At 40.6% G+C, this 252,807-nt stretch overlaps 1 protein-coding gene across 2 annotated transcripts; it reads right to left on the reverse strand.

Annotated features, from left to right (window-relative positions):
• Window positions 1-65,680: 65,680 nt before the first annotated feature.
• On the reverse strand, window positions 65,681-242,938 carry uggt1 (UDP-glucose glycoprotein glucosyltransferase 1). 2 transcript variants are annotated; one of them, XM_073040805.1, is made up of 41 exons: window positions 242,884-242,938; window positions 238,169-238,307; window positions 234,424-234,506; window positions 229,904-230,034; window positions 229,696-229,808; window positions 227,130-227,304; window positions 226,253-226,349; window positions 222,603-222,681; window positions 221,299-221,399; window positions 218,758-218,857; window positions 209,963-210,023; window positions 208,776-208,867; window positions 208,505-208,655; window positions 207,773-207,892; window positions 200,555-200,640; window positions 198,534-198,669; window positions 197,413-197,544; window positions 191,915-192,079; window positions 187,907-188,027; window positions 186,965-187,063; window positions 172,659-172,682; window positions 168,234-168,328; window positions 159,666-159,872; window positions 155,083-155,214; window positions 152,205-152,332; window positions 135,083-135,178; window positions 134,849-134,951; window positions 133,605-133,684; window positions 128,730-128,919; window positions 118,725-118,883; window positions 117,571-117,656; window positions 117,143-117,227; window positions 112,024-112,109; window positions 109,972-110,076; window positions 107,075-107,159; window positions 102,556-102,738; window positions 100,987-101,147; window positions 90,720-90,834; window positions 70,457-70,573; window positions 69,116-69,263; window positions 65,681-68,131 (listed from the first exon to the last, which is right to left on the reverse strand). In XM_073040805.1, the coding sequence occupies exons 1-41, from the start codon at window positions 242,909-242,911 to the stop codon at window positions 68,106-68,108; spliced, it is 4,620 nt and encodes a 1,539-aa protein (XP_072896906.1). In that variant the 5' UTR covers window positions 242,912-242,938; the 3' UTR covers window positions 65,681-68,105. The 2 variants fall into 2 exon arrangements, with proteins under 2 accessions (XP_072896906.1, XP_072896907.1); XM_073040806.1 differs by lacking the exon at window positions 172,659-172,682.
• Between the last annotated feature and the right edge of the window lie 9,869 nt (window positions 242,939-252,807).

Consider the following 252,807-nt stretch of genomic DNA (forward strand, 5'->3'; position numbering starts at 1 on the left):
TGGCTTGCCAATAGAAGGGAAAGAGTGGTTGTAGATGGGTCATATTCTGCATGGAGGTTGGTCACCAGTGGTGTGCCTCAAGGGTCTGTTCTGGGACCCCTACTCTTCGTGATTTTTATAAATGACCTGGATGAGGAAGTGGAGGGATGGGTTAGTAAATTTGCTGATGACACAAAGGTTGGGAATGTTGTGGATAGTGTGGAAGGCTGTCAGAGGTTACAGCCGAACATTGATAGGATACAAAACTTGGCTGAGAAATGGCAGATGGAGTTCAACCCAGATAAGTGTGACGTGGTTCATTTTGGTAGGTCAAATATGATGGTAGAATATAGTATTAATGGTAAGACTCTTGGCAGTGTGGAGGATCAGAGGGATCTTGATTTCTGAGTCCATAGGACACTCAAAGCTGCTGCACAGTTTGACTCTGTGGTTAAGAAAGCATACAGTGTACTGGCCTTCATCAATCGTGGGATTGTGTTTAGGAGCTGAGAAGTAATGTTGCAGCTATATAGGACCCTGGTCAGACGCCACTTGGAGTACTGTGTTCAGTTCTGGTTGCCTCACTATAGGAAGGATGTGGAAACCATAGAAAGGGTGCAGAGGAGATTTACAAGGATGTTGGCTGGATTGAGGAGCACACCTTATGAAAATATGTTGAGTGAACTCAGCCTTTTCTCCTTGGAGCAATGGAGGATGAGAGGTGACCTGATAGAGGTGTATAAGATGATGAGATGATGGGTAGCACGAGAGGGTATAGTTTTAAGATGCTTGGAAGTAGGTATAGAGGAGATGTCAGGGATAAGCTTTTTATGCAGAGAGTGGTGAATGCATGGAATCGGTTGCTGGCGATGGTGGTGGAGGCGGATACGTTAGGGTCCTTTAAGAGACTCCTGGACAGGTATATGAAGCTCAGAAAAATAGAGGGCTATGGGTAACCCTAGGTAATTTCTAAGGTAGGGAGCTGTTCAGCACAACTTTGTGGGCTGAAGTGCCTGTATTGTGCTGTAGGTTTTCTATGCTTCTATAATATAAACTATGTCTACTGTTTTATAGCTTTAATTTAATGTCACTCAAGACAAACAGCAAAAGAAATATCATTGCAAATTTTCAGAGCTAGACAATCCCATTTTCCATTTTTGTTTCAATATACAGTATGTTTGACCTAAGATAGTATAACAGTTATGAAGGTGTTAAAGTTCATAAGTTGCTGGATATTTGTTTCTGATTTATATTTCCTGTCAAGAAAAAACGTGTAGTACTTGGATAATTGGATATGGATCTTGTTAACAATTTTCAAAGAGCTTTGATGTCAGAAATATTTCTTTCTTGATGATTCATGGGCATCAATATGGCATGGCTTCTTTAAATTTCTTCTAACACAGTAAATCTGGCAACTGGAAGAGTGTCCCCAGTGAGGAGATATTTGAGGCATCATCCCAGGGCGTTAAATGAGGGTTCACATAGAAATGGGTTTTGGACATGAGGGGCATCAGAATAGAGTGTAGCACTGTGTTGAATAGCAGTGAAATTGTTTACTAAGGACAATTTATTTTGTCCAAATGGAGGTGTATTTCAAAGACAAAGTCAAGTTTGTTTTTTGATGCGGAGATGCAATGAAAAATGCAGCAACACAGGTGCATGGCATCAATGTGTGTTCACAAGAAAAACATAGAACATAGAATAGTACAGCACAGTACAGGCCCTTCAGCCCACAATGCTGTGCTGACCCTTAAACCCTGCCTCCCATATAACCCCCACCTTAAATTCATCCATGTACCTGTCTAGTAGTCTCTTAAAATTTCAATGGTGTATCTGCCTCCACCACTGACTCAGACAGTGCATTCCACACACCAACCAACCACCAGCATAAACATAAGTTGTACACGATTTTTACAGGGACGAATGACACAAGTCTGTTTTTGTGCAAAGTAGTCATAGTGTTGCTAAGCTATAGTGATTAGGGTTTTGCTGGTTGGTTCAAAAACAAAATGGTTAAAGGGAAATGGTGCTTGAACCTGGTAGTGTGGGTCTTCCGGTTTCTGTACCTCCTGCCTGATGGTAGCTGAAAGCAGATGGACCTCCTGGATGGCAGGGACCTTTGACGATGGAGTTGCCATGACGATGGATGGCAGGGACCTTTGATGATGGAGTTGCCATGATGATGGATGGCAGGGACCTTTGACAATGGAGTTGCCATGATGATGGATGGCAGGGACCTTTGACGATGGAGTTGCCATGATGATGGATGGCAGGGATCTTTGACGATGGAGTTGCCATGACGATGGATGGCAGGGACCTTTGACGATGGAGTTGCCATGACGATGGATGGCAGGGATCTTTGACGATGGAGTTGCCATGATGATGGATGGCAGGGACCTTTGACGATGGATGGCAGGGATCTTTGACGATGGAGTTGCCATGATGATGGATGGCAGGGACCTTTGACGATGGAGTTGCCATGATGATGGATGGCAGGGATCTTTGACGATGGAGTTGCCATGATGATGGATGGCAGGGACCTTTGACGATGGAGTTGCCATGATGATGGATGGCAGGGACCTTTGACGATGGATGGTAGGGATCTTTGACGATGGAGTTGCCATGACGATGGATGGCAGGGATCTTTGACGATGGAGTTGCCATGATGATAGATGGCAGGGACCTTTGACGATGGAGTTGCCATGACGATGGATGGCAGGGATCTTTGACGATGGAGTTGCCATGACGATGGATGGCAGGGATCTTTGACGATGGAGTTGCCATGACGATGGATGGCAGGGATCTTTGATGATGGAGTTGCCATGACGATGGATGGCAGGGATCTTTGACGATGGAGTTGCCATGATGATGGATGATGGACAAAAAAATAGATATGTTACAGGCCTGTAATATTCTGAAACTTGAGCAGTCTTGAAAGGTATCAGTGCTAACCTTTCAATCATTTTCTGAGAAGTTACTAAGTTACTCTTTATCTCACGTTCTTGAATATTTCCAGTGGTTTATACTAAAGCGGGTTCTTTTTCAGAAAATAATGCAAACAAATGCTCAATATCTTCAAAGCAAGCGGCAGAGTGGTACAATTGGAAAAGCTGCTGTCTCTTAGCACCTGAGATCGAAACTAAACCCCAATGTCCTGTGCTGCTTGTGTGAAATTTGCACACTCTGTTTGTGATCGCATGGGTTTCTTTGAGGTGCGCTCTGATTTCGTCCTAAACCCAGAAAATGTATAGGCTAATAGGTTAATTGGCCACTGGTATTTGCTCCAAGTGAGGACATGAGTGCTGGGTTCTGGGAGGTTTGAATGAGAATGTAGTGAGAACAGTCATATTGTAATCCCTGGTTTTAATGAAAATGAGTCACTGCAGACTTGCTACATGGAAGAGCCCATATTAGAATATGAAAACAAGGAGATAATGCTGAGGCTTTACAAGACACTGGTCAGGCTGCACTTGGAGCATTATCAACAGTTTTGGGCCCCTTATCTCAAAAAGAATGTATTGAAATTGGAAAGTGTCCAGAGGAGGTTCATGAGGATGATTCTGGGAATGAGGGATTAACATATAGAAACATAGAAAGTAGGTGCAGGAGTAGGCCATTCGGCCCTTTGAGCCTGCTCCGCCATTCAGTATGATCATGGCTGATCATCCAACTCAGAACCCTGTACCTGCTTTCTCTCCATACCCCTGATCCCTTTAGCCACAAGGGCCATATCTAACTTCCTCTTAAATATAGCCAATGAACTGGCCTCAACTGTTTCCTGTGGCAGAGAATTCCAGATTCACCACTCTCTGTGTGAAGAAGTTTTTCCTCATCTCGGTCCTAAAAGGCTTCCCCTTTATCCTTAAACTGTGACCCCTCGTTCTGGACTTCCCCAACATCGGAAACAATCTTCCTGCATCTAGCCTGTCCAATCCCTTTAGAATTTTATACGTTTCAATAAGATACCCCCTCAATCTTCTAAATTCCAGTGAGTATAAGCCTAGTCTTTCTTCATATGAAAGTCCTGCCATCCCAAGAATCAATCTGGTGAACCTTCTCTGTACTCCCTCTATGGCAAGAATGTCTTTCCTCAGATTAGGGGACCAAAACTGCACACAACACTCTAGGTGCAGTCTCACCAAGGCCTTGTACAACTGCAGTAGAACCTCCCTGCTCCTGTACTCAAATCCTTTTGCTATGAATGCCAACATACCATTTGCCTTTTTCACCGCCTGCTGTACCTGCATGCCCACCTTCAATGACTGGTGTACAATGACACCCAGGTCTCGTTGCATCGTACAATGACACCCAGGTCTCGTTGCATCTGTGTGGAGCATTTGGCAGCTTTGGGCCTGTACTCATGGGAATTTAGGAGAATGTGGGGGATCTAATTGAAACCTACTGACTGTTAAAAGTACTAGACAGAGTGGATGTGTAGAGGATGTTCTTTATGGTGGGGTGTCCAGAACTAGAGGGCACTGACTCAAAATTGAGGGGCAACTCTTTAGAACACAGATAAAGAGGGATTCTTTTAGCCAGAGAGTAGAAAATCTGTGGAATGCTTTGCCACAGACAGCTGTGGAGGCCAAGACCGTTAGTATATTTAAAGCGCAGATTGATAGTTTCCTGATCGGTCAAGGTATCACAGATTCTGGTGAGAAGGCAGGTGTATGGGCTGAGTGGGATCTGGGATCAGCCATGTTGGAATGGTGAAGTAGTGATGGGTTGAATGGCCTTATTCTGCTCCTATATCTTATGGTCTTAACAGGAGGAGGAAACTTATTGTCTTAATGTTGTATTTCTCTATGACTGAATGTCAGACAGACTTTTAGTTCATTTGGTTGTGGAAGTGTTTGTCATGGCACGGGGAGAATCTTTGGATTTTCTTTTAGTGCTGTAGGATAATTTTGACCCCCTGATCAAGTAGATAGCAGCTGATTGTGCAGTCTCATCTTGAGCAGGGGTTCCCAACCTGGGGTTAATGGTAAGGCTCCATGGCATAAAAAAGCTTGGGAACCCCTGATCTAGAGCCAGTCCATTTGATAGTGGGACATCCCCTCACAGTTGCACTCAGGTGACAGCCTGGCAAGGAAACCAGAACTACAAAGTGCAGTTTCAGTCCACACTCATTTTGGGTGAGAATCAGATTACTTTTCAATGGCTGATGGTGAGATTATGTTGGTTTAATTGCATTTATATTAAATGTTAATGATTAGCCTTTCCAATATGGGATTGGAAGCAGAATAGTGAGCCATCACACAGTTAGTTAGACGAGCAATGCATAAATGCTACAGCCGAGAACATTCTTGAGTTCAAGTATTTTGATGAACCATTATTTACTAATTGCTAATGGAAAAGCTGCAGCCAATACTTGCATTGTAAATCAAAGCTGAAGACGACTTTGGATAGCATTTATCCCTTCCGTCAGTACTGAAACATAATATTGCCTCAGCTTTGAGTATCTGGATGTTAGAACTGCGGTATCTTTTGTACTGGTCTCCAGTGGTATCTATCAATCACAGAAAATTAGCATTTTCACACATCAATTAGCAGGCACAATGAAGTAAGTTTTGTTTTGTCTGGGTGTTCAGATGCAGGGTGAATTGTGTTCAAACTGACTTTCCCTGTGATATAGCATCAAGGTTGAACAATTCTCTATTAAAATTGATGCATCAAGTCAGTCAATCTTTTCAGTGAATGATATTGCAGAGTAATGGTGTTTCTGTTGACATCAGACTGATCAAGAATTGTCACTTACATCAAAGTGATGGACCAGGTTAGCTCCTGAATATTTTATTTAAAAATAATGTTCTGTATAAGAGTTGACAATGTAAATATAAGTGGGAAGTATTGTTACTTTGAAGAATAAGTAACAATAAATAACATATGAAAGCATTAAAGTGAAGGCCACATAACAAAAGCCATTGATGTACAAAACATGAACAGCAGCATATAAATCTGTTTGTACGTCACTGGCATCAAGTCTGAGTTATTATAACCTCTGGGTAACTTCCTGTGCCACGTTCTAATGAGGGTAAGAATAGGAGAATATGGCAACAGAATGTGTGGCTGAAGTGTCAATAGGAGACAGGGATTCAGAATTTTGGATAGTTGGGATCATTTATAGGGTCACAACCAAACTGGAGAGGGACTAATATCATGATGGGCAGATTTGTTAGTGTTTTTGTGGTGAGTATAAACTAGATTCAGAGGGAAGGTGTTGTGATGGAAATAAGAAAGGTTCTTTGGGTCTCAAAAGCAAGAGCTCTGGACACACAGTTTTAATAATGAGTTTATTTACAAGGGGAGAAATAGCTTGGGAACAACACAAGTGGCTGCAGTATGCGCTTAGAATAGAGGAGTGTGGGAAAGGTCGGGTCTGCAGTACAACACACGGGAAAACGGTGTGGGGATGGAGTACAGGTACACATACAAGCAAGGGAAAAGTAATTACAATACTTGCCTCCCTTGGCTATGGGCAAGCACAGCTCTTTGCTAAAGGGACACCAATAAATGCTCCCACAACCCTATTCAATGCACACCTTACCACGTGTCTCCAGCGCTGTTCTGCAGTCTTCATCCTGGAGTGAAGCAGGGTGGCCCCTCGAGGATGGCAAAAGAGAGCAAGGCAAGCACATGTAGCACCTTTTATAGGTCAGGGGGCCAACGGCTTGGTGCTAGACAGGTTAATCCAACTAAGGTGGCCAATGGTTAACTGTGCATTGATTAGTTGGGAGGGGCGAAATGTTGACTTGCAGGTGGTGTGACCTCCAATCAGGTGAGGGCAGTGCTGTCACATGACAGGCACGGCTCTCTGGTTACAGATGGGATACCAAACATCAGATAGGCAAATAAGAGGCTGGAAAGTGATGGTGACAACATGTTGAATGGGCATGACAGGCAGGGAATGAGAGAAGCCTGATGAACGCAGGGCTTGGTTAGCTGTGTGGGATTGGGATATTATAGCCATTACAGAAATCTGACTAAGGGAGGGAAAAGGCTGGAAACTTAACATTCCAGAGTACAGGCACTTTGGGTGGGGTAGAAGTAGAGGAAAGAGAGAATGAGTGTTTGCATTTTTGATTAAGGGGAATGTCACAGTAGTTGAAATCACTGATCTATCATTTAGTGAGACTTTATGGATGGAGTTGAGAAATAAGAAGGGACCATAGAACATTACAGCACAGTACAGGCCCTTCAACCCTCCATGTTGTGCCGACCCATATAATCCTTTTTTTAAAAAGTACTAAACCCACACTACCCCATAACCCTCCATTTTTCTTTCATCCATGTGCCTGTCCAAGAGGCTTTTAAATACCCCTAATGTTTTAGCCTCCACCACCATCTCTGGCAAGTCACTCCAGGCATTCACAACCCTCTGTGTAAAAAAACTTACCCCGGATGTCTCCCCTAAACTTCCCTCCCTTAATTTTGTACATATGCCCTCTGGTGTTTGCTATTGGTGTCCTGGGAATCAGGTACTGACTATCCACCCTATCTATGCCTCTCATAATCTTGTAGACCTCTATCAAGTCCCCTCTCATTCTTCTATGCTCCAAAGAGAACAGTCCCAGCTCTGCTAACTTTGCTTCATATGTAGACCACATCCACTGCCCTACCCTCATCAATTTTTTTTGTTACCTCTTCAAAAATCTCAATCAGGCTCGTGAGGCATGATCTTCCCTTCACAAAGCCATGTTGACTATGTTGGGAATGATCACATTGTTGAAATTTTATGATCAGCCCCCAAATAGTCAATGGGAATTGGAAGAACAAATATGTAGGGAATTTGTGCCGAGTTATAAGAATAATAGGCTAGTCATATTATGGGGTTTTAACTTTATTAACATAGACTGGAACTGCCTTACTGTTAAGGGCTTAGATGGGGTGGAATTTGTTAAGTGCATTCAGGAAGTTTTCTTTGGGCAATATGTAAATAGCCCTTCTAGGGAGAGAGTAAAACATGACCTAGTTTTGGGCAATGGGGGTGCTAGGGGTCATATAATTGATATTACTCTGGGTGAGTACTTTAGGACCAGGGACAATAGTTTTATTAGTTTTAAAATAGTTATGGAAAGGGACAGAACTTGTCTATAGGTTCAAGTTCTAAATTAGGGAAAAGTGAAAATTGACTGTATGAGACAAGACTGGTTGGACTAGGTTGTTTGTGGGCAAAGGGACCACGGCAAAAGGGAGGCTTTTAAAGGTGAGATAGCAAGAGATCAAGTTCTGCATGTTCCGGTTTGAGTGAAGGGCAAGGCTGCTAGGAATTGGGATGACAAGCGATATTGAGACCTGGCCAGGAAAAAGGGAGGAGGCATGGGCAATGTACAGGCAGCTGAGATCAAGTGTATCCTCAGAGGAGTATACAGGATTGTTGTAGAACAGAGGACCTTGCTTCACTGGAACTAGGGTCACCAGTAGACAAGGTGGTGAAGAAGTTTTATGGCAGACTGGCCAAAAGTCATGGAGCATAAAAGTTGGGTGGTCATCATGCGATTGGAAAAGATGCTAGTGAGGCTGCTCTTATTAAAGGGAAGATGTTATTATGAAGGATGGTTTACAGGAATGCTGCCAGGACCTGAGGGAATGAGTTCCAGGGAGAGGTTGGACAGCATTGGACTTTACCCTTAGAGCATAGAAATTAATTTCAAACCATGAGGGACATAGATAAGGTGAATGCACTGTCTTTTTTCCAAGGTTGGCAGATGGAATATAGTGTAGGGAACTGTATGGTCATGTACTTTGGGACAAGGAATAAAAGTATAGCCTATTTTCTAAATGGGGAGAAAATTCATAAATCTGAGATGCAAAGGGACTCGGGAGTCCTTATGCAGGATTCCCTAAAGGTTAACTTGCAGGTTGAGTTAGTAGTGAGGAAGGCAAATGCAGTGTTAGCTTTCATTTCCAGAGAATTATAATATAAAAGCAAGGATATAATGCTTAGACTTTATAGTGTATTGGTCAAACTGAACTTGGAGTATCATGAGCAGTATTGGGCCCTTATGTAAGAAAGGATGTGCTGGCATTGGAGAGGGCCCAGAGAAGGTTCATGGGAAAGAAAGGGTTAACATAAGAGGAGTGTTTGATGGCTCTGGGTCTATACTCACTGGAGCTTAGAAGAATGAGGGGACATCTCGTTGAACTGCATCAAATATTGAAAGGGTAACCATATAACCATATAACAATTACAGCATGGAAACAGGCCATCTCGACCCTTCTAGTCCATGCCGAACATTTACTCTCACCTAGTCCCACTGGCCCGCACTCAGCCCATATGCAGAAGATGTTTCTTAAAGTAGGTGAGTCTCGGACCAGAAGGCAGACTCAGAGAATGAGCACGTCCCTTTTAAATAGAGACAAAAAGGAATTTCTTCAGCCAGAATGTGTTGTGTCTGTGGAATTCATTGCCACGAATGGCTGTGAAGGCCAAGTCATTGGTATATTTCAAGTGGAGATTGATAGGTTCTTGATTAGTAAGGGCGTCAAAGGTTATGGGGAAAAGGCAGGAGAATGGGATTGAGAGGGATAATAAATCAGCCATGTTGGAATGGTGGAGCAGATTCGAATGGCCAAATGGCTTAATTCTGCTCCTATGTCTTATGGGAAATTTGCCAGTTGGGGAGGGAACAAGAAGGTAAACTGATGACTAAATATTATTTTGTTGTCTAGTTTATCTTACAGCAATCTAGTACTGAAAATGTATCAGAAAAAATTGGAATTTCTCAAGTTGTCTAAATGAAAGGTTTCCCAAAAAACCATCAGAATTGGGACCCTTTCTATTGCAGAATGAAATTGCAGCCCAACTTCAGACAAGATAGACACAATTACAGAAAAGTAATATTTGCTTCTTTATTAATAGCAGTAATTTTGCAAAAGTATGTAGTCATTTTGTTTCTGGGAGGCTAAAAATGACACGTACGTTCGAATGCTCTTCATAGACCAGTTCAGCATTCAACACAATCATCCCTCAGAAACTGATTGGAAAGCAGAGCCTACTGGGCCTGAACACCTCCCTCTGCAACTGGATCCTAGACTTCCTGAATGGGAGACCTCAGTCAGTCCGGATCGGGAGCAGCATCTCCAACACCATCACACTGAGCACGGGGGCTCCCCAGGGCTGCGTGCTCAGTCCACTGCTGTTCACTCTGCTGACCCATGACTGTGCTGCAACACACAGCTCGAACCATATCATCAAGTTCGCCGATGACACGACCATGGTGGGTCTCATCAGCAAGAATGACGAGTCAGCTTACAGAGAGGAGGTACAACGGCTAACGGACTAGTGCAGATCCAACAACCTGTCTCTGAATGTTGTCAAAATAAAAGAGATGGTTGTTGACTTCAGGAGGGCACGGAGTGACCACTCTCTGCTGAACATCGACAGCTCCTCAGTAGAGATTGTTAAGAGCACCAAATTTCTTAGTGTTCACCTGGTGGAGAATCTTACCTGGTCCCTCAACACCAGCTCCATAGCAAAGAAAGCCCAGCAGCGTCTCTACTTTCTGTGAAGGCTGAGGAAAGTCCACCTCCCACCCCCCATTCTCATCACATTTTTCAGGGGTTGTATTGAGTGCATCTGAGCAGCTGCATCACTGTCTGGTTCGGAAATTGCATCATCTCGGATCGCAAGACTCTGCAGTGGATAGTGAGGTCAGCTGAGAAGATCATCGGGGTCTCTCTTCCCACCATTACGGACATTTACACCACATGCTGCATCTGCAAAGCTAACAGCATTATAAAGGACCCCATGTACCCCTCATACAAACTCTTCTCCCTCCTGCCGTCTGGGAAAAGGCACCGAAGCATTTGGGCTCTCACGACCAGACTATGTAACAGTTTCTTCCCCCAAGCTATCAGACTCCTCAATACCCAGAACCTGGACTGACAACAACTTACTGCCTTCTATTGTGCCTATTGCCTTGTTTATTATTTATTGTAATGCCTGCACTGTTTTGTGCACTTTATGCAGTCCTGGGTAGGTCTGTAGTCCAGTGTAGTTTTTTGTGTTGTTTTACATAGTTCAGTGTAGTTTTTGTACTGTTTCATGTAGCACCATGGTCCAGAAAAACGTTGTCTCATTTTTACTGTGTACTGTTCCAGCAGTTATGGTCGAAATGACAATAAAAGTGACTTGACTTGATTTACCTGTATGTATTAACAGCTGTACCTGCCAATAATGTAATTGTGTCTCCTGTTGAGAAACAGCTCCCTCTCCTTCCCCAGGTTGTTGTTCATCACTCGGTTCTGTAGACAGTGGAAGGAGCACTAGTGGAGAGACTAGGCACCAGGGGCAGCTTTGCTGCATCTCATATTGGTCCCAACCCTTGGCCGAATCTAGCACTGAGGCTGCCCCTCAACACCAGGCCAGGATAACTCACCAAATCCTCTTCAGGAGGTCCACCTTCCCCATCCCCGCATTCATCTTGCCCTCAGGTGACATCGAGGTGAGTGCGCACACTGTAATCCCTCATGTGGCTTTCTTCCAACCTCACTTACTCTCAATCTCTAGACCTGTCTCTGGAAAAGTGAGGATCAGTGCATAAGGGAATGGGCTAAACGGTGCGTGGGAGAAATTAACCAGACCAAAATGTCCAGTACAATTTGAGCAGGTTTTGAACCTCAGCAAATTTGAGGAACAGAGGCAATTGCAGAAGCTTGAGAGCTGATCATACTGTCTGAATCGTCATAGGCATGCAACTAAACAGTCACTGCTAGAATGCACATTTCATATATTTCACCACTGTTCCTCCAGTTATGTTGGTTAATCCAAAATAAATGATTGGGACTTTAGGATACAGATTTATCAACTGAAAGACTCCCAGTCACCTGCGTCCTGACGAAGGGTCTCAGCCCGAAACATTAGCAGTGCTTTTTCCTATAGATGCTGCCTGGCCTGCTGCATTCCACCAGCATTTTCTGTGTGTCTCCTGCGTTTATTATTTGTTTAGTTATTCCTGTTAGATGTATTACTAAGACAAAACTTTCTGGCAAGATCAGGTGATTCGCTTGCTTTTAATGACATGAAATGTAACCACTTGCATAATGCAATAAAATGCACAAGGGATATTGGGATTGTAGTTGTCCCGATTTAATATTTCCATTTGTTCTCACTCAATAGGCTGATTTGTGCTTCTTTCACACAAATGCCTTAGCACTTTGGAGGGACATAAGTGTGCATTGAAATCCAAGGAGGCCTGGCAGTCTTGCAACAACATTAGAAATATTGCCTGCCTTTCGAATCCAGGGAATGAGTGATCTTTCTTTAAATTTCAAAGCAAATTTAATTATCAAAGTACATATATGTCACCATATACAACCCTGAGATTCATTTTCCTGTAGGCATACTCAGCAAATCTATAGAATAGTAACTATAACAGGATCTATGAAAGATCAACCAGAGTGCAGAAGACAACAAACTGTGCAAATGCAAATATAAATAAAAAGCAATAAACAATGAGAACATGAGATGAAGAGTCCTTGAAAGTGAGTTCATTGGTTGTGAGAACATTTCAATGATGGTGCAGGTGAAGTTGAGTGTAGTTATCCCCTTTCGTTCAAGAGCCTGATGGTTGAAGGGTAGTAACTGTTCTGAAACCATGTAGTGTGAGTCCTGAGGCTCCTGTACCTTCTACCTGATGGCAGCAGTGAGAAGAGAGCATGGTGTGGGTGGTGGGGATTTCTGATGACTGATGCTGCGACAGTGTTTCACGTGGATGTGATCAATGGCTGTGAGGGCTTTTCCCATGATGGACTGGCCTGAATCTATTGGTTTTTGTCGGATTTTTGCAGGGCATTGGTGTGTCCCTACCAAGAAGATGAGGAGGAGGGGAGACAATAGTGCATAACATGGAAAATAATGCAAACAAAAACTAGCTAGCAAGCTAGTTAATTTAGCAGTTGAAGTTTTTCCCTGTGACTCTATGCTCCCTAAATAAACAAAAAAATTAATATTTATGTTGTACTTAAAAGGTGGGAAAGGCGCATTAATTCAGTGTCAGGTATTCACAGCAGATGAAGGAAACCAGCAAAGGGGCAGGGTGAAGAAGCTGATGGATCTTAAGGGATCTTGAAGAGGGATGAAATGTAGAAGAATAGGTCTGAGGATAGCAGATCTAGTGAGTATTGAATAGTTAAATACAAGCGAACAGGATAAAGGGAACGGGAATATCAACGGAGCTTGGGTATCCAGTCACAGCAGTGTGTGGGGAGCAGACAGCTTGTTTGTCCAGTTGTTTTTTAACAGGTATAGTGGCCATGTCTGAGCTGTCAGTGCTGTGGTTGATTATAAGTGCTAAGACTTCAGTACTGGAGACTTCAGTGAGAGGAGCAAGACCATAAAACATAGGAGCTGAATTAGGCCATTTAGCCCATCATGTCTGCTTTGCCATTCAATCATGGCTGAACCTTTTATTCTCTCCTCCTCAACCCCAGTTCCCTGTAACCTTTGATACCATGTCCAATCAAGAACCTATCAATCTCTGCCTTAAATACACCCAACGACCAGGCCTTCACAGCTGCACGTGGCAACAAAATCCACAAATTCACCACCCTCTGGCTAAAGAAATTTCTCGGCATCTCTATTTTGAAAGGGCGTCCCTCTATCCTGAGGCTCTGCCCTCTTGTCCTTGACTCCCCCACCATGGGAAACATCCTCTCCACATCTACTGATGTGCAATTGAGAGCATCCTGACTGGCTGCATCATTGCCTGGCATGGGAACTGTACCTCCCTTAATCGCAGGACTCTGCAGAGAGTGGTGTGGACAGCCCAGCACATCTGTAGATGTGAGCTTCCTATGATTTGGGACATTTACAAAGACAGGTGTGACAAAAGGGCCTGAAGGATGATTGGGGACCTGAGTCACCCCAACCACAATCTATTCCAGCTGCTACCATCCGGGAAACGGTACCGCAGCATAAGAGCCAGGACCAACAGGTCATCACCAGGCCATCAGACTGATTAAGTCCACGCTGATTTGAGTGTATTCCTATGTTACATTAACTATTCTATTTATTATAAATGATTATGATTGCACATTACACATTTAGATGGAGAGTAACGTGAAGATTTTTATTCCTCAGTTATGTGAAGGATGTAAGAAATAAAGTCAATTCAATTCAATTCAAAATATAGGACAGCTATGATCCAGTATGAAGGAAGGACAAGAATGGCAAAATGGGGAACCTTGAATGTCGAAAGGTGGTGGATTTAGTTAAAAATGAGAAGGAAATGTATGTTACGTTTAGGAAGCTAAAATCAAACAGAACCTTTGAAGTTTATAAAGAGGTCAGAAAAGAACTCAGGAAAGGGAATTCAGAGGGCCAGGAGGGGCCATGAGAAGCCCTTGACAAATAGGATTAAAGAGATATTTTATCCATACATCAAAAGCTAGTGGGTAACTCGGGAACAGGTAGGACAACTCCAGGATAAAGGAGGGAACATGCACTGGGAAGCAAGGGATGTGGATGAAGTCCTAAACAAGTACTTTGTATTGGTATTTACCAAGAAGGACTTGTAGGATAGGGAGATCAGTGAGGAGCATACTAATACGCTAGGGCATTTCAAGATAAAAAAAAAAGAGGTAGTGTTGGGTCTTTTAAAGGCCATTAAGATGGATAAATCTCATGGGCTGATGACAAGTACCCAGGTTATTGAGAGACGCAAGAGATGAGATTGCTGGGGTCTTGATCAATATCTTTCTGCCCCCTTAGCCACAGACAAGGTCCTGGAACACTAGTGAAAGGCTAATGTTATTCCATTATGCAAGAAGGAAATAGAGATAATCCTGGAAACTCTAGACTGGTGAGTCTCCTGTCAGTGGATGGGAAGTTACAGGAGAGGATTGGTAGGGATAAGATGGATGAGCATTTGGAAAACCATGGCCTAATAAAGACAGTCAGCATAGCCTTGCTAAGTCCTTTCTTATTAGCTTAACAAAGTTCTTTGAGGAGGTGATGAAGCTCTACCTGAATCGTAGTAAGTCTTTTGGCAAGGTCCCTCATGGGAAGATCATCCAGAAGCTTAAGATGCATGGGATCAATGGTGAGTTTGCCATATGGATTCAGAACTGTCTTGCCAATAGATGACAAAGGGTAGTGGTCAATAGGACTTATTCTGGCTGGAGGTCTGTGACTAATAGTGCTCTGCAGGGAGTTGTGAGTGGACCTCTGCTGTTTGTCATGTACTGTATATAAATGACTTAGTTAAAAATGTAGATGGGTGGCTTAGTAACTTTGTAGACAATATGCAGATTGATAACATTGCATAGAAGATTGGCAAAGGATATAGTGGGATATAGATCAGTTGCAGATATAGGTGGAGAAATGGGAAATGGAGTTTAGTCTGGACAGATGTGAAGTAATACACTTTGGGAGATCAAATGTAAAAGGCTAATGCACTGTCCATGGCAAGATCCTGATGTTTAGAGAGATTTTGGGGTCCAAGTCCATAGTGCCCTGAAAATGGTTGTACAGTTTAATAGGGTAGCAAAGAAGGCAGGTAGCATGCTTACCTTTATTAATTATTGTTCAAGAGTTCGGAAATTACATTGTAGCTTTATAAAACTCTAGTTAGGCCGCATCTGGAAGATTACATTGCTCCATTACAGGAAGGGTATGGAGGCTTTGAGAGGGTACAAAAGAGGTTTATCAGGATGCTGCCTGGATTAGAAGGTAGACACTATGGAGATGTTGAACAAACATGTGTTGTTTTCTCTGAAGCAGTGAAGGCTGGAGGGTGGGTGAGATCTGATGGAGGTTTATAAGATTATGACAGGCAAAGACAAAAGAGACAGTCAGTATCCTTTTCCCAAGATTGAAATGTCTTCTACCGAGAAGGAATCCATTTAGGGTGACTGGGGTACCTTCAATGGAAAAATGTGGGGCAAGAATTTTTACCCAGAGAGTAGTGGGTGCCTGGAATGTGCTGTCAGGGTTGACGGACAAGACATATATGATAGAGGCATTCAAGATAGCTCTTAACTATGCACATGAATAGAAGGAATTAGTGGCTTAGGTGGGCATTTGATTACTAATTTAATTAGTTTGGCACAACATTTTGGGTCGAAGGGCTTGCTCCTCTGCTCTACTGTTCTATGTTCTAAGATTCAGAGAATTGAAGCAAACATTACCAGGGTGGGTTGACTATATAGGACTTGTTCCAACTGGATCACAGGCTATGAAAAGAGCATAACTCACAAATCTGATAAGAGAAAGTGTCCAAGTCTTTATTTATTTAGTTATTAGTTCTTCAACTAAAAGATTGCATTTGTTATCTATTCCTAATTGCTCTTGAGAAGTTGGCAGCAAGTCACCTTCCTAAAATGCTGCAGTCCTTGAATGAAAATGTGATAATTTGCTTGTACAGTTAAATCAGTTTGAGCACATACCTAGCAGTATGATATTCTGATAGCCACAGTGGATTAATAGATCATTAACTCCTGCCTCTTGCTTTGCAACATCTGTGGGTGACCTCAAATAGCAAATTATATTTGGACTTTTCAGCAATAAATTTGTTTTTTGATAGTATTTTTTAAGATATTAATTATTCTGCTTTTTAGATGTTTAGCAGGGAGCTTAATATCAGTTAGTTTCTTAATCTATAAGCCCATCATTCAGTGGAATAGTTGATCTTCAATGGTACCGGCATATAGCACACAATTTCCATGAGAATGGTATTACAGGGTGGTGAAGAAGACTTTTGGCATCATCAGTAAGGGCACTGTTGGGAAGTTGGGATGTTGTGCAAGATGGTGATGAGGCCACTTTAGGCATATTGGTTTCAGTTTTGATCATCCCGCTACAGGAAAGATGGCATTAAGCTGGAAAGGTTGCAGAGGAGATCTACAAGGATGTTACTGGGACAAGAGACGAATTGTGGGGGGGGGGGGTGTGGTTGAGCAGGCAGAGGCTATTTTCGTTAGAGCTTAGGAGAATGAGGCTGAGGCTGTGGCCTGCTCTGGGCTCCATGTCTGAGAGCTCTGTGACATTTACTCAGCTCGGCACTGAACTGAGGCAGAGGCTGAGGCCTGCTCTGGGCTCCATGTCTGAGGGTTCTGTGACATTTACTCAGCTCGGCACTGAACTGAGGCAGAGGCTGAGGCCTGCTCTGGGCTCCATGTCTGAGAGCTCTGTGACATTTACTCAGCTCGGCACTGAACTGAGGCAGAGGCTGAGGCCTGCTCTGGGCTCCATGTCTGAGGGTTCTGTGACATTTACTCAGCTCGGCACTGAACTGAGGCAGAGGCTGAGGCCTGCTCTGGGCTCCATGTCTGAGGGTTCTGTGACATTTACTCAGCTCGGCACCGAACTGAGGCAGAGGCTGAGGCCTGCTCTGGCTGCATGGGCTTCTTGTCTATGGGCTCATTTTCATTCTGATGCTATTGCTTACCTTTATCGTTTGCGCACTTTGGTTTTTTTTCCTCTGGCCATTAGGTGTTTCACAGTCTTCTGTTCTTATGGGTTCTTTTGAGTTTCTTTGTTTTGTGGCTGCCTCTAAGGAGACGAATCTTGAGGCTGTAAAATGAATACATTGATAATAAGTGTACTTTGAGAATGAGGGCTGATCTTACAGAAGTGTATAAAATCATGAGGGGCATAGATAGGGGAATTGTACGTTGGGTTGGGGAATCGAGACCGAGGAGAGCTGTTTAAGGTGAGACAGGTGAGATTTACTAGGAACCTGAGGGTCACTTTTTTATCCAGAGTGATCAGGATATGAAAATCGCTGCCAGAGGAAGTGTTTGAGGCAGGTAGATTAAGAACATTTAAAAGGTACTTGGCCAGGCACATGGACAGGAAAGGTTTAGATCGATGGGGCTAAAAGAGGGCAAATGGGACTAGCTTAGATGGGAATCTTGGTCAACGTGGACCAATTGGGCTGAAGGACACATTTCCAGGCCATGTATCTCTCTGACAATAGCTGATTTCTACAGTGTTAATTACACACTCATTGTTTCACTATGATCAATGCAGGTATCAGTGTGACAGTGTGGACTGTGCTTAAGATTGCATCTTGAGTGATTTAGGATCAGTGTAGTTCCAACTGGAAAAAAGAGACCTTCAATTTCTGCAGCACCTTTCATGGTGTTGCAATGCCACAACATTCAGCAGCACACTCATCAACGATCCTGTTTCAAGGTGATCTAGTTCCATACACACTACATTACAAAAACATCACATGAGCAATAGCAACATCTACATTTATTCTTTTATTCAATTTCCAGCTTTATGTTGCTCTGATGTGTTTGTGATGCGCTGTCATAACAGCTAGAGAAAGAACATTTTAAACTAGAGGTTCTCAACCTGGGGTCCACAGACCACTTCCTTAATGGTATTGGTGAATGGCATTAAAAAGGTTGGGAAACCCTGTTTTAAACAAACATGAAAATCCTTTCATTTTGCACAAAAATAAATTTTGAATATCATCTCAACTGTTTTTCTTTGGGGGATATTTATAGATGAAGCCAGTCTTCCTTGCCCATCCAGGCAACTCTATGACATTAGCTCTGCAGTTGTTATTCTGAAAGAGTGAGGAAAGAGGGCCATGGGGAGCTGGCATAGAAGAGAAGTTCTGGGTCATCTTCAGCCATTGAACACGTTGGATGGCAGAGCAAGTTTGGAGGGCTTGACAACTGAGTTCTGCTCCTATTTTAATGTGTTCCTGTGCATTCTGCCACATAGAAGAGCTCCCTGGGCCATTTCAGAGAACAGTTAAAAGTGAACCACCTCAAAGTCAAAGTCAAAGTCAAGTTGATTGCCAAATGCAAAAGTACGTGTATGCATAGATGCAATGAAAATCTCACTTGCAGCAGCATCACGGCTCAGAGCGTTAAAGATAATCATTCACAGGGAAAGCATTTATTAAACATGAATTATACAAAATTACACAAGAAAGAATGCTATTGGAGCAAAAGAACAGCAAACCAAGCCTTGGCGTGGGAGTGGTATAACAAGTAAACCACATTAGGTAAGGACTGAATTTTCCTTCTTGAGAGAACATTGAGGAGGCAGTTGAGGTTTCAGGACAATCAGACCACTTTACAGTTGCTTTGTGCTCTCTGTTTTAATACTCCAATAACCCCATGTCTGAATTTGAAAGCAAATGGCTGGATTGAGGATCTAATATGCCCCACTATATATCTTGTAGTTGCAGCCACCATGTGCACCAATAGGAGACACATGCGATACTGCTGACTGCTACACTGTGCCCGTGGCATCGACCGGCAGGATGGTCATGTGACTAGCCTTCCCGTTCACTGATGACTTCACTCCCTTTTTCACAGATAATTGACATGGATGGTGACTGAGTATCGACAGCGACATTTCATGGGTGCCCTTTAAGTGACCTATCTCCCACTGTGGAAAAGGACATGATGAGGAAATGAGGAAATCATTAGGAGAAAATGAGGCTTCAAAAAACTTTGAATATGGAGAGACAGCAGACTGCAGATGCAGAAGATCTGAGAAAACTACAGTTAATCTGCTGGAGGAACTCAACAAGTCGGGCAGCACCCGTTGAAGAAATTGATCCATTTCTTCTCCAGATACTGCCTGACCTGCTGAGTTCCTCCCGCAGATTGCTTTGCTTTTGCTTAAAAGCATTTTAGAAAATATTAAGACTTTTAATTGAAAATCTAAACTACATCAAGTGCTGGAAATCTGTATGAACAAAAACATATGAAAAGGTTGTGAAAACTCTGCAGATGAAGCAACATGTTTAGAAAGAGAAACCATGTTAACATTTCAGGTTAATGACTTGAGATACAACATTACCTGCTGAGTGCTTCCATGTTACGATTCAATCTTTTAACTGTTTTCCCAAAATGCCTCTTCCTTGTTGACTGCAGTTGTGGACAATTATCTGTATATGCTGTGCTCACAAGATTGCACCCACCCCACCTTGTCCATTGAGTCCCAGAAAGAGTCAGAGACTCCAGAAATGGCCAGGGTAGTGTCTCACTACTCAGCAGTCCCGTTCACTAAGAAGCCTTGCTGACTGGCAGGGGCTGCCCTCTGAAACCAAGGCAGGGAGATTCAACTCAGGAAGGGCCAGACTCACCAACTGGTGGGGTGCATTGGAGGATTGGTGAAAAGATACAGGTTTAGCAGTTAGCAACTCCCCACCAAATCAGTCACTTTCCATCTAGAAGCAAAGATAGGCACCAGAAATTACTCCATAAACGATAGTTGATTCATTGGACAATTAGCCAGAGTTGTTGCTCATCAGCAGCGAAGTTGTTTAGTCTGAAAAGAATACTCATTTATTAATGACACACCCTCGCAATAGCTTTTAAAATTACTTATAATCCCAGGAAAGCTAGCAATGAGTCATCTAGCACAAAATGCTTAGCTTCTTTCATGCAAAAGGCACCTTCAAATTTTCAGACTCTTCAAAACTCTGCAAATTATCTCACTTAAAGGGCCTTCACGTGAACTCTTGTTGATTAAGATCTTTCTGTTTCTGTGAAGTGCAAATTAAAACAATTATTTTGCCAAGATCTTTTGATGTCTTGAGTTAAACAGTTCAAAGCTTCATTAAAATAAAACCATCAAAGGGCTGATAGGATAGTCTTTAGTTGTCTATAAATTTCTAGCAAAAAAGAGATAAAATGCAGAAAATACTCAGCAGTTCTTGCATCATATGTGGAAAGCGAAGCAGCAAATGATTCGGGGCAGGACACTTCAGCAGAACTGGGGGAGAAACGTAAGTTAGTTTTCAGAGAACTTGGGAGGGATGGGAAGAGTAGGGTGAAACCCAATGGGCCAGGGCAGCAGTTACAAAAGCAACTACAAACAAATTATGAACTTTAGTCTGTGCAATCTATGTTATGTTTGTGTCATTTTCCCTGTTTCCTCTTCCAAGTTCTACTTGTACCCATATGTACCCAGCCCAAATGACCAATTTCACATTGACACCTGGCTATAGAGTGCCCATGAAGATCTGGCAGTGGAGCATCTTTGAACATGGAAGACCAGCACAATGTTCCCTTTTCAAACCAGGGATCTGTAGATTATGGAAATACCATATCCTATCTCTACCAACATCACTGCCCCGTTCTGTCACAACCCTCCCAGAAACAAAGATCAACAAGTTCTGAGCAATCAAGCATTTAGTCTGGATTGTTTCTGTGCTTCATAGTGTTGTGAAGGAATGGGGCATCCTATCTGTCTCCAGAAGTTGCATGGATTAGAACAAAAGGACAGAGATATTAAATAGAATGCAAAGGAGAGTTAAAGGCTTTAAATATTTAATTAATTAAGAGCAAAAGAAAGGTTATTAAAGATACCTTATTGTCTACTTAAGGGAGGATATAGCTGTGATAAGGTGTGTACAACAGAGCTGCACCAGATGGTTTTGTGCAGTGGTGGGTTTATTGTGCAAAGAGAGATTAAGGAAAGTGGGCCTGTACTTTCTTGAGCAAATGAAAGTTGATTCATTCAGGGGTTTGGAGCTTGAAGTTGAAGATCATCTATTATCACCTTGAACGTGAAAACACCCTGCATTCCCAGCTCCATCAAGGGAACGGATGTGGAAGTAGTCAGGGATTACGAATACCTGGGAACTTGCCTAGACAATAAACGGGACTGGACTAAAAATACAGGGGCTTTGTACAAGAAGGGACAGAGCTGGCTGTACTTCCTGAGGAGGCTCTGGCCATTCAACGTTTGCAGTGCCATGCTGCAGATGTTCTACGAGTCAATGGTGGCCAACATTCAATTCTACACTGGGGTCTGCTGGGGCAGCAGGGTGAGAGCAGCTGACGCCATGAAGATCGATAAGCTCGACAGGAAGGCTGGTTCTGTTCTGGGGGTGGAACTGGATTCCCTGGTGGTTGTGTCCGAGAGGAGGATGCTGGAGAAGCTACGGAGCGTTATGGGCAATCCCCCTCACCCCTCTATGATATACTGGACAAACAGAGGATCAGCTTTAGTGACGAACTGATTCCACCGAGGTGCACCACTCAACACCACAGGAGATCCTTTCTCCCTGTGACTATTGGACTCTACACCTCCTCTTCCTTAAGGATATAAGTATATAGTTTCATTGCACTGTTACTTTTTAATGCACATTTTGTATTCTTTTTCATACCTCAATGCTTACATTTTGTATTTTAAAGTATATATTTCTGACCGAGTAACCTTGCAACAATAATTTCCTTTGGGATAAATATAGTTTTAATTCATCTTAGGTCAACGGTGAGGGGGTGGGGGTTGTTCAAATGGACTACTTTGCCTCTATATCCAGAGTTCTGTAGTACAGTACACTGTGAAGCCATGTATTGTCCTAACAGAGAAAGTGGCTGAAGATAAACCATGGTAACTTTGACAAAAGGGTCAACTGAAGTGAGAAAAAAAGGGAATTGCTAGAAAGAGACCCCAGACATAGGGTTTAGACTTTGATGATGTGCACAGAGTTGTTGAGCAGCAGTATTAATATAATTTCAATGTAATTTTTTTTTATTGAGGTACAGTGCAGAATAGGTCCTTCTGGCACTTAGAGCCGTGCTGCCCAGCAATCCCCCAAATTAATCCATTACAATTTACAACGACCAATTAACCTACCAACCAGTATGTCTTTGGACTGTGGGAGGAACCCAGAGCACCTGGAGGAAACCCACGCAGTCACAGGGAGAACGTACAAACTCCTTACAAGTAGCTGTGGGAATTGAACCCAGGTTGCCTGTACTGTAAAGTGTTGTGCTAACCACTACATTGCCGGCTAGTGGTTAACACAAGCACTTCTCTTTTGAAATCTTGTGGGTATCAGGGATAAAATCAAAAAATGCTGGATACACACTGTAGGTCGGGTAGCATCTGTGGGAAAAGAAAAATATTTAATGTTTAAGGTCACACTCTGTTTCATCTTCCACAGCTGCTGCCTGCCAATGAAATATTTTTTGACATTTTCTGTTTTATTTTAGATTTCCAAGATCTGCTGATTTTGTTTTGATTTGCATTTGCCTTGAGATATTAGGACTTTGGAAACCCCCTGGTTTTACTTGAGAGCTTAGACTTCCATAGAAATGGTGAATGAATGGCGATTTCATAGGTGGGAAGAGTTAATCAGCTCAGTTCATTAACCCACAAGCTCAGGCCAACAGAGAGGCTGTGGATAGAATTTTCACCTTGGTCCATCAAGAACCAGCCGTTCAACAAACAGCATGAACAATTTGTATATTTTCATGCCTCAGGTATGTTCCCTGACCCCACAAGCATATCACTCAAAAAGCAGGAGGAACTCAGCAGGTAAGGCAGCATCCATGGAGGGTTTGAGCAGTCAGGGTTTCAGGCTGTGCTTGTTCGTCAGGACCGATGAAGGGCGTTGGCCAAAACTTTCTCCTTTTTATTTTGCTCCATAATTTCTGCCTGACCTGTAGAGTTCCTCCAGCATTTTGTGTGTATTGCTCAAGATCTCCAGCATCTGCAGAAGCCCGTGTATCCTTGCAGGCATATGCTGAGAATCAGCTGGCATTGCACATACTCATCCATTTTAAGTAGGTAAATAAAAGGCATCTTTCACCACTTGACACCTTCTGCAGCAGCAGAACCAGCAAAACCTATTCCGAACCCATTTATTTTCGTGACCATTATTCACTCTGCAACATCCTCCTCAGTCTCTCAGTGTTGAGGATAATTGGCTCCCACTTCACTTTAATGCCGCGTTAGTTGATGAAGCTGATGTAAGGTGGGCAGGAGGAGCTTAATAAGTAAGTAATTTGGCGGATAGTGCTGTTCTTCTCTTTTTTTATTCTGTGAATTCTGTGTGCTCCTGATACGCTGAGTCAAGATTTTCAATATCAACTGAAATACTCCTTGTTTTCTGAGTCGCCTTGGGCCCAGAATCACAAAATAGGCCCTCTGGCCCACCATGCCCACTGCTTATCCCCAAGCAACAAGTTATGTTAAAGCCATAAGACCTTTAAACTTAGGAGCAGATTTATGCTATCTGGCCCATCAAGTCTACTCTGCCTCTCTGTCATGGTTGATTTACTTTCCCTCTCAACCCCATCCTCCTGCCTCCTCCCCTTAACCTTTGATGCCCTTACTAACCACGAGCATATCAAACTCCACTTTAAATATACCCAATAACTGGGCCTCCACAGCCGTCTGTGGCAATGAATTCCACAGATTTCCCCACCCTCTGGCTATAGAAATTCCTCCTCATCTCTGTTCTAAAGGGATATCCTTCTATTTAGACTCTCTACCCTCCTGTCCAAGACTCCCCAACTGCTGGAAACATCCTCTCCGTATCCAGACCTTTCAATATTCAGTAGATTTCAATGCAATCTTGCCTCATTCTTCCAAACTCCAGTGAGTATGGGCCCAGAGCCATCAAACACTCCTCATATATTAACCTTTTCATTCCCAGGATCATTCTTATAATTGTCCTCTGGACACTCTCCAATGACAGCATTTCCTTCCTTAGATATGGGGCCCAAAACTGCTCACAATACTCCAAGTTGGTACAACCAATACCTTGTAAAGCCTCAACATTAGACCCTTGCTTCTATGTTCTGGTGTTCTTGGAATAAAATTGTATTTGTCTCCCTTACTTGCAAGTTAATCAATAGGGAATCTTGCAATGGGACTCTCAAGTATGTTTGCACCTTCAATTACTGAAGTTGCTCAGTTCTGGTCACATCACTAAACTTCCCTTTATTCCCACTCTTTGCCTTCTGCCAGTCAGTCAACCTTTCCTGTAATATCATGGGCACTCACCTTGTTTAGCAGCCTCATGTGCCATACCTTGACAGAGGCCTTCTGAAAACCCAAGAAAACATCCACTGACTCTTCTTTGTCTATCATGTCTGTTATTTCCTCAAGGATTTCTTAAGGATTTGTCAATCAAGATTTCCCCTTAAGGAAAGCATAGAACATAGAAAACCTACAGCATTATACAACATGTACTTACTTTAAGAATTACCTAGGGTTACCCATAGCTCTCTATTTTTCTAAGCTCCATGTACCTATCCAGGAGTCTCTTAAAAGGCCCTATCGTATCTGCCTCCACCACCGTTACCGGCAACCCATCCCACATCTGTGTAAAAAAACTTACCCCTGATATCTCCTCTGTACATACTTCCAGGCACCTTAAAACTGTGTCCTCTCATGTTAGCCATTTCAGCCCTGGGAAAAAGCCTCTGACTATCTACACTATCAATGCCTCTCAGCGTCTTATACACCTCTATCAGGTCACCCTCATCATCCGTCGCTCCAAGGAGAAAAGGCCGAGTTCACTCAACCTATTCTCATAAGGCACTCTCCCCAATCCAGGCAACATCCTTGTAAATCTCCTCTGCACCCTTTCTATGGTTTCCACATCCTTCCTATAGTGAGGTGACTAGAACTGAGCACAGTACTGCAAGCGGGGTCTGACCAGGGTCCGATATAGCTGCAACATTACCTCTCAGCTCCTAAACTCAGTCCCACAGTTGATGAAGGCCAATGCACTGTATGCCTTCTTAACCACATAGTCAACCTGCACAACAGCTTTGGGTGTCCTATGGACCCCAAGATCCCTCTGATCTTCCACACTGCCAAGAGTCCTACCATTAATACTATATTTTGCCATCATATTTGACCTACCAACATGAACCACCTCACACTTAACTGGGTTGAACTCCATCTGCCACTTCTCAGCCCAGTTTTGCATCCTATCAATGGCCTGCTGCAACCTCTGACAGCCTTCCACACTAACCACAACACCCCCGACTTTTGTGTCATCAGCAAATTTACTAACCCATCCCTCCACTTCCTCATCCAGGTCATTTATAAAAATCACAAAGAGTAAGGGTCCCAGAACAGACCCTTGAGGCACTCCACTGGTGAACGACCTCCATACAGAATATGACCCATCTACAACCTCTCTTTGCCTTCTGTGGGCAAGCCAATTCTGGATCCACAAAGCAAGATTCCCTTGGATCCCATGCCTCCTTACTTTCTCAATAAGCTTTGCATGGGGTACCTTGTCAAATGCCTTGCTGAAATCCATATACACTACATCTACTGCTCTATCTTCATCAATATGTTTAGTCACATCCTCAAAAAATTCAATCAGGCTCGTAAGGTATGATTTGCCTTTGACAAAGCCATGATGACATAATCATATTATGCCTCTCCAAATATTCATAAATCCTGCCTCTCAGGATCTTCTCCATCAACTTACCAACCACTGACGTAAGACTCACTGGTCTATAATTTCCTGGGCTATCTCTACTCCCTTCCTTGAATAAGGGAACAACATCTGTAACCCTCCAATCCTCCAGAAGCTCTCCCGTCCCCATTGATGATGCAAAGATCATTGCCAGAGGCTCAGCAATCTCCTTCCTCTCCTCCCACAGTAGCCTTGGGTACATCTTGTCCAATCCCAGTGAAATATCCAACTTGATGCTTTCCAGAAGCTCCAGCAAACAACCATGTTAACTTTGGCCTATTTTATCATTTGCCTCCAAGTATCCCAAAAGCTCATTCTTAATAATGGACTTCAACTTCTTACCAACCACTGAAGTGAGACTAACTGGCCTAAATTTTCCTGTCTTTTACCTCCTTCCCTTCTTAAAGAGCGGAGTGATATTTGAAAATCACCAATACTCTGAAATCATTCTAGAATCTAGTGATTCTTGAAAGATCATTACTAATGCCTCTATAGTCTTGTCAGTGACCTCTTTCAACACCTTGGGGTGTGGTCCATCTGGTCGAGGTGACTTTTCTATCTTCTGATCTGTCAGCTTTCCAAGCATGTATTCTGTAGTAATAGCAATGTATGCCTCCTGACACTCAAAGTTTTGGCATGCTGCTGGTATCTTCCACAGTGAAGAGTGATGTAAAGTACTTATTCAGATCATCCGTCATTTCATTGTTCTCCGTTACTACTTCTTCAGTGATATTTTCCAGTAGTCCAATGTCCACGCTTGCCTCTCTTTTATTTTTTTTTAGATCTGAAGAACTTTCAGTATCCTCTTTTATGTTATTGGCTAACTTCTCTTCATATTTTGCCTTTACTCTCCTTATTGCTCTTTTTAATTGCCCTCTGTTGGTTTTTAAAAGCTTCCCAATCCTCTAGCTTTCCACTATTTTTTGCTATATTATGTGCCATCTCTTTCACTTTAATGCTTTCTTTGACTTCCCTTGTCAGCCATGGTTGCATCATCCTCCCTTTAGAATGCTTCTTCTTCTGGAGGGACCAATTCTGCATATTCCGAATTGCTCCCAGAACCTCCAGCCATTGCAACTCTACCATCGTTCCTGCTGGTATCCTCTTTCAATTAACTTTGGCTAGTCCACTCTTATGCCCCTGTAGTTATCTTTACTCAACTGTAGTAGCAATACATAGATTTTTAGCTTCTCCCTCTCGAAAGGATGAATTGTATCATTTTATGATTACTGGTTCCTAAGGGTTCTTTTACCTTAAGCTCCCTAATTAAATCTGGTTCACTACACACAACACTCAGTCCAGAATTACCTTTTCCCCGGTGGGTTTGATCACAAGTTACTCTAAAAAGCCACCTCATAGGCGTCTCACAGATTCCCTCCATTGGGATCCAGCACCAATTTGATTTTCCAATCTAACTGTATATTGAAACCCCACAGGACTATCATAACATTGCTCTTTTTACATGCCTTTTCCATCTCTCATTGTAATTTATACCCCACATCCTGGCTACTCTTCAAAGACCTGAATATAACTGCCATCAAGGACCTTTTAGCCTTGCAGATTCTTAACTCTACCCAAAACGATTCTACCCCATCCAATCCGATGTCACCTTTTTCTAAGGATTTGATTTCATTTTCTTACCAACAAAGCCACCACACCAGCTTTGCCTATCTGCCTGACTTTTCAATCTGATATTAAGCCCTCAGCTGTGATTTTCTTTCAAGCATAACTCCGTGATGCCCTCAACATCACATCTTCCAATTTCTAATTATGCTACAAGATCATCTACCTTATATTTAAATGTACACAGCATACAAAATAACACAATCAATCCTGTATTAATAATCCTTCTTAACAATTTTGTGCGCCTGTTGCCTGAACTTAATTTTGTTTTATTCTTTATGCTGGAGATGTCAATAACATCACCTGCATGCTCCGACCCTTTTTCTTTATCCATACTTTTCAAAGCTGTTGAACCCAACGCTTACTATATAGGTAAAAGCCCTATGCACAGCCCTAATTTTGCATTTTGCCAGGACTCCGGCCCAAGCATGGTTCAGGTGGAACCAGTCCCATTGCACAGCTCCTCCTCCCCTAATCCAGTCCCATGAATTCAGATCCACTTCCTCTGCACCAAGCTTTGAGCCAGGCATTTAACTCTTTGATGTTATTAACCCAGTGCCAATTTGCACATGGCTCAGGTAACAATCTGGAGATTATTACTTTTTTGGTTCTGAGTTTTAATTTAGTCCCTAATCTCCAAATTTCCTCAGCAGAAACTCTTTCCTTCTTCTTCCTGCTTAATTGTTGCTCACATGGACTATGACAGCTGGGTCTTCCCCCTCTCACACCAAATTCCTCTGCAGGTCAGATGAGATGTCTTAAACAAAGGCACCAAGCAGACAACACAGCCTTCAGGGCGTTCAATCCTTGCAATAGAGAATTGTGTCTATTCCTCCCCCCACCCCACCCCCCAACCGTCTATCCTCAATTGCAACTACATTTCTCTTCTCTCCCTCCTTTTGAATGTCTCCCTGAGTAATAGAGCCATGGTTCAGTTACTCATTCTTCCTACAGCCCCACTCTCATCTTCTCAGAGAGCAATAATCTCAGACTTGTCAGTCAAGCTCAAGGACTGGGTCTCCTCCAGCACTACCTCTTGGATTAACCTACCCGCCTCCTTTGCCATCACACCTTCTTGTCCCCAGTCACAGACCAAATGCTAAGTAGATATTTCAATGGATGTAACTGCCTCCAGAAGCACAGTTTCCAGGTAACTATCCCCCCTCAGTGATGTATCAGTGTTTAAAGGTCAGATACCAAGTCATCAACTTTGAGCTTGATTTCCTCAAGCGGGCAACACTTGCTGCAGGTGTGGTCATCTGTAGTCACAGTGGAGTCTACCAGCTCCCACTTTATGCAGCTACAATAAATCACCTAATCCTGCATCAGAAATCCTAAGAACGTTCTACAGGGGCACAACTGAGAGCATCCTGACAGCTGCATCACTGCCTGGTATGGGAACTGTACCTCCCTCAATCACAGGACTCTGCAGAGAGTGGTGCGGACAGCCCAGCACATCTGTAGATGTGAACTTCCCACTATTCAGGATATTTACAAAGACAGGTGTGCAAAAAGGGCCTGAAGGATCATTGGGGACCTGAGTCACCTCAACCACAATCTATTCCAGCTGCTACCATCTGGGAAATGGTACCGCAGTAAAAAAGCCAGGACAAACAGGCTCCAGGACAGCTTCTTCCACCAGGCCATCAGACTGATTAACTCACACTGATTTGAGTGTATTTCTATGTGGCATTGACTGTTCTATTTATTATAAATTATTACAATTGCGCATTGCACATTTAGGCAGAGTCGTAACGTAAAGATTTTTACTCCTCATGTATGTGAAGGATGTAAGAAATAAAGTCAATTCAGTTCAATGTTAGACTTGCAGAGCAGACTGAATGGGCCAAATAGCTTAATTTTGCTACTATGTCTCATGGTCTTAATATACTTGGGTGCTTGATAGACAGTGCAGACTTGGTGTGTCGAAAGGCCTCTTTCTGAGCTGTATGGCTCTATGGTTCAGGGCCCAAGAGCACTCAGAGATGCAAGGAGTATTTGGGCCTGCAGTGAGAAACAAAAAGGAGCTGCTACATGGTCTTTAATCTCCTACTTGTGAGATCTGACATCTGCAATGTGATTTTGGACTGCTAGTGGTTCAGGGCAATATGCTTGGATACGAAGCTTGGATATTATTTGTGGATGCAGAATGCTTTGGAGCTTAAGGTTAAAATATATATGTTGGTGATGTGGTTTCAGAACAGATTGGCATTTCTGTCAAAAGAAAGTATATGCAACTGATCATATGTCTTTTGTATACGACTACATTCGCCTGGAGCTCCATCCCCGGTCAGTAGTGCTAAATGTCAGCATATTACAGCCCCTGGTGAAATTTAATCCATTCAGTGCTTTCGAATGAATTATTGGGGACAATATGCTGATGCATCTATAAATTGGGTTTGGCGTTATTGATCAGGATTGTATTTCAAAGGCCATTCAGTGCACATTTGGCACGGATTCATTTTGGTGTCTCACGATGGCAGTAGAACACCACCCAGTAGAGTTGCTTAATGGACGATTTCCCAGTCCTTTCACTGAACCCCAGGGGGATAGAAGACTCACCAGAAAGGGGAGAGTTGGGAGCAGAAAGGGAACAAGTGGGCAGACATCAGTGTGAGGAGAGCAACAGAAGAACGAGAAGCAACAGAAATTACAAGTGTACGGAAAGAAACTACAAATGCCAAGTTAGGAAGGTTACATGGAGATGTGGAGGACAACTGTAACCGCGGTAAAGTGCTGAAGGACTGAGCAAAACAACAGCAGCACACTGCTGATCAGAGAGAGCGGAGGGAAAGGAGATAGTCTTTCCACAGCTGGGTGACCACAGATGGTACAAGTGACACTTGTGTCTGTCTGTGTGCAGACTTGGTGAGGCAGCCAGTGGAAACACTGGACTCAGGTTAGACTGTATGACTCAAAGTGAAAGGTTTCTTGTTGAAAGACATTGTGCAAAAAATAGATAATTAATTTAGAAGTATTAGAAACCATTAATATTTGAGTTGTATTTTGGTCAAGGGAAAGAAGCATGCGAGACAGTGTATATATTGTTTCATGAAATAGCTAATGTTGTATTGCTATTTTGGTGTCTATTTAGATGGTGTTTTAAGATTGTGTATGCACTGACAGAAAAACAAATCAAATCAAAGCCATTGAGGATGTGCATCCTGACTTTTAAACTTGCAGTTAAAGTTACTGTGTTAATAGAAACGGCATCCAAGAGTGCTGGAGAGTTTCATCCACCAAATGCATCCCAAGGCTGCAGGAGGGGTGTGATTGCCAACTAAATATTCCTGGATTTTGCTGCTTCATGTGTGATAGAATTGGAGGGACAAGAGGGGGAGGTGTTGCATTGCTTGTCAGAGAAAATATTATAGCGGTGGTCTGGCAGGATAAATTAGAAGACTCATCTAGGGAGGCTATTTGGGTGGAATTAAGGAATGGGAAAGGTGTAGTAACACTTATAGGGGTGTATTATAGACCACCTAATGGGGAGCGAGAATTGGAGGAGCAAATTTGTAAGGAGATAGCAGATATTTGTAGTAAGCACAGGGCTGTGATTGTGTGAGATTTTAATTTTCCACACATAGACTGGGAAGCCCATACTGTAAAAGGGCTGGATGGTTTGGAGTTTGTAAAATGTGTGCAGGATAGTTTTTTGCAGCAATACATAGAGGTACCAACTAGAGAAGGGGCAGTGTTGGACTTCCTGTTAGGGAATGAGATAGGTCAGGTGATAGAGGTATGTGTTGGGGAGCACTTTGGGTCCAGTGATCACAAAGCCATTAGTTTCAATATAATTATGGAGAAGGATAGGACTGGACCCAGGGTTGAGATTTTTGATTGGAAAAAGGTTAACTTTGAGGAGATGCGAAAGGATTTAGAAGGAGTGGATTGGGACAATTTGTTTTATGGGAAGGATGTACCGGGTAATAGAGAAATGGAGGTCATTTAAAGGTGAAATTTTGAGGGTACAGAATCTTTATGTTCCTGTTAGGTTGAAAGGAAAGGTTAAAAGTTTGAGAGAGCCAAGGTTTTCAAGGGATATTGGAAACTTGGTTCGGAAAAAGAGATATCTACAATAAATATAGGCAGCATGGAGTAAATGAGGTGCTCGAGGAATAAAAAGAATGTAAAAAGAATCTTAAGAAATTAGAAAAGCTAAAAGAAGATACAAGGTTGCTTTGGCAAGTAAGGTGAAAATAAATCCAAAGGGTTTCTACAGTTATACTAATAGCAAAAAGTTAGTGAGGGAGTGGACAGCTATGTGTGGAGCCAAAAGAGATGGGGGAGATTTTGAACAATTTCTTTTCTTCGGTATTCACTAAGGAGAAGGGAATTGAATTGAAGGAAACAAGTAGGGAGGTTATGGAAACTATGATGATTAAACAGGAGGAAGTACTGGCTCTTTTAAGGAATATAAAAGTGGATAAATCTCTGGATCCTGACAGAATATTCCCTAGGACCTTGAGAGAAGTTAGTGTAGAATTAGCAGGGGCAGAAATATTTCAAATGTCATTAGAAAAGGGGATGGTGCTGGAGGATTAGCGTATTGCTCATGTTGTTCCATTGTTTAAAAAGGGTCCTAAGAGTAAACCTAGCAATTATAGGCCAACCTGATGGCATGAACACTGACTTCTCTAACTTCCATTAATGCCCCTCCTCCCCTTCTTACCCCATCCCTGACATATTTAGTTTTTTCCCCCCTCCTTTTTTTCTCTCTTTCTGCCCATCACTCTGCCTGTTCTCTATCGGCCTCTGGTGCTCCCCTCCCCCTTTCTTTCTCCCTAGGCCTCCTGTCTCATGATCCTTTCCCTCCTCCAGCTCTGTATCCCTTTTGCCAATCACCTTTCCGACTCTGAGCTTCACCTCATCCCCTCCGGTTTTCTCCTATCATTTTGCATTTTCCTCTCCCCCTCTTACTTTCAAATCTCTTACTATCTTTCCTTTCAGTTAGTCCTGACGAAGGGTCTCAGCCCAAAACGTCGACAGTGCTTCTCCCTACAGATGTGTGCCTGGCCGGCTGCGTTCCACCAGCATTTTGTGTGTGTTGCTTGAATTTCCAGCATCTGCAGATTTCCTCGTGTTTGCTTTTTAAATTATAGGCCTGTAAGTTTGATGTCAGTGGTGGGTAAATTAATGGAAAGCATGCTTAGAGATAGTATATGTAATTATCTGGATAGACAGGGTCTGATTTGGAACAGTCAACATGGATTTGTGCATGGAAGGTCATGTTTGACAAATCTCATTGAATTTTTTGAAGAGGTTACTAGGAAAGTTGACGAGGGTAAAGTAGTGGATGTTGTCTAAGCGGACTTCAGTAAGGCCTTTGACAAGGTTCTGCACTGAAGGTTAGTTAGGAAGTTCAATTGTTAGGTATTAATATTGAAGTAATAAAATGGATTTAACAGTGGCTGGATGGGAGATGCCAGAGAGTAGTGGTGGATAACTGTTTGTCAGATTGGAGGCCGGTGACTAGTGGTGTGCCTCAGGGATCTGTACTGGGTCCAATGTTGTTTGTCATATACATTAATGATCTGGATGATGGGGTGGTAAATTGGATTAGTAAGTATACAGGTGATACTGAGATAGGTGGCGTTGTGGATAATGAGGTAGGTTTTCAAAGCTTGCAGAAAGATTTAGACCAGTTAGAAGAGTGGGTTGAAAGATGGCAGATGGAATTTAATGCTGATAAGTGTGAGGTGCTACATTTTGGTAGGACTAATCAAAATAGACATACATGGTAAATGGTAGGGCATTGAGGAATGCAGTAGAACAGAGTGATCTAGGAATAATGGTGCATAGTTCCCTGAAGGTGGAATCTCATGTGGATAGGGTGATGAAGAAAGCTTTTGGTATGCTGGCCTTTATAAATCAGAGCATTGAGTATAGGAATTGGGATGTAATGTTAAAATTGTACAAGGCATTGGTAAGGCCAAATTTGGAGTATTGTGTACACTTCTGGTCACCGAATTATAGGAAAGATGTCAACAAAATAGAGAGAGTACAGAGAAGATTTCCTAGAATGTTACCTGGGTTTCTCCAATCAAAAATTTCAAAGGTTGAACAAGTTAGGTCTTTATTCTTTGAAGTGTAGAAGTTTGAGGGGGGACTTGATAGAGGTAATTAAAATTATGAAGGGGAATAGATAGAGTTGACGTGGATAGGCTTTTTCCATTGAAAGCAGGGGAGACTCCAATAAGAGGACATGAGTTGATAGTACAGGGCAAAAGTTTAGAGGTACCACGAGGGGGAACTTCTTTACTCAGAGAGTGGTAGCTGTGTGGAACGAGCTTCCAGTAGAAGTGGTAGAGGAAGGTTCGATATTGTCATTTAAAGTAAAATTGGATAGGTATATGGACAGGAAAGGAATGGAGGGTTATGGGCTGAGTGCAGGTCGGTGGGACTAGGTGAGAGTAAACATTCGGCATGGACTAGAAGGGCCGAGATTGCCTGTTTCCATGCTGTAATTGTTATATGGTTATAAGGTCAGAGAATCGTAGCAAAGTCCTAGCTCTGAAATCTAATCTGGTAAGACCTGTTCAGTCAGTTGATTTGTTGCAAATGGTTATTGCTCTAGATCATTGCCAGAAAAAAAACAAAAAAACAAATCAGCAGGAGTAGATCATTTGGTCCACCAAGCCTTCTTTGGAATCCATTGTGATAGTGGCCCAATCGCTACCACAGTGCCATATTCTGCCTCTCTCCCATTCATCCTTTGCACCTAGAAATCTATCTTCTTTCTAAATCTAGTTAATAACTTGGTCTCTACAGTGTTCTGTGGTAGACAGTTCCACAGGTTCACATCATTCTGTGAAGAAGTTTGTTTTCATCTCAGTCATAATTACCTTAATCAATAATTTGAGATTGAGGCCCTCAACCAGGGAAGCATCCTCTTCATATCCAGACAGTCACGTCTGAGATAGCTTTGAATGTTTCAATATGATCCCTTCTCATTCTTCCAAGATCCAGTAAATACAAGCCCAATTGACCTGAGGTTTTGTGATGGAACAGTCTCATATTCTGGTGAATTGTTATTCAACTTCCTTTATGGTAAGTACGTCTTTGGTAAGGAAATCAAAACTCCACACCCTATACTGATGTTGTCTTATCTAGGCCTTGCTAATTGTAATATAACATACTTTCTCCCATACTCAAGACCTTTTGCAATGAAAGCCACTTGTTGATCTAATTGCTAAGATCAGCCAGATGATAGGTGAGGGGCATCAGAAACCCATCCATTTTTCCTTTTCATATTCTCACAAGGAATGAGCATGATAACACATAAATCAAAGAAGTGGTTAGAATTTCTCGAGTTCAGACATCAATTAAACAATTTTTTACTGGGCAGAATCTCTAACTTCATGACAATGTAAAGCTCCAGCAGCAATATTAACTTTCAAGTTAGGTGTACCTACTATTGCAGATCAAGTATTGTGATGGATATTCGCTTTCAAGGACCTGAGACACTTACAGCTAACTTCCGCTTTCTAGCACAGTGGCAAAGGGTCAGAATTGCTAGTGATAAAGTTAAACTTTCAAAAAACATTCTTTGCTCACCTTTTTGTTGTAAGTAAGAACCAGTCCACAGTTCTTAATGTAAATTGCAAGCAGCAGCCAGTTTGAAGTTGGAGACGCAGTTTTGCAAACGACAGTGTTACAGAGCATGGGGTTGCTCACCACAGCCAGTAGCTGGTTGCAAAGTGAATGAAGAGGAGACTTCTCGTCTCCATTCGCCAAATGCAAGACAATAGGGTTATGTCACTTACACATCAAACATGATTACAAGTGTACATTTGTGTACATAGAGGATTAATTGTGAATGTTTGGGATCTCTGTCGCTAGAAGCTTTGAAGACAATCTGTGCGAGTTACTTTGTCTCAACAAAGGTATCTGGAAAATATCACATGCAGATGATGTCATCTAGTAGAAAATATAAATATCAGAATCATTGGGAATTGTTAGGAATGACAAGGAGAATGACAGAAAGATGGGGTTACAGAAACAAGAACTTCCTCAACTTTCAGTTGCTATGACTGACGACTCGTTCATGGGCAATCCATTGGTATGTTCTTCTAGTTCATAAAGATTGTACTTGTGTTTGGAAATCCTTTGTAGTTTGTAAAACATACAATTTGAAAATATTTTATACATCAGAACATCAGATATCCTTTGTAAGTGATAAGTGTGTGTTAGGAATTATTTGTCTAAATTTAAAATGTGTATCATTAAACATAAAATAAGCTGTGGTTAAACTGTTAGCTAGAAGTATTTCCTCCTCAGTAGGGAGGGAGGATCCACCTATCAGGAAGTTAGCATTAACAGCTTTACTTCGCAGCAGAGGCTAGATAGGGAAGTAAGCTAGTCCTTAAAGAGTATAAGCTCCCTATAGTGAGGGTACCCATAAATAACCATATTGCGTAGGGCTTAAAATCTTCTTTTGAGTGTATTGCTTTACAGTCAGGGAACACAATACCATCAGAGAATGCAACAGCAGACAACCCTTCCATCACCGTACAGCTATAAAACTGAGCACAGGAGTTCCAAGTGTGGCATCACTGCAGATGTTCTGTTGAGGCCACTGTTTTAGAACTACGATGCTGGAAATTGTAACGGTAACAGTTCAGGTCACAGAACTGAGAATGGAGAGGAGAGATGAGCAGTGCAAAGAGAGAAAGGGTGAGACAGGTGTCCAAGATTAGACGATAACCGAGAGCGCCTGGGGTACAAGTACATAGTTCCCCAACAGTGGTGACACATGTGGACAGGATGATGAAGAAGACATATGGCGTGCTTGCCTTCTTCAGCCATGACACTGAGTATCAGAGTAAAATTGCTGGCTAGGCTGCACTTGGGGCAGTTCTGGTCACCACGGTGTAAGAAGGAGATCAAGCTAAAGAGGACACAGAAAAAATCACAGGCATGCTGCCTGGATTGGAGGGCTCGGGTTCCATGGAGAAATTGGCACGTTGAGGCAGTTTACCCTGGAGCAAAGGAGGCCGAGGGATGACGCTCTGAAGGTTTATAAATGATGGACAGATAGTCGCGGTTTCTTTCTGAAGGTATGGGAGTCTAAAACTAAAAATTATAGTTTCAAGGTGAGAGTGGAAGGATTTAAAGGGAAGAAGAGGGGAAAGATTCTTACACAGAGTATTCTGGGTATATGGGATGAGGATCTGAAAAGGTGGTAAAGTCAGGTACAATTACTGTATAATGTTTAAAATACATTCGGGGATGTGGGCCAAATGCACACAAATGGGATTAACATAAGATAGGCACCTTGGTCAGGGGTCTAACATTGTGCTGTATAACTCTATGCACCTCTGAAACTTTGTGAATATATATTTTTTAATCAGTAGTGAGAAACTCAAAGCTTAAAGATAGATCCCAAAGGAAGACTGGCAGGTTTTATCAAAGCCAGCAGCAAAAGTATCTATAGAAGAGTGTAGCTAGGATAAGTGTATGACCTTGAGGGGCGTTGAATGGGACCTAATAAACAGAAACAGAGAAATGACCAATTAGTTTAGTAACACTGTGCATACCTGTTTCTGCTGAACAATACTGCAAATATCTCAAAGATTTCTGATATGGTTGTTTCAAACAGTATGGAAGAACTTGTACTTAGAATCATTGAGAGTCAAGGCACTGGAAAAGTTAATTTGACTAAAGGTCCTATGGCCTACACCCAAGGGTTTTAAAGAAAGGGGTTGGTGAGGTAATGGAGCCATCGGCTGAACTCACTGAGCTGAGGGAAGATACTAGCGGTTTGGAAAACTGGAAGAATGTGTTTGTTGTTCAAGAAGGGAGGAAGTAAAAACATGGGTAATTAGAGACCTGTTAGCTTAACATCTGTTCTTGGCAAAATGCTGGAGTTTATAAGGAAAAATTAGCTAGTCATTTAAAAAAGCTTAATGTGATAAAATCAAGCCAATACGGTTTTATGAGAGGTAAATTAGGCTTGGCAAATTTCCTGCAGTTCGATTATACAAGCAGATCTCCATAAGGAAACCTGTGGATGTTATGCATTTAGATTCTCAAATACTCTTGACAAGGTGCTATATAAAAGTCAGATGCACAAGATAAACATTCATGATATTATGGGAAATGTAGTAGCATGGATTGAGATTCTTTAGAACATAGAAGACAGAGATTTGGAATAAATTGTGGGGGGGGAGGTTCTGGCTAGAAGGATATAACTAGTGGATCAGGATACAAGAAGGATCAATTACTTACAATCATTAGAGGAGGGGCAGAGTATAGGTATGAAAAGTGGATTATTAAAAATCTAAAAATTGATGTGGTGGATTAAGTGAGGCAGCGAAAACTTTAAAACAGAGTTTAATATGTGATAGTGTGAGGCCATGCACTTTGGTAAGAAGAGTCTTAAAGAAGAGTATTTATATACTGTATATGGAGAAAGGTTTTATGTTATTGAAGTACAGGATTCTTGTATGTATGAATCACAAAAAAGTTAGTAGGCAGGTGCAGAAAGTGGTTCGGATGGAAAACAGCATGTTGCAAATTATTGTAAAAAATTGTTGTTTAGGTAGTATTGTTATAATTGTACAGGGAATTGGTGCGGTCACTTCTTGAGCACTGCACTATGCACATTTTTAGCCCCCTTAAGATTCATTAGACTTATTTTTGTAATGGAGATGTCTAATCATGAGCAGCAAACTAACATAAATCTGTAGACATTTATACACATGCTGTCCTCTGTAATTCAGAGAGATTGAAGGATAAGGTTACAAGGTGACAAAACGTGACAGGAGCACTTGGAATTTATGTGCAAACCAGAATGCAGAAAAAAGTCACGATCTTCAAACAACACAATACAGTCGGCCCTCCTTATCCACGAGGGATTGGTTCCAGGACCTCCCGCGGATACCAAAAAATGTGGATGCTCAAGTCCCTTATATAAAATGGCGTAGTATTTGCATATAACCTGCGAACATCTTCCCATATACTTTGAATCATCTCTAGATTACTTATAATACCTAATACTATGTAAGTGCTACGTAAATAGTTGTTATACTGCAGTGTTTAGGGAATATTGACAAGAGAAAAAGACTGTACATGCTCCTATCGCTCACAACACAAGCAGCGAACGAACGAGATGCGAGACGAACAATGATCAAACGAGTAAAACTTTTAATCATCACTAGATTACTTATAACGCCTAATACAATGGAAATGCTATGTAACTAGTTGTTACACTGTCTTGTTTAGGGAATATTGACAAGAAAAAAGAACTGTACATGTTCCTCTTGATCACAATACAAGCAGCGAACGAATGAGATGCCGATTTTCCCATGATCTTTACGTTCTTGAGGTTGTAGCGCTTTACATAGCCAGCCAGCCATCCCTTACTAATCTTAAACTCATTTCTCTCGCTCTCACCAACCCCGTCACAGTAGTGCTCACAGAGACTAAGAGCTTTTTCACATATAATTTGGCCATCGACAGGGATATGCTTTTGTGACATGTCCTATAGCCACACATTTAGTGCTTTCTCAGTCTTCGCAAGCACTTTGTCACGAACCAGAGAGACCATTTTTGCCGTTGTAGGGGCAGCACTAACATTTCCACGAATTTCAGCTTCTTTCTGCTTTATTGTGCAAATGCTCGATTCGTTCTTACCAACCTTACGGCCCACTTCGGAAAGCGACACGCCACTTTTCAAAAGATCTAATATTTCTACTTTCTCGGTGAGAGGTAGCACTTTATGCTCCCTCTTAGCCTTTGAGGAATTGCTTTGACCACATAATTGCTTTTTAGGAGCCATTTTTTGACAGGAACAAAGTAGTGAACGAACGAGACGCGAGGTGAACAATGCTCGAGCAACAAGTGCTGGAAGAGCACTTCCAGGTTTTCTCAATTTGCGGTTGGTTGAATTCGCACATGTGGAACTCGCAGATAAGGAGGGCCTACTGTACGTTATTCAGTGTTGTCTGAATCCTAATGAGCAATTTTTGGATGAAAGTGTGAGACTTTGCTCAAATCCAGTTCACCCAGGGAGTATGGTTTATTTTGCCACATTATGAGGTTAATATCCTGAGCTGTGATTCACTCTGTGTCAGCTACTTCTGTTTTCTGGTAATTCACCTACACAAACAGACTTGAAACTTGTATGGTAGGCATGTTATTATGTGCATATTTTCTATATAGTACATTTCCCCGATTGACTTTTGTTCTCTAATCAATTCCTCTGATGGCTTACCATTCAAAAAGAAAAGATTCATCCATCTCACTGTCTGTCTATTTGCATATATTATTTCAAACAAGCTGTTCGAGTCATTAAAGCAATTAATTAGTTTTTGAACAAAGGCATTTGATATTCTTTATCGTTACCCAATAGGGTTTATTTAAGTACCTAGAGCTGGCCTACAGTCATAAGAACTAATGCAAATTTTATATGAGTGGTCAATAGCAAATAGGGTCCAATTCTCCTACAACAGGTCATTTACATGATGATCATCAGTTAAGGTAAGGGAGTATGAAAGGTGATGGCAGACAAATAATGCTACCATATTAATGCTCAGAGAGTTTCAATAACTGAAACCTGATAATACGTCATGTCCTCACTCTCAGAGGAGCCTCTAAAGGCCAGTTCTCTTCCAGGAATAAATCATGCTAGCTTTGTCCTTCTTCCAGACATTGATCTTAACTTTGTCTCTTATTGTTCACAAACCTGCTAATTTGTTCCAGCATTTTCTGTTTTTAATATGCGCTAAGCATAAATTACACTGGACAACAAAGGTTTTGTTTTATGAATACTTTTGGGTGTATCTTATGGATTTTAGGCTGATTATAAAAATCAACATGAAATTTCACTATCATGTACTATTTGTTTGAAATCACCTATGTTTGTTATTTCAATTCATAATTCAAGTCAGAATTACTGATGCCAAGATTAAGGAAGGTATTTTTGTTGGTCCACAACTCAAACAGGTAATGACAAAGAACTCCTAATGGGACCGGAGAAAATTGCATGGAATGTTGATGAAAATTTTCTTGCCAACTGCAGAGCACCGAACTACATGCAGCTGGTTGACAACATGCTTCAAGCATACAAAACCATTAAGTGCAACATGTCACTACAGATTCATTTTCTACGCTCCCATTTAGACTTCTTCCCTGCACATCTTGGCACTGTCACCAATTGAGCATGGTGAAAGGTTTCACCAGGACATTGTGGTCATGGAGAAATGGAATCATGGCAACTGGAATCCATCAATGCTGGCTGATTATTGTTGGACACTTAAGCTGTTAGACTTATTGTTGGACTTCTCAGCCTCAGACACTGAGTACAAATGAAAACCATCAACAAAACATTTTTAGCTCAATTGAACTATTGCAAAGCATCAGCACGATTATGCAATTGAACACATAACATTTAATAAAAGTTCATTTCTTCTTTGTCCAAATTCCTGCGTGATAGAATTGGACTGCAATTATTAAGTGGTCTATCGTAAACAAACAAAAAGTTCTGAGGAAGCAACTCTTTTGAAAAAAATTTTGCCCAGTGTTACTGAGGACTACAGAAATAGTGTGAGAAAATGTAAGGAAGGAAAATAAAAATGGACAGCTTTGTCAAGTTGGAAGATAAGGTGCTGTCATACTTCATCGATTGTAGTATTTTGCTTTTGGTACAGGAAGGCAAACCCTTACTTGAGACAAAAGTCTTAAGGTTGATAGTATCCTCATTCTACCTCTTCCCCTTTTCTCCTGTAAATACTTCAAAACACTTCCACAGGAGTTGCTTCACCAAGCGGACAGCTGTTGTTGATGAAGGCAGACCACCATCACGTGATGGGGCAGTTAGGAATGGAAAATGGGCAATAACTGCTGGCACTGGCACCGATGTCTGAATATCAAAAAGTCAATGAACAAAACACCTGTTAACCAAACCTTTAATCAATTGTCTTCATATCTCCCTTGAGTTGCTAACATTTTTTACCTGCTTGCTCATGTGACACTCTATGAGGGGTGATTGATAAGTTCGTGGCCTACGGTAGGAGTCAATTTTAGAAAACCTAGCACATTTATTTTTCAACATAGTCCCCTCCTACATTTACACACTTTGTCCAGCGGTCGTAGAGCATACGGATCCCGTCTTTGTAGAAGTCAGCCTCTTGGACCTCCAGAAAGTGTCCACAGCAGGGGGTGATTGAGAAGTCCGTGGCCTAAGGTAGAAGGAGATGATATACAACTCTCGTTACATGTATGTGCAGTTCAACTCTGAGTGATTATGCAGAAAGTTTGCAGTTAATTTTTGTGGTATTTCTGTTTCAGATAATTGAAAATTGCAAGTAAGCACTGTCTGAGAAAAAGGACAACATCGGCCTTCGTGCAGTCATCCGCTACCTTGGTCTCAAGGGTTTATCACTCAGGGAGGTCCACGAGGAGATGGCGGCAACACTAGGGGAGGGTGAAAAATAAATGTGCTAGGTTTTCTAAAATTGACTCCTTCTACCTTAGACCACAAACTTATCAATCACCCCTCGTATTACACACTTTTCTGTATTAAAGATGTTATATAAAGCTAATTTAATTCCCTGTCTAAAGTGAACTAATGTCATATTTTGAGTAGGGAACATTCCTGCTCTACTTGGACCACAATTTGCATGCAGTTTTTCAATTAAAATGCAGCAGCATTATCACCTGTTGTATAGATTATCTTTCACTGAGGTGATTTGGAAGAAGATTAGAACAGGTAAGATAGGGAAGGAGGGAACTATTGTCTGTCTCCAGGTTCCTTCATTAGATAAACATTAAGAATTCCTTTTATTAAGTTGATTGATCACGTATTTCTCTGGAGCAGACAAAAGCCACTCCAGTTGGAACAGGTTTCATACCTTTGAATATGATTTACATTACAGAACATGAAATGTCTTTTATTCCAGCCTGAAAGACATTAATAACATCTCTGAGATAACTACAGCCTCCTTAAAAAATTGACTGGAGAATTTGCTTTTACAGTCAATCCCAAGAGACATTTTTAACATTGCACAGAGGGAGCAATTGAATTAACTGTTAAACACCAGCGGAGATGGAACTGTTTCAACTCGTTTAGTTTAGAAGTCTTTTTGCTCTTCAAAGATTACAGTATACAATGTTAGGGCTGTCAATGGAATAGAATTGCACAAAGATTCACAGGAGTCTGACATTGTTGGGAAAATGCAAGGTGGCTCAAATGAACCACAACTTGAACCCTGCTTATGGAAAGCTATCCTGAGCATATACGCCTGCTTCTTGTAGCTTTATGTTAAGTTTTTTTTTCCAGTTATTGTATTCAGCTTTGCCTTGAAACATATAGCAGCTTTTTGGAAATTCACTTCCACTCAGTTGACATGATTGCTAAGCTTTTGAAAAGACAAACTGGGCCTTTATTTTAGCTGACTCTCTCTCTCCAATTCTAATCTTAATGAAGGATCCCATCTAGCCCCATCATTATGCTGACGAAAAGGGCATGGCTCTCTGAAACTTTTAATGATGGTGCCATGTACTTACATTTCAAGAATATTTCAGTAATATTGTAAATAAATTGTTTAATTAAGTATTCCTTGTTTGTTTACATAAATCATCATGGGTTATATGTTAGAAGTATGGGAATGACATATGTCATTATGTCACCACATCATAAGTATGCACCTTACTAATGAAGTAGACCCATTTTTCCCTGGCTCCTGTGTTTTTCTTTGGTCTAGCTTCTAGAGTTACAAAACATAATGGTGACAACAAGTAAGTTTTAAAATGAACCCGAAACGACTATCTTCCTGTTGAAATGCAGTATGTTTCTCCTCAGTAAGGGGAAAGAGGGACATTAGAATTTTTAAAAAAGCACAGCACTTTTTTTTCTTAGCAAGGGAAGAGAGATGGTCAAATTTTTAAAAAGGCAGAAACGGATGAAATTCACATGTTCATGAACAGTGAGTACTGGGCAGTAATAATAATAAACAAAAAAAAAACAGAAATGGCTGGCTACAGTACTATGCGAAAGTCTTAGGCACAGATATATACATGTATTGCTAGGGTGCCTGAGACTTTTGCACAGCATTCTATTTATCAATATGGAGCGAGAGTGAGCTTGTAAATCTGACGGAAGTAAAGGATGTTAGGAATGGTGAGGGTGGAGCTCTGTGGGAAGGGTGACGGACAGGTGACAGAAAAGGCATGCCAGGGGCGGTGGACAGCATAGGTGCAGATACATCCAGCCTTGAGAAATCAAGCATGGTATTTAATTCCAAACAATTGGTTTATTCATCATTACTGAATGCCTCTCTGGTGCTTTCTGCTCCCAGTTGTTTCTCTTCCCTTTTTCCCTATCATGATTCCCTCTCTCCCTGCCCCCTTCCCACTCTCAATCTACAATAGAGACCCATATAGAAAACAGGTTTATCGTCACTCACACGCCATGAAATTTGTTTTTTTTTGCAGTAGCAGTACAATACAATACACAGAATTACAACAGTACTGTGCTGTATGTGTCAGTCTTTTGCACAATATTGTACATCTGAAAGATTGATGCAACAGATAAGTGGCTGATGTATACTGAACAAATTGAGCAGTATTTTGAAGCAAATGTTCCATCAGTCAGCCATTCTTGTCTGGCACGTGGCGTCAGGATTTGTCTCCTTTCGGATTAACACGATATGAACGTTCTTGACTCGACCTTTGTTTTTTTTCGAGGCCGAGTGGCTAGCTCAATGCTCAACCCGGCATGGATGGAAAGCGCGCTCGGGGGCGCCTGACTTGGATTTGAACTCGGGAACCTTCGCTCCAGAGTCTGGCACTGATGCCATTGTGCCACCAGACGGCCTATGTAATAGCTAATGAAAAGCAAGTCCCAGTTTTGGAAAGCAATAGATGAAAAAGTATACAGCTCGCTTAGTTTAACTACTCCAACCAAACCAGCCAAACTGAGCTTTGCTGATCTCATAAAAGTAACGCAAGAAGAGTTAGAACCAAAAACATTGTTCATTGTAAAAAGCTTTAGATTTCGTAAGTGGAATCAAAACAAAGGGGAGTCCATTTCAGCGTATGTGGCTGAATTGAAGAAATTGTCTGAGCATTGTCAGTTCAGTGATGGGCTTAAGGATACATCTGAGAGATCATGTAGTTTGTGGAATCTTATAAACTAATTGAAGCTACTTCTTCCTCTTCTTCTTGCACACTTAACTCCTGGTGGAGTCGTCGGGGTGTCATCATGACAAGCTTTGCACCAGTCTGTTCCAATTGTCACGGTTGTGTGCCAGGGCCTGGGTCACCACAAATGTTTTCCCTGTCCATTCTTTAATGTTGTCCATCCATCTTTTCCTCTGTCTGCCTCTCCTTCTTTTCCCCTCCACAGTTCCTTGTAGAACCGTCTTTGCAAGGCCACTGGATCTTGTTACATGGCCGTACCATCTCAGCTTTCTTTTCTTCACCGTTGTGAGAAGGTCTTCATGGGGGCCAATGTGGTGCTGAATGGTCTTGTGGATCTGCTCGTTTGTGATGTGGTCCAAGTATGAGATGGCCAAGATGTTGCGATAGCATCTCATTTCCAATGCCTTTATCTTCCCCTGTAGCTCTGCTGTGAGGGTCCATGTCTCACATGCATACAGGAAGATGGAGAATACCAATGCATGCAGGAGTCTGATCTTGTACTTCATGGTGATGTTGCTGTCCCTCCATATTGTCTTGAGTTTGGACAGTGCAGTCATTGTTTGTGCGATTCTTGCCAGGACTTCTGGTCTTGATCCTTCATCACTGATGATTGCCCCCAGGTATTTGAGCTGCTGCACTGTCTCAAGTTTCTGACCATGGACTGAGATGTCTGTTGTGATGGCACCACTGGCATTTGCCTTGAGCTTGGTTTTCTCGGCACTTATTTCCATTCAAAACTTTGTGGACTCTCTGTCAAGATGGCAGATTGAAATGCAATCAATTGAAGCACAACTCACATTTACGAGAGCAGTTGAGATCACTGTATCAATGGAAACAGCAGCCAGAGATGCGATTGAGTTGCAATCAGAAACAATTGCGAGCATGAACTGAATTGCAATGTCTAAACAAAAATCTGCCTGGCCAGACAAATTATGTTACCATTGTGGCAGGGGCTCACATATACCAGACCAATGGAGGCTTAAAGGGAAAACTTGCAGAAAAATGGAACAAAGTAGAACACATACAAAGAGCATGTCAGGCAAAGAGAAGAGAAAAAGATTTTTAAAAAAGTCATGTTGCAGCTTCAGAAAGAGAACTAATCTGCATGCTTCTGGTGGAAAATATAATGATGAGAGTGACACAGGACTGTGTAGACTTGAGATTTACAATGTGAACACTGACAAGAGACAAGCAATATGGGTTACACCAAAAGTGAACAGCAAATTAACTAAAAATGAATTGGACACTGGCTTTGCTGTTTCAGTCATTACACAAATGAATTTGAATGGCAATTGAAAGACACTGAACTGAAGCCTGCAGATATCCAACAAGAACTTATACTGGAGAAAAGATAACTACTTGGGCATGACATTCATAACAGTGAAATATAACAACCAACAAATGTAATTGGACTTGTATGTGGTAAAAATATGAAGACCAACATTGTGGGGCTGTGAATCATTGAGACAACTACAAGTTGATTGGAGATCATCCACAATTTGCATGCCACATCAACTGCAATAAAGTCAATTGAGAGTGAATTAAGAAAGTTACTGGATGATGCCACAGCAGTGTTCAAAGATGACATTGGAAAACTCAAAAATATCAAGGGTAAAATTCTGTTAAATTAAAATGCCAAGTTTTACAAAGCCTATCCAGTTCCTTATACCATCCATGATAAAGCAACCAGTGAGCTAGATCACAAAGAGGCTGAGGGAATTCTTTCTGAGTTTGAGTGGAGCCCATGGGCATTACCAATGGTCCCAGTAGCCAAGAAGAATGGGTCTATCAACAACTGTGGTGATCAACAACCATCAACTCAGTACTCAAAGTAGATTAATACCCTATACCCAGGATAAAAGATACTCTTGCAAACCTTTCTGTAGGGAAACATATCAGTAAAGTGGACTTACAGTAGCTGAGGCCTACCTGCAGATGGAGGTGGAAGAACAGTCCAAGCTGCTTCTCATCATAAACACTCACAAAGGACTTCATCACCATAATAGGATCATTCTTCGAGTAGTAGCTCAGGCAGAAAGCTATTGGACCAAGTGCTGCAAGGACGCCCAGGCACTCAGTGTTACCTGGATGATATAATTTTCACAAGTGAAGATGACAAGGAACATCTCCATAATCTCAAGGCAGTGATAAAAAAAGTGAGAAGATTGTGGGCTCAGAATATGAAGTGGCAAGTGTGAATTCTTAAAACCAAGCATCATTTACTGTGGTCACACCGTTGACACACCTTTATTACACAAGGGTGCTGAGAAAATTTAAGCAGTGATGGTTGGCCTAAAGCCAAAGGACATGTCAGAGTTGCAGTCCTTTTTAGGATTTGTCAACTGCCTTAACAGGTTCCTGACAAACCTAGCTACCCCTTGAATTCACTACTACAGGTCAGGAAGAAATGGCAATGGACAAAGCAGTATGAAGTGGCTTTCAGAAAGGGTAACAGCAACACAACAAATGTTGAGATGGGCCCTGTTTCTGGGAGGACACAATTACAAGATCAGATTCAAGAGGATTCATGGAAATGCTCTTCGATTGTTCTATTTACCCTGTTAAACGAAATATTTGAAAAATTTACAAAAGACACTCCCCTGATGCATAATGCAAATTGTAAGTCTCTTTACTATGGCAGAGATGATTGAATGGGAAACTATAAATGACCCACCCAGTCTTAGGTTTATGTGGCCAACTATACTGTCTGGACTATGCAGCAGAGATTGCAGATCCCCCATTTTTACCAGTGCCGGGATGAACTTGCCCTTGACTGGTGTTGCCTTATGTGAGGATTGGAGTTGTTGGACCAACGAAGCTGAGAGCTAAAGTGTTGGAGGAGGAGGAGCCACTGTACATGCTGGTCATCTAGGCACGGTCAAAATTAATGCGTTGGCTCAAAGCTTTGTCTGATGGCCTGGAATAGATCAGCAGATCAAGCAGTTTACCTTGCACTGTTCGGGATGCCAACAGGTCAGGAAGATGCCAATAGCAGCATCTCCCCATCTCTGGCGTGCATTGCCCTGGCAGAGGGTTCATGTGGATTTTGCTGGACAATTCATGGGCCAACATTTCTTGGTTATTTTGGATGCAGCTAGAAAGTGGCTAGGGTCCCCAAAGGCCTCCATTACAGCCTCGCACACAGTTGATGTGTTGAGAAGTCTCTTCTCAAGGACCCTTGTTCCAGAACATTTAGTCAGGAACAGTAGACCACAGTTTATTGCAGAACAGTTTCAGTCATTCTTGAAAATGAGTGGAATAAGACTAATTACTTCTGCACCGTATGACCCAGCTACAAATGGCTTGGTGGAATGGTTTTCCCAGAGTCTAAAGAATGCACTGCGACCTGTGTGAGTAGAACTCACTACAATGACACTGAATCACAAGCTCGCCCCTTGCATATCGCAGACTCCACAACCGACAACTCACCAGTTTTGCTGTTTCAGCATTGTCTCTAGTGTTCATACTTAGGTCTCCTCCAACCCAATCTCAGAAAGCAGGACAAACAGCTGAGACAAGTTGAGGGCTTCTCAAACAGAAAGGGTCAATGTTTCACTCCTGGTCAAGCATTCCCAGCGAGGGTCTAAGGAGGAGATCAAAGTGGGTACTTGGAAAGATTAAGAACAGAACTCGACCACTCTCCTACACAGTGGAGATTGCTTCTGATGTCATCTGGAGCCAACACATCAATCAGCTGAGGAGAGCAGAGACAATTGTTAGAGAAGAAAGATGGCCAGAGTTGGTAGAGCCACTTCCTGCAGTCCCAGAGTCAATTTCTACAACCACAACGGAGTGGGGCCCAGAACGTGAAATAGTTTCATAGCCACAAGTCTCACCTGCCAACAGAGTGATTCCCCTCTTGTCAGGAAAGGTGTTATCCCACAAGAATATGAAATTCTCCACAGCGATGAAAACTTTAGGCCCGAATGGGACAATTTAAAACTTACTATGCTGTTGATGTCTATATAGTAGTTTTATTATGTAGTAATAAAACTGCTTCATGGCAGTTTTCCTTGAGTTGGACAATTGATATCAGAGAGTGCATAAGAAGAGCTAGCTTTCAATCAGGACAGCAACTGAGATATTAAAGGCAGATATTATAGAGGCATTAGTAATGATCTTTCAAGAATCACTAGATCCAGGAATGGTTCCAGAATACTTGAGAGTTGCAAATGGTGCTCCACTCTTCAAGAAGGGAGAGAGACAGAAGAAAGGAGCCTATAGGCCAGTCAGTCTGACCAATGGTCGGGAAGATATTGGAGTTGATTGCTGAGGATGAGGTTTCAGGGTACTTAGGAAAATCTTGCCTGACTAAGCTGTTGGAATTCTTTGAAGAAATAACTTGCAGGATAGACAAAGGAAAATTGGATGATGTTGTGTACTTGGATTTTCAGAAGGCCTTTGACAAGATGCCACGTATGAGGCTGCTTAACAAGCTACGAGCCTATGTATTTATAGGAAAGAATCTAGCATGGATGAAGCAGTGGCTGATTGGCAGGAGGCAAGGATTAAGAATAAAGGGAGTCTTTTCTGGTTGGCTGCTGGTGATGAGTGTTCCACAGGGGTCTGGGATGGGATTGATTCTTTTTTATGTTCTATGTCAATGATTTGGATGATGGAATTAATGGCTTTGTTGCAAAGTTTTTGATGAAGTAGAGAGGCTACAAAAGGATGGGTTTGCTGCTGGTGATTAGTGATTTTCCATAGGGATTGGTGTTTGGACAGCTTCTCTTCATGTTATATGTCAATGATTTGGATGACAGAATCGATGGCTTTGTGGTCATGTTTTGGGATGATACAAAGAATGATGGAAGGGCAGCTAGTGTTAGGGAAGCAGAGAGGCTGCAGAAGGACTTAGACAGATTAGGAGAATGGGCAAAGAAGTGGCAGATAGAATACAGTGTTGGGAAATGTACAGTCATGCAATTTGGTAGAAGAAATGAAAGAATTGACTGTTTTCTTAATGGAGAGAAAATACATAAAACTGAGGCACAAAGGGACTTGGGAGTCCTTGTGCAGGATTCCCTAAAGGTTACTTTGCAGAGTCTGTGGTGAGGAAGGCAAATATGGTGATAGAGGCCTAGAATATAAAAGCAAGGAGGTAACATTGAGACTTTGTAAAACACCGGTGAGGACTCACTTGGAGTATTGTGAGCAGTTTTGGGTCCCTCATCTTAGAAAAGATGTGCTGAAACTGGAGAGGTTTCAAAGGAGATTCACAAAAATCATTCCAGGATTGAATGGCTTGTCATATGATAGCTCTAGGCCTGTATTCACTAAAATTCAGAAGAATGAGGGGTGACCTCATTGAAACCTATGGAACAGCGAAAAGCCTTGATACAGTGGATGTGAAGAGGATATTTCCTATGGTGGCAGAGGACACAGCCTCAGAATCGAGAGGCATACTTTTAGAATGGAAATGAGGAGGAATTTCTTTAGCCAGAGAGAGGTGAACCTACGGAGTTTGTTGCTACAGGCTGCGGTGTAGGCCAAGTTTTTAATGTACATTTAAGACAGAGGTTGACAGATTCTTGACTGGTCAGGGCATGAAGGGATACGGAGCAAAAGCAAGAGATTGGGACTGAGATGAAAATTGGATCAGCCTTGATGAAATGGTGGAGCAGACTCAATGGGCCAAATGGCCCAATTCTGCTGCTCTATCCTATGGTCTTAAACTGTGTATACAGTATACAACAGAAGATGACCAGAGAGTGAAACATCACACATTTGAGTTAAGATGCATTCGATATTGTGTTGGAGCTTATAGTTAAGCAAGGAGGAGTGTTCTGTATTTAATATTTCAATAATGTTTGAGTAATATTGTAAATATATTGTTTGATTAAGCATTCTTTGTTTACATAATTAATTTTGAGTTATAGTTACAAAGCACGTCATTACGCCACCACATCATGTGTGCACTCAACTAAAGGAAATAAAGTACACATGTTTATCCCCAGCTCCTGCATTTTTCTTTTGATTAGTTTCTGGAGCTACAAAACATAACAGATGGATGCCAGTGTCCTAAGAACAACAATCAAATAAAATTCCCCACCATTTAAGTTACATTGCTTGCTTTTAGGACTTCAAAGGGTACTTGATCCTCCTTCCTCAAAGTATATATCTACTAACAAATCCCTGCTGAATTACTTGTTTAACCTTTCTTATTCCCTGTCTAATCCCAAAATGTCCTCCAATTAATGTGGTTCTATCCTTACTCCTAATAAGTGTTGTTTTAACTGTTCACATTGTTTGAGAGTCTTATATTTGGTACAAGAGAAATATTATTTAGGTGAATGAAGTGGTTTTGATGTCCTGTTCCTGTTTAGGAATTATCAAGGGGAAAACATTCAGTAGGCAATTCAGCCTCATATTAATAAATGATAAATTATGACAAAGTCAATATGCATATGAGAGTATAGCTTAATAAATTTAGGCCAAGTTTGTTAAAGATAAAATATGTTTGGCAAATGATCAAGAGGCTTGAAACAGTAGAAACTGTTGATGTGCATTTTGACTTTCATATGGAGAATGGCTGATCAAATGGTATCAAAAAATAACTTTTGATGTCCTCAATATCAGCAAGACCAAAGAACTGGCAAAAGAATAAACCAGGGAAGGTAGTGCACCCGTGGCTGACAAGGGAAATTAGGGATAGTATCAAGTCCAAAGAAGAAACATATAAATTAGCAAAAAAAAGCGGCACACCTGAGGACTGGGAGAAATTCAGAGACCAGCAGAGGAGGACAAAGGGCTTAATTAGGAAAGGGAAAAAAGATTATGAGAGGAAGCTGGCAGGGAACATAAAAACTGATTGTAAAAACTTTTATAGATTTTTTTTAGATTTTTAAAGATATATTTATAGATAAATATAGATATTTATAGATAATTTTTCAAAACTCCTTAGATTCTGGATTAGTTCCTGAGGATTGGAGGGTGGCTAATGTAACCCCACTTTTTAAAAAAGGAGGGAGAGAAAAACCGGGGAATTATAGACTGGTTAGCCTGACATCGGTTGTGGGGAAAATGCTAGAGCTGGTTATCAAAGATGTGATAACAGCACATTTGGAAAGCGGTGAAATCATTGGACAAAGTCAGCATGGATTTGTGAAAGGAAAATCACGTCTGACGAATCTTATAGAATTTTTTGAAGATGTAACTAGTAGAGTGGATAGGGGAGAGCCAGTGGATGTGGTATATTTGGATTTTCAAAAGGCTTTTGACAAGGTCCCACACTGGAGATTAGTGTGCAAACTTAAAGCACACGGTACTGGGGGTATGGTATTGATGTGGATAGAGAATTGGTTGGCAGACAGGAAGAAAAGAATGGGAGTAAACAGGACCTTTTCAGAATGGCAGGCAGTGACTAGTGAGGTATCGCAAGGCTCAGTGCTGGGACCCCAGTTGTTTACAATATATATTAATGATTTAGACAAGGGAATTAAATGCAAGTTTGCGGATGACACGAAGCTGGGTGGCGGTGTTAGCTGTGAGGAGGATGCTAAGAGGATGCAGGGTGACTTGGATAGGTTAGGTGAGTGGGCAAATTCATGGCAGATGCAATTTAATGTGGATAAATGTGAGGTTATCCACTTTGGTTACAAGAACAGGAAAACAGATTATTATCTGAATGGTGACCGATTAGGAAAAGGGGAGGTGCAATGAGACCTGGGTGTCATTGTACACCAGTCATTGAAGGTGGGCATGCAGGTACAGCAGGCGGTGAAAAAGGCAAATGGTATGTTGGCATTCGTAGCAAAAGGATTTGAGTACAGGAGCAGGGAGGTTCTACTGCAATTGTACAAGGCCTTGGTGAGACCGCACCTAGAGTGTTGTGTGCAGTTTTGGTCCCCTAATCTGAGGAAAGACATTCTTGCCATAGAGGGAGTACAGAGAAGTTCACCAGATTGATTCCTGGGATGGCAGGACTTTCATATGAAGAAAGACTGGATCGACTAGGCTTATACTCACTGGAATTTAGAAGATTGAGGGGGGATCTTATTGAAACGTATAAAATTCTAAAGGGACTGGACAGGCTAGATGCAGGAAGATTGTTTCCGATGTTGGGGAAGTCCAGAACGAGGGGTCACAGTTTAAGGATAAAGGGGAAGCCTTTTAGGACCGAGATGAGGAAAAACTTCTTCACACAGAGAATGGTGAATCTGTGGAATTCTCTGCCACAGGAAACAGTTGAGGCCAGTTCATTGGCTATAGTTAAGAGGAAGTTAGATATGGCCCTTGTGGCTAAAGGGATCAGGGGGTATGGAGAGAAAGCAGGTACAGGGTTCTGAGTTGGATGATCAGCCATGATCATACTGAATGGCGGTGCAGGCTCGAAGGGCCAAATGGCCTATTCCTGCACCTGTTTTCTATGTTTCTAAGATTGCAGTACCAGAGGGACATCAGGGACTGCTGTCTACTTTGTGTAATGGAAACATGGCTCAACCCTGCCATTTTGGATGCAGCACTGCAGCAGGAGGGTTTCATCATCCATTGAAAAGATAGGCAGCATTTTGAATCTTCTAAATGCAGAGGAGATGGGGTAAGCTTTATGATTAACTCAACATGGCGCACAGATATGACAGTTCCTTCTCAATCCTGCTCACCTGACCTGGAACATCTAGTGGTCAAGCATTGTTCATTTTATCTGCCGTGAGAGTTTCCTGCCATCATCCTGTAGTGGTGTATATTCCACCTCCGGCCAACATCAGGCAGGCACTGGTGGAACTGAGCACCGCATCAATCAACATACCCTGATGTCTTCACGATCAGTGCTTGAAGAAGCCTCTGAACAACTATCACCAACATATCATCTGTGAAACCAGAGGAATCAACACAATTGACCACTGTTATACCGCCATTAAAATGCCTACTATAAAATTGTATGCCCACATTTTGGTGCTGCAGTCTTCAATCTCTGCTTATATACCAGGAGTTGAAGTACAGCCAGATGATTGGACTTTCCAGAGGTGAGGACCAAGAAGGTATGGTATGATCAAGGGAGGTGGTAGTGTTCAAAGACATCTTCAATTTCTCACTGCTTCTGGCAGAGGTGGCCAAATGCTTCAAAAGGGCAACAACCACACCAATGCCCAAGAAGAGAAGGGTAAGCTGCCTCAATAATTATTGTCCAGTGGCACTCTCATCTACTGGGATGAAGTGCTTTGAGAGGTTGGGCATGGTCAGAATCAACTCCTGCCAAAGCAAGGACCTGGGTGCACTGCAATTAGCCTATCACCACAATAGATCTAGAGTAGATGCAATCTGTGCTGTTCACTCGGCCTTGGATCACCTGAACAATTGAAATACATGGGGAGGATGAGAAACTAGGTTCTGCATCAGGAGTTAAGTGCTAAGTTAAAGGGCAGGATCTCCATGGTTGTGACCTCTGGATTGCTACCTGTGTCATGTACTAGTGAGGCCAGAACTAGGAAGATTATGCAGGTTAACACAAGGCTAAAGATTTGTTGTAGGAGGGAGGGCATAAGATTTTTGGATCATTGGGTTCTCTTTCAGGGAAGATGGAACCCATATAAAAGGGATATTTTGCACCTGACCTAGAGGGGGACTAATATCCTAGTGGGAAGGTTTGTTAATGCTGGATGGTAGGGTTTAAACTAGAGATACAGGAGTATGGGAACTAGAGTGCCAGAATAGATAGTGGAGAGGTTGTGGAGATCTCAGGAATCAAAAGGTTGAGCATGGTACCACTAGTGTCCTGAGCCATCTATACTTCAATGCAAGTATTGTAGGAAAGGTGGATTAGCTCAGAACATGGATCAACACCTGGAATTATGACATGGTAGTATTAGTCAGACTTGGCTGCAGGAGAGGGCAGGACTGGCAGCTCAATATTCCGGGGTTCCATTGTTTTAGATGTGACAGAGCGGGAGGGTTTAAAAGAGGAGGGGTGGTGTGACCAGTCAGGGAAATCTCATGGCAGTGCTTTGTCAGGACAGACTGGAGAACTCGACTACTGAGGCGTTATGGATGGAACTGAGAAATAAGAAAGTTATGATCACGTTAGTAGCACTATATTAAGACCTCGGAACAGCCCTAGGAATTTAGTGGAACAAACTCGTAAAGAGATGCAGACTGTTGTAAAAAACATAAGGCTGTTACAGTAGGTGATTTTAACTTCCGCATATTAAACTGGGAATCCCATACTGTAAAAGGATGAGTTGGGATAGTTTGTCAAATGTGTTCAGGAAAATTTCCTTCATCAATATGTAGAAGTCCCAACAAAAGAGCGTATGATACTGGATCTGCTATTAGGTAATAAGACAGGGCAGGTGCCAAAAGTTTGTGTAGGAAAACACTTTGCATCCAGTGACCACAATGGCATTAGTTTCAAATATGCAAAAAGAGAGGTCTGGTCTGAGGGTTGAGATTCTCAATTGGAGGAAGGCCAACTTTGATGGCTTCAGAAATAACTTGGCAAGTGTGGATTGAGACAGGCCATTTTCTGGCAAAGGTGTGCTTTGTAAGTAGAAACAGGGCCTTCAGAAACTAAGTTGGAGAGTACAAAGCTTGAATGGGCCTGACAAAATAAAAGGTAAAGATGACAAGCATAGGGAACTTTGGTTTTCAAGAGATATTGAGGTCTTGGTAAGAGAAAAAAAAAAGGAGATGCATCACAGGTATAGGTAAGCAGGAACAAATGAGGTACTTATGGAATATAAGAAATGCAAGAGAACACTGAAGAAAGAAATCAGGAGGGCTAAAAGAAGGCATGAAGTATCTAGCAGACAAGGTGAAGGAGAATCTGAAGGGATTCTACAGATATGTTAAGAGCAGAAGGACTGGAAAGGACAAAATTCATCCTCTGGAATGGTAATGCACACGTGGAGCCAAAAACGATGGGAAAGATCTTAAATCTTTGTATTTACTCTGAAGACTGACACAGCGTACATATAAGTGAGGCAAAGCTGTATCAACTTCAGATTACTGAGGCAAATCAGGGTGGATAAATCTGCGGGGCCTGACAAAATGTTCCCTTGGACCCTACCGGAGACAAGTGCAGAAATTTCCAAGGAGAGATTTTCTAGCAGACATATTTAAATCATCCTTATTGACAGGTGAGGTACCAGAGGATTGGAGGATAGCCAATGTTGTTCTGGTCTTTAACCATAAAACCATATAACAACTACAGCACAGAAACAGGCCATCTGGGCCCTTCTAGTCCATGCCAAATGCTTACTCTCACCTAGTTCCACTGGCCTGCACTCAGCCCATAACCCTCCATTCCTTTCCTGTCCATATACCTATCCAACTTTACTTTAAGTTACAATACCGAACCTGCCTCTACCAATTCTACTGGAAGCTCGTTCCACACAGCTACCACTCTCTGAGTAAAGAAATTCCCCCTCGTGTTACCCTTAAACTTTTGCCCCCTAACTCTCAACTCATGTCCTCTTATTTGAATCTCCCCTACTCTCAATGGAAGAAGCCTATCCACGTCAACTCTATCCCCCTCATAATTTTAAATACTTCTATCAAGTCCCCCCCAACCTTCTACGCTCCAAAGAATAAGGACCTAACTTGTTCAACCTTTCACTGTAACTTAGGAGCTGAAACCCAGGTAACATTCTAATAAATCTCCTCTGTACTCTCTCTGACATCTTTCCTATAATTCGGTGACCAGAACTGTACACAATACTCCAAATTTGGGCTTACCAATGTCTTGTACAATTTTAACATTCCATCCCAATTCCTATACTCAATGCTCTGATTTATAAAGGCCAGCATACCAAAAGCTTTCTTCACCACCCTATCCACATGAGATTCCACCTTCAGGGAACTATGCACCATTATTCCTAGATCACTCTGTTTTGCTGCATTCTTCAATGCCCTACCATTTACCATGTATGTCCTATTTGGATTATTCCTACCAAAATGTAGCACCTCACTCTTATCAGCATTAAACTCCATCTGCCATCGTTCAGCCCACTCTTCTAACTGGCCTAAATCTCTCTGCAAGCTTTGGAAACCTACTTCATTATCCACAACGCCACCTATCTTAGTATCACCTGCATACTTACTACTCCAATTTACCACCCCATCATCCAGATCATTAATGTAAATGACAAACAACATTGGATCCAGTACAGATCCCTGAGGCACACCACTAGTCATCGGCCACCAACCTGACAAACAGTTATCCACCACTACTCTCTGGCATCTCCCATCCAGCCACTGTTGAATCCATTTTACTACTTCAATATTAATACCTAACGATTGAACCTTCCTAACTAACCTTCCGTGCGGAACCTTGTCAAAGGCCTTACTGAAGTCCATATAGACAACATCCACTACTTTACCCTCATCAACTTTCCTCGTAAACTCTTAAAACATTTAATAAGATTTGTCAAACCTGACCTTCCACGCACAAATCCATGTTGGCTGTTCCTAATCAGACCCTGTCTATCCAGATAATTATATATACTATCTCTAAGAATACTTTCCATTAATTTACCCTCCACTGACGTCAAACTGACAGGCCTATAATTGCTAGGTTTACTCTTAGAACCCTTTTAAAACAATGGAACCACATGAGCAATATGCCAATCCTCCGGCACCATCCCTGTTTCTAATGACATCTGAAATATTTCTGTCAGGGCCCCTGCTATTTCTACACTAACTTCTCTCAAGGTCCAAGGGAATATCCTGTCAGGACCTGGAGATTTATCCACTTTTATATTCCTTAAAAATGCCAGTACTTCCTCCTCTTTAATCGTTGTAGTTTCCATAACTTCCCTACTTGTTTCCCTTACCTTACACAATTCAATATCCTTCTCCTTAGTGAATACTGAAGAAAAGAAATTGTTCAAAATCTCCCCCATCTCTTTCGGCTCCACACATAGCTGTCCACTCTGATTCTCTAAGTGACCAATTTTATCCCTCACTATCCTTTTGCTATTAATATAACTGTAGAAACCCTTTGGATTTATTTTCACCCTACTTGCCAAAGCAACCTCGTATCTTCTTTTAGCTTTTCTAATTCCTTTGTTAAGATTCTTCTTACATTCTTTATATTCCTCGAACACCTCATTTACTCCATGCTGCCTATATTTATTGTAGATATCTCTCTTTTTCCTAACCAAGTTTCCAATATCCCTTGAAAACCATGGCTCTCTCAAACTTTTAACCTTTCCTTTCAACCTAACAGGAACATAAAGATTCTGTACCCTCAAAATTTCACCTTTAAATTACCTCAATTTTTCTATTTCATCCTAACCATAAAACAAATTGTCCCAATCCACTCCTTCTAAATCCTTTCGTATCTCCTCAAAGTTAGCCTTTCTCCAGTCAAAAATCTCAACCCTGGGTCCAGTCCTATCCTTCTCCATAATTATATTGAAACTAATGCTATTGTGATCACTGGATCCGAAGTGCTCTCCAACACATACCTCCGTCACCTGACCTATTTCATTCCCTAACAGAAGATCCAACACTGCCCCTTCTCTAGTTGGTATCTCTATGTATTGCTGCAAAAAACTATCCTGCACTCGTTTTACAAATTCCAAACCATCCATCCCTTTTACAGTATGGGCTTCCCAGTCTATGTGTGGAAAATTAAAATCTCCCACAATCACAACCCTGTGCTTACTACAAATATCTGCTATCTCCTTGCAAATTTGCTCCTCCAATCCTTGCTCCCCATTAGGTGGTCTATAATACACCCCTATAAGTGTTTCTACACCTTTCCCATTCCTCAATTCCAACCAAATAGCCTCCCTAGACGAGCCCTCTAATCTATCTTGCCAGAGTACCGCTGTAATATTTTCTCTGACAAACAATGCAACGCAACACCTCCCCCTCTTGTCCCTCTGATTCTATCAAACCTGAAGCAACGAAATCCAGGAATATTTAGTTGCCAATCACTCCCCTCCTGCAGCCATGTTTCACTAATAGCTACATCATCATATTTCCAGGTATCAATCCATGCTCTAAGCTCATCCACCTTTCTTACAATGTTCCTAGCATTAAAATAAATGCATTTAAGAAATTATCCACCTCTTCCTCTCTGTTTATCTCTAACAGTACAAAGAACTTTACTGTCTTCTTTCTTCCTTCTCCCATACATCTGTTCCTACACTCTGGTTCCCCTCCCCCCTCGTATCTAGTTTAAATCCACTGGAGCCTTTCTAGCAAACTTACCCACAAGAATATTTGTCCCCCTCCAGTTCATATGTAAACTGTCCGGCTGGAACAGGTCCCACCTTCCCTGGAAAACTGCCCAATTATCTATAAATCTGAAGCCCTCCCTCCTGCACCATGTCTTCAGCCACGTGTTGATCTGCACTATCTTACTATTTCTAAACCCACATGCACGTGGCACTGGTAGCAATCCTAAGATTGCTATCCTGGAGGTCCTGTCCACCTAGCTCCCTAACCTCACCTTTCAGGACCTCCTCACTCTTCCTACCCACATCATTGGTCCCTACATGGGGCAACAACATCCGGCTGCCTACCCTCCTTCTTGAGAATACTGAGAACTTGATCTGAGACATCGTGTACCCTGGCACCAGGGAGGCAACAGACCATCCAGGATTCTCGATCTCTTCCACAGAACCTCCTATCTGTCCCCCTATTGAATCCCCTATCACTACTGCTCTCCTCTTTTCCCTCCTTCCCTTCTGAGCTGAGGGCCAGTCTCGGTGCCAGAGACATAACCACTGCAACTCGTCCCTGTTAGGTTATCCCCACCAACAGTATACTTATTGTTGATGGGAACGGCCACAGGGGTGCTCTGCTCTTCCTGTCTGTTCCCCTTCCCTCTCCTGACTCCTAGGGGTGACTATCTCCCTGAAACTCCTGTCTATTTCTGCCTCTGCCTCCCGAATGATCCGAAGTTCATCCAGCTCCGGTTCCCTAACACGGTTTGCCAGGAGCTGCAGCTGGATGCACCTTTTGCAGGTGTAGTCATCAGGGACAACTGTGCTCGCCCTGACTTCCCACATACTGCAAACGGAGCACTCAACTGCCCTAACTGCTGCCTCCATGACCTAATCCTAAACTAATTAGATTAATTAAAGGAACTTACCCGGCCTTACCTCACCTGGAGTGAAGCTCGTACTCAGCTGGCTTTTTAAACTCCCCCGCTGATCTTAGAGGCCGATCTCCACCTGCTTGTGCAGTCGTGCACTGTTGAACCTCGCCTCTGCCTGATTGAGCCAAAGCCATCCCACTCTGCCTCCGACAATGACCGCTATGCCGATGGTCACTGTATATGGCGGTCTTTCTTTTAAACCTTTGGTGCACGACGTCACGCGCATGCGCAGTCTAGCCTCTTTGCCCCGATCTGTTTTAAAAAAGTTTCTTTCCGAACTTCTTTTACCTCTTCCCTCTCCGCATCTTGCTTCGATTTAAAAAAAAGGCGCTAGACATAAACCAAAAAATTATTGGCCTGCGAGTCTGACATCGGTTGTAGGAAAGTTGTTGTAATGTATTCTAAGAGACCGGATCTATAGGTATTTGGATAGATGTGGACTGATTAAGGACATGGCTTCATGCATGGTAAGTCGTGTCTAACCAATCCTAATAGAATTTATCAAGCAAGTTACCAGGAAAGTGGATGAAGGCAAGGCAGTGTATGTTGTCTACATGGATTTTAGTAAAGCATTTGACAAGGTGCCGCATGGGAGGCTGGTCAAGAAGGTTCAGTCACTGGGTATTCAGAATGAGGTAGTAATTTGGATTAGACGTTGGCTTTGTGAGAGAAGCCAGAGTGCAGCATCTCTCACTGGTAACCTGTGACTAGTGGTGTCCCACAAGGATAGGTGCCGAGACCTTTGTTGTCAGTCACCTATTTTAATGATCTGGATGATAATGTGGTTAAATAGATCAGCAAGTTTGGGTGTGTAGTGGACAGTGAATAAGGCTATCATGGCTTGCAGAGGAATGTGTATCAGCTGGAAAAATGGGAGATGGAATTTAGTACAGACGAGTGCAAGGTATTACACTACAGCAGGACCAACCAGGGCCGGTTTTGCACAGCAAATGGCCGGGCACTGAGGGATGTTATAGAACAAAGGAATCTGGGAATACAGGTCCATAACTCATTGAAAGTGACATCACAGGTAGATAGGGTTGTAAAGAAAATGTCTGGCAAATTGGCCTTCATAAATCAATGTAATGAGAACAGGAGTTGGGATGTTATGTTGAAGTTGTACAAGACATTGGTGAGGCCTAATTTGGAGTATTGTGTGCAGTTTTGGTCACCTACCTACAGCAAATATATAAATAAAGTTGAAAGAGTACAGAGAAAATTTACAAGGATGTTGTCAGGTCTGGAGGACCCGAGTTATATGGAATGATTGAATACGTTAGGACTGTATTCTTTAGAATGTATAAGTTTGAGAGGAGATTTGATAGAGGTATACAAAATAATGAGGGGTATAGACACTAAATGTAAGCAGGCTTTTTCCACTGGGGTTTGATTGGACCGCAAACAGAGGCCATGGTTGAAGGGTGAAAGGTGAGAAGTTTAAGGGGAACATGAAGGGAAACCTCTTCACTCAGAGAGCTGTGAGTTTGGAATGAGCTGCCAGCACAAGTGGTGCAAGCCAGTTCAATTTCAACATTTAATAGATACATGGATGGGAGGGGTATGGACCCCAAGGAAGATTAACAGGAGAAGGCAGTTTAAGTGGTCTTGGCATGGACTAGATGGGCTGAAGGGCCTGTTTCTGAGCGGTGCATCTCCATGACTCAATGTTTGGTGGAGTTGTGGACAGTGTAAAAGGTTATCATAGGTTACAATGGAATATTGACAGGATGCTGAGGTGGTCTGAGATTGGCAATGGAGTTCAACCTGGAAAAGTGTGATATAATTCACTTTGGAAAGTAGAAGTTGAAGGCAGAATGCAGGGTTAATGGCAGGAATCTGAGCAGTGTAGGGGAACAGGAATCTTGGGATCTATATCCATATATTCCTCATAATTGCTGCACAAGTTGATAGGGTTCTTATCAAGGCATATGGCATGTTGGCCTCCATTAGTCAGGGGATTAAGTTCAAAAGCCATGAAGTAATGTTATATCTCTATAACACCCTTGTTAGATTACACTTTGAATATTGTATTTAGTTCTAGTCACCTCACTATAGAAAGGATGTGGAAATTTTAGAGAGGGGGCTGAGATTTACCAGAATGCTTCCTGGACTAGACAGCATGTCTTTTAAGGATAAGTCGAGAGAGGTAGGGCTTTTCTCTTTGGAGCAAAGGAGGATAAGAGGTTACTTGACAGAGGTGTGCAAGATTATAAGACACATAGATCGAGTGGATAGTCAAGAGACGTTTCCCAGGGTGGAATTGTGTATATAAGGGGCATAAGGTGATTGGAGGGAATAGGGGGAATGTCAGAGGCATGTTTATTTTAGACAGAGAGTGGCAGATGCGTGGAACATCCTGCTGGGGTGGTGGTAGATGCAGATACATTAGGAACATATAAAAAAATCTTAACAAGGCGCATGGATGATAGAGAAATGGAGGGCTATGTAGGAGGGAAGGGTTAGATTGACCTGAGAGTAGGTTGGAACATCAGCACAGCAGTGTGAGGCAAAGGGCCTCTACTGTGCTGTAATGTTCTATGTTTCCATTACACATTACTTAAAAGTATGGTGATGAAAAATTAACGATATTCCATGTCACAAATTCTTTAAAAAATCACGATTCTGATTTCTTTTTCTCCATAACAGAGTAATGATGTGGGTGCATGTCAATTAAATATACTACATTGCATTTTTTACAATTTCCTTCCCCACGTTGTTCCTAGATTGTGAAATTCAAGTGACTTCTTTCATCCTTATTAGTTTATGATGCCCTTTGAATCTTTCCCAATATACAGCACTTAAAAAGTGTAGTGTTGAAAGAAGAACAATCTTCCATTTCACAGGTTGTGTAGAAATCACAATTACAATTTCTTGTACTCAATAACCCCAAATTAACAAAATATAGAAACTGTCGTATCATTTCATTATACAGAAATGGAAACAGTGAGCTGTTTTAAGTTCCTGGGTGTCAATATCTCTAAGGATCTTACCTGGACCCAACATATTGATGCAGCTACAAAGAAGGCAAGAGAGCAGCTGTATTTCATGAGGATTTTGAGATTTAATATGTCTCAAAAAACATTCTAACTGGCTGCATCACTGTCTGGTATGGAGGGGGGGGGGGGCAGTGCTCTTGCCCAGGATCGATGCAAGCCGCAGAGTTAGAAGCATAGAAAACGTACAGCACAATACAGGCCATTCGGCCCACAAAGTTGTGCCAAACACGTCCCTACCTTAGAAATTACTAAGCTTACCTATAGCCCCCTATTTTACTAAGCTCCATGTACCTATCTAAAAGCCTCTTAAAATACCCTATCATATCCACCTCCACCACCATTGCCGGCAGCCCATTCCACACACTCACCACTCTCTGAGTAAAAAACGTACCCCTGACATCTCCTCTGTACCTACTCCCCGGCACCTTAAACCTGGTCCTCTTGTGGCAATCATTTCAGCCCTGGGAAAAAGCCTCTGACTATCCACACAATCAATGCCTCTCATCATCTTGTACACCTCTCATCCGCCTTCGCTCCAAGGAGAAAAGGCCGAGTTCACTCAACCTATTCTCATAAAGTGTGCTCCCCAATCCAGGCAACATCCTTGTAAATCTCCTCTGCACCCTTGAGGCGACCAGAACTGAGCACAGTACTCCAAGTGGAGTCTGACCAGGATCCTATACAGCTGCAACATTACCTCTCGGCTCCTAAACTCAATTCCACGATTGATGAAGGCCAATGCATCGTATGCCTTCTTAACCACAGAGTCAACCTGCGCAGCTGCTTTGAGCGTCCTATGGACTCGGACCCCAAGATCCCTCTGATCCTCCACACTGCCAAGTAAACTTAGTCAGCTCCATCATGAGCACTAGTCTCCGTAGTATCCAGGACATTTTCAAGGAGCGATGCCTCATAAAGGACCCCCATTACCTAGGTCATGCCCTGTTCTCCTTGCTACCATCAGGAAGGAGGTACAGAAGCGTGAATGCACATTGAAAACACGAACACTACCTCACTACTTATTTTTTATTTCTATTTTGCACCACTTATTTAACAATTTAATATATATACTTACTGTAATTCAGTTTTTTTCCCTCTACTATTATGCACTGTATTGTACTGCTACAGCAAAGACACCAAATTTCACAGCATATGCTGGTGATGTTAAACCTGAGTATGATTCTGATTTCAAGTCCTTTGAGAGTTCCACATCAGTGCTGGTATTGTAAATCAAGGGATAAGCTCAAGGCACTCTCGGCCAGTAACTAAAAATAATAAAGAATGCAAAGACCTAACACACTAGCGTAAGAACTGAAGTACAGTGTATGTTTTTCACTGTCTCTGGAGAGCATAAGTCTTCCCTTGATTTTTTTTTAGAAGACAAATATATGGGTTAATGTAGGTATAAAGTAAGTAAAACTTTATCAGAGAACATCACACGATCCAGGTATGAAAAGGGATAATTGTTATAAATCCCCTTCAAATGATCCTTAGGCCAAGCAACACACACAAAAGACTGGAGGAACTCAGCAGGCCAGGCAGCATCTATGGAAAAGAGTATGATCAATGTTTCGGGCCGAGACCCTTCATCAGAACTGGAAAAAGTAGATGGGTCAGAGTAAGAAAGTGGGTGGAGGTGAGGAAGAACCACAAGGCGATAGGTGAAGCCGAGAGGGGGGTGGGGAATGGGTGAAGTCAAGAGCTGGGAAGTTGATTGGTGAAAGAGATATTGGGCTGGAGAAGGGGGAAGCTGATTGGGTGAAGACAGAAGGCCATGAACGAAAGAAAAGGGGGAGGAGCACCAGAGGGAGGTGATAAGCTGGCAAGGAGATAAGGTGAGAGGGAAATGGGAATGGGGAATGGTGAAGGGGGGGGGGGGGGGCACTAGCGGAAGTTTGAGAAATCAATGTTCATGCCATCAGGTTGGAAGCTACCCAGATGGAATACAAGCTGTTGCTCCTCCAACCTGAGTGTGGCCTCATCACGAAAGTCGAGGAGGTCAAGGTCTGACATGTTGGAATGGGAAGTGGAATTAAAATGGGTGGCGACTGGGAGATCTCTCTTTTTCTGGCAGATGGAGGTAGGTGCTTGGTGAAGCAGTCTCCCAATCTGCGTCAGGTCTCATGATAAATAGGAGACCACACCAGGAACACCAGATACAGTAGATGACCCCTATCGACTCACAGGTGAAGTGTTGCCTCACCTGGACACTTAAGCCAATTTGTATTTAAGCAAACTTCATACTGATGGTGGAAAAGTTGAGAGAAATATATTTAACGTTTAGCAGTTGGTCTGCAGATGCTGAAAATCCAAAGCAGCACACTAAATACTAGAGGAAATCAGCAGGTCTGGCAGCATCTATGGAAATGAATAAACAGTCAATGTTTCAGGCCCAAACACTTCTTCAGGACTGGAAAGGAATAGTGTAGCTTTCCATATAATTTTGAAAGCATCTGTTTTAGATATTTCAAAATAACAGTTGGAGTTTGAACTGTACTGAAAGCTTACCTGTCTCTAATTCCCACTGCTCAAATTTAAGGAACAAAATCCAATATGTTGAAAATGTAGAAGAGAGAGTTTGATTTGTATTTTACACATTACAGATAACAGTCTTGCAATTACATAAAATATTGAAAAGACTTTTCCAAAACAAAAATTCAGAATCATAAATATCCCAAAAGTTCACATTTTGGCTGTAGAATGTGAAAGTTCAAAAGCAAAATAAAATCATGCAACATTTAAACATTGGTATTTATTAATGAATTGAACATTCTTAACCTTAAAAAAATTCTACATTATAGCACTGACTGGGACTGGAAAGATTCTTCCAAAGCAACAGTGGGACCCAAAAAAACATCAGAGCCAGGTCAATTTTTGGTATGTTTCAGGCCACTCATAAGCACTTCAATACTTCAATTGCCTGGATGTTACACACTTCATTTGAAGTATCTTTGTTTTTAATTATCTCAATAAGACAGTCACTTCCTGTGGACACAAGGTTACTGCTAAATACTACTTCCCACACTAGCTTCCTTCAGTACAAGTAAAGGCCAACTGTCCATTCTGATCCAAAACTATTAAGATATCTCAAGTCAATTTATTTGAGCAACTGAGAAATTCAGCTTTGAATAAGAACCACACATTGCTCACAACAGTGATTGGAAAGCACCAGCTCTCTGGAATACCTGACTATTCCCCCAGTTTTAATTTTATTTTTTATACTATAGACCCTGTCAGGACATCATTCAGAAGCTAAATTTTGATACATAGTTGTCCAGTAATGTGCTATGTTCTCAAAGTTTCAGGCTCTTGTATTCATTTTCCAACTTGCAAATCTCTTTCCTTTCCAGTGTAGGAAAACAATCCCAACAGAAAAAGCAGAGTGCAAATAATATCAAAATAAAAAAGAATGATTAATATGTGACAGTCAACATCATACTATGTAATTAAGGAATGGTTCAGTTAATGCTTTCCATCAGGCAGATATTGAAAATTTACAGTTCAGCTTCTGTACACTTTGGCATCAGAAATATCCACATTTCACTGAAACATTTAATAATGGAATTGCATCTGAAACAATATCATACCTCGAGGCCAAAGTGAATAGTTCATGTTCTATCACTGAAATGGTACTCAAAGAAAGCAAACTTCATACTTTGACCGAAACAATGGGAAAACAGTAAAATCCAACTGGCTCAGATTTGTACACAAGCTTCAGGTAATATTCTCTATAGTTAAGCATGATAAGAATTTCCTTCCATAAAGTGTGCTACCAAACCAGCGATATACCAGTTTTGGACATAATCTGTATCAGTAATGATACAATCAATTGCGTTCTTGCAAATTTCTTCAAGAATAAATAAAGAATTCTTTACTAATCTTCCTCCCTGTTATACTGCAATTAAGCAGAGTGAACAAAAAAAGAAAATCTAGAAATCACAGAACAGTAATATACATGCATCATAGGAACTGTGACTTGTGTTATGAAATGCACTTTGAATTATTTATGGAGGCAGTAATCTGGCTGTTGATTATTCTGAAAGGATACAATAGTAAATTTGTACATACTGAAAACCAGCATTGTGAAAATTAGGTTTGAATTGCATTAGTTGAAGGCTTCCAATGTATGCTTGACAGTAGAGCAACTTTTGGGTTCTTGATTGTGGAGGCGCAAACAACAAATATACATTATCAATAAATTCTAGTGTGCAAATATTCTAAAATCTATACATCAGATAGTGAGCTGCATTTAACACCTTTCAAAGCAGAACTGTTTTCTAGAGTAAAAAATACCAAACAATATAAAATACCTATTCCTCAACCTAACATCCCATTTGCATCGCAGTTTTGCATTATGTTATCTGGAATACTCAAAACACTGATGTATTTAACATCACAACTGAAGCTTCTGAGTATCATGCTGAAAGCATAGCTTGTAGAATAGAATATATTAACTTCAAACAGAAATTCATCTTGATCTGGTGGTCAGTCAGTAGAGAGTAACACACCATATGTATGACAAAAACACATAGGGCAGGTAAGCGAAACAGAATGTAAGCAGTTGTATTTGCGTGAGTGTGCGTGCGTGTGTTTGAGTGAGAGAGAGAGTGAGTGAGCGAGCAAGCAGGGGAGGGGGAGAGAGAGAGAGAGGGAGAGTGGGGGTGGCAGGGGGAGTGTGGGAAGTGGGAGAGGGAGCGGGAGAGGGAGGGGTAAAGAGAAAAAGACAGACAGATGCTGTAAATGAGTTTCAGGCCTCACCAACATTGCACTGACTAATGGAGATAAGTTAAATCCAGGAATCTGAAAATCAATACTTTGAAAGATTTTAAGATTTTATTATTGGGAACTCAGGTTATCCCTATAGTTCTTGGCTTTCCTATACTTCATTGACAAATATGCAGAACAGTCAAATTTTGCATGATTTTCTTTGTCCCTGAGGTGAATACCTATACATTTTCTAATGATGCTTGCAACCTCATTGCTTTACCTGTCCACAGAACCGAACCCCAATTATAATACACCTTATACTTAAAAAAGAACAGAACTAATTGTACATTCTCATTCCAATCTTGGAGCTTTGCCATATTTGAGAAGATTTCATGTAGGAATAAAAGAACAACTCCTTGAACAGAGTTAAACTGGTCTCATGTTCACATCTCAGAGCTCAGAATGTGGGACATGATCTGCAAAGTGAAAGAGAATCCATAAATTAGGTCTCACACAAAAAAATCAAGGAAACATCCAACATTGCCTGTTTCCACAATTACTCTCTTTGACACTCAATGACACTGTTGGAATCCTAACCTAGGCTCTCATCATAACTAATTTCCTGGGAACTTTCCTTATAATGCTGAATTTCCTTTATTTTTATATAGTTACAAATTACAGGACATGTAATTTGTATTATTTTGCTGCAGGTAGCCATCAATAAATGTATTACACTTCTAGACGTATAACAAATGTTTAAACAAGAAATCTAAACATTATAGACCACATTCATTTTTCACTTTTTTTTTTTAAAAAAGTCATTATTTATTAAACCGAAAAACAAATCACAATACTGAACATTCAATAAGGAACATGGAAACTTTGATGAGAATTCTTGATATTAGTATTTTTATTAGTTTTCTTTTCCCTAATGCTTTGCAAGTTGCATAGAGAGCAATGTTCAATCATTCCCATGCAAGCACTTGCTTTACACATTCATACTTCAACTACTTACTTGCTCAGTCATATGTGTTGAGAATTGCAACAGTCTACTAAAGTGTATTTAACCAAATGTTAATGAATCTGATTAGGTGTTGTGACTCCTTGTGATGAGCCTGTAATACACCTCTTAACCATAAAATTTGACTCAAAACCAGTCCGATGCTGCCCCATGAGTTCCTCCAGCATTTTGTGTTTGTTGCTTGGACTTCCAACATCTGCAAATTTTCTCTTGTTTCTGATTCCATGATTTGCCTTTAATGCTTATTTTAGTGAAAACTATCACAAATATATTTTGAAACCTGCTTAGTCATCAATATTTACTTTTCAGCATAAAGCTCAAACTATCAATGCAATCATTTTGATTTCTTTTTAGTATGCTCTTATTGCAAACATGCTTTGCTCACTAAATTAAAAGAGGTTTCAAATATACTGAAGTGTAATGAGGTTACCAGCCTCACCTTTCGTACTGGCACGAGTTCGTCCATTCAACTTCTCCTCTTGCAACAGCCTCTGGAATTGTTTAATTTCTTGATCGTAGTCCTGCCATTCAGGGACAATTCGCATAGCTGCTTCCAATTTGGGCTCTTTAGTCATAGGGTTATTGCACTGGAAATGTCAAATTAAATGCTGGTTATTAGAATTTTACAGACAGTGATGGTCAAGACCCACAAATATAATAAGGACTTTAATATTTGATTCATGAAACTCATTCAATGTGAGATGAGGCAGGAAAACCCACTGAGTGAACACTGACCTTCAAACACCGATTTTTTAAAAACCATTCCTACCCATTCCCATTTGACTCTCCTTACATTCCCATCAATTCCTTCCCGTCCTTTTCCATTTACTGCATTCTGAGGACAATTTACAGTGGTCAATTAACCTACCATCTCTTTGGGATGTGGGAGGAAAGCAGACCACCCGGGCAAATCGACACAGTCGCAGAGAGAATGTGCAGTCTTCATGCAGACACGGATGAATCTAGGTCACTGGAACTTTGAGAAGCAGCTTGACCAGTTGCACCACTGTGCTTTCAATTTGTTCAACATTGTTTAGAAGGGTGGAAATGGGTATCATCAACAATCTGACACAGTACATCAAACATTTTCACTTTATAGGGATCTATTCTTGGTCGACAAAATATTCAATCCATTTCAGGCTGTAAACCCCTTTCAATGTCCAGAGCTCATGGGATCAGGTGCTGTGCTTTGTGCAACAGGAATAGCTGCTATTAAGGCCACAAAAAAGCATGTTTTTAGTTAATAATCAGCTCAAACAGCTAGTCTCCATCTAATCGTGCAACTGTCAAATACTTCCATTATTAAAAACTTCAGTTACATCTGCCCAATGTCAAGAATCTTTTAAAAGCCAAAAAAACATCACTGGTTCCCTTAGTTGTTTCTGGCAACTAGGAACATTTGAAGAGGCAACAATTAGCCCTCTCTTCAGTGTCCATATTTCAAAGTGATGGGGCGTACAGGAGAATATTCTGTCATCAAGGTATGACCAGACTGAGGGTTCGTACAAAGAGAATAGTTTATTTTGTTCTGTATTCAGTTTTTTTCCCAGACCCTTTTCACTTTTACAACAGCCTTATGAGCTTTTTTAAGGGTTCATTCTCTATAACTTCTTCCACTGAAAAGCTGAGAGCATGTATGGTGCATCATATTACTCTTGTCTCTAATGGATAGAAACTTGCCAAAAACAAACCCATTTTCTATTATATCTAGATCTCACTGAAACATCAGAATGAATTATGATGTTTCGGTGAGCAGCAGACATTCTAACAGCGTACTTACCAAATCAATAGTTTTAGCTTTCTTCTTAGATGCTTCATCACACCATGTCTCACACCACAGCCAATGTTGTGGAAGGGATTTAATAGGCACTTGATGAATCATGTTGTTAGGCAAATCCTGTAAAACACATTTAGCAGTTAAACAAAGGAAGTAATTTTAATCAGTTTTTGATTACCACGGATTTCAATACCTTTACATTAATAAGTACCATGAATTACTATTACCTCAACTTAATGTTGTTTACATTACAAATAAATCTGCTGCTGCCCATACAAAGTTGCACAGTGTGACTGTATGCACATTAGTCATCACACCAAATCATACTGTCTTCAGTTAACCTTTGAAATTTCCAATTTAGATTAAATTTATACAGCATTTTTGACAACTGTCAAAAGCCCTTCACTGCCAATTTCAAAATACAAGCACTTTTTCAAAAACTTCAGGAAATATAGCAGCTCGTAAATAACTTATGCTTAGCATGCCCACAAACCACAGTATGATGACAAGCAGATAAACTGTTCTATTGACAGATGAATATTCACTAAGATACCTCAGAAAAATAAAATTAAAAGCAGAAAATGCTGCAAATTTTCTGCAGTTTGGGCAACATTTGTGAAAAAAAGTTTCAAGTCTGACACCCTCTTTGGAGTTGAGAAATGCATTAATCTATCTATTGCAGAGAAAGTGGTGTGGGAATTTCTTTCAATTAGAATTTATTTAAATCTTACATCCATCCCACAAGGTGAGGGAGTAAAAACTTTGTGTTTTGACTCTGTTGCAATGTACAGACATGTGAATTTAAAAGTCTGATGGCTTGTAGAAAGAAGCTGTCCCATAGCCTGTTGGTCCTGGCTTTAATGCTGCGGTAGCGCTTGCCAGACGGAAGCAGCTGAAACAGTTTATGGTTGGGGTGTCCCCGATGATCCTTCAGGCCTTCTTTCTGCACCTGCTGCTGTAAATGTCCTCAATGGAGAGAAGTTCACATCCACAGATACACTGGGTTGTCCATACCACTCTCTGCAGTGCCCAGTGATCAAGGTTGGTGCAGTTCCTGTACCAGGAAGTGACACAGCCAGGCAGTAGTGCCCCTATAGAAGGTCTTGAGGATTTGGGGGCCCATGCCGAATTTCATCAGTCACCTGAGGTGGAAGAAACGCTGTTGTGCTTCTTTTGCCACAAAGCTGATGGAGTCCAGCTGAGATCATTGGGATATGTATACCGAGGAACTTGAAACTACTCACCCTAGCAGCTGCAGACCCATTGATGTTGATCAGCTGTTGATTTGTTGGGTGCAAAAATGCGACTTTAAAACAGAAATTTAGTTCTTTTGTGTGTTTGTGAACAGACTGCTGGAGTGACCTGGAACTTCTGACGGCCTGCCTTTTTAATTCAGCATCCCATTCCCAACTATATGTTTGTCTGTGATCTCCTGCACTGTTACAATGAAAACCAGTGCAAACTTGAGGAATAACATATCATCTTTCACCAAGGCACAATACAGCCAACAGGATTCAACACTGATTTTTCCAAATTTAGGTAATTCACTCTTTCTTTCTGTTTACATCAGGAGTGGCCATTTCTGCCTGCGTTTCTCTGTTTTTCTTCCATTTGGATACTCAAATGCTACCTGTTTCTCTTTCCACAGAGTATTCTCTGGTCTGTTAATTTTTTCCAGTACTTTATTTTTATTTCAGATTTCCAGTATCTGCAGATTTTTAGAACTATTTATTTAATTGGGGAAATTTTCTTCATAACACAGCCTTTGATTTTTTTCCTGTTTTTTTTTTGAAGAAAACAATGAGTTTAGTCTCAAGAAGGCATATGACACAGTGATGCCCTTGAACCACTACAACTAAAGTGATGGATTCTCTACTCAAATCTACAAATGGACTTAATCCTATGCATTTTTGACTCAGAACGCGATCAACTGGGTTTAGGATTTATACAATTTATACATTATTCCACCAAGAACAGGAAGAACATGCTTATTATCCTAAGCATCTGCCATTCTTAGTCCACATTTTGGGCCAAAAGCCTTCTTCAGGACTGGAAAGGAAGGGAGAAGTCAGAGTAAGAAGGTGGAAGGGAGGAGAGGAAGAAGTACGTGCTGGCAGGTGATAGGTGAAATAAGGAGACTGGGAGGGGTGAAGTAAAAGAGCTGGGAAGTTCATTGGTGGAAGAGATAAAGGGCTGGAGGAGGGGGATCTGATAGGAGAGAACAGAAGACCATGGTAGAAAAAGAAGGGGCAGGAGCACCAGAGGGAGGTAAGGAGATAAGGTAAGAGAGGGAAACAGGAATGGGGAATGGTGAAGGGAAGGGGGGCAATTACTGGAAGTTCAAGAAATCAATGTTCATGCCATCATCTTGGAGGCTACCCTGGCAGAAGAAAGTGTTGTTCCCCCAATCTCAGTGTGGCCTTATCATGGCAGTAGAGGAGGCCATGGACTGGCACATTGGATGGGAATGGGAAGTGCAATTGAAATGGGTGGCTCCAGAGGGATCCCGCCTTTTCAGGCAGGCGAAACACTGGTGAAGCGGTCTCCCAATCTATGTCGGGTCTCACCGATATACAGGATGCTACGCTGGGAGCACTGGATATAGTAGATGAACCCAACAGACTTGCGGGTGAAATGCTGCATCAGCTGGGAGGACTGCTGGGACCCTGAATGGTAGTGAGGGAGAAAGTGTAGAAGCAGGTGTACCCTAAATGATAGTGAGGGAAGAAGTATAGGGGCAGGTGTTCCTGATTGGTAGTGAGGGAAGAGGTATAGAGGCAGGTGTTCCTGGATGGTAGTGAGGGAAGAGGTATAGGGGCAGGTGTTCCTGAATGGTAGTGAGGGAAGAGGTATAAGGGGAGGTGTTCCTGGATGGTAGTGAGGGAAGAGGTATAGAGACAGGTGTTCCTGATTGGTAGTGAGGGAAGAGGTATAGAGGCAGGTGTTCCTGAATGGTAGTGAGGGAAGAGGTATAGGGGCAGGTGCTCCTGGATGGTAGTGAGGGAAGAGGTATAGAGGCAGGTGTTCCTGAATGGTAGTGAGGGAAGAGGTATAGAGGCAGGTGTTCCTGAATGGTAGTGAGGGAAGAGGTATAGGGGCAGGTGCTCCTGGATGGTAGTGAGGGAAGAGGTATAGAGACAGGTGTTCCTGATTGGTAGTGAGGGAAGAGGTATAGAGGCAGGTGTTCCTGAATGGTAGTGAGGGAAGAGGTATAGGGGCAGGTGTTCCTGATTGGTAGTGAGGGAAGAGGTACAGGGGCAGGTGTTCCTGAATGGTAGTGAGGGAAGAGATATAGAGGCAGGTGTTCCTGATTGGTAGTGAGGGAGAAGGTATAGGGGCAGGTGTTCCTGGATGGTAGTGAGGGAAGAGGTATAGAGGCAGGTGTTCCTGAATGGTAGTGAGGGAAGAGGTATAGGGGCAGGTGATCCTGAATGGTAGTGAGGGAGGAGGTATAGGGGCAGGTGTTCCTGAATGGTAGTGAGGGAAGAGGTATAGGGGCAGGTGATCCTGAATGGTAGTGAGGGAGGAGGTATAAGGGGCAGGTGTTCCTGAATGGTAGTGAGGGAAGAGGTATAGGGGCAGGTGATCCTGAATGGTAGTGAGGGAGGAGGTATAAGGGGAGGTGTTCCTGGATGGTAGTGAGGGAAGAGGTACAGGGGCAGGTGTTCCTGGATGGTAGTGAGGGAAGAGATACAGAGGCAGGTGCTCCTGGATGGTAGTGAGGGAAGAGATACAGAGGCAGGTGCTCCTGGATGGTAGTGAGGGAAGAGATACAGAGGCAGGTGCTCCTGGATGGTAGTGAGGGAAGAGGTATAAGGGCAGGTGTTCCTGAGTGGTAGTGAGGGAGGAGGTATAGGGGCAGGGGTTCCTGAATGGTAGTGAGGGAAGAGGTACAGGGGCAGGTGTTCCTGAATGGTAGTGAGGGAAGAGGTATAGGGGCAGGTGTTCCTGAATGGTAGTGAGGGAAGAGGTATAGGGGCAGGTGTTCCTGAATGGTAGTGAGGGAAGAGATATAGAGGCAGGTGTTCCTGAATGGTAGTGAGGGAAGAGGTATAGGGGCAGGTGTTCCTGAATGATAGTGAGGGAAGAGGTATAGGGGCAGGTGTTCCTGAATGGTAGTGAGGGAAGAGGTATAGGGGCAGGTGTTCCTGAATGGTAGTGAGGGAGGAGGTATAGAGGCAGGTGTTCCTGAATGGTAGTGAGGGAGGAGGTATAGGGGCAGGTGTTCCTGAATGGTAGTGAGGGAGGAGGTATAGGGGCAGGTGTTCCTGAATGGTAGTGAGGGAGGAGGTATAGGGGCAGGTGTTCCTGAATGGTAGTGAGGGAGGAGGTATAGGGGCAGGTGTTCCTGAATGGTAGTGAGGGAGGAGGTATAGAGGCAGGTGTTCCTGAATGGTAGTGAGGGAGGAGGTATAGAGGCAGGTGTTCCTGAATGGTAGTGAGGGAGGAGGTATAGAGGCAGGTGTTCCTGAATGGTAGTGAGGGAGGAGGTGTACCCTGAATGGTACTGAGAAAGAAGAACTAGGGCAAGGTATTCCTGAATGTTGGTGCACCTAGCCTTACACCTCCTCCCTCACTACCATTCAGGGCCATACTCGTATTTGCCATTGTTACTGAACCATTTTTTCCTTCTGGAAAAGGACTTTCTCACTCTACAATGCAAACACATTTCTCTCATTATGTGACAAATAGAAGTGCACACAACACTTGTGAGATGCAGCTTGAGTATTGTGCACAGTTCCACCTATTCCATAAGTTCGTAACACAGAAGGATTATGCCATCCAGCCCATTGAGACTGCTCTGTTATTTCATCAAGGCTGATCCATTTCCCTCTCAAACTATTCTCCTGCATTCGACTCATAACTTTTTACGCCCTGACTAATCAAGAACCTACCAATCTCTGTCTTAAATGCACCTAGTGTCCTGGCCTCCACAGCGGCCTGTGGCAAAGAATTCCACACTTCACCATCCTTTGGGTAAAGAAATTCCTCCTCATCTTTGTTCTAAATGAATGTCCTCTATTTTGAGGCTGTGCCCTCTGGTTCTAGGCTCCCCCACCAAAGGAAACATCCTCTTCATATCCAGTCTACCTAGGCCTTTCAACATTTGATGGACTTCAATGAGATCCCCCTCCCAATTCTACTAACTTCTAATGAGTACAGGCTTAGAGTCTTCAATTGCTGCTCGTGTGATAATCCTTTCATTCCTGGAATTATTTTCCTGGACTTCCTCTGAACCCTCTCCAATGTCAGAACATCCTTTTTTAAATTAGGGGTCTAAAACTGCTTAAGATACTCCAAACGAGGGCTTGACAGAGCCTTATACTGCCTCAGCATTATATCCTTGCTTTTATATTCTAGTCCTCTTGAAATGAATGCTTACATTGCATTTGCCTTCTTCACCACCAATTCAACCAGCAAATGAACCTTTAGAGATCCTGCAAAGGGATTCCCAAATCCCTTTGCACATCGGATTTTTGATTTTCCTGTTTAGAAAATAGTTCATGCTTTTATTCCTTCTACCAAAGTGCATGACCACACACTTCCTGACACTGTACTTCATCTGCCATCTCTGTGTCTATTCTCCTAATCCAAGTCCTTCTGCAGCCTCTGCTTCCTCATCAAGGGAAGTTAAGGACCAAGGGAAGCCAAGGAAAGGGCATATGAGGTAGCAAAAGTGAATGGGAAGTTGGAAGACTGGGAAGCCTTTAAAATCCAACAAAAGACAAATCAAACAGCTGTAAGATGGGAAAAGATGAAATATGAGGGCAAACTAGCAAATAATATAAAGCAGGATACTAAAAGTTTTTTTTCAGTTATATAAAGAGGAAAAGGAAGTTGATATTGGGCCACTGTAAAATGATGCCGGTGAGGTAGTAATGGGGGGACGAAGAAATGGCAGATGAACTTAATGGGTGCTTTGCACCTATCTTCACTGTGGAAGACACTAGCAGTGTGCCAGAGATCTTTGTGTGTTAGGGAGCAGGAGTGAATGCCATTGCTATTACAAAGGAAAAAGTGCTAGACAAACTCAAAGATCTTCAGATGGATAAGTCACCCTGGACCAGATGGACTCCATCTTAGAGTCCTGAGAGAGGTTGCTGAAGAGATAACGGATGCATTGGTCATGATCTTTCAAGAATCGCTTGATTCTGGCATGGTCCTGGAGAACTGGAAGATTGCAAATGTCATTCCATTCTTTAAGAAGGGTGGAAGGCAAAAGAAAGGAAATTATAGGCCAGGGTAGCCTAATCTCAGTGGTTGGGAAAGTGTTGGAGTCTCTTATTAAGAATGAGGTTTCGAGGCAATTGGAGACAAAATAAATCAAAGTCAGCATAGTTTCTGTAAAGAGAAATCTTGCCTGACAAGCCTGGTAGAGTTTTTCAAGGAAGTAACAAGCAGAGTGGACAAAGGAGAGGCAGTGGATATCACTCACTTGGATTTTCAGAAGGTATTTGCTAAGGTGCCACACATGAGGCTGCTTAACACGATGAAATCCTATGGCCTTACAAAAAGATGTTGGCACGGATAGCAAAATTGCTGACAGGCAGGAGGCAGCGAGTGGGAATAAAGGGGCCTTTTCTGGTTGGCTGCCGGTGACTAGTGTTCCTCAGGGGTCAGTATGATGAGCGCTACTTTTCACATTGTTTGTCAATGATTTGGATAATGAAAATGATGGCTTTGTGGCAAAGTTTGTGGATGTTTCGAAGGTAGGTGGAGGGGAAGGTAATGATGAGGAAGCAATGCGATTACAGTAGGACTTGGACAAGTTGGAAGAATGGACAAAAAAGTGGCAGATGGAATACAGTGTTGGGAAATGTACAATAATGCATGGAACAATAGTGCGGACCACTATCTAAATGGGGAAAAGGTTCAAACATCAGAGGTGCAGAGGGGCTTGGGGAGTCCCCGTGTAAGACTCCCGGAAGGTTAATTTACAGGTTGGGTCTGTGGTAAAGAAGGCAAATGCAATGTTGGCATTTATTTCAAGGGCAATGGAATATAAAAGCAAGGAGATAATGCTGAGGCTTTATTAGACACTAGTCAGGTGGCACTTGTTATTGTCAACAGTTCTGGGCCCACATCTCAGAAAGGATGTGTTGTCATTGGAGAGAGTCCAGAGGAGGTTCACGAGGATGATTCTGGGAATGAAGGGGTTGACATACGAGAAGCATTTGGCAGCTTTAGGCCTATACTCACTGGAATTTGGAAGAATGTGGAGGGATCTCATTGAAACCTACCGAATGCTAAAACGACTAGATAGGGTGGATGTGGAGAGGATGGTTCCTATGGTGGGGTTTTCAGAACTGGAGGGCACAGCCTCAAAATTGAGGGCCGACCTTTTAGAACAGAGGTAAGGAGAAATTCTTTTAGCTAAAGAGTAGTGAATCTGTGGAATGCTCTGCCACAGACAGCGGTGGAGGCCAAGTCCATTTGTATATTTAAGGCGAAAGTTGGTAGTTTCCTGAAAGGTCAGGGCATCAAATGATACGATGAGAAGGCAGGTGTAGAGGGTTGTGTGGGATCCGGGATCAGCCATGATGGAATGGCGGAGCAGACTTGATGGGTGAATGGCCTAATTCTCTCCTATGTCTTATGGTCTTGTTATCTTCCCTTCCATCTACCTTCATTTGCAAACTTGGCCAAAAAGCTACTAATTTCATCATCCAAATCGCTGACACAGAATGTAAAAAGAAGTAGTTCCAATACTGACACCCCATGGAACATCACTTGTCACCGACAGCCAATCTGAAAAGGATCCCTTTATTCCCACCCTTTGCCTACTGCCAATCAGTCAATGCTTATCCATGCTAGTATCTCTCCTGGGCTCTCATCTTGTTTAGCAGCCTTATGTGCAGCACCTTGTCAAAGGCCTTCTGAATATCCAAGCATACAACATCCACCAATTCTCCTTTGCTATTTCTTCAAAACTTCCAACAGATTTCTTCCAGGGAAGATTTTCTCTTAAGGAAACCATGCCAAATTTGGCTTATTTAATGACATGCCTCCAAGTACCCCAAAACTACATCCTTAACTCCAACACCTTCTCATCCACTGAGGTCAGACTAACTGACCTTTAATTTCCTTTCTTCTCCCTCTCTCCTCTCTTGAAGACTGGTGACATTTGCAATTTTTCAGCCCTTGGAACCATGCCAAAATCTACTGATTTTTGATAGATTATTGCTAATTTTTCTCAATCCTGTCAGCGACCTCTTTTAGAACCTGAGGTGTAGTCCTTCAGGTGCACGTGACTGATCTACGTTCAGACCTTTTAGTTTCTTAAGCACCATCTCCTTAGTAATAGCAACTGAACTCATATCTGCCCCTCGACACTCTCGAACTTCTGGCATACTATGAATGTCTTTCACAGTGAAGACTACTGCAAAATACTTATTCAGTTTGTCAGGCATTTCATTGTTTCCCCCTGCTACTATTAAGCATCATTTTCCAGTGGTCCAATATATACTCTTGCCTCTTTTTCACTCTTTATATATCTGAAAAATACTTTTGGTATCACTTTTGATATTATTGGCTAGCTTACTTTGATATTTCGTCTTTTTCCACCTTGTGGTTTTTTTAGTTGCCTTCTGTTGGTTTTTTAAAATTTCCTAATCCTCTTAATTTCCCACTAATTTTCGCTCCTATATGTTCTCTCTTTTGCTTTGACTTCCCTTGTCAGCCACAGTTGTGTCATTCTGCCTTTAGAATACTTCCTCTTCTTCGGGATCTATCTATCCTGTGCCTTCCGAATTGCTCCCAGAAACTCCAGCCATTGCTGTTCTGCTGTCATCCCTACTTGTGGCCCCTTTCTATCAACTTTGGCCAGCTCCTCTCTCAGGCCTCTGTAATTCCCTCTACTCTACCGTAATACTGATACACCTGACTTTAGCTTCTCCCTCTCAAATTGTAGAATAAATTCTATCGTATTATAATCACTGTTTCCCAAGGGTTCCTTTACCTTAAGCTCTCTAATGACATCTGGTTCATTACACAACACCCAATCCAGAATGCTGATCCCCTAGTGGACTCAACCACGAGTTTCTCCAAAAATCCACAGATTCTCTCTCCTGGGATCCTGCATTAGCTTGATTTTCCCAATCCATCTGCATATTGAAAGCCCTCATGACTAACATAATGTTGCCTTTCCGGCAGGCTTTTTCCATCTCCCGCTATAATTTGTACACCACATCCCGGTCGGTCACTGTTCGGAGATCTGTATATAACTCCCATCAGGGTCTTCTTACCCTTGCAGTTTCTTAACTCTACCCACAAGGATTCTACCCCTTCCAATCCTATGTCACCTCTTTCTGAAGTTGTGATTTCATTCCTTCTGCCCACCTGTCTGTCCTTTCAATACAATGCGTATCTTTGGATGTTAAAACTCCCAGCTGTGATCTTTAATCCAGTGATGCCTACAACATCATATCTGGCAATTTCTATCTGCGCTACAAAATCATCTACCTTACTCTGAATACTGTACGAATTCAAATATAACATCTTCGGTCCTGTATTCACCATCTCTCTTTTCAATTTTGTTTCCACGTTGCCTTATGTTAAATTCTTATCCTTCTAAACTTCTTTATTCTGAAGACTTTAATAACCTCTCCTTATCTTTTTCTTTATCCTTACTTTTCCAAGCTATTAAACCCAGCCCCAGCTATTTAGTTTATAGCCCTACCCACTGCCCCAGTTCTGCAACCTGGTAGGACCCTAGTCCAACATGGTTCAGATGGAGCCCATCCAATTGGAACAGCTCCTTCCTTCCCCAATACCTTGTCAATGTCCCATTAATTCATACTCACTTCTCCAGCATCAACCTTTGAGCCCCACGTTTAGCACTCTATAATCCTGTGCCAATTTGCATGTGTCTCAGATAACAATCCAGAGATTACCTTTTTTGTTCAGTATTTTATTTTAGTCTCTAGCTGCTCAAATTCTCTCAGCAGAACCTCCTTCCCTGTTCTTCATACATTGTTGATACTTATATAGACCACAACAACGGAATCTTTCCCGACCCACTCCCACTCTGCAGTCAGGTAAGAAGTTCTGAACCCCAACACCAGCTAGACAACATATGCTAGGGTCTCTTGGTCCTTACAAAAGAAAACTGTGTATATTCTCTTTACTACGTTATTCCAAATTACAACTCTCCTCTTGAATGGCTTCCTGAACCTAGGTGCCATGGTTCTGTTGCTCATCCTTCCTACAGCCCCCACTGTCATTCACACAGGAAGCAACAATCTCATACTTGTTGGACAAGGTCAAGGACTGAGGGTCCTCCAGCACTATCTCTGGATTCCCTTAGCTAGCTCACTAGCTGTCACACCCTCTTGTTCTTGGCTACAGACCAGATTTGAAGTAGTTAACCTAATGGGTGTGACAGCCTCCTGAAAAAAAGTGTGTTCAGATAACTTTTCCCTTCCCAATGCATTATACTGTACGAAGCTCAAATTCCAGGTTATCATTTTGAACCCGAGTTTCTTGAGCAACCAACATTTCCTGCAGATTTCATCATCTGAAACCACCATACATCCCTACTTAATTTAATTAGTTGTAATTTGGCATCCTTTTCATTAACTACTACAAAAAAACCTTATCTGATTGTATAACCTCATCTGTGCCTCTGAGCCATAGCCTCAGACCTCAAACTCCTACACTGGCCTATTCACACAACGATTGCTTCAAAATGGCCTCTGTGGCCTTGGCCTCCACCACTTCTCACTGAAACATCTTGAGCCAAAGCCTCAGTTCTCCTCTCTTAACTCTGTCGCGCTCTGACAATGAATGTACCATAATGGTCGCTCTACTTAAACCTCATTTCTTTTTATTGACCCAAGTGAAACACAAAGCAGTTAGACTTGCTCTCTTCAATGGTTCCTGCTCTCACACAGATCTCATGCTTGCTACTCCAAAGTGAAACTCACATGCAATGAGACCTGCTCTTTTCAATGGTTCCTGCTTTCAAACAGATCTCCCTCTTGTTACTTCATAGGGAAACTCACATGCAATGAGACCTGCTTTTTTCAATGGCTCCCACTCTCACATACATCTCCCTCTTGATACTCCACAGTACATTCTATAGCTTTTGGCAGTTTCACATTTTTTTAATATATGGTAACTTCTTAATCTGGAATCCCTTGAATCTCTGTCTTCCATGAGAGTACTTCCATGGTTACCACTAAATTACTTTTAAGTAGCTGTTCCAATGCACTTTTACTGAACCAGTAGTCAGCCAATTAACATTTGTCACTTTAAAACCTTTATCTTTAGCATTTTTCACAATGACAAATTTAAGTGAGTTATGACCATTGTAAGATTTCTCTATTATTCATACCAAATGCCCAGCTTCAACCCATAAAACTAAGTCTGTATTTTGTAATACTTGTAAGAAATTGGTTAAAAGGAATACTCTCAGATGTTGTATTTTTCTCCTCTGTACCTTATACCAATTTATAGCAGGGTTATTGAAATCTCCTACTTTTACTGTGCAAATGTTTTTGCACATCACAAAATTGCTCTACCTTGGACTGTCCATAGTACATGACAGCATCTTGATTGCCCCTTTTCAATTCTGCAGTTCAACATGTATAGCCTGATGTGATATGAACATATTTTTTCTCACAATGATTATTCCAGAACTAAAATTGTTAATCACTCTTTATCCTCCGCTATCTCAGATAAGCAGGAACACTGAGTTATCATTCCTGCTCATGTTTATGCTACAGTTAAATCATACATAAGATATAAAATATGTTTGTGCTTTGCCTTCTGTTCAGGTATTAATATTCAGCATGTCCAGATTCCTTTTTTGTCTATTCTGCTCCCCTTCTGAATCTAGAGTCAGCTAGTTTAAGCCCTGTCTGACAGCATCAGCAAGCCTACATGAAGGAATATTGGACAATGTGTTGGAGAGGTGCAATTTCTTTAGGCCATACATACTTCGTTCCGTGTAGCCTGTATAGAGAGTCATTCCAAAAAAAAACCTCAACCTCAGGTGATCATAAGATAACTTAAACATTTTCTCCTCAGTGACACAAAAAGTACTCAAAGCCCATCAACAATCATTCTGGAGTCACAGAGAAACATTATAGGAGTTATCAAATGGGATCATGTTAACTGTATGATTTGTGAATCATCAAATAACAGTGCATAAATCACAAGTCACAAAGGAGGTACCAGGTCCAAAGCAATCATGATAATGTGTGCTTTTAAGTTGTCAGCATCATTTTTCTCATGTCCTGATTCAATTTTCACAGCAACCTTAACAAGACTGTACACACTGTTTTGAATGAATACTTCAGCTACAAAACATGTCTAAAAAGAATTTGAACTGTAAACTGTCTGCTTTATTAAGATTAATCAGTGTTATACTTGTTAACACTGGGATGTCCGGACTGTCTTACGCAGACAGGTTAGAGAGACTGGGCTTGTACACGCTGGAATTAAGGAGATTGAGAGGGGATCTGAATGAAACATATAAGATTATTAAGGGATTGGACAAGATAGAGGCAGGAAATATGTTCCAGATGCTGGGAGAGTCCAGTACCAGAGGGCATGGTTTGAGAATAAGGGGTAGGTCATTTAGGGCAGAGTTAAGGAAAAACTTCTTCTCCCAGAGAGTTGTGGGGGTGTGGAATGCACTGCCTCAGAAGGCAGTGGAGGCCAATTCTCTGGATGCTTTCAAGAAGGAGCTAGATAGGTATCTTATGGATAGGGGAATCAAGGGATATGGGGACAAGGCAGGAACCGGGTATTGATAGTAGATGATCAGCCATGATCTCAGAATGGCGGTGCAGGCTCGAAGGGCCGAATGGTCTACTTCTGCACCTATACTGCAAAGCAGTATTAGCTGTTCTCTATTCAAAGCCCTTTGTAATAGCAGAATTACACAGTAGTGAAATCTTTATCACAATTTTATATTAAAATTCGATATATTGTGAATTTAACATCACCTGGGCTGGACTTTTGAAAGAAAGAATACTAAAACACAGATTTGCAACTGTAATGCAGGACTGTTAGTACTTACTGTCACAATCAATAAAATGGATACAATGGCTAGAATCTGCAAATGAACAGCTAAAGCAGTTGAAGCTGCCATCAACGACTCACTTAGTGCTCCACAGGATGCATTTTGCAAACAATAATGATATCAGTCATTAAGTGTCAAATTCATATTTTTCTACATATCTTGATAACCACTGAAAATTGCATCTTAACTTATAAGGTGCAACTGAAATTTTAGAATAGACGTTCAGTCATAACTCCTGCTGTCTCCAGCTCCAGTTTCAACAACAGTGGACACCTTCAGACTGCGAATTATGCAGCCTCTAGCTCCAGTTCCAGCTTGGACCTCATGTCACCAACCCCAGGCTGCGATTTTCCTTGCTGAGCCCCCAAACATCCTTTCCCCACCACATCTCTCCAGCCCTGAGTCTCTCAGACTCCCCGTCACTTCTTGGGTTCTGGAAATCTCCACCTTCCTACATTCCCTGCACACCCCAACCCTCCCCACAACTCATCTGATACCACCAACTCTTCTCCCACCTCTGACCCCAACTCTAATCCCTGCTGTGTCTTCTCCATTCCCTCTGACCTTCCCCTCTCTGAGACGGAATGTTCTGTCCTCAGCAAGGGCCTTACCTTTATCCCCCTTCATCCGCAGCTCAATGAGTTCCACGCCCACCCATGACATTAAGATACTCTGACGCCCCCGTCTCAGAACCCACTTCTTTGGCAAGAATTCCACAAACTGCACCGATGACCCATTCTCCTCTTCTTGGACACCCTGCTCTGGATCTTTTCATCTCTAATTACTGACGAGACATCACCGACTCAATTTCAGACTCCTCTCTCCTCTTTGAACCTTACCCACTCTGAACACACTGCCCTTCACTTTCTCTGTTCCAATCCCAACGTCACAATCAAACCCACAGACAAAGGGAGCACTGTTGCAGTCTGGTGGACTGACCTCTACCTTGCTGAGGCCAGACGGCAACTCTCAGACTCTTCCCCTTATCTACTCCCTTGAAAAAGACCCCACTCAGAACCAACAGTCTCCCACACCATTACTAACTTCATCAACTCTGGAGAACTCCCATCCACTGCCACCAAACTCATAATTCCCTTAACCTGCACTGGTCATTTCTACCTCCTACCCAAGATCCACAAACCTGACTGTCTAGATAGGCCCGTTACCTATGCCTGCTCCTACCCACTGAACTCATTTCTGCATACCTTGACTCCATTCTATCCCCCTAGGTTCAGTCCCTTCCCACCTAATACATTCACGACACTTCACATGCTCTTGATCTCACCAACTTTCAATTTTCTGGCCATGGTCACCTAACGTTGGTAAATTAGGTCACTTGGCTGTCCTTCTCCTACCTGCATACAGGCTGAGGCTAAAGAGCAGAGATTCAAACAATGAAGATGTGGTTGCAGAAAGCAGAGGAGTGGCTACGGGACTGCTTCAAGTCAGTGGACTGGGCTGTGTTCAAGGACTCATCTATGGATCTCAATGAATACACCATGGTTGTATCAGACTTTATTAAAACAGTTGTAGATGATTGTGTCCCCACAAAATCATTCAAAAGAATTCCCCAATCAGAAGCCATGAGATCCATAATCTGCTGAGAGCCAGATCAGAGGCATTCAAATCCAATGACCAAGAAAATTACAAGAGGTCAAGGTGCAATCTCTGGGAAGCTAGCTCACAAGCAAAGTGGCAATTTTGGACTAAACCTGAATCAACGAAGGATGCTCAACAGTTGCGGCAGGGTTTAGCTTCCAGATGAGCTCAATGACTTCCATGTTTGCTTTAACTGTCAAAACATGGAGGAGTCATCAGAACCTCTCCCAGCCCCCAACGATCCTATGATTTCAGCCGCTGAGGCTGACATGTGAGCAGCCTTCAGGAGGACGAACCCACAAAAAGTATCTAGCTCAGAAGGGATACCTGGCCAAGTTCTAAAGGCCTGTGCTGATCAACTGGCTGGAGTGTTCACTGAGATCTCTAACCTCTCACTTCAGTGGTTTGAGCTATTCACCTGCTTCAATGGTACCAATGCCCAAGGTGACTGGTTACCTGCCTCAATGACTGTCGGTCAGTAGCACTTAAATCCACAGTGATGAAGTGCTTAGAGATGAAACATATGAACTCCTGCCTAAGAAGTGACTTAGATCTGCTCCAATTTGCCTACTGGAACAATAGATGCCATGTCATTGACTCCTCACTCAACATCCAGACAGCAAAGATGCATACATCAGGTTGCTCTTTATCTACTGCAACTCAGCATTCAATATCGTCATCCCCTCAAAACTAATCAATAAACCCCTGGACCTTAGCCTCAGTATCTTCTTGTGAATTGGACCCTCAATTTCTTCACTGGTAGACTTGTCAGTTCAGATTGGCAACAACATCTCCTCCACAATTTGCATCTAAGCAGAGCTCCAATGCCGTATTCACGTTTGCTGATGACACCACTGTTGTAGGCCAAATCAAAGGTAGTGATGAATGAGCATATAGGAGGGGATTGGAAATCTGGTTGAGTCAAGTTGAGTCACATCAAGTTTAAGTCACACTATGATAAATTGGGATTCTCTCATCAAACTAACTCTCACTATAACGGTTGAAAAGCTAATTATTATAAATCCACACATCCTCCAGCTTTGCTAAACTAGTACAAAGACTGAATTGTTGAATTAATGCTACTGTAATAATACCCCATTAACTGAGTGGCTTCAGCAAACTTAATCAGTAAATTTTCCAATTGTTTATCAGGCTACCCAAGGGTATGACTTCTACTTATCTGTTCCAGGTAATTTTACTGAAGTCTTATCCTTCAATTGAGAAATCCAAAAATGTATTTGACAACCAAGCACTAAATGCTTTTATCTAAATGAGTGTATTTTTATGTTGATCATATATTGTATCCTATCATTTTATCATATGCAGTGAACATGGATGGAAACAATTAATAAGATATGGCCCTGGATTGCACAGTTCAGGAAATACAGACTTGTTTATAATCTCCCACCTATATATTTACACTGCTTCAGCATGAAAATAAATGAAATTATTTGGGCACTTCTACAATTCTTTCCCATGTTATCAGATAAATGTGTCTTTGTTAAATAATCCCTCATCTATCTGTGCTGGCCTCCTGTAGCTTGGGTGTGCATCAGACAGTATTCAGGCTGCTTCTAATCCACAGCTATGCTTGTTGTAACATGTCCTGATTATTTTCTGGCAAACTACAGCCTAAATGCATCAGAGAGCATTGTAAAATGCAACAGTCAAAATTATGGCATTTGTCATTATTATCACTGTAACAGCAAATTATGGGTCACTGTTCCTTACTATCATTGATATTGCATAATACAAACAACACATTAGTATCAGGTTACCATGCTGAATAAGTCATATTTGCTCAAGAGGATTATTAATGTAAAAATTATCTTTCCTAGATATTTGTATTGTTAGCATATTTCCATACTATTTGGCGCCTTTGCAATGATAAATTGGGGCTAATAGTTCAATTATAGCCCTTAAAACACGATTTGATGTTTTTATTGTTTTTGAGCAGCAGTAGCACACAACAGATTAATGGTGTAAAATTGCTGCTGTGATCATCTATTACTAAACATGCAACACCCACTTTAATCACAGACAGAAACACAAATTTCATATCATAGATGTGGCTTTGCACAAATTTTGGTTGTGATCATGGGCATTGAGAGTTGGAGGGAAAGCTCAAATTGCAAAATTAGCAGAAGTATAAATTTCATTATGATTTATAGAAATAATTGGGCAAATAATACACCTTTCAAGTGGTCTGCTCTTCTATTAAAAAGCTTAGTGGAGTGCATGCAATTTTCAACATTAATAATTTCCTCAAGAGCTATGTGAGGAAAGATTTTAATTAAAAAAAAGTACTGATAATCTAACCTGCTGAAGCTCTTACATCCATAAGACAGGGAAAAAACGAACTGGCTTTTTTTTTTTACACACACTTGTGGGTTAATGTAAAAGCATTAAACAATGCCGATTGCATTAAAGGTTGTATTATATCACACTGTTACAGTGGGTGAACTGGCATTACTCACTGTAAATTTATAATTAAAAATGGTACAATTTGATGCATTTAGGAGAAAAAATCCATTTCTCATGACATTTAATTAAAAATAGAATTATTTTTCCTCGTCTCTGCAGAGACTGATTGTCCTGGCAGGGCATCATTTACAAGTGTCTCATTATGTCTGGGGGGGATAACAAAAATTCAGGCTTTGCTCCCTAAACGATTGCTATTCCTAACGGAGATTCATGTGAGGGCAATGGATAAGACTGGATTATGCAAGCCTGCAAAGGAACAACAGAGGTCAAATAAGAAGAAAATTGTTCAACTAAAATATTAAAGTGATTATGGAAATAAAATCATATTACAGGAAGAGCCAGGGATCAAGTCCTCTGTTGCCCCTTTGCAGGCTTGGCTGATCAGTTTTTATCCAATACTCTTTGTCTTCCAAATCTGTTGTTATCATTCTGGGTCAAAATACCCTGCACATAAACTCAGAATTATACAATGAGGCTCTTTGAAATTTTGCTGAGGGAACATTTAAGAGAACTGAATAATGTATCTTAGAAACGCTAGGCTGTTAACTTGAAAGACAAAAACAAGCACTCTCCTTAAGTACGGTATGAACTTAAGAAAATTTCCACAAAGGAAAAATAATAAGAGTAAAAATATAAATTGAATTGATGACCAATGAGGATAAATTTGGTTGTATTTTTATTTTACAGAATAGCTACTATCATGATTAGGAGTTCACTGGGGGAACAAACAGATTAAAGAATGCAAAAGACACGTTAAGGAGAAGAGCCAATTAGTGTTCATAGGATAAACAGTAAGGCAAACTTACTTGCATTGGAGCTTGGAATACTACAATGTGAGAAAGAAAGGTAGAAAAGCTGACTGAAAAATATCAAGGGCCAGCTTATCTAGAGGGCTAAAATGTTTATCCTCAACTTACTTGCCAATAATGGGCCACATCGATAGCACCCAACTCACTACATAAATCTGAATGAGATCAACAATTTAGTGTGGGCTGCACCCACACAACTTAATTCCCTTGCACTGATTTTAGAAATATTTCATGGACAATGAAAGAATATGAATCAACGTTCCATAATTGCATCTGCAGTTCATTCTGACAACTATCCATTTCCTTCCACAGACCTGCCTGACTCACTAAGATACCCTCAGCAGTTTGCTTTTTGCTTCAGATTCTAGCATCTGTAGTCAGTTTTGTCTCCCCTAAAGTACTGAGTATTTTTATCTGCTGAACTAAAGAAGGAAATGCAAGATAAAGAGGAAGTGCAGCAAAGACACGTCACATTGGTTCCTGGTAAATATAGAAGGCTCAATAGGGTAGATCCAAGGAGGTTGTTCAACTAGCTAAGGAGTTTAAAATTGGAATTCACAAGTTTAAAATGCGCTGTGAGCTGAACCCACTGCTGTACACCCTGCTCACACACTGAATGCACGGCCAAACACCTGAGTAACCACATTGTCAAGATACGACAGTGGGAGGGCTCATCACCAACAACGATGAAATGGCCTACAGAGAGGAGGTGGGAGTGAGGCCTGGTGCTGGGCAAATAACCTTTTCCTCAATGCCAACAAGACAAAGGAAATGGTTATCACCTTCAGGAGAATTTGCACCACCCACACTCCTCTTTACATTGGTGCCACAGCAGTGGAAACTTCCTGGGAGAGCACACCTCGCACAACCTCTCATGGTCTCAGAACACATCCTACACAGTCAGGAAAGCTCAACAACACCTCTACTTTCTGAGGAGACTGAAGACAGCTGGACTATGCACACCTATAACTCACATCATTCTACAGATGTGGAGTAGAGAGCCTCCTAACATGCTACATCACTGCATGGTATGGAAACTGCACTGCAGCAGACAGAAATCTCTACAGTGGTTGTCAAAACTGCCTAACGCATCACTGGCACCAAGAGCATATATACAGAAAGGTGCAGAGAAGGGCCAGTAACATCATGAAGGATCCTATCCATACTACTCATGGACCCAATTGTCCCACTCCCATCAGGGAGGGGGCCACGTAGCATCCATGCCAGGATCACCAGACTCAAAAACAGTTATTTTCCCCAAGCAATACAGTTGATCAACACCTCCACCTTATGCACAGACACTCTTGTGCCTGGCATCACTTTATGAATATACAACAATCTATGCATAGGAGCTATTTTATATATTTATATTTGTTGTTATTTTTCATTATTGCATTCTTTATCTTGTGTTATTTTGTGGTACATTGCATCTGAACAATTATTTTCTTCTTCTTTACACTTGTGTACTGGAAATGACATTAAATAATCTTAAATCTTAAGAGTTTAAGAGGAATGATAGTTGATAATAGCAGAACTGTTTGGATAATCAAATACACCAGTTACTGTTCCAGAGGATGAAACAATCATCCAGGTCTAATGATGGTATAGCAAAATCACTGTCTTCACTGAATTGAAAACACTGAATTAGCCAAGTGGAGTGATTTCAACAGAGATAAGGTTAAAATTATTAAGATTTGGGCTCCTTTTGCAAAGTATTGTGAATTCCTGATTTTCCAAGTATTGAAGGATAAGTGACACATTAATACAATATAATCTTGCATTTACTTTGCACATTTTGCATTTGTGGATTGTTCCAAACTGCACTACAATTTAGTTTTTAGTGCTGTTATTATTGCAATGTTAAAAACAAAACATCCAATTTCTACTAAAGAGCTACAAATAACAATGGATCAATACAGTGAGGTACATCAACTACAACAAATTTAGTGAGGAAGATGAGGGAGGAATTATTTTTCACCTTTTAGGGATCGTGATAAAATAAATTGAAAAGAACAGGATTTTTGCTAAAGAGCAACAACATAGATGTTTTTGCATAGAGGATTCTGAGTTTTCAGCTTGCCACATGACGCCATTTACAACTCAATAGATCCCTCAACATCAATCGAACATCAATGAGGCTTTACCTGGATTTTCAGTTTCAGAAAGTAGTGGATACCTTTGAATTGTCCAAGATTTTCCTAGAATTTAGAATCTGAGCCACAAATATATCCACATCCTTGTAAAAGGTAAACAGCTAAGCAGATTAGTCTTGGCGTATACCACAAATGATATGAATATTCCTACCTTCTTCCCATAGTACAGCAATAAAACCATGCACACAAACCTGGTCAAGATTGGACAGGCTGTTGGGATCTTGACTGAGGCCTTGATACTGTCCTCTGAGTCGATCACCAGCAGCAATTTTTCTGAATTTCTTTAAGTCCACTACATATAAGGCACTAAAAAGAGAATACAATTAAAGTGGCATTCATATTTAAGTGAAATCACCATAAACATGACTACAGCATACCAAGTTAGTGAGTAATTTCACTTTTGCACAATGCATTCTCTATATAAGATAACAAATCAAATTAATTGGAGTGAAGTTCGTTGGACCATAATCTTTTGTGGATCAGAGTTTCCTAATCATCAGACTTCCTTTGCAGGTTTATTATATACTGCCTATAAAAAGTATTCACTGCCCCCCTTGGAAGTTTTAATATTTTATTGTTTTACAACATTAAATCACAATGGATTTAACTCTTTTGTGTCAATGTGAAAACATATCTCTACAAAGTGATATAAATGAATTACAAATATAGAACACAAAATAATTGATTGCATATGTATTCATCCCCTTCAATATGGCACACCAAATAACCACTGGTGCAGCCAAGGTTTCAACTGATTGTAGTAAAAGCACACCTATACCCGGAAGGTCCAACTGCTAGTGAGTTAGTATCCTGGCAAAAACTACACCATAAAGTCAAAAAAATACTCCGAACAACTCCACAAAAAGGTTATTGAAAAACACAAGTCAGGAGATGGATACAAGAAAACTTCCGAGTCACTTGGAGTAAAGTCAATCATCAAGAAATGGAAAGAATATGGCACAGCTATAAATTTGCCTAGAGCAAGCCATCCTCAAAAACTGAGTGACCGTGCAAGAAGGGGACTCATGAGTGAGGCCTCCAAGAGACCTATGACAACTGTGAACTCTGAACAAGCTTCAGTTGCTGCGATGGAGACTGCACATACAAAACTGTTGCTCAGATGCTTCACCAGTCGCAGCTTTATGGAAGAGTGACAAAGACAAAGCCACTGTTGAAGAAAACTCACATGAAATCTCAGCTAGTTTGCCAGAAGACATGTGGGAGCTTCTGAAGTCAGCTGGAAGAAGGTCATATGGTCTGATGAAACCAAAATTGAGCTCCTTGGCTATCAGATTAAACTCTGTAAGCCGAACACCACACATCATCCAAATCACACCATCCCTAATGTGAAGCATGGTGGTGACTGCATCATGCTGTGGGGATACTTCACTGCAGCAGGCCCTGGAAGGCTTGTGAAGGTAGAGGGTAAAATGAGTGCAGCAAAATACAAGGAAATCCTGGCGGTAAACCTGATGTAGTCTGCAAAAGAACTGTGACTTGGGAGAAGATATGTATTCTAGCAAGACAATGACCCCAAGCAGAAAGCCAAGGCTACACAGGAATGGCATAAAAAAAACAAAGTTAATATAACCATATAACCATATAACAATCACAGCACGGAAACAGGCCATTCCGGCCCTCCTAGTCCGTGCCGAACTCGTAATCTCACCTAGTCCCACCTACCCGCACTCAGCCCATAACCCTCCACTCCTTTCCTGTCTATATACCTATCCAATTTTACCTTAAATGACACAACTGAACTGGCCTTCTACAGGAAGCTCATTCCACACAGCTATCACTCTCTGAGTAAAGAAATACCCCCTCATGTTTCCCTTAAACTTTTGCCCCCTAACTCTCAAATCATGTCCTCTTGTTTGAATCTCCCCTACTCTCAATGGAAACAGCCTATTCACGTCAACTCTATCTATCCCTCTCAACATTTTAAATACCTCGATCAAATCCCCCCTCAACCTTCTACGCTCCAATGAATAGAGACCTAACTTGTTCAACCTTTCTCTGTAACTTAAGTGCTGAAACCCAGGTAACATCCTAGTAAATCGTCTCTGCACTCCCTCTAATTTATTGATATCTTTCCTATAATTCGGTGACCAGAACTGTACACAATATTCCAAATTTGGCCTTACCAATGCCTTGTACAATTTTAACATTATATCCCAACTTCTGTACTCAATGCTCTGATTTATAAAGGCCAGCGTTCCAAAAGCCTTCTTCACCACCCTATCTACATGAGACTCCACCTTCAGGGAACTATGCACTGTTATTCCTAGATCTCTCTGTTCCACTGCATTCCTCAATGCCCTACCATTTACCCTGTATGTTCTATTTGGATTATTCCTGCCAAAATGTAGAACCTCACACTTCTCAGCATTAAACTCCATCTGCCAACGTTCAGCCCATTCTTCTAACCGGCATAAATCTCCCTGCAAGCTTTGAAAACCCACCTCATTATCCACAACACCTCCTACCTTAGTATCATCAGCATACTTACTAATCCAATTTACCACCCCATCATCCAGATCATTTATGTATATTACAAACAACATTGGGCCCAAAACAGATCCCTGAGGCACCCAGCTAGTCACCGGCCTCCATCCCGATAAACAATTATCCACCACTACTCTCTGGCATCTCCCATCTAGCCACTGTTGAATCCATTTTATTACTCCAGCATTAATACCTAACGACTGAACCTTCTTAACTAACCTTCCATGTGGAACTTTGTCAAAGGCCTTGCTGAAGTCCATATAGACTACATCCACTGCCTTACCCTCGTCAACATTCCTCGTAACTACTTCAAAAAATTCAATAAGGTTTGTCAAACATGACCTTCCACGCACAAATCCATGCTGGCTACTCCTAATCAGATCCTGTCTATCCAGATAATTATAAATACTATCTCTAAGAATACTTTCCATTAATTTACCCACCACTGATGTCAAACTGACAGGTCTATAATTGCCAGGCTTACTTCTAGAACCCTTTTTAAACAATGGAACCACATGAGCAATACGCCAATCCTCCGGCACAATCCCCATTTCTAATGACATCTGAAACATCTCCGTCAGAACTCCTGCTATCTCTACACAAACTTCCCTCAAGGTCCTGGGGAATATCCTGTCAGGACCCGGAGATTTATCCACTTTTAAATTTCTTAAAAGCGCCAGTACTTCCACCTCTTTAATTGTCATAGGTTCCATAACTTCCTTACTTGTTTCCCACACCTTACACCATTCAATATCCTTCTCCTTAGTGAATACCGAAGAGAAGAAATCGTTCAAAATCTCTCCCATCTCCCTCAGCTCCACACATAGCTGACCACCCTGATTCTCTAAGGGACCAATTTTATCCCTCACTATCCTCTTGCTTTTAATATAACTGTAGAAGCCTTTCGGATTTACTTCCACCTTATTTGCCAAACCAAACTCATAACTTCTTTTAGCTTTTCTAATCTCTTTCTTAAGTTTCCTTTTACATTCTTTATATTCCTCGAGCAATTCCTTTACTCCATGCTGCCTATATCTATTGTAGACATCCCTCTTTTTTCGAACCAAGTTTCTAATATCCTTTGAAAACCATGGCGCTTTCAAACCTTTAACCTTTCCTTTCAACTGAACAGGAACATAAAGATTCTGTACCCTCAGAATTTCACCCTTAAATGACCTCCATTTCTCTATTACATCCTTCCCATAAAACAACTTGACCCAATCCACTCTCTCTAAATCCCTGTGCATCTCCTCAAAGTTAGCCTTTCTCCAATCAAAAATCTCAACTCTAGGTTGAGAACTTTAGGTTAATGCCCTGGAGTGGCCAAGTCTGAGTCCAGACCTTAATCCAATTGAGAATTTGTGTCTGGACTTGAAAAGGCTATTCACTCACGATCTCCATGAAATCTGACAGAGCTTGAGCAGGTTTTTAAAGAAGAATGGGATAAGTTACAGTGTCCAGGCGTGCAAAGCTGACAGAGACCTATTCACTCAGACTCAAGGTTGTAATTGCTGCCAAAGTTGCATCTACTAACTACTGACTTGAAGGGGTTGAACCTTATGCAATCAATTATTTTGCGTTTTATATTTGTAATTAATTTAGATCACTTTATAGAGATCTGTTTTCACTTTGACACAGAAGAGTCTTTTTCTGTTGATCAGTGTCAAAAAAGCCAAATTAAATTCACTGTGGTTCAATACTGTAAAACAATAAAACAGGAAAACTTCTGGGGAGGGGAGTGAATACTTTTTATAGGCACTGTATTTGAACTTTTTTTAAGAGACAAAGTGCAGAATACACCCTTCTGGCCAACCAAGCTGCACTGCCATCAACTCACCTTTTTAACATTAGCCTAAACACAGGACCACCTACAATTACCAATTACCCTACTAACCAGTACATCTTTGGACTATACAGGAGCACTTGGAGAAACCCACGTGGTCACAGGGAAAACATACAACTCCTTAAAGACAGTACCAGAATTTAACTCTGAACTCCGATAGCTGAGCTGTAATAGCGTGCTAACCATTACACTACCACAGCACCCTGCAGGGTGTTCATTTTTTGTTTTCAGTTGTGTTGTGCAGGAGGGATAAACAGATAACCTAATGGTAAACAAAACCGCATTTGGGACTTGGGAGAACAGAAATGAATCTTCAACTGTAAAATCAAAGGACTTTAAAAATTTGCAGTGCCAAGCTGAAGCTGATAAATAGAGGAAAGAACGTTATTGGTTTGAGAAAAGGAAATGAAAAAATTTCGGCCCCTGATAAACTTACTGGTATGTCATTACAGGGATCAGGGACAGATATAATTTCACATACTTGGGTTATTTATTCTCCAAGGCAGAAAACTCATATCTTTAATACTTTTTAGTGATGAAGCAGACAGCTAAAGTAGCAGAAACCATTTAGTGCTTTCCACTTTTCTATGAACCAACAGCCTCCTGTTTGAGCCAAATTTTGACTGATATAATTTTGACTTGTTGGTCCAGAGCACTTGCTGCCATTGTTCAGCATCCCAGTCCTTGTGTTTTTGTGCGGAGGTGAGTCTTTCGGCATTGCTTTCACTTCAGTGGAATGGCTTTCTGGCAGCAACTCTTCGATGGCAAGACTTCTCCGGACTAAAGAGATGTCTACTTGGTTTCCAGTGGTTTCTGTGAGTTCAGAGCTGATAACAGTGCTGGATTTCTTCTGATTTAAAAGGGACATCAGCTTGATGCATCTCTCGACTGTTGCATTCAGTTTCCATGACTGACTACTGTGTTTCTAGTCCTCAAATTGGGCAATGTATCTTGAAACTCCAGTTCGCTACGAAATTTCTGCATGGGAGAGACCTTGCTGATGCAAGACAACCATCTTATGCCTTGTTGCTTTGCTCACTCTTGCTATGGTATAAGCAAGAGAGATTATTTGAAGGTTAAATCTGCACACACTGCACCTTTAAGTTTGGTTGCTCTTTGCCTGGTTTGATTCCTTCTTCACCCATTTCTATTTCAGTTAATCTGCTTAATTCATTCAACTCATCATGTCAGTGATCATTAGCACTTGTTTGCCATCTTTGTTTAACCATGTACTGGACTATATACCTGCAAAGTAATTAAGCTCTTATTGAAAAGTGGTCTACTAATATTGTTACTTCTGAACAAAATACAAAAATTTCTCTGAAACATTTTATTTTTTAAAATTCACTCTTTTCTACTGACACACTAATGCAGAAGCCAAACAATAAACATCTAAAACAAAATTCTAGGGTGCCTAAGACTTCTGCACAGTACTTTATCTTTGCTTCAAGTTACTGCAGCACCAACAGATGAATAACATTGAACACCATATGCTTTGATCACAAATTATCAAAAACATTGTTTTAAAGATAGTCTCTATTGTTGCATATCAAGCAATGCTGCTTGTTTACTTTCCCAAAGGAACTAAATCATTTTTTTGTAAATCTGTGCAGTTTACCTTTAATCCTTTTCGCTCCTTATGGAGCATAGGACGTCAACAGAAGTCCTCCACTTCCTGCGATCTCTAGCAGATGTTTTTGCAGTCTCCCAAGTTTGGCTGGCGGCTTTCAGTTCATCCAAAAGCCTACGCCTCCAGGTTTGCTTTGGGCGACCTCTTCTTCTCTTCCCTTGTGGATTCCATTCAAGTGATTGTCGAGTGACATTCGACTGGCTCTTCCTCAAGGTGTGGCCAACTCATCTCCACTTCCTCCTCCTTATCTGGAATACAATGGGCTCTTGGTTTGCTCTCTTCCATAGGTCTAGGTTTGACACTCTGTCGTACCACTTGAGGCGGAGGATCTGCTGGAGGCATTTGTTGAGAAAGGTCTGGATCTTGTTGCAGCTGGGGCTAGTGATTCTCCATGTTTCGGATCCATATAGCAGGATGGCTTTCACATTGGAGCTGAATATACGGAGCTTAGTTTTGACAGAGGTGGCCGTAGATCTCCAAACAGGTCGCAGGGTTGTGAAGGCATGTTGGGCTTTTCCGATCCTTGCTCTGATGTCCTCATCTGTACCTCCTGATTTACTGATTTTGCTTCTGAGGTAGTTGAATTTGCCTACATCTTCAACTATGTGTGCAGTTTAGGCTACGATTTATTGCCAGCACTTGCTGTTGAATCCAATGTCCATTTTATTATTGTTCATTACTTATTCACATTTGCTAACAATTAATTTTACATTATTCCTATTTGGCAAGTCTCTGCTGGATGGGTTAATTTATTTACTTGTCAGAGCACAAAAACCAGGCTTCAATCCAGCAACTGAGGGACAATTATTTTTAACAGTACAGTAAATCATCAGTGTATTTCAAATGAACATGAAATGCCAGCTGGTCATTGTTTTGAAAAGGAACAAAGGGGTTATTCCTGGCATCCTGGCCAATATTTATCCTCAGTTAATATCACTAGAACAGATTATCTGGATATCACCACAGTGGTATCTGTGGGAGTATGTCGTGTGTAAACTGGCTACTACTATATTGTCTGCAGTACAGCAGCTGCAGTTCACTTCAACAAGGTGAGATGGAACATCCAGAAATGGAAGTGCCTTTCTTCTTTCTTTGAAAACAATTATGTTTTTCCTTTCTTGAGAGCTCATCAGAAGTATGGAAGTATGGTTACCAACTGAGATGTTAACCAGAATTGGAAGGGATGAAGCTCTGAGTGTTCTTTGTAGTCTATGATTTACTCTGTTTAGGCAGGGCTTTCCTTTGTCACATGGTGGCACTGCAACTCCTTGTAAAAGATGCATTTAATGTGATGCAATCCTAAACCAGGTTTTCCCCTGCAAAAAAACTAACATTTCAGTGCAGTGATGAGAAGTGGTATGTTACTGGAAGCAATTGATTTACTAAACTGAGGTGTAATCTGGTCAGGTGGACAGCTGAATCAACAAAAACAATCATAGTTTATAAACACATTTATCTAATTTAATACTTGCAGAATCATCAGTATATGAAAGCAATGCATTTTCACCAGAGAACAAAACTGAAATGCTTTGATATGTCTTCAGGAAATGGAAAGCAGCTTGTAACTGTTGTTGACAGAAAATTGGGGGTGGTCACTGTCAACAATAATACTCAAATCTAGATAATTCAATGGCCGATGTACTGGTTTGAGGTTAACTGTGTGAAAGGAAAAACCCACCCTCTTAACTTTAATCCTGCCAAACTTGGCAGTACAGAAATGTTTGGTTTGCCAAATGCCTCCTTTGGTTGAGGCAAGTTGACTGAGAGTGGGGACTCCTGGGGTCTTTTCAGGTGGCTGTTGGTCATTCTTGGCTCTTAAATTTTACATGGGATGTAAATGCTCTTCGCACTGGTGACACAAGCCTTAGGATGCCACCCACCTCAAAATGTACACATGATGACCTTTGGTATCCACTAATCCATACTTTCCACCCCCCTCCCCATTCCTGAAACTGAGGTGGTTGCATTTGTCCTCCTGAATGCTGTAGAGATTGCTATGAACCTCTGAGCAAAAACTAACGCACAGTAGAGATGAAAGGTCCTGCAGCAACTCACGCTTCTTGGCCTGGTGCAAGTACAAATTGAGTTTGCGAGAGAATGACAGAAGCTCAGGGAAGAGTTGGAGGATTTGCATCTAACAAAGGATGTCCTAGTATATTGTTTTCTTTTGACCCTTTAGTACAACCAGGCAGATGAAAAATCATTTGCTGCAGTGAAAGCAGGTGTAGGTGTTAGAGATGGAGGGACAGTCAACAGTGAACATCGCAAATCTCTTTTACAGTTTCCAAGATTTTGCATAAACTGTGGAGACAATCTCCTCTCTGGCCCAGGATATCTCAATCAAATTCAGCCAAAAGAATTTCCAATAAGGGAAACAAAAATTTAAGGTAAATAGATAAACTTAATCTGTAAGTGAAACGCATGTCCAAACCAAATAAATTCAAATGTTATTATAGTTGTTGCCAACTTCAGTCGTGGAAAGCCATGCTTGCCTCCATTCACGGAAAGCTGAGAATTTCTCTCTTCTCACTGAACAATGCAGTTTTAGATTTTAAAGCTGTGTCAAGTAGTTGTGAATGATGAAATGTTCTCACTAAACATAACTGTACAATGGCAAAGTGCTTTAATTTTGTTCAGGTAGCACGATTAATTGGGCCAAGCATGACATAGATTTGCCCTTGCAAGTCTGCAGATGTTTTTGTACTGCAAACTGCTGAGAGTGAAAATTAAAAACAGAGGGAAACTGGACATCTGGGTCTGAGTGCATGAGGTAAGCAAATACATAGCCAAAACCAATCAGATTGAAGGGTTGTGAAACAATTTCTTGCTACTAATTAGTCCTCACAACATCATTAAAAGATAACCTAATCTGTGGTGAACACTTCTTAACATTCACTGCATGCTTTGTTACCGCCTTTGTATAAATGAAGTAATCCCATGTTGCTTAAAGCATCTCAGTGAGGCTGACATCAAGCTCTTTTTAAAGTGTATGGGAAGCAACACAACTCAAGTAGCAATTTCTGAATTTTTGAACAATAGTATTCAAAGTTGTTCAAAATATTTGTAGTTAAATAACAATATTTGTAATTGGTTTTAGGAAAATCTAGAGCAAAAATTTAAACCAATAAACTGTAAAAATCACTCAAAACACCATACAGATTCATGCAGTTAGACATACCAAATATAAAAATAATTACAAAGTGTCAAATGTAATTGAAATTATTTATATGTACATGATGTTTTACAACATAAAGGGCTCAGCAGAGATTTGGAGGCTTAAAGGCCAGACTAACCTCTGGCAAATGTATGTTGAAGCAGCTCAGAGGTATTCTTATTTCAAGCAAGGAACCCATTCCCACTACAGCAACTTAACATCAGAATGCTCTCAAAAGTTTCAAAGCTTATTAGTATCAAGTTACTCATCCCGAGGAATGATTGAATTGCAGAATGTTGCCAATGCAACAAATAGAATGGAAAATGACAACAGTCTCAGCTCACCAAACTGATATACTTAGAAAGGTCTGGGAGTCATTTTGATAATAATGCTGTATAAATGTAAGAAATTTATTTGTCTCAGTCAAAAGAAGTATTTACTGCATAGGAGCGATCGATAAGAAATCTGCCAAGTATTAAAAGGATTTAGCAGTTCAGTGTACATTATGAAAGATTGCTCTCATTGAAACCTGAGAACAGTTTGGTGTCAGAACCACACTTTCAATAAGAGCAACAAGAAGTTATCTTGACTTATAAATGGAGACTCCGATGGCACACCCAAATAATCTAGCCTCCAACATCTGTTAGTCCTAAGTGTTTGAGTTCTACACTAGCATGGATGCCACAGGCTGATGTCAACAATGGAACACTGTCAAACTGCCTTTCTTGCAGCTGTGCACAGCTTTGGTTTCATTTCATAAGACCATAAGACAAAGGAGCAGAATGAGGCCATCATGCCCATCGAGTCTGCTCCGCCACTCAATCATGGCTAATCCTTTTTTTCCTCCTTCTCAACCCCAGTTCCCGGCCTTCTCCCTGTAACCGTTGATGCCATTTCAAATCAAGGACCTATTAATCTCTGCCTTAAATACACCCAACGACCTGGCCTCCACAGCTGCATGTGGCAACAAATTCCACAAATTCACAGCTCTTAGGCTAAAGAAATTTCTCCGCATCTCATGTATTAATCTTCACCACAAATTCTTTAGAAAGCACATATACAAAGCTTGCATCTGCTTTTCCCAACTGTCCTCCATAAACTCAGAAAAGTAGTGACAAATCAGAGAGTAAACAGATGGAGGTACAAGGAAGTCATCTATTTCTTTTCTTTCATATCCTGAGAGTAGTCCAAAGCACTTTACTACCAATAAAATTAAAATAGAATAATATACTATTATAGTCTAATATTAAAACATCAATAGGGCAAATAAAGGCTGAATGTTTCCTGATCAATAACTTAACTATTGTTAAGCTGCAAAGATCATACCTTATATGGTACTTTCTTCCCTGCAGATGATTTGCCCAATAACCTGACCTCCAGAACCGATACCCATCCATTTCCTTACGACTATCACAGAAAGGAGTGTACCCATAGGGAGCTCCCTCAAGGTCCAATTCGCGCAGCTCCTTTAAGTCAGCACGCACTATCTGTGTGGAAAAAATGGCAAGTTGATCAAGCAAAGAACCTTGCAATTCGTTGTGCATTAAATGGCAAGGAACGGTCTTCAACCATTCCAAGACCTTTTTCCGATAAAGTCAGTGATGCTGCTAAAAGTAACAAAGACATTGCAAGAAATACTGTAAAACCCATTTGCACAATTTCCTTGTTATGACTCAGAATCAATTTACCTAGCAGCATCCTTCTAGCCATGTATATCGTGTCGAAGTGTCAGGTACTATATTGGAGTTCGATCTGTATCTAAATTAAAAGTTTACTGCAAACTCTCATTGCCCGAAAGCAAACTGCAAACACCCCTTAATGCATCTTTAGTGTGGCGTTCAGTTCAGGAATTGCATTGGAATTGATTCAAATGGAAAGCTTTTTAAAAGATTATTAAAATAATTCTGTAATACAAGCTATTTAACTGAGCCCTTTCACACATTCAAGAACCAGACACAAAGGGTCAGGAATTGTTTTAGAGAGTACTAATCGATTTTGTCAGATAGTAACAGATGCATAATAACTTTATTGATTAATATCAATTTTGATATTGAAAACTGAGCTTGCTGATAGTGAAGACCAGCAATTTAGTGCCCAATACTTCAAATGTTAGACCATTTCAGGCAGAGCAGCATAAGGGATACTAAATGACTTCCATACCACTGGATAAAAAAGCTCTCAACTCTGATTGTCATTCAGTAATCCATGCTGGAGACACACTGAGTGCATCAAGAGATTCTACGGTCAAAATGTCCACTAATGTTCACTGTCTGGACTTACCAACAAAGTAAAGGAATGGATGATAATAGAAGGGATTCAGTGGGATCTGAGGAATTAGAACAATGAAAAGGTTTGATAGATAAAGCAGGATGGTAATATATTCAGGTACTGTTGCTGCTTCAAACTTGATGAAGCATACAATATATATCCAAAAAAAGTATGCATGTTAGGTACAATGAGTTTTCAGCCCCGCATTAATCTTTCTATAGAATTGAGAACATTAGGAGCCCTATATCTTCACAGTCAGTTGTAAGAAAACCATCTTTAATTTATCTTAACCATTCCATTGTCTTTCCTTTCTTGCAAAACACAACACACTTAAGGGCACAGATTTTGTTGCTGCAGGCATTCTAAAGGCATATACAAATTGCCTTCATTGGCTCTTTGGGGCTTGAAGGCATCTGCTTCACATCAATACACACTGCTATTGCTGGAATATTCACAAAACAGATATGGCAAGAGCTCCTGTGACTTAAACTGCTATATTTCTTACTTGCCATCAGCTTATTAATATTTACTATCCAGGCTTGCTTAAATGTCAGTTCACATCTGAAGGGTCTTCATATGATAAATATTTAACTAGCAATCAAAAATTCACATCTTAAAAATAATTACTTGATCAGCATCCACAAATAAAATCTTGTCAACAGCCAGTGGGAAAAGCACGTCCAGGAAGAGTATCTTGTAACCCCAGATGATTCTTTGCTTCTCAGTCTGTTGGTGAAGCCACCTGGGCCATTTGTACTGTACCAGTTCATATTGGAAACCATACTTCTTTGCCATGTGTGGGATAAATTCCTACAAAAAAAAGAGTAGACAATAAGCAGAATATAGAAAATGCGACCGATTTAAATTCTGCATTTCACCAATTTGCCATAATCACACTGGCAATTAGCCATGGTTATATTAATTAACATGATTCACTTCTGTGAAACAACTTTTTAACTCTGTAAAAAATGTGTCCAGGTACAGTGCATCCTGCAGGACCCAACATTGAATTCTCTAACTTTGTAATTTGCTCTTTCTTTCTATTAGTATCAAGACTGGTCATTTTGCCTACAATTCCTCTCCTTTTATTCTTTCACTTGTAGATTCTGGCCTGAGGAGGCCCTTCTATACAACATCACCCAGACTGCATACCATTTATAACACCTTATGCAATTAGCTTAATTGTCCATTTAATAGCAAAATTATTTTACTCAAATATAGACCCTTCTTTTGTTCCATCTACTGCCCTCCATCACCTGCTTTCAAACTATCCTCTCCTTCATACCTCCTTCCCAGTGGTGTTGCTATGTTCTTGTACTCTTACCTCTACCTTGGTTATTCCACTATTGTGACGTTAGTAACTATTGCACTGTTTCAGACTGCACTGCAATCTTTGCACCATTCTCACCACTGTATTTATTATTACTGTGTTACTGTTTACTCTGTGAGCTTCAAACAAACAATGAATTTGACTGCACTCTGTGTATGGCCTAGATGGATTTGGTCTCTCCTTCTCAGTTCTGATGGAGAATCTTCGACCTGAAACATCAGCCATTTCTCTTTCCATAAATGCTACCGAGCTAGTGAGCTCCCCCAGCATTTCTGTTTTTATTTTGGATTCCAGCATCTGTAGCTTTTTTGTGTTTAATTTTTTAATTCCTTCTCATGTTAAGCTGTAACATATACACTCAGTGGCCACTTTATTAGGTACAGGAGTGGAACCCAGTGTGACTTCCGCTGCTGCAGCCCATCCACTTCAAGGTTTGATGTGTCGTGCGTTCAGAGATGCTCTTCTGCACACCATTGTTGTAATGCGTGATTATTTGAGTTACTTTCATTTCTTTGTCAGCTTGAACCAGTTTGATCATTCTCCCGACCTCTCCCATAAACAACGTGTTTTCATCCACAGAACTGCTGCTCACTGGATGCTTTTAGTTTTTTGCACCATTCTCTGTAGGCTCTAAGAGACTGTTGTGCATGAAATCCCAGGAAATCAGCAGTTTTTGAGATACTCAAATCACCATGTCTGATATTAATGATTATTCCACAGTCCAAGTCACTTAGATCGCATTTCTTCCCCATTCTGATGTTTGGCTTGAACAATAGCTGAATCTCTTGACCATGCCTGCATGCTTTTATGCATTGAGTTGCTGCCATATGATTGGCTAATTAGATATTTGAGGCAGTACAATAGCATAGAGGTTGGCACAACAGTTTACAGTATCAGTGACCTAGATTCAATTCCTGCTGCTATTTGTAAGGAGTTTGTACGTTCTCCCCATGATTGCATGGGTTTCCTTCGGGTGCTCTGGTTCCTTCCCACAGTCCAAGGACGTACCAGTCGATAGGTAAATTGGTCATTGTAAATTGTCCCGTGATTAAGTTAGTGTTAAATCAGGGGTTGCAGGTCAGCATGGCTCGAAAGGCCAGAAGGACTGATTCAATGCTGTATCTCAATAAATAAAAATAACTATACATTTGCGTTAACAATCAGGTGTATAGGTTTACCCAATAAAGTGGCCACTGAATGTCGTTTAAATTAACCTTGCACTTGGGATTTAAAATAATGACCAAATAAGGTTGGCCTTAGACTGTTTAGCTTAGTTTGGGAAGAGGAACATGAATGAAAAAATATTATTGAAGTATCAAATATAGTTATAGCATTCTTTTCAAGCATCTGTTGGTCAATCATCTTATACACAGGAGAAGGATATTGAGTTGGAGAAGAAAAATCCTTCTATTTTATATATCCAATTTAATTGTGAAACATTGTTTTTTCCAACAATATGATATTGAAATTGATTTTCTACGGGAGTGAAACACAATAATAGCCATTTCTGGATTTTTTTTTGTGTCAGTTCATGAAATTCTACTGAGTATGCGGTGTCCCTGCATCTCTGCCAATGTCATTCCTGGAGAAATAATACTCCTTCTGGAGAAGTGAAGATGAATCTGGACAATGTTGTTTGGCTTTCCAAAGACAATTTGTTTTTTCCAAGGCAGATTTGGATGCTACAACTTATATTTACCAAATGCAACATCAATCCTTACTCCCTTCTCTACCAAATACTACCACCCCCAATTCATAACTCATCTTTCAATCAAAGTTCCAATCTGTGTTACTTCTGTAATGAAGCTGTTGTTTCCAATTCATTTCCCTTTTTCCAGAATACTGGCACTCAATTCCCACTTACTTTTTTCCTCTGAGCTGCCAGTTCTTGATCTATCTATTGCAATGTCAATCCCGAAATACAGCTCCCCCACCCTACCTTCTGTACTGCCAGGTGATGGTGCCTCTGCTTTCAACTTTACCTCCCTTGGTCCAAAACACAGACCTGAACAAACCTTCACCTGACTATTACCTGAAACTGCCCCTTAATGGCAGTACTGAGTGACGGCACAAAATATACAATATCTGGACACATGACCAGTTCCTGACTGTTGTGCTTATCTCTATGAAGACATTAAGAACTTTGCTAAGAGCATTAGTGGGACATGTAAAATAGACTAGTCAATTATAACATCTAATATCAGCCCAGAAAGACAAGGAATATTCTTGCAATCAGTATTTAACTAAAGCACCAAAGCAGAAATGATGCACAGCACCTTCGTTCAAAGTTCACTTCACTTCTCCATCTCTGTCAGTGGCCAAAAGACTTGGTAAACGGCATATCATAACACCAACCCTGTTAGATATTCCTGTTGTCCTATTCATCCTTCTCACACCCTCTCCACAATTTGAAACCAACATGTTTTCTCACCTTCTCATGAAAGGTCCTTATCCTGAAATTGTTTTTTTTTCCATACGTGCTGGATGACTTAGAGTCGTCTAGTAACACAACATGGAAACACACCTCTTGGCACAGCTTGGCTGACCATGCCGCCAGTCCCAAGCTATTCCATTTCAAATACAACGTCAATGAAAATTTATTATCAAAGTATATATATGTCACCATATACTCCCCTGAGGTTTGTCTGTGTTTGGCCTATATTGCTTGAAGGACTTGCTAAGTGCTTCTTATTTTATGTTTTAGCAATCAAAACAAATCCTTAAATTCAACTGCGCACAACACATTTGGAAAGAGAAACTAATTAACTTTTATTTTATGATTCTTGGTTTAAATAGGTTTGCTAAATTTGGAGCATACTTATAATTGTTATGAATGTACCACAGCTCTGAGGGGCCGAAGGGTGCGGGGTAGCCCCCTCCTTTGTGAGAATCGCAAGATCACTATTGAGTCAATTCAGGAGACCCAGGAAATGAGAGAAAGACATGCAGAATCCACAAGGCGGTGGAATGTGTCTTGGCCTCCGAGAGGTGGACCCATTGATGCCGGCTATTGTCTCTTGGAGACGGACTTGTGTATTGCATCCTGTACGATGCATCGACGCCCCAGGCAATGAACCAAGGAGGAAGTTGGTGGAGGGATTGCATCATCCCAACCTGATTGACACCTGAGCCCCTGTGAGTCAGGATAAAAAGAGGGTCTGTGGGCACAGCCCCTCAGAAACACCAGAAGAAACGCTAGCGATCCCGTAATAGCGAAAGCCGGTGGAAGACTACGTGCGTCCGCTTCCATTTGCCCGGAATCGGTGACCTTTGCCACGGAAAAACTGTTTTTAGCTAACAACAGGGAACTCAACTCTCAACGACTCTCGAAGGATTGACATCCTAAACAGAATGGGCAAGTTTTAACCTGTCTCTCTCTCTCTCCAACAATTGCCACACAGGGTCCCCAACGGCTGCAGCCTGTATGAACTGAATGAACTATATATTTCCATTGGACAATTCATTATCCCCTAGACAACGATACAGCTTATTTCTTATTATTACTATACCCGTGCTTTTAGATTTCGTATTGACGACGTATATTATCTGCGTGTTTGCATTGATATTATTTTTGTGTATTTCTATCAATAAATACTGTTAAAAATAGTACCATCAGACTTCAATGGACCTCTCTATCTTTGCTGGTAAGTGACCCAGTTACGGGGTACGTAACATAATGATCAGAAGTGGCTCATTTTATTTGAAAAAATGGGTTGAAAAGGCATATAACACTACAATTCCTACACAAGCACGGAAATGGGTTATAGTATTTTCTCTCTTCTTAATCATACTGGAGTTTGATTTTTTGTTACAAACCTTGAATGTTGGCGAGAGGTAATTCTTAAGGAACCAGAACTTCACTGGTGTTTCAGTGTGCTTCAGGACAGACAGCATCATTATTCTGCAGGGCAATGGAAGACAGAGAGCTAAATATACATATCTTAGAAAGACTGCCTCCTACAAAAAAATCCAGGTAGCTTTTAAAGAACTCATTCCAACCCAACGGTGTGAAATTAGGACAACAAACTATAAATTAGACTTTAAATATAGATATATAAAGAATATAAATTATAGGGAACATAAACACAAGAGATTCTGCAGATGTTAGAAATCTGAGCAACGCGCAAAATGCTGAAGGAACTCTGCAAGCCGGGCAGCATCTATGGAGGTGAATAAACAGCCAATATGTCAGGACCTTTCATGGGGACTGAAAAGGAAGGGGGCAGAAACCAGAATAAAAAGTTGGGTGGGTGAGGTAGGTGGATGAATTAAGAAGCTGGGAGGAGATAGGTGGAAGAGGCAAAAGGGTGAGGAAGAAGGAATTGAATAAGGGAGGAACAGAGGAGGGGAACCAGAATGGGAAATGGAACAGGAGAAAAGAAGGGAAACCTGACCAACATAAATATGATACTGGTAAAAGTTTGCTGATAGATTTAGAAAGGTTATCCCCTTCCTCCTCTTCTATATTTTCACAAACTTACATTCATGTGTTATTCAAATCTCCGAATGCAGGTCTAAGTAGAATATTTTGACAAATTATAGAACCACCTCCTCAAAATCATCAATCCCAAGAAATATGAACATTATTAAAAAGACACGCAAACAATAGATGTTGCAGCTAACTGTAAAATATATTTCTCCATCAGCATAAACTTAAAATGATGACCTGAAATATGCTTATGACCCCTACAACAGTGATCTTGCTTGCACATTTTCAGTGTATTCAAACTCATTTAAAAATGCTAATGAAAAGAAAGCTTAAAACATATGTTTATGAACCTCAAGATGGAATATTTGATTGGAATTCAAAACAAAAAAAATCTAAGCAGAGAGGTGTATTGGAACATTCTGTGGTAAATTAGAAGGGTACATAACTTTGTTTTATCATTTGCAAAAGATGAATTCATTATTTTGAATTGGGATAAAAGCCGACTCAACCTCAACCCCTTTTTTTGTCTGTATCTATAAAACTTTTATTTTGTATTAAAGTTTTGCTGACTTTCTCTTGCCGCTGGCAGAAAACATTCTATGATCTGGTTCAGTGAGCACCGGGGTGAAACCTGATACTTTGTTGGTCACTATGGGTCAGCATCATGCATTGGAATTCCTGGCAAAACATAAGGTGGCCTAATGCTTTCAAAGTATTGTTTTTGTTAGCCAGAAAGAACTACAGTCCACAAATCGATGAATTCGAATGAATCAAGGCCTATAGAAGCAGATGGACCAATTGTCTTTGTCTCTGTCATGTGCTTGGTTATGGAGGCTGCCATTTTGTGGAACTGTTTTATGTCCTCCATTTTGAGTTTGTTACTTGGCTTGATCAGTGTTTTAAAGGAGACATAATAATACCTCAGGTAATCTGCTGAACTAGGGAAGAAGTTCGGCAAAGAAGAAGTTATTTGTGAGGTGTTCTTGATTGGCTATAACATGCAGGTTTGTTAGTGTTGGTCTGTGTCTGATCTGTGTGATTCAAGCTGATTGAGAACAAAGAGCCATAAATTACTGATTGTCACTTGCTGGAAAGAGGGCAATAAATGGATGCTGGCTTGGAGCAGAGGTACGAACAAGGTATGAAAGGTCAGACACATGACCCCTGCAATATTTGAATTGGTAAGAAATGGGGACAAAAGCAGAAAATTCAAGTCTGCTGGCAGCACTAACTCTGTGTAAGAAAAACTATTGGGAATGTGAGGTACTGCACGGACACACGAAGATTCGAAACCGGACTACGAGGAACATGTGGCTAGCAGCAGAAATTCCTTTTTAACTGGTAATATCTTTTCTGTTCTTCAACTGTTCATGGAAGGTCAGGAAAAGTAGTTGGTGTGCACACAAGGAATTTAGTGTATGAATTCATGTACTTGTTAACTTAGACAATAAATATACTTGTCAGTAAATACAGATCTCTCTGTGCCTCTCTGATCATTATTACAAGGGATAATTATTGTAACATTTTGTAAAATGGTATATTTACCTGAACTGAACTCTGAAACCTAACTGATGGGGCCACAGTACTTCAACATTGAAAGCTGTCTTTCAGAGAACAGTACAGCACAGGAATCGGCCCTTTGGCCCACAATGTAGTGCCGAACTGGTTAAAAAGCAAATCAAAAACACCCAAACAATAATCCCTCCTAACTACACAACATCTAGATCCCTCTATCTTCCTTGTATCCCTGTGCCTATCCAAATATCTCTCAAAATCCTCTCATGTATTAGCCTCTACCACCATTCCAGGCATCCACCATTATCTGAGTAAAATACTTACCCCTCATATCCCCCTTCAACCTACCCACCCCCCCACCTTCAGTGCATGCTCTTTGGTATCAGATACTCCCCATCCATTTTATCTATGCCTCTCATGATCTCAAAAACCTCGAGCAAATCTTCCCTCAGCCTCCGCCACTCTAGAGAAAACAACTCAAGTCTATCTAGCCTCTCATGATAGCACATGCTCTCCAAACCATCCTGGAAAACCTCTTCTGCACCCTCTCCAAAGCCTCAACATCCTTCCTACAGTGGGGCAACCCGAAATGTATGCAACACCCCAGATCAAAACATTCTTCTTCATGTTACTGTTTCCACAGAAGTGAAAATCTGAAACATCCATGAAAATTACTTTTGAATGCAGTTCCAAACCTGAGGACAAATAAATTAGGAGTCACAGTAAATCTCTGAGAAACAGTATGGCATGGAAGATAAATTTAACTGACCTTAGAAACCTCTCATACAGGTGACCCGATGCAACTGAGAAGATATTAATGACATCTTCTTTGTCTGATTTTACTTCTTCAGATTTTGGACCTCCTGTGAATCCTCTGTGAAAACAGAAGGTAGAGTCTGATCAATTTTTAACAATGTTATAGGGACGAGGTGATGATCTTGTAAAATTGATGAGAGAGTCTGGCTCTTCATCTCCCTGGATACTGGGTTGAGATTTAAGGAAAAAAAAATTCCGCCTGATGGTAACTCAATAATGACTTATTAAAAATATTTGGACCTGTGGCAACATTGTCAATCTAAGTTCTATACACAGGAAGGCACAGGTATACTAAGTGGGTTAAATAGTTTATGCTTATAGCAGAGAGAACTACGGTCATGGTATAATCTTAAATCTGGAGTAAAATAATCCCTGTCAAGGTAGCCTCGAACTGTGGTCTCCATTTAGGTCATGGCTCAGACTTCGTTGTTTTTTAGATGTGTAGGGATGGTTTAGGGACAGGGAGTGTAGTTATGGGCCGGATTAGGGCTTATGGACAGGGACTTGGGAGTTAGCGGTCAGGTCAGAGTCTGGGCCTCTGCTCCGCACTCCCTGTTTGAAGGTCAGAGAGGAGGTCTCTCCTCCAGGTCAGTGAGAATTGAAGGTCTGTGTGGACAGGAGTATTGTGATTAGTTTTGGGCCCTTATCTAAAAAAGGATGTACTGGCATTGGAGGAGGTTCACAGGAATAATCCTGGGAATGAAAGGGTTAATGTATGAGGGAGCATTTGATGGTTCTAGGCCTGTACTCACTGGAGTTTAGAAGAATGGGGGTGGGATATCTCATTTAAACCAATTGAATATTGATAGGCTCAGATAGAGTGGACATAGGGAAAATGTTTCTTATAGTAGGTGAGTCTAGGACCAGAGGGCACAACCTCAGAAGAGGACATCCCTTTGGAACAGAGATGAGAAGGAATTTCTTTAGTCAGAGTGTGCAGAAACTGTGGAATTAATTGCCACAGATGACTGTGGAGGCCAAGTCTTGGGTATATTTAAAGTGGAGGTTCATTGGTTTTCAATAGTAAAGGGTGTTAAAGATAGAAGGAAGAAGGATGGGGTTGAGAAGGTTAGTAAACCAGCCATGATGGAATGGTGGAGCAGACTTGATGGCTGAAATAGCCCAATTCTACTCCTACGTAAGATGGAGCTGGTGACTCCCGAGGTACGTGAATCTGTGTTTCCAGGTTCAAAGCCTGGAGTTTGGGGTTCTGTTATCAGCGAGTCCTCGAGTTGATACTACAGATTAAAGCCCGGCGGTCTGTATGTCAAGGCCTGATGGCCGAAGTCCTTGGACTGTAAGACCAATGGGGAAGTCGGAGGTTCATGCCTGATAGTCCACGAGTCCAATAGAGGCTGGAGGCGCAGCCTGTCCTGGCGTTGGAGGAATGTCTGTTGCTGAACATTGTGGGCATACTATGTTGGCACTGGAATGTGTGGCAACACTTGTGGATTGCCTCCAGCACATCCTTAGGTTGAGTTGGCTACTAATGCAAATAACACACTTTACTGCATGTTTCAATGTACATACGATAAATAAATGAATCTGAATTTGAGGCCACAGAGACAAGCAGTATAACTTTCCTGAAACTGGAACCAAGTTAAAAGGACCTATAAATTCCATTTATTATTATTACCTACTGTTACAAAAATGCTCTTTACCTTATGGTAACCTGAGTCTTGTGCATTACCTTCGCTACAGTGCAGTGGCAATACAAATTTGCAGATTGTGATAAAATAATTTCAATTTTGCCAACAGCAATGTGCTCTGTAAAAATTATTTTATAAATAACAGTGTAACAGCTCTCGTGTGCTCTATGTATCTGTATCTATAGAAGATAAAAAGAAATGGAACCAGCTTGTGTACAAAACAGAGGGCATGGGATGACAAATGATGACAAAAAATTTTTGATTTAGATTTTACTAATTAACAACTGGTTTGTCTAAAATTATTAATATAATAATAAACACCCTGTATTTCCAGTAATGTCCAAAGATGTTCCTACCTCTTAATGGATTCCCAGAAGCCTTCATTTTCCACATTTCCATCACTGAGGAGTTCTTCATTCATTTTGTCAGGTTTCTTTTGGACCTACAGAAGCACAGCAAAACAATTAATTCTGTGGTCCCTATTTTACCACATTTTGAAGAAATGCAGTTTCTGTGCATTAAACACCTAATGACTTAATGAGGTGAAGAAAGAAGCTGACTGCTGACAAATAGCAGGCAGTTGGAACTTAATATTGCAAAATGCAAAATAATTCTGGGCTCTGGATGAAAAATCAAGATTATCATCATGTCTTAATTCTAAACTTGTCACTTTTCAAACTATCTGAAACAACATTTCTGCACTCAAGCCTGAAGTACACTGCAGTTATAAGTGCAGTGTTCTTTAAGTCCACGCTTGTCTAAAAAGGATCTTCCACAGCTAAACAACAGGAACAAAGTGGTAGAAAAGCTGGTGAATATATCGGTTTAATTAGGCATCTTTTGACATGGATTAGACAGAAACTGGCATGACAGAAACTTTAAGGTGGCTTTCATGTCATTTTGGTGGAAACATCCCTATGAAAATATTTAAAAAAACTCATTGCACTGATAAACAATGAGTTTAACTTAGTGCAACACACACCCAAAATGCTGGAGGAATTCCGCAGATCAGGCAGCGTCTTTGGAGGTAAACAAACAGTCAATGCTTCAGGCTGAGTCACTTCAGCAAGATAGGAGAGGAAATTCAAGTTCAAGTTGAATTTGTTGTCATTCAACAGTACACATGTATACCATCAAACGAAACAATGTTCCTCTGGACCAAGGAGCACAACACAGCACATATAACTCACACTCAAAACACATAAAGTCAAATTATTACAAGTAAATTAACAAATAATAAGTTGCATTTACAAAACAAGTTAAAAGTAAACCAATACTAATGCCGCTTCATATGTGATGAGGCCTGGCTGGCAGCAGGGAGTTCAGTAGTCTCACGGCCTGGGGAAGAAGCTGTTTCCCATCCTAACAGTTCTTGGCCTAATGCTACAGTACCTCCTGCCTGATGGTAGGGAGGCACAGATTCTTGGACGATGGGAACGGTACCTCCCGCCTGATGGCACGGAGTCACAGATTCCTGGACGATGGGAACTGTACCTCCCGCCTGATGGCAGGGAGTCTCAGATTCCTGGACGATGGGAACGGTACCTCCCGCCTGATGGCACGGAGTCACAGATTCCTGGACGATGGGAACGGTACCTCCTGCTCGATGGCAGGGAGTCTCAGATTCCTGGACGATGGGAACTGTACCTCCCACCTGATGGCAGGGAGTCTCAGATTCCTGGACGATGGGAACGGTACCTCCCGCCTGATGGCACGGAGTCTCAGATTCCTGGACGATGGGAACTGTACCTCCCACCTGATGGCAGGGAGGCACAGATTCCTAGACGATGGGAAGGCTTATTGCCAATGCTAGGGGACCAACGTACGCAGTGCTCCTGAGAAATATCTCTGATGGGTGTAAGAGAGAAACAAGTGACCATCTCAGCAGTCTCGCAATGCTTTGTAGGGACTTGTGGTCAGATGCTTTGCAATTCTTGTACCAGTGATGCAATTGGTCAGGATATTCTTGACTGTGCTCCCATAAATATTGCTTAGAATGGGATGGGGGGGGGGGGGGGGTTGGAGGGAGCCTCATTCAACTCAATCCCATCAGGAAGAGGAGATGCTGCTGTGCTTTCTTGACCATGGAAGTGGTGTTGAGGGACCAAGTGAAATTGTCTGTTGTGTGTATTCCCAGAAACGTGGTACTCCTAACTCTCTCTCTGTGAAGGAGTTGTGTGTATGCAGCGAGGAGTGGTCAGCCTGCAGCTTCCTAAAGTCCACAATCAATATTTTAGTCTAGCCCATGTTGAAACTTACGATGTTCTTGCACAACTCTAGGAGCTGCTCTACCTTGTACGCCATCCTGTTGTCTTTGCCGATGAGGCCAACCACTCTTGTGCTATCAGCAAACTTCACAATTCCATTGAACTGGATCTAGCAATGCAGTCAAGAGTCAGCTGTATGAACAGCTGTGGCTGAACCTGGAGAGTGTTGGTGCTCAGTGTGATGGAGTAAGAGAAGTTTTTGCCAACACGGACTGTCAGTGGTCTTTCTGTGAAGAAGTCTAGGATCCAGTTAAAAAGAGAGGTGGTGAGACCCAACAGTTTACCCACCAGCTTCTGAGGAATGATTGTATGGAACACTGAGCTTCAGTCAATAAACACCATCCTGGCATATGAGATGCCATTTTCCTGGTGGGACAGGACGGAATGGAGTGTAGAGGCTATGGCAACATCAGCGGACTGATTTAAGTGATAAGCCAACTGTAAAGGGTTCAACATAGCAAAAAGATGGGACTTAATGTGATCCATAACCAGTTGTTCAAATCACTTCATTAGTGCTGAGGTCAGTACCACTAGGATGGTAATCATTAAGGGAGATCACTGTTGCCTTCTTGGGCACTGGGATGACGGTGGCTGCCTTGAAGCCTGAGGGGACAGTGGACTGTTCCAGAGAGGTTTTGAAGATGTCTGTTAGAACCTCAGTTAACTGGGCTGCACACTCCCTCAGCACCCGACCAGGTATGTTATCAGGAACTGTAGCTTTATGTGGGTTGACTTTGGCTTGCGTCTTCCTCGCTGGCATATCGTTCCATGCATCAAACCAAGTGTAAAAGACAGTCAGCGATTAGGAAGAGAAGCATCACTGTCACTGATGTGGTTTGTTCTAGTCTGAATGCCCTGCCACATGCACCTCGTGTTCTTGAGTGACATGGAAATAGGCTGTATATTCTTTGTGAATAATCCTATTTTGTCTTCCAGATGGTGCAGGAAAGCTGTCTTATCCCCTGGTCTGAAGGCAGAATCCCACTTTCACAGCCAGGCCTGGATCTCTGCTGTCAGCCATGGCTTCTGGTTTGCCCTCAGATAGAGAGTTCAATAACACATAGTTTAATGGTGCATCCTCAATGAACTTGTCCAGTCACAGATCCCACAATCATTGATGTTAATGTGCTGGTCAGAGGCAGATAACTCCCTGAAGAGCAGGATTCCCAAGAGGAGAGGAACGGGGTCGGTGTTCAGCTCACTGCTGTGTGAGATTTACTCATCTCTGTGTGGAACTGAGGCTGCAGCCTGCAACTCACAGGCTCCTGGATCAGCTGCAACGACGAAATGTCTACTCACTTTAGCTTTGAATGTTATTTCTTTACTTCTCAATTTTTGTACAATTTGTTCTTTTTTTCCACATATTTTGACTTTTGTTTGGGTCTTTTTTTGATGGGTTCTAATTGGATTTCTTTGTTTTTGTTGCTGCCTGTAAGAAGACAAATTTCAAGTTTGCATATAGTATACATTTTGATAATAAATGTAATCTGAATTTTGAACATACTCCAGTCTGTGTTTTCAATACAGATCTGCAATGCTGACGTTGCTTCCTTCTGGCAAGGTCTTCGTCTCCCTTTGAACTGGTTTAACTCATTTAATCAGTGGTTGACATGCAGAAATTAACATAACAGGTCAGTGGTCAGAGATTCTGAGGTCAGGAGCAGTTTTGTATGCACCTCGGATGTTGGTACAAACCAGGTCCGATGTGTTCTCTCCTCTGGTAGCAAAGTCAACATGCTGATGGAATTTAGTCAGGACAATTCTTAAGTTAACATAGGAATGAATTGTCAGTACCGAAGCATTCACACACCAGTTTTTATTAACGTACATACATACACCTCCACCGCAGGTCTTGTCAAAGACCACAGGAATTCTGTCGGCCTGAAAAGAGATGAAACCCTTTAGCTGGCTGACCATTTCAGGGGTGGTACCCCGGAGTCATGTTTCTGTCAGTATGAGCACACATCTGTACATCATTTCATGCTGATTAGTCTTAGTCAGAAGGTATCCGGTTTATTTTCTAGTGATCGAATTATTTGCAAGCAAAATGGGCGGGCGAGCTGGACTAAAGGGTTTTGCCTTTCGTATCATGCTTTCCAGGCTTCTGTTTCTTCATGCGTGGCTTCTGAATGCGTCCCCCTGGGTGACTGCTGCAGGCAACAACATGGTGCACAGTAGAGCTCATCTGCTTTCCAACAACTCACTAGTGAGGTAGACTCGCAGTACTTGGCGTTCTTAGTATCCAGCAGTGCCTTGCAATCATAAGAAAGACGTAAAGGACGAACAGTCACACCATTAGTTAGAGCCCGAGTGGCCGCTGTGACTAGATGCGCCACCCATCTTGTTATTAAACCGGAACAAAAGGTGGGAGGAGTACAAGCCGGCAGGTGAAAGGCAAGAACTGTATAACTTGGTCCCTGGTTCATAAATTATATTCAATTTTTCATTTTCTTCTAATGAATTTTTACCAAATAAATGTATAATAATTTGTTAAATCTCCACTGGCAATGACAACAAATTCAACAACTTCTTCATGGAGAAATGGCAACTCATGTATCTAAATCAAAATCATCTTTGAAAAATACTTGCTACTGGACTTTCCCATGAAGAAGTGGGTTCATCAGCTTCATTGGATGTACTCTGGGATCAGGGATTCCCTAATGACAAATCAATACTCCTACTCATCAATGGAATTGTCCTATTCAGAAGTCAATCGTTTCCATTACATCAGCTATTTCTTTTCCAGCTCCAGTGAATTATATTCTTCTTTTGCTATACTGCTAGTAGCTATAAGGTCTTCACAAATGCACATTTATATACATAACCCATACAATAAATTACCTTCCCATATGCTATAAACAGCTCCTCAATCAACATAATTTTGAATAGACTTATTGACTTTTAAATGCTCCCATTGTTCAACTCAATGAAAGGGCTTACTTAATGAATTTCACTGGAACAAAAGTAGATCTGAATATTAAATAGTCCTTTACAGGGAGAAACAGACCTGCTGTGTTAATCACTTATTCCAACCTGGTTTATTTATTCTTAATCTACATAATATACAAGATACAGGCTTGAAAAAAGAACACTATACACAGAGTATCCCTGAGAAGCAACACTTTGTGAACTAACTTTAGTGTTTGGTCTTCAATAATCCCCCTTTTCAGCTTTTTAATCCATACTTACATACTTGTAACAAGCATACCTTCACTTTAATAATTTTGCTTTTGAAGCTGTCAAGAACAACAGTTACTTCATCACTACCAGGAGGAGAGTCTGCTCCATCATGACTGAATAATGAAATACAAACACAAACTTCAGAGAAGGGAAAAAAGTCACATTTTTAAACTCAGAAGCTGCAATTAAACAAAATGTTGAAATTTGGAAATTATTGCTTTGAGAAATAATTATTGATTTGCTTAAGAGCATTAAACACCAACATGTCATTTCACAGTCACTGCTTCTGACTAGAACGAGTAACTACTGCACTATTTCCACATTGGCTCACTAGAAGTAGGCCAGTACTTTAAAAAGATCTCTCCAGGGAGAAAGGAGAGGGGAAAAGAGGGATCTCTGGGTGATTATGAGACCACACAGGTCTTCAACTACAACAAGGACTCAGGGATACCATACCTGTAAATTTTATAAATATCTTCTGATCTTCCCTTCCTTAATCTGAGTGACCAAGCACCAGGGTTGGCTTTTAACTGGAAATAGCCCTGTTTAAAAAAGCAACATGGATATTTAGCTTCAATGTAGTCACCTTAATTATAGTTCACATTGGGGGTTTTTTTCAGTTAAAAAGCAAATTCAATATTTACTCATTTCCATTTAACTAAAACAGTACTTTTAAAATTCTAAGCGATTCTGTATTGTTTAATTGAAACAAATTATACTCCATTAAACCAAATGAAAAGGGAACCTTGAGAGAGTAGGGGATTAAGAAAATATTATTTATGTGCAAATGATATACAGTCAAGAGTTTTTGAATGGCACAAGAACTCAACATGAGAATGCACTATTTTTAATGGTAGTTCCACCTTAGTACTGAATTACAAAATGGGTGGACACTTGCTGAAAGCTGTGGGATAAAGCAGGAACTACAGCTGCACAAGGGTTAAACCTGCTGTGGAGAAATTGATAGCATGCTAGTTCAAGTGAATGGAGAATAGATTAAGTAGAAGCAGAGCTGAGAAGCCTTAAGGTCTAGAGTAACAGGATTACAAACATGTTTCCCGAAAGCTTAATATGACTTCCGTTAACATAGTTTATAAGATCAAATGACATAAAAGCTTCTCACCTTGAGCATATTTTGTTTGGAGTTACGGCCTCTGGATTCCAGATATTATTTCATGAGTAGCTAATTGTGATTTTTAATTGGGATGAGATTTGCATATTGAGAATATTGAACACAAGGGATAGATTAAAGATTAGCTTTGTCACATGTACATCGAAATATCGAAACATACAGTGAAACATGTTGTTTGCGTCCACTCAAATCGAGGACTGTGCTGGGGGAAATCCCACAAGTGTCAGCAAACTTCTGAGCATGCCCACAACTTACTAACCCTTACTGTACATGCTTGGAATGCGGGAGGAAGTCCACGTGGACATTGGGAGAACAAAAAAGAGCATATAACATTCAACTCAACTTGAAAAAGGAGGACATTTAATGAAAAATGATTTAAACAATGGACATTCACAGCATTCACACCATGGACAGAATACATATTAAAATCTTTGAATAAAATTTATATTAATGTTTGCAAAGCACGCTGACTACCTACCAAGTTTGCCATTACAATTGTGTCTACGATTACAGGGTTTGCATTTGTACCCAGCGTGAACTGGAGACCTCTGGGTGGTTGTCCAGTTGAAACATCATAACAATGTCCTTCCAGCAAAAGATACTCCAGTTCATACTCTGCTGCTATGCCACCATCAACCTGAAAATGAGAGTCAAAATGAGACATTCGTATGGTTTGCACTTCTTCGGGAACTATTATATGCTCGGAAAATCAACTGCACAATGCTGGCTTTTTCCTAGTGTTATGCACACAAAAAGTAGTTTAGTTTTAAGGGAAAATATGACGACTGTTTTTCTAAACTCTTGCATCACTTGTAAAATTCAGACTGCATACAGTTGTAAGCAAAGGTTTGTGAACTCTTTGCAATTAATTACCTGAGTTTCTGCATTAATTACTTACAAAGTGTGGTCTGATCTTCAGCCACATCACAATAATAAACAAACACAATCTGCCTAAAATAACAACACACAAACAATTGTACTTCTTCTTGTCAATACTGAGTACATCATTTAAGCAATCACAGACTAGGTTCAAAAAAGTATATGAACCTCTGGGGTAATGCCTTCTACAAAAGTTATTTAGAGTCAGATGTTCCAATCAATGAGATGAGATTGGAGGTGTGGGTTGTAGAGGTGTACTACCCTATAAAATAGACAAAGTCAGGTTACTGTTAGAGCCTGCTCTTCTCAAGAAAGATCCATTTATGTACACCATGCCTCGATCAAAACAACTTTCAGAGAACCTTAGAAGAAGAATTGTAAAGATGCATGAAGCTGCAAAAGGCTACAAAAACAATTCTAAAGACCTGAGTGAGAATGCAGCTTTCTTAAACAGCGTGTTACCGAACCTACAAGGGAACATACTATCTTGGATCCGGTCTTGTGCAATGAGGCAGGTAAAATTAGCAATCCTGTAGTTAGGGATCCCGTTGGAAAGAGTGATCACAGTATGATTGAGTTTCTCATACAAATGGAGGGTGCAATAGTTGATCTAAAACTAGTGTATTATGCCCAAACAGGGGAGACTACAACAGGATAAGGGAGGAGTTGGATACAGTAGAATGGGAACACAGGCTATTTGGTGGGACGGTTGAAGAACAGTGGAAGACTTTCAAAGAGATTTTTCATAGTGCTTAACAAAAGTATATTCCAGTTAAAAGCAAGTTCAGTAAGGATGGAGAGAGCTATCCATGGACAACTAAGGAAATAAAGGAAGGCATCAAACTGTAAGCTCATGTGTACAAAGTCGCCAAGAGTAGTGGGAACCTGGAAGATCGGGAAACTTTTAGAAAGCAACAAAGAACCACTAAGAGAGCAATAAAGAAAGGGAAGATAGATTATATGAAAATAAACTAACACAAAATATAAAAATGGATATTAAAAGTTTTTATAGTTTTATAAAGTGGAAAAGGGTGGCCAAAGTGAACGTCGGTACCTTGGAGTAACGGGAATTGATATTGGGTAATGAGGATATGGCCGAGACTTTGAATGACTATTTTGTTTTGGTCTCCACAGAGGTGGACATGTCTAACATGCCAAAGAGCGATGTTATGGATGTGATGGGAGGTGAGGACTTTGATATAATAGCCATCACTAAAGAGGTAGTGTTGAGCAAACTTGTGGGCCTAAAGATAGACAAGTTCCCCGGTCCTGATGGAATGCATTTCAGGGTACTGAAAGAAATGGCAGACGTTATAGTTGAGGATTTGGTGTTAATTTACCAAAATTTTCTGGACTCTGACAGGTCCCAACAGATTAGAAGGCAGTGAATGTCACACTACTGTTCAAAAAAGGATGTAGGCCAGTTATTTTAACATCTATAGTTGGGAAAATGTTTGCAGCTATCATTAAAGAAGAAATAGCGAGGCATCTGGAAAGAAATGGATCCATCAGGCAGACACAGCATGGATTCAGTAATGGCAGGTTCTGTTTTGACAAACTTACTGGAGTTCTTTGAGGATATAACAAGTGCAGTATATAGAGGGGAACAGATGGATGTTATTTACTTGGATTTCCAGAAGGTGTTCAATAAGGTGCCACATAAAAGAATTAACCACAAGATAAGGATGCATAGAGTACGGAATAATGTATTAGCATGGATGAAGAATTGGTTAACTAATAGAAAGCATAGAGTTGGGCTACACGTGTATTTCACTGGTTGGCAATCAGTGGTGAGTGGTGTGCTGCAGGAGTTGGTGCTGGGCCCGCAAATGTCAATGATATACATTAACAATCTGGAAGAGGGGACCAAGTGTAATGCACCTAAGTTTGCTGATCACACTAAATTGAGTGGAAAAGCAAATTGTACAGAGGATATGGAGAGACTGCAGAGAGATATAAATAAGTTAAGTGAGTGGGCAAGGGTCTGGCAGATGGAGTACAACGTTGGTAAATGCGAGATCATCCACTTTGGAAGGGAAAATGAAATATCAGATTATTATTTAAATGGTACAAGATTGCAGCATGTTGCTGTTCAGAAGGACTTGGCAATGCTTGTGCATGAATCGCAAAAGGTTGGTTTGCAGATGCAGCAGGTTATCAAGAAGGCAAATAGAATGTTGGCCTTCACTGCTAGAGGGATTGAATTTAAGAGCAGGGAGATTATGCTGCAACTGGACAGGGTACTGGTGAGGCCACGCCTGGAGTACTGCGTGCAATTCTGGTCTCCTTAGTTGAGGAAGGATATAATGGCTTTGGAAAAAGTGCAGAGGAGGTTCACCAGGTTGATTCCAGGGATGAGGGGGTTAGACTATGAGGAGAGATTAAGTCGCCTGGGACTGTACTCACTGGAATTAAGAAGGATGAGAGATCACATATAAGCATATAAAATTAAGAAAGGGATAGATAAGATAGAGGCAGGAAAGTTGTTTCCACTGGTAGATGAGACTAGAACTAGGGGATATAGCCTCAAGATTCGGGGGATTAAATTTAGGACAGAGATGAAGCAGAACTGCTTTTCCCAAAGAGTGGTGAATCTGTGGAATTCTCTGCCCAATGAAGCAGTGGAGGCTACCTCAGTAAATATACTTATGACAAGGTTGGATAGATTTTTACATAGGAGGGGAATTAAGCACTATGGGGAAAAGGCAGGTAGAGGGAGATGAGTCCATGATCTTATTGCATGGCAGAGCAGGCTCAACAGGCCAGATGGCCTACTCCTGTCCTATGTCTCATTTTCTTATGTTCATCAATCCACAGTAAGAGAAATTGTCTACGAATGGAGGAAAGTCAGTACTGTTGCTACTCTCTCTAGGAGTGGGCATCCTGCAAAGGTCACAAGAAGAGCACAATGAGCAATGCTGAAGGAGGTGAAAAAAAACCCAAGGGTAATTGAAAAAGACCTGCAGAACTCTCTAGAACTTGCTAAAATCTCTGTTTGTGTGTCCACTATAAGAAAAACACTGAACAAGAATGGTGTTCATGGAAGGACACCACAGAGGAAACCACTGCTCTCTAAAAAAATATTGCTGCACATCTCCAGTTTGCAAAAGACCGCCTGGATGCTCCACAAAGCTTCTGGGACAATATTCTGTGGACAGATGAGACAGAAGTTGAACTTTTTGGCAGAAATGCACACTGCTTTGTTTGGAGGAAAACGGGCACTGCACACCAACACCAAAATCTCATCCCAACTGTGAAAGGAGTATTGCGGTTTGGGGCTGCTTTGCACCCTTCGGGCCCGGACAGTAAGACAATGATCTGAAACTCAACAGCAATTCAACAAGAGAATGGTTTAAAAAGAAGAAAATTTGTGTTTTGGAATGGCCAAGTCAGAGTCCAGACCTTAAGCCAATCGAGATGCTATGGCACGTTGTGAAGAGGGATATTCCTGCAAGGAATTCCAGAAATATTGATGAACTGAAACAGTTTTGTACAAAGGTATGGGTCAAAATTCCTCCTCACCATTGTGCAAGTTTGATCAGCAGCTACAGGAAACATTTGGTGGAGGTTATTGCTGCTAAGGGAGGTTCTACCAGTTATTAAATACAAGGGTTCACATACTTTTGCCTGGTTTGTGAATGATTAAACATTGTGTTCAATAAAGACATAAGAAGTACAACTGTTTGTGTGTTATTACTTTAGGCAGCTTGCATTTGTCTTAGATGAAGGTCGGACAACATTTTATGAGTAATTAATGTAGAAAACCAGGTAAATGCAAAGGGTTCAAAAACTTTTTTCTTGCAACTGAAAACCCTGGTACAATTTGCTTTTGCCACCCCAAAAGAATTACAGCATTAGGAACAAATTGGAAGATGTCATTCCTAATTCAGTACTCCAGGGAGTTTCACCACACTTCCCAGTTGTTGGGCAGTGCCAGGACAACACAAACCATTTCTTGCAACATTGAGGCTAAGTACATAACACAACAAATTAAATACCTTTCACCACAAAAAAAACAACTAGCTCAAATAATCCCAGATATATACTTGGGCCCTGAGCTCCAAACACCTTCCACTGCAACCTGCAAACTGCCAGACTCAAGGTACCTTTTCCCTGCTTCTGAAGCCATATCCCTCTGCTCAATCTCGGGCTTAATAAAACCTGCTACCCTTGAAACTCCCAGCTGATCCTAATGCACTGCTCAACAACAACAATACGTCTGTCCTTTCTCCTAACTTTCTCATTCCACACAACCTGCTGATCTCTGCATCCCACTGCTAGCCCTCTCTTTTTCTACCAGATGCAATCCAAGGCAATTCTGTTCCCCACCTCCACCTCCTAACCAAACTCTCAGATACACCTTGGGGAAAAAGAACAAAGCAAGACAATGAAAATGTCCAATGCTGTATCCAACATGGGCCCTAGTCACAGTTGAAGCTTGATGGAGTGGACTACAACCAAAACAATCATTAGTTTCAGTCTCCACACCATTGCAGCATACCCCATTGACTGCAGTAGAGTTCCTGTGCAACTTCCTGGTGACTAGAAAAGCTAGTTCAACTATGGATAGTGCAGAGGAAAAGCCATAACTCAGATCTGTGCCACTTCTAATGAAGAAGTGTCCAATTAGCTCTATTTTTCTCTTTCTCCACAACCTGTATTTTGTTTTTTCCTTTGGAGTATACATCTAATTTCCTTTTGGAAGTCACGGTTGAATTCACTTCCACCTTTTCAAGTAGTGTTTTCCAGATGATAGCAATCTAGTGTGCAATTAATTCTCATCCCAGCCTTTGTTATTTTGTTGACTACCCGAGATTCATGCCTTCTGGTTATAAACTCACTCATCAATGAAAACAGTTTATCTTTAGTTTCTCAACCAGAACCCTCCAATTTCAGCATTTCTGTAAGTTTATCCCTTCACAGCCTCTGCTCCATAGCAGACTATGCTCATTTCTTTCATCCTGCAACATGACTAAAGTCTCTCAATCATCAAATAAATCTATTAAGTATCATCTCCTAGAATTGGCATCATGTAAGATATTGAACCCCAAATTGAATGCAGAGTTCCTACCAGTAATCATGATCAATAAAACACTTGAAAACTTCTACAGAAGTACAGTGGAGAGCAACTGCACAGGATTGAAAGAAGCTATGGAAAGTTGTAAAATTAGTCAGCTCCATCATGGGCATTAACCTCCATAGTATCCAAGACATCTTCAAGGAGTGGTACCTCAAGAAAGGCAGCGTCATTTATTAAGGACCCTCATCACTCAGGACATGCTCCCTTCTTCACTGTTACTATCAGGAAGGAGATACAGAACCCTGAAGGCACACAATCAGCGATTCAGGATCAGCTTCTTCCCCTCTGCCATCCAATTCCTAAATGGATATTGAACCCATGAACACTGCCTGACTGTTTTAATTATTTCTACAAACCCCATTTCCAGAAAAGTTGGGATATTTTCCAAAATGCAATAAAAGCAAAAATCTGTGATATGTTAATTCACATGAACCTTTATTTAACTGACAAAAGTACAAAGAAAAGATTTTCAATAGTCTTACTGACCAACTTAATTGTATTTTGTAAATATACACAAATTTAGAATTTGATGGCTGCAACACACTCAACAAAAGTTGGGACAGAGTTAAAATAAGATTGAAAAGTGCACAGAATATTCAAGTAACACTGGTTTGGAAGACTCCACATTAAGCAGGCTAATTGATAGTAGGTGAGGAATCATGACTGGGTATAAACGTAGCGTCCATTAAAGGCTCAGTCTTTGCAAGCAAGGATGGGTTGTGGCTCACCCCTTTGTGCCAAAACTCGTGAGAGAATTGTTAGTCAGTTCAAAAGGAACATTTCCCAACACAAGATTGCAGAGAATTTAGGTCTTTCAACATCTACAGTACATAATATTGTGAAAAGATTCAGAGAATTCAGAGACATCTCAGTGCGTAAAGGGCAAGGTCAGAAACCACTGTTGAATGTGCGTGATCTTCAGGCCCTCAGGCGGCACTGCCTAAGAAACTGTCATGCTACTGTGACAATTATAGCCACCTGGGCTCGGGAGTATTTCGGAAAACCATTGTCACTTAACACAGTCCGTCGCTGCATCTAGAAATGCAACTTGAAACTGTATTACGCAAGGAGGAAGCCATACATCAACTCTATGCAGAAACACCGGCGAGGTCTATGGGCCCAAGCTCATCTAAGATGGACCGAAAGACTGTGGAACCGTGTGCTGTGGTCAGATAAGTCCACATTTCAGCTAGTTTTAGGAAAAAACGGGCGTCGAGTTCTCCGTGCCAAAGATGAAAACGACCATCCTGATTGTTATCAGCGAAAGGTGCAAAAGCCAGCATCTGTGATGGTATGGGGGTGCATCAGTGCCCACGGCATGGGTGAGTTGCATGTATGTGAAGGTACCATTGACTCTGAGGCATATATTAGGATTTTAGAGAGACATATGTTGCCATCAAGGCGACGTCCCTTCCCGGAACGTCCATGCTTATTTCAGCAGGACAATGAGACCACATTCCGCATGGGCTACAAAAGCGTGGCTTTGTAGACACAGAGTGCGTGTGCTTGACTGGCCTGCTGCCAGTCCAGATCTATCTCGTATTGAAAATGTACGGCGCATCATGAAGAGGAGAATCAGACAACGGAGACTACGGATTGTTGAGCAGTTGAAGTCTTATATCAAGCAAGAATGGACAAAATTTCCAATTGCAAATCTACTACAATTAGTATCCTCAGTTCCAAAACGATTAAAAAGTGTTATTAAAAGGAAAGGTGATATAACACAATGGTAAACATGCCTCTGTCCCAACTTTTGTTGAGTGTGTTGCAGCCATCAAACTCTAAATTTGTGTATATTTACAAAATACAATTAAGTTGGTCAGTAAAGCTATTGAAAATCTTTTCTTTCTACTTTTGTCAGTTAAATAAAGGTTCATGTGAATTAACATATCACAGATTTTTGTTTTTATTGCATTTTGGAAAATATCCCAACTTTTCTGGAAATGGGGTTTGTATTTTTGTAATACTACTTTTAATTTAACTATTTAACATACTGTAATTTATTTATTTTTCTATATTCATCATGTATTGCATTGAACTGCTGCTGCTAAGTTAACAAATTTGAGGACATTGGCCAGTGATATTAAACCTGGTTCTGATATTTTTAGCACAACTTTGTTCACACCAGATAAAAGATTTTTTTTTTAAGAGAAAACAAATACATAGGTATCCACTTCTCTACGTTCTTTTCAAAATAATCCTGCACCAGTGTCAGTTGCCTTCTTTATTTCAGAATCAGGATCAGGTTTATTATCACCGGCAGGTGTCATTAAATTTGTTAACTTAGCAGCAGTAGTTCAATGCAATACATAATATAGAAGAAAAAATAATAATAAATAAGTAAATCAATTACAGTATACCTATATTGAATAGATTAAAACTCGTGCAAAATACAAAAATAATGCATATTAAAAAAGTGAGTTAGTGTTCACAGGTTCAATGTCCATTTAGGAATCAGATGGCAGAGGGGAAGAAACTGTTCCTGAATCGCTGAGTGTGTGCCTGAGTGTGTCAGTACCTCCTAACTAATGGTAATAATGAGAAAAGGGCATGCCCTGAGTGCTGGAGGTCCTTAATAATGAACGCTGCCTTTCTGAGACATAGCTCCTTGAAGATGTCCTGGGTATTTTGTAGGCTAGTACACAGGATGAAGCCAAATAAATTTACAACCCTCTGCAGCTTCTTTCGGTCCTGTGCAGTAGCCACCCCACCCCCTTCCCCCCCAATACCAAGCAGTGATGTAGCCTGTCAGAATGCTCTCCACGGTACACCTATAATTTTTGACATACCAAATCTCTTCAAACACCTAATGAAGTATAGTCGCTGCCTTGCCTTTTTATTAACTGCATCGATATAGACACATAGAAAACCTACAGCACAATACCAGCCCTTCAGCCCTCAAATGGGTTATCCACTTTGGGAGTAAGAACAGGAAGGCAGATTATTATCTGAACGGTGTAGAGTTAGGTAAGGGAGAAATACAAAGAGATCTAGGAGTCCTTGTTCATCAGTCACTGAAGGTGAATGAGCAAGTGCAGCAGGCAGTGAAGAAGGCTAATGGAATGTTGGCCTTTATTACAAAGGGAATTGAGTATAAGAGCAAGGAAATCCTCTTGCATTTGTACAGAGCCCTGGTGAGACCACACCTGGAGTACTGTGTACAGTTTTGGTCTCCAGGGTTAAGGAAGGATATCCTGGCTGTAGAGGAAGTGCAGCGTAGATTCACAAGGTTAATTCCTGGGATGTCAGGACTGTCTTACGCAGAGAGGTTAGAGAGACTGGGCTTGTACACGCTGGAATTAAGGAGATTGAGAGGGGATCTGATTGCAACATATAAGATTATTAAGGGATTGGACAAGATAGAGGCAGGAAATATGTTCCAAATGCTGGGAGAGTCCAGTACCAGAGGACATGGTTTGAGAATAAGGGGTAGGTCATTTAGGACAGAGTTAGGGAAAAACTTATTCTCCCAGAGAGTTGTGGGGGTGTGGAATGCACTGCCTCGGAAGGCAGTGGAGGCCAGTTCTCTGGATGCTTTCAAGAAGGAGCTAGATAGGTATCTTATGGATAGGGGAATCAAGGGATATGGGGACAAGGCAGGAACCGGGTATTGATAGTAGATGATCAGCCATGATCTCAGAATGGTGGTGCAGGCTCGAAGGGTCGAGTGGTCTACTTCTGCATCTATTGTCTATTGTCAAATCTGTGCCAAACGTGTACTTACTTTAGAAATTACTTATGATTACACATAGCCCTCTATTTTTCTAAGCTCCTATCCAAGAGTCTCTTAAAAGACCCTTTATATCTGCGTCCACCTCTGTCACTGGCAGCCCGTTCCACACACTCACCACTCTGTGTAAAAAAACTTACTCCTGACGTCTCCTCTGTACATACTTCCAAGCACCTTAAAACTGTGCCCTCTCATGTTAGCTATTTCAGCCCTGGGAAAGAGCCTCTGACTATGTTATGTTGGGACCAGGTTAGGTCCTTAGAGATCTTGACACCCAGGAACTTGAAATTGCTCGCTCTCTCCACTTCTGATCCCTCTATGAGGATTGTTGTGTGTTCCCTCGTCTTACCCTTCCTGAAGTCCACAATCAGCTCTTTTGTCTTACTGACATTGAGTGCAAGGTTGTTGCTGTGACACCATTCCACTAGTTGGCATATCTTGCTCCTGTACGCCCTCTCGTCTCCATCTGGGATTCTACCAACAATGGTTGTAGCATCAGCAAATTTATAGATGGTATTTGAGCTATTCCTAGCCACATAGTCATGGGTATAGAGAGTAGAGCAGTGGGCTAAGCACACACCCTGAGGTGCACCTGTATTGATCATTAATGAGGAGGAAATATTATCAACAATCCACACAGATTGTGATCTACCGGTTAGGAACTGCAGAGGGATGTACAGAGGCCCAGGTTCTATAACTTCTCAATCAGGATTGTGGAAATGATGACAGCGACTATACCCCACACCCATATAATTGATCATACTCATAGATGGAAATAGCTCATCTGGACGTACCTCTTCCAAATAAATATTGTCAAGATCATACGAGGTGTGTACTGATTCTACCATCCAGCTCTCAGGAGTGTTGATGTTAAGTGTGAAGAGAGGAGATTGAGGCATATCCAAGAATTTGGCAACTGGGCCAGGTGCAAAAGTGCCATCTGCTTTGAATGTTATTTCGGGTTCCAGAACATAGCGGTAAATGCTGCAAAATAAAGAGGAGATATTTCTTTAAGGTCACTGAATTCTATCTCCACGTATTTCTTACAAAATGTAAGCTGATGACCTAGTATTTCGCTCCCTTTCTGAAAGCATATCATTTACAGTAGCAGCACATTCTCTCTGGTTCACTGACTAGAACAAAAGTAAATTTCAGAAGCAGAGTACATGCAGCACATCAGCTGACTGGTGTTAAATTTCAAGGCAAAAATATCTTAAATCAAAGCTTATAAATTTATTTGCCATTTGCAACCAAGTATCGTGCACCACTAAATCTAATGCAATGGTGAATGACAAACAGCAGCATTTAGAAACCAGATTGCTTGGTGTCACATTTTTGTGAGCTCCATGATTCAATTTCAACAAAAAAATAAAATGTAAGATGCACGTTTCCATCTGTGTTTTCTATATGCTTGATGATTAATGCACACAGGACCTTGATTACATACGACTGTAGTTAATGTGCAAATAGAAGCCTTTTTGGAACTTCCACCTATGGTTTCACATCCAACAGTGCCTTCTTACTATCTATGTGTACAGAAGCAGGCCTTGGTCGCCCTTGTGAGGCATGCTTCAGTGTTACTTTAAAAGTATCATAATAAGGTCGTAAAGAAAGCTTTTGGCCTTCATAAATCAATGTACTGAGAATAGAAGATGGGATGCTATGTTGAAATTGTTTAAGACATTGGTGACGCCTAATTTGGAGTATTGTGTGCAGTTTTGGTGTCCTACTTATAGGAAAGATGTAAACAGGTTTGAAAGAGTACAGAGAAAATTTACAAGGATGTTGCCAGGTTTGGAGGACCTGACTTATAAGGAAAAATTGAATAGGTCAGGACTGTACTCTTTAGAATGTAAAAGATTGAGAGGAGATTTGATGGAAGTATACAAAATTATGAGGGATATAGATAGGGTATATGCAAGCAAGCTTTTTCCACTTAGGTTGGGTGGGTCTACAACCAAAGGTCATGGCTTAAAGGTGGAAGGTAAAAAGTTTAAGGGGAACATGGGGGGAAATTCTTCACTCAGAGGGTCATAAGAGTGCGGAATCAGCTGCCAGCGCAAGTAGAGCATGCAAGCTCGATTTCAACATTTAACAGAGGCTTGGACAGGTTCATGGATAGTAGGGCTATGGAGGTATATGGCCCTGGTGCAGGTCGATGGGAGTAGGCAGTTTAAATGGTTTCAGCATGGACGCGATGGGCCGAAAAGCATGCTCTATAACGACCCCCATTCTGTAGCTTTGCCTAAAACCCTCTACCTTAGTGGTTGCCAACCCATCGATCTTTGAGACCTTCCCAGTAGATCCCCAAAAAAATGAAAAATAAATACACAAATACTGTTGAGAGATTGTTTCCGGGTTGCGGGGTTTTAGTTCCGCTCTTTCTGCCCAGTGCGCATGCGTGTAGCTCCCCCGCCACGCACTACACTGTGTACTTCAGTGGAAATGATATGATTTGGCCATATGAAACGATACAAGTCAGCTGCACCTTTCCTTATTCCTTGTCACGCCCACTGTTGAACTTGAACGCGCGTGAGGTCATCAGTTGCCTAAACGCAGTGACACCCTCGCGCCAGGGATCACTGGTTGACCTCCGGTAACCAGCCACCTCATGCGGCCAGCGAGAAGTGCCGTTGTTACTGGCCTGGAGCGCGGATAGATGGGCGCTGCCTCTAAACCTGGTTAGCACACCAAATGTTCGTGAGGAACCCGGTGCTAAAATATTCGCAGACGACCTAATTTGGGGGCTCAGGGTTTCGTAAGTAGCAGAGCAGCTACCTCGCTGTGATCTACTGAAAGTCATCCGTCGAGCTAAACTTTTGTCGGCCAATAGATCCTACGTACCTACAAGGAGGGCGGGCACGCGCCCTGTCGCACTCCTCACTTGGTCGGTCGTTCTCTCCAGACTGTGACTGCCGTTGCCCCGGCACGGGGCCTCCGGCCCTTACCTTGTCCTCTCACCCCAACCACGACCAGCTGCACCTGGCCAAGGTGTCTGGTGCCGGGCGAGCAGGAGGCTGGAGTTCGGGCCCAGAGGCTGTCTAATGAGGCAATGAAGCCCTCAAAACTGCTTCGGTACCTTGAGTCCAAGCACCCTGCACTTAAAGACAAACCCATTAAGTTTTTTCAATGGAAAAAACATGGGCAAGCGGGACAGAAGCTAAGTGCTGAGAGCCACGTAAACTAAATTGCGGAATAGACTGGACGTAAGGAACCTGCTTTGAGTATCGCTGTATTCTGGTCGTGTTTAACACCCCCCCCCCCCCCCCCGCCCCTGTCGGCCAGTCTGTAAGAATATTGTCAATATTAACCAGTCCGCGGTGCAATAAAGGGCGGTGACCCCTGGTATACATACATTATTTCTACTTCCAGGTTGCGGGGTTTTACTTCTGGTCTTTTCTGCCCGGTGCGCATGTGTGTGACTAACTGATTTAGTAGGTCGATTTTGCCTTTCACTAAGGCCAAGGTAGGGGATCTTGGGCTTAAAAAGGTTGGTGACCACTACTCTACCTTCTAAATCCAGACACTACCCCAACCTCTGTCGGTTTACCAGGGCAGCACCACACCTCCTTCTGTCCATTCCCTGCAGTTAACACCCACCTTGATCCATGCCCTTCTTGAACAACATTGAACCCAACCCTTCCTATCTTTGATTGAACTTCATCATTCCCACTCGGGAGACATTCCTGCACTGCCACCACATAATGTACTATTTTTCCAATGCACCGTATTAACCCGACTTTCACTGCATCTTCGCAATGGCAAGTCATACTAGGGTGTGCAATCACCAGTCAAAGTACTACAATCTGGCACCAATTTAATTTCAAGGAAAAGTTCACATTTTTGGAAATATTTTGCCATTATCAGAGACAGTAAACAACGAACTATAGATACATTCCAGTAATTAAAGCAGGTTTACAGAATAAAAATTAAAACTGGCTACAAATGAATCCATCAAAAACAAATATTAACTATTACCAATTGCAACCTTTTTAAATGTTTGGTATATTGTAAAGAAATATCCTAACCTAGAAACTAGATTGTGCATAAATTAGAAGCCCATACCGAGTCCAGCCCACATTCTAGTGCAAAACACTGGACAGTAAGTTAGAAAACTGTTTTCATTTTTTACTACAGATGACCTTCAATCTTAAGGAAGGGTTCAGGTGAGGCAACTTTTTTCTGTTTGTCTTCGTAATAAGACAAGATGTTAAGACTTATCTTTCCAGAAGCAGACTAAAACATATCCTTTGAGGATTGTTAGGTTAGAAAGCAAGCATCTGGAAAAACAGTAATAGAGCAAACTCAATACTGTTTTGGAAAAGGAATCTTAAACAGAATTAGCCTCCTATTTGCATTTAGAATGGGCCCTAATACTTTATTCTGACAAATGTCTTTTTTTTTATTTCAACTTGCAAATGATGGAAATTATCTTGACATTAATCTGATAAACCAATTATGGCCTACAAATTATTCATAATGCCATCAAATAAAATACTAATACTTCTTGAAAATATTTTGGAAGTAATATTGCCATATTATTAATTAGATATTTTTGACTCCTTGCCAACATTGAAATTATCAAAGTTAAATGGTTTGTGTCTCTGAATACAATTCCAAAAGTCTTTTGAAGAACTAGGTTTTTTTTACAAAGAGAACATGATGAATCAAATTTATTGAAAAAATCCATTTGATATAAACATTTATTATTATATTTCATATTTTCATTTGTATGCTGGTCTACGCACAACCGTTGTTAATTGTTTTTTTGTACAAGGAACAATCACAAGCATTTATCATAATTTGCTTAAAGCTACAAAATGCATTTTGATTCCCCTTAGAATCTATAAGCAGAGCTTCCAGGAGTTGCTGCCAGATAACCAGGATTCTATTAAATTGCAGAGTGCGCTTGATGGGCTGAGTGCCCTACACTAGATCCAAATTCATACATTCTCATGTACATTTTTATGCCTGCTGAAATGTGATAAAGTTTTTTTTTTCTCAAACTGTTTTTTTGAACAGATGGAGGAAATCCCAGTGTGGGCTGGTGCTTTTTTCATCAGTATCAAGATCCATGAGTGAATCAGAAACCAAGGTTATTAAGGATAATTAGCCCTTTCAGCACATTCTGTTTGCAGTATTATGTACCATATATTTAATATACATTTTACATAATTACTTGCTCATAAACGTAGATCCAGCATTAATCCAGAGTTGAATACCAGCGGAGATCAAGAATAACTATTTTTATGTTAAAGCAGTAAAGGGGACTCATACACTTTTAATGAAAATCAAAATAAAGTCCTTCCAACTTAAATCATAACTGATGCAAAAGAAAATAGTTAAGTGCATCAAAAAGACCACATCACTGCTGAGAAAATGCATAAAAGTCCTGCTAAATAATCTCTTCAACCTTGTTCTTCATCAAAGATCATTCTTTCATCAGAATAGCAACATAATACTTCAATTACATTGTCTACAGTATTCACTCGTAATGATGTTACGTACTCTTACAGTACGACTAGAGGTAAAATCTTTACTTTACATTAATTCTTCAGCTTAGAAAAATGCAAATATATAGAAACTTCATACTTGCAGTTTTCCCACTTTAATCAGCATATCCCTCAGTCAAAAAAAGCTGCTTTAGCTGATGCAGATAGAATTTTTACCTTTTCAGAGGCATTTCAGAAAGTTTTGCTTGACAGTTCATAAACACTCGAAGGTTCATGTTGATCATTTGATTTAAAACCTGAAAATTGAAGACATTTTATGCTTAGTTGGACTAACATATGAAAAAGAGGAAGATGCAGAACAATGGTGAATGTTGAATAATGAAGCTATCTCTGAAATAGCATTAGTTAAGAGCAGAAGGGAGCAGTGGGCTCAACCACAGTCTTCTATGTTGCCAACATTTATGGCTTTACAGCATAACTAGCAAGGTTAATGAAATACACCTTTGAAGTAGACCGGCAAATTAAATTCATATTGTGAAGAAGATTAACATTTCATATCAGTAATTTTATTTGACCAAGATTGATTTTGCATTTACAAAAGGACAAATGTGAGGTGTCACTTATTCCATCTCAATCATCATTTTGGAGAAATCTATACTTTCATCAAACTATACTTTCATTCCATTGCTTTAACCTCCATCATGCTTCTCACCAACTGTTGAACAAACCTAGCATCAAAATCTAGCATCTACATTAAACCCAAGTTTCCTTGTATCAAGTTGTTCAATTTGAAATGGTGCTCTGGATTTATGTCTTTAAATATACTTACTTTTTAAAAAAAATTCCCCTCAAAGATGTGCCTTGAGCTGTCTATATAGTTTACATTTCCAGCACTAGATATTGACTCTAACAGCTGCTTTCTTCACGCCTCAATGAGCAGAAATGAACATGGGTCTCTAGTTGTAGAATGACCAAGCACAATCAAGGTTCAGCAACTGTAGTCTCATACTTCATGAGTCACATACTTCAGAATTATACTAATCTTATGATTGCCACCTTACAATGACTTCAACAGTGCAGAATCGATATTTTCTTAAACACATTAGCTACTAAACAAGAAGTGATTCATTGAAGGTGGATCAACTGACTGCAAACAGACACAAAAAAGTTGACATTAATGTATATGCTCATTTCTTCTATTCCTTGCCCCAAGCCATACTCCCCTTGACTCCTACTGCAAAATTCCCAACTGTTCTCTGTTCTCTGGTGAACAGATACTGTTAAAGCCAATGGGCTGAGTATTCTCAAATGACTTTTCTTTTAAATTAAACATTAATCCATAGAAATTTCTAATGACAATAATTTCTGCAAAGGAAGGAAAAGACTAGGTGATGAATACAGAAGGACACAGTAGAAAAGATGGGGAATAACTTCAAAGCAGCTTTACCAACACCACTCACCAACAGGAAAGGGGCAAGTCGCTGAGCATCTCTGGTCACAGGGTCAGTTATGGCCACTACTTCAAAGTAAACCTGATCTTCTTTTGGCCGTAATTTAATTGCACTAGTAAGAGATAATGGTCAAAGTTTTGATTCAATCATTAGAAAGAATTTTATAAAAAATAAAATCACAATTGACATCTAGCTGAGTGAAATATTAGATACAGCATTTTAAATTGTCCAGCTGCTGCTTACCTCAATCTTTCTTCAAAGAATTGGAGGTCAACCCTTGCCTCTCCTTTGGATTTGGATGACAACAGAGCGTCCACTTTCATTATTAGATCATTAGCACTGGGGGAAAATTGTGATTAATAAGTTCAATTGCCAAATGAAGGCTGAGAGCTATTTAACTGCCAAGCCCTTCTAGAGCTTTGAACCATTAGTAGAGGTTCTATATCAATACAATACTATTTTATTTTCCCAGAGCTTTTCACAAGCATTTTAAACTTTGGAAGCAAATAATTGAGAATAACTATCTTAATTTAAGAAAGTGAAAGGCACTCTATAATTGAAGATAAACACTTGCAATTAATCATTTGGAAGGCATCATCAAGATAAACTATCAATGGGTTTTATGCAAGTCTCCTAAATGCTATTCAGTACAAAGTTAAATTTGTCTTAAAATAGACAAATGCAAATTGTATAGAAAAAAACTTTGTATATTTAAGACAAAGTTTATACTCAGCAGAGTCATACAACATCTGAACAGGCCCTTTAGACAACTTGACTATCTTTGCTAACCTTATTTGCCTGTATTATTTGCTACATCCCTTCAAATCTTTCCTATCCATGAAGTTGTCCAAATTTATTTTAACGCTATAATTATATGTGACTCTAACACTTCCTTTGGTAGCTCATTCCATCAGGGCCGAATTTCCACCACCATCTGCAGGTCCCTTTAAATCATTCCTGTCTCACCTTTTTGGACTCCTCTATTCTGGGAAAAAGACTATCACTAGGCTTCTCATCATTTTATAAAGCTCAGCCCTCAACCCCCTTTGCTCTATGGAAAATATTTCCTGCCTATCCAGTTTCCAGTTATAACTCATGCCCTCTAGTCCTAGCAACATTTTTGTGAATCTTTTCTGCATCTTCCCTAACTTTACCGTGTCCTTCCTATAACGTGGTGACCTGAACTGCACACAGCATTCCTAACATCATCTCACCAACATCTAGTACAGCTTTAACATGACAACCCTATTATTATGCTCATTGAAAAAAGCAAGTGTGCCACCATTCATGACCTCATCCACTTGTGCCAGCACTTTCACGGAACTATGGATTTGCACCCCTAGGTCTCTCTGTTGTACAACACTCACCAGGATTCTACCTTTCGCTGGGTGTGTGCTGCCCTAGTTAAGGTTCCCAAAATGTATCAGTGCACATGTCCAAGTTATGTTACATCTGCCGTTCTTTTGCTCACTTTCCCATTTGATCTAGATCCTGTTATAGATCTGGACAATAATTCGCATTGTCTAATACACCATAAATTTTAATGTCATCCACAAATTTACTAATCATATCACCGATATAATTATCCAGACTGTTAATATATATGACAAACAATTGGGGACCTAGCACCGATCTCTGTGGCACACCACTGGTTACACATCTCTAACCTGAAATCATTCCTCCACCCCCACCCTCTGACTCCTTCCACCAAGCCAATTTTACATCCACTTGGCTAGCCCACCTTGGATTCCATGTGATCCAATCTTCTGGACAAGCCTACCATTTGGGATCTTATCAAAAGGCTTAACAGCACACGGGGAAGCATGGCAACATCTACTACCCTACCCTCTTCTATCCTCTTGTTCATCTTTTCAAAAGACTCCAATCAAATTTGTGATACATAGTTTCTCATGCACAAAGCCACACTGAGTATCCCTCTTCCATCCTTGCCTTTCCAAATGCAGATAGTTCTTGTCTCTCAGAAGCCCCTTCAGTAACTTTCCAGCACAGATGTTAGGCTCACTGGCCTGTAGTTCCCTGGTTTGTCTGTACAGGCCACATTAATTAAAGGTCTAACATTAGCCATCCTCTAGTCATCCAGCTAAGGAAGACACAAAAATCTCTGCCAGGGCCCCAGCAATTTCTTCCCTTGCTTCCTGCAATGTCCTATTATATACTTGGCCAGGCCCAGAGATTTATCCATCCTTTTCTACCTCAAGACCTCTAACTCCTTCTCTTTCAGATTGTTGATAAGTTTCAGGACATTATTGTTTTCCTCCATAATTCCCTAGCTTCCATCATCTTTTTAACAGTAAATGCAAACAAGAAGTGTTCACGTAAAAGCTCAGCCACCACTCAATGGCTCCACATAATGACCCTGAAGTGAATTTACTTTCTCCCTAGTTACTCTTTAATTTCCTTATATAACAACAGAATCTTCTAAGATTCTCCTTTACCTTATCTGTTGAGCATACCTCATATTTGCTTTTCTGCCCTTCTGATTTAAGTGTACTTCTGCATCCTAAAGAGATTTGCTTGATTCCAGCTGCCTATGACTAATGTATGCCTCTTTTTTCCAATTGGCCAGGATACCCTAACCCTGCCAGACTTGCCATCGAACATCTAAAAGACAAACATTTAACAAATCCAGTGTGAAAGTACTGTGAACAAAATATGGGTATAAATTAATTATTATGCTATACAAAACACAACTATACTAAGTTCAAGTTCAATCTTATAGAAACATAGAAAACCTACAGTACAATACAGGCCCTTCGGTCCACAATACTGTGCCGAACATGTATTTACTTTAGAAACTACCTAGGGTTACCCATAGCCCTCTATTTTTTTAAGCTCCATGTACTTACCCAGGAGTCTCTTAAAAGACTCTATTGTATCTGCCTCCACCACTGTCACCGGCAGTCCATTCCACGCACTCACCACTCTCTGCGTAAAAGCTTACCTCTGTACCTACTTCCAAGCACCTTAAAATTGTTCCCTCTCATGTTAGCCATTTCAGCCCTGGGAGAAAGCCTCTGACTATCCACACAATCAATGCCTCTCATCATCTGATACACCTCTATCAGGTCACCTCTCATCCTCTGCCGCTCCAAGGAGAAAAGGTTTTATAATAAGTTACTATACTGTACAGAGAAATTCTGATGAAGCCAGAGTAAAAACAGAAGTCTAAACAATTCTGTAAGTCTTTGTTAAATTGCATAACATTCGCTGAATCTACCTGAAACATCTACCTGAAATCATTTCTTATTAGGGCTCCAGTCAGTGATGTTCAAATGCTCTCCTTGTCATTTTGGGGAGTACAGCTGCTAGATTTTCAATCGCCTTAGGATGAATAGTTCATCTGACCATTTCCTCACTTCACCCTCCAATTTCAGTGGATGAAAATAATCACATCTGATCGTGCCTTTTAATCAAAACCACATTCCAGCAGTGATTGATGGATATTTCAGTTCAATGACCTATTACAACATCATAAATTTTGTTTACTTTCCTCCTGCCAAATAGATACCTTAGCCTTGAATGCGGTTCTGTTTCTGTTCTGTTCTATCCGGAGTGGTTTAAAATCATTAATATATCTAAATGGTTGCTTACAAAAGAATTAAGCTATGCATAACTATGCTGGCACACAGAGCAATGCATTGGGAAAATACAAATTCTGCACAGAATTTGTCATCATCTCAACACCAAGATTATTAGTAGTGTGTTCTACATATATAAATGTGACACTGCTTATGATGTTGCAGGACACACGATAACACAATGGCAAGAGCATTCAAGTAAGCAAAGCATTCCAACAGCCTCTCTAGCTAGTTCTGAAAAGCAAGATGAAATAGCTCCAGGGGAAAAATTATGCCTTGGATGACACTGCACAATGCCATCTCCAAACAAGGAACAGTCCATCCCGGCACATTTCAAATCATAGTTGGGGGCTTCAACTGGGTTTGCTTGAGAAAATCCTGCCCAATTGCCATCAGCATACAAGCTGTAGCACCAGAGGTCCCAACAGACTTGCCCATTGCTGTACGAAGATAAGGAATGTCTATCATTGCATGCCCAGGCCACATTTCAATAAGTTGGATTGCTTGGCTGTCCTTCTCTACTTGCATACAGGAAGAGGCTAAATAGCAAAACTCCAGAAATTAGGACAACAAAGAGCTGGTCGTAGGACTGGGCTGTGTTCAAGGACTCATCTGTGGTTCTGAATGAATACACCATGGTTATTACTGACTTTATTAAAACAGTTGTGGACGATTGTGTCCCAACAAAATCATTTAGAGTCTTCACCAACCAGAATCCCGGATGAACCATGAGATCTGCAGTGTACTGAGGGCCAGACCAGAGGAATTCAAGTCCAACGACCAAGAAAGTTACAAGAGGTCCAGGTACAATCTCTGGAAAGCCATCTCCCAGGCAACGTGGCAATTCTGCACAAAAGTCCTGTTATGGCAGGACTTGAATGGTATCACCTCTTATCAAGTGACATAAACAATAGCAGGGCTTTGCTTCCAGATGAGCTCAATGCCTTCTATGCTCACTTCGACCATCAAAACATGGAAGAACCATCACATACTCCCACAGCCCCTGATAATCCTATGATTTCAGTCTCTGAGGCCAACATGCGAGCATTCAGGAGGGTAAACCCATGAAAAGCATCTGGCCCAGATGAGATACCTGACCAAGTTCTAAAGATCTGTGCTGATCAAATGGCTTGAGCGTTCACTGAGATCTTTAAGTTCTTGCTTCGACAGTCTGAGCTACCTGTCTGCTTCAAGTAAACTTCTCTTATACTAGTGTCCAAGAAGAACATGGTTATCTGCCTCGATGACCATCATCCAGCAACACTTACATCCACAGTGATCAAATGTTTTGAGGTTGGTGATGAAACATATCAACTCCTGCCTGAGAAGTGACTTGGAACCATTACAATTTGCCTATCAGAGCAACAGGTTCACAGCAGATGCCATCTCATTGGCTCTTCGCTCAACACTGGAACATCCAAACAGCAAAGATGCATACATCGGGATGCTCTTTATTAATTACAGCTCGGCACTCAATACTATCATCTCTTCAAAACTAATCAACAAGCTTTAAGACTTTAGCCTCAATACCTCATTGGGCAATTAGATTGTTGATTTCCTCACTTGCAGACCACAGTCAGTTCAGATTGGCAACAGCTTCTCCATGACCTCCATTAGCCCAGGTGCACCACAAGGCTGTACGCTTAGCTCCCTGTTCCATTCCCTTTACACTCATAACTCTGTGGCTAAGCACAGCTCCAATGCCATATTCAAGTTTGCTGATGATGTCACTGTCATTGGCTGAATCAAAGGTGATGACAAATCAGCATAAAAAAGGAGATTGAAAATCTGGCTGAGTAGTGTCCCAAAAACCTCTTACTCAATGTCAACAAGAACAAAGAGCTGAATAGGGTAAAGCTCTCCCCACCACTGAGCTCATCTACAGAAAGTATTGTCGCAGGAAGGCAGCATCCATCATCAGGGATCCCAACACTCAGGGCATGCTCTCTTCTCACTGCTGGCATTGGGAAGAAGGTACAGAAGTGACCACCACCAGGTTCAAGAACAGTTTTTACCCCTCCACAATCAGGCTCTTGAATCAAAGGGGGGATACCTTCACTCAACTTCACTTCCCCCATCACTGAAATGTTCCCACAATCTACAGACTCACTTTCAAGGACTCTTCATCTCATGTTTTCGATATTTATTGCTTACTTATTTATTATTATTTCTTTCTTTTTGTATTTGCATAGCTTGTTGTCTCTTGTACACTAGCTGAATGCCCAAGTTGGTGCAGTCTTTCATTGACCTTGTCATGGTTATTATTCTATGGAGTTATTGGGTATGCCTGCAAGATCATGAATCACAGGTGACATGTACTTTGATAATAAATTTACTTTGAACTTTAGTTAAAGAGTGGAGGGGGCGGGTACGGAGAGACAGAACAGATTTAATTATGAGGAGAGTACAATGGATGCCATTTGGTAAGGCATTTGGAATTAAAATATCATGAAGTACACAGAAGGAAAGAAAGAGACAAAGCAAAATGTAAACTGTAATTTTTCATATGGTAGATAATGATGGACAAGGTTATGTCGTGTACCAGTTTTGGTATATATTAGTGACCTAATAACTTTACCAAATTTGCAAACAGTGCAAAGCTTGGATGTGTGCTAGATAACGAGGACAGCAATGGACTACAAGAGCACATGGATAAAATATCTGAACGGGCAGGTCAGTCAGATGAAATTGTGTACAAAGAAGTGTGCGGTGGTGCATTTTGGCAGGAAGTTGTAGACAGTGTAGATAAAATGGCATAGCAGGAACTGAGTCACCTGAGCATTAATCCCCAGAAGTCCAAGATGGTATTAAAGAAAGAAAATATAATATTGCACATTAGTATTAGCAAAGCAGAAGCTACGTGTATAATCTGGGGAAGAATCATCCAAATGTGGCAAGAAAGATGGGACTGAGAGGGGAAATGGAGGCATTTATATCAAATACAAAAGAGTGTTACAGGTACTAGGGTAGGCAGTGGATACAGAAGAGAGGAAACTGTGAGGACTAGGTTAAGGCTGGGGCACTGTGCACTAAACAAAACATTGAAAGTGATAGGGAAACACCAGACAGGATTGTGTGAGGAATGTCAGAAAGTGGAGTCAGTAGAGCATGTAATTCTGAGTTGCAGGAAGTATGGTATGCAGAGAGAGAAGATGAGAATTAATCTAAGGGAATTGGGGGTGCAGGAATTCACATTAAAAGGGTTACTGGGTATGGGTGAGAGAACACTTGTCAGGGTACTTTCAGCTTTCTTAAGGGATACAGGGAATTTTTATAGGATATGATGGATAAATAGGAATAGGGTACTAGGATGGCCAAAGAAGAAAGGATAAAGTGTAGATTTGGGGGCGGGGGAGGGGTGTGTGTGTGTGTGTGTGAGAGAGAGAGAGAGAGAGAGAGAGAGAGAGAGAGAGAGAGAGAGAAAGAAAGAAAATGGGTGAAGGGATTTAGAATGCAAGTCTATCGCTGATCCACACTCCGGAGAAGAAGGTGGCGGTAATGCACCATTAAGCTGGGTGCCAACCCCATAAAACAAGAAGGAGGAAGGAAGTTCATGTTTAAGTTTCAGCTGCCCCTAACCTGGAGAACAGACGCTGATCAGAGCACTGCCCAATCTGGGTACAGGCGTGTCTAGATTTTTCTATTAATAAATAATAAATAAATAAGCAACAAATAGTGAGAACATGATAGGAAGAGTCCTTGAAAGTGAGTCCATAGGTTGTGGGAACAGGTCAGTCCATACACACACGCATAGGTCAGTGGTGGGCGAGTGAAGTTAAGTAAAATTATCCCTATTGGTTCAAGAGCCTGGTGACTGAAGAGTCATAACTGTTCCTGAACCTGGTGGTGTAGGTCCTGATGCTCCTGTACCTTCTTACTGTTGGCAGCAGCTGGAAGAAAGCGTGGCCTGGGAGGTGGGGATCCTTGATCATGGAAGCTGCTTTCTTGCAACAGCACTCAGAGTAGATGTGCTCAGTGGTGAAGATGGCTTTACCAGTCATGGACTGGGCAACATCAACTACTATTTTGTAGGCTTTTCCATTCAACGGCATTGGTTTTTCCATACCAGGCCATGATACAACCATTCAATATAATCTCCACTACAGATCTATAGAAGCTTGAGAAAGTTTTAGATGACTTGTTGAATCTTTGCAAACTTCTAAGAAAAAAAAGAGGCACTGCTTTGCTAGACCCAGGACAGATCCTCTGAAATGATTAGCACTGAGGAATTTAAAGTTACTGACCCTCTCCACCTATGATCCCCCAATGAGAACTTTCATTCCATGTCCTACCAAACAGTATAATTCTCAGTTGCAGTCTGGCACTGTTCATTTATGGTTTATAAGAGTACTTTGTTTTAGTCAGATGTGTTATTCCAGAGGCATGGTGCCACTGACATGTGATACTGTTTGTCAGAGTACTGTTCTACAAAGATATGCCACTCTGGGGTATTGTACTAATGATGTACGGTTCCACTGAATCTGGCTTTGCAGACACATTATACTGCTGGAAATGGTATTAGGTGTAGTAGAAATGGGGCTCTGAGGTATCATACAGTTCATCTAGTATTCCATTAAATCATGGCATTATAAGGAATGGCTCTGATGAAGTTTAAATGAAAGAAAGTTCTATGTTCTGCCTCTCCATTCCAAATCATGGTGAACATGCATTTTTGATTTCTGCTAACCTTTAAACTTTTATCTATAGTCAAGAGCACTTATTATAGCTATAACACCTGAAGAAAGGAGTTTATAATTTTACATTCAATACATTGTCAATCACAGTGAGGATTGGGCTTTCAGGACATGGGAAGATGGATTATATGGTCATCCAAACAAGCCACTACCACAAAAGCATTCATCAATGAAAATATCTGTTGAACTCCATTAAGAACTTTCCATGACAGTGAATGGCATAGTAATGGCGGGGATTGTAATTTCATGTTGCTTAAGAGATCAATGAACAGGGAGTCTACAAAGCTGCTCCTATGAATCCATAAAGAAGAATCTGGGTTGAATAAGTTTGTAGTTTGGAACTTGAAAAGATTTATCTATGTAAGGGGAATCAGTCCAGTGGGCACTGTTTCAAGATTCAAGATTGTTTACTGTAATTTCCTGTACAAAAGTGTAAACATAAGAACATAAGAAATAGGAGCAGGAGTAGCCCATCTGGCCCATCGAGCCTGCCCCGTCATTCAATAAACTGTCCATAAACTCAGCTCCATCTACCTGCCTTTTCCCAATAACCCTTAATTCCCTTACTATGTAAAAACCTATCTAAATGAATCTTAAATATATTTAGTGAAGAAGCCTCAACTGCTTCCCTGGGCAGAGAATTCCACAGATTCACCACTCTCTGGGAAAAACAGTTTCTCCTCATCTCCGTCCTAAATCTTCTCCCCTGAATCTTGAGGCAACGTCCCCTAGTTCTAGTCTCCCTCTCATTCTTCTGAACTCCAGAGAGTATATTCCCCCAGGCGACTCAATCTCTCCTCATACGTTAACCCCTTCATCCCTGGAATCAACCTGATGAACCTCCTCTGCACTGCCTCCAAAGCCAGTATATCTGTCCTCAAGTACGGAGACCAGAACTGCACACAGTACTCCAGGTGCGGCCTCACCAGAACCCTGTATAGTTGCAGCATGACCTCCCTGCTCTTGAACTCAATCCCTCTAGCAATGAAGGCAAACAGAATGTTTGCCTTCTTAATAACCTGTTGTACCCACAAGCCAACATTTTGCGATTCATGAACAACTCCCTCTGCACAACAGCATGCTGCAATCTTTCACCATTTAAATAATAATCTGCTCTTCTATTATTCCTTCCAAAGTGGATGATCTCGCATTTACCAACGTTGTATTCCATCTGCCAAACCTTGGCCCACTCACTTAACCTATTTATATCCCTCTGCAGACTCTTCACATCCTCTGTACAATTTGCTTTTCCACTCAGTTTAGTGTCATCAGCAAATGTTGCTATGCTACACTCAGTCCCCTCTTCTAAATCATCAATGTAAACAGTAAACAGCTGTGGGCCCAGCGCTGACCACTGCAGCACCCCACTCACCACTGACTACCAACCGGAGAAACACCCATTTATACCAACCTTCTGCGTTCTATTGGTTAACCAATCCACTATCCATGTCAATACACTTCGTCCGACTCCATGCATCCGTATCTTATTTATAAGTCTCTTGTGCGGCACCTTATCGAACACCTTCTGGAAATCCAAGTATACGACATCCACCTGTTCCCCTCTAACCACTGCACTCATTATGTCCTCAAAGAACTCTAGTAAGTTTGTCAAACAGGACCTGCCTTTTCTGAATCCATGCTGCGTCTGTCTAATGGAAACACTCCTTTCTAAATGTTTTGCTATTTCTTCCTTAATGACAGCTTCAAGCATGTTCCCAACTACAGTAAAGGAGAACAAAATAATTATTACTCCAGATCCAATGCAGCACAAACAAAAGACAAAGAACACAATATTAAAAAACACAACAAATACAAATACATAAGATAGCTTATCTACATAGATTGACTATGTGTAGATAAAATGACGCTAGGCTGTACATAAGGTGACTGACAGGAAATAATAAATTAGTGGTGGAGTTAGTGGGTGGAGGTGTTGATCGGTCTTACTACTTGGGGAAAATAACTGTTTTTGTTTCTGATGGTCCTTGTGTGGATGCTATGTAACCGCCTCCTTGATCAGAGTGGAACAAAGAATCCATGAGCAGGATGTGTAGGATCCTTCATGATGTTTCTGGCCCATTTCCGGCAGCTTTCTGTATATATGTCCTTGATGGTGGGTAGGCTGGTGCCAGTGATGCACTGGGCATTTTTGACTACCCGCTGTACAGCCTTCCTAGCCACTGCAATGTAGTTTCTGTACCAAGCAGTGATGCAGCTTGTCACAATACTCTCCAATGCGCGTCTGTAAAATGACACAAGTATGGATGTGTGAAGTCTGGCTTTATTCAGCCACAAAAGTAGAGGTATTAGTGAGCTTTCTTTGACTGTGTAGGATGTGTTCTGGGACCATGAGACGTTGTGTGTGATATGCACTCCCAGGAGTTTAAAACTGCTTGTAGTTTCCACTGTTGTGAAGCCGATATACACGGAGGTGCGAGTTCTCCTGAAATCAGTAACCATCTACTTTCTTTTGAAGACATTAATGAAGAGATTACATGCCTGGCACGAGGCCTGGAGCTCTTCTACCTCTCTAGGCTGTAGGGTGGTGGTGAGTCCAACCGTTGACCTATCATTGGCAAGCTTGATAATGTTATTGCTTGGTTGTTTGGCCGTGCAGTCACGTGAGCAGAATGTACACCAATGGAGGCAGCACACAGTCCTAGAGGATGATGGGAAGGGAAGCATGGCAGTGCATCCTGACTATCTGAGGTTAGTTCATTAAGAAGTCCAACATCCAGTTGAACAGTGGTGTATTTAGAACGAGTAGGAATTTGTTCACAAGGTCTGTGGGGCAATAGTGTTGAATGCCGATCTGAAATCCAGAAATAGCCATCTGACGTAAGTGTCCTTTTTTTAAAAAAGTGTTTTCAGAGCCAGGTGCATGACAGATGCTATGTTGTTGAGTGTCCAATGTGGCAAGAATGAACTTTCTGATAAGTGCCTTTATCAGTTATCCAAATCACTTCATGATTATTGGCATCTGTGCCACCAGGCAGTAGTTTTTCAGTTCTGAAGGTGTAGAGTTCTTTGGTACAGGGATGATGCTAGCTGATTTGCGTGGGCAGCAGCCTGGATGAGTGAAGTGTTGAAGATGTCCGTGAAGATGTCAGTGAGCTGGTGTGCAAACTTTGAGTGCTTGGCCAGGGGTGTTGTCTGGCACAGCCACCTTAAGGGTGTTGACTCTCCAGAGTCCTTCTCTGTTTCTGTACAAACAGTGGCTGCTTACCTGGGAATGGAGTAGTTTTCGTGGTTAGTGTCGAGTTGCATGCTTCGAAGTGTGTATAGAAGTTGTTTAGAGCATTAGAGAGGGAGGCATCATGGGTAAGTTGACATTGGTTTTCCTTGCATAATCAGCAATGCCCTTGCTACCCAGCCATATACGCTGGGGACCATTATCAGACAGGTGTTACTGAATTTTTTGCATGTTGGCAGTCTTTGCCCTCTTGATGCCCAAGATGAGGTTTCTCCTGGAGCTCTTAGAGTTGTTCTGTCACTGGTCTTGAAGGCAGCATCCCAGGCATTTAGTAGGGAGCACACCTCTGCATACAGTCAGAGCTTCTGGTTGGGCCATGAGATAATTGCTCTTGAGGTATCAGTGTCATCTACACACTTACTGATGTAGCTGGTGACAGGTGAGACATATTCCTTAATGTCTATGCCTTTTCCGTTTGTGGTGGCCTCCTTGAGCATCTGCCATTTGGTCTGTTCAAAACAGTCCTGAAGCATAGAGATTGCCTCATTAGGCCACATAGTGATGGTCCTCTTGACTGGTTTCTCCATTTTCAGCATAATGCTGGGAATAACATTATGGAGATGTGGTCAGAGAGACCAAAATGAGAGCATGGGATGGCTTTGTAAGTACACCCTATCCCCGTTATATGCGTCTTCAGACAGTGCGTTTTCACAGTTGTGCGTCAAACCTATTTCTACCAACTTCTCCTTAAATGCGTCCAAAACTCAGTTATGCATGCGTGTGCGGTGGAGTCTGCAAGGCTGTTGGCCGACCAGTATTGTGTGGGACGAGACGCACCGCCTTCCCACCAAAACAAGCCACGTGCACACAACTCAGTCTCACTCCCGCCAGTCTCGCATTGGTAGTGGCAGCGTGTGGATGTGCGATCTTGCGCTCTTAACCTTTTGTTGTTATTACCTACGGTGCAGTGGTTTTGTGCTTGAAATATTTAACTGTGCCTCCTAAGCATCAGCCAAGCGGCAGAGAACCGCTTTAACACTTGAAAAGAAGTTGGAAGCTATAAACAGGGCCACATCAGGTGAAGGTAACACAGCTCTGGGACGCTAATTCGGCCTGAGTGAGTCCACGATTAGGAACATAAAGAAAAACGCAGAGAAAATAAAAAGTGCAGTGAAATTTATGGTCGCCTTTGTTCAGAGGCTAATGAGGAAGTGTTAAGTGATATTGTTAGCTTTAATGCAAGTAGGGGATGGTTTTCTAAGTTTGTTAATTGTCAGATGCTTGACAACTTAGCTGGTGAGCAGGCTAGTGCTGACCATGAATCTGCTAAATGCTACCCTGTGCAGTTGCAGGTTATGATAGCTGAGTAAGGCATCACTCCTAAGCAGGTGCTTAATGCAGACAAGACCGGGCTTCTTTGGAAGCGTATGCTGAAACTCACTTACATAAGTAAGGATGAAAAGACTGCATTAGGTTTCAAGGCAGCAAAGGATAGGCTGACTCTGCGTATGTGTTCCAATGCTGAAGGAGACTGTAAGGTGAAGCCTCTCGTAGTTTACCATTCACGGAACCCCCGTGCTCCTGGATTCTCATGATGAAGAAATAACTGTGGATGAGATTCTGCATTTAACTCAGACTGAAGGTAATAACAATGAAGAAGACGAAAGTGTCAAGTTGCAGGTGAATAAATTACAGATAAAACATATTTAGGAAGCCCTCCAGAATGCATCCCTATTTTCTCCATTTAAATAATTATTCACATAATACGTTTTCCATACTATGCCTCGACTGCGAGGAAAGTATCCCTCACATATAACGGGGATAGAGTGTATTGTAAAAACTGTTTGTATGAACATGGTCGGGTCTGTTTGTTCCTCTAGTGGCCATGGTGATGTGTTGGTGAAATTTGGGTAAGATGCCTTGCAGGTTAACATGAATGAAGTCTCCTGCAATTATGATGGGACAGTTCAGATGCTTGTTTTGTAGAGACCTGAAGATACTGTAAAGCTCTCCCAGTGCATCCTTGGCATTCACTCATGGGGGTGGGGGGGGAGATGTAGATTAGCAGTGATGAACAGTAAACTCCCTGAACAGGTAATATGGCCAGCATTTAATTATACACACAGATTCTACCTCCTTTGGATGTCCCTGACAAGGAGTTCCTTTCTTCGTGGAACAAAGTCATCCCACCAAGTAGAAATGCAGAGTCAGGCATGTTGCTGTTTAGGCACGTTTTAATGAAAACCAGAATGCAGCAGCATCTCATCTCGTTCTGTGTTCATTCTCAGTCTCAGCAAGTCCATTTTATTATCTAGCAAATGGATGTTGGACACGAAAAGTGATGATTCCGCTGGTCCAGTTGGCTCAGCTCACAGAGTCACTAGTGTCCAGCTCTCTTACTGCATTTCTGCTTCCTCTCACACTGCCCCTGCTTGACACTTCCTCAGCCGAGTTGCTTAGCCAGGTCGCTGTTGCCAGGTCTGGTGTCCATAGAATCCCTATTCTGTTGAGCACCGCCATTAATTCTGCTGCCAGAAGATTAAATGTAATTTTGTATAAGAGTTCAGTGGCACTATATTCGTGGAACTTTGGACAAATGAAATTCCTGACTAGAAACTTTAAAACACTATCTAAGAGTTTAAAGCTAGCACCATTATCGGGAGCTGGAACAGTTGCTGTGTCCCTGCATGCCACCATCTTCACTTGCTAAACTTTGGACCTGATCAGACACATTGGGTTTGGGCTTTGAAGCAAGGATTAGGAAACTCTGAGCATGTTAACTCACTTGGTGGCAACAGTAGTCAGATTTGTATTTGAATTGGAAAAACTGGGAGCACAACGGATTGAGCCAATTAGCTTAAGGTGTTACGGTTGTTTCTCAATAACCCAAGAACTATACAAACAATCAAGACATGGTCAAGGACTGAGCAGCATTTTGTAGCTCCAATTGACAGCGAGTGCATTTGGAAAATGGCAAATAGATTGAGCTGAACTGTTTAAATATTGAATAGAGATGCCTAATGCAAGCATTGAGGGCAAGGGAGATGCTTGCAACAGTGAGGTGTTCAAGAATACTAGAAGCTGTGGTAAGTTTTTGCAAATAACACTATTGATGGAAATAGGTATGAGTGGGATCATTGAGGATATGGAATTGGATTTAAATAATAGTAAAAAAAATCCAATTCAAGTCTAGATCAAAAGACAAAAAGTGGCCAGGAAACAGAACTGAGCACTAATGCAATTTAGGAAAATGATATAACAAATTCAACAGTGCACAAAAGAATTAGCCACTGCAGAGAGTAGCAAATACATAAAAATGTATGAGAAATGTTCCATGGAGAAAAGGATATGAAAATTATCTCAGATGGATAATAGGCCACAATTACCAGATGGACAGCCACAGTTCTAATTTTAATGAACTATCATATCTCTCAGGAGAACCTCATTTTCCAGATGCAATGTCTTGAAATATTGAAGCAATATACTTAGGTTTTACATTTTTAAGACTTCCTTACTCACAGCTTGAGTGCTCAATCAAAGACCATCAAAGTCTGCCAAAATGACCTGTGAAGATTTCTTCTGGGCTTTTCCCAAAAATATTAGTTCTGGAAAATCTGTAAAAGTTCTGTCTCCTTTTCAGTTATGGTATTTCCATTTCTGCTCTAATTTACTTTAGCTTCATGTCTTTTCTTTACATCAAACCTTACATTTCTCACTTTCCAAGCTTCTTTTAAACTTTAATATTAAATTGTCACCATTTGGGTGTTAACTGATTCTACACACACAAAATGCTAGTGGAGCGCAGCAGGTCAGGCAGCATCTATAGGGAGAAGCACAGTTGACGTTTCAGGCCGAGACCCTTTGTCAGGACTGATGAAGGGTCTTGGCCCGAAACGTCGACAGTGCTTCTCCCTATAGATGCTGCCTGACCTGCTGCGTTCCACCAGCATTTTGTGTGTGTTGCTTGAACTTCCAGCATCTGCAGATTTCCTCATGTTAACTGATTCTAGCCCATTTCCAGCACTGGTCACTTCATTTTGCTTTAACTGTATTGGGAAACACTCAGCATGGGTCAGCCAACAGAGAAGTACTCAATCAGGCACCTTCATAAACTTGCTTCAGGCTGCTTGTCACAACAACACCTTTCCCACCCCAGATCTTCAAGACAGTCCATCACTTGAGATTTCTGCATTACCTGTTAGTTTTGTTTCCACTGTTTTTTTGCTCCCAACTATAACTACTCAGGACTGCTGAGTCTACAGATGACTGCAAACAGATGATGTACAACTACAGTCATGCTACCGAACATGCTGGAAGGTCAGAACTTTATAACAGAAGATTACTTGAACCATATTGCAATGACTGAAATAGGGTTGTTGTCAACATAGCTCAATCACTGAAGACTTAAAACAAATTAACTATAACAAGATTCAAGATTGTTTAATGTCATTTCCAGAACACAAGTGTAAAGGAGAATGAAATAATTGATACTCCAGATCTGATGCAACACAAAGAAAAATCTTAATAAGATAACAACACAATAATAAAAAAGAGTAATTATAAATAGACAGCTTTTATACATAGATTGATATAATGTCCATAAAGTATACGTACATGTAAACTGTATTTACATCTCTACATTTCTATGCTGAGGGACTGATTTCAATCGTCATTTATAATAAACATAGTGAATAATTTGGAAGTAATTGCATGGGGTTCAATGAAATACCTAATTTAATGAGACAAGTCTCACAAAATTCAAAATTAAGGATAGATACAGTCGAACTTCACTAATCCGACTACCTGTAACCCGGCACTGATTTCAAATTTTCCGCGCAACTGTAATTTCAAATTTCCCGGGCCACCATACCAATCTGTTGTGCATTGTTTTGGTTGAGCTAGATCTGTTCACGTGTTGGCATGCTCTTGTAAGCACAGACAGGTGATTCCTGCATTTGTTAATATAATTTGCGTGAGGCACAGCTGCCTGGCACCCGCCTGTCTCACCCGCCAGAGGCGGGGGAGCTGGAGTGTGCTGGGTTGGTCAACCTTCTCTCTCGCATGCCGGCAGTCACGTACTGCCCTCCAGCGTTCCGTTCTCTTCTGCCTACGACCTCAGATCAGACGTGGCGACCCGCTGAATTTAAGCATATTACTAAGCGGAGGAAATGAAACTAACGAGGATTCCCTCAGTAACTGCGAGTGAAGAGGGAAGAGCCCAGCGCCGAATCCCCGGCCGCCTGGCGGTCGTGTGAAATGTGGCGTATAGAAGACCACCTTTCTCTGACTTCTGCTTCTGCTAACCCAGATGTGCTGTCATCAACATCAACAGTTTTTGAAGAACTTGTTGTGCCAGTTTCAGCACCAGTTCCTGATGCTTCACTCATTTTTCAAGATGAAGATGTTGATGATCCTGACAACCCCACACTTGCAAACATGTAACTTTGCCTGAAGGTGCATTAAAAGTCTCACTTTAGAAGCGGAAGTGCTCAACTGTTCTGTGTAAGTTAATTCCTGTACATTTACCTGTACCATTTATTTTATCTGTGCCTGTACAGTATATTACTTTATTAAAATTTCACTTGTTACTCATTTAATATTTCTGCTTCATTATTATCTAACTTGTACTGACTTACATGATATTTTAAAGGTATGATGAGGAGGTTAGCTATTGCTTAATGTGATCCTTCTGTAATTCGGCATTTTCATTAATCAGGCACTCCTCAGGTCCCAATGGTGCCGGATTATAGAAGGTCAACCTGTATTAATATTCCACTACAAATTTTCAACCGAGGGATTTTTAATTTTAAAATACCCAAAACAAATAACTTGGCAAGAACGACTATAAAACGGCTAATATAATAATCAAAATCACTCACAAATCTTCTTCAATGGACAGCATTTGCACCTTCATTTTGATCTTCTCTGCTGCCTCAGAAGCAATACTCTCCAGCAGGTGGAAGTCATTCTGATTGAAGATTTCATTTTCTTCCAGAGGACCAACAATCTATCAAAGTTTTAAAGTTAAACTTGGGTTTGGGCCCTCAATGGATAATGACTACTGACATCTTTGAGATACAAGTTTCCACTGATTAAATAATATCATGCTTTTATCTGTGCTCTAAAATGTCAGTAGTTTAAAAAGCTTCAATTGAAGCTTGATGCTGAGAAGAAAAGGCTCAACTTTTTCCACTTTGACTAAAGACAGGTGGGAAATGAAAATAAATGAGGAAAATAGATTTTCTTCTATTCTTTCAAACAAAAATGACAGTATAAAATTTTTCACTCCTAAACCTACAATTATTGCTTACTTTTTTTTACAAATTCTTGGTCATGTTTAATAGTACTCTTGTTTCAAAATCATTATTTCATAATTTCTGATTTCTACTTGCTACATATAAGCATTCTCTCCATTAAACAGTGATTAATGCTTCACTCTCTAACAGAGCTTCGTGCTTGGTATTCCATCCAAAAGTTGAGCAGCATAAATTATTTCCTTTAGACAGCTGCATTACTTTCAAGAGTGCAGGAAATTGTATAAGTCTTGCTGTGTAAATCTTCACAACACATGGCAGTATATTAAGTAAACTTATACTAATGGAAAGCCTATCAGAGTCACATAGTTGGGATGTTTGGAGGGCTCACTAGGACAGCAAAGATTATTTTATTTTACCAACCACTACAGTTCAACATGATGGAGTACTAGCAGATATATCAGTGCGCAGTCCAAGAAGAAAAATAGATACACAGTTTTAGAAAACAAGGGGAAAGTAGAGATTTGGGACAGAGAACTGAAAAATGGTTTGGCACAGCCAAGAAGGGCCAAAAGGCCTGTTTCTGTGCTGTAATGTTCTATGGTTCTATGATAGCATGAATGAAAAAGGACAAACCCGAAAAAATCTGCAGGCGCTGGAAATACAAGCAACACACACAAAATGCTGCAGAAACACAGCAGGCCAGGCAGCATCTATGAAGAAGAGTAAACAGTGACATTTCGGGTTGAAACCCTTTATCAGGACTGGAAAAACAGATGAAAAGTCAGAGTAAGAAGATGGTGGAGGAGGGAAAGAAGAAGTACAAGGTGGTAGGTGATAGGTGAAGGATAGAGTTGGGAAGTTGATTGGTGAAAGAGATAAAAAGCTGGAGAAGGGAGAATCTGATAGGATACAGTAGAAGACCATGGAAGAAAGGGATGGGGTAGGAGCACCAGGGTGAGGTGATGGGCAGGGAAGGAGATAAGGTGGGAGAGGGAAATGGGAATGGGGAATGGTGAAGGGGGGGAAGGCAATTACCAGAAGTTCAAGACATCTATGTCCATGCTACCAGGTTGGAGGCTACCCAGACGGAATATAAGGTGTTGCTCCTCCAACCTGAGTGTGGCTTCGTTGTAGCAGTAGAGGAGGCCATGGAAGGACAGGTTGGAATGGGAATGGAAAATTGAATTGAAATGGGTGGCCACTGGAATATCCCGCTTTTTCTGGTGGACAGAATTTTTAAAAAATTACAAAAGCAAGGAGTAAGCAATAGAAAGACAGGAAAAATATTAATTTGAGATTTCCAGAGATTGGGGTGTAATGTTTGAACGATTGTTCACTAAAGGAGGAACATGGTAGGTATTCAGGAGGTGTGGAGAATGCATGAAGTAATAGAAAGCAGACAACACTAATGCATGCCAAAGGGTTTGCTCTAATATGGTGATAGTCATTCAGCGCACACACAGGCCCATCAGCCCACTGAGTCTGCACTGACCATCAAGCACCATTTATACTAATCCTACACTAATCCAATTTTATTCCCCCTCCCCATGAGATTCTACACACTGGAGGCAATTTATAGCAGCCAACTAACTTATCAACCTTGTAATAATCTTAAACCAGTTCTGGAATTATGCACAGAATACAGAAGGAACTTCCTGTGAACGGAGTCAGGAGGAATGAGGAACGTATTGTCGGAAGCAACAGGGACTGTACTGCTTTTTAACAAAATGAATTTTATCAGAAGAGATAAGGTTTAAACTAGTCAAGTTTTAGTTGAATGAGGGCATGAAAAGAGCTTTTGGTAAAGAAAGGAAATAAATTGGAATAGGAGGAATCAATTGTCTATTCTAACACTAGATTAAAAGTGGGATAGGAGGATTATGTTTGAGCCCTAACGGTTTCAGAGACTGGGATGCATTCTTACAAACTTCTCTTACACAGTAGCCAAGCATCTTACTGAAAGTAAAGCTGGAGAAGCAGCCCGAGCAAAAGACTTAACCTAGAGACCAGGGTATCTCATCCGGGGTTCTGCAAGAGGTCACTGGGGTTCTGCGAGAAGTGATAAAACAACATTTTTTTTTAACATTGCGCATCGTTTGCCTTATGTGTTTTTAAAATTTATGAAAGGGAAAGAATGATTAATTTCAAGAAAGGTAAGCTAAGCTTACTATCTTTTTTTATTAAAAAAAAGGTTGGCTAAAAATTCATTCTCTACTCAAAAGAGCACTGACAATTATTTTTGGATTATTATATCTACAACTATAGCTCACTATAATGTACCGTGAGCTGTAGATATAATAATTTTTACACAGGGGTTCCCAGAGACCTGAAAATTATTTGAAGGGTTCCTCCAGGTCAAAAAGGTTGAGTAAGGCTGTTCTGGAATGTTGAACATTCAAACACACTGGTAATTTAAGAACAGCATTGGGTTTTAATGATATGCTAAGTATCAAATAAGAATCTGAACACCTCAGTCAAGTAAAAGCAACAAAATACTTACTCGTCCATTACTGATGATAGCGTTCTGCCCTTTGTTCAATTTCACTACATCCTTACAAAACGAACTATGTGACAAAATGAAATCCAGACTGACACTCTCAAACATCTCTTTGAAAGCTGCATTTTCCATACCCTAAAGCAAGCAAATGAAAAAACAGTCAAGCAATCAGAGGCAAATTAAAAGAAAGAGAAACATAAGATGCAAAATTATAGCACATCCCATGTTCTGCTAAAAATAAGAACCAGAATCAGACATATCTCATGAAATGTGTTGTACTGTGAATACATAATAAAATAACTATAATTTACAATAAGAAATATATATTTTAAAATTAAATAAATTGTGCAAAAAGGAAAAAATATATTGTATTATCCGATCAGAAATCTGATAATGATGGGAAAGAAGCTGCTGCTCAAATGTTGAGTATGTGTCTTCATGCTCTGGTACCTGTTCCTTGTTGGTGGTAATTAAGATGACAGATCCTGAGTGATGGGGGTTCTTAATGATGGATGCTGCCTTTTTGAGGCATTGCCTTTTGAAGATGTCCTCTATACTAGGGAGGCTATTGCCTTAATGGAGCTCGCAGAGTTTACAAATTTCTGCAGCATTTTCCAATCCTGTGCCATGGCACCTCCATAGCAAACAGTGATGCAACCAGTTAGAATGCTCTCCACAGTACATCTGTAATTTGCAAGTCTTTGGTTTCATACCAAGACTCCTCAAACTCCTAATGAAATAAAGCCTCTGTCGTGCTTTGTTTGTAATTGCATCAATGTGTTCAGTCCAGGTTAGATCTTCAAAGATGTTGACACCCAGAACATGAAATCGTTCATCCTTTCTATTGTTGATCCTCAATGAGGGCTGGTGTGTGTTCCTTCAACATCCCCTTCCTGAAGTCCACAATCAATTCCTTGATCTGAATAACGTCGCCTACAATGTTTATGCTGCGACACCACCCAACCAGCTGATCTCTCGCTCCTGTACGCCTCCTTGCCACCATCTGAAATTCTGCCAGCAATAGTTGTGTCATGTGCAAGTTTATTGATAGCATTTGAGCTGTGCTTTACCACACAGCCATGGATGTAGAGGGAATGGAGAAGTGGGGTAAGCATGTATCCTTGAGGTGTGCCAGTGTTGACCGTCAGCGAGGAAGAGATATTATTTCCGATCTGCACTGACTGTGGTCTTCCAGTGAGGAAGTCAAGGATCCAGTTGTAGGGGGAGATACAGACGCAGAACTGAGGGTATGATGGTGTTGAACACAAGCTGTAATCAATAAACAGCAGCCTGACATAGTTATTGCTATTGTCCAGGTGATCTTGGCTGAATGAAGAGCCAGTGAGATTGTATCTGCCATAGGCCTATTGTGGCGATAGACAAATTGCAGGAGTTGATTCTGGCCATCACTAACCTCTCAAAGCACTTCACCTCAGTAAATGACAGTGCAACTGGACGATAGCCATTGAGGCAGTTCACCCCGCACTTCTTGGACAGTGGTATTGACTGCTGCCTTTTGGAAGCATGTAGGAACCTCTGACTGCAATAGTGAGAGATTGAAGATGCTCTTGAATAGTTTCACCAGTCGGTTGGCACAAATTTTCAGTGCCTAACAGGTATACCATCAGGGCCTGATGCCTGTCTGAGCTGACATGAATCTGATTCCATTTCTAACTTCAATCAGAATTGCTTTTCACTCTTAAAATAGTCTTCTGTAGGCCTGTATTGTTCAAGAACACCGATCCTGAACGCCACCAATGTGCTTAGCCATACAGTTGTGGGTGTAGAGAGAGTAGAGCAATGGGCTAAGCACGCATCCTTGAGGTGCACCAGTGTTGATTGTCAGTGAGGATTTCCAGGTTTTGGAGCTTGTTCATTAGTACTGAAGATATGCTGGTGTTGAATATTGAGCTATGATCAACAAACAGCAGCTGGTTTTGCTATTGTCCAGGTCATTCAAGGACGAGTTGAGAGCCAGTGAGATTGCATCCGCTGCAGACCTATTGTGGCAGTAGGCAAATCGCAGTGGGTCATTTCCTTACGTAGGAAGCATGATCAACTTCTCAATGTGAGTGCCACCTGGCAACAGTTGTTGAAGCAGCTCACTCTGCTCTTCTTAGGCAATCATATGATTGCCACTCTTTTGAATTAGATGGGAGCCTCTGACTGCAGCACTGAGGACTGAAGGTGTCCTTGAAAACTCCTGCCATTTGGTTGGCACAGGTTTTCAGTGCCCTACCAGGTACAGCTTCAAGGAATGACACCTTACGAGGGCTCACCTTCTCTAAAGATGTTCTGACATCAGCCTCTGAGACAGAGATCATAGGGTCACTGGATGCCGCATGGATGCACACAAATGTAGTTTTATTCTCCCCTTCAAAGTGTGCATAAAAGGCATTGAGCTCACCTGGGACTGAAGCATCAGAGCCATTCATTACATTAGGTTTTACCTTACAGAAAGTAATGGCCTGCAAATCCTGCCAGAGCTGACGTGCATCCAATTCTGTCTCTCACTTCAATCAGAATTCTTTTCTCTCTTTTAAAATAGTCTTCCATAGGTCCTACCTGGACTTTTAGTACAGTTCTGGATCACCGGTCTTGAATGCCCTCAGCAGACCATGAATTTCATGTTTCATCCATGACTTTTGGGTATGTCCAGTATGTTCTCAAAGGCACACACTCATCCACACAGTCTTGGTGAAGTTGATGACAAATGCGGCGTATTCATTCATATTCGAAGATGAATACCTGAATATTGTCCAGTCCACTGACTCAAAGTAGTCCTGTGAATGCTCCCTCTGCCTCCCTTGACCATACCTTAGTCCTCACCACTGATGCTGTCTTTAGTCTCTCTCTGTACGCTAGGAGTAGAAGTCAGCCAGGTGATCGGATTTTCCAAAGGGTAGGCATGGGATGGCATGGTAAGCATTCTTGATGGTGGTATAATTGGTTAGCTGTGTTGGTTCCTCTCGTGCCACAGGCTATGGACTAGTGGTAGTTGTTCAGAGACTTCTTCAAGCTGGCCTGGTTGAAATCCCCTGCGATGATAGGGGAGACATCAGAGTACACAGTTTCATGACTGTGCTCAGCTTCTCCGGTGCTTGCCTGACAATGACCAGAGGTGGAATGTACACTCCTAACAGCTGAAAACTCTGGCAGAGAATGATTTTTAGATAGTCATTACTGCAAATAAAACACCATGTTTTCTTTTATCCTGCTTGCAAGAATCTTGGACTACTGAATGCAATCTCAATATACCCTACTTGAAAACATGCCTGTAAGAGTAACGCCAAATTAAGAACAGACTTAGGGCACATTTGGATAAGATGTTTGTTGGGTGTGCAATGCCCTTTATTGTCTACCTCTATTGATGTCCATACTTGAGCCACAGTTGCTAAGGGCCATCTTCTCTTTTCCTATAATTCATTGAATTCCTTTAGTATTTCTCCATTAAACATTCACAGATCATATGTTTATTTCATTACTGTGTCCACGTCTATTAGACTAATTAGAAATTCCATCTTCATGACAGAAATAACATCACTTCTGTAATCAGATACTGACAACTTAGCCAGCAGTCAGAGACTAATGGAAAGCTGACAGCAAACAATCTGCAAAATACAGGACAAACATAGCTCCCAATAATGGATACAGATCTGCAGCAGTCAGATGAGAAGTGTCTGTAGCCCACTGTGTGATATACATATACATTCTGTAGCACAAAATCATGATTGTGATTCATGGATAATTGCAGCAAAATATTAACTTTAGAATCCATATTTGACAGAAGTGATAGGGCTCAAAATTTTAATGCACACTCTATTCAGAAAATTAACTTGAAGAACCATATACAGTATACTCTGTTTTACAAAACAACAACAACACTCATCAGCTCAATCAAACACATCCTGGAAAACATATATATTACTGTGTGTACTAAAAAGGTATTATCAAATGGTACTAACTTCCGAATTCAAGTATTAATTAAAATTGCTTCTAGTTTAGTTGGGTCTTGTTTTTAGTCCCAGACATTTTTCCACCACAAAATGGAATGCCAGCATAAAGCACACAAGCACTTCTTCACTACATATTTTACATTAATCAACATGTCATCATTAGAAATTCACATCATCGTAACACCAGACAGTATTGATATAATGCTGGTTAATATGAAGATTATATTACAAATTTCACACCTTAAAATGCAAAAGTTATGAAAAAATTATAAATTGAGAAATTGAGGAATTTAGCTACGTCTGTAAGTCAGTACACTCTTATGAATAAATGATACACTCTAATTTAAGTGCCATCAAGCAAAGAGGGCCTGTAGATGGCAGCATCACTGTGGGGATGAAAAACAGGGAGTTAACTGGCCTTTTGATTGAGAGCCATACAAGTGTGCCATTGCTGGCAAGTGGGCAATATAAATAAGGAATCATCTACAATAATCTCACAATGTACTTTGAGCATTGAAGGCCCTATTTCGAAACCACAAAACAGTTTGCCAAAGATCAAGCAACTAGTCAACCAAAGCAAATGGAAGGATAGTGCTAACTTGCTTTACATCACTGAGAAAAATCACTTACTCCTACAGCAAATTCCATGATGTCTGTCCCCTCAGCCAATGCTTTTGCAGTTTCTTCTTTTGTCAATTTTGTGATGAAGTTCTTAGCATTGTTCACGCTCTGTGTGTTAAGCGCAGCCCAGATGGCTCTAGCAATAACAGTATTCTCTTTGGTGGGTTCATTCCTTGGATTGTTTATCAATCCAATTCTTAAGTTACTGCTAGATTTCTGAAAAGCAACAAATAAATACATCAATAGTAGTACAAAAATAGTTAACTTGAATCTTCAAACTTCGGAACCAAAAATGGTGAATGACAAATGAGTAAAATGCATCCACAATATTGAAAGGAACAGATATTTGATGATGGCTGTCTTCTGTTTTTAAAGACCGAAGAAAGATTGTAGCAAAAATATTAGGCAAAAGAAAGTTAAGTGAAATTTGGCAGTCTAAAACTTCAATTGCATAACATTATTTTTTTCCAATGCTTTGAAAGCAAGAAGCAATTTCATCCTCCTCCCCCCCCCCCCCCCCCCCATAGGCACATGCTATAAAGACCATTTCAAATATAAAACTAGAAAATACTAGGAAACCTCAGCAGGTCTGGCAGTTTCTGGGGTAAGACAAATAGACTAGAAATGCTAACGGTTTCTTTTTCAACAAATACTGCCTAACCCAAGATTTTCCAGCACTTTCTGTTCATTTCAGATTTCCAACATCCTCAGTTTTTAAGTGACCATTTTACATCTGATATATATCACTTTGGAAACTTAAGATTTCTAGGTGTAAGTCAACCTTGTACTCTGTTTAGTTGCATGGAGTACGACAAAGTTTATAGGTTCTTGATTAGTCGGGGCATCAAGGGCTATGGGGAGAAGGCTGTGACTCTTCGCTTTCAATACCAGCTTCTCATCTGACACTACAGCACAGTCACAATCCTCCATACCATCACCACCACCTGCAACAAAACACAAGAAAATCTGCAGATGCTGGAAATCCAAAGCAACACAGACAAAATGCTGGAGGAACTCAGCAGGCCAGGCAGCATCTTCTACAGGACAGAAGAAAAAAAAGAAGTTAGAGTAAGAAGGTGGGGGGACGGGAAGTAGTACAAGGTGGTAGGTGATAGGTGTAACCGAGAAAAAGGGAGGGGGTTAAGTACAGAATTGATTGGTGAAATAGATAAAGGGCTGGAGAAGGGGGATCAGAAGGGACAAGACAGAAGACAGACAAAGTGAAGGAGGAGGGGCACCAGAGGGAGGTGATGGGTAGGTAAGGAGATAAGGTGCGAGAGGGATGGGAGAGGTGGAGGCAGAGAGATCAAGACAGGGGAGGGCAGGTGTTAAAAATGGACCAAGTAAATTTGAGGGTAGTATTGAAGTTGGAGGCATAGTTGCTTAAGTCAATGAGCTCAGTCTGGGTGCAGGAAACAGCCCATCAATGTAGCATAGGAAAAACTGGGGTGCGATACCAGTGTAGGCTTGGAACATGGACTGTTCCATGCAGCCAACAAAAAGGCAGCCATTGCTGGGAGCCATGCCAGTGCCTATGGCTACACCTTTGGTTTGAAGGAAGTGGGATTCCTTCAGCCCCCCCCCCCACTTCCTGTACATCGGTGAGGCCCAACATAGATTAGGAGACCGCTTCGCCGAGCACCTACGTTCTGTCTGCCAAAAAAAGGATCTCCCAGTAGCCACCTACATCAGTTTACTTCCCATTCCCATATGTCAGCCTCCTCTACTGCCGCAATGAGGATACACTTAGGCTGGAGTTGCAACACCTTATATTCCATCTGGGTAGCCTCCAACCTGTTGGCATGAATGTCAATTTCTCAAACTTCCAGCAATTGCACTCCTCTCCCCTTTAACATTCCCCTTTCCTGTTTCTTTCTCTTACCTTATCTCCTTACCTGCCCATCACCTCCCTCTGGTGCTCCTCATCCTTCCCTTCTTCCATGGTCGTGTTCTATCAGATTCACCATTCTCCAGCCCTTTATCTCTTCCATCAATCAACTTCCCAGCTCTTTACTTCATCAACCACATCCCCCCCGGTTTCACCTGTCAACTACCACCTTGTACTTCTTGGGTCGAGACCCTTTGTCAGTCCTGACGAAGGGTCTCAACCCGAAACGTTGACTGCTCCTTTCAACAGATGCTGCCAGATCTGCTGAGTTCATCCAGCCTTTTTGTACGTCTTGATTTGACCACAGCATCTGCAGTGCACTTTGTGTTTACCTTGTACTTCTTCCTTCCCTCCCCCCCCCCCCCCCAACTTTCTTACTCTGACTTCTCTTTCTTTCCAGTCCTGATGAAGTGTCTCAGCCCAAAACGTTGACCTTTTACTCTTTTCCTCCAGATGCTGCCTGGCCTAAGTTCCTCCAGCATTCTGTGTATATATACAAAAGGTGACCATCTAGGCTCTCTTCTTATCCTAAGGATATAATTCAGCACCATTTTCATTCTAAGTTCTGCCCAGTGATTAAATTGTCAAACAAATGTTAACAACTGCAAGAGCAAGCCAAAGGAACTTAGTAATTATCACAAATGCCTACTCAATTGAGTTCTCAAAATCAGCTGTGTGCTGGAGAAGCACAGCCAAGATCGTGCATTTCCCAGTCACTGGGGAAATTATAGCACAAACACCATCTGTACTAAGAGCTTTCATTGTATAAAAACAGGAGACAGTCAAGAATGAAACGCATCAATTTGTAAAGGCGCACATAATCTTGGATTACAAAGGAAGAAAAAAAATCTCCCACAAAATTCAATACAAATTCCTTAGCTATTTCCTTCAATATTGTAGCTACTCCTCTACTTCAGAGACAAAATGATATGAAAATAGTTAGAAGACAGGTAAGACCATTAATAAGGAACAATGTGTGCATAATTCAACAGGTGCAGAAAATAAGCATGCAATATTTATTAATCACCTGCAGACATATGTCTGCAGTTTAGATATACAGATGCTCTGATTAGATGCATACCATTGAAAAGGTACTTGGATTAGCCATCAGCATACTGATTGGATGGCGTGAGAATACTTTCTTTTGCAACTTAAAGTGAAGACACCCAAGATATATTATACTTGCAATTATTTCTTCGTGGAATCTCACCAATCTCAAAATTAAACAAAGCACATTCTGTTGCAATCTCTGTTCACATGTTAGACACACACTTAATGATGTCTTTTTATTGTCTTTCTTCTCATACAACAGAAAATGTAACTCAAAGCTTCACGATTCAACTGCCATGGAATATTCTCACTCTAACCAGCACATCATGCTAGTTTGTTGCTTTAAAGGGTAATTAAAGGTTCACTTCATTAATACTGAGACCTGACTGAGCAGCTGCAAAACATACAACAGGCTTTCCAAAGTAATAATGCATATATAATAGGGAATGTTTTCTCCAACCTTCTGCAGCTGAGAAACCCATTCTGAGTGCTTCAGTGCCCGACTTCCATCACTCAGAGTATTGCTGCAGGCAAGGCCAAGAATCTTGCAGCCACAGGTAAAGACATAACCATCAATGAACAGTTTTCACTTGTAAAGGTAGGTATTATTTACATAGTCAGTATGTCTTTATTCGGAGATAAGATAGGACCAATTTTTCAAAGAGGAAACAAAATGCATTGATGTGGGCAGTATGATTGATGTAGTCTACAAGGACTTCAATAAGACTTTTGTTAAGGTCTCATTTGGGAAGCCAAAAAGGTTAGACCCCATGGGATGCAATCAAATTAGCAAACTGGCTTGGTAATAAGCAGCAGAGTCACAGTGTAGGGTTACTTGTGTAATTGAAAGGCTGTGATCAGTGGTGTACTTACAATCCTTACTGTTTGCTAGATACATTTAACGACACTGTGAATAAAAAATGTGTGATTAGTAAGTTCACTGCTCACACGAAAATTGACAGTGAAGTGGATTGCCTTAGGGTACAGGATGATATTATTATTTGGTATGGTAGAACATCCTTGTAAGTGTAAAAGAGGGCTAATAAAGGTTAAGAAATACACAATGAATGCAATGAATACTAGGTTCTTTATGAAGCATGGGACCATATGAGACGCTTCCAACTTTACCCTTAACCTATGCTACATTCTGGTCTATATGGTGGATCAAAAAACCTTCAGGATGGAAAGCCAGGTCAGGAGAGCTGGGCTGAGGCATTTCTTTTTGAAACAGTGTACACAGGAATCCCTCATATCCCTCCCATTAAGCGTTCTTGCTCTGAAACCCTCGTTCTTGTTTTCTGACTGCATATTAGTCAGTATGATGCTGAGGGGTTGGGGTGGGAGGAAAATCTTAGAACCCTGCACTTCAGTCTTACCTGAAATGTATCCCAATGACCATGTTTTCTGACACAATGGAGGCCTCGCAATAATCCATCTAAACGCCTTAAGAATATGTTATTTACTACAGTAATTTCTACTGAAGTTTTCAGCTATAAAAGATCAGATCTTGAGTATGTACAGTACGGTACAAGTCTTAGGCACATGTAAAAAAATATCTGTAAAGCAAAGATGCTTTCAAAAATAATGAAAAGTTTCTAATTCCCAAAAAAATACAAGTGAACAGTAAAAATGCAAATCAAATCAATATTTGGTAAGACCTTCCTTCACTTTTAAAACTGCATTAATCCTCTTTGGCACACTGTTGTGCTGTTTTAGAAAATCAGCTGGTAGGTTGATCCAAGCATTTTGAAGAACTTGCCACAGTTCTCCTGCAGAGTTTTATTTTCTCATTTTCATCTATCTCTCCAAATAATTCCAGAATGCTCCGATGATGTTGAAATCAGGGCTCTGTGGAGGACATGCTATCTGAAACTATATAAAAAGTCTAGGGTATCTAAGAGTTTTGCTTAGTACTGTAACCATGTCACTGTCAACAGCCAGCAAAGTATTGCTTTTCTCTGGCTTCATCTCAAGCCACTTCCTTCCAGGTATTACTAGCATGGATAGATGATTGGCTGCTTGGCAGGAGGCACGAGTAAGAATAAAGTGAGAATCTGGTTGGATGCTGGTGACTAGTGGAGTTCTGCAAGCGTTGGTGTTGAGACCTCTTCTTTTTACATTATATGCCCATGATTTGGATGGCAAAATTGATGGCTTTGTAGCCAAGTTTGCAGACGATATGAAGATATACGTAGGGGCAGGTGCTGTGGAGGAAACAGGGAGGCTGCAGAAGGACTTAGACAGATTAGGAGAATGGGCAAAGAAGTGGCAAATGGAATAAAGTGTTGGGAAGTGTATGATCATGCACTTTCGTAGAAGGAACAAGAGCGTAGCTTATTTTCTAAATGTATAGAAGATTAAAATATCTGAGGTGCAAAGGGTATTGGGAGTCCTCTTGCAGGATTCCCTAAAGGTTAACTTGTAGGTTAAGTCGGTGGTGAGGAAGGCAAATGTAATATTCACAGTCATTTCGTGAGGACTAAAATATAAAAGCATAGATGTAATGCTGTGGCTTTATATTGTATTTTTGAAGCTTTGCTTAGAGTATTGTGAGCTGTTTTGAGCCCCTTATCTAAGAAAGGATGTGCAGACATTGGACAGGATTTAGAGGAGGTTCACAAGAATGATTCTGGCAATGAAAGGGTTATCAAATGAGGAGCATTTGGTAGCTCTGGACCTGTGCTTGCTGGAGCTTAGAAGACTGAATGGTATTCTCATTGAAACCTATTGAATGCTGAAAGGCCTAGATAGGGTAGATGTGGAGCTGATGTTTCCTATAGTAGAAGAGTCTAGGACTAGAGGACACAGCCTCAGAATAGAGGGATGTCCATTTAGAATGAAGCTGATGAGGAATTTCTTTAGCCAGAGGGTGGTGAATCTGTGGAATTTACTGCTACAGGCAAATGTGGAGGCTAAGTCATTGGATATATTTAAGGTGGAGGTTGATAGGTCCTTGATTAGTCAGGGCATGAAAGGCTGTGGGAAAAAAGCAGGAGAATGGGGTTGAGAGCAAAAATGATTCAGCCATGATGAAATGGCGGAGCAGACTCAATGGGCCAAATGGTCAAATTCTGCCCCTATCTCTTATGGTCTTATGGTAATCCTGATGCTATCCAAAGCAGGTCTCTAAATGCATCACTTACAACCCATGACCCCACAAATAAGATCTCCATCTTGGCAGGTATTTCATAATCCAGAACTTCCCAGTCCCCTCTCTGAAATTCAAAGAATTCTCACCCCCTGCTCAAAATCACAGTAGTGTAGTGGTTAATACAATGCTTTACAGTAACAGCGACCCGGGTTCAGTTCCTGCTTATGTCTATAAGGAGTTTGTACATTCTCCCTGTAACCACATGGGTTTTCTCTGGGTGCTCTGGTCTCCTTCCACAGTCCAAAGACTTTCTGTTGGTAGGTTAATTGGTCATTGTAAATTGTCCTGTGATTAGGCTAGGGTTAAATCAGGGGTTGCAGGGGAGCGTGGCTCGAAGGGCCAAGAAGGGTCTATTCTGCACTGTATCTCAATAAACAAAACCTCTATCTCCTCAAAGGCAGACAAACTTATGTTCTTGGTATCATCTAGCATGGCCAATGTACCTCTTGTGAGTAGCTTCCTCCATTGATAACTGCACAGGTAAAGGGCAAGAACATCCTCCCAATGATCCCAGCCCTGGTGAGAACCACTCAGGTTATGTTTTTATGTTTCTTTGTAGGTGTAGATCATCTAAAATCTATTTCTAGTCTTTTTGCCCAATTTTGTCTTTCTTTGAGATGAATCCAGAGTGTCAGAATAGTAATCAGAACAAAGTTGTAATACAACAAATAATTGGTGATACCCAATCTTCATAGTAATAAATTCCTACAAATTTTCTCTTTTCCTCTCTTAAGGCACAAATTAAGAAAGAACAGTTTTGGTCTCCAGGGTTAAGGAAGGACATCCTGGCTGTAGAGGAAGTGCAGCGTAGATTCACGAGGTTAATTCCTGGGATGTCTGGACTGTCTTACGCAGAGAGGTTAGAGAGACTGGGCTTGTACACGCTGGAATTAAGGAGATTGAGAGGGGATCTGATTGAAACATATAAGATTATTAAGGGATTGGACAAGATAGAGGCAGGAAATATGTTCCAGATGCTGGGAGAGTCCAGTACCAGAGGGCATGGTTTGAGAATAAGGGGTAGGTCATTTAGGACAGAGTTAAGGAAAAACTTCTTCTCCCAGAGAGTTGTGGGGGTGTGGAATGCACTGCCTTGGAAGGTAATGGGGGCCAATTCTCTGGATGCTTTCAAGAAGGAGCTAGATAGGTATCTTATGGATAGGGGAATCAAGGGATATGGGGACAAGGCAGGAACCGGGTATTGATATGAATTGATCAGCCATGATCTCAAAATGGCGGTGCAGGCTCGAAGGGCCGAATGGTCTACTTCTGCACCTATTGTCTATTGTCTATAATGATGCCAGTTAGCTCTTGGTATCAGTGAACTTCTGAAGATTGCCACAAAGAAGTACCGTAGATGCCGGATTATAAGCCGCTACTTTTTTCCCACGCTTTGAACAGCTTTGAATTTTACTACGGTGCGGCTAATGCATGATTTTTTTTCATGCCGCCAAAAACATTTTGCCTCGTAACAGTAGACCAATAAAATTGATGAGTAGTTCACAGAGGTCCAATGAAATTGTACGATAAATCAAGCACACTTTCACAATTAAATTATTGTAAATCAGTCATTTGTACTCACCCTCATCAACATGGAAAACACTCGAAGAAAAGCATTGTGCTGCCTTTATGGCAGTTATTTAGTTTATAATATTTTCGCTTAGTAATTCATTTGTTAGTATTTTCTAGTTAAAGTTAGAAGTGTTTTAAGTATATTTGTTTTCTGTACTACATCCCGGGATGCTATGACGTCACATCCGGTTTCGCCGCGTCTTGTGGGAAAATACCGGTTTGCGATAAAAGGAAAGGTGGGGGGGAGCGCATTAGACCCGAGCGAAAACGCTGCTTTTAAGTTAAAGGCGATCAATAACTTTTCCTGGTAGGCTGCAGTATATATTTTTTTACCAGTCGTTAGGAGATATTGGAATGTTGTTCGTGCACTGTTCAGTAAAAAAGTATATGCAATGTAATTTGTGTGTTACCGATACGTATGTATATTTAAAAGTAGCCGTGTTACAGGCACGGTTCGAAAAAAAGCATTTGCAATATGTATTTGTTTATGTTACCATACAGATTTAATTAAAAGTTAAAAAATCCTCACGTGTAATATCTTTCTGTGTAAATATCTCATATTACAACGTGGGACACCTGCGGCTTAAGATCCGGTGCGGCTTGTACAAGTACAAAATTGATTTTCTTTCTAAAATTAGAGACTGCGGCTTTTAATCAGGTGCGCTCTGTAGTACGGAATCTACGGTATTATATGAAGAGCACTGTGCTCCCATTACACTTGTATTTGTAATGCTTTGTAAAATAATCAGTCATCCAGTTATCTTTTCAAAGTACCACCACACTAGAGCCAATTGCAGCAATCCTTTGTTTCATAACTGCAGCCTGAATATCAAACTTGCTTGGTTTGTATGACTTGACTTATCAGTAGTTGGATGTGCAGAGAGGTATATTGATGGCTTTTATTGTGATATCTTACCAGATGCTTAAGGGCTTCATACAGTAACTGCCGCCCTGATGAGTCATCAAAATCTCCGATGATCCAAAATGTAAGTGGACGAATGTACTTATCATCTATAAGACCAAATGGGGAAATACAAGTGAATAAAACGCATCCTACAATTTTTAAAAATATTTATTTCCCTTACCATTAGATTTATCTCAGCATACAAATACACTTCATGTGTAAAAATGTATCAGACGTGTTGTATTCATATTCAACCTGCCAGAGGGGCACAGAGGCTACACAGAAGCTGTGCAGAGAGCACATTATGTCATTCGTTAACTGTCATTTAATTTGAACATAAGCGATCACATTTGTTTGAAAACAAAATCAGAAAAACTGGTGATCAGGATTCAAATTTAACCTTACCACTACAACACAAGTTCATAGCCCCTCCCCCCCCCAGTAGTTAGAATCACAATTTTTAGTGCAATCACTACTACATGCATTTAACCATTGTCATGCATTTCGTGTTCTCTACATAACTTCACAGATCTGGTGTTTCAAAAATAAATAGTGACAGAGAATTACAGAATCTAAATTAACTACTAAGTTCAAATCAAATAACAATGATCAACAGCAGCATGCCTGTTAACAGCATTTAGAAACCCAGACTTTGTTTCTGACTCATGCCATTCACTGATTTGACTGAAGTATCAGAGATTTGAGTGTTGATCATTTATATATAGATAATAAAGGGAGTTATTTAATTCCAAAGATTGTGTTTATTCTAGTAAGCACTTATTCTAGTAAGCAAACATTTCAAAGATTTAACACCGGAGGAAGTTCTACTAATAGAAGTATATCAAGATTACTCCTTAGCTATGTTTTATTCTAATCTCGTCATGTGTATAATGTTCTGAATAATTGCTGTGTACTGATGACATTTACTATAGGAAAGCTAGAGAATGGCCATATTTGTAACTTATAACAAAAGCAAATGCTTTAGTATGTCACAACTGCAACTACAATGTTTCTGAAGAATGTGAAGGCTTGCAGCTGTGTTTTCTCTTGTGTTCAAATGGTAAGTGACCAAAGAATAAAGAAGTCCAAAAAAATTAACACACTTGGGTCGTATATGTGCATTCTTTTTGAAAGGGATATCTAACTTGCCTTACATTTCCTATTGCTCATTGTGACAAGGCAAATTTATACAGTCCCACTCTGTTGCAGCAAAGGGAAATAGTTAGGAAATATTGAGTTACATAATCTATGTTATGGGACTACTGTTGCAATGTCAGTGTTCAGTGGTGTCAGAACTCTGTCATTTTCAAAGAATATCTTTAGTATGAAGGCCAATAAGATATAAGTAGCACTAAAATGTTCAAATAATGTTCTCAAAATGTGTTTTATTCCATCTTTGTATTGGTCAAAAATATGTAATAGAATCAGACTGATTAGCAATGAGACACAAAGATTATTGGCATGAAAAACAAGTGAATTCTAGACTATAACATCTGGTGAAACACCAGATGTGAAGCACTCTTTCATCCTAGCAGGATAGAAGAACCTATCGTCCTTTTCAAGAATTTTCCTCCATCTTGACCATGCAGAGGACCAGTGCCACTGCTGCGTAACAATAGAGGGCAAGAGAAAATCAGAAAGCTCCGTCTTGCATGGATGCTTCTGACCCCCAAAAACATGTTCTGGCTATACATAATGTAAGACAATTATAAAAGGGCAAAAAGAAAGCTTTAAACTGGTAGCCTAGCCATCATATTTAAAATGAACATAAACTTTTCCTTCTCTTACACAAGTTAATACATAAAAAAAGTAGAACGACCAATAAATATAGTAACCCAACACCATTTTGATTAGAAACAAACTAAGTATTTCTCTTACATACATGAGGGAAAGTAGGTGTTTTTTTTCCCCTTTAGTAATGTGTAGTTTCTCTAATGCAACAGTGTCGAACTGAGACATTGCAGTGATCAGCAGACAGAGTCTAGAACGGTAGTGAGGCCAGGAGGCAGGGAATAACCTTGATTTTGACCACCATAGACAGGACCTCAAAAACTAAATTATCTTTCTTTCTTTTCACATGAATGCTGTCCAACCTGTTGAGTGTTTCCAGCAATTCACTATTTTGATTCAGATTTTCAGATGCAATTTCTTTACTTACTACTCATCCACATATGAGCCTCTGCTGAAGGCTGCAGTTGGTTTCTGGGAGAAAAGGAGGATGAATCTTTAGTGAAGTGTTTTAAACAGTACAGTTTCAGGGTAAATGAAGTTGATAAAATCCAGTTTTCTATGAGTAAATATGATTTACTCTCAGGCTACTGAGGTAGTAAATTACACAAGGGATCAATTTTGATTGCTACATCATTGTTGATCTCACTTAAGAGTGTAATTCAAAAATAAAATGTGTTATAGCAAATAAAATTCTCTCCACTAAGTCCGAAGCAGAATATCTTGAATGTTGTTTTGACACCCAAGAATGGAAACAATGTTGCTGTATTCTAGATTAAGGCAATTTTCATCTGCAGAGCATCTTTGTCAGGAAGTCAATAAACTGTAAATGCTGGAAATCTGAAATAAAACACGAAGTGCTGAAAACACTCAACAGGTCAGGCAGTACCTGTGGAAAGAAAAGCAGAGGAAATGTTTCAGGAGGAAGATTCTGCAGATTTTTTTGGAGTTTTGGAAACAATTTCTCAGCAATCCTGTACAATTATAGCTAGATGCAGTTAACTACTCATTCTCAAACCTGGAGTCTGACTGACAAGAAAGCTGTATCAGGGCATAATCCATGAAGCTACATAATAAGGGCGTGTCATGCCACAAGGAAACAATTTGAAATTGGTTTGTTAAGGTTCAAAGTAGATTACTCCTGCACTTGTTACAGCAAATATTGACAATGCAGGTTTGGCATTTGCACATCCTGCCTAAGTGCCAGCCAGTCCTTTGTATTCATTTATCTGTAACAGCAGGACTTATTCTGCCTGGATTCACCACTCTTATAGCCAGGTTGTATTATAAATCAGCACAGGTACGTGAAGTGACAGGTTAACAACAGCTTAAAGTCTGGTCGTGAATATCAATGATCAAGCATATTTGAAAGAACACACGGAAAATAAAGATGCTGAAAATCTAAAACAAAAGCAGAAAAAGCTGTAAACAGCCATTTATGCTGCAACTATGGAAAGAAAAACAGAGAGTTTAGATTTCGGGTCAAAGACCCTTTGACAATTCCCCAGTTCTGACATAGTGTCCTTGAAATAATATGTTCTGTTTTTCCTTCCACAGATGCTGTTTGATGCTGTTCTGCTGATGTGCCTATTAATGTGAAGAAGTCAAATGAGATGTTTACATAAACTAACACTTTAATAATAATGCACTGTTATAATGGATTGTATGTTGTAAGTTAAATTATGCAAGATTATTAAAAAATTAGATGTGTATCATGCGAATTCATGCTATTATTCCCATCTTATTTCTTCCATCGATTTCAAAAGAATTATTTTATACAAGCAACATCAGTGGATAATTATGAAAGTAATACATTATGTTAGTAAGGTATAAGATTAATTATCTCTCAGTGAATTATTTTTCCACTCAATTGCATATCAAAGAATTTCTGCTCAAAATTTCTGTATTTCAAATGGTCAAAATCTTCAACGTACAACCTCATGGAATCACTTTTTTTCTTTGTGACCCCTCGCCCTTCCATTTCTGCTAAGATGATGGGCATCACTGAAATTACTCATTTTCATTGGAACCGAGGCAGTAGCAATCAACACACTGTTTGGATGACATGACAGCAGAGTGCAAAGGAATTGTCAATAATGCAGAGTCATGGCCACTTCCTAAAAGAGGCCATTAACACTGCTAGATTTGCAGAATTCTGCTTAAATACTTCCTTTTTAGCGTCTCAGGAGAGTAAGGAAATTCATACCCAACTGATATTGACCAAACCTTACACAGAGCTGAGAATAAACCCAATACCACCCTGGTCACTGTAGATTTAGAAGGACTCAGATCATTATCATCATTTGAATACAGTTTTAGAAACTGGCTTCAGAGGGCCAAATAATTGTCAGCAATTCAATATGCAATATTAAAGTTGACGATTAAATTAATACATGTCAAGAAATTGTCTTTTGATTTTGTGATCAAATCCGAAGTAGAGAAAATTAGCTTGATTGACAAAATGTACTTTTGTTATCCCTTTCCTAAATTTACATGTAAATTTTCTCAACAATCTCAATTAATAGATATATGTGAGCTGTGACTTCGATTCTTAAAGTTCCAATGTACCATAATAAGAGTCCTGATTGCATTTAGAATTGAGTGGTTGCACTGAAATCCAATAATAAAGCAATTGAGTGGAAAATATGAAAAATGCATTGCACTAAAGTAGATATTGGAATCAGACTAACAAATAGAGCAGAAAGTTACCATAGATCTCTCGCGAAGAAATCCCTGCATAAAAATAAGCATAAAAGGAAAAAAAATCAAGTAAAAAATGAGTAAAGTCAAATTTATAGAATATTGAAGCTACATTTAACTTCATGGTGTACATGCATGGCATTTTTTTCTCTAACATTAGAGCCTATGGCATTCAAACACAGAAAGTACCCATTGTAAACCACATCACCTGAAGGAGAAACGTTTCAGAACAGAAATTTTAATGTGAAGAAACACAGCATTAATCAAATGTGTCAGATACAATTTTTTGAAGGCAGTTTTAAACATTTAGGTCAGCTGAAGTTAACAACTTTGAGATGTCCTTCAGAGATTACTTAATTTGAAATGCTACCTACACTTAATTCCTGACTGAAATGAAAGTGCACTTTAAAAACAATAAATGAATTTAGTTGCTAACTTGTGCCATTTCAGGATCTGAAAGTCAATTTCTATCTCATCTTTGAAACAGCAACATTTTAACCACAATGTGGCCTGATGACCTGAACTGAAGGAGGCTGGCCTAACATTTGACAGCAAGATGCTCCTCTTTGTTCAAGCACAGTTGGAGTGATGCACAAGATTCAAGACCTGGAAGTGAATTGTCAAGGCATCTGTAGCTTCGTGCAACTTGTTCAATGTGATGCAACTGTACAATATTCTGTTTCAAGCTGTTTTTAGATAGTTAATTCATAATCTAAAATCCCCACTTCCTTTAATTCAGAGAAATACTAAATTTAACAAACTAGGTTTAATATTTTTGAAAACACAAGTAAAAAAAAATCAGACATACAGCCCATTGAGCCAGCACTGTTATACAGTACCGTAGATTCTGGATTTTAAGCCGCTACTTTTTTCCCACATTTTGAACAGCTTTGAACTTTGCGGCCTTTAAAACGGAGCGGCTAATACATGATTTTTTTTCATGCCGCCTCGTAAACATTTTGCCTCGTAACAGTGGACCAATAAAATTGATGAGTAGTTCACAGAGGTCCAATGAAATTGTACGATAAATCAAGCGCACTTTCACAATTAAATTATTGTAAATCAGTCATTTGTACTCACCCTCATCAACATGGAAAACACTCGAAGCATTGTGCTGCCTTATGGCAGTTATTTAGTTTATAATATTTTCGCTTAGTAATTCATTTTCTAGTTAAAGTTAGAAGAGTTTTAACTATATTTGTTTTCTGTACTACATCGCGGGATGCTATGACGTCACACCCGGTTTCGCGGTGTCTTGTGGGAAAACGCCGTTTGCGAATAAACGGAAAGGTGGGGGTCGAGCGGCGGAGCGAAACGCTGCTTTTAAGTTAAAGGCGATCAATAACTTTTCCTGGTAGGCTGCAGTATATATATATTTTACCAGTCGTTAGGAGATATTGGAATGTTGTTCAGTAAAGAAGTATACGCAACGTATATTTAAAAGTAGCCGCGTTACGGGCACGGTTCGAAAAAAAGCATTTGCAATATGTATTTGTTTTTGTTACCATATGGATTTAATTAAAAGTTAAAAAATCCTCACGTGTAATATCTTTCTGTATAAATATCTCATATTACAACGTGGGACACCTGCGGCCGAAAATCCGGTGCGGCCTTTACAATTAAAAAATTGATTTTATTTCTAAAATTAGAGCCAGCGGCTTTTAATCAGGTGCGCTCTGTAGTCCGGAATCTACGGTAATTCAATCATACTTGAAGCTCTACCTCAACTACCTCACTGTCCAATTGTCACATTCTTTGGACCCCTAAATCTTCACTGAACAGTTGAAAGTACACAGGCCTATGGAATCCAAATTAATTTTGTTTGACCAAAAAAAAAGATTTTTCCCATAAAGCAAACATTGTTTAAAAACTATTTTCCTGTTAAGGTGAACATTAAGCCATTTATAGAGAAAAATTAAATTCAAATTAGTCATCTTCCAACGTATTTGCATAACTACAAATTGGAGCACAGATCAAACTCACAGTGTAAGCTACAGGGTTGGTACAGGAAAGGAATTTATATAAATAAGTTAGTTCACTGCATTCAGTTATGGATGATTAGACTTCTATATGTCCCATCCAATACACAGTAATACCTCCAGAGTAATAAAACACCCAATTTCTAAATAAGAAGAAACAGATGGTAATGAACCAAACAATCATGAAAAAAATTGATCAGAAAAATCAGTAAAATAAATTAAATCATATCTAATCTGGGAGAAATTAATCTACTCATGACTGCTCTAACCACCAAATGATGAACTGCAGACAGAAAACTGAAGGCTTACAATTCAAGAATTAATTATTGAAAGAAAAGAGCTTTTTTTTAAAAAAAGCACTATTCCACAAACTGCATTGTTCTTGAAAAGTACAGTTGCTGAGGAAGTAATAAAGAAATATCACTCTATCACCGCGCACCTGTAATGATCTTTTTATCACTGCGCACATGTAATGATCTTTTTAACACTTGTCAAGTAACTAATGAACCACACTGGCCATCTCCCAGATATTACTAATGCAGCCAAAGAATGCATTAACAAACGAACAGCAGGAAAAAAAAATCTTATCTGAGATGATAGACTGTAAACACAGCAGTAAAGTGCACAACAAAATTTCAAGACAAGAAAAATACAGGATAGATTGGAAAAGAGGTACCATAGTATTCACCACTTACATGGTATATTTCTAAAACAAAGCAGCTGCCAGGAATTGACAAAAACTTGCATCACACAATAAATACCAACTGGGTGAAACAGTGAACTTTTCTCTTTCCATGGATGACTTGTTAATATTTTCTAGCATTTATGTTTTTGATATGAACAAGTTAATACATAAATTTCACAATAGATATCAAAATAGTTCAGAAAAATCTGCAGTTATATAAGATTTATCAAAAAGGCAATAAACAAGAAAATGAAGAATCAGCAGTTATGTGCTAACAATAAAAAAGACAAGAATGCAGAAATTTAATTCAAAAATTACATGAAAATAGTGTGTACTACAGGTAACAATTTCCATGAATCAGACTCTTCTATAGGGAGGCAAAAAACTAACAGATATTGGAATAAGAGAGATGATAGAAATCTCAAAATCAGTGACTTGTACAGCAGAGCGACAGAACAAGTGATAGAGAGAAAACTGTGTGTGTGTGAATGTGCGTGTGTGTACACATGGATGTGTGTGTGAGGGCAAGGGAGTAGACCCAGAAGTTTATAAACCAACTTGACTTTCTCCCAATTTTTCTTCATTACCAACAAAAAGTATTTTCCATAAGCAAACTAGCTAGCTATCCAATGAACTGAAATTTGTAACATGCACCAGTTCTAGGATTTTACAATAATTACTTGGAACATAACATCCTTAACAAGATTAATGTTGAATTTTGGCTCGAGTAGCTTTGAGAAATAAGATTCAGCTCAAGCTCAATTGTATAGAGATACATTCTTTTATGAAAGATGAATCAAGAAACCATTATCAAGTAAGCTATCTTTTAAATTTGCTGCTTAAAAGAAAAAATCACATATTTAAGAATGAAAACTCAATGGAATTTGATTAATGTTATGCAAATGTGCTTGTCACAAAAAATGAGCATTTTAAGAGGGATGACCAGCCAGCTATGACAAAAGCAATTATAATTATTTTTAAAAACTACAATAAGTTATAGTGGTGTACAAAAGTCAATGGTAATTACCATGATGATCAAGATCAGAGAACACAAAATATTAAAAAAATTGGTTGAATAATAATATTAACTGTAAAACTCATGGGACTTAGCAAATGGTATTCTGATTCTGGCAAATTGCAAGAAGGAAACCCAGCATGTTTGAGGAGAAATTCTCAGCTTTGTGGTTATGTAAGTACCTTATAAAAATTAACTTAAGTACAATGCTTTGGATGAAGGAACAGTTCACAGAAGTACTGATGAAATTAAAAACCAGCTGTAAAATCAATGCCCATTTTTAAACCTAGCTACTAATTAGACTATGCTTGAACTACAGTCAGATAATGCTCCTCTGGTTACTAAATGCTTTACTAACTGCTTGTTAAATGTTATGCCAGTCTCAAAATATTACTGAACAATTACCCCACAAGTTCCACAGTTGTTGCACCCTCATTGGTAATCTCTTGTCATTCTTCTCGTTAATATCTCCAATTATTAACCCCAATCTCTTCATGCACTAGAAAGGTTTCCACATACTCAAAGTCAGATAGGCCTGAACTCTCCTGTATTTTCCCCCAACTCCCTTCTACACCATACTATTGAATGTGTACTCATCATATTGTCAGAGCATTCCAAATTCCAAAATATTTGTCCCTCATCTTTTGTCCTTTTGTTATCAACCCTTCAGCCTCTGGAAGCAGTCTCTGTTTATTTACTCTATTATGTCTACCAATTCTCTTAACAACCCCTTTTCCCAGAAAAGTAAACTCAATTTATTAGATTTTGAATAGATAGGTTTTTTTTTACCCCCTCCTGTGTCTTTACATCCTTCCTCAAGTGTGGTGCCTTTGAATTTGACATAATAATATTGGTATTGTGTTAATAATACTGTATTGTAAAATTGGTGAGAGCCAGTGTTTTATACGGGCTTAGCATAACTTTGTATTTGGCTCTCTATTCCTTTAGTTACTAAATGCTGGTTAAGTGTAATGCCAGCTTCAAAAGATTATTGCTCAATTATCCCACAGATCACCCAGTTCTTGCTCCCTCATAATCCCTCCTCATTTGTCTTATTAATAAAGTCTCATTATTAACCTTAACCTCTTCATGCTCTATAAAGGTTTTCACACTCAATATACTGTACAACCAATTGTAAGACAACGGGCTAACAGAGTCTGATCGACCAAATGGGAATAGCTTGAGGCTATTTGGAAATTGTGATACGTCTTGATGAGCAGCTTGACATCCTCACTGAGCAGATTTCTATTCTTACTGGACACAGAGATTCATCCCATTAGCAATTCCACAGGTCTAAAGAAACAAAGGGATGCTCTAGCTGAGACAGAGTGTTGCCAGGCAAACCATATCCCTCTCCCACTCAAATAGCAGCCTGTTTTGAAGAAATTTGTCTCATTTCTACAGGAGTAGAGACAGATATGAACCCTAGCCCACCATGTCACCTCACACATACATACAAACATCCATTTATTATGAACAATGACCTCATAAAATTGATTCTGAGGAGATTGAAGACCATGGAGAAAGGCATCTATGATTTAGGGTCTGCTGGCAGGTCGGCTCCAAATCCAAGGGTGAAACAATGAAAGTGCCATCCAGATAGAACAGGCACCCTGGCCCACAGTATTGAGCCAAACTAATTAAATTAGTAATCAAATGGCCAACCAAACTAATTCTGCCTGCACAATATCAAAGGTTCACAGGTTCATTTTTTTTTAATCAAAGTATGCATGTACATTTGTCTACTCCAGATAGCCATTAAATACAAAAAGACCTTGATGAAAGAAGACATCAATTTCCCCCGATGAAAAAGAAACAAAACTCAAAGACCTTCCATTTTCCTCACATTCGTGTGCATATCTAAGCATTTCTTAAAAGTCTAAAGTATCTGCCTCTACCACCACCCCCAACAATCTGTAGAAAAATTGCCCCCCCATCTCCTTTGAAATTACCCTCCCTCAGCTCAAATTAATTCCTTCTTGTATTAAGTGCCAGCAGGTCATTTGCATTATTGCCTCTTCCATCCTCTGAGAGATTGCCTGATGCATACACTATGAAAATCTCCACCCATAAGTACATATCCTACCATTGGGTCTCAAGCAGTACAATCAGCTATGCCTTGACACAGGCCATCTCCGAATGCTCCTTTAATTGGTCCTGTACAACACTCTGAAGCTGGTCAAGAATTTTTAATGGATCCTCAGGGATATCTGTATGCACTCAAAGTGAAGGGGAGCAGCCTTCCAGTAATCAAATCCTATGAAGATGGCAGATTTTCTTCCCTGAAGGACATCAGTGAAGCGGGTAAATTTTTAATGATAATCTGATAGTTTCATAGTTATGATTAGTGAGACTAGCAATTATTTTATTTTTAAATTCCAAATTTATTTAGTACAAGTAATTCTCAGAACATTAGCAACAGTCCAATGAGTTCTTATTTGGAAAAAATAATATACTTTGAAGAAATAAGTTGCACTGGTATTGTTGCATATCTTGCAATGGCTCATTTAGGCAGGGTTTGCGCACGTCTTGTGAACCTGCTCAAATGGAAAGAGATGTTACCAGCTTTTAAGAGGAGTTACCCATTACAAATTATAGCTTCTCTTCAGTGGATCACTTAACTGAAGCAAGCTGACAGATGAAGTTGCCATATTATCCCGCAAAGCATGCGAGCGCTCCAACGTGAAATTGATCATAATTTTGCAGTTCTTATCCCTTTGCTCAGGCATAGAAAACTCAGAGAGGCTGAACAACATGAGCAAATTCACATGCCTCCTCCAAGTATATCATTTTACATGGGGTTCAATGATGTTCTGGACAGTAAAATTTCAATAATCCACCATTTCATTATTTGGAAATTCCGGTGGTTCAGCATCTGACTCACAGATTACTGCATTCTACACTCTTAAATAAACTGGGCAACATTTTCCACTCCATTTAAACTTGCCTATTCCCCACACTCCCTTTAAACTCATTTGTTTCACAAGAAAATATATTACACTACTGTGTAACATATTAAAATAAAAGAGTGTCAGAGTATTAGGAGGAATAACATCCTAAAGTCTGGAGAATCTGCCAGTCCAGCATTACTGAAGTCCCAAGGGTGTCTAATTATCAGTGTTTTAGATCAGCACAGCAGTGTGTAAGGGAACTGTGTGTATCATCTGGGCTGCTCTGGTTAAATGCTGGTCTACCAGGATGGTGTGAATGACCAGATGAAAGAGGGTCGCTGTCTGTAATGGGAACATGATTTAATAGGCTCCTTAAAAAAGGAAGACCAATGTAGCTTTCTGGGACATTTGCCTCAAAGGCTTCCTTGTCCTTCTTCTTTGTGCATATTGTGTTCCCCTGGCTCTGCTTGTGCATGTTCCTCTTTCCAAGCACCTGCGGTTGTTACATTTGGCTGGATTGTTCAGAATCTAGCACCCCACCAAGTTACCCTACTGGTTTGTCATGTACTGCAAGTTGCACCAGGAGTGTAAAAATGTAACAGTGCTTTTATTTACAATTCTAATGCTTTGATATCTCTTATAGCATTGGCACTCAGCTACCAAGGTTTCAGTTTAAACTTGTGTGAGCAGCTAGGAAACTGAGTGTAGCCATTGCTCCCCCATGATCCATCACTCAGGTTATTGGCAGCTGCTGAAAATACGCAGCAATGTGGATTCCCTCAAAATCAAGGAGTTACAGATGAAGCGACGAAACACGCCATTGATCAACCTGAAATTCTTCTCATGGTCAACAACTAGCTGTGCCTTGAGTGGATGGAAACCTATCTATAGGTGAGAAGATCTAGGTTATTTATCAGGTATATTATGAGTGATAACTGCACTGAAAGTCAGCCAGCAATGCTCACCTAAACCAGAGTCAAGATACAATGCATCTTCTGTGCAATCAAAAAGGATGAAATCCTATTTTACCACAAGTCGAGAGCCTGGATGACCTCTTTGATGCTGAGGTGTATCCAGCGTAATGCCATATTCACCATTCTTCAGAAATATCTATGCAGGATTGCGTAATTCTGAAGACAATAGGAACAGGACCATAACAGCACCTCATTGCTCGCTGACCAGAGGTTCACAACCTTTCCCATGTCATAGAAAGTCCATCTTACAACTTTCAGTGATGGAGTGCTACCAGAGATACAATCACTGAGGTTTAAAGAGCAAACACGAGGAAATCTGCAGATGCTGGAAGTTCAAACAACACACACAAAATGCTGGTGGAACACAGCAGGCCAAGCAGCATCTATAAAGAGAAGCACTGTCGACGTTTCGGGCTGAGACCCTTCGTCAGGACTAACTGAAAGGAGAGATACATCGACGAAGGGTCTTGGCCCGAAACGTCAACAGCCTTCTCCCTATAGATGCTGCCTGGCCTGCTGTGTTCCACCAGCATTTTGTGTGTGTTGTCATCCATTTAAAGAGTTCAGTTCCATGCCAGGTTAAGGCAGCAGAATACCAAGAATCTATTCAATTAATTAATTTTACAAATTGATTCTCTTCCTGTCAGCAAGCAGAAAAATGGCAATATTCATGGAAGGACATTTAGCGCTGATTTCATTTCAACTCAAATTGCTTAAAATAATCAGCAGTAATGACCTTTAAATGCCATTTCAAATGAGTCAGAATATAATTTAACATGCAAAGAGTCTGATGATAATAAGGATAATATTTACCTTCCCTCTTTCTTGAGCCAAATTAATTGGCGTGCTGAATACAGAGAAAGACTATGTTGGTGCTAACAATTAGAGCAAAGACATCTTGGTCAATATTCATTGTTAGGAGCACATAATGGGAAAGTTTAAAAGCAAGCATGTTTTAATTTTATTCATTAAAAGTACGTAGTTAAGAAAGATATTTATCACATGTTCTTTTGCTTGCTACTACTATGCCACTATCATTAGGTTAATACAATTACTTTTCTGCTGGTGATAGCGCAGGATGAGCTTTTAAATATCTTCAGGCTAAAATAAAACAGAAAATTGTTATTTTGCATCACTGAACGCTACATATGGAGATTTGAAATGAATTGCCAATTCAAAATACCAGAAATTAACAAATATCAAGTGTCCATCGGTATAGAGTGCTTACAACTAACGAGACTACTGCATGATGGCATGTCAGCCACAGTACTTAGCAACAGTGATGCTGAATCAGAGCCCTTCACTGTCAAGACAGGAGTCAATCAGGACTGTATAATTGTGCTCACCCTATTTGCCATCTTTATTGCTGCCATTCTTCACCTCATTGGACAAGACCTGACACAGGGAATCCCAATTGTGTACAGAATGGACAACAGGCTTTTCAATCTCAACGAAGAATAAGGTCAGCACAACCACTATCATGGAGCTTCAGTATGCAGATGACAATGCTGTCGCAGCACACTTTGAAGAAAACTTCCAACATATCCCGAATACCTTTGCCAAGGAATATAGATACCTGGGTCTTGTTTTGAACATAAAAAAGATAGAGGTCCTATATCAGCCACCGCCCAACCAGCCACTTATATCCAGCCCTCCATAAAAATTGGCGATATTATCCTTTAAAACATAGAATACTTTTCCTACATTGACAACATTCTTTCCTCAAAAGCAGACATCAACTCAGAGGTCAACCTCCACCTGAGAAGTGCTAGTGAAGCCTATGCAAGATTAAGGAAAAGAGTTTTGAAGACCATGACACAGAGGCCCAAACAAAACTTTTGGTCTATACAGCCGTCGTCCTTTCTACGTTACCGTATGGAGCAGAGTCATAAACCACCTGCAGTGGACACCTGAAAGCTCTGGAACAATACCACAAAAGAACCTTACGAAAGATTTTGAGGATCAGCTGGAAGGACAGACACATTAACAGCAGTGTACTAAAGGGAGGTACACTACATGAACAGCTTCTCTACCACAATAAATAGATAGGTCATGTCATCTGGATGCCCAAGTCAAATCTCCCCATACACATACTTTACTCCTAGATGAAGGAAGGTCACGGAGCCCCTGGTGGGCAAAGAAAATGCTTCGAGGTTAATATCAAAATTAGTCTGAAGAAATTAAACATTACACCTAAAAACTGGGAAGACATTGCACTCAATAGATGGAGTAAATCTGTTCAGAGGGAGCTGCACTACATGAGAGAGACCTCCTCTGTGCCAGAAGAACAAGCAGCAGCTGCAAAAGGAGAGAATGAACAGGTAAAAGACTCAACCACTAACCACAGCCACCACTTAATTGTACCCACACTGGGTCCTAGGTTGGCATCTATAGCCACCTGAGGACACACTCGACTCAAGTGATCACACTGTTACTAGATAATACATACATATCAACTGATTAGCTCACACTGTCAGGTTCTGGTGGAACATCACTAACTTGAAATCTTAACTTTATTTCTACCCACAGATACTGCTAAAACTGAGTATTTCAGGATCAGAATAATATTTATTCTCACTGATTTCTATGGCAGGAAATTAGTCATAGAAAAGTACAGCACAGAAACAGGCCATTCAGTCCATCTTGTCCATGCTGAACCACTTAAACTACCTACTCCCATCGACCTGCACCGGGGATCATAGCCTTCCATACCCCTGCCATATACGTACCTATCCAAACCGCTTAAACGTTGAAACTGAGCTCATATTCACCATTTGTGCCAGCAGCTCATTCCACAGTCTCAATACTCTCTGAGTGAAAGAGTTTTCCCTTTCACCATTAGCTTATCTTTGGTCCCACCCAACCTCAGTGAAAAAAGCCTGCTTGCAGTTACCCTATCTATATTCCTCATAATTATGTATACCTCCATCAAATCTCCTCTCAAACTTCTATATTCTAAAGAATAAACTCCTAACCTATTCAATCTTTCCTTGTAACTCAGGTCCAATAAACCCAGCAACATCCTTGTAAATTTTCCCCACACTCTTTCAACCTTGTTTACATCTTTCCTGTACGTAGGAGACCAAAACTACACACAATCCTCGAAATTAGGCCTCACCAATATTTTATACAATGTCAACATAACATCTCATCTTCTGTACTCAATATTTTGACTTATGAAGACCAATGTGCCGAAAGCTTTCTTTACGAGCCTACCCACCTCTGACACCACTAATAACAAATTTTGGACCTGTATTTCCAGATCCCTTTGTTCTACCGAACTCCTCAGTGCCCTACCATTCACTGTGTAAGACCTACCTTAGTTGCAACACCTCACACTTATCTGCATTAAATTCTATTTGCTATTTTTCAGCCCTTTCTTCCCAGTTGATCAGATCCCTCTGCAAGCCATGATAGCTTTCCTCACTGTCTAGTACACACCCAGTCTTGGTGCCATCTCAAATTTGCTGATCCATTTAACCACATTGTCATCCAGATCATTGATGCAGATGACAAACACTTGAGGACCCAGCACCAATCCCTGCAGCAGTCCACTCAGAGAGGCAACCATCTACTACCACTCTCTGGCTTCTCTCACAAAGCCAATGTTTAATCCAATTCACTAACACATCTTGAATGCCAAGTGACTGGACCTTCTTGACCAACCTCCCATGCAGGACCTTGTCAAATATGTCCACTGCTTTGCCTTCATCAACTTTACTGGTAACTTCCTCAAAAAACTCAAAAGATTAGTTAGACATGACCTAACTCACACGAAGCCATGCTGACTATCCTAATCAATACATGTCTATCCGAACACTCATATATCCGGTCCCTTAGAATACCTTCCAATAACTTTCCCACTACTGATGTCAGACTCACTGGCCCGTAATTTGCTCATTTATGTTTAAAGCCTTTCTTAAACAGCAGAACAACATTGGCTAACCTCCAATCCTCTGGTACCTGTTCTGCCACTAAGGATAATTTAACTATCTCCATCAGGGCCCTGGCAATTTCTGCACTTGCTTTCTATAGGGTCCAAGGGAACACCTTGTCAGGCCCTGGGGATTTATCCACCCTGATTTGCCTTAGAACAGCAAGCACCTCCTCCTCTCTAATGTGTTTGGGGTCCATGAAGTTGATGCCATTTTGCCTCACTTCTATAGACTCTGTGTTCATCTCCTGAGTAAATACAGGTGCAAGAAAATTATTTAGGCTCTCCACCATCTGGTTTGCTCCACACATGGATTACTATTTTGATCTTCCAGAGGATCAATTTTGTCCCTTCCAATCCTTTTGCTCTTAACATGTCTCTAGAATCCTTTAGGATTCTCCTTCACCTTGCCTGCTAGAGCAACTTCATGCCTTTTTTTGCCTTCCTGATTTCTTTCTTTAGTGTTTTCTTGCATTTCTTATACTCCATAAGCGCCTCCTTTGTTCCTGCTTGCCTTTACCTGCAATGCACCTCCTTCTTTTCCCTTAACCAGGGGCTCAATATTTTTTGAAAACCAAGGTTTTCAACTGGCCTTTCTCCAATTTAGAATCTCAACCCACAGACCAGGCCTATCTTTTTCCAAATTTACTTTGAAACTAATGGCATTGTGAACACTAGATGCAAAGTGTTCCCCCACACTAACCTGTCACCTGCCCGGTCTCATTCCCTAATAGCAGATCAAATATCACACACTCTCTTGTTGAGACTTCTACGTAACGATTAAGGAAACTTTCCTGAACACATTTGACAAACTCTATTCCATCTATTCCTTTTACAGTTTGGGAGTCCCAGCCAATAAGTGGAAAGTTAAAATCACCTACTAAAATAATCTTATGTTTCTTGCAACAGTCTTCAATCTCTCTACCAATTACTTGCTTTGTGGTAACAGAAGGCAAAAGCAATTATTTTTTTTATAAATGGCATAGAAAATGGAATAATGTGGTAGTTTCATGGACAGCTCAAAAATCTGATGGCAAAGTGAAGAAGCCATTGAATGTAGATCTTCAGGCTCCATAACCTCTGCTATAATGGTATTAACAAGTAGGCTGACCCCCATCGTGAGAGTTCTTAATGACATATACCAAGTTCCTGAGACACCATCTCTTGAAGATGTCCTCAGTGGTGGGGAGGGTTGTGCATGTGATGGAGATGGATGAGACTACAACCTTCTGCAACCTCTTATGACCCTGTGCATTGCATTGGAGTTTCCATAATAAGCTGTGATGCAACTAGTTAGAATGCTCTCCACTGTACGTATATAGAAATTTGCAGGAGTTTTTGGTGGCATACCAAATCTCCTCAAACTCTTAATGACGTAGAATCATTGGCATACCTTCTTCATGATTGCATCAAAGTGTTGGGCCAGGACAGATCCTCCAAAACATTGACACCCAGAAATGCAAAGCTGCACACATTTTACACCGCTGGCCAATCAATGAGGACTGGAGCTTTCCCCTAACATCCCCTTCGAAGGTACACAATCCATTCCTTGGTCTTTCTGACAATCAGTGTAACGCTGTTACGACCCCACTCAACCACTGATTCTACCTCACTCTTATACACCTTCTCATTACCATCTGAGGCTTTACCAACATCAATGCTGTCATCTGCAAATTTATAGATGGTATATGAGCTGTGCTTAGCCACACAGTCATGAGGGTAGAGAGTACAGCAGTAGGCTAAGCACATATCCTTGAGGTGCGCTTGCTTTGACTGTCAGCAAGGAGGAGATGTCATCACTGATCTGTACAGACTGATGATCTCGTTGCAGAGGGAGTTACAGAGGCACAGGATTTGAAGTTTGGTGATTAACACTGAGGGGGGTGATAGTAATGAATGATGAGCTGTAGTTAATAAATAGCAGTCTGACCTATGTTTTTCTGCTATCTAGATGCTCCAAAGTAGAGTGAAGACCCAGTGAGACTGCCTCTGCTAAAGACTTGTAGCAGCAGGAGGCAAACTGCAGTGGCATCAGGTCCTTACTCAGACAATAGTTAATTCTAACCTTGACCAACTTCTCAAAGCACTGCATCACAGTTGATGTACTGTTGGGCAATAGCCGTTGAGATGTCTCACCCTGCTTTTCTTGGGCATCACTATGATTACTGTCCTTTTGAAGTGGGTTGGAATCTCAGACCACAGCACAGAGAGGTTGAAAATGTTCTGGTGCACTCCAGCCAGTTGCTCAGCAAAGATTTTCAGTACCAGGCCTTGCGTTGTCACATTTTCAGATACAAATTTAATACCATTCTCTTGAAAGGGTAGAAGTGATAAGCAATATTATTCACATAACTCAGCTGGATAAAGCATGGCTGCATCCATGTCAACATAAAAGTTAATTACTAAAAAAATGACACTATAAAACATTTCAGATTTCTGATCTTGGTTTAGATCTGTTATGTAGTTCGATGTTTAGAAATGCTATTGATTGGAATGTCTATCATTGTTAAGTTTTTAACATTTTAATATTCTGCTTCAAAGAAATGTGATAAACCGATGAAGGATTTTTCCAAAAGACCAGGTTGTCTGGGAATGTCTTTTGACAAGTCTTTGTGTGAAATCAATATTTACTTAACAGCATTTAGTCAGTCACCTTAAACAAAAACTTCAGCAGATGTTTCCAGTTTATGCATTCATGCTTTTTCTTTAGAGACAGCATAAGCCACATGAGCCATATTTTAGGGATTTTATATATGTACGTATACACACACACGTATTATAGCAAAATAAATTTTACATCATACATATAAACATAAAATCACCACAAAGTATCATACCTCTTTTAGACAAATAAGACATACTGTCCGCCACAGCTGCAGATTTTTCCTCAGATTTTAGAAGGGCAAAACGGGAATAATCATCCACTCCATAATCAGCTGTAATAGATGTGGGTTCATTAAATATCCACAAGCACTATAGGCTAATTCAACTGAAATTAAAGGACAGTTAGTCAACTGCTCTAAATTCTATTTTGTAGAATTCTAAGTTATCACTGCAAAGTTATCAACATAAAATATTACATCAATTTTGAAGATAAATGAATAAATAGCTCTCTTTGATGTAAGACCACAGACTTTCCAACAACATAACTACAACCCAACTTCTTTTACTGAAGAGTTCTACCAAAATTTGTAAACTAAATGCATCATCTGACTTATGAACTTCATAAATAGCAAAACCTTTAATACCAGGCGATTTTACTCTTCAGCATCTCTTCCAGTCCGCTCTTGTTGAAAAAGTTACATCAGTCTATAATTTTCATATTTCAAGTGACTGTCTTCTCACCAAACTTGATTCACAAATTTGGATCGAGCATTGACTTTCTAAGCAGAGTAAACTACTCTCAAAGAACACAGCTGCACACCCCAGATTAATTTTTACCTTTGGTGAAGGATGTAAATGAGGCTACTTCAGGAGACCCATGTTAATAAGCTTAACTTCCATTATGATTGCAACACACAAATTGCTGGAGGAACTCAGCAGGGTCCCTTTAGAAGGGTCTCGGCCTGAAATGTCAAGTGTACTCTTTTCCATAGATGCTGCCTGGCCTACTGAATTCCTCCAGCATTTTCTGTGTGTTGCTTGGATTTCCAGCCACTGCAGATTTTCTCTTGCTTTCCCATAATGACTGGACATGTTTATCAAATTAAAATCAAAAGGTAGCAAAATAGTGAAGCTTATTTAAAACATTTTTTATGCAAGACATTGACAACTCTCACCATTGGCAGATAGAGACAAGTACTCTCTCTCAGAGCTGAGAATCCTGGGATTGATCCTTGGAACAATGGTCGGCTGATTCATTATGAAATCAACAACATCGTGGTCATTGTTCAATTCACCCTAAAAGTGACAACATAATCTTAAGTTACTGAAAGGAGGAAAAGAAGATATACAATTAACAGCACAGAAAAAGGCCACTGCTTCTGTGGTATCATGTATATTCCACAAAAGTACTTTCCCATCTTACCCTTTTCTGTCAACCAAAATGGATTTCTTTTCCAAACTTGGCTGAAGTTTTACTTTAAGAGCTAAAATGCTTCCAGAAAAATCACAGAAATCCACAGCACAGTTGGAAAACATTCAGTGTATATGCCTAGCAAAGAAAACCCCCACTATTCCTGCTTCAAAACAGTTATTTAAATAATATTTTGACACTCTGAAGGTTTCTGTCACCTCTCAAACAGACTTGCTCAACTGTTAAACTATTTGGATTTTTGCATTGCATAATAAGTAGATGAATGATAAGAACTAAATTTAATAAATCTCCTTCTCCAACACAAATATGCAACTCTTTGCAGTTTTATGCACATTTTTACTTGAATTCCCCTCAACAAACATCAGTAAAAACAAATTAACTGATCTTTTCCCCATTGTTCCTTCAGCAGATATGCAAATTTGTTTCTGCACATCCAATAACTATAACTAATAACTATACAAAACAAAGAAAGAAATCCAACTAACATTAAAAAAAATTTCACCAATTATAAATTGCTGTGGGATATCTTGAAAGTGACATAGGATGACTCACGTGGCCGTTGAGCTAACAATCTCATCATTATCACAATCCTATATACAAAATGGCTGCTATGCTTCCTAAATTATAAAACGACTGAATTGTAAGAACACTTCATTGGTTCTAAAGGACTTTGTGCATCATGATAAAAAATCATTTAGCTGAGCATTGCATTTCTCATCAACTCTCTCCTAATCCTTCAGAAAATGCATGCTCTTTGGTAACTATCATCCAAGGACAAAACCCACTGAGGAATCTTGTCAAACATTGATACCAATAAATAATGTTTCCCTCAATATTTTTTTTGATTTACTCATGGTTCCTTTTCTTGATGCCCTTAATTTTGGACTTTTGAACCACATAATAAGTTTAAAGCTACCTCACGCACTATAGAAGGTGTTGTCTTTGAATGAGTGCAGCATAGGGAATAAGGTAGATAATTTTGTAGCGCAGTTGGAGATTAGCAGGTATGATGTTGTGGGCATCTCAGAGTTGTGGCTGAAAGAAAATCATAGTTAGGAGCTTAACATCCAAGGATGCACATTGCATCAAAAGGACAGTGGGTATGCAGAGGGGCTGGGGTGACTGTTGGTAAAAATTAAATCAAATCCTTAGAAAGAGGTGATGTAGGATCGGAATATGTAAATCTTTGTGGGTAGCCTTCAGAAACTGTAAGGTCAAAAAGACCCTGATGACATTTATATATAGGCCTCCGAACAATATCCAAGCTGTGGACTATAAATTACAAAGGGAGATAGAAAAAGCATGTCAAAAGGGCAATATTATGATAACCATGGGGGAATTCAGTATACAGGTAGATTGGGAAAATCAGGTTGGCGCTGCAACCCAAGAGAGAGAATTTGTAGAATACCTATGAGACTGGCTTTTTAGAGCAGCTTGTGATTGTGCCTGCCTAGGGGAATGGCAATCCTGGATTGGGTGTTCTGTAATGACACAAATTTGATTAGTGAGCAGAAGGTAAAGGAACCCTACAGAGGCTGTGATCATAAAATGATAAAATTCACCCTGCACTTTGAGAAAGAGAAACCAAATTTTATATATCAGTGGAGTAAAGGGAATTACAGAGGCATGGCAGAGGTGCTGTCCAAAGCTGATTGGAAGGGATGACAGCAGGAATGATGGCAGAACACCAAGGGCTGGAGATTCTGACAGCAACTCGGAAGGCCCATGAAAGATACGTCCCAAAGATTACTAAGTATTCTAAAGGGAGAATGAGGCAAGCGTAGCTGACAAAGAAAGTCAAAGATACATAAAAGCAAAAGAGAAGGCAAGCAATATGGCAACAATTAGTGGGAAGGTAGAGGGAGTGGGAAACTCTTAAAAACTGACAGAAGGCAACTAAAAAAGTCATACAGAAAAAAAAGATGAAATTTTAAGGTAAGCTAGTGGTTGGAAAGATGCTGGAGTCCATTATTAAGGATGAAGTTTCAGAGTACTTGAAGGCATATGATAAAATAGGCCAAAGTCAGCAGGATTTTCTAAAGGGGAAATCTTGCCTGACAAATCTTTTGGAATTCTTTGAAGAAATAACAGGCAGGATAGACAAAGGAAGGCCAGTGGATATTGCTTATTTGGATTTCAGAAGGACTTTGACAAGGTGCAACACTTGACCTTGCTTAAGAAGATAAGAGCCCATGGTATTACAGGAATGACACTAGCATGGATGAAAGATTGGCTGACTGGCAGGAGGCAAAGAGTGGGAATAAAGGGGCCTTTTCTGATTACCTGCCGGTGACGAGGGGTGTGCCACTGAGGCCAGTGTTGGGACCACTTCTTTTCATGTTATATGTCAATGATTTGGATGAAGTAATTGATAGCTTTGTGGCCAAGGTTGCAGACAATACAAAGGTAGGTGGAAGAACAGGTAGTGTTGAGGAAGCAGAATGTCAGCCAAATGACTTAGGACAGATTGGGGGATTGGGCAAAGAAGTGGCAAATGGAATATAGTGTATGGAAGTACATGGTCATATACGTTGGCAGAAGGAATAAAGGGGTGGACTATTTGGTAAATAGGAAGAAATTCAAAAACCAGAGGTGCAAAGGGACGTGGTAGTCCTTATGCAGAATTCCCTAAAGGTTAACTTGAGGTTTAGACAGTGGTAAGGAAGGCAAATGCATGGTTTGCATTCATTTCAAGAAGATTGGAATACAAAAGCAAAGTTGTAATGATGAGGCTTTATAAGGCACTTGGAATATCGTGAGCAGTTTTGAGCTCACTATCTAAGAGAAAATGCGCTGGCATTGGAGAGGGTCCAGAGGATGTCCATGACAATGATCCCAAGAATGAAAGAGTTAACATACATGTACTCACTGGAATGTAGAAGAATGAGGGAAAATCTCATTGGAACCCAGCGAATATTGAAAGTTCTAGATAAAGTGGATGTGGAGAATGCTTCCAATAGTAGGGACCAGAAGGCACTGCCTCTGAATTGAGGGATTCAGAAGGCACTGCCTCTGAATTGAGGGATGTCCATTTAGCACAGAAATAAGCAAAAATATCTTTAGCTGGAGTGTGCTGAATCTGTGGAATTCATTGCCACAGATGGCAATGCAGGCAAAGTTACCGGGTATATTTAAGGCCGAGGTTGATAGGCTCTTGATAAATTGGGACATCAAAGATTACAAGGAGAAGGCAGGAGAAAGGGGTAGAGAGGGGTAATAAATCAGCCACGATGGAATGGTGGAGCAGACTCAATAGGCCAGATGGTCTAATTCAGCTCCTATGTCTTATAGTCCAAATCCAGTAATTTCAAAGACTTTTGTTTGGTCACTTTTCAGCCTTTCATTGCTGGTTTTAAAAAAAAACAACTAATTCCTTCTGAATTATCATAGTTGGAAAATGCTTTCCATGGAAACATTATCTAAAAGGTGAGAAAGAAAAAATGGGCACTCAACTTGATGCCAATTTTGATATTAGCTCTAAAAATACAATTAAAGTGCAGTTTCTCACATCACCAGCTTGATGCACTTCTCTCACTTAAAAACATACTAGTTTAGTCACAAATGTACCAATATGAGATATAATTTCAAGCAATACATGCTACATTATCAGAAATCCTCTACTTTCTTGGACTTAAATCAGTTTTGGTATCAAATTAAATGAAAATTCAAATCAAGCATTTATTCTTACATGCTGCTCATATTTGCTCAATACTTTACCATTTAAAGTGGACAACAGGTTAACTATACTTACTAAGTAAACAACTTTCTGGAAGTAAGCAGTGTTATCCAAGATTCTGTGCATCATCACAGTTTCTAGCTCATCAGGATCCAGTTGGTCTCTCGGGAAAGGCATGCCATTGTAGAGGCCAATTGGCAGAGGGCCAAGGCCTGTTTGTTTATAGTAATCTTTCCCTTCCTAATGAAGAGACATAAAGGTATCAGACACACAATCCACAACAGAAAATAATTCTTGCTATAACAATTATACACGTTAAACTATTAACCATTAACTATTCTGGCATAAACGTAATTTTTAGTTATGTTACCAAGAAACGCCAGATTTATTTGCTAAAAACAGAAACAAATTGTTGGAAGCTTTAGAAAACACTTATCTTAAAACACATAGAAACATAGAAAACCTACAGCACAATACAGGCCCTTCGGCCCACAAAGTTGTGCCGAACATGTCCCTATCTTTGAAATTACTAGGCTTACCCATAGCCCTCTATTTTTCTAAGCTCCATGCACCCATCCAAAGTCTCTTAAAAGAGCCTTTCGTATCCACCTCCACCACCGTTGCCAGCAGCCCATTCCACGCACTCACCACTCTCTGCGTAAAAAACTTACCCCTGACATCTCCTCTGTACCTACTCCCCAGCACTTTAAACCTGTGACCTCTTGTGGCAACCATTTCAGCCCTGGGGAAAAGCCTCTGACTATCCAGATGATCAATGCCTCTCATCACCTTATACACCTCTATCAGGTCACCTCTCATCCTCTGTCGCTCCAAGGAGAAAAGGCCAAGTTCACCCAATCTGTTTTCATAAGGCATGCTCCCCAATCCAGGCAATATCCTTGTAAATCTCCTCTGCACCCTTTCTATGGCTTCCATATCCTTCCTGTAGTGAGGCGACCAGAACTAAGCACAGTACTCCAAGTGGAGTCTGACCAGGGTCCTATATGGCTGCAACATTACCTCTCGGCTCCCAAATTCAATTCCATTATTGATGAAGTCCAATACACCATATGCCTTCTTAACCAGAAAGTCAACCTACGCCGCAGCTTTGAGCGTCCTATGGACTCGGACCCCAAGATCCCTCTGATCCTCCACACTGCCAAGTGTCTTACCATTAATACTATATTCTGCCATCATATTTGACCTACCAAAATGAACCACTTAACACTTATCTCGGTTGAACTCCACCTGCCACTTCTCAGCCCGGTTTTGCATCCTATCAATGTCCCACTGTAACCTCTGACAGCCCTCCACACTATTCACAACACCCCCAACCTTAGTGTCATCAGCAAATGTACTAACTCATCCCTCCATTTCTTCATCCAGGTCATTTATAAAAATCACAAAGAGTAAGGGTCACAGAACAGATCCCTGAGGCACACCACTGGTCACTGACCTCCATGCAGAATATGACCCATCTACAACCACTCTTTACCTTCTGTGGGTAAGCCAGTTCTGGATCCACAAAGCAATGTCCCCTTGGATCCCATGCCTCCTTACTTTCTTAATAAGCCTAGCATGGGGTACCTTATCAAATGCCTTGCTGAAATCCATATGCACTGCATCTACTGCTCTTCCTTCATCAATGTGTTTAGACACATCCTCAAAAAATTCAATCAGGTTCGTAAGGCACGACCTGCCCTTGACAAAGCTGTGCTGACTATTCCTAATCATATTATACCTCTCCAAATGTTCATAAATCCTGCCTCTCAGGATCTTCTCCATCATCTTACCAACCACAGAGGTAAGACTCATTGGTCTATAATTTCCTGGGCTATCTCTACCCTCTTTCTTGAATAAAGGAACAACATCCGCAACCCTCTAATCCTCCAGAACCTCTCCCATCCCCATTGATGATTCAAAGATCATCGCCAGAAGCTCAGCAATCTCCTCCCTCGCCTCCCACAGTAGCCTGAAGAACATTTCATCCAGTCCCGGTGACTTATCCAACTTGATGCTTTCCAAAAGCTCCAGCACATCCTCTTTCTCAATATCTGCATGCTCAAGCTTTTCAGTCTGCTGCAAGTCAGCACTACAATCACCAAGATTCTTTTCCACAGTGAATACTGAAGTAAAGTATTCATTAAGTACCTCTGCTATTTCCTCCGGTTCTATACACACTTTCCCACTGTCACACTTGATAGGTCCTATTCTTTCACGTCTTATCCTCTTGCTTTTCACATACTTGTAGAATGCCTTGGGATTTTCCTTAATCCTGCCCACCAAGGCCTTCTCAAGGCCCCTTCTGGCTCTCATAATTTCCTTCTTAAGCTCCTTCCTGTTAACCTTATAATCTTCTAGATCTCTAATGTTACCTAGCTCTCTGAACTTTTTGTAAGCTTTTCTTTTCTTCTTGACAAGATTTATTACAGCCTTTGTACACCATGGTTCCTGCACCCTAACATAACTTCCCTGTCTCATTGGAACGTACCTATGCAGAACTCCACACAAATATCCCCTGAACATTTGCCACATTTCTTCTGTACTTTTCCTTGAGAACATCGGTTCCCAATTTAAGCTTCCAATTTCCTGCCGGATAGCCTCATAATTCCCCGAACTCCAACTAAATGCTTTTCTAACTTGTCTGTTCCTATTTCTCTCCAATGCTATTGTAAAGGAGATAGAATTATGATCACTGTCTCCAAAATGCTCTCCCACTGAGAAATCTGACACCTGACCAGGTTCATTTCCCAATACAAAATGAAGTACAGTCTCTCCTCTTGTAGGCTTATCTACATATTGTGTCAAGAAATCTTCCTGAACACACCTAACAAACTCCACCCCATCTAAACCCCTTGCTGTAGGGAGAAGCCAATTGCTATTTGGGAAAATTAAAATCTCCCATCATGACAACTCTGTTATTATTACACCTTTCCAGGATCTGTTTCCCTATCTGCTCCTCAATATCCCTGTTACTATTGGGCGGATTATAAAAAACACCCAGTAAAGTTATTGACCCCTTCTTGTTCCTAACCTCCACCCACAGAGACTCCATAGACAATCCCTCCATGACATCCACCTTTTCTGCAGCCGTGACACTATCTCTGATCAACAGTGCCATACCCCCACCTTTTTTGCCTCCCTCCCTGTCCTTTCTGAAACATCTAAAACCCGGCACTTGAAGTAACCATTCCTGTCTCTGAGCCATCCAAGTCTCTGTAATGGCCACCACATCATAGCTCCAAGTACTGATCTACACTCAAAGCTCATCCGCTTTGTTCACAGTACTCCATGCGTTAAAATAGACACATCTCAAACCATCGTCTGAGCGCGTCCCTTCTCTATCACCTGCCTATCCTCCCTCAGACACTGTCTCCAAGCTTTCTCTATTTGTGAGCCAACCGCCTCTTCCCCAGTCTCTTCAGTTCGGTTCCTACCCCCAACAATTCTAGTTTAAACTCTCCCCAGCAGCCTTAGCAACTCTCCCCGCCAGGACATCTAGCTCAGTTTTGGAGAGTGCTCATTAAATTTTAATTTATATTATAAAGAACCAATTTCTTCAGGACTGAGTTAATAAACAACAAAGACCACACTTTTGTACAATCTAGACAGCACCTGAAACAGAAGATAATAGGTTACAGAAATATTAATCTGAAGTAATAAATCATTAATTTGATACGACAAAGCATAGATGCAACACAAGGCTCTTGCAATATTCAATCTTCATTCAGTTTTTGTGAGTGCATTTATTTCCAAATAAAGTACTTGACTTGTTACTTGTTAAATAATTTATGCAATTTCAAAGCACTTATGTAAGTGCTTAGAAAGATGCAGATAATAATTGTAATTTATTCTGTGCCATACACTTAGAATAAATTCCATAGTACATACAAAAACCAGAGGTTTTGATTTTTGAATATTCCTGTCTCAAGGTAAAACAAAACTCACAGAATACAGATAATGGAAGACTTGTCAGTCTTGTTCAATCCCTCCATTAGATTATAGCTGATCAGTACTTTCCACCCTTATTCTTGGAAATCTTTCTCCAATTTAGAATTTACAACACAACCAGAATCTAGACCATTTAGAGCAAATGCACTCCAGATTTATACTATTGTGTGGAAAAGAAAACTTCTAATTTACAGTTCTGAATAGCCCAGCTCATTTTTTTTTAGAACACTAGATTGGTGTTCTGAATTTCCCCCACAAGATGGAAGAGATTTTTTAATCTACTCTTCTAAAGATTTTTTAGGATATTAAATTCTTTAACTTAAGAAGACTTAAATTTAAATCAAAATCGAATTTAAATTGATATAAAATTATCCTAAGATTAAAAAATAATCTACATATTATTTTCAAAGTGATTGTCTTCATAATGTCCCAGAACGTAATTGGAATTTTTCACTTTACTACAGCTTGACGATTTTGATCATTCAGTGCTTTGACAAAAGTTACTTTCATGAAGCAAAATGTTGTAAGAATTTATATCAAGTGTTCTTAAATTAGGGTCCACGGACCCCTCGGTCAATGGTATGGGTGCATGGCACACAAAAGGTTGGGGGACCCCTGCTTTATATCAATTATACCTTTTAAAATCTATAACAGACTACAGAACTTTTAAACCCCAGACCCAAAAATGAAGTTCCACCCAGCTGTCCAGTTCCTTAAGAAGTATGACCTACGCAATTGATACATCAAATAGACAAACAGATACTATATTGATCCCAAAGGAAATTACAGTGTCACAGTAGCATTAGATGTGCACAGATATACAAATACTAGAAAAGAAGTAAGAAAGAATAAAATGGTCACACGTATCAAGTTTGACTTTTCTGAAAGCATGCTAGACTTCTGTATTGGTATTGGTAGTAATGTTTACATTGATGTATACGCAACACCATAGCATAATGACTTGGCTCATAGAATTTAAAAACAAAGAAGTTTTTAATCTTTGGTGCTTGCCAAACATCCTGTTTCTGGAGGGGTGGTAACTGTACAGTTACTGCTCAAGTTGGCAATGGTCAAGATCACTCCAAACATTCCATTGAGTTTCCATACAACCATGAAATTCTCCCAAGCTTTCATTCCAATGGCTACAAATAATAATCTATTTTTGGCCAAAAGTCCATTCGGTTGCCTACGACTTTACAATTTTTGAATTATTTGGCAGCCTCCAGAAATAATGGAAAAGACAACATCTAAATAAAATCCTTCTATAATACTTCACTTATTTTAAATGTCCCTTTAAAAGATTTAGCATTCAACAATTTTCCATCCAAAAAAAAGAAATGATAATGTATTTATTAGGATTTAAAGCACAGATTATCTCGCGACTCTTATTTGTACCGAATTGGAAAACTGTAAGTAATATACATAAAATGTCCCTACTGTGCATGAACAATCTTTAGAGAATGGATAATAAAACATGCAACCTTCACAATTTAAGCAACATACAGCTTCAATTTATTTGCATAGCTAAGTCACTACCTTCATTCTGAAAGGCTGCCTTTATTTGGTTCTTCCCAATGGCCACTTAAAATCAAAACCTATCTCCAAGAATTAATTTGTCTCACCTTTCTATTTCTGTCATATGCTGAATCTGCTCCCAGGATACTAGTCACTTCTACACTGGCAAAGTCCTTTTCCAAGGTACTGATGATATGCTCAATTGTCAATTTCTCACCAGGCATCACCTTGTTATAAATCTGAATAAGAAGGAAACACAATACATAAATACATGGAAGAAGTTATGAACTTATGTTGTTCCATTCTAATCTCAATAGCAACTCAGCCCATTATAATTTGTCCCACGAAAGGCTTCATCAAACCCATTTGACCTACTTAAAACAGTGGCTGCTGTACATAGTTAAGAAGAAAAACTCAGAGGTTTTTTCCGTACTTTCTGAAAATAAAATTCCTTAGTATAAATCTGATAATAGAAACTGAAGTTGAAATTAGCCAAGGCATTTCATAGGAAACAACAGGAATTAGACTTTTGATTGTAGACTAGTCTTAACATTAAATCCCTATTAGCGCAATAATCTAGAAAACTTAATTCCCAAGAATGGGATTATTTTGAACATGGATGAGAAAAAATAAGAAATCATCAGTCCAATTAGCTGGGTATCCTTTCCTATTTTGTAAAGATTTAATATTATCAATAATAAATGGGAACAAAATTTAGCCATATACTGACTAAATACTAAATTATTCTGAAATGTACCAAAAAAGCTCTTAAAAATAGAATATTTTACTGGAGTAGGTAAGATTTAAAGATAAAAAGTGAATAGAGCATGATGGGTCCACATCATGTGGTTGACGCAAAATGGCAGGCTCAAACATAGTAATGTGACTCAATGTCATTATGATCCTGTCCTCAGATGCCAACATCATAGTATAAAAAAGCAACACATACAAGATGCTGGAGGGTCTCAGCAAGCCAGGCAGCATCTATGGAAAAGATGTTTTAGGCTGAAACCTTTCGTCAGGACTCCTGATGCTGCCTGGCCTGCTGAGTTGCTCCAGCAATTTGTGAGAGTTGCTTTGCATTTCCAGTATCTGCAGATTTTCTCAGGTTTGTGTCGTAGCATGAAAAGTTGTTAGCTAAGGTTGAGGAAGATGAAGAACAAAATAATTTTGGACTGTGAACATAGTCATTTCCAAGTTCTTAATCCATCTAATACATTAATCATACCGAAATGATTGTCTGAAAGGCATTCATGTTATCCAATTCATCTGCTACAAAGTTAAAAGTCCTGAGAAGTGCGACACCAGGATCTTTTAAGCCATCAGCCTCATCTGAATCATCAACCACAAAGACCAAGCCAATTCTGTATAAAAGAAATCATTCACATATCATTAGCCACTTGTACTTAAGTTGTTTATGACAAAAAAATTACAGTCCATTTTTGTCTTTATTCTTAGATATCCACATGTTTATATAAAATGGAGCTGAAATTACATGTCTCAAAAATTACACCCAGTTTGAAAAGGAAAATGTGATTAAAAATAAAGCCAATCAATCTAATGTCATCAGTGAGAAGATAGTAAAAGGGCAAAAACTAATTATTGTCTCCAAATGGAGGTACATAAATAAATGAATACCCACAGGGATTTATTAAACTCAGGAATATTCAACTAGTGTGACAGAGTTTTTGATGAAATAATGAAGGGTGGCAAGTGTGGTTAGCATCATACAAAAAATGTTAGCAAAAGTTTCAATTCATACGATTTAAAGGAGAAAGGAAGCATGAACACCAAATTGGTTAAAGGTTGATCAGAAAAGGGAGCTGATTTCAGACTGCAGTGGCAACCTTAATGTATCAAAAATAGAGGTACACTTAGAAAACATAAAAGTTAGAAACAGATTTAACACAAAAGATAGCAAAAGCCACAGGACCACACAACCAAATGACGAAATTAACAATTAAATCTGGGGCAGTGGAGCAAAGTGATACATTTTTGGCACATGAATGAACAGAAATAAGTAATGCAAAACTAGAGGGATTTAAATATCTGGTATTGGAAAAGTGAGACTGCTTCTGGGGCAGGTGGAACCTATACAAACAGGGACCAATATTCTTTCAGGTAGGATTGCTCTTGTTGTTGGGAAGGATTTACACTACCTTAGTAGGCAGAGTAAAAAGATGGTATCAAATATAAAAAATAAACTAAACAAAGTAACCAAGCAAAGCAAACAGCAGCATGATAAGGCACAAGAGGGGAGCAGTACGCTGAAGGGCTCTTATGGAATTTAAGGAGTGTCACAGGAAAGAACATTTATCAGTATTTGGAAATATGAAACAAGATATGATGGTAAAATTTCCAACAAAAATATTGAAGATCTAGAAGGAAATAACAAAGGATTGAAATTAAATTGGATAGTTCTGTCAAGAGACAATATAGGTTCTATGAGACAAATGGCTTTCCTGTAGGCTATACTGTGTGTTTCTACTGTCTACTAAACTCTCAGGAATATGTAATTGAATTGCTAAATAAAATTTCAAACTCAAAATTCTTCAGATTTTTTGCATACATGAAAATTAATTATCAGAAATCAATATTACAAGTACTCCTCCACAACTTAATGTAAAATAGCCCACAGCGGTGATAAAATCTCATGTCAGTATCAGAACTCCTTCTTAGACTATGTCCTTCGGTTAATATAATACATTAATAATTTGTTTTCTTAAATTATCTTATCCTCTCATTCAACTTTGGCTTATTTACTGTAACAATAAAAAAGGTTTGCTAATTGAATGATATTTACTTAACTTCAATATTGTTCTCTTATTTAATACAATGCCATTGTTCAAAATAAACTAACTGGTCCGTAGATGCTTTCACAGAAATAAAATATTTATTTGATCTGAACAAAAAATGCAGTAATTTGTGAAACTGGAGATTTATCTTTACTTATTTGTAAACAATTCCTTCTCATCTATGTGCCTTAACCAATGACATTTGTTTAAAGGGTGATAACGTCACAGGGGTGATAAAATTTTAACGAATCAAGTAAACAAAATATGGTATCGTGGACAGTAATTGAAACAGAAAAATTATGAATATCAAAGAATGAGAGCACATGATCCAATTTAAACAGCTTAAATTTCTGAAATAATATGCTTTAAAAACTCTGAATACAATGAATAGAGAATAACTAAACTCACAACATTGCCACTTCAAGCCCATTGGATTTTCACATGCAAAACACACCTGAGAGGGATGTCATTAATATAAAACATTTCAGCAGTTGTCAGCAACTCCGGAGTGCTCTCATCCATCGGGTCAATAATAAGAACCTAAATTCAACAATGATCAGAAGTAGTGTGAGTGGTCATCACCAAAGGAAACAGAGCTTCATTCCTTAAAGCTACAAACTCTTCATAGATGGAACTGGAATCTCAGCACTATACACTACAAATGCCAAATTTCTAACAACAATAATAATTATTATTATAACTAGACAAGGGGGTGACCTGTAGGAGCACCCTTTGAGAAATAGGTAGTGCAGTCTGATGTGACCAGAATGAACATTAAATTTTCCTGAATGCTATTGGTATTGCTTTGCTTTGGAAATTGAAGAAGCAAAAACAGTTTATTGAAGAAGAAAGACATGTAGCAAGGCAAATATAGCTCCTCCTCGTTTAACGAAGGACACTTCTGATGGCATCATTTCTGGTTGATCTGCCACCCTTGTGCCTCTCGTTGTCATTCTGGGGACGTAGAGTCCTTTCATGCGCCGTCTCTTCATCTCTTCTGCTGTTTGTTTGTTGCCTCTGACCTTGGAGGTGTGCATTTCTCAGCTCCTTTGTCTCTTCCTCCTGTGCCAGTTGTCATTCTAGTGACGTGCATTCCTCTCCTCCTCTGTCTCTTCTTCTCTCATCTTTTTTGTCCTGACTCTTTGATCCTGGAGTCGTGCGGCCCTGGCCTCATTCAATTCTTGTAGTCTCCCTCTCCTTGCTACTTCCCGACGACAGTTGGTGTCATCTCTTGACCATAATGTCCCCCTTCTGTTTCCACGTGGCATAATTAGGCTGACCATTTTTTTTACCCTAATGCTGGATGGAAGGTACGAAGCAGTAATACCAAAGGAAGCTGATTATTCCTGATGATGTGGTTGGCGCTCTCCTAAATGGACGTGATATAGTCACCGCTGTCCTTTGACTGCAACAAAGGGTTTTATGGGTGTCTTGAAGTACGTCATTACGGGTTACAGGATGTTATGTCATGCTTCAATTTAGAGAAGATCCGATGCTCAGTTTTTGAATTTAGTCAAGACTTTTATACATTGTGGGGACCATTTTGAGTTATTTTCAAAACCTTTGATTGGTTGTGAAAGTACAAATGGTAGCTAATAATATATTTTATTATATGATAAGGGTCCCCCCCCCCCTTTTTTCCTGCTTTTCCTAACAGCTCTGACTTTGGTAGTGGGTTTAGATTTGTTTTCTATATAACAATATTATTATATTTCAATATAACAATTTAATTTAATTTTTATGAATACTGTCAGCCCTCCTTATCCACGAGGGATTGGTTCCGGGACCCCCCTGCAGATACCAAAATTTGCGGATGCTCAAGTCCCTTATTTAACATGTATCAGTGCGGTGGTCTTTAGGACCCAGCGGAACCCCGGACTTTATTTAACATGTCTCCATGCGGTGGACATTAGGACCTGGCGGTGCAGCTCTGAATCCACAGTGTTTCTGTTCACAAAAATAATCATGATCGTGATTGAAAATAAGGTGGAAGTAATAACGCGATCGGAAAGAGGTGAAACGCCATCAGTCATTGGAAAAGTGTTAGGCTACAATCGGTCAACGATCAGAACAATTTTAATGGAGAATGTGAAAGACCCTGCCCCAATGAAAGCTACAATTATTACTAAGCAACGCAGTGGTTAAATTATTGAAATACGTATGTTTCTTAAGTGTTTTATATGCATAGAAAAGTAAAATATGTACTATATACTAAGAAAAACGTTTGACTAACTGACGCTGAATAATACCGGATGTATCTGTTCTGACTTCAAATCTGATTTAAAGACGGACTCAGGAACGGAATTCATTCATAACCCAGGGACTGCCTGTACTTTAATACCTAATACAATGTAAATGCTATGTAAATAGTTGTTATACTGTACTGTTTATGGAATAATGACAAGAAAAAATAGTCTGTACACGCTCAAACAATGAGTGCTGGAGAGAGAGGTTGGTTGAATCCGTGCATACGGAATCTGCGGATAAGGAGGGCTGACTGTACAGGGTTTTGTGATTGTAACTGTATTTTTAATACAATGTATTTGGTGCTTTTTTTTTTACTTATAATATATATCTTCTTGTACTCTGTATTCCTTTATACAGAAACTAATAAAAATATTGAAAGAGAAGTAGGTAATTACAATAAGATTTAATCTTGTTGATCTGTCCCAATCTTCCACATGCTGATGGTGATATGTGACCACTCGAAATAGAACTGCCCTGCCTTTTTGCTCCTGTTAGTGTCGCTGCTGAGGCTGACCGTGCGCATGCATCGTGGTGTCGTGTCCAGATTTCTATGATGGTGGATCGGCTCTCGAGTGAAAACGGGGCAGTTGAATTTGGGGAATGAACAATTTTATATGAATATATAACCCTGAACTTTGCCTGCATTCTGTAAGTTAGCGCATTTTAAGTCAATTGAGCCTAAAATAGTGCCACTGTAATGCACCGTTTGCACTAATTGGAGGTCACAAACAGACAAACTGAGCATGAGAGTTTTAGTAGTATATAGGTAAGTACTTTATTGATCCTGAGTGGGAATTTTTTTCGTTTAACTAATTCTTTCATTTAACTTTCGTTGAACAAATTGTTTAAACTATTGTATAAATGACAAAGAAATAACCTGAATATAGCTCAGACAAATGCTCAGATGAAGGTTGACAGTACAATACTTTTGCACAGAAGAAACTTCAGAAGTGTATCTAATTGAGCAAATAATATATTCTACTTATCCAAATACTATTAAAGCAAGCTTAGAAATAATTTTGATTAAGATGTTCTCCTTGGATAATAATAAGATCCAGTTGTAAAATACAGGCTATCTTTTAAAGAGGAGTGGAATGCACATTATTTAATAAGTCTGCAATAGTCCCAGCAAACATACCTAATTTTATAATAGTTCCTGTTTTTTGATAGGCCCAGGAAGCAGGAATCACAATCTCTTCTTCCTGATGATTATGAAAAATCCCAAGAAAACAAATTATGGGCAAACTAAACCTCTGACATTTGGCAATACCCACAAAATGCTGGAGGAACTCAGCAGGCCAAGCAGCATCTACAGAAAGAGTAGACAATTGACATTTTGGGTCGAAATGTCAACTGTTTACCTTTTTCCATAGATGCTACCTGGCCTGCTGAGTTCCTCCAGCATTTTGTGTGTATTGCTTTGATTCACAGCATCTACAGATTTCCTCCTGTCTCTGACATTTGGCAATAGACTAACAACACTCTGACCCCTTTTGACACATGAAAGTACCCCCGCCCAAAGAGAAACCAAAAGAACACTTGATGCAGTAACTAAAACATCAACTTGAAATACATTAACAGTGTCACAAAGCAACAATTTTGGCCAAGCCCATACTTCCAAGTTACGCATGGCAAGAAATCCACCTGTGAAATATCTAATATTATTCCATTACAAATACAAATACTTTATTGTCACCAAACAATTGATACTAGAGCGTACAATCATCACAGTAATATTTGTTTCCGTGCTTCGCACTCCCTGAAATACAAATCGAAGTAAATATAATAAAAATTTAAACTATAAATCATAATTAGAAAATAGAAAAGGGAAAGTATGGTAGTGCAAGTCAGGTCCAGATATTTGGAAGGTACGGCCCAGATCCGGGTCAGGATCTGTTCAGCAGTCTTATCACAGTCGGAAAGAAGCTGTTCCCAAATCTGGCCATACATATCTTCATGCTCCTGAACCTTCTCCCGGAGGGAAGTGGGACAAAAAGTATGTTGGCTCGGTGGGACTTATCCTTGATTATCCTGGCAGCACTGCTCCGACAGCATATGGTGTAAGGTGAGTCCAAGGATGGAAGATTGGTTTGTGTGATGTGCTGGGCTAGGTTCACGATCTTCTGCAGCTTCTTCCGGTCTTGGACAGGACAACTTCCATACCAGGTTGTGATGCACTCTAGAAGAATGCTTTCTACAGTGCACCTATAAAAATTAGTGAGGGTTTTAGGGGACAGGCCAAATTTCTTCAGCTTTCTCAGGAAGTAAAGGTGCAGGTGGGCCTTCTTGGCAGCGGACACTGCTTGGTTAGACCAAGTCAGGTCATTTGTGATATTCACCCCAAGGAATTTAAAGCTTTTGACCTGTTCCACCTGCGCACCACCGATGTGGATGGGGTCATGTGGTCCGCTACTCCTTCTGAAGTCAACAACCAATTCCTTAGTCTTGCTGACATTGAGGGATAGGCTATTGTCTTCGCACCATGCCACCAGGTTCTTAATTTCCTCTCTGTACTCAGACTCATCATTACCCAAGATACAGCCTACAATTGTGGTGTCATCAGCAAACTTATATATTGAGTTTGATGGAAACTTGGCTACACAATCATGGGTGTACAGTGAGTACAGCAGGGGGCTGAGTACACAGCCTTGTGGGGCACCAGTGCTCAGTGATTGTAGAGGAGAGCTTGTCCCCTATTTTTACAGCCTGGGTCCTGTCTGTGAGGAAGTTGAAGATCCAGCTGCAGATCTGAGTGCTAAGACCCAGGTTCCGGAGTTTAGGAATCAGTTTATTTGGAATGATGGTATTAAAGGCAGAGCTGTAGTCAATGAAAAGGAGCCTTACATATGCATCTTTATTCTCCAGGTGTTCTAAGGAGGAATATAGTGCCAGAGAGATGTCATTTGCCGTTGACCTGTTGCTCCTGTAGGCGAATTGCAAAGCATCAAGGTTGACCGGTAGGTTATGGTTGATGTGTGCCATAACCAATCGCTCGAAGCGCTTCATAGAAACTGATGTCAGAGCCACAGGTTGATAATCATTCAGGCATGCCACCTTGCTTTTCTTCAGCACCGGGATTATCGTTGCCTTCTTAAAACACGAGGGGATCTTAGACTGAAGCAGGGAGCAGTTGAAGATGTCAGCAAACACTCCAGCTAGCTCGCTTGCACAGGCCCGGAGAACCCGTCCCGGGACACCAACTGGGCCCGTTGTCTTCCTTGGATTTATCTTCAGGAAGGCTCTTCTAACGTCTCCTTCGGTGATGATGAATCTTGATGCCACCAGGTCTGGTTCACCCAGAGGGGGCGGGATGCTCCTCTTGTTCAAATCTTGCGTAGAATACACAAGTTCGTCAGGAAGAGAAGCGCTACAGTTATTGATATTCCCAGCCTTTTCTTTGTGCCCAGTGATCTCATTTAGACCCTGCCATAGTCTACTGGCATCCCTCTGGTTAGCCTAGGCTTCCAACGTGGCTCAATATTGCCTCTTGGCTTTCCAGAGTTCACGCCTGGATTCCATGTAGCGACTGGTATCTCCGGACCTAAAAGCCACAGCTCTAGCCTTCAAAAGACACTGGACCTCATAATTCATCCAAGGCTTCCGGTTAGGGAATACCTGGATTGTCTTGCAAGACACACAGTCCTCTGACCATTTCGAGATAAAGTCCATGACAGCTGAGGCATACTCATCGAGGTTAGCTGCCGAGTCCTCGAATACTAACCAGTCCACCGATTTAAAGCAGTCACGGAGAACCTCATCCGTTTCCTCTGTCCAATACGACACCACTTTTGACACCGTGACCTCCCACTTCAGTTTCTGTTTGTAAGCCGGGAGGAGGAGTACGGCCTGATGGTCCGATTTTCTGAAGTGAGATCGTTGGACGGAACGGTAGGCATCCTTGACTGCTGTGTAGCAGTGGTCAAGTATATTCGGGCCTCTAGTGGAGCAGCAGACATGTTGGTATAACTTTGGCAGTGCTTTTCTGAGGTTGGCCTGGTTAAAGTCCCCGGCCATAATGAGCAAAGCCTCCGGATACGTGGTCTCAAGTTCACTGATGTTGGCATACAGTATATTCACAGCACACTCCACGTCTGCCCGGGGGGGGGGATGTAGACCGCTGTCAGTATTACCGAGGTCAATTCCCGTGGCAGATAATAAGGACGACACTTCACCAACAGGTGTTCCAGGTCCGGACTGCAGGAGCTTGTCAGTGCCACTGTGTCCGAGTACCACGCAGTGTTGATCAGTAGGCAGACACCACCTCCCTTCGTCTTGCCCGAAGACACCGTGTGGTCCACCCAACAGATCGAAAATCTCCCCGGTCGGATGGCACAGTCGGGGGTGGCAGGGGAGAGCCAGGTCTCTGTGAAACAGAATACACAGCAGTTCTGCATCTCCCTGCAGTAGGTGAGTCTCCCTTTAAGATCATCCATCTTGTTCTCTATGGCTTGCACATTAGCTAGTAGGATGGTGGGCAGAGGGTTCCTAAAGCCCCTCCGCATCAATCTGATCAGCAGCCCAGCTCTTTTCCCATGCTTCCTCAGTAATTTGTGCATCTTTCCAGATTTCCATCGATGCAGTGTGTTGTTGGCAGCTCCTTGAGGTTGGTGGACGCGTCCCGCGGGGATCAATCAGCAGGTTGCGTCGTCGGGAGCTCCAGGTCGGGCTGAGTGACGAGGGAGGCTCCGCTGCCACTTCCAACTGTCGGGGGCCCGGGCTGTCGATCAGGTCGGGCCCCAAAGCCAATACTTAATCCCGGAGGGCCGGGCTGCCGGCTGAAACAAGTCCATGAACTGTGTCATTAATCAGTGTGAATGTCAGTCATACCTCTCAATTCAAATTTCATCAATAAGTCCAAAAATCAATCTTAACATACACAAAGTTGCCACTTTATTAGGTACCTACTGTAACTAATAAAGTGGCACTGAATGTATATTTGTGGTCTTCTGCTGTAGTAGTCCATCTATTTCAAGGTTTGACGTGTTGTGCGTTCAGAGATAGCTCTTCTGCACACTGCAGTTGTAATGTATGGTTTTTTGAGTCCGGTTATCATCCTGTCAGCATGAACCATGCTCCCCTGACCTCTTCATTAACAAGGCACTGCAACTCATTGGATTTTTTTTGGTGTTTTTCGCATTATTCTCTATAAATTCTAGATAAGCAGTTTCTGACATGCTCTGCCTGGCACCAACAACCATTCCATGGTCAGAGTAACTCAAGTCACATTTCTTCCCCATTCTGATGTTTGCTCTGAAAAATAAATGAACCTCCTGACCCTGTCTGCATACTTTTATGCATTGAGTTGCTTCCATAGGACTAAATATTTGCAATAATGAGCAGGTGTAATAAAGTGGCCACTGAATGTATATCAGTTTTCAACAAGCATGTTAAAAGAGCAAAATTAAATCATTTGCTTTCTACTTACAAAGTTGTGGAAGTTTTTCCGAATCTGTCGGATAACTCCAGGAAATGTAGGCCTCAATAACTCCTGAACACTGGAAGGCCATGATCTGTATTTGCTGTCCACTTCCAAATTGTTAATCCACTATTTAAAAGAAAATTTGAACATCAACTATAAAACAATATTCATCAGCTAACATTTTATCTGATTAGTAACAAAAGTGATTATTATTGAGATTCCTTTAATTTCTTTGTTGATTTAACAAAATGCTGATAGTTATTAATACACAATTGACAGCAAAGCAACTTGTACCACAATGATTCTAATCACTGACGTTAATTCTGCTCTAATACTCTACGTTAGTTCTGAAAGCTGGTATTTCCAGAGAATTAGAAAGAGGTTAAATGGAAAAATTTCTGGTTAATGGTCCTTCAAAGTTGTAGGATTCTCAATAAAATTGGTGGCATCCATTAGTCTCACAAGACCATAGATCTGTGCCTGGAATGGTTTCCAAGGCGCAGGCCTGGGCAAGGTTGTATGGAAGACCAGCAGCAAGTCTCCCCTCTCCACGACACTGATGTTGTCCAAGAGAAGGGCAAGGGCCAATACAGGATTCTCAATAAGGCTCTTTAGCAAATATGTATTATTTAATGGTGATCTGTACTAATTTACAGAATTTATTAAACAGAGAACCTATGACTGGAATCAGAGAGCTCTGACTGGAAATCAACAAGGGTGCAGGGAAATCAAACTTACGTAGATGGCTGGATTTCGAATATCCACACCATAGTCCGAATCTGATGGATGCACGTTCAACTTCAGTAGTTCATGCAGCTCATTCCCCTGAATCCCTAGATCATGCAGGCCTTCCATAAGACGAGCCTCATTGCGCAACAGGTCCAGAACACTAACAGACGTGCAAAAACAAGATTATTCATTTTCACAGGAAATATCTGATTACTTGCTTCACTTTACAAAGAGGAATTGTATATATTTGCATACACCGAAATCAACTAACTCTCCATACCTGAAGACATCTTGCACATCAAGATCGATAGTAAGACCATTGATGAAAAGTGCAGAGTCACCGTGATGCAGGCCCAGAGTTTCTTTGAAAAACTGAAAGATAAAGCATTGTAACTAAAAACTTTAGAGACAGAAGATACTGCAGATGTTGTAATCTGGATCAGAAAAATAAACTGCTGGTGGAACTCAGTGGAGAAAAAGGGTGGTCAACATTATGGGTCAAGATCTGACGCAAGATACGAAGATGACACAATATAATAGTGAAGTGTCTAATTTCAGGGTTATACTCACTCCAAATATGTGAAAATACAACTGAAAGATTTTCAATAATCAGCTCACCTAAATATCTTAAACCAGATGGTCTGCAATAAAGGTCAATATACAAGAAATTTCCGACAAATACAGCATCAAACATTCTAAAATATCTACTGACTAAGCTTGAATATTTTCTGAAACTCTAAAGCCAAGAAGTTCTTAAGTATCTGAACACTGAGTTAAAGCTGGACCTCAAGGAACCAATATTTGCACATAACACCATACAAAGCATCGTGCACACATTTCAAGTAGTGAAGTGAAAGTGGCATCTGAACAATGGTGTCAGCAATCAGTAATCACAAGGAAAAAGACACGATCAATCCATTCAGAGGTTATTTTTATTGCCAGTGTGCCTGGAAGCAACTCACCAAGTAGGGAAGGTCCTAATGGTAAAACAACAACAGGGATCTTCCTACTTGGTTTGCTCCTACAGTATTGTTGCTGTTCAGTCATTAAGTCGAGTTCAACCCTTCATGACATCATGGACCACAGGGTCCATAGGATTTTCATGGCAAGATACGGATTGCCAGGCCTTTCTTCTGCACAGATACTGCTGCTGCCCAGGTTGAGAACCAGCTGGGTTTGAACCCAGGACCATTTGCCTTGAAGTCCAGTGCTGATACCACTACACTACTAGCCTACAGCATAATCGTATATAAAATAATGCTGTGGGATATTGACTGATGTTTCTTCAATATGCCCCAATACCCTCCATGTGCCAATAGAACGTCCTTTGGGAGAACAAAGACAACCCTGGACTCTGCCAGTACAGTGTGAAAAGATCATGCATAATTTCACACAGCCCAGCAAGATTTTCAATCTCCAGTATCAATTGCTTTGACTTAGATAAAAATTTTTGAAATGTACGCTTACCCGTTGATTTTCTTCTACTTCTTTCCTCATATCAGAGTTCACAACAGTCCTGGTTATAGATCTGTACATTAATAAAGTGAGGAAACATCATGCTGTAGTTTTAAATGTTGTGACTTTCCAGAAACAAACTATCTATCAGTTTTGTCATAAACATAAACTCCATTATTTTTCTTTGTTTTTAATCTTACTTATTCTTAATTTCGGTAAATCTTAAAAATGTGCATCATGTATAAAAACTGGGACGGTGGAGTAGGTGGCACGACGTGGTAGTGTTGCGGTTAGAACAATACTTTACAGTGGCAGTGACCTGGGTTCCATTCACGCCACCATCTGTGAGGAAATTCTCCCTGTGACCGTGTGGGTTTACTCTGGGTGCTCCAGTTCCCTCCCAGATTTCAAAGACTTACAGACTAGGGTTAATAAGTTCTGGGCATGGCGCTGCAAGTCTGACGACAGTTGCGGGCTGTCGGTTGCTCATCCTCTAACTGTGTCGGTTGTTGACACAAATGAGGCACTTTACTTTGATGTTTCAATGTACATGTGATAAATAAAGGTGGTCTTTAATTTTTCAAAACATTTAATGGCTTTCTCAAAATCTAAAGTTAAGAATATCATCAACTGAGCAATGGAAGAATTCTTATACAGAAACAAATTCAATTTTGGTTCAATGATCCTTCTGTTAAACGTATGCTCTGAATAAGGGAATTTAAGAATAAATAAACATTCTGAAAATTATTGCCCAGATTCTGAACTGTGAGTCAAACAACATGGCGGGATGTCATCAGTTGGTCCTGAAATCTGTACAGGTCCCCTGACAGGGATCTGAAACCTTAGAGACTGTGGCAATGACAGCCTGAGACCTCCCAAATCAAGTTCACAAACACCAGACAGACTTAACAAACCAGTACCGGTTGAAAACTTCAACACCATCAAACCCGATGTGGAAAGTAAAGTACAAGAGTAAAAGGGTGAAAAATTACCACTGAGAGAAAAGAAAGACAAAAAATATACTTTTTAAAATAGATCTGTAACTAGTATTTAAATTCATAAGGAGTGAGGCGCCATGTTTTATTTAATTTTCAGTGCCAGAGATGCTGCTTGGCAGTCAATCTTCTTTGCGTAAGTGAATAATCACATCCGTTGCAATGAGTAAACCCTAATTTCTGTTCTAAATTCAGATTTAGAACTTCCTACTCTATTCAATTGACTGGTCAGCCGTATAGCAGAATGGCTTTCTACAATACCTCTTAAGTAGACAGCAAAATTTAGATATCCCTGTGTAACTATTAAGTATGATTACACTTACTGTAAGTGCGTAAACGATGGTATGTATCACTCGTCTCATCTTCACTTGCCACAAGTGAGGTACCAAAAGATTTAGAGGATAGCAAACGTTTCTCCTTTATTTAAGAGCAGCAGTGATAAGGCGGGTAACTATAGGCTGACGATTTCCTTATACAGTGGTAGCAAAATTATCGGAGAAAAGTCTAAAGGATGTGTACATTCAGAATAGCAGGGGCTGATCCAAACTATTCAGCATGGCTTTGTATGGGGGAAATCCTGTCTCACTAATTTGAGGAAGTTTTCAGGAAGTAACTATGACTGATAAAGGCATCATTATCCACATGGACTTTAATAAGGTATTCGACGCAGTCCTGCAAGATTGTGTGTTCCAGAAAGTTAAGACACCTAGAACCCAGAAGTGGCTTGGCGATCAAAAGTGGAAGGATGCTTTCTTGTGATCACTGGTGTAATACACGGATCAACACAGTGACCATAAATTAACAATTTGGGTGTGAATATACGCAATATAATTAGTCAGCCTGCAGATGAAACTGAAGTTGATGGTGTTGTGAATAGCAGAAGTTATATATTAAATAGATGGAAAGCTGGGCAAAGTATTGGCAGATTTAATTTAAACCCAAGAAATGCAAAGAGATGCATTTTGGGAAGTCACATCCAGTGAATCCTAGAGTGCAAAGGAATATTGATGAATAGAGGGACTTTGGAGTTTAAGTCTGTAGTTCTCTGAAAGAGGTAACACAGGTAGTTAGAATGGTGAAGAAGGCATATGCCTTTATAGATGAGGGCAGAGGAAACGAATGTTGGGAGGTTATGTTGGTTCGGTCACAGTTGGAATATTGTGTGCTGTTCTGGGTGCCACACCTAAAGGAGGAAGTGACTGAGCTACAGAAAGTTGCCTAGATTGGAGGACTTCAGTTATGGTGAAAGACTGGATAGACTGGGTTTGTTTTCCCTGAAGCGAAGGAGGCGGAGGGATGACAAATATAAGAGGCATAGTTAGGATAGATATACAGAATCTTCTTCCATAACAAGAGCATCAAAAACAATGGAGCATAGGTTTCAGGTGGGAAGGAGTTTTCAAGGAGATCTGGGGGAGGGGAATTTTGTTTTTACACAGAAAGTGATTGATATCTGGAAAGTAAAGCCAGAGAGGTGATGGAATCAAATTTAATCACTACATTTAAATATATTTTGTCTTAAATAAGCACAGCATAAAAGAATATGTACTTAATGGGGGTAAATGTGATGAGTATAGATGAACAAAAAGGTCAGCATAGATATGATGGGCCAAAGGGCCAGTGTCTGTAGCTATACAATTCTGTCATTCAGTGATATTTTCACAATACATTCAAACTCCAATACTTTCATCAGTAATTGAATTAATGCTGAAGATCAGCGGGAGACGCTCATGGAGTGAGTACTGTTTCAGATCCGCTCCATAACCTTTACTTTTTCTAACCTTTGATCACCCTTATTCAACTTATTGTTACCTACACCAAAAGATTTTTGCTACTTTCTTGGGCTTATCGTTAAGATTTTATTGTGAATTTTGGAAGATATGCAAACAGAAATGGCTCTTAAATCCAAAGGACGAGAACCGGGGCGAAACCCGAACGGTAATGGAAAGAAGCAAACTCAACCGCAACGCACTGAGTTAACTTATGAACTGCTTATGGAGGTTTTGGATAGAAAATTTGAGGAACAACATCAGGCTTTTCAACAAGATATAAAGGCTTTTCAAGATTATATGGTTAAGACGGATTCAGTAATTAACCAGCAGCAAGCGCTTATCGCGTCTCTGCAAGATGAAGCGCGGAAACGAGATTTGACAATTGAAAAATTGCAACAGGATTTAATTTCGACCATTAAACTGGTGGAGACACTTAAAGCCAAGAGTGTCGATTTGGAGAATTGGTCCAGAAGACAGAACCTACGCATACTTGGTCTCCCAGACGGCATAGAAAAAGGCGATCCTTCTAAATACTTTGCTCAATTTCTAAAAGATGCGTTTCCGTCGGTTTTTCCAGAAAACCCTCCGGTACTTGACCGAGCACATAGAATTTGGAGTCGTTCACCGACGGCTTCAGATAAGCCCCCGGTGGTAATCGTCCGATTTCATTACGTACACGACAAAGAACAATTCATTCGTGAAGCTCGAAGGGCTGGGATGATTAAATTTCATGATTATTGCTTTCGTTTGGTGGAAGATTTTAGTCCAGAAATTATGAAGAAAAGGCTGCTTTTTAAACCTCTGATGTCTGAATTTTATGAGAAAAATCTAAAACCTGCGCTCTTATACCCGGCGAAGCTCAGGATTTCCCCCCCGAACGCTCCGCGTAAAGTATTTCTGTCCACTTTCGAAGCGAATAAGTATTTGGAGGAGAACTTCCCTACTGATACAGTTACTACTCTCCAATAAATGAGTGATTCTGATCGTGAAAGATGGTTTTCGATTCCTTAAACCAGGGTTAGTCTCTGGTTATTGGTGTAGGTTTATCCTATACTTCATATTTAAGTTAAAGTGTGTTTTCGTTATATTAATCGCTTTGTCTTATACACTTTAACTACTATACTATATTTTTGTCTATTATTTTTGTTCCCTTGAAGGTATATTTTTATCCTTCCGAAGTGAATTTTTTGTTTAATATCAAGATAGTGGTTTTTTGCAAAGTATTGGTTTTGTTTAAAATGGCGTTATTGTTTCTTTTTTCGTCTTCTTCCTATAATGCATTGCTTATCATAGTTTAAATACTTCTTGATTTGTTTGGGTTATAACCCGATTTATAAACTTTTAGTGATTATACTCCCTTTTTCTTTACAACTCAGCATATTAAGAAGCGTAGTTTTTAGTACTGCGATCATAATTCTTAAAGTTCGGGTGGTTTTTTTTTAATATATCCTTTAAACACGGAGTGGTCTGCCGCTGATATGGGGGTAGAGTTAGTCTCATTTTTTCCTTTTTCTAGCCATATTTTGGCTTTTTTTCTTTTTCATGTGGGGGTGGGGGTTGGTCTGTTTTCCTTTTTAATTTTTCTCTTATCAATTTGTTTTAGTTTTTTTACTTGGGCTGTTCTTGAACTACAAATATGTCTACGATGTCGTCACTTCCGGGTCCGCTCTTTATTTTTGTTCCTCTTCCGGGTGCATGAGTTTATAACATGGTTAACCCTTTATATACCAAAGGGATGACTTTAGAAACATGGCTCAAACCATTAATTTTGTGTCTTGGAATACTAATGGATTAAACCATCCGATTAAACGAAAGAAGATTTTCAAAGTATTCCAAAGACTTAATGCTCATATCATTTTTGTACAAGAAACTCATGTGAGGAAGGAGGACAAATATCGCTTTTTTAGGTTTTGGTGGGGTCAACAGTATCATTCGAATTCGAATGCCAAAGTTAAGGGAGTTTCAATTTTTATTGACTCCTCTATTGCATTTGTTCAACATGATATCCTTTCGGATCCGAATGGTAGATTTTTGTTAATTACGGGTTTACTCGGTAACAAAAAGGTTGCTATGGTTAATGTTTATGTCCCAAATGTGGATTGTCCTGATTTCTTTAAGTCCTTATTTACTTCTTTACCTAATTTAAATGAATATAAGTTAATAATGGGTGGTGACTTTAATTGTTGTCTAATTCCTTTGATGGACAAATCTACACCTATTCAGACTCTACCCAATAAGTCGGCCACTTGTATTAACTCCTTTTTGACTGATAATGGAGTTTTTGATATTTGGAGATTTTGTCATCCTAATGACAAAGAGTTTTCTTTTTTCTCACATGTTTATCACTCCTATTCGAGAATTGATTATTTTTTTATTGACTCTTGTTTTATTCCATCGGTAATTGGTTGTAATTATGATATTATAGCTATTTCTGACCATGCTCCATTAAAACTTTCTATTAATTTTACGGATACAGCTTTAAGTGCTAGACAATGGCGATTGGACTCTACCTTATTGCAAGAGCCGGACTTTATTAAATTTATGAAGGAACAGATCGATTTCTTCTTTTCAACTAATTCCACGGAGGATATCTCTTGCGGAATACTTTGGGACACTTTTAAAGCATATATACGTGGACAGATTATCTCTTATTCTGCTGGTCTGAGAAAACACATTAAGAAGGAAACTCTTTTATTGGTTGATAAAATTAAAGAGATTGACAAGAAATATTTGACTACTCCTAGCAAGGAGCTTTACAAACAAAGGGTTGAACTTCAAATGGAACATAGTTTATTACTCACATCTCCGATTGAAAATCAATTAATGAAAACCAGATCTGATTTCTATATACATAGTGATAAATCGGGAAAATTGTTAGCTAGTCAGCTGAAGAATGTTTCAGTTAAACGTCAAATCACTATGGTTCGTCAGCAGAACGGGGATCTGATAGTTAACCATGATGAGATAAATAAGTCTTTTCAAGACTTTTATACCTCCCTGTATCAATCTGAATTCCCTCAGGATCATAATACCATGTGTGATTTTCTCGGGAAATTGAATTTTCCAAAACTATCATCTGATGATCTTTCAGTAATAGATACTCTGTTTACGGATGCGGAAATTAAAGGGGTAATTTCCTCAATGAATTCTGGGAAAGCACCAGGTCCAGATGGGTACACAGTAGAATTTTTTAAATATTTTTCTGCTACTCTATCTCCTTGGCTATGCAAGGTTTTTGAAGAAGCAATTAGATTGGGGAATTTGCCTCAATCTTTTTATAGAGCTTCCATTTCCTTAATACTGAAGAAAGATAAAGACCCTACTGATTGTGCATCTTATAGACCAATATCTTTATTGAATGTGGATTCTAAGATTTTTTCCAAGTTACTGGCTTCCAGGCTGGAGAAGGTACAACCCCAAATTATTTCAGAAGACCAAACCGTTTTATTAAAAATCGCTATTCTTTTTTCAATGTTAGGAGATTATTGAATATTGTTTATACTCCTTCACACAATACTTCAGAATGTGTTATTTCATTAGATGCGGAGAAAGCATTTGATAGAGTTGAATGGCCTTACTTATTTCATGTGCTGGAGAAGTTAATTTCAGTCCGACCTTTATTTCTTGGATTAAACTGATATATCAAATTCCAGTAGCCTTGGTGTTTACTAATAATCAAAGATCTCCATTTTTTCGTTTATTTCGGGGCACTAGACAAGGTTGTCCTCTTAGTCCATTACTATTTAACATCGCTTTAGAACCTTTGGCAATTGCCATCAGAGAATCACAGGATATTTTGGGTATTAATCGTGGAACAGATATTCACAAGGTATCTTTATACGCAGACGATTTATTATTATTCATCTCTAACCCTGAGAAATCTATTCCAGCAGTCTTATCATTGTTGGCTCAATTTAGTGAGTTTTCTGGGTATAAGTTAAATCTTAATAAGAGTGAATTGTTTCCTTTGAATAGACAGGTCCCAAACTATGGTATTTTACCATTTAAATTAGTTAAAGACTCTTTTACTTACTTAGGGATTAAAATTACAAAAAGCATAAAGAATTATTTAGGTTTAATTTTCTACCCTTAATTGATCAGATTAAAGGCTTGTTTACTAAGTGGTCACCATTATCTTTGTCTCTGATAGGTAGGATTAATGCTATTAAGATGGTTATTTTACCTAAATTTTTATATATTTTTCAAGCGGTACCAATTTTTATTCCGAAATCCTTTTTTACTAATGTTGATTCAAAAATTTCCTCATATATATGGCAGAATAAAAATCCCAGGTTAGGTAAAATATACTTACAGAAGAGAAAGAAGGATGGTGGGTTGGCATTACCCAATTTCAGATTTTACTATTGGGCAGTTAATATTAGATATTTGATATGTTGGTTGAAAGAATGGGATGGTCCTTTTGGCCCTCATTGGGTGAGTTTGGAAACTAAATCGGTATCTGGTTATGCTCTGGGTTCTATTTTAGGGACATCTCTCCCTTTTGCTCTTTCTAAATTGCCGAATCGAATCAACAACCCGATAGTTAAATATACCTTACGTATATGGTTTCAATTTCGGAAATTTTTCGGGTTGACTCAATTCGTGTTAAATAGTCCTATTGCATCTAATTGTTTTTTCCACCCCTCAATTATAGATCAAGCTTTTTTGGCTTGGAAAACTAAGGGATTATTAAGATTTTCCGACTTATTTTTGGACAACTGTTTTATGTCTTTTGAGCAATTAGCAAATAAATATAATTTGCCTAGATTTCATTTTTTTAGATACTTACAGGTTAGGCATTTTTTAAGTACGGTACTTCCTTCATTCCCAAATTTTGTGTCTTCAGATATTTTGGAGAGTTTGTTTGAATTAAACCCTTTTCAAAAAGGGCTTATATCAAAACTTTATAATATAATTATGAAGATACGTTCAGTGCCCTTTGATAAGACCAAAAATGATTGGGAAAGAGAGCTTAATCTTATTATTCCTATTGAGAATTGGGATAGAATTCTTCAATTAGTTAATACATCATCTATATGTGCCAAACATTCATTAATACAATTTAAGGTTGTACATAGGGCCCATATGTCCAAGGATAAATTAGCTCATTTTTATTCTCATATAAACCCTATTTGTGACAGATGTCAATCAGAAATCGCGTCTTTAACTCATATGTTTTGGTCATGTCCGATTTTGGAAAAATATTGGAAAGATATTTTTGATATTATTTCGGCGGTACTGAACATTGATTTACAACCCCATCCTATTACCGCAATTTTTGGTTTACCGATGATGGGCTCACTTCACTTATCTCCTTCCGCCTGTCGAATGATTGCTTTTCTCACTTTGATGGCTAGAAGATCTATTTTGTTGAATTGGAAGGAAATTAATCCCCCCACGGTATTTCATTGGCTTTCTCAAACTATGTTATGTCTAAATTTAGAAAAAATTAGAAGTGCTGTATTTGATACTTCTATTAAATTTGAAAAGATATGGAGACCATTTATTCAATATTTTCATATGATGTAATGGCCCTGTGCCAGGCTTATTGGTTTTTTCAGCTTTAATCGTATGTATGTTGAGAAGATCGGAGATGATGACATTGATGTTTATGTATGCTTGTGAGATACTATGAACAGCCCTTTTTTTTCTCTTTTTTTTTAGTTTTTTTTTAGTTTTTTCTTCTTTTTTTGTTTTTTTTTCTTTAGATATTAGATTAGTAGATTAGTTAACTTTCATATATAGATTTATTTTTTTTCCTCTTTTTTATATTATATATTATGGAATATCTAGACTTACCTTGTTCATATATATACACTATATGGTTTATGTTTTGGGAAAGCTTACTTATACTGTATTCATTGCTTATGTATTCCTTCATGTGTAATGGGAGTTTATATGTTTGTAATCCCTTATTAATATTTTAATTGTATTTTGTTCATAATATTTTTAATACTAATAAAAAGATTAAAAGAGAGAGAGAGAATTAATGCTTTATATCAATATCTCTTACAACAATAAACAAATTAAAACGTGATACCTGGCCTTAGTTGGAAAATTTTGGCTCAGATCACGCATAACCATCAATGCGTCATCTGTTGGTGCAGACAGGATTCGAGCAGCAGTTTGAAAGCTTAGGTCTGTTCAGAAAATACAAATGTATGCTTCAAAACAAGCCATTACAGTCGATAACAGAATTCCCTTACCATATCAGTAAGAGGTATTTATGGTTATTAAAGGATTCCAAACACTTTTTCAAACTGAAGAATGGCAGTCACTTCAATAAACAACAATGAACACTAACAAATATAAATATTATTCTTCCCATCAAGATTTAGAAGGGATTGTCAAATATAATCACAATAATTATTTGAAACAGAAAAGATTTTGCAAATGCTGGAAATCCAGAGCATCACACATAAAATACTGGAAGAACTCAGCAGGTAAACCAGCATCTATGGAAATGAATAAACAATTAACATTTCTGGCTGAGACCCTTCATCAGGATCAGAAAGTAAAGTGGAAGAAGCCAGAATAAGATGGTGGGTGGAGGGCAAGGAGTATAAGCTAGAAGTGACAGGTGAGGCTAAGTGGATGGGGGAGGGGGTATGAAGTAATAAGTTATAAGGTAATAAGTGGAAAAGGAAAGGACTAAAGAAGGAGGAATCTGATAGGAGAGGAGATTGGACCATGGGAGAAAGGGAAGGAGGAGGGACACCGAGGGAGGTAATAGGCGAGGAAGGAGAAAAGAGGGAGACCAGAGTGGAGAAATGAAGAAGAGGGAAGAGAGAGGGGGAAAAATTACCTGAAGATGGAGAAATGGATATTCATGCCATCAGGCTGGTGACTACCCAAACAGAATATGAGGTGCTGTTACTCCAACCTGAGAGTGGCTTCATTGTGGCCATAAATGACCAATTGTGGCAGACTCAATGGGCCAAATGGCCTACTTCTGCTCCTATATCTTATGGTCTTATGGAATAGAGATAGGAATCAAAATGTTTGGCCACTGAGATATCCTACTTTTTGCAAAATGCAAATAGAAAGCAGTTTTAAGTAGAAAGGGCATTCTTTATAGAACAGCTTTGCAAATAGGCTCTATATTTTGAAGATGCTCTGTCTGTAAAGAGTCACTATACCTGCTTTATTATTGTTCAAGAGTAGAGTATAAAGTTATTTAATTTTGGTTGTTGCTAACAGACAAGCTGACTCTTAAATTGCTCAGTTCAAGGTAGCTTGCAGAACAGATGGATAATATCATTTAACATAATTCAATAATTAATGCATTTATAGTTGGAAGAGTTTTATGTACTCAGAAGTCAGCTTTACAGCATTAATGGCAGCTAGCTAAGATCCATATCTTTGAAAATGCTTTCAAACCATTTGTGTTTAAAGGATGACTGAGGAAATATCACATGCTTGCGAAGTCGTCCATGTGGCTGGAAAGGGTATAAATGTAGAGAGGGGTTCGGGCTAATTAAGAATGGAAGAAGAAACATCAAGAAACATGGAAGAACTAGAATCCATTTCTCCAGCTTTGATTTCTGTGACAGACAACTTGTTTTCTGCATCTTTGGTATGTCTGATTTGTTTATAAGATGCATACCTGTACTTTGGAAATGCTTAATCCTTTACATTTGAGAAATATTTTGAGCTTTGGAAATGCTCTGAGTTTTAGAAATGGTTTGCAATTTAAAACTGTTTAAGGTAGAAATCCTCTGTGAGTTTTAAATGTGCTTTAACAGGGTTTTGTGGATTTAAATGTGTATCACTGTTAGTAAATGAACTCTGTTTTAAACTACTTTGTTAGCTGAAAATATCTTGGCCTTGGTAGGGAGAGAGGACCGATGACTTGAATAATGAGTATTAGCAGTTAAACTCATCATGGAGAATAAACAGGGAAGTAAACTAGTCTTTGAAGATTTGGTAGTTACGGTATAATCTCGCTTTTGTGAGAGTATCCATGGCTATTTATATCCTATAGGGCTTGAAGTCGTCATTTGAGTTTCGAACTTTGCAGTCAGCAATCCCAATACCATCACAGGTGCAGCACCTCTTCTGCTTGCAGGGTTAAGTGCCAGCCAGCAGATTAATGGAGAGGGACAAATGTACAAGGGAATTACGGAGGGCACAATACCTGCAGCAAGCAGACAGTGAGGGATGGTAAAGATGTGGAAGGAGACAATTATTTTGTTGACCATTTTAAAAAAAACATGCAATTTTTCAGTTCAAAATTCAGCACTGACATTTTCTCCTTTTCTGGCTCTAAAGCAAATGAGATCAGACTGTAAACTGTAATACCAATTTAGAGAAGAATAATAAATATTATCAGTAGACCAACTGACTAAGCTGCCAGGCTAGTTATGCTTTTATCCAATACTGATCCAGAACCAGAGGGACGAACAGAAGATAATGAAATTAAAGCAAAGCTCATTACCAAGAAGGTACTGCCTTCTTTTTGATCAATGACAGTACTACAGACAGAATTAAGGGCACAGTTGTTCTGTGTTTTTTTTAATAATGCAAGGACTGCCAACTTAATGACAGCTCCAGACTTGGCAATTATCCATTTTCATCATACCTTGGAGTTGCCAGACTTTAAGAGGAGCCATCTCATTTGTGCTTTCGATCAAGTGCTTTCTCAGTTCCTTAAGCTGTTCTTTGATCTCGGGGTAAAACTGTCTGTCAACAAACAACATATTTGCAATTACTGCAAAAAATTGCCTATGACCTATTGATATCCTATGCAAAGTTACTCTACCCCAAGCAGCCTACAACAAAGAAAATTATGCTGGAAACTCATTTCTTTTATCTGATCTCCATACAATTATGATTTAATAACTTACACAACATTTAGTTATCATTTTACTATAAAATAAATAGCAAAACTCCAAAGTAAGGGATGAGTACAATCAGAGAAGTATAAGAAAAACTGCAGATCCTCAAATTTTAAAATAAAAAAAGAGGAAATAATTGAAATACCTTTGTCTTCGTTCCAGTTCTATCAAAGGATATTGGACCTGAAATGTTAATTCACTTTCTCTTCCCACAGAATTAGTCTAGCCTAGGCTGGCTGGTGGCACAATGGCATCAGCGCTGGACTCCGGAGCAAAGGCTCCCGAGTTCAAATCCAAGTTGGGCCACCCCCGAGCACGCCTTCTATTCGTCCCGGGTTGAGTGTCAAGCTAGCCACTCAGCCTCATAAAAAAAAACCAAGGGTCGAGTAAGGAATGTTCATATCATGACCCGGTTAATCCAAAAGGAGACCAATCCTGATACCACGCGCCAGACAAGAATGGCTTACTGTCTGGTGCGACACGTGAAAAAACATCTTAAAAAAAAGTGCAGCCTGTTCAGTATTCCCTGTATTTTCTGTATTTTTTAATATAGTTAATTCAAAGGAATTCACGATGAAGCTTCAAAAATATAATTGCCGATCTCCATGCGGAACCTTCTATATGTGGAACTTGATTCACTCAATTCTATAAATGGTATTCCGAAGGATCAAGCAGGATTGAGTCATAGGGTATTAATTATCTCTGCTTTATACTTTCAGAATGATTATAACCAGATATCCATTCAATCCCATTTGAAAAGCAAATCAACAGCTGTTTTTAATTTATACCTTGGGGAAATATTTTGTAATCTCGTTTTCACTTGACTGGTACCCATATTACATTTACCTACTTACATCTTAACCTTTAGAATGCAAATAATTCCCTTACACACCATTTCCTTCAATATATCATCTTGAAGTAAGGTGAATTATATCACACAATAGCTTTAAAATTTAAATTGTTCCAATAAATGTTTGTATATATTTTGCAAGTTGCTTATCTTAGAGAGTCATCTCTTAGCAGCCAGATTTCCTGTGAAAAATCTTACTTCAGCTTGCCGAAAAGAAACCCTTGAACTTCATCAACAGGATCATTTTCATTTATCACTGTGGTGTTCAGTTCAAAACCTGTAAAGCGAAAATAGAGATAAATCATTCAGAATCAGAGTAATTAAATGATAAGCTGTAGACAAAAATGAAGAGCTAAACTTTCCTCAAGGGAAGAAAAGGTTTATGTGTACCACACAAAGTAAATTAATCCAAAACTTGAACAAGACATATATTGAGATGTTTGTTTCATCATTAGTCACTGGTGAAGTTCCTGACGACTGAAAGCTGGCTAATGTCATTTTGTTATTTAAAGAGGATATCAAGGACAAGCCACAAAACCATATGCTGGTCAGCTTGACATCTGTAGTGTGAAAGTTACTGGAGTGAATTCTGAGAGATAGGATCTACTAGCATTTGGATAGCAAGAGTCAGATTAAGAGGAGTACCATGCGTTAAAAGTCATGTTTCACACATCTTTTAGACGCATGTAGGGCAATGAATGTTGCCTAGCTAGACTGTAGAAAGGCTTTTGACAAGGTTTCGAATGTAGGCTAGTCTCGTAGATTAGGTACCATGGAATCCAAGGAGGGTGGTTAGGTGGATTCAAAATGGCTAAGAGGGAGGAAGCAGAGTGTGTTGGTTGAAATTTTGCTTCTCAGAATGGAGAACAGTGAATAGTGGTGTGCCACAGGGGTCAGTGTTAGGGCCCTTATTATTATGTAAATGATTTGGATGTTCAAGGCTTGGTGAGTTCAGAAGAGGAGAGTCAGCCCAAAACATTGGCTGTTTACTCTTTTCCATTGATACCACCTGACCTGCTGAGATCCCCCAGCATTTTGCATGAGTAGGCTTGATCAGTAAGTTTGCAGATGACACCAAATTAGGCAGTGCTGGGCCGAGGAGTGGTAAATGGAATACAATTCAGATTGTGTGAGGTGATGCATTTTGGAAAATCAAAAGAGCATACTATAACTGGTAGAGCATTCAGTTGTGCAGCAGAGGGCCCTACAAGTGCAAGAGCCTAGTTTATTGAAAGCGGCATTCACAGCTAGACAGGGTGGTGAGAAAAGTGCATAACAAGCTAGTTTTCATCAATCAGAGCAATGAGTATAAGTGTTGGAATATCATGTGGCAATTGTAAAAGTCATTGCTGAGGCTACATTTGGAGTACTTGGTCACCTTCTTATAGTAATGAGTGCAGAAAAGATTTACAAGGATGCTACCAGGTCAAGGCCTGAGTTATAGGGAGAGGCTGGCCAGATAAGCCTTTATTCTTTGGAATGTAAGAGAATGAGAAGCAACCTTATGAAAATGTTTAGAATGACCTTCCAGAGGAAATGGTTGAGGCAGGTACTATAATATAATTTAAGAAGTACTTGGATAGATACAGGAGGGTTGGGACTTGGAGGATATAGGCCAAACTCAAGGAATTGGGACCATCTGGGTGGGCACTTGTCAACAACATGGACTAGTTGAGCGAAAGGGCCTGTATTCATGCTGTACTGCCCAAAGTGTAATTTACAATGTTAACAAGCCCTATCAATGCATGGGGCACTTGCAAAAATGCAAGGCTGGGAGAAAATGAATTTGAGTACTATATGGTGACATATACATATTTGATAATAAATTCATTTTGGACTTCGCACTCCGAGAATCTGTTGCAATTTGTTTAAAGGAAACCACGACTAACAATTTGCTGCTTTGGATCCTCTGACTGGTATTTTTCTTTTAGTATTTTGCTAAGCAGTTATTCACAAGTGCCCATATCACCATCTCCACCCGGCTTCTGTGAGTAGATGTGTTCCAGACCACGTCGGACGAACACACTCGTTCAATGTGTTAGAAATCACTAATGGTGCTTTTTATCCAAGTGTACTTTCCCCAATGTTACTCTTTCCTATTAGGCACTAAGTACTTCCTGCATCTCCCATGCCCATATTCCCATCTCTAAGCACAATCCCACTCCCCTTGTGACACCAGCAACCCAGAACATTCAACATGATCTTACACGCAAGACCTATTCTACTACCATGGGTTTCATGCGCAATCAAACTGTTCTCCCTCCATTACGCTCTTTGGTTCCCTCACCACCGTGAATTAACACAAACATTTGGCACAAAAAATAAGCAAAAGCCCTTCTCTTTCTGACCATGACCAACATAAGTAAGATGATATCTTCAAACCTGTATGTTGTGGAGAAAATCTAATAATCTGCATTGAATCACACTACTATCCCCACAGGAAAATAAAACATTAATTTACAGTTGAAGTTCAATTGAAAGGAATTCCAGGAAAATGAATCTACCAATTGAAGAAATTTTAAATTATTTTCAAGTTCATTTCCACCTAATGTGTACTGTTATATAATCTACTTTACTTTCCGTACTTGGGCAAAACATATCTAAACTCCTAAATGCTATCCCACGGCAACCCACTTTTATTTATTCAAATCACAAGTGTCTATCTCGTCCAACTGTTTTTCTGTACCATTCAGCAAAATAAGAACAATGGAACTTCAAGAACATTTGACACATCAAGCTTTCACTATCACTATATGACATTCACCTCAAAAACTATATATTTCAAAAGGCTATCTTGATTTATTTACTTACTTATATTTTATTTAGAGTGCAGCGGAGACAGACCCTTCCGGCACAATGAGCTGCACCACTCAACAACCCTTTTAACCACAGGACAATTTACAATAACCAATTAACCTACGAACTGGTACATCTTTGGAATGTGGAAGGAAGCTGGAGCACCCAAAGGAAACCCACACACTGGCGGGAAGAACAGACAGCGTCAGAGTTCAAGAATGTCAGAAACTGTTGTTCCTGTCTACTATGAAATTGGTCTGACATCTCCAGCTGCAAACCATCCTAAAACTGGCATCACTTCAGTGACTAGTTTTGGTTAGTGTGTGTCTCATTTTAATCAGTTAACAGCAGTAAAACATGAAAAGCTCATTACTTTAGGACAGCTGTAATAACAGAATAAAATCAGGTGTACAGTACATAACCCTAAAAGTATTCTACAGCACAAAAATTAAATTAAACCCGTGTTGTTTTCCAAAGCAAAAATGCATTCTCTATATTTTGCTGTACTTAACAAAGAGGATACTGGTATCCCTCTGTAAAGATCAAGGGGTATAGGAGCTGCCAACTGCAGCTAACAGACCCTTCAGTCTATGTCCCTGATGCTACAGCTGGTTTGCTTTGAGGCCACACACACTTGAGGATTCTAAAACACCACTTCATTACTGCATTTCTGAGATTTCCCTCCAGTCACCGTTCCCCCTTTATCTCTAAGATAGCTCTCCACTGTCCTGATCTAGTGATGCTGTAACTGTCGGTTTTGGAAGCACCTGCCCTCGAAAATGTGCAGGATGAGTCTTAACATTCTTAAAGGGGAGCCACCCACATTAATAAATACTAAACTGAAGGATGTTTCAGTTTTACTTTTTTTGTACAAATCCAATTAGTGACATATACAGCACCACTTGCTATGCCACAAATCTGTGTTCTGTCGAAAGTTAGCCTTTGGGTGAAAATAGCAAACTGCTACAAATCTTACATCACCATTTAATTTAATTTAATTACTCATTTCCACAAATTTTGAGAAGGCATACAATTGTTTTTTTAATAATCACCTGTCACTTGTGTGTCATCTTTGGCCTTGTATTCTGTGCTTTTAATGGCAAGCTCAACACCATAACCAGAAAGGAATACCTTCTCCTGACTTGAATGCTGAAAAAAAATTATAAAACAAATATCACTGACCCATCATTTATTATGCTTGCTCAATACTTAACAAAATACTTGACAACAATGGATTGTGTTAAATAATTAAATGCAGCATCATAAATAAAAATGTCTATATTTCATTTGTCATCCCCACTAGCCTAAGTTTCCTGCTTCCTGGCTCTATGCCCGAATGCAAACTTAGCAAATGCTCAAGGCAATCGTTATTCCCTTCCATCCTCAATCTTGCCTAACACTTTTGCTTGTTTTGTTGTATATCAGCTCCTTAATTTTAACCTTCAATTTTGATCTGAAAGTCAGACCAAAAAAAAAACATTCTTTAATAGTTGTAGTCAAAAGCAATAATTTAGCAGTTGCCATTTGGAAATAATTATGCTATAATAGATTAGCAATAATTTCACTAAATAACAGAAAAGTTGAAAAGGATTGAATGACCCTTTCTGCTCCCAAACAAAAATGAGCAAAGCAGTCTTGAAACCCCATGCTAATGGAGCTGGAATTCAGGTCAATAACTGGGGTCCAATATTAACCAGATGTATCTGAGATTCATCACTTGGGCATAGTAGTAAAACATTACCAACTGATTCATATCAGATCCTGCCATAAAAATGTGGTTGATTAAAAAGCGAATGTACAATTCTGCCCATCCCATGGGGTTAACACTTCAAAGCAGATCCCTAAATGGTGTAATTATTATATCAGAAAATTAATAACAGTAAACAAAGAACTTGGGAATAAGCTTGATTACAAAGCAGCTTGTCTTACAGCAACATAATGCCGGAGTACGTAGTTGACCCTTCCTTCATCTGATTTGGAGCAGAGAAGCTTGTGGAACCTGGAAAACTCTTCGGTACCAATCTCACCGTAGAGAATCACAAATGGAAGTTCATTTCTTAAAGGTGCCTTAATATGATCCACTTTAAACAAATAAGGGCCAGGTCTAATAATTAAAGACAAAAATCAGAATTAATAAGATCTAATAGGTTCTATGTAAAATTATGCAAAATAATCCTCCTTGAAGGCAATTATTTGGTAAACTTCAATTCCAAATTTCATAATTCCTGTTTCTGTCCTCGTCTGTACTATTCAGTCACAAAAGAGAGCACTTTCCCATAAAGAAACTGCCCAAATTTGAATATTTAGCACCAATAAAGTCTAGACAGCTGTATGTCTAGCTAAAATATGGAAACTTGCCAAGCATACTGATGTACTTCCAAAACAGGAATAAATTTATATTCCTTTGTTACTACATAGCATCTTCTAAGAGTAGGAAAAAAATATAGTAGCCAGAATCTAAATGAACCACATAAACAAACAAGTTAAATACAGATGTGTGCATCAACCAGACCAATTATATTGTAAAGGATGAGCAACTGAAACCGTGCCCCAATTAAGCAGCTGCACCAATTAGCTAAAGTTTCATGCAAATAGTTAAAATGGTATTTAAAAAAAGACAAACTACTGTTTAACTGAGTAACAAAAGTACTTAAATGAAACACAGAAGAACAAATTAGGACACTACCAATACTACTAGTAACTGTCTGTCACATCTGATGACAGGAAACCCGTGTGGAAGAGTTTTTAAAGTGGAAAAGCTGTTGCAGTGGGACAGTTCCACTCTCTCAGCCTCAGAAGTCCATGTCCAGTGGGATGAGTAGAGATCACATCTGGGGTCTTCCCTGGTTGCAGTGGATGACCTTGACTTCTTCTGTGCCTTGTCATGCCCTTTGCTCTCCGTGCAGTGTTGCAAAACTGCCTTTCTGGCCCTTGGATCTCTCTGTAGATCTCATCTGCCCAGTCTGCCAGATCTGACTTTGCATGCTAAGACATGCATGTCCCTACCTCACCAGAATATGAGTCCCTTTGGCTACCCGCATCTGGTTTAGCCTGCCAGCTGAAGCACTGTAGCAGGGAGTAGTTGCTGTCATGTGCAAACAGCTACAGGTGAGAGCTGAGTATCTGGTGTGGACCTAAGGTAACATTTGGGATGATTGTCAATACCTTCAAATTCTTCATCAACTTCTTCATAGTTCTTAACTTGTTGAAGTAGTGAAATAGTTTTCTTTTCACTCCCAGCCGGTTCAGGCATTTCCAAGTCTGAATGCAGCGAGCAAAATAGTCCTGAACTGTCTTACTGTTTATTTCTTATCAACTATCGGTGAAAAAAAATACCGCTTTTTAAACACATGCACAACTGATGCTGTATAAAGGTGGTCGCTCAAAGCAGAATGTAGCATCTAATGGCCACATAACATGCACACAACTGATGTCCGTTAGAAAATGTTCGGCAGCAGTCTCCTGCCCCAATTAAATGCCATACTGTCCTAAATAACCAAAGGGAATCCCAGCTAGTTTCTCAATTTGTTTTTGTTCTTTAAGAGCTGTTCCAAATAAGCAGCTGCACCGATTAACCGATGACCCAATTAACTGGAATTCACTGTATTCATCAAAGTATCAGACTCATAGTGTTGCTATGCCAAGTTACACAAAATGTACACTATTGAGAAGCACAGGTTTGACTTGACCTTTAAGAAACCTATGCTCTTTCAATTTCTTCGTTGTACCAATGTAACAAAATTTCTTGAACATTTATTTAATAAATTATGTGCCAATTCCACCAATTTATTGTATTCTGCTATAAAAATTGCACTTAACACTTTAAACTGTGAGACAATCAGATCATCCAAAAACAAATAACAATCCAGGTCTTGGAGTTTATCGACTAGTGCAACTCACAAGAGCTCAATCTCAAATTAACAATACTCCAAGTACAGTGTAACATCCCTAGATTGTCATGATGCTGAGATACATCCTAGGATGTGCTGGGACACATCATCAGTGGTGTAACGTGGGGTCATCGGGTGTTTTGGATCTTGCAACATCAGACACTCTCACCCAGGTGAACCAGCCAGGGTTGATCAGGCCCTGGCCTGTGAACCAGGAGCACTGGTCCACAGATCACACCTCTTGAAAAATGAAAAAACAGAAAAATCCCCACAAATGTGAACAGCATATAATAATGCTTTGCTTTTGACAAGATACTGATTAACACCATTGAGGTGTGTTCTCAATCCAAATCATTAATTGATCATATTAACAGTTATTGGAGTCTTGGTTTTGGATATCTGTCAATTTGAAACCAAGCTCTGCAGCTGAAGGAGTACTATTATCAACAAAACATATTGAACTTGTTTTGCACTGTACCCATGCCAAAGCCCACTTGTAACAAATCATAAATTATAAATTATTTTGAATTTGACTTGTCCACAATTTCAGAAACACTTTATAATTGATATTTTTCAGTGTCACGGTGTGCTTTGTTTTAGTTTACCTCTCCAAGGCATTCTGAAGAACAGCCTCCAACTTGTCAGGACTGCAGATCTTCTCCCCGTGCACATTTATAAAAACAGAACAGTTTTCTGGAGGGGGCTCCTCTGCCGCAATCTATTCAAAGAGTTTGTATCATTTATATCAATAAAAAAAACAAATACAGTACTCACTTCCATTGATTATGTAAGACACAAAAATAGTCGACTCACCTGCTGAAACATCTGAACAATGGCCGAATAAGCCCGAAGGGATAAGGCAAACTTCAGAAGATTGACCTGTACAGGAGTCAAAAACTCACCAGCTTTCTGCAGAATGTGGTTGTAATACGAAATATCGGTTCCTGCCATGTAAAAAAATAATTACAATGCTTCAAATATTCTTTCATTGGTCCTTACCAGTCTAAATATACACGCCAACTCACCTTCCTTCCTGGAAAGATTATAGACTCCTGGGTAATATTTAATTTTATCTGACCACTGAAAACAGACAGATGGACAAGCCTGACAACATTTTCTCCCAGACTCAACGCATGCATTATCATTCACTGTTACAGCACAGCTGCCCAAAAGAATTACAATAACCTCTACCACCAAGAAGGACAAAGGCAGAGGCACATGGAAATAATATCGACTGCAGCCTCCTCATGTTCATGCTGAACATCATCCTGTCTTGGAAATATATCTGTTTCTTCACTGGTGCTTGATACAAACCTATCCCCATCCAATATCACTGGGAACAGCTTCACAAGCAAGTTTGCAGCAGGTCAAGAAAGCAGCTCATCAGTTTCTTCATAAGGGAAAAGAGGGATAGCAAAACTAGTCTTTACAGCAACAAGTTTCAAACAGCAGATAAATAAAACTTCTCTCACTTCTCCTATTTTTATCCAAGTTAATGAATCTAATAATAGTACATTTCAGGTGCCGACAAATTCAGTACACACTACGGCGCAAATCTAGGATGAGTGGCTCACGAGATTAACATAGTTAACAAGGACAGAAGAGATTCTGCAGATGCTGGAAATCAGAGCAACACACATAAAATGCTGGAGGAACTCAGCAGGTCAGGCAGCATCTACGGAGAGGAATAAACAGTCAATATTTCAGGCTGAAACCCTTCCTCGGGACTGGAAAGGAAGGGAAGATTCCAGAATAAGAAGACTGGGGGAAGAAAGTAGTATAGGCTGGCTGGTGATAGGTGGAAAAGGTAAAGGGCTGGAGAAGAAGTGATCTGATAGCAGAGGAGAGTGGACTGTGGGAGAAAGGAAAGGAGGAGGGGCACTAGGGGTGAGACAGGATGAAGAGGTCAATACTCCCCAATGCCATTAGGCTTTACAATTCAACTGCCAGGACTTAAGAACTTTTTTTTTTAAAGCTATTATTAATGCTTTTTGAGTTAGTGATTTAGATGCACATCATATTATTACTGAGTTAAGTATTGTATGTAATGAGTTTTTGCTACAACAAGTGTATGGGACATTGGAAAAAATGTTGAATTTCCCCATGGGGATGAATAAAGTATCTATCTATCTATCTATCTATGATAGGCAAGTGAGGAGAAAAGGCAAGAGGGGAGCCAGAGTGGGGAATTGAAGAAGAGGGAAGGGAGACGGCAAAAACTACTGGAAGTTGGAGAAATCAATGTTCATGCCATCAAGTTGGAAGCTACCTACACAAAATATGTGTTGCTCCTCCAACCTGAGAGTGGTCTCATCATGGGGGAAGAGAAGGCCATGGGTTGACATGTTGAAATGGGAATGGGGATTGGAATTAAAATGCTTCATCACTGGGAAACACGGCATTTTGCAGATGGGGCGAAGGTGTTTGACAAAGTGGTCCCGCATTCTACGTCAGATCTCACCAATGTTGAAAAAGCTGCATCAGATACAGTAGGGTGACCCCAACAGATTCGCAGGTGAGTGTTGCTTCAACTGGAAGGACTGTGTGGGGCCCTGAATGTAGGTAAGGGAGGAAGTTAATGGCCAGGTATAGTACTTCTTTCGCCCACAGGGATAAGTGCCAAGAGATTAGTGGGGAGGGACAAATGGACCAATTCCACCAGATGGAGAAGGATGGTGATGGAGGGGAACTGGTTGGGTCTGTTATTGAGCAAGAAGTGGAGACTGTTAAGGCTTTCTTGATGGGGTTAGAAATGTACAGGGGCTGGACATCCATGCTGAAACTGAAGGGATCAGGGTCAGGGAATAGAAAGTTGTTGAGGAGATCAAGAGCATATGAAGATTCGCAGATGTAGGTGGGAGGGGACTGAACCAAGGGGAACAAAATGGAGTTGAAGTATGCGTACATGAGCTTAGTGGGGCAGGAGCAGGCAGTAACAATGGATCTACTTGGTCAGTCAGGTGTGCAAGAGGTAGAAATTAACAATACAGAGTAAGGGAGCTATGAAATTGGTGGCAGTGGATAAATGTCCATGGATAAAAAGTTGATGAGGTTTGTGATGATGCTGGAGGCAATGTCCTGATGGTCCTGACTGGGGTCCTTTTCGAGGGATAATTAAGAGAAGGTATCTGAGAGATATTGCCTGATCTCAGCAAAGTGGAGGTTAGTATGCCAGAGTACAACAGCACCCCCCTTGTCTATAGGTCTGAGGTTGGGATTGGCACAGAGAGAGTGGAGGGCAGTGCAAAGGGGTAAGGTTCAAATAGGAGAGAAAAGTGCTTAAGTCAAGCCTGTTGATGTCTCATCAGCAAGTAGAGATGAAAAGATCCAGAGCAGAGAGAAAACTAGAGCAGGGTGTCCAAGAAGAGGAGGGTTAAAGATGGGAGAAGTGGTCATCGTGGTGGGATGGGCTTTATGTAGTGGAATGCGCAGAACTCACTGAGGTGTGGGTGAAGGGGGACAAAAGCTAGGCCCTTGCCTAGGACAGAATGTTCCACCTCACAGCGGGGAAGGTCAGAGGGAATACTGAAGACATGGCAGGGATCAGAGGGGGGAAGAGAGTTGGTGGCATCAGAGGAGGGGGGAGGGTTAAGAGAAGGTTGGGTGGGTGAAAGATTGAAGCTCTGAAGATCCAAGAGCTGATGGGGGAGCCTGACAACCCAGTGTTTGGAAGTAGTGATGGATGCAGGGGACCCGTGGCAGTGGGAAAGGTCTCAGGCTGGAGATGGATGTGGCCAAGGTCAGAGATAGAGGCTATGTAATTCACAGTCTGAAGGCACATAGGGTCGTAGGAACCACAGTTGGCAACAGTGGGATCCATTATCAAGAAGTATCCAATGAGTATGGTTAACAAGGAGTAGCTTTTAGTTGATCTTTAAATTATGGGCAAACAAATAAATTAACTGAACTACTTTTACATGAGTTTTAAAATTTTTACTTCACTTTATTTGAGTGGCTGATGAATGCGGTAAAGTTCTGTCACACTGCAAAACTATTTTTTTTAAACTTGGGAACTCATATCAGGCTAATGTTCATTGGCTACATCTTATCATTCAGCACAATCATCCCATCCAAACTCATCATCAAGCTTCAAGTCCTGGGCCTCTGTGCCTCCCTCTGCAACTGGATACTCAACTTCTTCACCGGCAGAGGACTGGTAAGAACATCTCCTCACTGACCATCAACGCAGATGCACCTCAAGGCTATCTGCATAGCCCCCTGCTCCACTCTCTATACAGAAGACTGTGGGCATAAGCACAGCTCCAACGCCATCAGCAATATTGTCAGTGCCACTAATACTGTTGGCTGAACCACAGGTGGTGATGACTGTTACCAGAGCAAGGTAGATACCTTGTTGAGTAGTGATGCAGAAATAATCTTTCGCACAATGTTAGCAGAACTAAAGAGTTGATTGTTGACTTCAAGAAGTGAAAGGAGGGTGAATATGCGCCAAGCATACATTGGGGGAATCAGTAGGGGAGAGAGTCAGTGGCTTTAAATTTTTGGCATTAACATACAGTTTACCTGTCCTGGGTCCCTAATGTCCAGCACATACACTCTGAGGCCACTTTATTAGGTACAACTCCTTGTTAATGCAAATCAGCCAATCACATGGCAGCAACTCAATGCATAAAAGCATGCAGACATGGTGAAGACCATGTTCAGACCAAACATCAGAATAGGGAAGAAATGTGATCTAAGTGACTGTCCGTGGAATGATTGTTGGTGCTAAGAGAAAGTGGTTTGAATATCTCAGAAACTGCTGAGCTCCTAGGATTTTCACACATAAGTTTCTAGTTTACAGAAAATGGCATGAAAAAAAAGTCATCCAGTGAGCAGCAGTTCTGTGGGCAAAAATACTTTAATGACAGAGGTCAGAGGAAAATAGCCAGAGTGGTTCAAATAAGTCAAGTAACCATGTGTGACAGCAGTAGTGTGCAGAAGAGCATCTTTGAATGCACAACACATAGAAACTTGAAGTGGATGGGCTACATACAGCAGCAGAACAACAGAAGTATACACTCAGTGGCCACTTTGTTAGGTACAAGAGATGCCTAATAAAGCAGCCACTAAGCATATAAATTTTATTCACTTACTCTTACTGTGTAAGCATGTACTAAACAATCTGGTACATTACATAGCTACATAAAAGACAAGAGACTTCATGGCAAAGTTAAGGCGGAACACAAAACCAAGACACTATTAAATGATTAAACAGGCTAGTGTGTTTCTTCCCACTTTGTAACCCTGGGTTCTACATGAGATATGAATTTGTGTGAAAGGGACAGCCAATCGCATCAAATTGAATTGGTATACAACTCGGGAACTTTTACCTTCATCATCCTCTTGATGGACTTCTTGAGCAGCATCCACAAAATCCCAGAATTTAGCTTTGCTTTCCTCAGCCAAAAATTCACTGCAAGAGGAACAAAAATTATCCTACAATGTACACAGTTCTTCAATGAAGTCATTATTGTACAGTTAAGAGCAAGTTACATAGAAAATACAAGAAAAGATCTTGCTACTTAGCTATTTTTCTATCATTATCCAAAATTCACAACTACAGCTTGCTGAAGTTAGAGCACCTCGTCTATTCTGGTTGCTTGCACACACTTCAGACTGTGACTGAGATAATGCACCAAAATTACATCTATGCATTACTATTCATCTATTTAGATGAAGACTCTGCAAAGTTTGACTACCTAAAGAATAACCAGCAAAGTCACAAAACAATGATTCAAGATTGTTTAATGCCATCTCCAGTACACAAGACAGGAATGAATTGTTACTTTGGATCTGATGCAGCTCTGAAAAAAAAACACATTAAAATAAAAAACATAATAAATATTAATACATAATATAACATAAATAAATTAATTAATTGTATGTACATGAAATGATGCTAGGTACAGAAGATTCTGTACGTAAGGTGACTCTGACAGGAAATTATAAAGTAGAGGTGGTAGAGTGGGTTAGAGGTGTTGATAAGCCTTACTGCTTGGGGAAAGTAACTGTTTTTGAGTCTGGTGGTCCTGGCGTGGATGCTACCTCACCCCCTCCCTGATGCGAGTGGGAAAAACAGTCCATGAGCAGGATGAGTAATATCCATTGTGATATTAGCCTTTCTCTGGCATCTTTCTGTATATATGTCGTTGATGACAAGTAGGCTGGTGCCGATGATACGTTGGACGGTTTTGACGACCTGTCATGGCGCCTCCTGTTCGCGCAGTGCAGTTTCTATACCATGCAGTGTGGCAGTACATTAAGATGCTCTCTACTGTGCATTGTTGAAGGTCATGAGTACTGATGTGCACAGTTCAGCTTCCTTAGAAAGTAGAGGCATTGGTAAGCTTTCTTGATTATGTAGGATGTGTTCTGGGACTATGAAAGGTTGTGTGAATTGTGCAATCCCAGAAGTTTGAAACTACTCACGGTTTTCACTACTGTTGCCGCTGATATAAAGCAGGGCGCGAGTGGTACAAGTTCTCCTGAAATTGATAACCATCTCCTTTCTGTTGTTAACACTGATGAAGCCTGGCATCACACCTTCAGCTCTTCCACTTCCTCTCTATTGGCTGTCTCATCATTGTTAGTGAATCGGCGAACTTGACAACATGATTACTCGGATGTTTGGCCATGCAGTAGTGGGTGAGCATAGTGTACAGAAGTGGGCTCAGCACACAGCCCTGGGGGGCACCCATGTTGAGAATGATGGAGAAGGGGGAGCGGTGGTGCATTCAGACTATCTGAGGGCTGTTGGTTCGGAAGTCTAACACCCAGTTGCACACTGTTCTACTTGAACTGAGGAGTAAAAGTTGGTTACCAAGGTCTGTGGGTCAATAGTGCTGAATACAGAACTGAAATGCAGGAAGAACATTCTAACATAAGTGGATGTTTTAGATACAGAACACAAAGTGCAACATCAAAATTCAGAATAAAGAAAAAGGTATCTAACAAAATTGTGAAATAAATCCTGTTCCTTGTTTATATTATAGTGACTTCTGACTCAAAATCAAGATAAGTGAGACTCTGTTTCTATGACATCAAAGGAACGAATAAACGTGGGCTAACGTAGAAAATAAGTAACAGTGTGACGAAGCTCTGCAAACTACCAAACTCCTTTTCCTTTCTCCTCAAAGATCATGGCATGGCTAGTTGTAGAACTGAATTGAAATATGTTGGTCAATCCCAGAACTAATTGTAGAAACTAATACTCACCCCCACCAGCCAGTTTATACACCTTCCTCTCCCTCACCCTCTTATTCTGGCTTTTTCCCCCCTTCCTTTAGAAGGGAGATTGAATGGTACCACAACAACCTCAATCAACGTCATTGAGGAATACAGGAAGAGGAAACTGGAGGCCCATGAGCCTGTCCTCATCAGGGGATCAGAGATAGAGAAGGTTAACAATGTTAAACTCTTCGACAATATCATTTTAGAGGATCTGTCCTGGGTTTAGCATCTAAGTGCCATTATAAAGAAAGCACAGCAGTACCTCTACTTCCTTAGAAGTTTACGAAGATTCAGCATGAAATCTAAAATTCTAATGAACTTCTATAGATGCGTGGTGGAGGGTATACTGACTGCTTGCATCACGGACTGGTATGGAAACACCAATGATCCTTGAACAGAAAAGTCTACAAGAAGTAGTAGGTACAGCCCAGTCCATCACTGTTAAAGCCTCCCATCCATTGAGCACATCTACAAAGAGGATGAGAGGTGACCTGATAAAGGAGTATAAGATGATGAGAGGCATTGATCGTGTGGATAGTCAGGGGCCTTTTCCCAGGGTGGAAATGGTTGCCACAAGAGGACACAGGTTTAAGATGCTGGGGAGTAGATACAGAGGAGCTGTCAGAGGTAAGTTTTTCATTCAGGGAGTGGTGAGTGCGTGGAATGGGCTGCCGACAATGGTAGTGGAGGCAGATATGATAGGATCTTTTAAGATACTTTTAGATAGGTACATGGAGCTTAGTAAAATAGAGGGCTATAGGTAAGCCTAGTAATTTCTAAGGGAGGGACATGTTCGACACAACTTTGTGGGCCAAAGGGCCTGTACTGTGCTGTGGGTTTTCTATGTTCTATGAGTGCTGTCGCAGGAAAGCAACATCAATCATTAACGACTCCCAATATCCAGACCATGTTTTCTTCTCACCGCTGCCAAGGTACAGGAGCCTCAAGATCCACACCACCAGGTTCAGGAACAGTTGTTACCCCTCAACTATCAGGCTCCAGAACCAAAGGGGATAACTTCACTCAATTTCACTTGCCCCATCACTGAACTGTTCCCACAATCTATGGACTCACTTTTAAAGACTCTTCATATCATACTGTCTCGATATTTATTATTTATAGTTACTATTATTATTTATTTTTCTTTTTTTCATATTTGCAGTTTGTTCTTTTTTACACATTGACTGTCTGTCTGTCCTTTTGTGTGAAGTTTCGCATTGATTCCATTGTGTTCTTTTGTGTTTACTGTGAATGCTGGAATTACAGGCTTGACTGACAGGAACCATCAATTTGTGGAACTTGTCGCTCAGGGTCTTGGTCTAAAAATGTGTTTTCTTACATGACTATATTCTTTTCTTTCCTTCCTTCTATTTTGAATGTGCATGTATGGTTTTGTACCTTGGCCCCAGTCTACTCGACTGTATCCAGGTATGGTTTCAGTGACAAATAAACTTAAATTGATTTGAGAGTAGTATATGGTGACATATATGTGCCTGAATAATAAATTTATTTTGAACTTTCCTGCTCTGATGAAGGGTCTCGGTCCAAAACATTAACGGTTTATTGATGCTGAGTTCCTCCAGCATTTTGTTTGTTACTCTGGATTTCCAGCATCTGCAGAATCTCTTGTGTTATAGAAATCACAAATTCATTCTATCCCTAACACTCATAATGATGTTGTAACTCTTTATGAAAGTACAATCTCTTTTCTCAGCATCAAATACTCTCTGACTAGCTGCTATATCATGTTCACATTGGGAATGGCAACAAAACCTCATGTAGACAAAAATAAATTATACATATGAATTACTAGTCCCATAGGCACTGCATAGGCAGTGGAATTACCTTGCTTCCAGTAACAATGGTGTAGATGGCCACTTGGTAGTCAGCGTTGTTGTCACTGCCTTCGAGTCAGCATTCACAACCAAGAAGAATACACATACCAGAGCTACTGTTGCAAGAATCCTGGAGTTGTTGTTTTTAGCTGTATGAAGCACAAAAGATTAGAAGTTATCAGTTTCTGGTCTACTTAAACTAATCTTCCTACCCCAGTCTCATCAAATCACTGAATCATAGAAATATAGAGCGTTGAAATGGGCTCTTTTGGTGTATTTTACCCATGCCATCCATGATGACAAACAACACTAATTATCTCATATCCAAATACCTGTCCAATTACCTTTCAACGCTGTAATTTAATCCATCTCCACCACCAACTTTGGCAGGTTATTACAGGTATTTACTACCCGATGTGTGTGAAACTTATACACCCCACCATTGAGCACATCTACATAAAATGCTGTCGTAGGAAAGCAGCATCCATCATCAGATGTTTTCTCTTGCAGTTATTCCTGACAAAGGGTCTCGGCCCAAAACGTCGACTGTACTTCTTCCTATAGATGCTGCCTGGCCTGCTGCGTTCCACCAGCATTTTGTGTATGTTGCATCCATCATCAGAGATGGTTAAAAAGACAGCCAAGGGGAATGGACAAGAAAATAGTTTCTAAGAAACATAGGTCATTTGTAGACTCCCTGCCCTAGGAAAAACACCCCTCATAATCTTGACATACTTCTGCCTCCTGTATAAAATAATTATTAGTTAAGAGACTCTAAACAATCTGCAGTAAAATTGATTAAAACTAAAATTAATAAATACAATCAAGAATTGTCAACATCAACATGGCTCAAATTAAATCTAATTCAAGCATGAAATGGAATATGACCACTCTTGAACAATGTATACTTAATCTTAATCGTTGATTCCTTAAAAGCCTCACATTGTGCAAGTCACATTCTGATCATCTGGCACACTCAGGGCTAGTAACATTTCCTGACTACTAGATGTTATGCAACACATTTTAAATTTTCTTTTCTTAGATTGTACACAGTACTATTCCCAGTGAACCAGGCTAGTTTGAATTGAAGATACAAAAGGAAGATAGGAATCAGAGCCTGGTGAGTTGAACAAGTGACAGGACTGGGTCACAAAGAGTCGCAAGGGAGCATGGGAACCAGTGCCCAGGTGAGTCAAAGGAAAGACCAACAATCATTATTTGATAAAACAAATGCCGATTTTTTTTTTTTGGCAGATTATCAGTCTTTACCACCCATACTGATCCACCAGGACTCCAGTGCACAGAAGCAACAAAGCAAAAACACAAGTACAATTACAAAGAAAGCACAGCGATGCCTCTACTTCCTGAAGAGTCTGCAGAGATTTGGTGTAACATCTAAAACTTTGACAAACTTCTATAGATGTACCGTAGAGAGTACATTAACTGGCTGCATCATGACCCGGTAAGGAAACACCAATGACCTTGAATGGAAAATCTACAAAAGGTTGTGGATTTGGTTCAGTACATCACGGGTAAAGCCCTCCCCACTATTGAGCTTATCTACATGAAATGTTGCTGTAGGAAAGCAGCATCTGTCATCAGAGATGGATCAAAAAGACAGCTAAAGGGGATGCACAAGAAAATTGTTTCTAAGGAACATAGGCAATTTGTAATATATAAATTTGTTTGAAATTATTCATGCATATTTACTGTTATTTAAGCAGCTCCGAACAAACTTATCTCCAAACTGCTGGACTTGGGATTCAACACCTCCCTTTGCAAGTGGATCCTCGACTTACTGATCAACAGACCATAATGAGTAAGGATAGGCAGCAACACTTCCACCACGATTATGTTCAACATTGGTGCCCCACAAGGCTGCATCCTCTGTCCCTCTATTGCCTTACAACTGTGTGGCCAGATTGTGCTCTAACTACACCTACAAGTTTGTAGTTGATACCACTGTACTTGGCTGCGTCTCAAATACAGGAAGAAGATAGAGAGCTTAGAAACATGATATCATGACAACAACCATTCACTCAAAGTCAGCAAAGTAAGAGAGCTTAATATCGACTTTGGGAATGGGCGTGGAGCACGTGTTCCTATTCACATCAATGGCGCTCAGGTCGAGAGGATTGGGAGCTTCAAGGTGCTCAGAGAGAACTTCACCGATAGCCTATACTGGTCCAATCATATTGATGCCACAGCCAAAAGGCTCAACAATGCCTCTACTTCCTCTAGAAGCTAAAGAAATTAGGCATGCTCCCGTCAACTCTCAACAATTCATATCAATGCACCATAGAAAGTACAGGATGTTAATGGGGCTATATTACAGACCAGCCAACAGCCCAAGGGATTTAGAGGATCAAATCTGTAGAGAGACCACAAACTGTTTCAAGAAACACAAAAGGTTCATTTAATGTCAGAAAATGTATATAGTCTGCAACTTGAAATTCATATTCTTCACAGGGATCCACAAAACTAGAAACCCCACAATATGGATGATAGAAACACTGAAGCACCCCACACCCTCCCTTGTGCAAACAGCAGCAAAAACATCGACTCCAACTCGTGCCAGCAGAAGCACCAACCCCACCCTCATGCAAATAGCAGCAAAAAACCCCCCAGAGTCGATCAAAACTACAGTCCACAAACCAGCACCGGTATCTCAGGCAGGCTCTCTCTCTCTCTCTCTCCAGCGAGGGAAAGAGATCACTCCTGCAACAACAAGAGCAGAGACCAGCAACTGTTCCAATGTTACAAGCTTCCACATTGTTTCTCCAAGACCCCGTCGTGAGGACCAACGCCTCTCTCTCTGCATTGAGACAGCAGCTGGCAATTAAAAAACACACCACCTGCTGTCTCACTGTTTTCTCTGGTGGTACATACTTTCAATGTGTATGACCTTGGGGGATCTTAGAGAGACAGTTTCCAACAAGAAAGTTTAGTGTGCAGGAGTCCATGAGCTCACAAAGAGTCACATCTGGGCAGTGAGGCAGTGAGAATTATGGACAGAGTCCATAGAGGAGAGGCTGGTTCCTGTTATGTGCTGAGCAGTGTCCACAACTCTATTATTTACAGGTATGTGCAGAACAGTTGCCATATCAGGCTATTATGCATCCAGATAAAATGCTTTCTATGGTGCATCAATAAAAATTGGTAAATTAACAGGACATGCCAAATTTATTTAGCCTCCTGAGGAAGTAGAGGTGATGATTAGCTTTCTTGGCTGTGACATAATATGATTAGCACAGAAGCTATTGAAGCTCTCAACTGAAGTCAATGACAGACAAACAGACAGACATACTTCATTGATCCCTAGGGAAATTGGGTTTCGTTACAGCCGTGCCAACCAAGAATAGTGTAGAAATATAGCAATATAAAAACCATAAATAATTAAATAATAAGTTAATCGTGCCAAGTGGAAATAAGTCCAGCTCTTTTCAGTTGTTGGCAATGAGGGAAAGGTTGTCATGACAGCATGTGTCTCTTTCCTGTACTCCATTCATCATCCAAGATGCAGCTCATTACAGTGAGGCTATCTGCACACCTGAAGATGGATTTAGAGCTGAAGCAGAATCCGGCCACACAGTCATGAGTGTACAGGGGGTAGAGCAGGGGTTGAGCATGCAACCTAGTGGAGCACCAGTGTTTAAAATAATCATGGCAGAGGTGTTGAAGTCAAGGATCTATTGCAGAGTAAGGCATTAACTCTCAAGTGCCAAGAGTTTAGCAATCAGTTTTCCTAGAATATTAAAGGAATAACTGCAGTCAGTAAACAATCTTGAGTGCCAGTCCATGCTTTGGATGCAAGTTCATCAACATAGCAGTGTGTGTGGTTACAGCTACAAACATAGCATACAATTTAACTAATAATGGCAAAGGAGCACAAGTGTTGTGTAAGCACAGCCTTGTACCATGGTTGAGTAGTGAAGAAGGAAACATGACAAGGGACTGTGACAAAAACTTCTTTCAATTCATGTAGAAAGTAACAGCACTGCATTTGCAGCAATGGGCACCAAATACTGTGGTAGTGAAAGCAGAGGGAGTATGTGTCAGTACACAGCATCATGGTTTGGGTACTGGCATGGACTCTGTTCCACAATTCTGCTTGGGATTCCAGTACGCACATGATCTTAATGGGGTGCCAATACAGAAAGTACTACCGCATGCAAACGCAGTACCAACAACCCATGCAGGCACAGATCCTAAGACAGACACCAGGCACTTCCTCTCACACCCGGCGTTCGCGGTCTGCTCCAATCACCACCGTCAGCGTGTCACCACCACCGCCGCGTCCTGGACTCAGAAAATGGGACACGCCCCTCTGCCACTGATTGGCCGAAACCCAAGAATCTAACGAAGTGAGCTCCCCGAGTGGTTAGATTCATTGCCAATCACCACCACCTGGAAAAGTTGCTCCTCTCTCTACCCCACCACCGCCCACCACCACCCCGAACCCCGGACAGACAGACACGGCGCGTACACAATCTACCGATAAAATACCACTGTCTAGCACCTCGGCGCTACTGACAGGCGCGGCTGCAGTTAACAGTCAGCAGGCGCACGGCAGTCTCAGGATACGGAAGCCAAGATTAAGCATTAAGGCGATCCGGTCACCTGCCTACCACGGCGGAATAGCACCGCCATTCACTCGTCCACAGGCTACCGCAGCCCTAGCCATCGAACGGTGGGAGTCGCCTCTCTCCCGCTCTCTTTACTCACCAGAGCCGGCGAGCCAGAGCGCCGCCATCTTAGGTGTCCACTGCGACCCGCCCAGGACCCCGAGGGATCACGTACTCATGCCCAATCAAATAACAAACAATCGCTTTATCATTCTGGCAAAGACCCGGCAGTTACAGAAAGTTCATTGTAATTTCTTCTACTGTTTATGGTTAGTCATTTGTGATTTAAATGATTCAACTTCCGGCGGCTGCATAGGACAACTACTATCTGAAGGACCTTGGGAAGCTGGGGCGCAGTGTATCGCTCCCTATTGGGCTCCCGGCACCATTGCATCGGGGAGGGGGCGTGGCCGCGATAAAATGCTGCAGATGCTGCAAACCTGAAGTAAAACAAGACCAGGCAAAGTTCAGCGTTCATATCAAATACCAGAATCAGGCCTAATATCACCAGCACATGTGAAACTTGTTAACGTAGCAGCAGCAGTATAATGCAATACCCAATGAGAAAGTATATATGTATATTGAATAGTTAAATTAAAAATAATACAAAAACAAATAATGATTATAATAATAATAATGTGAGGTAGTAATCACCAGTTCAATGTCTATTTAGAAATCGTATGGCAGAGGGGAAGAAGCTGTTCCTGAATCATAGAGCGTGTGCCTTCAGACTTTTGTAGCTCCTTCCCAACAGTAACAATGAGAAAAGGGTGATGAGGGTCCTTATTAATGGATGCTGCCTTTCTTAGGCACGGCTCTTTGAAGATGTCTTGGATACTTTGGAGGTTAGTAGCTGTGATGGAGCTGACTAAGTTTACATGTTTCTGTAGCTTCTATCGATCCTGTGCAGTAACACATCCAAGCAGTGATGCAGCCAGTCAGAACGCTCTCCATTGTACATTTGTAGAAGTTTTCAAGTGTTTTAAACAGGTGACAAACCAAATCTCCTCAGACTTCTAATGAAATATAGGAGTAATGAAATACCAAATATGTTGCTTCAGAAATCCAGCTACTTTTAGTAGTACAGGGTAATGTAATTGATGGAGATGTACATAATTCACAACCACCGACATTGAGTTAGGGTTCACTTTAAGAGGCTGGTCTGACGTGATGATGTAAAAGTCAAATCAAGTTTAATTGTCACTCAAACCACACTGCCAAAGGAGAGTGCATTCCTCTGGGGCCAAGGTACAAAAATATCCATGCACCTTTAGTATAGCGAGAAAGGGGAAAAATGAACATAGTCACATAAGAAAACACATTTCTTCATGTAAGAAATTTTGTGAAGTTCTGGTACTGCATCACATGTTTGATTTTTGGAGTACAATAAATGAGTACTTACATTTTTTTTAAAACATAAAACACCTCACGTTATTTTATTTGAGAAAGCCTACATGGTGACCCCGATGCTCAAGGACGATTCTGGAGTTATTGAACATTTCAGCCAATGCAATCACTTTAAAACTGCCGGAGTTTTGACATGATTTTTACATCATCATACCAGACCAGTAAAATTCCATTGCTTGGTTTGTACAAGCCGAGGCCCAATTCAAGCTGCGAGAAATCACCACCGACGACAATATTATTTTATGTGGTAGTGTCGCTCAGCGGCTGCGAGAGAGGTGAGTCTGCTTGAACCCTCGCATGAACATGATAAATACCAATTGCTGAAACCTCACCTTTATGGACTCTCAGAGTCTGAGCACACCAAACAGTTCCTGTGCTTGCCCAGCCACAGTGATGCTAAACCGTCGGAGATAATGGACCACATGCTGTCTCTCCTGGGAAATCACCATCCTTGTTTTATTTTTAAAGAACTTTTCATGCAGCAAATGTCTGATCACGTTTGCATAGCCCTCACAATGCACCCGTGAAGGACTCTCGGGAGCTTGCTGAAATGGCTGATAGTCTACATGTAGCCAGGCAGAGATGCATCATTCCTCCTCCTTTCCCTGCCTCAATAAACCCGGCCAGCAATGGCCCCTAACATAAGCACATGAAACAGACTATGCCGGGTCTGTGTTTTTATTACACCATCTTTGGTATGAGCTCTATGAAATGCCAACCGCCTTGCAGCTTCAGCAGTGCCAGCGCATCGGGACATCAGAGGTCTGTGACCACCTTGGGCGCTCATTACGGACATACTTTCAGGACACCACTTCCTGTGTGACACGGGTGCTCAAGTGAGCATTGCCAGCAGCCCAGTAAACTCACACGTGGTGATGCACACATTCAACAGAGTCATTGTGGGGAACATACAGGCATTGCCTATTGATGAGAAGGCAAAGAGTAACAAAACCTTGCTGGAGGTCACCAACGGCAGCAGAATCCAGACTGACAGGACATGAGGGTGACACTCTGCTTCAGTGGGCGACGTTACGTTTAGGGCAACATTACGTGTGGGACTTCGTCCTGGCTAAGGTAGCTGGACCTCTGCTCAGTGCAGATTTCCTATGTGCCCAAGGACCGTTAGTCAGTTTTAGCAACTGCCGGCTTGTGGATGTCAAGGACTTTGGGTCGTTACCCTGCTCCCCCTGTATGATCCCCACAACGACTCTGTCGAATGTGTGCATCACCACGTGTGAGTTTACTGGGCTGCTAGGTGAATTCCCAGACTTCAACAAGCTCACTTTCTCCAGTACAGTCACAAAACATGGGGCCAAGCACCACATTCCCACAACTGGCCCACCAGTCCATTCCTGTGTGCGTAGACTGGATCCAGAAAAGCTGGCAACTGCTAAGGCTGAGTTTGTTGAAGTGGAAAGAATTGGCATTGTGCACCGGTGGAATATCCCCTGGGCTTCACCCCTCCATATGGTCCCTAAGTCCGATGGTGGTTGCCGCTCATGTGGTGATTACCGAGGCCACCACCTCTGGATGTTACCCGGTCCCACACATCCAATAACACTTGGTCTCTTTGAGTTTCTGCACATGCATTTGGGCTGAAAAATACAGCAGATTTCCCAATGGCTGTTGAACTCTGTATTAAAAGATTCAGATTACCTTTCTGTTTACCTGAATGGCGTACTTGTTGCCACTGCATCCACATCCGAACGCGTGTCTCATCTCCGCACACTTTTTCAATGCTTAAGCCAACATGGGTTGATTATTAACCCTGCTGAATGCCAACGTGGGTTACCAACCATTGACTTTCTCTGCAGAAAGTGCAAAACCTCTCCCATCTAAAGTTAGGTGGTGAGAGTGGGCTCCCTCACCTCCACCCCTCTGACTCTCAATACAGGAGCCCCTCAGGGCTGTGTCCTAAGCCCCCCCCCCTTTACGCTCTGTACACCCATGACTGTGTCGCCACCCACAGCTCCAATCTGCTAACTAAATTTGCTGATGACTCTACACTGATTGGCCTAATCTCAAATAATAACAAGGCAGCCTACAGAGAATAGGCTATCACCCTGACACAGTGGTGTCAAGAAAACAACCTCTCCCTCAATGTCACAAAAACAAAGGAGCTGGTTGTGGATCACGGGAGGAATGGAGACAGGCTAACCCCTATAGACATCAATGGATCTGGGGTTGAGAGGGTGAACAGTTTTAAGCTCCTCTGCATAAACATTACCGAGGATCTCACGTGGTCGGTACATACCGGCTGTGTGATGAGAAAGGCACGACAGTGCCTCTCTCACCTCAGACAGTTGAAGAAGTTTGGTATGGCCCCCCAAATTCTAAGAACTTTCTACAGGGGCACGATTGAGAGGATCCTGACAGCTGCATCACTGCCTGGTATGGAAACTGTACTTCCCTCAATCGCAAGACTCTGCAGAGAGTGGTACGGGCAGCCCAGCGCATCTGTGGATGTGAACTTCCCACTATTCAGGACACTTACAAAGACAGGTGTGAGAAAAGGGCCTGAAGAATCATTGGAGACCCGAGTCACCCCAACCACAAACTGTTCCAGCTGCTACCATCCGGGAAAACGGGTACTGCAGCATAAAAGCCAGGACCAGCAGGCTCTGGGACAGCTTCTTCCACCAGACCATCAGACTGATTAACTCACACTGATTTGAGTGTATTTCTATGTGGCATTGACGGTTCTATTTATTATAAATTATTAATGGATTTGTGGCTAAATTTGCCGATGATACAAAGATAGGTGGAGGAACAGGTAGTGTTGAGGAAACAGAGAGACTTAGATAGTTTAGGGGAATGGGCAAAGAAGTGGCAGATGAAATACAATGTTGGAAAGTATATGGTCATGCACTTTGGTGGAAGAAATAAACGGGCAGACTATTATTCAGATGGGGAGAGAATTCAAAATGCCAAGATGCAAAGGGTCTTGGGAGCTCTTGTGCAAAATGCCCTAAAGGTTAACCTCCAGGTTGAGTCAGTTGTGAAGAATGCGAATACAATGTTGGCATTCATTTCTATAGAATATAAGAGCAGGGATGTGATATTGAGGCTCTATAAGGCATTTGTGAGACTACACTTGGAGTATTGTGCGCAGTTTTGGGCTCCTTATTTTGGAAAGGATATACTGACATTGGAGAGGGTTCAGAGAAGATTCACGAGAATAATTCCAGAATGAAAGGGTTACCATATGAGGAACATTTGGCAGCTCTTGGACTGTATTCCCTGGAGTTCAGGAGAATGAGGGGTGATCTCATAGAAACATTCCAAATGTTAAAAGGCCTGAGCAGATTAGATATGGCAAAGTTATTTCCCATGGTAGGGGATTCTAGGACAAGAGGGCACAACTTCAGAATTGAAGGACATCCTTTTAGAACTGATATGCATAGAAATTACTTCAGTCAGAGGGTGGTAAATCTGTGGAATTTGTTGCCATGAGTGGCTGTGGAGGCCAAGTCATTGGGTGTACTTAAAGCAGAGATAAATAGGTTCTTGATTAGCCAGGGCATCAAAGGGTATGGGGAGAAGGCAGGGAAGTGGGGATGGCTGGAAGAATTGGATCAGCCCATGATTGAATGGGACTCGATGGGCCAAATGGCCTACTCTGCTCCTATGTCTTATGGTCTTACCATAAATTGCTATGATTGCACATGGCACATTTAGATGGAGACGTAACAAAGATTTTTACTCCTCGTGTGTGAAGGATGTAAATAATAAAGTCAATTCATTTCAATTCATTGGCACCTTCTGAGGTCCCTGAGCGATGGTTTGATCATGTAAATGTGTACCTTATTGGTCCTCTTCCCCTGCACCCCCCTCCGCAGTTTCACGCACCACTTTACCACAATGCACTGTACAACCAGATGGCCAGAGGTCGTCCCTCTAGCATTGATGACGGCCGCAGACGTGGCTCGGGCATTCATCTGAACTTCGGTCGCTTGGTTTGGCACCCCATCTGATACTCCCTCTGACCGTGGTGCCCAATTCACATCGGACCTAAGGGCTGCAAAAGCCCGAAACCCAGCTACATCACACCATGGCATATCACCCACAGTCCAATGGCCTATGCGAGGGGTTTCACCGCTCCTTAAAGGCTGCTCCGAGGTCTTCCCTGACCGATGAGTGATGGTATGGTCATCTCCCATGGGTCCTGTTGGGACTCTGAGCCGCTCCAAAGGGGGACCTGAAGTCATCTGCAGCTGAGTTGGTATAGGGGCAGTCGTTATGAGTGCCAGGTGATGCCACGGCCAGCCTCTCAACGGCATTCCACCTCCTCAACGGTATTCCACCTCCTCAATAAATTCAATTGCTTGGCACCTACTCCTAACTCCCATCATGGTGTAAAGCGCTCTCGGGTTCCTATTGATTTACATTCCACCTCACTTGTTTTCGTCCGCCATGATGCAGACCAGCATCCCCTTAGGCTCCCTTGTGACGGCCCGTTCCACTCTTTGGAACGGGAAGGAATGACTTTTCTCATAGATAAGAAGGGTAAACCTGAATTTTTTTGGCAGATCGCTTTAAGTCGGCCCACCAAAATTTGGAGTATTCTGCCGCCATGCCCCTGGTGTCACAACATGACCACGAGCATGTCAACACACCCCTGGATGAGCCAGAGGCACCTGCTGCTCTTCCACCCATGGAACACAGGACCCGAGCCAGGCAGCTCATCCGAGCTTCAGACGGGCTCACAATGTCGATTTTAGTGAATTCGAGGGGGAGGGGCGCGTCTGTGTAGGGTAACATAATTGGCAGAAATGTACTTAATTCACATTGAATTGGGGTTTCCCTTTAAGAGGCTGGTCTGACGTGATGACATTTTTACATTAAGAGTTTTTAGCATGCCTTTTGTAGTTCAATAAAATGTGTTACGGGTTTCACTAAGCGTAATTGCTTCACTTTGTTTTATTTGCAAAAACCTACAATTGCATTAGTATCAGTAGCCACTGCGTTGCTCTAGTGGACACAAAACCCCTCCTTCATACCAGGGGCATCTCCATCATGTTCTGTAACACTATAAAAATACTAAATGAAATTGACTCAGAGCAAATCAAACAGATCCACTTGACATTCGTGACACACAGTGGACAAACGACAACATTAGAATCACAATCTGTGACCTCATTACCAGGTATTTCCCTCACCTCTACCGAATGTTGAATGGCATCGATAGAGTGGATGTGGAGAGTATGTTTCCTATGGTGGGGGAGTCTAAGACCAGAGGAGACAGCCTCAGAATAGAGGGGCATCCTTTTAGAATGGAGATGAGGAGGAATTTCCTTAACCAGAGAGTGGTGAATCTGTGGAATTCACTGCCACAGGCAGCTGTGGAGGCCAAGTCATTGGGTATATTACCTGCTGTGTTCCACCAGCATTTTGTGTGTGTTGTGTGGGTATATTTAAGACAGGTTGATAGATTGCTGATTAGTCAGGGCATGAGAAGCGGAAAAGGCAGGCACTTTGGACTGAGAAGGAAAATGGATCAGCTATTATGAAATGGCTGAGCAGAATTGATGGGCCAAATGGCCTAATTCTAATCCTATATCCCATGCTCTTGTGGTCTATTTTAATCAAGCGAAAGATAATTCTTGATACGATGAGTGTCCCAGTGCATGCAGGGGGTAGAACCAGACATAGCCGAAAATGATGATGCGGCTGCCTAGTGAAGCTGTACATTTGCTAAATAGCAAAATCTGTACGCATAGGACAGAGCAAAACAATATCACAACCAACGAGTCAGGACTCCCCAGAACCACTGGTCTCCATACTTCATCACAATCTGGTCCTCGCCTAAATCAAAGGACTGAATTCCAGAGATGAGGTGAGAGTGACATCAAGGAGCTTAAATAAGACCAAAGCCAACAGGCACAGTTTTTAATCTTGTACTTCACATGTAGGAATGTAACTTTGGACAGTGGAGCTCATCGGGGCAATGTCCTGGTGCCAACCATGTTCAACTTCTTCATCAATTACCTTCATTCCATCATAAAGTCAGAACAATGAATCTTTGCTGATGATTTTGTACAGTAGTTAGTTCAATTTATAATTGCTCAGCAAATGAAGCAGTCCATATTGAGACAATATCTCAGTCCACCGATGGAAATTTGGCTAACCATTTTCTTTTAACATTAAGCCCCGAATCTTCACAATTATGAGCTCACCTCTGTTGTTTCATAAAAAAAAACTCAGTTGAAAGCCTTTTTGAAAACTTAGACACAGCATACTGCAGGAGTTTAATTTAAAATTCAATTTCTTCAAAGAACTTGAAGAATTTGGTCTCTTCTGACCTCTTTTCACTGGATAATATTACTGTGGAGATAAATTGCTGCATTCAGTCATGAAAATATATCCTATTAATCGCACTTAAAAGGCCAAACTGGAACAAAGGAATCAAGCTGTTCCTTGGAAAATCAAGGGAGATATGAACGAATTGCATTCCTAATTGAAATTTACTTTGCAGAACCTATTGCTTCTATTCATGCACAACTGATAATTTGTGTTTAATTCTGATTTGAGCAATTAGATTTATACAAAACTTAGCAATGATGGATGAATAAGCATAAGATACAGATATCTGTAGCGTTTTGCATAGATACTTAAACATACCAAAAAAATAGACAATTTAACCAGATGGGATTTTTGTAGCTTGTTTCATGGGCTGATAAATCCTAGTACTTAATTATTGCCTTTGTTCTTGCTTGAGAGAAAGAGAATTACTGTGCCAATCAAATGTGGCAGATTGGAACACTTTCTGAACATTGACACCCACTGACATCAGGTCTGGTGAGCAGATTCACAACACCAGCAGTAATACATTCTTTAATATATTCACAGAATGTAAACATTTATAGTTGGGCCAGCATTAATTGATAACCATGAATTAATTACTTTTAATTTACCTTCTTGAACTACTAAATTAGTCCGCCTAGTAAAGAAACCTCTATAACGGACAACAGCAATTTAAGATCCAGCAAAAATGAGGAAATGGTGATACACTTCCAAATCAGAACAGTATATGATTTGGAGGTGGCGATGTTCTGATGTCAGCCTCTTAGACAGAGATCACAGGATCATCAGATGCTACAGGGATTCAGAAAGGTGTCATTTATTCTTCCTTTCGAAGTGTGCATAAAAGGTATTTGCTCACCTGGGGGGGGGGAGGGGGGGGAGGCATCACAGCCATTTATGATGTTAGGGTTCACCTTTTAGGAAGTAATGTCCTGCAAACCCTGCCAGAGCTGATGTGCACCCAATTCCATTTCGAACTGAAATCCAGATTGCTTTTCCACACCAAAAAAAAACTTTCCCACAAAGATATTGGTCCCCTTTCAGTTCAAGTGCAAACCCTTCTGTTTGTTAAGGTCCCATTCACCCTGTAAGAGAATTAAATTATCCAAATATCTGAAACCCTCCCTCCAGCACTACCTGCTCAGCCACGTGTTAAACTGCTCTACCTTCCTATTTCTTACCTCATGGCATGGGTATCAATCCTAAGATCACACCCCAGATGCCTTGTCTTTTAACTTAGCACCTAACTCCCTGAACTCACTTTGCAGGACCTTGTCCGCCTTCCTGCCTATGTCATTGGTATCAACATGGACCACAACTTCTGGCTGCAATTCCTGCCTCTACACCCACCCCCCATAAGAATGCTGTGGACTCACCTCAATGTGGGACAGCTCTATCTTAGCAACTGGGAGGCAACATTCTATCAACAGAATCTCCTGTCGGTTCCCTAACCAATGAATCCACTATCACGGACAAGAGAAAATCTGCAGATGCTGGAAATCCAAACAACACACACAAAGTGCTGAGGGAACTCAGTAGGCCGGGCTGCATCTATGGAAAAAAATACAGTCGCCGTTTCGGTTCTCGTCCCGAAATGTCGACTGTGCTTTTTCCCTTTGATGCTGCCTGTCCTGCTGAGTTCCTCCCGGACTTTGTGTGTGTTGCTTGAATCCACTACTAATACTGTATTCCTCTTTTCTGCCTTTCCTTCTGAACCACAGAGCCGGTCGCAGTGCCAGAGACCTGGCTGCTATGACCATCGCTTGTTAGCTTGCCCCTCAAACAGTATCAAAAATAGTTATTGAGGGGAACAATCACACAGGGCTCTGCACTGCCTGCCTATTTCCCTTCCCTCTCCTGATAATTACCCAGCTACTTGCCTCCTGTAACCTAGGCCTCCCTGCAATTTCTGTCTATCAAATAACCCTTGTTCTCCCGAATGATGCAGAGGTCGTCCAGGTTGCTGGCTCTTGTCTCTTCTAGCTGAAAGCTTTGGCTCAAGGGACTTTGGCGAGAAGAGCTCAAGCCCATGAGCTGAGACTGCGCTAAGATTCTGGTGAGTTCCTTTACATTCTTTATGATTGCACAGGTAGAGCAGTGAGAATGGCAATCAGGGCAGTGGTTTGCTACTCTTGTAGAATTTGGGATGTCAAGGAGTTGTCCAGTGTCACTGATGACTATGCCTGCAAGAATTGCATCTGGCTACCGCTCCTTACAGACTGTATTAAGCAATTGAAGCTGGAGCTGGAACTTTGTACAATGCATTGAGGTAGTACAAGTTAACAGAATAATAGAAAAGAGAATAAACTGTAAC

The sequence above is a fragment of the Hemitrygon akajei genome, chromosome 3 (genome assembly GCF_048418815.1).
Source record: "Hemitrygon akajei chromosome 3, sHemAka1.3, whole genome shotgun sequence".
In the NCBI taxonomy this organism is placed as follows: domain Eukaryota; kingdom Metazoa; phylum Chordata; class Chondrichthyes; order Myliobatiformes; family Dasyatidae; genus Hemitrygon; species Hemitrygon akajei.

Excerpts from the sequence above, each read along its gene's own strand:
- uggt1 (XM_073040805.1), bottom strand. The coding sequence starts at position 242,911 with ATGGCGGCGCTCTGGCTCGCCGGCTCTG. Across the intron at positions 117,657-118,724 it reads CAATTGTAATGGCAAACTTG|GGCTATTTCCAGTTAAAAGC; the intron begins GTAGGTAGTCAG and ends TTTTTTAAACAG. Across the intron at positions 102,739-107,074 it reads ACCTCTCGCCAACATTCAAG|GAATTTATCCCACACATGGC; the intron begins GTTTGTAACAAA and ends TTTTTTTTGTAG.